The sequence below is a fragment of the Drosophila gunungcola genome, chromosome 3R (genome assembly GCF_025200985.1).
Source record: "Drosophila gunungcola strain Sukarami chromosome 3R, Dgunungcola_SK_2, whole genome shotgun sequence".
Classification (NCBI taxonomy): domain Eukaryota; kingdom Metazoa; phylum Arthropoda; class Insecta; order Diptera; family Drosophilidae; genus Drosophila; species Drosophila gunungcola.
Genome location: NC_069139.1, coordinates 24,663,900 through 24,871,164, shown reverse-complemented (window position 1 = coordinate 24,871,164; position 207,265 = coordinate 24,663,900). Strand labels below are relative to the sequence as shown.

General features: G+C 40.5%; 21 protein-coding genes across 28 annotated transcripts; 11 read left to right on the top strand and 10 right to left on the bottom strand.

The window, feature by feature from the left end:
- Positions 1-1,053: 1,053 nt before the first annotated feature.
- On the bottom strand, positions 1,054-10,019 carry LOC128261761 (ubiquitin-conjugating enzyme E2-17 kDa). The gene is made up of 6 exons (XM_052995615.1): positions 9,836-10,019; positions 9,207-9,770; positions 6,296-6,359; positions 3,163-3,194; positions 1,995-2,178; positions 1,054-1,933 (listed from the first exon to the last, which is right to left on the bottom strand). Exons 2-6 carry the CDS (start codon positions 9,228-9,230, stop codon positions 1,794-1,796), a joined length of 444 nt encoding a protein of 147 aa, XP_052851575.1. The 5' UTR covers positions 9,231-9,770; positions 9,836-10,019; the 3' UTR covers positions 1,054-1,793.
- Positions 10,020-10,228: 209 nt separating this feature from the next.
- On the top strand, positions 10,229-65,459 carry LOC128261708 (serine-rich adhesin for platelets). Of its 4 annotated transcripts, XM_052995532.1 has the most exons (7): positions 18,323-18,466; positions 19,021-19,088; positions 56,972-57,552; positions 58,219-58,492; positions 58,615-59,102; positions 59,166-60,897; positions 64,136-65,459. In XM_052995532.1, exons 2-7 carry the CDS (start codon positions 19,086-19,088, stop codon positions 64,643-64,645), a joined length of 3,588 nt encoding a protein of 1,195 aa, XP_052851492.1. In that variant the 5' UTR covers positions 18,323-18,466; positions 19,021-19,085; the 3' UTR covers positions 64,646-65,459. The 4 variants fall into 4 exon arrangements, with proteins under 4 accessions (XP_052851481.1, XP_052851472.1, XP_052851502.1 ...); XM_052995521.1 differs by lacking the exons at positions 18,323-18,466; positions 19,021-19,088 and adding an exon at positions 10,229-11,127 and having other exon boundaries at positions 58,222-58,492; XM_052995512.1 differs by lacking the exons at positions 18,323-18,466; positions 19,021-19,088 and adding an exon at positions 10,229-11,127.
- Positions 14,819-16,131, bottom strand: LOC128261751 (regucalcin). The gene is made up of 3 exons (XM_052995603.1): positions 16,036-16,131; positions 15,127-15,845; positions 14,819-15,068 (listed from the first exon to the last, which is right to left on the bottom strand). The coding sequence occupies exons 2-3, from the start codon at positions 15,843-15,845 to the stop codon at positions 14,876-14,878; spliced, it is 912 nt and encodes a 303-aa protein (XP_052851563.1). The 5' UTR covers positions 16,036-16,131; the 3' UTR covers positions 14,819-14,875.
- Positions 65,460-65,884: 425 nt separating the features above from the next.
- Positions 65,885-69,110, top strand: LOC128261720 (organic cation transporter protein). The gene is made up of 4 exons (XM_052995552.1): positions 65,885-66,471; positions 67,034-67,292; positions 67,351-67,771; positions 68,254-69,110. The coding sequence occupies exons 1-4, from the start codon at positions 66,139-66,141 to the stop codon at positions 68,921-68,923; spliced, it is 1,683 nt and encodes a 560-aa protein (XP_052851512.1). The 5' UTR covers positions 65,885-66,138; the 3' UTR covers positions 68,924-69,110.
- Positions 69,111-69,237: 127 nt separating this feature from the next.
- LOC128261738 (solute carrier family 22 member 13) lies at positions 69,238-73,701 on the top strand. Its single transcript, XM_052995576.1, has 4 exons — positions 69,238-69,997; positions 70,063-70,321; positions 70,385-70,808; positions 72,585-73,701. Exons 1-4 carry the CDS (start codon positions 69,659-69,661, stop codon positions 73,222-73,224), a joined length of 1,662 nt encoding a protein of 553 aa, XP_052851536.1. The 5' UTR covers positions 69,238-69,658; the 3' UTR covers positions 73,225-73,701.
- Positions 73,702-74,334: 633 nt separating this feature from the next.
- Positions 74,335-78,008, top strand: LOC128261731 (solute carrier family 22 member 6). The gene is made up of 5 exons (XM_052995564.1): positions 74,335-74,810; positions 74,870-75,128; positions 75,629-76,043; positions 76,565-77,071; positions 77,713-78,008. The coding sequence occupies exons 1-5, from the start codon at positions 74,481-74,483 to the stop codon at positions 77,882-77,884; spliced, it is 1,683 nt and encodes a 560-aa protein (XP_052851524.1). The 5' UTR covers positions 74,335-74,480; the 3' UTR covers positions 77,885-78,008.
- Positions 78,009-80,422: 2,414 nt separating this feature from the next.
- Positions 80,423-159,363, bottom strand: LOC128261697 (uncharacterized). The gene is given in 16 exon segments (XM_052995502.1): positions 80,423-81,236; positions 81,294-81,305; positions 81,308-81,501; positions 81,563-81,837; positions 82,389-82,643; positions 82,708-82,902; positions 82,971-83,155; positions 89,470-96,540; positions 100,261-100,384; positions 100,453-100,685; positions 102,559-102,697; positions 103,307-105,360; positions 105,759-105,886; positions 108,816-109,142; positions 140,134-140,894; positions 159,136-159,363. Coding segments are annotated over 15 exon segments (11,865 nt in total). The 5' UTR covers positions 140,655-140,894; positions 159,136-159,363; the 3' UTR covers positions 80,423-81,084.
- On the top strand, positions 124,191-125,913 carry LOC128261743 (uncharacterized). Its single transcript, XM_052995589.1, has 2 exons — positions 124,191-124,296; positions 124,380-125,913. Exon 2 carries the CDS (start codon positions 124,417-124,419, stop codon positions 125,878-125,880), a length of 1,464 nt encoding a protein of 487 aa, XP_052851549.1. The 5' UTR covers positions 124,191-124,296; positions 124,380-124,416; the 3' UTR covers positions 125,881-125,913.
- Positions 159,364-164,661: 5,298 nt separating the features above from the next.
- On the top strand, positions 164,662-168,135 carry LOC128259695 (glycosaminoglycan xylosylkinase homolog). 3 transcript variants are annotated; one of them, XM_052992244.1, is made up of 6 exons: positions 164,662-164,997; positions 165,058-165,494; positions 165,573-166,173; positions 166,470-167,047; positions 167,118-167,318; positions 167,378-168,135. In XM_052992244.1, exons 3-6 carry the CDS (start codon positions 165,895-165,897, stop codon positions 167,583-167,585), a joined length of 1,266 nt encoding a protein of 421 aa, XP_052848204.1. In that variant the 5' UTR covers positions 164,662-164,997; positions 165,058-165,494; positions 165,573-165,894; the 3' UTR covers positions 167,586-168,135. The 3 variants fall into 3 exon arrangements, with proteins under 3 accessions (XP_052848204.1, XP_052848212.1, XP_052848195.1); XM_052992252.1 differs by having other exon boundaries at positions 165,354-166,173; XM_052992235.1 differs by having other exon boundaries at positions 165,058-166,173.
- On the bottom strand, positions 168,130-171,836 carry LOC128259685 (exosome component 10). Its single transcript, XM_052992223.1, has 5 exons — positions 171,477-171,836; positions 171,232-171,413; positions 169,644-171,048; positions 168,439-169,383; positions 168,130-168,328 (listed from the first exon to the last, which is right to left on the bottom strand). The coding sequence occupies exons 1-5, from the start codon at positions 171,579-171,581 to the stop codon at positions 168,248-168,250; spliced, it is 2,718 nt and encodes a 905-aa protein (XP_052848183.1). The 5' UTR covers positions 171,582-171,836; the 3' UTR covers positions 168,130-168,247.
- A 373-nt stretch (positions 171,837-172,209) lies between these two features.
- Positions 172,210-174,888, top strand: LOC128266746 (GPALPP motifs-containing protein 1). The gene is made up of 3 exons (XM_053003474.1): positions 172,210-172,310; positions 173,684-174,562; positions 174,621-174,888. The coding sequence occupies exons 2-3, from the start codon at positions 173,687-173,689 to the stop codon at positions 174,783-174,785; spliced, it is 1,041 nt and encodes a 346-aa protein (XP_052859434.1). The 5' UTR covers positions 172,210-172,310; positions 173,684-173,686; the 3' UTR covers positions 174,786-174,888.
- On the top strand, positions 172,253-173,609 carry LOC128266756 (phosphatidate cytidylyltransferase, mitochondrial). Its single transcript, XM_053003483.1, is given in 2 exon segments — positions 172,253-173,168; positions 173,170-173,609. Coding segments are annotated over 2 exon segments (1,029 nt in total). The 5' UTR covers positions 172,253-172,361; the 3' UTR covers positions 173,392-173,609.
- Positions 174,889-174,964: 76 nt separating the features above from the next.
- Positions 174,965-175,987, bottom strand: LOC128266758 (cyclin-C). The gene is made up of 2 exons (XM_053003486.1): positions 175,378-175,987; positions 174,965-175,318 (listed from the first exon to the last, which is right to left on the bottom strand). Exons 1-2 carry the CDS (start codon positions 175,963-175,965, stop codon positions 175,103-175,105), a joined length of 804 nt encoding a protein of 267 aa, XP_052859446.1. The 5' UTR covers positions 175,966-175,987; the 3' UTR covers positions 174,965-175,102.
- Positions 175,988-176,197: 210 nt separating this feature from the next.
- On the top strand, positions 176,198-178,508 carry LOC128266730 (mitochondrial-processing peptidase subunit beta). Its single transcript, XM_053003451.1, has 6 exons — positions 176,198-176,339; positions 176,611-176,817; positions 176,876-177,204; positions 177,271-177,641; positions 177,701-177,792; positions 178,065-178,508. Exons 1-6 carry the CDS (start codon positions 176,271-176,273, stop codon positions 178,407-178,409), a joined length of 1,413 nt encoding a protein of 470 aa, XP_052859411.1. The 5' UTR covers positions 176,198-176,270; the 3' UTR covers positions 178,410-178,508.
- LOC128266738 (2-(3-amino-3-carboxypropyl)histidine synthase subunit 2) lies at positions 178,501-180,062 on the bottom strand. The gene is made up of 2 exons (XM_053003463.1): positions 179,825-180,062; positions 178,501-179,770 (listed from the first exon to the last, which is right to left on the bottom strand). Exons 1-2 carry the CDS (start codon positions 179,984-179,986, stop codon positions 178,523-178,525), a joined length of 1,410 nt encoding a protein of 469 aa, XP_052859423.1. The 5' UTR covers positions 179,987-180,062; the 3' UTR covers positions 178,501-178,522.
- A 948-nt stretch (positions 180,063-181,010) lies between these two features.
- LOC128255620 (uncharacterized) lies at positions 181,011-181,868 on the top strand. Its single transcript, XM_052985351.1, has 2 exons — positions 181,011-181,267; positions 181,330-181,868. Exons 1-2 carry the CDS (start codon positions 181,030-181,032, stop codon positions 181,866-181,868), a joined length of 777 nt encoding a protein of 258 aa, XP_052841311.1. The 5' UTR covers positions 181,011-181,029.
- LOC128255404 (nuclear pore complex protein Nup93-1) lies at positions 181,011-184,553 on the bottom strand. 2 transcript variants are annotated; one of them, XM_052985118.1, is made up of 5 exons: positions 184,325-184,553; positions 184,076-184,256; positions 182,635-184,016; positions 181,889-182,571; positions 181,011-181,155 (listed from the first exon to the last, which is right to left on the bottom strand). In XM_052985118.1, the coding sequence occupies exons 1-4, from the start codon at positions 184,483-184,485 to the stop codon at positions 181,905-181,907; spliced, it is 2,391 nt and encodes a 796-aa protein (XP_052841078.1). In that variant the 5' UTR covers positions 184,486-184,553; the 3' UTR covers positions 181,011-181,155; positions 181,889-181,904. The 2 variants fall into 2 exon arrangements, with proteins under 2 accessions (XP_052841078.1, XP_052840994.1); XM_052985034.1 differs by lacking the exon at positions 181,011-181,155 and having other exon boundaries at positions 181,877-182,571.
- A 477-nt stretch (positions 184,554-185,030) lies between these two features.
- LOC128255545 (RRP15-like protein) lies at positions 185,031-185,979 on the top strand. The gene has a single exon (XM_052985239.1). The coding sequence runs from the start codon at positions 185,105-185,107 to the stop codon at positions 185,939-185,941; it is 837 nt and encodes a 278-aa protein (XP_052841199.1). The 5' UTR covers positions 185,031-185,104; the 3' UTR covers positions 185,942-185,979.
- Positions 185,980-185,997: 18 nt separating this feature from the next.
- On the bottom strand, positions 185,998-186,721 carry LOC128255902 (V-type proton ATPase 21 kDa proteolipid subunit c''). The gene has a single exon (XM_052985815.1). The coding sequence runs from the start codon at positions 186,622-186,624 to the stop codon at positions 185,998-186,000; it is 627 nt and encodes a 208-aa protein (XP_052841775.1). The 5' UTR covers positions 186,625-186,721.
- A 266-nt stretch (positions 186,722-186,987) lies between these two features.
- LOC128255720 (40S ribosomal protein S5b) lies at positions 186,988-188,594 on the bottom strand. The gene is made up of 2 exons (XM_052985462.1): positions 187,982-188,594; positions 186,988-187,253 (listed from the first exon to the last, which is right to left on the bottom strand). Exons 1-2 carry the CDS (start codon positions 188,510-188,512, stop codon positions 187,086-187,088), a joined length of 699 nt encoding a protein of 232 aa, XP_052841422.1. The 5' UTR covers positions 188,513-188,594; the 3' UTR covers positions 186,988-187,085.
- Positions 188,595-189,434: 840 nt separating this feature from the next.
- LOC128255797 (V-type proton ATPase 21 kDa proteolipid subunit c'') lies at positions 189,435-191,506 on the bottom strand. 2 transcript variants are annotated; one of them, XM_052985671.1, is made up of 3 exons: positions 191,358-191,506; positions 190,615-191,298; positions 189,435-190,006 (listed from the first exon to the last, which is right to left on the bottom strand). In XM_052985671.1, exon 2 carries the CDS (start codon positions 191,277-191,279, stop codon positions 190,641-190,643), a length of 639 nt encoding a protein of 212 aa, XP_052841631.1. In that variant the 5' UTR covers positions 191,280-191,298; positions 191,358-191,506; the 3' UTR covers positions 189,435-190,006; positions 190,615-190,640. The 2 variants fall into 2 exon arrangements, with proteins under 2 accessions (XP_052841631.1, XP_052841546.1); XM_052985586.1 differs by having other exon boundaries at positions 190,619-191,298.
- Positions 191,507-207,265: the final 15,759 nt, after the last annotated feature.

Genomic DNA, 207,265 nt, shown 5'->3' with positions numbered 1-207,265 from the left:
GCTCTTCAAAGAGGTATCATAAATTTGAGATGAAAGTTGAACTGATAAAAATTTTTAAGAGCCGCAGAATATTGTTCTGAATAAATATTTTATTTAATAAGATATTTTATAAGATATTGCGCAAATTTTTATAAAGAGAATTCTTTTGCAATGTTTTTACCTCTCCACCATTCTCTTTTACTTGCCTACGCTCACTGAATATTTGTATTTCTTCCATGGTCTTTGTAAATAATTTATAAATTTTACTTAACCTTCAGCTCTTATAGCAAATGCCCTTCGCATTGACCGAGTTTAGAAATTTGCTTGCCTTTAGCATCATTAAACCCTCTCAACCCCACAAAACCATTAAAAAATTTAATTATTGACCTAAGAAAGCTATCACTTGGCATTGTCGTGGCCATAAGATAGCTGTGTTCACAACAAAAGCTGTTAGCGACTCATTTCAAAGTCCACACGATGCGATGCTGTCCAATTAAAAAGTTGTTGCACAGTAAGAATATAAATCTAAATTAGCCTTACTGGCAGATGGCCTAACAAAAATTAACAACCAACCCATATATTTACGGCGAGTAATTAATCAAAATATCTGCTGATTTTGTAGTGTTAATACCATTTGTGAGCTTTAAAAACAAATTTAACATATACTTTCTAAACAATGAACAGCAGCAGGATCTATTTAGTAGTTCAATAATATTTGCACTTTTAAACTTAACATTAATAATTTACATAAAGTGAGTCAAACCAACTCGAAAAAACGAAAGATTTCATAAGCCTTTACCCAATTAAAAAAATAAATATTAAGACAGCAATTACTTAAAAAAATGTAAAGTTATAACTTTAAAAAATGTTTTTAATTACCAAAACTAATTTGGGCAACAGAATAAAAATATAAAACCGTATATTTGTTAAACCGCATTCATTACAAACATATTGTGTGAAAGAGGGCGAATGTGGCGAAATGCCCTACGTTTCTCAACTTAGCGCTTGGATGACAAATTGAATTTTTGCAATTTTTATTTTTCCGGTTCTTTAAATATAATATAATAATAATAATAATTTTTCCAGCTGATTTTTATTTGTAGTTTTGTTTTCTTTGTATTTAAACTTATTATGTTGATGCTGTTGTTGGTAGCTGTCTAGCTTTTAATGTTTAATGCTTACATAATTTTTCAGTAATTATTATTAAATTATTTCCGTTTATGCTGTTCTGTTTCTGTTCGGTCAAAACACACTTATTCCCAGTCCGCCACCAATCTGCCAGTTGTTTTTCCATCTCCTTCTGCTCCGGTTGATGTTGTAGCTGCTGCTGCTGCAAGGCCTTCGGTCCGCTGGCGGTCGCCGCTGCTGTTGGTACCGCTGCCAATGATGCTGTTTCTAATGCTAGTGCCGCTGCGGAGACAGTAGCAGCGGCAGCGGCTGCGAAGGTGATGGGGGCAGCTGCTGTTCTTGTTGCTGCTGTCGTTTCTGATGTTGAAGTTGCTGCGGCTGCAGTTGCAGTGGCGATTGTTGGTGTTGTGGTTGTTGCTGCTGTGGCCGCAGTTCCTGCTGATATTGTGGTTATTGTTGTGGTCAACCGCACGGCGGCCATTGCCATTAACAATGCCGCGGCTGCAGCTCCTCTTCATCTGATTCTGACTATTGTAAACTGTTGATGTTATCTTTGTTGCTGTTGCTGTTGCTTTTACTGTTGTTGTTGCTTCTGCTCTTGCATTTGCATTTGCATCTGCTTTTACTGCTGCTGTTGTTGATGTTGAATTTGCTGATTCTGTTGGACTGCTGCAATCTGGAACGCATCACATAGCATACTTTCTAGTCCACTCTCGTGCCAGCTCATTGTATTTTTCCCGATCGGTTTTATATATTCTGGCAATCTCTGGAACAAGCGGATCGTCTGGATTGGGATCACAGAGTAGAGAGCAAATTGATAATAAGACTGCAAGGAAAAAAGAGAATATTAGTTTATTTGGAATTTTCAAAGTTTTAGTTGCACTCACCTTTTGAAATAGTTAATGCTGGCGACCACTGAGATCTTAATATATCGAGACAAATCGATCCATTGCTGTTGATGTTTGGATGGTATATGCGCGTTGTAAAAGCCACTTTAGGTGGTTTAAAGGGATAGTCTGTTGGAAAATGTATAGTTAAGAAGAATACACCTCCTTGATAAGGGCTGTCCGGCTGTAAGAAAATAAAATTAATGTCGATTAGTAAAATCAGACAAGTATCTGAACCAATTTATCTGACGTTGGCTTTCTCGTTGATTTCAGTATGGATTGGGTTCAGTTGAAAAATATAGTGGTTAATAAAATCAATAGCAAATGTACAACATATATCTTCTTTATATATTCTTGGAGCTAGGCTTCCGATCCGGCCGGATTCTACCTATATAAATACCTAAATAAATATATAAATACCATATAAAGAAATTTTAACCATATAGCTTTAAAACTAAGACAATAGATTACGTATAAAAGGGCGGACTGAAGGACAAGAATCTTTACAATTTATAGTATCGGGGAAACTTCTATAATAATAACACCCTCTGCAAATTCATTTATAAAACAAACCACCTGATGTGTCAGATTTAAGCACCACTCAAATACAAGTATAATTTACTATTAGTATTAATAATCTTTAATTGTACATCGCATCAGAAAGCAAAATGAATATTTATTATACATGGAAATTGAATATTGTGTAAACAAAAGTCAATTATGTATATATTTTATAGAATTATATTTCAATAAATATTTTCAAATTAGCTGTAAGTGCTTATCAATTCATACTGTTATTTATAGTTCACCGTGCTTATCGGTTGTCCTAGCTCATTTACACGCTTAAAAAGTACACGAATAATTATAGTATTACTTTGCTATTACATTCTCCTGTAATTATTATATTTCTGTTTTCTCGTCTTATTAGTAAGCTAAAAGTAGAAAATTTGCACACTTTTTCTCAGTTTGCTGTTCCTCTACTTTTAGCTTACCACAAAGTTGAAAAAACGGATGATATTCAAATTACAGCCTTAATAACCCGATATATAAACGTTGAAGACCAATCCTTACTGAACTGCAAATAAATCAACAGAAATTAGTTTGGACCCAAAATTAAGATCAAAATATAGCTTTTGATCGCATCCATTTGATCTTATGTTCCTCTTACCGGGCCCATTATTGTAGCTTGCCAGTGAAATACTGTAAGAAAAAAGAAAAGATACATTAATCAAACATTTATAAGAACGCATGTAAGATAATGAGATAGAACCCTAGAGAGCAAACAAGAAATGTAACTGCAGTAAAACGTTTTTTGTTTGCTTTGATTTGCATTAAGCCCTATATCTGCCCTGAAGCTGAGTGATTGTTTATACAGTTATCGCATTATGTATATTTACAATTGGTAATGGGTTGCTAGAAATCGTTAAATACACCCTTAAATTGAAACTTATTTGGTTAGTCTGGTTCTACTAGGCCAAGCCCTACTGTATATGCATGCAATGCAACAAACTCACTCGTATTTAAGTAAATGCACCACTCTCTCAGTACCGCCCACCACCCCACTCACTTCCTTTCTCATGGCCACGCTCTTTGGCGATTCCTCCACAAAAGAACAAACACAAACAATGCCAGCCAAAGAGCCTTGGCACCGACAATTGGCAGCGACGTCAGCAGCAGTAAAGCACCAAACACCGCTCTCCCTTGAAACAAAAAACAAAAACGCTTTTATGGAGACTTTCTACGAACAGATACCCTGTAATCTCTGCGTCATTCATTCAATATAATTTGTTCACGTTAATAAATAAATAGAACAAAACCTGTTCCCCTCAGTATAAAATTTCGTTAGTATAGACTAAACATATTTTAAATATAGTCTAAATGTAAGTTTTTAAAAGGGACCCTATTTTTCATATATATTTTTACGAGTACGATATACCCTTGAAGCCTATTAACATAGCATATGAAAATACCCTTGTACTCTGCAAGCAAACGGCATTAAAAGAGAGCGCACGGAACGTGTGGCAGTTGGCTCACAACCATGGCCAAAACAGAGCCACTAGCAAAATACCGTCAATGTCATCCCAGGGAGCTAAGCGATTACGATTGGGGAAACCCTCTTTGTTGCCTGAGAACTGGCAACTGGAAAGTGAGGCCCTCGGTAACCAGCTGCTGCCTTGACCATAATTACACGAAATGTTCATTTGTCCATTTGCTTTTGGAGTTCGAGTGCGGGGAATGCGTCGGCATTGTATTTGCCTTAGCTCAGACGAAAGTAATCCCGTAGCTGCAGCCATGGTTATGCCACTTAAACAATAATCAATATATTCTGGTCATTGCTGAGCAATAAAAGCCCAGAGGAGAGCCAGCGAGCAGAGATAGATAAATAGAAACAAAAAAAAAAACTAATATTCAATTATATAATATTCAATTCTATAGTAAGTCATTTATATATTTTATTGTTTATCATTGTCTTGTTGGTGACTTTACTATTTGGAATTTTAAACTATGATAACTTAGTCGATTTATGTAAGCCAAAACTTTTCTTACATCTGTAATCTGTTTACTCGTGTTGTATTAAGACCCAGTTTTTTAAATTGTACCTAATTAAACAACAGCTACCTCGCACTCCATTACCAACGACCTAATCGGTTGCATAACTATGTTTAAGCCCTCCAATGTGTCATAGCTCAGAAACATTCAATCAATTTTCATTTTAAGTGCATGATTAAATCATAAGGTTTCTTTTGGCGTACTTCGATTTCAATGGATTAATTGAACTCACACAAATGGTAACCCAACCCCACACTGAGCGAAAACTACTGGGAAGTTGTCATTGCACATTTCCCACCCAAACACCACAAAAATCCAAGCTAGGCCCCGCCCTTTACTGCAATTCGTTCCTTTTTCTTTAGTCGTTCGGAACTTTTGGGCAAGGGTTTGAAAATTGCCGAATGATAATGCAGGCAAAATGATAACAACTTCGGAAAAAAGTCAAATGAATTAGTTTATCGATGTACACGTACTTTTCCATACATACAACTTTTAATATAGACTATTAAATACTGATAATAGAAATCGAGTGAAATCGCTTGGTTGCCCGCAATTATCAACAAACGATGACAATTAGCATTATTGCTACTTTATGATGAACTTGAATGAGTTCCACTTCCTGGCAAGTAGAGAAAACAGGGAAACGCAACACAAAGCGAAAGGCTATGTTTATAATACTAACAAAAGGCAAATATACGTATTTCAAATTATTAAAATTTCTTTTTATTTACAAGAGCATGGAAGCTTTTTCTTTAGAATTCAATCGTTTTTCGTAAAGACTTCTATTACCCTGTAATTTGCTGACTTCTTTTTTCTATAATTTCACTTTAAGCAAAAAAAATGACAGCTTTTTTGGCCTTGCTATACATAAACCTTCGGCAAGGCGATGTAATTGAACGATTTCACTTTTAAGTGACGTCATTGGAGAGTGACCCCCATATGGCTGGAACCTCTTCTTCTTTGGTGACTCTTCAGTAACGATTGTCTGTGCTCAGTACCGCTTTACGTGCTGTAACGTAACTGAATCCGATCCAAAACCAGTGTGAATTTGTTGACTAATTGCATGTCGGCGTATTAAGTTTTTAAATTGAGTTCAAGACAGTGAAAAAAGAATAAGCTCCGAAACCAGAACCAAGTCATGGCGATCAGCTGTTTGAAGGCCGTCGCTATCACTGAATTCAATGATCGCTGAATCCAAACTCGGTGTAAAAGAAACCCAAATTAGCATGGGCCAAACAAATTGTATACGCTTTATTCCAAGACACATTTAAGTCTTTGACGTGGTGATTGTCAATCGGTCGCAAGCCCTTCTCTGTCTTTTTTTGACAACATTTTTGCTTACCTATGTTATAATTTTTTATCTTTAAAAAAAGAAACTTTAAACCAAAAAAAAATTATAATTTGTGCTTTACATTCAATAATATATCCAGAAATACATTATTTCCGATTATTCCCATCACAGCCAGAGACATTTTTAAGGCACATATGTTTTTTTTTTTTAACTCATAATATACAGAAATGCCAGAAGTATCGTTTATCTCACTTCTATATGTTCTTTAATTGTATGTATGTTTATTTTATATACCCTTTTGTTGACTCAGATTTGGCAACTCAAAAATGTTTCCCATATTTATTTCTTTCTCAGCTCCCACAGTATGTGGTGAAATCAAAACTTTGCTCATAGCTCCATAACATAATAGGATGACTCACGGCAAAACTTTGAGATGGTGAATAGCATTAACAATACTTACGATCATCTCCAACTGGACCGGCTGAACATTGTGCAGGTGGATCTCTGCCCAGATCTTGCAGTTCCTAAAAATCAAAATAAATGTTCGTATATTAGTAATTGTTTTATGATATATGCTTTTATATACTGCTTAAGAACATTTTAGAGAATTTCCGAAACGATCATTTGTGATTTCAACATTTATAGATTTCAACATTTTACAAAGAAAAAACACTTATTTGTATGTTTGTCGAAAATAGATGTAAAAAATGCTTATCTAAACTCTATTGCGTGATTGCAAGAACCCCCTAAAGAACTTTTCGAATGAAATATAGTCAAAATGTGCATTTCATGGCTATCTGCTTATGTTTTCCGGTTGTCGGTTCTTTTGTTTTGGTCTATAGTACATGCATATCTCTATATTTTTCTGAGGGTGTGTGTTAGTATGTGTGTTTAGCATGCAAATGAGGTAAGTTTTAGATGCAGAATTTAAAAACAGAAATATAGGGATACAAAGTAAATATTTTTATGCGAGAGTTTGAGGAAGAGAAGTGAAAAATCAAGTTCGTTGGCCCGGACCACAAATAACGCTGTCTCTGTCTGCCCCACCCCCTCCCACTCGCTCCATCCCTGTTGCACTCGCACACACGCACGCACACAGCTGGCTCCCCCTTCACCATCTTTTTACCGCTTCTTCAGTTATCACAGCTGCCCCACACACACACTCACTGGCAAAAAAGGGGAGAGAGAATGAGGTGTAAGGTAAACCGGCAAAAAAAAAATATATATATATAAAAAGAATAATGAAGATGAGCTGCGAAAGAAGAGCGCGGCTCAGGGGTGAAGTCAAAAAGGAAAAGACGAAACGGAGAAAGAGTGAGAATCTAGAGAACGGCACCCCAAAATTTGAGTGGGGCACAACAAAAATAGCCGTCGCGAAAAGAAAAACGCCGTGCTTATTCGCACCATCTCTCTCACACATTCCGAGAATTGTACCTGTTGAGCAAAAATAAATTACAAAAATTGTAACATTTCCTTTTTTCTGTAGGAGTAAGAGTACCTATGACTCATAAAAGACAAGACAAATAAAAAAATAAATAAAACCCAACAAACACACATGCACACGTAAAGAAATTTATACGTTGATGACCAAATTAAAGCTTAACGTACCATTTGTTTCAGATATATGTAGGTGTTAAAACGAAATTTTAAACCATACATTTTTATATTAACATATAAAGATTAAATAATAAGTTTACAAAATAAAATTTGTCATAAAATAGCATTGCTCACATCTCAAAATAATAAAAAATTTTGTTTGGAACTTTCTATTTTATTAAATTTTTTTCTAGATGCCTCTTTTCAGTGTATGTTTCAAGAGAGATCGATCTGTGTTTAAGCCGAGTGTTCTCTTTCGCTCTTTAGCTCTTTTTTGGCAAACGAGGCCAACTAAATAAACCTTGAAGAATTTATAACAAAAGGAGGGGGCGTGCTTTATTTGTTAAGTTGTTACTAAAAAATATACTTTTATTTCCTGTTTGCCATTTCGTTTTCATTAGGGAAGGATATTTAATGGAAAATACTAAGAAAATCGTGGAAAACTGAATGGTCGTGACGCCAACGCCGGCAGCGCGACGTCGAGACTGTCAGCAGACCTTCACATACACACACTTTACGTTATTCTCACGCTCACACACGCATAGAAAATGTACAAATTCCGCATTCACCGCTCATTTCGTATGTAAATTAGGCTTAATTATAATTTATAACTAATTATTTGGGGGCCCCCTTTTGGCTGTCGAGTGTTTTGCAACACTAAACACCACACGCATACACTTGCGCTCTCTTTGGCTCTGCCCCATTGCTAGAGCAAGACAGGGAAAGGCCTCAGCTGTCGCTGCCAAAGGGAAGGTGCCTAGGCCAGAGCGAGACGGCTTGCAATGGCGAGCGAAGTGATGGCGAGACTTTGTATTCGACTGTGTGTTGGTGGGGGTATGACTATGATAACCGGCTGAAAACGAAAAAAAAAAATCCCAATTTGCCAAGTAAATTTTCAACAAATCCAAGTTATTACTAATGTTTTTCAAGATGTATAAAGAGTTTTACAAAACAGGGAGTGCTTTAAACCCATGTACATGTTGTTTTCCGATAAAATTGGGGGTAAAAAAGTTTTACTGGACAAGGACAAACGACGCGCAGGCACTTTAAAAATAATTATCGAAACACGCACACCTAGGCGCCACTACCTATATACATATATATACACTTAGGGGCAACACTATTTCTGAATTATCAGCGCAAAAAGTAGGGTTAGGTTAATTTTATACGCTTCTTGCTTTCGCTGTTTTATTTTTTGCTGGATCTTTCTGCGGTGCTGGCAGTGTGTGCGTGCGTGTGAGGGTAATAGTGTGTGAGTGCCGTGTACAGCGTGTATTGGGTAACAGCGCCCGTAGAGCTGCAAGAACTCCGCCGTATAGTTGCAATAAAGTAAATGCATCCAGGTGCCCGGCACACACACACACAGGCACACAAACAATGCACATTTGCATTGCACTTTCACGCACGCATCTCGCACAAACTCTCGCACAAGTAACGGAAACGATGACTGCACCACACGTTGCCTTGCCCACCACACGCACACATCCTCAGCCCTTTTTCACCACCCTAAAATTTCTAATCTCCTTCTTATTAGAAACATTAATTAAGGTAACGCCATCTATTTGTACCCTTGCTTTAAGCACGCTTTTTCCGTTTCGCTTTGCTTGTTCTTCTACTTTTCGTCGTGTACCTACGTTTCACATTTCTTGCATAAAATTTTTTCTCCCGAAGAAATTTATGTCTGCTCACACTTTTCTCTACTTTGAATTCGGCTTAGGCCAAAATTATATATTTTTTTAAACCGTTTCGTAGAGATTTTCAATTTTTTCACATACCTTATTGATTCTTTTTAACGCCATTTTCTGATTGAAATTTGATTTGGGTTGTGTGTGTGTGTGTTTGGTTGGATGGTGGTTTGCTGGTGTTGGTGTCTCGCGTATTTCTTTTGTTCTTCGCACAGAATTGGGGTTTTCAAATATCTACTGCTGCTTGCTTAGAATTCAACAAAAACGAAACACAAAAGCTGCGTTGCGCCTTAAGAACTTTAATGCTTAAATATGGCTCTCTCGGTATTGTGTGTCCCTTGTCTCGAAATAAAGCAGCACCAGCGCACTGCGAGTATAAACGGCGACCCGACGAAGACTACGGCGATGATTATTTTTTCCCAATCAATGCGGGGCCTTTCGGGCGCGTGTGTAAGCGAGACGACCGTACGAAAGCTGACCGCAGCGAATGACTGTCCCGTTGGCAAAGAGTACGTGCAAGAGAGATGGGTAGTGTGCAAAAGTGGTGGCGGTGTTGCAAAACGGCAGTCCAAAGAGCAGTCCAGCTAGAGGAGCACCAGCGTTGCATATACATCCGTTTCATGCGGTGTGGCCAGATCTATTAGGTGGCAACGCCTTGGTGGGGGGAAATCAATTTATTGGTAAACGATAAAAACTAAAATATTCTAATTTCAACTCACTTTAATTGGCTTTGGTTCGATGGATATCTTACCGACAGCAAGGAGGTATCTTGTCTTTTTGCCCAAGTCTGGTGCGTCCGCACAAAACGGTGCAATTTGTTTGTTTGGTTGTTAGCGCACAACTTAACGTTTTGATGGCTGCCGGATTGTTTTTACGGAACAATTTTTATCTGTTGATGATCCGGAGAGTGTGAAATATCACCGACTAGCTACTATGTTGCATAATTGTCAGATCGTTATTTTCAAACTCAAATGTACCTTGTCTGCTGATCTGGCAAGGCTGATGGACGGCTGAGTTATTAGAACTACCTTCTTTTCGCTGGCAACGCTGTGTGCTATCGATATATCGCTGTCCCTTATGGTATTTTTCGGTATTTTAGCTTGGCCTTGCAGGCTACGGTCACACTACCACTGTCTGCAAAACATTTTAAACAAAAAGTGCTTGTTAACTAAGTAATTTTCTTAATATTAGTGACTATTTGGAATTGCTTTTGGCTGACTTAGGGTTGTGCAAGTGTGTTCTTTGGGTTGTTTGCTTCTTTAGTATATTTCTGTGGCCCTTGACTTGCTTGTCTGTCGCCATCTCGCTCCCACCCTCGCAATCGGCTTCGTGCGTTTTTTTGTGCATTTTTACACAAAACTCACACAGTTGTGTGGCTAAGAATTTACACAGTTTTTTGCAAAGAAACCCAAAATAAACGCGATAATGTGCAAGTGCTACTAATTTGTTGGCAAGCGGTATTCTCTTATCATTTCATCAACCCATATAAAATGGAGGAGGATAATGTTAAGGCTCTAAAAAACAACAACAACAACAATAAAGGACGCCAGCAGCTGCAGGGGCACGCCCACAGCACCGCCCCCGCCTTCGTCGATATATTTATATTCGATTTATAGTAGTAATTGTAGTAGTCATGCCAACAACAAAAACAACAACAACTTGCAGCGAAGAAGAAGAAACGGCCATAATACGAGAAAATTGCGATACGCCAATGGCGACCCCAACAAAAACAATAACAACAACAATAACATCAACATCAAATGCAGCAGCCACAACAAAAACAACAATAACGCACAGAGAAGAAGAAGCAGTGGCAGCTAGCAAAACAAAAACAACAATATTAGCCGCTGCAACTGGATGCCACAAGCCGTTATTCTTCAGCCGCCGATTCCAGGATAAACGGAACTTTAGCTCTTTGCCCCTTTTCGTTTACGCGACCTCGCCTTCGACACACGCCCACTCGGCGGACGGGGTGGGCGTGGCCAAAGGGGCAGCCGCATTCAGTCAAAAGGTGAGTAGAGGAGGGTTTAGCCTTTAGTTATACGATTTCGTCTTAATTTGTTACATATGTACATCTAAAAGTGTAAGAAATAGTCATATTCCAAGTTCAATAACAATAACTTAAAATACTTTTAATTATCATAGTGTGGATCAATTATTTCTATAAAAGGTTTTGGTCAACATTGGACTTAGAAAGCTATAAGATTTTATGTTTGTTCCAATTATCAGATATATTTTGTAGAGTCGGGTTTTCTGGTCAAAATTATTATACCACCTACAAGTTTTATCTATATTACCTTCTCCTCTTTGTATCTCTTTTTTTATCGAGCAAATCGCACCCGCTCTTTCCGTTCTGAACTTGCGTAATGGATCACTTCCGCTGCACTTGCGGTTGAGTCGTGCCATATCTGAATTTATAATTCTCGCCCAATGCATATTTAAACAGTAAACACTGGGCTAGGGGAACCACCATTTCTGCGTTAACCTAATATAATAAGATTCACCGTTTTTTCGAAAACGAATTGAATTTTAAAGATTAAAAATATTTTTAACTTGCCATAAATAAGAAAAAACGGAAACAACTTGGAAAAAAATTTGTAATGCTAAAAAAAATCTGCGCAGAAGATTTTCTTTTAGCTAAGAGTTAACAGATACAAATTGGTTTAAAGAATCTTACTTAATCTTAATTTTGTCATTTGTAACCTATTACTACTGTATTTAATTTTTAAAGTTCTGCTTGGCTACCGCCTTTATCGCATCCTGCCTCTTTGTTCCCCTCGGAAATTGGTGCATGCAGAATCTAATCTCCATTAAAAACGCGTTGTTAATGTTAATCAAAAGCCACTTTTATAAAATGTTTACTCTGCGTTTTTTTGGGCTGTTTCTGTATTTATATCAGTATTTTTTTCGAGTTTCTGCAGTGCGGTGATCGCTCAAACGTGTCAGACATTAATGAGCCAACCGCCAAAGCCGAGCGTAACTGTGCTTTGTCTCATTTTCGTTGGCAAGAGGGGGCGGGTTGGGCGGTATGGGCAGGTGGTTACAGGTGCAGCCATTGACTGGCGAAGCGCTCTCCTTTTGTTGTTATCTCTTTCTGCCCCATACTTCTCTCTCTGTCGCGCACTGCAACGCTTCACTTGTGCCTGTGGTTGTTATTTTTGTTGCAGTTCAGTGAGTTGCTACTTGTGCGCCGCTGCTCATAAGCTTCATTAACGGACGGCAAAGGAGACAACAAAAGCCAGCAAAGCTTCCGAAAAATGTTTGCCACAATTTTTCTCCTCGCCTCGGGTTTTACCGAAGCTATTCAAATTTGTACTGCCTGAAAAACTCGGTAGATACCTCCGGATACATCCTGTTTTGTTTACTTCCGTACTATAAAAAAAAAAATATAATTAAATAATTTCTATATTTTTCTGGCCTAACTTTTTATATGTTTTTCTATTGTCAAGTATTGTATGTCAGGTACACCAAGTCAAAAAGCTATAGCATGAACAATAATAGTAAAAAATTACTACAAATATTTTTAATTTTAGTCACATGGTCGATAGATAAAATGACAAGTCCATAAAAACTGTTCACATCATTTAATTACCATATAGTTGTAATATCTTGTAAACCTTTTTTTAATACCTACATACCTCTTTTATTATTAAATTAAATGGAAAATCAATCTGCATTTTACATTTTTTCTTTACAAATTTCTCATGCTTTCTTTAAAAAAATTGACGATCAGATCGTTTGACACTTTCTACTGGTTTATGGCGCTTTCTAGCGTGGGTTTTCCGAAAAATGTCCAGTGGGTGTGGCACTATCGTAGGTGACATGCCCAATTCGAAATGATAGGAATGTTCGTGGGAGATATTTTTAAATTACAGTGGATCGTGCTACTTTTAATAGCTTGTTCTAATTTGAATTTTAAAATTTAACAAAAAAAATTAGTTTTTGAGGAACCCTTTAAGTAATATTTAAAATATTTGTGTGACTGGATCAAAATAAATTACAATTTGTACAATATTTTTGCCGCATATTTCAATAATTAATATTGGGTTTATTCAAGGTGCCCAAAACCTGTAAATAACTATTTAAATAGCCATTTGTTTTTCAGACACACTGTGACCACTGTCGGTCATGAACTGGAAGTTTTCAGCCTCTGTTGTTATAATACAATTACGCTGCATTGCTGTTAGATCAGCCCCTTTTTTGCGCCCTCCTTGTCGGGTATTGTTTACATTTTCAAATTTAAATCAATTTTGTTTCTGATTGCGGTTTAAGTGGCAGGCTCCAGTCCCCAGTTTTCAGTTTTCAGCCCCATCTCTTCTTTTCTTTATGTTTATTGCTGCCATATGTGCTCGGTATCTGGATCTGTATCAGTCTGTGTGGCATTCTCGTGTTGTCAAACAATGCGCATATGGATACTGTATCTGTATCTGGATAAATGTATCTTTTATTACCCATATATTGTAAGACAGTTGTTTTGGGTGCAGCGCAAACAATTGTCGAAACGATCCTTCATCTCCCCTCGCCCTCTATGCCCATTTCGCTAGAAATATATTTTTGATTGGACTTGCCCCTGGAGACCCTCTCGAATCCCAGATTACATTTCACTTACAATCAATATTGTGCCCTTCTTCAATTGCCTCACATATTTTATTTATTAACGGGAACAACGTATTTGAAGCGATTGATTGGCGTTTATTGAAAATGCATTGATTTGGCATGGCATTTGCTGATTTTATTGACATATTATTCATATAAGTATAGTTTCCATTTAAAAACCATCAGAATGAATAATTACGGGTAATTTGGCTATCTAAAAAATGCAAAGAACGATAAGATAAAACAATACAAATATTAGCTTGAAAAAATGATTTCCCTCGCCGGTTAAAATACTTTTTATGACAAATGGTTTTTATTCATTATTACGGCTTATACTAGGATTTTAAACGAAAATCAGTTGTTATTTAAAATGCAAACGTTTTTAGAAATTATAGAATGAAATTTGCCGTGACTTGCAGATTATTCGTGATAAGATTAGGCCTCTAAAATCTTCCATAGAACAGTAAACATCCAACAAATACAAGTTGTGAAGTACGAGCCCTCTAAACTAATTCACGCCTGTATGTCTTGGTATATGTTATGCTAGTTAAGTAGTAATACGTCAGTATAGGGTACTTCAGTAGATGCCAATAACAAAACCACCACAACTCCTATTTAATCGGAACCGTTTGCCCTACAAAAAAAAAGACCAAGGGCGTTTGCTATATATCAATTTCACAATAAACCATTCATTTTGTGAAGTGGTTCTCACTATCTCGCTTGGATCCGGAGGATTGTTTCACATCCCCCAAGGGCAAATAAAAAATTTATTGGTTTTATGAATATATTGCTATTTATTTTTCTGTCATTCCAAAATCATTTAAGACACTGCGTTATATTTCTCTATATATTTAATTAAAAACTAAATTTTGTCTATATTTTGTAGAATTGTTGATTAATTTTTACCCAAAAATCATCGTGGCTTCAAGTGATAAATTTTTTTTAGTGCAGAATTTTTCAGGTTGGAAACTTTAAATTGCCTGATACTTTTTATTTAATTTGAAAAGGAAAGCGGCGCTTAAGAGAACCCAATAAAACTTTTTTGCACATGTTTAGAAATTAATAATTTACCCAAAAAAAAAACAAAATTGTTATCACTTTACAACTACACTATTAGGGCTCATTTATTTAAACTACAATACCTTTTACAAGTAGTCTGTAATTTAGATCTTCAAGTTGACGCCGGGGTAACCTTTGGCATTGAGCCCAGTGACCTGGTAGGTGGTTCCAGCTGGTTTTGGCTGGTCGAACTTGTTGGCGGTCGTCACATACAGAATATCCAAGTTGGGACCTCCAAAGGCCACCGAGGTGATTTGAGTGGTGGGAATTTTGATCTCCAATAGGATTTTGCCAGTGCTGCATTACAAAATAGTTTATTAAATGTTCAGTTTTGAATAAGAGACTCTAAACCCACCTTGGATTAACCTTGAAGACGGTGCCTCCGTTAAAGGTTGCCACGTAGATATTTCCCTCTGTATCCACGGTCATGCCATCGGGGAACAATGGACCCTCGGGACGGATTTTTCGCAGATCGAAGATGACCTTTGGATTGCTAATGTCTCCGGTAGTTTGATTGTAGTCATAGGCCAGCACCTCGTGGTTGTTTGTGTCGATGAAGTAGAACTTCTTGGCCTTGACATCCCAGGCCAGGCCATTGGAGATGCCCACCTTCTCCCTTACGACCTTTGGCTGACCGCCGGCCTGCCAGCAATAAAGTTCACCCTTCCATTGGGTGAAGATGTCGCCTTTGTCGGCCATGGTGCCGCCGTAAAAACGTCCATTCGGGTCGGTTTTGGCATCATTAATTCGGTTGTCCTCGTGATCCGGCTGGACCTCGAATAGGGTGCGCACCACCTTGGCCACCGCCGAGACTCCGTCCCATTGGACGATGACTGTGCGCCGGGTGCAACCCACAGCAAACTCCTGCGGCCTGTTCTCAATCGGCAGGATAAAGGAGGCAAAGACCTCGCCTTCGATTTTCGCCTTGTACACCTTGTTCTGCTTAAAATCGAAGCGATTAATGCCGGCTGATTCGAGGTCCACGTAGTACAGACTCTGGCGGTCCACATCCCAGTGGGGTCCCTCGCCCAGAGCGGCATAAGAATCGGGAAGAGCTTCAACCTTGTGTGACATCTAAAATTAAAAATATATTTACTGTTTTTAATTTTCTATTGTCTTGTTCATTTACAAAAGCTGATAATTACAAAAACTTTGTTCGAAACGGGTTATATTGTAATTAAGTTTCTATACACAGTTTATAATAGACAAAAATCGCTTATGAATTTAAATGGACATCAATGTGACACTCTCTCTTTTTTCTTACCTTTGAGATTAATTGTTTATTGAGTGCTGGAATACTGTTCAGTCAGCTAACATTAGCAAACTGAATTGAGTCGGGTTAGTTGAAATGCTTTTATAGGGCCTCTCACACATATACATGGAAAATTGATAAGCAATAAGTTAGCTTGCTATACAATACAACTGTTATCAACTTATGGCATCACACACAAAAACACGGGCTAAATTAATTATTGAGGCAAAAGCCTTAATCTATGATTGTGCAAATTTTCAGCCACACTCAAATTAACTAGAGTTAATAAAGTTTATTTGAGATGAATACTGTATATATTATATATATATATATATATATATATTTTATATTTTTGTTAACAAAAATCAATTCCATCTTCTTATTTGGTCTAAGCTTGGCTGTTTAGTTTTCACTGTGATTAATTTTATATTTCCAAGTTGTCTTATCGTTTTCAAAAATTTTTTGCATGGGAAACTATCCCAGCGCGATCTCTTCACACATATTATAGGCCTCATGAATTTATAAAACTTACTATGCATATCTTTTATTACTGTTCATAAAAACATGTATGTGTGGAAAATATAATTAAGGATTGTTTTGCTTTATGTTTTGATTTGGTAGCCATGGCAAGGCACTTAAAAAGAGTATGGAAATGAAAGGCCGTAAAACCAGAGGCTTACCAGAACGATTTGTCTTATCAATTTCCATAAATAACCAACTCAAACTCAAGTTTTTTTTCTTTTGAGAGTACGAGCGAGTCATTGATTAAACCTTTTGCGGTGGTACCATGGCAACTTGGTGTTTGTGTGTTGTGCCCTTCAAGTGTCCCACTCGCCGCCAATGGAGTGGAGTGTCTTCTACGTTCTCTGTAGTTTGATACTATATTAGTTGGCGACCGTTTTTCTGTCTTGACTCCTTGGCGAGCAATTAAGCAGCCAGAGGGAAACCGGGAGGTAAAGATAGATAAGAAAGGCCGTCCACTTCGACAGTGGGTCACTCGAGCGTTGTCTCCCCGCTTTGGTCTTTTACTGTACATGTCCAAGGCGGTTTTTCCTCTCCTTCATATGGCTCTGCAACATCAACACCAATGGCAACAACCATAATAAAAACTAATGAGTTGCTCGGTTGGAATACCCGGTGGTCGTAGTTACTGGGAGTATACCGCATTCGAGCATAGATATGTAACAGAATCTAAGATTTTAAAATAAAAGCTTCGCACAAGTATATCTCAATCTTAAAAACTAAAATAAACAAAAATAAAGAAATTATAATACTTATAATTAATGCAGTGCTATATAATTTTTCAGTATTTGATCTTGAAAACAAAAATGCTCTTTAAAACTGGGGGAAGGAGAAAGCTACTCAAAACTTATCATTTTTAAAAACTCCAAAATAAGGCATTCATTCATTAAACAATTTGTTGTGAAACCTAAATCAAAGAAAATAAAATAAATTTCATAGTACCGGGTAATATATAGTCGCTGTAATCAATATCCGTTCTTACATGTTGTTGCTGACCGACTGATGTTGCTGCTGTCTGCTATGTGTCTTTGGCCCAGTGCATTACCCTTTGCCACACTTTACACGCTTGCATTCTTTTGATTTCTTTATTTCTTTTGTGCTCCTCGTGGATTTCTGTCTTAATTATCTGTAATTGATTACATCTAAGCGGGCGCCCTAAGTGGCGGTTGTTTACCTAGAAGTTAAACGCACCGAACAAACAGAGTGCGTAAACAAATAAAAACAAGCGTGTGTCTAAAAGAAAAATAACTATTGCGATGATAGGATCCTCAAAAATAAAAAGCCGAAGATGATGCAGCAGATGCAGGCTGTGCATTGATACACGAAAATGCTCTTAAGAGCTCGAACGCACTCTGTTTCCCTGAGTTTTGCTCACTCTCCATTTCTGGCTGCTCTTTATTCAGCTGACTGAATACAAATTATTACTCAAAATTTTAATTAACAGGAAAAGGTATTGTTTTTTAAAAAAAATAGTTTACGAAAGTCTTTTAATTTAACTAAAATATAGTGGAAGTTTATATGTTTTTGAAAATTTGTAAACAAAACATTACTGGAAACCAAACTAACACCAAGTTTCTTTTGCGTTTTTCACTCAGCGCTCACATGACTCATGGCAATAAAGCGCTAGCAGCTGCCAGGGCTAGCAGTTAGCCGCTAGTGAGTTTCACTCGATTCTCGCTCTTGCTCAGCCGTTCTCTCCACCTTATTTTCTCTCTCTGTAAATATATCTTATTCAGCAAAACTCAGCAGCTGTTTGACTCTCGCTCTGGCTGTATTTTCATTTAGTTGTCAAACAATTGCAGAGCCGCGTACAACGCGATAACGCTTTGTTGGATTATTTTTTTCGTATCTAGTACTGAAGTTGTATCAACTGCGAGATACACGCATAGTCTTTTGCCTAGCACACGTGTTTTAATATTTTGTAAGCAAATATATACACAACTAAAGCGAGTGTTCAAGGGCCCCAAACAAAGAACAGATTCTGCGTCATCTGATCTCGGGAAGCTGAATCACTTCACAACCTTTATTCTCAACGCGAGTGTCGGTGAATTGTATCTGTGTGCTGCGAAGATGCGCTTCGATCGCGTTCTACATATTTGATGCCGAATAACTTAAATCGCTCACACACAAAACAAAAAAAAAATCTGAGATCGGATCTGTTTTTGCATACTTAATAAATCAATAAAAATATCAAGTTTTTATGCCAGGTATTACGAAACCCCGGCACTAAAAGTGAAATTTTAAACGCAACCACCCGAAAGTAGCTCCCCCATAGCAAAATCGAAAAATATTTATCTCCGTGTGTTGGCAAAAAAAAAAAGAAAAGAAAAGAAAAGTGACTTGTGACCATATCAGAGAAATCAAATGATTTCACAGTCGAAATATCAGTAAATTAAACCTAAATAAACCCACTTAGACGGCGCAGCGCTTTCATTTGGATTAATCAATTTTCATTTTCGGACAACCAACCAACAGGCATGCGTGTACAGCGTTTCCCTCATTCTACCGAGACCCGTTTTAAATGAGATTTAACTAGATAAATGGTGCGTATCTTCAAGCCTATCCAGTTTGTATAAACCAAATACGCTTTAATAAATAGAATTCCTTAAACACCAGTTTTCTCAAATTCCTAGCGGAAGTCGAAATCACTTTAAATCCGATTTTATAACCGATCATTACTATGATACGATAAGAGCTTAAGTTTGGCGCAATTTCTAAAAGGCTTTTTTTTTCAAAATGTGTTGTAAATTTAAGAGAACAATAAATGTGTTTTTTGTTTTTGACTTATCGTTTTTCATAATTATTGAAAAAACGTATAGTAAATATGTATATAAAATGCCATAGAAATATTAGAAAGGGTAAACAATCAATATGAAATATTGTGAGTATCGTTTACGGAAAATCGCTTGTTTTTCCTTTGATAATAATATTAATTTATGAATAACACATTTAGCTCATTCAGTCTGACTATATCATAGTATGACTAAGCAATTATTTCCTTTTGGCTGCAATCGATTATAGCAAATAATAGTTGCTGTGAAGGTTTATATTCTAGGTTCATCCACCTCTGATACGCCCGCATTCTGGTAATAACCTTGCCCAACAAGAATAATTTACTATCCCATACTACCCCATTTTTTTGCACTGCACTGTTTTTACCCATCTCATTTTAATCCACCCCATTTGTAACCTTCTGCGTTTACTTAGCTAATTACACAGACAAGCTACGAAATGACCAATACAGCGATTCTGCCTCTCTTTCGCTCCTCACTATATTTATCTTGTTAATTAAGAAGATAGCTAACTACTGGTTAATTTTTAATTGTTACGAGACGGTAATTCGTATGCAAGCCAACTGCTGGGACTTTGTTTAGAGATCTTAAGAGGTTGTTATTATTTTTTTTTCCAGAGTTCTACTCGACTCACTTGTGTCATTCATTTCGGATTGATTATGCACGGTCTTGACTCGGTTGAAAGCACACCCCTCTGGTAGTCACATACATATTATTCAACTACAGGCATTTCCATGCGGGTTTTTTGGTTTAACTTCCCCCGTTAAGTCAGTTTGCTATATAGCAATTACAATTGTATTCCACTCGCTTCATATCTGTGAAACTTGTATGGGTACTTTGTGGGTGTGTGTTTGTGTTTCTGCCTTCTTTGTTTGACTTTTGCACTGCTCTGTTGGAATTTTTAATTGTTTTGGCTGCGTTTTGTTCGCTCTTTTATATTATTGTTTGATTCAGCGTTTTTCCCCCTAATTGTTTGTTCGGTGAAATTTGTCGCCAAAGCTTTGTCCATTTAAATTTTCCAGCTAAATTAAAAAACAAAAATACTGAACATAGCTAATTAAGTTCTCAACCCAATTGGTTGCCTTTCTTTTTCCTCCTTAATTTTTAGTTTTTACTTTTGTTTTCTTTTCATAGCTAATTGCTTTATCTGGAAATAAAAAACAGAGCAGAAATAAAATAGAGAGCAAAACTAATTGAAAACGTTTTCTTATTGCGAAAGGTTTTTTGGAGAAACGGTTGGAGGAATACAGTGGAGATTTGTTAACATACTCGATTGTAAACTAAAATTAAATTGTAATTTATAATTTGAAAGCCTTATGATTTTTTAAACTGAATTACTTGTATTTAAAACTGAGCTTGAAGTCTCTTCATTTTATGTATTTTGATTAATGCATTGAGAAATCATTTTAACAACTATAGTCCGCTTCTTGCAGTTTTTCACGTTCTTTAAAAGGCAGTCCTTGATTTTAACTTCTCATGACTGTTTAGATTGTTCTTCCTGTTTTTCCTCTGCTTCCGGATTAGCTTGTCTTTCTTTTATCAACTGTAAGCATTTTTTCTTAGGACAATCATTCCTGGGCAGACCCGTTTGCTCCACATAGCAATGGTTTTGGTGGGTGCCGTGAGAGATGCGGACCAGCCGCATACATGCAAGCATGAGCTCCAGAAGGACCTCAGGACAATTGGATGATGGTCCAATGGTGCATATAATGCCGCTGAGAGGCAACCTCAGAGCGGATGCCTGGAACTGCAGCCGAGATTGGCGGTCCAGTTGGGAAGCGAAGGTCCCGCAGTCCAGCCGGAACTTCGGCGGTTCCTAGCGGAGGTTAGTTTGACCAGTGATTGATTAAAGAAATCAATTTCGAATTACCACCTTCTTTTTACCATCGCCGGCATAACAGCGGAGTCTTAGGATCGAAAGGAAACTAGGGCATGCCGACACCACGCTGAGGGTCGCCCTCCGGCAAAGGTTCCCGGCGTAAGACAGAGTTTTGAACAATTTTAAGGATTAAAAATAAAATATTGAAAACTGTATCTGTCAAGTCCTAACAGTGTAGACCAAAAGAGAGAAATCAGCATTATTTCAAGTTTGAACAAATTTAAAAAAAAAGTTTATAGTTCCAGCATACACCTAACACACCTTATTTTTTCATTTGCAATACGCCTTATCACAACATCCGGAACCAATAAAAATTTCATATACATATATACCTAGTTGTGTGTTGCGTTGTGCCTAGTACTCATATCAGTCTCTTTTCACAACGAATTTTCCATTCTGTTTTGACAGTGGCTCAGTAGTCTGATTCATTCATTTGCGCAATTTGTCCAACTCATCGCAGTTATTGTTTGGTTTGCTTAGAACGCAATAATAGCTGTTTGAATAATAGAGTGCAGTAAAGACATAGTAGGCAAGTTTCAACCTTGAGGTCCTGAAAAAGTTAAATAAAAAGCCCGTTATTTGCACTTTGTTCGGTTGTTTACCGTCCGAGTCGTAGTCTTTGTATTCCTGACTTGTGATATTTCGCACATTCAACAATTCACATACATAAGTTCGCCCCCCCCTCCCCTTACCGACGTGTCTGGGAAATGGCACAGTGCCGATAATATATGCTTATATATACTTCAATTTATTTTTTGATTTATTTGCAAATTAAGTCGTATAATAATATTATAATAACTCGCTTGCAATTGTCATGAGATTTTTCGTAAAAAATAAATGTATTCGACTGCTGCGTACCGATTTATGATGTTTGTCTTAACTTTTCTGTTTAATGTGTTTATTTTTTGGATATTTAAATATTCATGTATATGTATATTTTTGTTCAACTATTTGTATTTTAATTAAGTGGAAAGTATTGTTGAAAAACGTTCAATCAATAAAAGTTTTTATCTAAATCCTTTGCCTTACAATCCTTTTCATTTTGTTGTATTTTTGTTGAAGAATTATTTGTCATACAAATAATTTATACACTGATTTGTTGAATAATGGATGTGTACTTTATAGTTTAACTTTTGGTTGATTGTTCATTTTCAGTTTTCATTTTCGGCTTGCTTTTGTGCTCGTGTGTTTTTTGTCATTGCCTTGCCATTGTTCGCTTGACTTTTCTCACTCTCGTGCCCTGTTCTACTTTCTATGGCGCTGAACCGATCCATGGGTGGATTGAAAAGTTTCACGGATATCGCTCGGGCACACGTAGACGCCGGGAGTCGGACTGTATAAATCATCATAATTTCGTAACAATTGAATTTAGAGCGTAATTGCCATAAATAAGACGAAATTGCAATGACTGAGAAAAAATAATAATCAAGAGTCGGCTCGAGTGGATTGGAGTAGAGTAGAGTGGAATGGAGCCAAACTAAATGGAGTCGAGGTGCAGAGCACGAGCCACTGGCCCGATGGGAGCATTGAGCCAAGTCGGGGCATAAATTGCGCTAATAAAGCGCACAATTAAAGTCTCCATCGCCTGCGTTCCGGCGCTGTCGTTGAGCAAATTGGCAACACTTTCCAATCGAAACGAGTTGCAGATTCGCTGGAACCAAACTTCTTTTTGCCGCTCTGATGCTGATTTGGCAATTTTCAAAAATAAAACACAAAACGAATTTGGGTTAGATGAGCGATTTACCCAGAAAGCTGTATCTCATCGGTGCAGCGAATTTTTGTCAAATATGTTTGCCCGGTTGCTTGCAGCGAGGAATGCGGAAATATTGTTTCTTTTATTTTATTTTCTTCTCTGTTCAGCTGCTTTTGCCTATCTCTGTTTACGTGCACTTTCCGCGGCTTTTCCTCCCGCTTTACGCCGCATCTGCATCTGTTTGTTTTGAGATATTTTTGCGCTGCCGTTTTAATTTTTTTTCTTCTTCCCCTTTATTTTCAACAAGCTGATGATGATTTCGTGTTATAGAGTATGTATGTGGTGTTGCCATGTGGTGGCCAGGCAGATGCATTTTCCACACATTTTCTTTCGTGCATGACATTAAAGTTTTAAATTTAACAACCAGCCAAATGCCGGTCTGTTCGTTCTTCGTTTTGTAGATAGTTCCCTCGCTTTGTTTTTACTCTTTGCCGATTTGACGACACTTAACTCTTGCAAGCACTTGTGAACTTTGCAAAGTGCGTCAAAAGTCGCGCCCCACTTTCCAAACTCTTAAGTTTAAAAGTCAATATGTTATTTTGCTTGCAAATAATTCATTGAATAAAGTTTCAAATTCTGGTTAATCGATAGCAAAATCAATAAAACTTTTTGATATTTATAAGTTAAAACGAATTTGTGCGATTTGGTATATTAAAATTTATATTTCAAAAAATTTTAAAATACGTACATATATTTAAATTACAAACTTGTTATATCATAATTTGATTGATGGTTTTTATAGATCTACATATTTAATTTATTTTTATAATTAAGTATTTTCGGATTAATAACTACATTATTTTAGGATTTTGACAGTTTTAAATTAACGACTCGATTTCACCAAAGCAACGTAAATTAAAATAAAGCTCCCTTGTCAACAGACATTGCGCATACGCCGCATTGCACAGCAGAGCAAGACGAACTGCATTTTATTTGGCGCTTGCTCGCAGAGCTTTCGTGCCCAGTGAATGGCAGTCGCTGTCTGAATTCTCAATCCCGTTTCGTTTATTTTGGGAACTCTTTTCTTCAGACAAGCAATCGTGCAAATGTCAAAAGTGTGACAAACATTTTGTGGAAATTCGGTTCATTATTCGACCAAAGTGACCCCGTTCGGAAAACTGATTACAGCGATGATTACCAACCCCAGACAGTCTGCCCTCAGCACGCTTCTAATTTCTAAGAGCCGGGCTTTCTTGAAGCTTGGACTTGCCAGTGTCTTCATCTCCGTTGCCGGCCGGGCACGATTTACTGCCACATTTAGATTTAAACTTGAAAATTTGTTGCTGCAACTGGCATTGCTATTTTACCATTTTTACCAGCACGTTCTACAAGTTTTTGCGGCTACCTGCCGCGCTACGTGGGAAGTTGGAATGGGAATAAAAATGGTTTGCTGCAAATGTTTGGCCAAACTGGACGCATTGTTTGGCCGTCATCGCTATTGGCCAAAAGGAAACGTTTTCCTTGGCTGCCTTGAAGCGCAACCAAGTTGTTGACTCGACGGCCGGGTTTGTTGACTTGTCTCTCGATTTATCTGCGTGTTAATTTGTGCAATTAACATGGTAAATTAAGGAAGCACCAATTCGCCGTAGATATTTTCAACATAAATACACACCTAAGGCTGCTCGGGTTGCTTGTTAACCTGCCAACTACAACATGATCAACATCTCATTGTCTGCTTTTTTCTCCTTTTCTGTGTTTTTGGTTAACTCTTTGCGTTAAAGCAAGCCAAACAGTTAACGTTAAAAATGTGGTCTAAAACTGAGGGAATAAGGAAATATAAGTAAATGTTTTTGACAATTAAAAAATTAATTTGTTTTCAATTAATCCCTAAAAAGGAAATCAATTAATCATTCGTTTTGATGTGGCAAAAACCTGAAATTATGTTATTAATTAAAAATAACCAAGTTTGTTTGGATTCAGTAGGAGATTTATAAAGTATATTGTTGTAGGAAGTGACTTGACTGATTATAACGACTAATCTTAATGTTTTAAAATATAAGGATTTAATTAGGTATACATTTTTGCTTACATATTTTATGTTGCGCCGCTTTGGAATAAACTACTATAAAATTCATTTTAATATTTATCGATTTAATATGGCAGAAACTACCTCATAAAAATTCGATTAGTCACTTATGTTGTACACATACATAAATACCAAATAGTATCATTGGTAGTTGGCTTTCCTCTTGCATTGCCGACTTCCACACAAGTTTTTAATGCTTTTTAAACAGAGTATAAAAAGCACCTTGCGCCCAGTTAGTCATTCGGCACACACAAACTTGTATATATAAATATAGCCACAAGCCCCGATATGGCCGGTATACAGTTAACCAATTGTTAACCCAAATGTGCTGCCAACTGATACGAAAAGAGAAGGGGCGCGGCACGAGCCGAGGGGATCCATCGAGGTGCGCCTGCGCACAGTACATTGCCAACTGATTTGCTGCGCATTGATTGAAGGGTAAATTACACCTTGCCACATGCGATTCAATGCGATTCGATGCGAATCAAACCGATGACGGACACATGAACGGCAGACTAAGCTTACTTGTCCAGGCCTTTGTAAATGCTTTTTTTCGGTACATAGAGATAAAATAACCTATCACTTAATTTTGGGAAAATGAAACGAATTAAGGATTAACGGACTGAAATTTCGCAAGCGCTAAGAGTTAGTTAATTGTGAAAATATCAATTGGATATTTTTTATAATTTCTTATTTATTTATAGCACAATTTGACAATTTTTAGTTATGAAAACGCCTAAAATATAAAGTCGTTTACAAAGTTTTTAAAAATATTACAAGCAATGTGTTTTATTGTTTAATAAAAACAAAAGCCAGCGTTGTCTTTTTCTTAATTTAGCTTGGGATTATTTTAATACTTAATTAAAATGAAAGCTATTTTTTTCTCGGTGTAGTCGCTTTCCTCTTTACTTGGCAAATATGTATCCAAAAGATACTGTTAGCTACTGCCGCTACGGCTACCGGGCGACTGTTATTTGTATTTGTAGAATTTTGTGTGCAAATACAAATTTTTCGCTCGCAACTATTTGTAAATTGCGTCACCTTCGCCGAAACTTGGTTTTTGGTTATGGTTCGCTAGTGTGTCCATGTTTGGATGTTTAGAGCGCCCTCTCTATTTCTCCGACTATCCGACAATCGGTGGACGTATCTGTGTATCTCAGGGTGCGAGTATCTGTGTCAATCGCTTACACTTGTGTCTGTGCTGCGGCCATAACTGCATACATATTTAATAGCATTTCAATGTTGTTTCAATCCAAGTGCGCTGTCACGTAATTAAAGTCACATAAACATTTGAATAGGTTTGCTTGAATGGTTTTACTTTTGAATATTTTGATTTTTTTTTGGCACATTTTTGAACATACGCGTAGGTATTTCGGCTAGACTGAAATAGATACTGTCAGCCACTAAAATAGAGCGTCATATAGAGTTTTCTGCGTCACTGCTATGAATATGAAATTGTCATTGGTTCCGTGTCAATTGGTATGAATAATTGTATGCGATTATTTATTACTTTAATCAAATTGGGTTAGTTGAGTAGCCAGTAAAAACGTTCTTACAATAAAGCTAATAAGATTTAACCTTAACGAGATTGTGACCTTATGACCTAATTAATATTGCAAAATATCAAATTTTTTTAAGTAAATCTTGTAAATAAACATTTTCAATTAGGCCCCACCCAGTAAACGTAAAAACCCTTTCTCTGCCATTAGATAGCATAGCGTTTGAAAATATTCCTTATTTTATTATTCGTTTTGGTTTAATTAACTTAAAAGTGACTTGCAATGTCTATTCGATTGTCGTTAAAAAAGAAAACACTTTTATTACTCTTTTTTTAATGACTGGCCAGTGGCAGAATTTCCCTTTTCATTAATAATACCTCACCGCCGTTTTGTGGCGTGTTGCCAGCGGGGTCTTTTGGGCCAATGCCACCGAATGGCAAAAAGTTTATGACACTGAGACCTGGGTATATCTCATCATCAGACATAAGCCAACGCAAATTGACAGCCGTTACGGATATGATGATGACCTTATTTCCAGGGCAAAAACAATTCTTAATTAAGTCTGACTTTTTTGGTTCTGATAGTTAGCAAAACTTCATTTTCGCTCCTCACTGATTGAGAATGATGTGTTTTTAATAATACCGTTTTTTTTTACATATTTAAGGAGCTGCTACTTTTCATAGCAAACGATTTTTTACTGCCGGCCAATTTTGGCTTGTGATTTTGTAGTTTTAAATAATTGTCGCAATCAAATGTAATTACAAATGCATTGAAGTTGTCCGTTTGTGTTTTCTTTTTGCATGGCAATTACAAAATAAGACAAAAAGCAAAAGCAAGCCAAGCGCTCAATAATTGTTGCAGCTTGCAACAGGCAGCAGCAGCAGCAACACTAGCAACAACTGCCGACTGTTGTCGATGCGGTAACATGGCTCAATTTTGGCTGCTGAACATTATTATTATTTCGCATTTGCGAACAATATTCGCTTATTGTTCGAAAAGATCGGCCGACACAACAACAACTGCATTGTGGCAGCAGCAGCAACAACAACACCAATAGCAATAGCAACAGCGGCGGAAAGTAACAATTGATCATATTTTGGTCAGACAACAGAAATGGAAAAAAAGTTGATATACGATTACTAAAAATCTTCAAAAGTCCAATACTCTTACTAAGAATCTATTTTTTTTTAATCTTACTAAATAAATTATAAAGATTTCCATTGTTAATCATTAATTTAAATTTTATAAAAGCTGTAATCTGTTTCAAAACATCAACGTCTTGATTATTAATTTAGTTCTGCGTGTTTTAATATATGTGTATGTTGAAGCTAAAAAATAAAAAATTTTATTGAAAAAAAAAATAATTGAAAATATAATAAGTATCATTTGGTATTAAGGACAAGCATTGCATTGTTTTGTGATTTTGAACAACAATTTTAGAAAAATACAAGTTTAAAGGCTTTACATTGCCTAATGATCAATTTAATATAAACAGATATTGAATAACTTAACAAAATTTAATTTGACATAACCAAATGCAAGTTCAAAGGTTTTCAAATTGCTTTTAAATTGCCCAATGTATGATCTTCGCGATGGCTGCGAACAACCTTTTTGGAAAGGGCATGACAAACAGACAAGCAAAGAAAAAACAAAACAAAAAGAGACACCGAAAATAAGGCAGTTGGGCCGGCAATCGGGCCAAGATGCATCTCGGCTAACTGTAATGTCGTCAGCGATCTTGGCTTGACGACGCCATTATGAAATTGCACTGGTACGGGTACCAGCCGCCATTCAACAGATCCGAGGTTTGTTTTCTTTGTCGGACACTTTTCACCTGCTCTCCCACTCTGTCTATTGTGTGCCAGGCCATGCAAATAATGCCCCAGCCACCACCGCACGCCCCAAAAAAACAAAAAAATAGAAACAAACGCGACTCCGCCATCCGCTGATGGTTGCGCCTGTCCGCGAGGCAATCGTCGTCCAGCTGGTGCCACCAGTGTTGAGTGTTTGCACTTTCGGGTAGCTCACTGAGTCAGTCAGTCACTCAGGTTGGGAGCACTGTGAAAAAAAAGAAGAAACATTAAATTCTTTACAACTAATATCTGACATATTGTATTTTCCTAAACATTTAAACAAATTAAATTACATCAAATAGTGACACATGACATTGAGTGACATTATCACAAAGTTCTGTAATTTCCAAACTTGTCCTTATTATTCTTAACAATACTATGTGATAAGTATTGTATAGAATATAAAACTCTTACCAGTTATTAGTTTATGTAAATTATTTAAATAACTAGATTATAAATGGACAATTTTCTCTCTGTGCAGGCTGGCAATCGCAGGGCCCGTCTCTTAAATTGGTAACCATTAACCATCGAGCATTCTCTGGGGCTTTTCAATTTCATTTGCGCAATTATTGTGAAATTAAGATGTTTGCTCAGACAACGTTCGCTTCTCCTGCTGCTGCTATGTTGCAGACACATTGGTAACTTTCTACAGGTAGATTCATTAGATTTTAGCCATCTCATGTGAACTATTCCCCAAGATAAGATATGCGAGTGAGCTAATTATGTCTCGGAAATTGTTCAGACCCAACTGACACACAAAAAAAAAGGCAGAGACTTAGAGCCAGAGAAAAATGTGTAACATATAGCAAAAACAGCATCTGTAGATCTCAAAGAACAAAACTTTCACCCGAAAAAATTGGATACAACTACAACAATGACAGCGAGCAACGGGCCAGCTGCTGCAACAGTTTTATGGCTTAAAATTCACACTCTTAATTGCCAACCAAGTGTGTATCTCTTAGATACTCAAGCGCAACGCAACTCTACGCATGTGTGACCGACCGACCATCAAGAATGATTGTAATTATAAGACTGGCCCAGAGCAGAACAATGAAAGAGAAAATTGATAGTTAATGCAACTGCAATTGGAGCTGTGCAGGTTAATTGAGCGCATTAAGCGGTTCAAACCCGAGATTTCTCCAGACTTTTCTTTGGTTGGGGGCCCAACCTTTAGGTACATACTGTAGATCCGGCTTCTTTGCTATACCTTAATTAAATGTTATTTTATTAGTATTAAATATACAGGTATTAAAATTAAAGAAAGTGTAGCATTGAAATCACTAAAATAATATTAACATATACCCTTGAGCATTCAAACATATTACAACAGACCGTATACCATTACGATTTTTGTTTATTTCTCTTGAAGAAAAATAAAAAAAAAAAACGCGAATCATGAACCATCGGATAATATGATGGCACCAATTGGTACAATACGATGTTTTTTTTTTTTGTGGTTTAAGTTGCCGCAACACCCGTAAGTGCCGTGGAGTTATTTGGCCGCCCTCGCGAACGATACGATGTTTTTATTTAATTTATTATTATTTTAATCGCTGGCTTACTATTCAGTGTTTTCAAATTCAAGATTAATGCACTTAATGCAAAAGGCAATATTTATACATCCGCGTTATTCGATACAGCTTTCGTGGGCTTTTGAGAATCGGCTCAATCCAGACGGAATAACAACGAAATCATTGTAGGCAATAATAGTATTTATTAATATTGTTCCAGATTGGAAGTGCGTACGTGAGCTTGTTTCGAGTTTCGCGGTCGGTGGCATTTGTGTATTTGTGATAATTCGCAATTGGAGCTGCAACGAACACACACCCACTTGCGGTTGTCATCTCCACACACACAGATACTCACTCGAACCCGCAGATAATTTTCCAGGTCTTACGCTTAAGTAGGAAAAGCGTTCGTGAGTGTAAATTGTGTTAAGTTCTTTTTGGCTTTCTCGCCGCGCCGGCTTTCTATTTTTCCCGATGCCGTTGCTGCCACAGCGGCAACGTATCTCTTGTTGCGGCTGCTGCCTCAGTTCTGACTAATGACAACCGTTTGTGGGAGTAGGAAGTACCTCCCTCGCCTCTGCATCTTTGTTTTAGCATTTTAGTGTTTTTCTTTTTCGGCGGCAGGTTTTCTCTTTGCGAGATTCTGGAACTTCATAGTTGGTTCTTCCCGAGGTCTTTAAAATTACTTACTAATGATAATTAGAGGCATTATTTTCCCATTATTCTCCGGAAAGTTGTTTCCCGTAAGCAGCGTTTCTGTTGGTTTTTATTGCAATTAAAGCGTCGTTTAACTGGGCGTGGGAGCTGCCGATCCAAAAAAGATTTGGCCCCCGCCCATCCGCCCCACCCAAGTCAAGTGGTAATATAGACATGACACTTGATAAATGATTAGGATTTTTTAATTAAAACCGCAAAAATTAACTAATGGTTTTGCATTGTTTTCGATTTTTATTTTTTTTTTGCTCTCTTTGAATTGCTTTCTTTTTTCAATTAAAAATAGTGGTCATGCACATTTTATAAATGAGTTTCGGTTCAACGGAGCTTTTGATTATGCAAAAAAAAAAAAAAAAACTGCAATAGCCACATATATGTGAGCTCCACTTATTGGCTAAGATTAACATTGGATGCTGTTTGCGCTTTGTTTGCCAACAGATTCAGACTGGGATTCAGCAACATCATCATCTTCATCATCATCGGGTCTTCAGTTGCCGCTTCTTCAGCTTTTCAGCTGTTTTGTGCCTTGAGCTTCCGACTTTCTCCAAACACATACCGCCGCACGAATATATGTATATTGTATGTTTGCTTGTATACACACTTGGTTAGTTTGGCGTTATAACAAATCCAGAGTGTGTGCTCAGTTGCTCTGCCTGGCCAGCTGCCTAATGATCCGTCTATGTTATAACTTATATGCAAACCGGCTGCTAAATTGAATTGTGCACGGACTTTGGAGAGTATTCCCCTCAAAAGATCTCCATCTCCCCTGGCCTTTTGCCAAAAATATGTTTTGTTTTCCACAGCATTTGATGTTGATATATCTGCCGCCAACTTTTGGTAACAATTTGGCATTATAAATTTCTGGATATTACGACATTTTTCTGTTTTAGGGCAGGGAAAACAATACGTCTTAAATGTATCTATCGTTTTTCTATAGGGGTTCATAAATATATTAGTTTTTAATTAATGGTGTTTTATAATTATAATTATTAAAATAGCTTATACAAACTGATTGGATATTTACTCAAATTTTGATTTTAAAGTTTTTTGTTCCATCACGATTAATATGAAAGTTATTTATAGAAGCATATCAAAGAGAAACAAAACCATTATTTATCTTGGATTAACAGTAAAGCACATAAACAGCCATTAAAAAAACCAAAAACCAAAACAAATTATTATTCCGAAAAAATTTTATCATAAATATAATTCTTTTTCTTCAATCAACTGTTTACCTAACCATATTTGTTTTCTTTATTTTTTTTTGCAGGTGAGTTCACAATGCAACGTGTATTAATAACAATGTTCTGTTTTGTGTTATACTGCTCAGAATAGAATGCCTTGTGTCACAGTGGTAAGAAAGATCATTTAGAACCTCAATTTTTGTACTTCCCTACCTAAATCAGAAATAGAAACTTCGCTTTGTCGGTAATTAAAAATCAAAACTTGTTTTCAGGAAAACTTGTTTTATTACTCACTACTTTAGTAGATCAATGATAAGCTCAGCTAATCAAAATTGTGCAGATTTGCTAGCACTTGATAGAAACGAAATTGGATGTATATGAAAAGCAATAAAAACTACGTGATTTTACTTTCAACTTTATATATTGAGATTACGAAAACAAGGGGATTTAGTTTGTAGAAAAGAGATTCAAAAACAAAGACTAACAATCAAAACAACTATTAATGCAGGTATGTTTAATTTTTTAATGCGTCGCGATTCCGCAGGTTATTATACCCTTTTGAGGGCCAGGGTATTCAGAAGACTTACACATTTTATTGGGCAACCAAGCGGGGCCTGACCAAGGAGCTTGGCTGTCGTTTTATGTTTCATGCGAATCGCAGAAATGAACAAAAATGTATATGTGCAATTATAATAAATTATTTTCGCGTGGATTAACGAGTTAATGACGGTCGCTCCGGTGGAAGCCGAAAAGAGCGCGTGTTTTTAATTGTTAAATTGCTGGCAAGAAAACAAGGCAGCGCCAGACAACTGAGCTTCAGTCAAACCACATTTACGTGGATGTTTGCCAAATTTGTGTCATGCCCCAAATAGGATAAATCCGCAAAAATAATTCCGGCTGCTGGCCAAATGGCACTTCCCCACGAAACGGAAACGGATGAAACTGTATTTTTTCAAAAATTGATCAAATAAATGCTGCACACGACGACGAGGCTGATGATAGCGATGCTTGATGCCTGATGTTTGGCCAGGAAATCCAAGCAGAAACATGGCCAACGCTTGTCTATGGCTATATTTAGCCAGCCAGCCAGCCAAGTTATTGGCAAAGTCTGCCGTTTTGGGGAAAAGCCGATGTAAACAAGTCCGCTGCTGTTGCAACGACCTAAATTTACCGTAAAATTCATGAGAAAAAAGATACCTCCTTCAAGTTGGTCGATTCGTACAGCTGTGGTCAGATAACTTAAGAAGTCGTATTAAAAAAGAATTTTATTCTATTAACAAAGAAGTATTTAAATTTGAAATGTTTTTTTTTTATATATTATTTTTTCTTACTAATCAATGAATGTCTAGTAAACTTAGTCTTAAAAAAGGAGTACTTTGCGGATTTTTCTGAAACATTTCCTTTTAAATTATGTATTTTGTTAATTTTCACTATTTAAAACTTGAGTTTAAGGCGCTTAAGTCACTTTAATCTAATCCCAAACAAAATTCAATTTTTTTATACAGCAACGGACAAATTTTTATTAGCCAACATTTTTATAATGTTTTCAATAAAAGTTGTTATCAGGCTTAAATAATAAAAAATTTTTTTATGTAAATGAAAAGTAAAAATCCCGTTCTCATGGTTATTTTTCTGGCCGCACCTGTATGTTTCAGAGCTGAGGAAGGCAGCGGGTGCAGATTCTCTATGTCTCAGGTGTCTTGCGATGGCCAGCTGTCGCAGCATTGCAACAAGTTGCCAGCGAAGTTGTTGCCGTCGCCAAGGTCATCGTCGTTAAATATGGCCAGCATCCTCTGCTGCTGTTGTTTTTTAAGGTTTTTTTTTTATTATTGTGTATGCCTTTTTTTTGGAAGCTCTTTGGCTTGGCCATTTTTACCAGTTTGATTAGTTTTTTGCAGTCACTTGTCTGTGCTCGCTGACTACTTGGGCTTCTACTCACAACATCTTCTTGTCCGCTTCTCAGATTCTTCGATGTTCTTGTGCTCGTATTTCAATTTCGGCCTTTTTTGTACACTTTTTTTCTGTATTTTGTCTGCAGTTTTTGTTTTTGGTGTTTTACTTTGCTCATATGGCGCCGCTTTAGGTGTCCCCTTTGCATGGGAGCTCAGTTAAAGCGGAAAATTTATGACCTCCACAAAGAAAGCTTCCACGTACTATACAATTTCATTATGAATTATGCACAGCCATGACCTTTTCGATAAGGCAACGACCTTTCAGCGTTAACTATATATTAATTAAGAGAGAAGTTTGTTCAATGTTCTGATCAGACATCTAAGCATACATGGTTGCATAAATACAATAAATACTAAGACAACTTGTTACAACTTGTTGCACCAACGATCAAATGTAAATATATATCTTACTTAATTGACAAATCAAGTATATAAATATAAGGCATTCCCTTAGCTCCGAGCATTTAAGAACATTAAAAAAGTATCTTTAACAATAAAAACCTCCTTGAATATTCCTTAGTGCCTAGCACACTTTTGCCTGAGTCATCAAAGGCAAAGCTAAAAGTCAGGGACATGTGAAATTCAGAATAGAAAACTTGGAACACTTACAGGAAAACCGCAGACCCCAAATGCCAAACCCCTAACTGGCCCATCGGAAAACATTGCTGAGCAGATAGAGGCAGCGCCCAGCTATTAACGGGCCCAACAAGTCCGACATGCACACCCCAAATACCCAGTGAACCGCAAATGTGTCGCTGCTCTTGCCGCCGCTGTCAGCGCGTCGTATACTTGATGTGTATTTCCAGTTATTGGCGGCCGCATTTATCGATCGGCATGGATATTAGTCGACGTCCTCATTTAAAGCTAACCACTGAATCGCCGTCTCTGTCTCTAATAGCCTTTCGAATTGTATTTTTTTTTCTTTTTTTCGCCAAGTTTCTGCTCTCCTCAACGTCAGTTAAATAGCAAAACCGAGTCTAGGAGGCTGGACAGCATGCAAACAAGTCTTTTATGGCGCTTTTCCAGTGACAGTGCATCACATGGCCATGTTTGGGGCTATCTGTTAACTGTTTTTGTAAGCCAACTTAGTTGTTTGTTTTGTTTTTTATCAATGAGGCAAAAAAAAACTGGTTACCGCAAAGTATCATGCACTCAACTAATTAGTAGCTTGAATTTGTTTTTTCTGTTTTGAAAATGTTTAGTTTGCCAAAAATTTTGAACTAATGTGAGGATGCACTTTTCTCAACTGGATACATTTTTTTGCCTATTGTGACAAAACTCCATAAATTAACAAATGGTTTTGTCTTGGCCAACAAAGTCGTGACCAAGAATATTAAGTTCTTCTTTATCTTCATTTTTTTTTGGTTGGCTGAGTGTTTCTTTTTTGCTTAAATCTGCAAGTTAAATGCGATGCTAAAAAGGTGAGCATTAATTTTGTAGTTTTTCTGAAATTGTTTACTGCTTCGTACTTTAAATGTTGGCTTCTAGCCAAGTACTTAATTTTTGGAAGTTTTTTGGTAGGGGGTTACAGATGGAACATTCGTAATAAGTGGAAAAGTGTATAGAAACTAAGTTTCTATTTAAAGCGATTTTTTTTTATCAATTGATTTATTGCTAAAGATAATCTGTTATACTTTGCCCTTTTGATAGGCTGATACTAACTAATCATTTACCTCGTATCTATTTAATTTGATGCCAGCTACATCAAGTGAACCCATCTAATTGAATTGTTAAACCAAAGCCTTTGCTCGCCATCGGTAGCCTTAATGTTTTATTTTGTTTCCTCGAAATTATTTGCCGTCATCAGCAGATCTGAGTGAGCTCGTAAAGCCGCGGCTCGCTGTTCGCTGTTCAATTGCGGCGATTAAAGTCGCGTTCGTTCGGCCACGGCCATGCAAATGCCAGAGCGCCTCTCTAATAGGCTTGGGCATACTTGGATTTGGGTTCGGAATTGGGCTTGGTCGGCGACGGCATCATCCACTAAAACTGAAACTAGCAAGGCCTTCGGCTGACGTTCTCCAGCTATTACATAATATTACATTAAACGAATGTGCTTGTGTTACATAAAAGCTAATGAAAATGCTGGAAACTCCAACGCTGTTGCTGCCTCATTAGCCATGCTTATGAACACAATCGCCAGCTAACTTAGCTCGAATAGCCCGAATAAGTGCAATTCATGCGGCAAGTGCGTGGCTCGAGTGCACCTGAAAGGCATTTCGTCGGCGTCCTCTGTCTTCAGACCTCAGTCCTCGGAGATTGCAGATGAGGTGGCCAAATGGCCAAGCGTCTAATTATGCTCACCCTTGAGCGCTGTAGTCATTCGCCTGGCGGCCAGTAAACAAAATAAAAAATCAATTTTAAAGCGCCGTCTAGGAACTCCCAAAAGCACAGTGGCACAACGACTCAAAAATTCAATTATTGGCCAATAAAATCCAAAACTGAAAATGGCAATTGGTTAAAAATAAGACAACATAAATATGCATAGTCTTTTGTAGGTGCTTGCCATATAAAAAGAGTAATGGCATTAGATAACTGAAGAAGAAGAATTTGTACAATTTTAACAATGATCATATAACACCATACTTTGGCTTCGGATTACCCTTTCAAATACTTTCAAATAATGTTTGCAGAGTGCTACCATAAAACGGTTACTTAAGTTCCTGAAATTTACTGCATATTGAGTAACAGTGTGCCGTCTCTTTAATTAGTGAACGTAACTTGTATTCTCGGTTAAAAATCTTTACCATGACTTTCTAAACGCAAATTCTTGGGCCAGTTATTCTTGGTTCGGCTAAGCGGTGTGTGATTTATGGCTACCATGGCTGCTTAGATGCTCGTACACTTTTCAAATTAGCAGCTAGAATAATTGCCCCAGCGATCTTGGCTTATGACTTAGCCATAAAAGCAAAGACAACTCAAATATGCTTCCACGAAAAATACTTAAAAAGAAGCGCAACCAGTTTTTGGCCAAATAAAACAAGATAAAGCTACACAAAAGCCAGGGAAGATTTTCAATCGGCTGACTGTGGTGTTGTGTTGCTCTTAAATTGGCTTAATTTCCGTGCCAAAAACAAAAGGCGGAATCGATCAATGGAAAAGCAAAAGAAACTGGAAATGAGTTCCCCCCTATTTACGAATTGGCCATGCTTTCAATGCCAAAAAGGGTCGCAGTGGGAGCTCCAACGACTTAATGAACCTAACACTGGCCCCCCAAACTCCTCTATTTAACAAAGCAATTTAATAGAGCCATGAACCTTGAGCCAAGTACATAGAAAAGCAAAAACATAAACATAGTTTTGTTGTTTGTCTTGCTATAGTCGCTGTTATTATTTTCGGGTCTGCTCTGAAAACAAATTTACCCAGCCAGACCCAAAAACAACTGACAACTGTCAAGAGACTTGTGCGGGGGCAGTGTCAGACGAATAGACAATAGCCAAAAGAGTGTCAAGTTTAAATATTTTTATATGAGTGCCAAAAAGTGTCGCAGTTTTTCTCACTCTTTGTGTTTTTGAGGACAATTGGCTTCGTCTACTTGGCTCTGGAGTTTTGTTACACGGCTAAGCCGGTAAGTCGTATTGATTGAGCCAGACTGAGCTAAAATAGTGCTGACCATTATAGCCATCTTATAGCCAAAATGTTTTCTTGCTATCAGGAGCTAACAATTAACCGTGTGCTTTATATAATTTATAACAGCTATAGATAAGTGGTCTATATATAAAGGCTGATTCACAAGTGTTAAGGTAGATTATTTGTTATCGATTGATAGATATCAGGGAAAATACATTTATTTATGAGATGGAATTTAGGAGCTTAAGTGCTGCGCTAAAAAATAGCAAGCAATTAAGTTATTAGTAAAATTAAGATATATATATATATATATATATATATTTGATATAAACTAAATACATTATCTCTCGATGGATACAGCGAAAAGTATACTTAGCCTTTTTTATGACTCTGCCTGTTGACAGTCTGGTAAAATATTCGCCAATGAAAATGGACACAGACATTGAGCCGGCAGAAATCTAGTTTGCTGTTGGCCGGGTTTTCGTGTGGGTTTGCATCGAACGATATGCAAAATGTGGGGCCGTAACTCATCCAGCTATTTGGATTTGACTCTGACCGAATGCAAACAACAAAGTGCAGTCAGCAGACAAAACCCCTGGGGGCATGTCAAGCCAATTAGAGGTGCTGGAAATGAGCAGTGAGGGCGCACAAAAGCGCACGCGCCCTAAATTGGTTACGGTTTGGGCCCCAAAACTTTTCCATGTGCCCGGCGTCCTTCAGCGAAATCCCTAAGTCCACACCTCCTCCTTAGGGCAATTATAACTTTTGCTTTGGGGAGGCGCCAGAAAAATAGATTTCTCGTTTTGTGTACTACTCTGCTGCTGCTGCGCCATTTGTACAATTGCCATGGCGATGCAATTTAAGTTTTAATGCGCTTGCCCCGCTGCGATTGTATCTGCCAGATACTACTTATAGCGGGGAACAATGCCGACTTTCGCGCTCTAAGTGCTGTGCAATTTCAGTTTCAATTTTACCAATTTTACCATGACCTTTTTTTCTGGTCTGGCCAATTGTGTTTGGGTGCCAGGTATTGGCGCATAAACGCCGTCCCATTAGCCAAGAGAAAAGCAAATAGAAATTGGTGCTAAATTATGCCGGAACTAAGCCGGGCCATATAAGCCCAAGCCGGCTCGAACATTGATTTCCTTGGTCATGCGAGCTGGCTTTTACCTCTTCGATTTCGGTGTTCGATTTTCGATACTTGCGTCAGCAGTCGATTGTGTAACAAAGATCAAAGTTAATACGAACTTATTTGTTTTGCGTTTGTACGGCTGTATATTTTTCGGTGGTTTCAGATCTTCAATCTTCAAGCGAAAATCAGAGGCAAGGTGAACGCACAAAATATCGAGAGGTTTTTGATCTGAGTGGTCATTTACCCATTCGAAACACGTGGTTGATTTCGAGGGGAAACTAAGATGTGTGCAATTATGATCTAATAATTAATTTGCAGAGGGAAGTACTTTCTCGTAATCGTATGAAAAGAATGATTAATGCTTTAAAAATATATAATAAATTGAAAAACTCACAGTCAAAATTCTTAAATAATAGTTATTACCCACATTAAATGGAAATAACTTAAACGAAAGCTAAATACATATGGTAGTGCCTCTGTTAACAGTGTATAATTTAGATTTACCTCGTGCAGTAAAATGCATTTGTCGAACACTGAAATTAGTCGGAAATTTGTAAGACATCTTGCAGAGTGCTCGTAGACAAACATTCCCATCCGTCGGATCCCCCATTATCCTTTCCTTTCGCGGCTGTCGGAGAGCTTTCCGCACTTTCATTCACTCAAAAAAGAGATAAAAAGGAGGATGGTAATTAAAACATAAATCCCCTTCCGACCGTCACAATAATGTCAGCATTGTGGCTGCTTACCCCTTTTTGGATAGGCTTATCTCCGGTCGCAGATCCGTCTGACAATCTGAAAGTCTGCTAATGAAAATATTAAATTTAATGAAATGAATATTTCTGCCTTGTGGCTTTGGTCTTGGCTGGCACGTGAAATCTCTATAGAGCCAAAAGAAATGCCAGCGAAAGTGTTGGCTGTTAATTTTTCCACAACGCATTTGGCCGACTCCTCGACTGACTGGCCAACTGGCCACGGCGTCAATCAAACGTTGTCGCAGCTGTCTGCGAATAGCGAGTTCATATTCATTCACTCAGTCAATCGCTCACTCGCTCGCTCACTCAGCGGTGTACTTTCGAAAGCAATTTAGTATTTGTTAATGAAACTTAAATAATGCTCCAAATAAGCAAATGGCAATCAAAAGTCATTATGTGCATATAAAGAGTGCTCTTAACAACCGTCTCTCCACCGTCTGCATGCTGCACTTTCAGCTTCTTTTGATTGCGCATAGTCAGTTACTTTATAATATATTATATTTACGACTTTACCCAAGAAATATTAAAATATACAAACTAAAACTACACAAAAAAAAAACTATAAAAAATAGTCGTTGATCTTTCGTCAAATAATTAATATTTTAATAATATATATGGATAATATTTTAATCTCGTTTAATAATTAATATTTTAGATCTTGGAAAGAGTTTTAATTAAAAAACTATTTTATTTTTTATTTTATCTTGAATAGCTTAAGTTTTTTTTTTCGTACTGATTTCATAGAACCGAACTTAGACAATCTTTATTTTCCGCCATTATAAAACTTGTTTGCTTGATTTCTAAGCCTAAAATAGGCATAAATTGTGTATTTTTGAGAGTTATTTAGTTAAATGGTGATAAAATGCATTCTTTTCTGTGTACAGATTTTTTGTTATATGGCCATAAAATGGCTTCGGGCAGCAGCAAAAATTGTACTGGCGCCCTTCGCTGGAGGTTGCTCTGCCCGGCCAACTGACAGCTCTCTTTGGAGCAGTTGGCGGCGGTTGTTGTTCATTCGCCCGTTTATAATGTAACCGCAACTCATTTTTTCCCCGTCAGCCATATAATTTTTTTGTTCCTTTATGCCCGTTGGTATAGCATTACCTTTGATACACTATAGTTAAAAAGGCGTTGTGTCCGTGATTATCATACAGCACTTCATTTAAATAAGAATTCGGATAAATTTGAAAGACAAACACCATTAAAGTGGGTGTAAGCAGGTAAACAGAAAACCTTGGGTTGGTTACTAAAATAAAATAGATTGTATTTATTAGGAAATTTATGTTTTATTTTGCTTATGTAAACTAAATGTATTTTCAGAGTTTTAAATTATGAATTATATGTTGAAAAGTCCTTAAAAATAAAGAAACATTAAAATGCAACATTAATGAGAGTGGGAACATGTGTCTTATAAATTATGTTTTGTATACAACAAATAATTTAAATTACTAATTCTTAAAATGCATCGTTAATGAGTGTGGGAAATGTATGTCTTTAATTACCAATTTCGGGTGAAAGAAAAAAAACTAAAAAGGATTGTAATTATGTTTCTTATGACGGTTTAGATTTAACAACTTAAAAAGGAAACTTGTAAAAGTACCAGGTGTTTTGACCACCATCGCCTTCGGCCCGTCTATTAACTTTGGTGGCCATCCTGCCATCTGAAGGCTTCAGGCTCTTCCCGTTTCCCGGGCTATGCGACACGTTGCCCATTCCGAGGAAAGTGTTGTGGTCAAAACTAAAACTAACGCAGCAGAGCTCGCCCTTTAGGAAAAAAGCTGGGGGGAAAACAGCATAAATAAATGCAGAGAATTACAATTCGAATGCATTGTCTTTTGTGCGGCTATGACCAGAGTGCAATTGCCGGCCCTTCCGTTAAAAGCAACTTTCATGGTGGCTGGCGGGCATAACCAAAACCGAAACCAAAGCCAAAATCGTTCGATGCCGCACCGATAATAAATTTCCCTCATTGTTACCTGGCCACTGTGGTGGTGGTGTTGCTGTTGTTGTTAGTATTATTATTATTGTTGCCTTCATGCACACAACATCATCATAATAAATTTCGCCTGATGTACGACGGCTGTTGTACTTTAATAAGCAAAGTGCTTGGGCTGGCCGCTTGGCTGGTTAGCTTAGCCATCCACTTGCCACTTCTGCCACTGGCCACCAGCCACCGTTTGACCACTTGGCCATGCAACCTGCAACCTGCGACGTGCAACGTGCAACCTGCAACACGAAGTTTGTTGAACCTCAATCAGCAAGGCACTGCAGGGTTCGTAAATAATTTAAATAGCTTGGAGTGTTACTTATTGGTTATTTAAACAGATGCGGCTTAACTAATAGGATTTTAATACTTTAATAAACATTTTACTCATCTATTAATACATAGGTAGCAAAACGCTTGAGATCATTTGTTTTTTGTTTATTAACCTAATGCCTTTTTATTGTTTTTATTACTTTATTATTATTTTATTTTTTTTTTACTAGAATGTCCGTATGGTTACATTAAATTATACTGGCTAACAAAAAACGTTGTTTATTGGTTTTTTTAAGGACTTTCCCGTAAAACCTATCAGCAAAATATTAATAAGCGCTAATGAGTATATATTTTAAATCCTTACAATAGGGTATACTCTTGTAATCGTTAGGTCACTTGCGAAATTAAATTCGATTTCTTACTTCACTTTCTTCGCATTAAAGGAAGCGCTATTAGTCTAACCGCAGCTGTTTTTAACTATATTTTAACTAAAATTTATTAATGTAATGCGTCCCTGTTGCATTAATGTGTTTGTGGCTTTCGTTGGTTAATTTGCATGCGTCAACGCTGCCACATCAGACTTGGCCGCTGACTAAGCGCCGCACATTTCCGCCTTCGTATTAACCGGCTAAGATACGTGGTTGTCACTTGCACGTCGGCCATATCATTAATTAAATGGCTATATATATTCCCATATATATATCTGTGTGTGTGCGCCCCGAAAGGTGTTAATTATCAAAGCTGTTGCATGGCTAATAACTGGGCTATACCCACAGACCAAGAGTAGTTGGAATAGACAATGGCCCAAGAGAAATCTTCACTTTTTGGCAATGTGTGGGCCATAACCGTAATGGCATCTCATTAGCATTGCATTAACGAGACAATCATAATTTTTAATGATGGAAAACGTGCCAACTTTGGGTCACATTTTTGTTCACCACAAAAAAATTGGAATCATAAAGTATATTAATAAAAAAAAGAGAATAAGATTGCGTGCGGGCACTTTCTCGTTGACAGATCGTAAATGTGATTTAAAAGAACCGTTGGTTATGTTTTTTGTACGAGTATTTCCGAAATTCCCCTTCGTGTTTTTTTTTTATCACCAGAGTTTTCACTTTCCTCGGGCAAAAGTTCACTGCTCTTTTATGTTGCTTATTAGCCCCTCACATTTCTTTTCCATTTTTTATAATTTTTAGTTTATTATTTTGGTTTGTTTTTCTTTTTTTTTTTACTGCGTTTGGCATGCAAATTGCCAAGACTACACAATAACCAGGCTGCAACTGCACCGCAAAATTGTTGAAATATTTTCACTTGGTGATGTTGTTTTTCAGCAGCTCACTCGAAATAATAACTTTATTTCTCATGCCCTTGCCAGTTTGCGGGTGTTATTACATTTGCTGCATTTAAAGGGAGATTCATCAGTAACAACTGGAGTAAAAAGTGTAAACCATATACACAATGTATATTGCACATGTGCAACGTTAAGCAAAGTTAATGTCGTTGAATAAATAAACCACAATAAGCTTTGAGGTTTATAATGGCCTTCAAAATGTACACTATCCTATCAGTATATTTAATAATATTACTGTAAATATATTGTTACTAGTTTTGTGCCTCTAGCTCTTTATAAAATCAAGCGATTTTTCGTTTAATCAGTCTAGAAAGAGTGATACCACTTCGAATTTTTTTTCCTTGCTGAAGATGGCTTTCATTTTTTGCCGTTTTCCTTTGCCAACTGCCGCTTCGTGCTACTTTGCAGCTGTTTATTATGCCAGGCAGGCTTTTGTTGTTGTTGCTGCTGCTGCTTGTGCTTCTGTGCATTGTTGCTCATACGCCCTGTTACCGCTGCTGCTGATTTGCACTCATTTCATTTCAATGCACTTCCCATGAAGGCGAAACGCAACAGCAACTGCAACTGCTGCACAAAGAGCAATTGCAGCAGCAACAACGAGTAGCAACATTAAGAGACGTGTTTAGAATCAGGTCTATAAATAATCAGGGAGGGAAGCATCATAAATAGCATTGAATCGATGCTAGGAAATGTCAGAGCCCAAGCTAATCAACGTCCAGGCATCGCGTTCGCACTCACATTTGCAGGTAATCATTATTAATAGACGGGCAATTACAACACCCGGCTATAGATGCTCCCAAGGCTACTATCGATAAAGCTGAAGACAACAAACAAATGGCAACAATGGAAGCCTGTACACAGAAAACAAATCAGTGATTTGTATCTTTTTATCGTTTTATTTTTATACTTTTTAATGGTATTAATTTAAGTAATTTTTTATAACCAATACATTTATTAAATTTTTGTATAAGTTTATTGTGTATATAATTAGAAACAAAAGAAACTTTAGATTCCAATTTTTGAAACTATACACAATGTACAAAAATCTAGTTAAAACGATATCAAAATTAGTTTCTGTGTACAAACCAGATTGCATGACTGGTTAGTCAAACAAGCTAAAGGAGCCAAACAACAAACAGTGACTACAAAAGCTTATAAAATAAAATAAGCGACTACTGTAATAAATAAATGCGGCAGCTCCAAAGTCGCCAGCTCAATTAATTCGCTCGCCAGTTGTGTTGTTTTGCATGGCAGAAATTAATGTTGAAATTAGACAGAAAAATATTTGCCACTGCAAATCACGACTTCGGGTATATCATGCAAACGAACTGTGCTAAAACAAATTGCAAAAAATGCATTTTAAATTGAATATCCACTCGAGATTTATACGTACTACAAGTCACTATCCATACACAAAAACATAAAGTTGTATAAGTGCAAAAGACTTCACTTGAGTGAGCACTGAAGCGGCATGTTAAAAGGTCATTGTCTGCCAATCGAACAGCAGCAGCAACCGCAAAAGCTGAGCGCAATATCTGATTATTAAACACAATCGAAGCTGAGCAGCCAAAAAAAAAAAAAAAATACAACAATGGAAAAACAGACCTGGCCAACAGCTGGGCGGACTTTTGTGGCTTTTAACTTTGAATAAAAATGATAATTAATTTTTTGAGCTTATGCTTTTTGCTTGGCCAAGTATTTTTGGAAAGGTTCTATGGATTCGGACTTCCCTGAAAAGCTGCTGCCTCATGGACAGCCTTCAGTTTTAATTCGTTTTAGATGCTGGCAAGATTTAAAAGCTGGTAATTATGAAAAGTACAGCTGTCGTTGGTCGGGTCTCAGCCTTAACTGCATTTAGTCACAGTTTAGTCAGCGGCAGCGAAGGCGATGGCAGATTTATGTCTCATTCGCGGTTTCAGTCGCTGCAAGGCCTTGGGAAATCTCTCGCCAAACAATGGCACATTAAAGATCCAACTGAAAAAAAACAACTAAAAACTGAAAAAACGAGGCGTTGCCGGTAAATTCCTAAAAGCGGTTTATAACAGTTGCCTGCTCTGCTCAGAGTCAAGTTAAGTTGGTTCAAGCTACGTTAGTCTTATCAGCGACCCATCCTCTGTGGCATTTCTTTCTCTTTCTATTTGTGTAATGCCATTTTCTCTTTGCTTCGAGCTTCATTAGCACATCGGAATTTCACTTTCACACATTTCAGCCGCATTGACGAGATTGATTTTTCAGTATTACGGGGAATTCCTCTTTTACAAAAGCTCTGTAAAGCTATTTTTTGATTTCGTTATTAAATTTGTATACAATTTTAGAATTCAACAAAACGGCGCTATCATTTTCTTATGTGATTATCAGGAACTTGAAACTTTTTTGCACCTTTTGAAAACCAACTGAACTACAACTTTAGATTGAAGAATAGTCAATTTGTTTTAATTGCATATAGCCATTTTATAAGCTTAAGCCTTCTTTCGTCAGCCAATCTCTGAAATTCAACTACAAACTAATTTGCATGCCAAAAAGAATTTTCACTTTCACGCCTGTCACGTCTGTTGATGAATGAAAACTTGAATCGAATTTTAAAACTGATTCGATATTAAACCTACAGGCAGCTATAATCGTAGCCATTAATTTGGTTTTAAACTACTCAATTTGTTTGGTTTTTTGGCATATTTTTTCGTTTTGTGCTTAGCTTTGCAAATACAACTATCCTTGGGGCTTACTCTGCCATTGACGTCAAAATTGTTTGGTCGATACGAGGAGTGTACGGAAAATCATTCCTCGCTTGACTTTGAGTGACATTTTCCGTTGTGCGAAAAGTGAAAAGTTGTTATTAATATTTGCACGATGAAAACTCTGTTCAAAGTGTCGGTTGCATTTGGCCGGTTGATAGTTGACGGCTACACCTGCTGCCTGGATAAAAAATAAACCGAAATGGCTATAAATATAAACAATTATTTTTTGTTTGACCAATTTTATGCAAATTATCTGTGCTTGTTAGTGCTTTTTGTTTTGTGTGCTTTTTTTTATAATTTGTTTTGTTTTACCTTCACATTTGTGTAGACGTTTTTCTTGTTACTATAATTAATTAGTTATATTTTTTCAACTATAATTAACCATGATTTGATTGCCGGAAGCCGTTAGCAGGTGTCCGAGGCAAAGGTTTGTGCAATTTATATCTAATGGTCGAATGACGCTTTATAATGAAAAGTCGTACGACTTTTCCCATAATTAAATTAAACTGTTTGCCATTAATAATTGTCAGAGGAGAAGACAGCACACACTCGTAGCTTCCTCGGCCCATATATGTCGGACCAAATGTCAGAGCCATAAATTGATCACAAACATAATAATCCATGTGACAATCGGGCCTGTAGAAAAATTAACCATCAGGCCATTTATGAAACACAAAATGCCAAAGAAGCCGTATACGATTCAATTGAATTCGCATTGAATGCGAAGTGAATTGGGTCTATATACAAACGAGGCTACTGCCAAATGTGGACGGAACTACCCTAGACATAAACACACAAGTACACACAGTCCCCGTCAATCCCACAAAATTATGTAAATTTGTTAAAAAAAAAAAACAAAAAAAAAAATAGCAGAAAAACTACGTGAAATACGAGGCGAAGCCGATCAAAGCGGCAAATTGAAAATCCCCAGACAGTTAAATTGATTTTTCAATATACATAAATATTTAGTTTCGTCTGGCTTTTGGCCACTTGTCATTTTGCCCATATTTGGCAACTGGCGCGATGCTGTTTCACTTTGTATCTCGAATTTGTTGTACTCAAGGCGACTAAACATTTGCCGTAATCAAATAACTGCCTTAATAAATTTGCTTAATTTCGCTTTAAGTGCCAGCGATTTGCACTCAAGTCCTGTCTAAAAATAAATCATCTACGTGGGCCTCACCTGTCGCGTGTTTTCTGTCATTTTGGAGGCGTCCACTTTGGGTTGTCTATATATGTGGGCTGTTCGGTCGGATATAATAGATGTGGTCACCGCTGTAAAGAGTAGGACCTAAGATGTATTTAGGAAGTGGTCCTATGATATCAAAAATTTTACTTTGATATTTATGTCATTAAAATTAAAGTCATTAAATCCGTATTTTGTAAGGAATGAACTCGCATGAACTCGGCCAAAAAGACTTCTCAGTTTGTTTAACCCGAAAACCACCTTCATTATCCACTTTAAGTAATGACTACATTTGTCTAAAGAAGTTTATTTAGAAAATTATTGCGAGGAATAATGGTGTTTGTGAAATTTGGGTTGCATGTTTAAAAATCTATTTATCTATTTTATTCTACCGCCTGTTGAATTACATAACAACTACATCTATTGGCTATTAGGTCATCAACCCAATTGGAGTCAAGCGGTGTTGCCTGATCTAACGTCTTCGTCTGGGGAAACACTTTATATTTTTTTACGGTCAGCTGTCTAATGATCTCAACAGATAGCTCAATAATTTTTTACAGTGACAGACTCAAAGCTGGCATTTAGACTTGGCCATAAAGCCCACTCAATATCGACAATCTTTGGCGACGTCTCACGCATCTTTCCGTGCCAATTGCCAATGGTTCAAATGGCTGTTGGCAACACCAACTCTGGCATTTTTTTCCCCTTTTTTCGGCTCTGGTAGGCAAATCCAGTTAAGAGCCGTAAAACCATTTTGATTATTTTCACATTGGCGGCGCTGATTTTTACTGTTGCCTGGCTTTCCTGGTCAAAACACTCTGGACAATACAATGGCGGACAATGAAAAAATCAGTTTTAATGGCTGGAGACCATAAAAGCGTCATGGCTCATAATTCATTTGGGGGCAAACTTTGTATTTCGGTTGTGGATCCATCCGTGGTTGCGCTATCTCCTACCGGCTTGTCACTCTCTCCTACTTCCCCTTTCTCTGTGTGTATCTCCAGGGGTCCCGACCATGCCATTTCACACTATCGCCGGTTTATCGGCAATTTGATTTGGCTCACTCGCCAGCCGTCAATCGGCCCTGTCTCGTAATTGTCATGGTTTCGAGCTGAGAAGTGCCAAATCCAACTGGCAGTCTCCCCCTTTTGCGTCATACAATTCGCTGCAGTTCATCCTACACAGAAAATGTTTTTATTAGTCTTATATGATTTATTTTAGAAGAATCCCAAAATGTTATAAAAACTCTTTATTGAATAATAATCAGTTGAAAAAAAGATTAAATCATTGTTGGAAGTGCGTTTTTGGTTCTAATATATTATATTATCTTTTTAAGTGATTTCTCAAATATTTGAATTAAAATTTTCGTATTTTATACTATTTCTTAATATTAGAAAACAGAAAAAAAAATTTGTAAATACACTTAAACGCTTTAAAATCAATGCTCTGTTGTATGTTTTCTTTACTTTTTCTCACTTTTCTTTTCTCTCACTATTTTCATGGCCCCATGGCTAAATCGTAAAATTTTCTAAGCTCATTATTTGCTCATATTTTTACTATTGGCCGGCAGGGCTTTGTTGCAGCTGTAGAAAAAAGTAAAAAAAAATGTTTGACGCTATTTCTGTTGCTCTCTGATGACAAAGTGAAAGTTTTTTTTTGTCTTTCTGCCGGCAAAACGTAACAACTAAACAAAGCTGCGGGCCATATAGCTATAACCATATATATAGTTTAAGTTTATATACACCTAGGTTTGCCAGATTTTTGAGTGCTTGTTGTGGCTGCGCTTGTTTTTGGGATGTCAAAGATCACGAGCCCCGGGAAAAAGAAGACACACACTCTGGGCTCCCTCACGCCATGTCTCTGTGTCTCTGGGTCTTTGTTGACAGCTCTTTTCTGCGGTTACGTACGAGTGTGCGATAAAAATTTGTCACATCTTGTTAGTTGGAGTAGTGTAGCTTTATTACTAGCTTTTCACACTCTTGAAATGGTCAGCGCATGTTGCCTTGCATCGCCCAAGGGAATGAAATTTGGCCAGGTGTGGAAAAGTTTGTTCGAGCTTAGAGAAAAATAGTTGATCCTGATAAAAAAAAAACTAAAGAAAAGCTTTCCTTTTTACAAAACTAACTTTTTTCTTTAAAAGAACCAGTTTATGATTTCTTATTAAATTGTTTATATAAATAATAAAAAGTTTAAAAATAAAAAATATATTTATTTTTTTTTAGAACTGTAATATTTTTCTATTTATATTCTATTCATATTCTTATATTCTCTATATTCTTCCAATAAAGCACCACTCTTTTTAATACGCTCAAGCAAAGGGTATTCTCTTAAAATGTTAGTATAGATTATTATGGCTCAAAGGTTCTCACATTGCAATAACCCAAGGAAAATTGTGAAACTAAATTTTTGATGAAATCGTTTACCCTTTAAGTAATGTTACCCACTAAGTTATTTTAATGTTTTTAATACACATTGAATGAAAGGAAAATGCTAAACCTTTAGCTGTTTTTCTCCCCACTTTCATTTCGCATTCATTTAACAGTCGGACCTTGTTTGGGATCTGTGTCACGTTGCGTATGAGTAATCATTCGGCAAAATCTTATCAAATGACAGGCAGTGAAATGCAAACAATTATCAAACGGGCCAAGTCAAATGGAAAACATTTAGGCAGGCAAGCTTTTGGTTATCAGCCAACAACTCCCGATAAGCCATATACAAAGCCAAAAGGCAATTCAGCAATGCGCTTTTAAATTGCGTTGCCATTTTTGGTCTATCGATAGCTATCGACTAAACGTATTTTGCATATATTTATAAAGAGTGGCACACAGGTGGGCGCAGCTCCTAAGAAAAAATAAAATAAAATACAAATCAAAAAGCTGGTTCGGCGAGGTGCTGACAAACTGCACATAATAAATATAGTATGTACATACTTCGTATAGAAAATAAATCAGTGCTCCGAAAGTGAAACGTTTACCGGATGTTGGAAGATTGACAAAATGGAACGCGAAACTATCGATTGCTGGGGTGGCTGACTCTCTGTCCCCCGATTTCTGCACCCTCCGCTATATACACTATATATATCCCAGTGTCTCTGGTTGGATGCATTGACAGATTGCCGTGTGTAATCGCACAATCGTGCAGTCATTGGCACATTAAAAGCAAAAACTCGGGGCTACGGGGGAAACCGTCTATTTCTGATGTTGCCTTTTGTAAAAGTGCATTGAACAGCGAAATTAATGCAAGTCAAGTAATGCGGAAAAGGGCGTGCCGTTTCGGTTATTTTGGACGTACGGTTTATAGAATAAACTAACAACAAAAAATCGATACACAAACAAGTGGCTAGAATTGACATCGAAGACGAAGCCCGAAGCCGTCTGGCAATAAACAAAGAAAGCAAACTGAAAATCGTGCAAATTGTGTACAAATTGCCCAACTTCCGGCGGTCAACGCCAGTTATCGCGTGACCAGCCAGGGGATCAGATTCCAGACCCAGCTCCCCAAATTATATGGCCATGCTAATGAACAGAATCGGCGGACAAAAGTGTGAAAATTGTGTGAAAGCTTCGGAATTGCATGGGGGCAGGCAAACAATGGCATATTGACAAAACCGAAAAGCGAAATGCAACAACTATTGTTTGCCGGAAAATCGATTAGAAATCGCTGGCAAATGACAGCTGAAGAGGTGTGCCCGTTGGCTTAAACCCGACACTGGATGTGGCAGCGTCAGATGGCCAGCAACAGATACTCTTACTGCACTGTTTAGTTTGTAATACAACGTTTGGCGGCATTGAGCTCCCCAGGAGTCACCCAAGGATAAACCATCCCTCATTGACAGGCGCCCGCGGGAGCAGCAGTTTATGAGCGTTTATCGCCACCATCGTGATCATCATCATCGTCATTATCATTGGCGGTCAGACCAATCCAACAGTCAGGCGAAAGTTTAGTCCCAAAATGCTCAGTTAATGGATGAGAGCTTGTGCCAAAGGTGCAATTAAAATTTAAAGTAGTTAATTAATTTAATGCAAAGTGCCGTCTAACGGTAGGTTTCGGTCTACAGAGCACAAGCGGCGCCAATCAACTAGCAAAAAACGCGGCACAGTGGGGCATTTACCTCACTTTTCTTATATTAAATTAAAGACAATCTATTAGATTTAACTAACAAATTCAATAGGTACTTAATAAAGTGTAATAATTGTATAAGCGAGTAGCCAAGTAAACACTCGGGATTCATTCAAACGTTAGCTTTCGAAAAGAAATATGTAAAGCTTTCTCAGGGAACGTCTTGGCTTGTAACGCAATATCTTATTTAATTAGAATAGATAATTCAAGAAACAGATACTGCACATTTATTTCCTATCATAATAACTTACACTTTTCTTGTTGTTTAATTAAACTCGAATTATTACTGGCAGAGTTATGTGCAACATTTTATTAGCCTGTTCCACGGTAGTCTGCTGATAGTGGTCTTTTGATGTGTTAACCAAGTTTTTATTAAGTTTGGCCAGTTTTACTTTGCGTCTGGTGCATATTTTATGTGTTTAATTAATTTTTTTTCTTACTTTTTTTTTCCGTAATTGCATAATATCTGCAAAGTTAGCTTGCTGACTGGACATTATTAATAGTTATGTCTTTCGGTCGTTTTTCTGGGGTATCCAATAACTGAACAGTAGACACTGGGCGGTTTTTAAAATTTGAGCAACTTTTGTAAGAGTAAGGAAATTGAAACTATAAATCTTGCCTCTTTACATTAAGTTCAGTAAAGAATTTAGGAATATGTTGCACTTAATTTTTGTTTTTAATTGTACTAAGCTAGGATTAAATTTCAAAAAAACTATTTTAAAAAGGTACCTTTCCTTATTATTTCAACCTTCCACTCAAAGCTTTTTATCCACAACAAACTTAGAGGCTTAAAAGTATTTTTACAAATTTACTTTAACTAAAAGAAGGAAAATCAACAAATAATGAGACCATTACTAAAAAATGGCCGAGACAACCGGGGTAAAATGGAAAACAAGGTAAACATAAAGGCACCACAAAAGTAAAAAAAAAAACAAAGCCAAACACGTGAAGAGGAAATTTGACAGGCGACGATTTACATTGCAACAGATGTTGTAAATGTGGCAGTTACTGTTGTTGCAACTCCTTTACAAAATCGAGTGTAGTTTTTGGCAGCTTTTGTGAAGCCCCCTAACAACAGCCAAAAAATGGTTAATTTAATTACAACACTTGCGTTCCGTTGACTGCTGCGACGATTACCAAAGCCGCCAAGCAACGAACACATTAGACAATTATTTCCATTGCCACATATGGAGGGAAAAGTGTTGCAAACACAGACTCCGACAATTTGCTGTTTTGTTATAAAAATTAAAAAAAAAAAAATTACGTACACCCAAAAACATTAAAAGGCAAACTAATGACGGCTAATGGGAAATGGCCTATGGTGGCGGTGGGTTTTATTATTTTTATATTTTGGCGTGGCGCGGCAGATGCTTAGATATCAGACAAGCCAACTGCAATTGTCTTTTAATTTTTAACCAACCGGCTGTCATAGCTGCAAAACGCCGAATGCCGAACGCTGAATGCTGAAAGCTGAACGCACAATGCCCCAAGACCCCGGAGACCCTGTTGTATACAATAGTTCCAAGTTGCGTCAGAGGCTGGCGGCCAAACCCAGACGCCAACATGTAACTGCATTTAAATTGAATAGGAATTGGAATTGAAAATATAAATTGGCGTAGTCAATGTGTGCCGGGCGATGACTGTTAAAAACGCCATAAGTCATGTTCGGGGAGTGGGTCGGATAATTAATAAGCGCTCCCAATCCGTAATAAACCGTCGAGTCCCGCCAGTTTTGCCTCGCCAAGCACGGCTTTACATGCATAAATATATCAGCTCTACGAGTCGGGTACATCCCCATAAGTGCACACATATTCAGACTATTCAACTATTCGACTGTTATGCAAACCGCAGTACTAATTGTAATGAAGGGGCGGGGCAGATAAGGTTGCACTTCAAAAATAGCTGCTGTTGCATGGCAAACTTCAATTAAAACGATCGAACCAACAACCAAAGAAATATCAATTTATTCGGGCAAAATCAATCTAATGCCGAAAATAACAAACAACGTGTGCAAGTAAAGCTTTATGTACCCGGCACAAACATTTTTATAAATTCATGGTTTATATTCGATTTAAATTAACAGCCCCAAAAAGAAAATATTTTTCTGCATAAAATGATGTTTGTTTTTGCCAGCAAAATTTATATGATACCCAGACCAAAAAGCGTTCATAAAAAACAAGCTTTGATTTTTATTGGCATTTTGGTTTGGACGTTTCTTTGGCTGGCATAGATCAAATTTACGATCGTTCGTTTATTGGCGAATTTTTGACTTAGTAATCGGATTAGGGCAAACTTCAAACACACTTTTTATGTGCCATTTTAAAATATTATGAGATACTTTGATTTATGTTCTTTTTGACCGGGTAACCTATGAGCTTAAACGATTTTAAACTAATAACTATGCAAGCTTTAAACTTACAATAAATGTATTCAAATGAATATATAAATTACAGTGAAAATGCATATTAGTGAAGAGCTGTTACGCGTTCGCAACAAAAATAGAAAAGTATGTGTAGGGTAGGAAATGATTGTGCAAAGAATGGTGGAAAAATCGATCAAACAACAAGAAAATAAAGAAAATAATAGAAACAAAAGCGAAAACAACGATTACTTACAGTTGAATTCGCAGAACAAAAATCTTACGCATTTGTCATTGTTTGCCTGATTAATTTCTGCCTTAAATCAAACAATGACTTTTCATAAATAGCAAACGTTCTCTGATTTATGGAACAGTTGCAACCTGAATTTATGGCAAATTTGCCTGATAATTTTATTGGTGTCTGGCACTCTGAGGAACTGCCAACTGCTTCCATCCCACCGCCGTGTGGTAGGAACATCTCCTGCTGTTTGGTGTTAGGCTAGGAGCTGTGTTGGCTGTTTCTAATCACTCGACAAGCCCCAAAACCCTGCTGGCTAGTGTTGCGACTCGTGTGAGTCGACTCAAGTGGTGGGCAGCCTAATTGAGCGGCTCTGTCGCCCAGGCCAAGTGCGTTTTTCCGTCTGTCATGGCGCACAACGATGCCGATGATGATCAACCCAATTGCCATGGCGAGTAATAAAACTTGAGGAATCAGCAATGCGTGGCAGATGTGCGGAGATGGTAGTTTTCGCCCACGACGACAATCCCAGTGATGATGATGTGGAGTTGATTGGGACGATGGTAGACAGTGGTCGGATTTGCCAAAAGTTTTTACTAAAAATGGAAATCGTTTGTACAAATCTAAACCACATTAAATTTATCTAATTTATGATAATGTATGGTTAATTTTTTGGATACATCGTTCTTTAACGTTATACAATTTCTACTGGCAACACGAATCCATTTTAAATATGTTGCACATTTAATTGTTATTTCAAGTTAATTACATTCAATTTTTTAAAATTTTTTTTATTTGTATTGTGCTTAAAAATCTTGTTCCACTGTTTCCCGCCTTTTGCAAAGCAAACCGTATCAACCACTAGGCGCAGCTTGAGAAGATACAACTTCAAAACAGTGACGGACGCCTCGTTCGAGTGACAAGGAAGCACTTGTGTCTATAGTCTATAGATGCTGAAAGCGAGTGAATTGTGATTTGCATATGTGTCTCCGAAAACCAGTGTATATGGCGTATAGGAAACTTTGTCGGGCCATTTTCCAGGCCGTGGGCCAAAAGGCCAGATCCACGAGTTAATTGAGCAATGAAACTCAGAAATCATAAAGCCAATCGCAATGCTCGAACGGATGACAGTTCCCCGACATTGAGCTAAGTTTTTCTCCATTTTTTTTGTTGTCTTTGAGTGACAGTCAGTTGACGTTTGAATTGTTCGGTTTCAATTTCGTGGTTGACAATGGATTTTGCTATATAATTACACGATCTTCAATGTGACTTCTCCACCACTTCCCATGCTTTGATGTTCGCCACGCTCCACCGGCAAGTCGGCCAAAATGAGAAAATCCCAAATGAAAAAGACACAAATAAAAATGGGAGAAAAAGTGCAGTGCGCTTATGCAAGCCATGAAATTATGAACTGTGCTTCCTGGGCCCCTCTCAGTTAATTAGCTATTAAATAATGGAATGGCCCAGCCATGTCATGTGAATGTGGGACAATTTTCATGCTTCATTTGCAATGATTTTGCCATTAGTCAGTCTGACCAACATTTGCGACCGAGTAGTGCCGACAAAACTCCATCAGTAGTCTGCATGCAATCAGGAGAGTTATTTTTTTTTTCATTGCTCACCTCTTTTACTTTTTCTTGCCGGCCGAGAACAACAGAAAACAGACAACCCAGTTGCCTGGTTTTGGCCCCTCTATTGCCACATATATGCATGGCACTCGCCGTCGTCGTTTGTTTGATCAATAGCCATAGCCAAAGCCGGCCGACAAAACGGCTACGGCTCCCAGGCAAATTTATGTTTATTGCATGTGAAAGTATTTTGCCAATCAATTGAGTTGCCGCCGCTCGAGAAACATTCTCGTCCAGTGAAAGCTTTCTTTCCACCCGGTTGACAAACAAATATCTCAACAATAGTGCACTGAAGAAAATAGTGCAATACTGGAATTTGAAGGGTGTTTAGTCCATAAATATTTTGTTTTTTTAAATGGTCATATATACATTATAAATTTTATTCTTCGCAGGTTTAATAATATTATTACTATTAAGTTCTAAAATGCAAAATATACAAAAAATGATATTTTTTTTATGGATTACAGTTTTTTTTATTTTATTTTGTTATAGTTAAGAAAATATCCTCAGTGGGGACAATCTCTAACTTTTGAACAAACTTTCAAAATATGATGAGTTTTTATAAACAATATTTTATAAATATGTTGCTGTTGACTTTCAGCTCAAAATTCAAAAGGTTATAACACATCAGCGATATTTTCTCTGCAGTTCCCGTTTCTTTTCCAGAGCAGATGCTGAAAAAGAGGAAAATATAAACAAATAGACAAAACAAAAAGAAAAACTACTTTTACTGGCCGGCCATCTGCGGCCTGTTCTAGTTCGCAGTCGGTCGGTTCAGTCCGTTGACTAGGCTTGCGTTGAATAGTCATGGCCTGGGCCAAACACACAGCATGATTGTCACAAATTGCTGCTTCGATTGGTGTTGCAGCTACAAATGTTGCTCGTTGGTGGTTGCATGTTGCTGGCGTGCATGCTGTGGCTGCATTAAGCCGCACTTTTGCTACAGTTTTCTCCACGGGTCGCGGCCAGCAGGCGATCGCTCTCCCGAGCTCTGCAATTCATCAATCATAATTTGTATGTCATTCACTAATCGTTCGCACTGCTCCCGAACTCCTTGGCCAGCGATTGCCCCACCATGATGATCAATTCAATTTACTTAAAGTAACGCAATGTGGTGTTTTCTTTCGAGTAATTATCAGTCCCACTGCTAGGTGCTTGCGTAAAGCCCCTTGATAATGATTTGTGGCGATGTAAACTGATCTTGGGCTTGGGCTTGGGCTTTGACCGAAAGTGCAGCCCATCGCACTTGACCATCGAAAACCGAACAAAAATGATTCATGGGATTTTCTCGACTTGTGCGTGATCACAAAGTATTGGTAAAGTGAAAAGACATTTGTTGGGGGAAAAAAAATTAAATGTTTGGAAACGTTTTATGTTAATTAATCGGTCATAGATGGAATACGCTCGCAAATACATTATTTTCATAACAAAAAAAAAAGTATTTATTAATCGTTAAATTCGAACCTAATAATTTATTGGCCACAAATTGGTTGGGAAATTTGAACTAACAAACGGAGGTCACGAAAGATGGCTGGTTAACCATGAAGGTTCGTTAATGGGAAAACTCAATTTACATTTGTTGTATGTTTTCATGACTACAAATAGTCTTTGGTTGGAGAGTTGACAAATAAAACAACAAAATTAATTAAATATTACAACCTGTTCGTTAGTTGATGTTTAAGCTATTGAAGAGATACTTTCTGCAATTGTTTTTGTAAATAAAAGTTTATTATTTTGTATCATAATTGTTAAATAAGTTAATGTTTACTTAGTATGTTTATTGACATTTCGCAGTATGTATCTTAATATAGTTTTCTTTGGGAATTGCCAAGAATAGCTGTGTGAAAAGAGAAAAACCAATTCTACCGTTAAGAAATACATTTTCAAAAAGCCCCCAGCTGAATTTAAAATAAATAATTACCCTTTTATATTTTCCTTGTAGAATGAAGGCTTCGAACTTCCCGCAACGCATGGCATCAGCAAAACGGACGGAAGCTGCATCAGCCACCACAGTCAGAGCAACGGGAACGGAATCGGAATCGGCATCAACGGAAGCGGAAGCGGAAACATCGTCCACCATCTCGGTGGAGCCTTGCGCACCACTGACCTGGCCAGCGGGGCCATGGAGTGCCTGCCGATGAGCAGCGCCGCCCACCACCCACATCTTATGGCGGGTGCGACGGCGGTCGGCGCCGTTGCCGCCTCGCCCACGGCCACAGTGGTGGTGGGGGCCACGTACCCGCACCACCTGCACCACATGCACCATCACCTGAGCCACCACACGCCGTACAGCAATAGCTACGGGAGCCATCACATCCACAGCGAGCAGACTAAGTCGCTGCAGGAGCTGCAGCACGAGGTTGGTGCCCTGCTCGAATTCCGGGACCTGGTCATCGAAACATTTCCCGACCTCAAGCACAAGATGGCCTCCATGTCCGCGACGCCGTCGACGCCCACGTCATCGGTGGGAGCCATCGGTGGCAGTCACTCGGTGGGTGGTGGCAGTTCCTCATTAGCCACCAGGTGAGTTTGGGTTGAAGGAAACTTACTATTTTTCGAAAATTGAGAAAGGCAATGCCAATTTTAAAAGCAATTACAAATGTACTAATTTTTTTAAAACGGAAAAGGCTTGGTTACTCAGACTATCTGTTGAATAATTGATGTGTTTTTTTTGCTTCAATTACGTAAAAGTGTTTACAAAATTTAGATTTTAGTTCACACATATAGATAGTTCACACTTAGATAGTGATCATTTTGTTAAACCTTTAAGTTATTAAGTAACTACATAAATAAAAACAAAATGTTTGAAGAGGCTTTTAGTTTATCTTAAAAATTTTGTTATTTTTTATTCTACGAAACCTTGTTTTTAGCATTATATTGTAATTTATTATAATTCAGCTATTAGTTCACACATATAACTCAGTTAAATAATGAGCATTTTATCGTTTATCATTTTGATCATTTTTATTTAGTTTATTTCATATCGCAACCTTAGTTATTTAATAACAAAAGAAAGAAAATATAAAGTTTCTAAAGGATTGATCGTTTTTATTCTACCAAACATTGTTCTGGACTGCAAAAAAAAATTCTGGGACACCAAAGAGATTTAGTGAAATACTATTACATAGGTGACCCTCTTTTTAGGATTTCAGTATCGATATTAACCCAAGATCTTCCTTATTTTTCCAGCAGACGTGAGTGGGAGCCGGGCATACGCATGAAGCGCAAACTGTCGCACAAGGAACCGTCCACGTCGTCAGCGTCGGCAGCTGCTCCATCCTCCGGAGCGGAGGCGTCGTCCTCGTCGCTGACGCGCAGCCGCAGCAACTCGCACAGCGGCAAGAAAGAGCCAAAGAGCGGAGAGAACAACAACGGCAGCGTTGTGCAAGACTCCGGCTTCTCAACGGAGACCAGTTCCTCCAAGGAGGGCCACAGTGCCTCCTCCACCAACGGTGCTATGACGGTGAGTGAAATGCCCCAATGATGCTTACAAAAGCGCCTCTCTAAACTGCTAATAACAGATTAATTATTAATCCCTCATCAATTAAATAAAATCGATATTAATGTATTGTCTTTCGCAAACAGGTGGCCATAGCAGCGAATCGCCTGAGCTGCGCGGAATCGGACGATGAGCTGCTCAACCTGCTGGACGTCATCCACCGCAAGTCCAATCGCTTACGCGAGGAGGTGGAGCAGTTGCAGAGCTACGAGCGCCAGCAGGGGGATGGCCAGAAGACATGCGGCGAGGGGAAGGGGGCCAGCAAGGACGGAATGACACCGCAGCAGTTCCGGGAGCAGGTGGAGCGACTGAATCGGGAGGACATCAAGCAGCTGCGCAAGGAGCGCGATCGTCTGCTCGACAAGCTGGCCGAAATGGAGGCGGAGACGCTGACGGGGCGCATAAAGGCGGCCAAGATGAGCGACCAGGTGGAGGAGCTGGTGGGCGTGAAAAAGGATCTCGAGGAGCAGCTGAAACTGGCCATGGCTCAGAAGCTGGAGCTGAGCTCGCGGGTGCAGCAGTTGCAACAGCAACAACAGCAGCAGCAGCAGCAGCAAAGCAAGAGCTCTTCCAGGTGAGGCACTGAATATACTACATTTCTTATACGCATTTCATTTAACGTATTTTTCTATTCCAGCGCCAGCCAGTCGGATTACTCCAGTCAACGCAACTTTTTATCCTCAGCCACCACGGTGCTCTCCAATGGCAGTCGCCCCAACAGCAACATCATCATTAGCAACAACAACACATTCCAGCCGGTCGTCCTTGATCAGCCAGCGCAGGAAGCATTCCATCAAAGCTCAGGCAGTGATATACTATTGAGGAAACAAGCACAGCAGCAATCCCTGGGCCGCCTTGATGGCATTGTGAGCACGCCCGGAACGCGCAACTCCAAGTGCCGCCTGGCCGACTCCAAGCGGTTCGCGGCCATTCTCCTAGAGACAAATGTGCTGGAGTTGCAGCGCCACCTGCTTACCCTCACCGTGCAGAACCAGGTGCTGGCCCAGAAGCTGGACTCGTCCAGCAAGTCTAAGACGCTGCTGGCCAAGCGGCTGGACAAGAGCAGCGAGGAGTTCGAGCACCTGCGCTACCAGCTGGAGGAGAAGAGCATCGAGCTGGAGGGCACCAAGGCGCAATTGCGGCTGGTGGAGTCCCGCCTCCAGGCGAACAACAGCTCCACCAACTCGTATCTGCTTTCGTCGCAGCACGACTACGAGACCAATCGCTCCTCGGCCTCTACCACCCTGATGCTGAGTCGTCGTGGGGTGTCCGACTCCGTGGACTCCGCCTCGACGGCCATGCCCGCCCCGCCCGTCACGCAGATCAGCACGCCCAGCATGAAGGCCATGGTGCCGCTGGCCATGGACGAGCTGCAGCAGCACAGCAGCAGCACGGAGTCGGCGCACGAGCAAGAGCACGACAATCTGAACCAGAACCAGAACCAGGCGATGCCCAGGACGCCCAACAGCACCGTCTCGCCGCTGAGCAAGACGATGATCAATGCCAGTCCGTGTCCGGTGGGCAGCAGCACGCCCAGCAACATAGCCGCCCGTGTGATGAGCATCAGTGTGGGCGGCGTCAGTCCGTTCGAGGGCATGACGCCTCCGGCGCGGCAGAACGCGTTCCGAAAGTTTGGCAGTGCCAGCAAGCCCAGCAAGATTCCGCTGCCGGGCAGCAAGGCGGCGGCCTACTTTTCGGGCAAACCGCCGACGGGCAGACCTTCGACGGCGGGACGTTCCCCGCCATCGGCGCACAACTCGAGCAGCACCTCGTACGGCAGTAAGTCCTCTCTGAGCAGGAGTACTGGCAATCTGCAGAGCTTGCGGAGAGCGGACACGTCCGCCTCAAACCATTCGCTGAGCACGAACACGAGCCGCAGCTCGACCTCGTCTTCGATACCGCTGGCCACCACACCGTACTCATCCGGCTCGACTGGCAACCGCAGCCAGCCGACAGCCGCAACGACTCCGTCCCCGCGAGTGCTCCAGAACTCGCCGCTGCCCAAGCTGAAGCGGGATACGATCAGCTCGAGGGTGCGTCACCTGGACTCGCTGTCACGTGCCCAGCATTCGCCGGAGGGTGTGAAGGGCGTATCCAGCGCCACCTCCATTGCCGCCCAGCTGAGCTCGACGCTGCGCAAGGATCTCCAGCTGAGCGGCAACGGCACGGGGGCGACCTATCACCAGCACCACCAGAACCACCACCGGCGCAGTGGTCACTCGCCGGCGTCCAACTCGTCCGGCAGCGGAGTGTCCAGGCGGTACAGTAGTGCCTCGACAGGGGGCTCCGGTGGACGGGCCATTGGCCGGGATCTGGGTGAGACCACCACGCCCACATCCAGCTTTGGCGGCGACAGTGATAGTGGCAAGGTACGCACTCTCAAATCAACATTATTGGGTTGGTTCAAGTGAATTATTATAATACTACTGATAATACCGATACATACATTTATATATATGAATATCTACTGATTACCGTTTAATATGCCTTCGATAACGTTTACGAAACAACAAAGAACCACAAGAATCATCATCTTCGCTACAGTTAATGAAAACAAATCAAAACGAATCAAATCAAGAACAGAATTCAGCAGCATACGAATCCAATATTAACTGTCTACGTTAATATACATAATTATGTGCATAGATATTTATTTAAACATACAATTAACCCACGGCATATATACACTACATACATATAAACTACAGTTACATGCATATATCCACAAAAAAAAAAAAATTAAAATCGATCATGTAAGCGTCTCGTGCCTAAGCAAGGAAATTTGTTCTCTGCCCTCGTTGTTTGTCCACCATTTTGTCATAATTGCAAAAATTTTCAATAGAAGTAGAGAATTTGTCAATGATTGTCGCCAAACGGGAAATAGGTAATTCAAACACGTTTGTTTCTCCAACGGAAACGGACAATTCAACAACAGTTGATTTCTTGTAGTACATTTATTCAACAATTGCGTTATCAAAGTTCTTTAAAGAATGGAATATATTTTGGGAATATCGATTTCGTTTCTAAATTCATTCATATTTCGTTGTAACTTTTATTTTGTTTTTGTTTTTCAATAAAATTTCAAGCCACTCCTTGCCATAGCAACGTCAAATTTAACAAATATGAGTTTTCTCCAACTTGAAAGAATATCAAGCTTTTGACAAACGATTTATTCAGTCCAAGAATGGTCAACACATCTCAACAGTACGTTTAATATTCCACAGCCTAGAATTCAGTTTCAAGACCCTACAGCTTTTGCTTGGCGTTTGGGTCGTTGACTTGACACTTGGCTAGTGAAAGGTGCCTCCTATCAAGCTCTCACTGCCTATCGATGCCTTAGGTGCTCAGTAGCCGGCTTTAATTAATCAGCAATTTCACATGCAACAGCACCAAAACACAACGGCGGCAGCAACAACAACAACAACAACTGCAATGTTTCCCTATATATAGTTATGTATATAAAAAGTAAAACAAAAGTCAAATGCATGTACAATATCATTTCATTTACTCATACATTATGCAAATCACGAGTATTGTGGCTCAGTACATTTGCCGCAAACAAGCATGCCTCGTTGTTGGATCAGCCAGTTTCTCATAGTGTTCGAAAGCGAGCTTAAGCATAATTATTAGTTTTGCGTATGTAAACATTATTATTATTATTGCTTTCTTTGTAATTATTATAAGCTATACTTAAACTACTTACTGGGCTTAATTTAATGTCTAATTTATTGATTTGTGTATGGAGCAGATGGGCTTATACCAACCTATGCGTATACGCTATTACTAAAAAATATAAAATCGATTAGAGAATACGAGAGAAGTTTTGATTTATTTGTTAAACTTATGAAGGGAGAATTAAATTTCGAACATTGCTGAATAGAAAGACTTGCCCCAATTAGAGTTAAACGCTTGCCAGTAAACGTATCACTATAAAAACCTGCAAGGAATGGCTAATGGATTATATTTTTAGAAGAGTCCTTTAAATCATCTCGTGATCGATAGCTCATCTGAGGGTCCAACTAACCAAACACTCACCTCCATCCACATTTACACCAGGAGAATACACCATCAACAGCATTAAGAGCTTTATTTTGGCTTTGTTTGTGCATTACAGACCACCCAAATAAAAATTCCAATTAGATGATCACACTTGAAATAATTTGTATCTAATGCTGTAATTTCTTTTTTACTTTTACTTTTTCTTTCTGCGCCTTTCTACCCTGTTTGTATGTCTACTCCAAAAACAAAACAAAAATTTATACTGTCTGTTGTTGTCAAAACTCACATATATACTCGTATTTTGTATATCCGAAAAAAACTGACCGTACCAAAAATATCCCCGCCATAAACGTATAAATATATATGTAAATAAATATATATAACGAACCATTTAACCAACCAACAACAAAATCAACCAACCCAAATCCCAAAAACCAACAACAGCCCAAAATGTAACTAAAACTATTGTGAAAACAGAAACAAGCCACTCTCCTAACAAACGCCAGGTTACACAGAGAAAATAATCACCGGAGTTGGTATGGATAGCAGAAGTTACCTATGTATGTGGAACTAAGGTGGTGTACTGATTGACTGAATGATTGACGTGTCGGTGGAGAATACACAAAAACTTCGACTGCATGAAAAAAAAAAAACAAAAAAAAAGAAAATAATAAAAAAAAGAAAAAAATTATCAAAAACCGAAATGCTAACCAAATAAATAGTGCGATTGGAGTTTTTGGTATCGGACAGCCACAGATAATATAGCGATGGCCAAACGAAAAGGAGCAGCGCCCTCGCCCACTTCATCCTCCTCAGCTAAGATCAGCTCAGCTCAGATCAGCTCAGCCCCAAAATCAGCTCAGATCTCAATCTCGAGCCCTCTATTGTACCTATATCGTTTGTCTGTTTTGTTTTTGGCCAACATTAACAAAGAAGCAAAGACAATGAAGTAGACACTTTGCCGCCATTCGTTATACGCGTAAGTCTCTTTTGTTGTATCTCATCTAGTAGGTTAAGCTCTACCATTTCTCCAATCCAATCCAATCCAAATCCCCACACCGCCAACCCCACAGCTTTCTTTTGCTTACCCCACACTGAGTTACACGAGCATTGGTTATTATTTCAAAGTAGTTCGTGGTTGATTTAGCCCACCAATACTATCTAGACTACCTAGACCCTCACCCTTTCTACAATAGCAAATGGGCAGTGCACACCAAACAAAAAAAATACACAAATTTACGATTGAACATTTAAAAATGCCAAATAAGGTAAACGAAATGAGTGACTTACACACTGTACATATTGGTTGATTGATTGATCGCTCTGTACTAACCACCAATTTAATATATTGTGCCTGAGGTTGAGGGTTCTAACCGCTGTCCAAGAGAACAATTCTCCCGCTACATGCTAACCCTGATACTTTTTTGTGTTATCCTAACGATCTTATAACCAAATTTTTTGTTTATGTGCCTAATCAGCCGTCTAAACCCCTATCTTTTTTCTACTTTCGTTCTAATTCTCATTGCTTGATTGCACATTCAACCAAAGATCTGATATTCTATTCTAATTTTCTTGGCTCTCCCCAAATTTCCCGAAAACGATGCTTAGAATTTGGCCAACCCCGTTGAAAAGCCAAATTTCCGTCTCAATAACCACAATTGGCAACTATGGCAAACGAGGGTTCAAGTGGACCACTATCTGCCCCATGAGCTGCACGATGTGTCCGAGGAGACGGCCTACGATTCGTATTACACCGAGTACACAACGCCGGATTCCATGGACTGTGGCAGTGCCAATCTGCTGGTCACCTTCGACTACGGCTACAGTGACTCCATCGAGGCCCGAGCTGATCCTGCTGGCCAGGATGATGGACGGAGCGGAGGCGCTGATCCCGAGTACGGCGATGGGTGTGCGGATGCCGAGGGAGCCATTTGGTTTGGCACTCCGCCCAAGGAGAAGAAGGAGGCCAAACTTTTTGAGGTGCATCATGTGCAGCACAAGCTGCTGGATGTCAGTCTGCAGTCCTTGATTTCTTACGACGTTGATGATTTCGAGGAGGAGCTATCGGACCCAGGGCCAGATGAAGAGATCTTCTATGACAGCATTGAGTGTGTTTGAGGTGGCAGGTGTTTAACTTTCAATTATCATATCTAAACTAGTCGTTGTTTTCAAACCCCCCACATTCACGCCTTGTTTGTAATTATCGAAGGAAAAAGGAGGGATATGTGTATGGTAGCTGTAGTATAGTGTTATGTGAAGTATGTAAGGTTGATTTAAACGTTTTCGGCTTAACTATTCAAGGGCCCTGCAATGAACGATTGTAAATGAAATGAATTGTGACTGAATTGGATTGATCGTAATGTTTGTTTTCCCCCTGTTAACCATTCAGGGCTTTAGTCTATACGCATGATGGTTTCTTCGACTATTTATTAGTAGCATACCATTAGTATGCCTTACCCACTACTTTGTATGTATTATTTAGAGTGTATCGAGTTGAATGTGTGCATCTTTGTAAGAGTCTTAAGTTAGTTAATCTGCACCATTGCCTATTTACTCAAAACTTAAATTAATTTACTCGTACTAAGACGGCTAAGTAGTTTAGTTGTTAATCAAATTTAGTTAACACATTGCATCTAATGTATGTATGTACAGTTTGATATACTACCTAATTATGTATGTATTCTATTTAAGTCAGAAGCAAATGTAATAGGGTCTATCTATCATGTTATAACGAAACTGCGTTTACTACATTTATAAATCCAACAGACATAGAAGTGAGGGAAACCAACAATTATGATTCATATTAAAGCTAATAAATAATATATTCAAAACTCAGCAAATGTAGACATGTATCCATTTAAACAGCAAATGTAATTGATAAACACATATAAATGAAAAAAAAATCTAAAATAAAAGCAATAAAAAATACGTACTTATAAAGCGTTTTTGATTATATGTTTTGAATGTTTGGGTAAGTTTTTAATGCCTTATATCTTAAATAAATTTAATTAGTCCTTGGGTTTTTAAGACCTCCTAAAATGTATTATGCCAATAAACACATTCTGGTAAAAATCTAAAATAAGATAGACATTTTCTTTATAATCTTTTTTATCAATCAATCAAAGTTAACGCACGGCTGGTTTTAAATGGACGCCAAGTGGCAGAAATTGAAGTTAATTGAAATTCAAATTTTGTAAATGAAGTGCAAATTTTCAAAACGCTTTCCTCTCTCGAACGTGTTCAAGTAGCATTTTTCAAATGCCACATAATTGAATAAGAGCGTGAAAGAGTCGCGGCAGGGCAGGGTCTCTCTTGTAGAGCTTCCCAGCGGAACACTCGGTACTCGAGACTGGGTCTCAGACCTAACCAGTTGGCTATGTGCGCTCCGTGCCAGCAGAACATATGCGGAACGGGTTTCGGCTGCGTTCAATAAACTCAGACCCCCGAAAAGCATTCGGTTCGGGATAATAAACCGATTTTTGAGAACCAGCTGGTGACTAGCCGACTCTCGGACCCCCTCCCCATAAATGCCAGAGCCCACAGATATGAGCCTATCACAACCCTGCGAACGCCGGTAAAGTTGGGGGCCGCCTAAATCAGCTATCAACAACATGGATTTCGAGGAGATTCTGGCCAAGTGCGGCCACAGCAGTCGTTATCAGTTTCTGCTGCTGGCGTTGTATGGCTACCTCATGGTCGTCGTATCAATGCACTACTTCTCGCAGAACGTCATCAGTTTTGTGCCCGATCACTGGTGCTATCACGAGCAGCTGGAGAATCGGAGCTTCGCCGAGATCGAGGCGATTTATTCGCGATTCGAGATGCCCTCGTGCACGCGGCTGGATAAGATCGATGAGGATGGGCTGAATCACACGTTGAGCACAGAGCGCTGCAATCGGTGGTTCTACAAGTATGACTTTGGATACAAAAGTATGAATACGGAGGTGAGTTCACTTAGTTTTTAGTTCGGCACAAGTAATATTTTCAATTAAAAATTCCCTTGCGAATAATTAGTCCACACTTTAATATTTAATATATAGTTGGGACCACTTTTAAAACAGTTTATAGTTATTTTGTATGGACCTTAAAATATTAACGGGTTAGAAATCTTTTTAATGGGTCATGAAGTCGTTTGGGTGTAAGTATTAGCTTAAGGTAAAGTTATACAACTAGAAGACTTCATGTATTTTAACTACATGCTGAAGCTTAACGTTTTCGTAGTTAATTAGTAAAGCACTCTTTCCTGTAAAATAATGTAGTCTATTAGGGGGTGACACAGAAGTGTCTTCGATGGGAATGTACTTATGAAGACTAATTTCACCAGAATTTCAAACAAACAAGTTTTTTTGTCATCCCCAATCGAATTTTAAAATTTAAGATTAAAAAATTTTGTTGTAAAAAACGATTAAATCCCGGAAAATTTAACAATTATTTTGTAAGAGGGAATATCCGTAAATATTTTTTTAAATCAAAATTGGCAGTGAATTTCCTTAAATACACTTTCAGCTGAACTGGGTCTGCGATGAGGCCTACAAGGCACGTGTGGGCCAATCGCTTTTCTTTGTGGGTTCGGTATGCGGAACTCTAGTCTTTGGCCTGCTGGGAGATCGGATAGGACGTATTAAGGCCTTGATTTTGGCCAACTGGTGTGGCTTCCTGGGCGATTTCTCGACCATATTTGCCAGCAGTCTGGTTTCATTTTCAGTTAGTCGTTTTATATCTGGATTAGCGGCCGATGCCAATTCTTATCTCATGTATATACTGAGTAAGTACTGACTAAGATTGGTTTTCAATTTACTAATTTATTTGTTTCTATTGGGCAGTTCTCGAATATGTATCGCCTTCGTTGAGAAATGTGGGTCTCAATACGGTTTTGGGCAGCTTTTACTGTCTTGGCCTGATCGGAGCCTCGTGGTTGGCCGTTTGGGTTGGCCACTGGCGCATTTTCCTGGCCTGCTCCTCGGTTCCTCTACTGCTGGTTACTCTGTTCTACTTCCTCGTTCAGGAGAGCGCCCAGTGGCTGGTCACTCGCAACGATATTGATGGAGCCATCAGGCGTCTGCAGCGCGTTGCCAAGATCAATCGTCGCCATGTGGCCGACGATGATTTCAGGACTTTTCGGAGCTACTGTGAGCAGCACTACCGCAAGGAGGCCAAAGAGGCGGAGAAATGTGAGGTGAAGCTTCTGGACATGCTGAAAACGCCGCGCATGCGCAGGACGGCATTCAAACTGCTGCTCATTTTGTAAGTACTTAAACTGGCTTTAGTCTTTTAATAGAGAAAAAGTTTGCATAATTAGGATAGAATATCGTAGATACACGTTTGTTTATTCGGTAATCAATAGAACTGCTGGCAGAGTTTTCGAAAATGAAATAAATTGTTTTATTTAAAATTATTTGCATTAATTTATTTAGATTTTTCATAAATAAAAATAAGTAAAAATAAGTAATATTAAAACTTTTTGCTTTTAATTTTATGGAATATTTGACATGACTGGTATTTTGTAATACTAGAACCAACCATTTTTAGTGACCTTATACTGATACAAATAATTTAATTATTTTTGGCTTTCAAATACAAATTTCTAATTCAACCTTTATTTAAAATAATTATTTTTCTAATCCAAGATTTTATTTTTTAGTTTCAAAACATCATCATAGATTGTGAATTTTATTGACAAAACATAATTGTTTAGAATAATAATTTCATATGTATTTCTCCCGCAGTATTATTATCACACCGTGCTACAACACGATCGCTCGGAACGTGGAAGGCCTGGGCATATCGCCCTTCATCATGTTCTCGCTGAACGCCTTGACCCTGCCCCCCTCGGGATACCTGCAGGGCCTCCTCCAAGATCGAATCGGGCGCAAGGCCACCGCTGTCAGTTGGATGGCCATCACGGGATTGTTTGCCGCTGCTGCTGGACTGGTGATATCGCAGGGAAGCAATCGGAACGTGCTGCTACTGGTGGGTCTGACTTTGGCAGCCAGATTTGGGGTTTCCATCGCCGACGGAGCCAGTTCGCAGTTCTCCACGGAGCTAATACCGACAAGCGTGCGTGGCAGGGGCGTGGCCGTGGTGCATGTGGCCGGATTTGCCGCCTCCTTCCTCTCACCCTACATCCTGCACCTGGGCACGTACTTCAAGCCAGCCCCCTCGATTATTCTGGGGCTTCTTTTCCTATCTGGAGCTTACGTGTGCCTGCTACTGCCAGAAACTCGCAATAGGAAACTACCCATGTCCCTGGCCGAAGGAGAGGAGTTCGGCCGAGGGGAGGGCATATTTGATTTCATTACCAATATGAGAAAGGGAGACAGATCGGAAGTCGAAGTCGAGATGAGTACCAAGGCTTTGGAAGAGGACACACTGATGACTAAAGTTGTTCAGCCATAGGAAAGCCCTGGTTTGGGCTATCATCATGTTGTAATTCATTGCACTAGCCACAAATTGTATTCTATTTATATTTTGGTATCTTAAATTATATTGCCTGACAACAAGATTTTATTTATGTTAATAATTTACTTTAATTAATTCGACTTTTAATACAATAGATACCAGATAAAGGAAAGAATTGCCATCCCAAAATCATATAATAAGTATGTAGTATTTGAATAAATTTCTCACAATTTGTATTTATTTTAGCATAAACAAAATAGTCACACCACCTTATGCGATGACTGTCAAGTCTTTAGCATCAACGAAACTGTCTGTATAAATAAGCAGTAACATAGTCGTATATTTTGAATAGTAGATTGGCGATTACAGCGATGATATGGGCACAACAAAGCCGCTTATCAACCATAATAATTAAATTAGAACGTTAAAGTTATGATTGAATCGGGCATTTCGTTGAGCCAGCTGAGGCGGGTTATTATCAGCTGCGGAGAGGCGCAAGAGTAGTCCCAACTATTCAACTCCAATATCAGTTTACCGCAGCCGCTTTCACAATCCGCTCTTAACTATTCGACGACGGTGTGGCGGTGACGATGGCGATGGAGATGGCGATGGCAGAGCGGACCGATTGCCGGAGCGGACTGGCACTGGCACTGGTAGTATGTGCGTGGCAGCGGAAGAGAGCGGACCGCCAAACTCGGACATTTTCGGTGCCGTAGAAGTGCATCCCCGGACATGGCCATGGACTTTGAGGAGATACTGGGCAAGTGCGGCGACTGCCATCGCTACCAGTACATGCTGTTGGCTCTCTACGGACTGCTCATGTTCATCGTTTCCCGCCAGTACTTCGCCCAGAGCGTCATCAGCTTTGTGCCCGATCACTGGTGCTATCACGACCAGCTGGAGAATCGAAGCTATGCCGAAATCACTGCAATTTATGCCCCGTTCAAAAGACCTTCGTGCACGCGACTGGAATCAATCAACGCCGATGGGAGCAACGCCACTGCCAGCGACCAGCCCTGCAATCGCTGGATCTACAACGACGATCATGGATTTAGGAGCATGAACGCCGATGTGAGTCCCTGGTTGGGCGCCACTTAAGAGCATCAGTTATTAAAGAGCATTTTCTTTCCTCGCAGCTGAACTGGGTGTGCGATGAGGCGTACAAGGCGCGAGTGGGTCAGTCCCTGTTCTTTGTGGGCTCCATGTGTGGCACTCTGCTCTTCGGATTGCTTGGCGACAGAATAGGACGCATCAGAGCCATGGTTTTGGCCAACTGGTGCGGCTTCCTGGGCGACGCGGCCACCATCTTCGCCCAGAGCCTAGTGACTTTCTCGGCCAGCCGGTTCGTATCTGGCCTGGCTGCTGAGGCCAACGCCTACCTCATGTACATTCTGGGTTTGTTATCATTTTATGGCTCTGGCACTTATCTAGTCATAACTTTCTTAACTTCTACAACAGTGCTGGAGTACGTCTCGCCAACGATGCGAAGTGTGGGCCTGAACCTCACCATGTCCGTCTTCTATTGTCTGGGCATGATAAGTGCGTCCTGGCAGGCCGTTTGGTTGGGCGGCTGGCGCCCCTTTATGGCCTGGTCCGCCCTGCCCCAACTACTAGTGACGGGGTTCTATTTCCTTGTGCAGGAGAGCGCCCAGTGGCTGGTCACGCGGCACGATATCGATGGCGCAGAGTTGAGGCTGCGACGCGTGGCAAGGTTCAACCGGCGGGAGGTCAGCGAGGCGGACTTCGAGCTGTTCCGCCAGCACTGCAAGTCCAAGGAGTCGGAGGCCAGCAGCCAGGTCTCCATGCAGAGGCAGTCTCGTCTCATCGACGCCACCAAGTTCCCGCGGCTGCGCCTCAGACTGATCTACGTGCTGGTTGTCTTGTAAGTAAAGCAACAAAAATGTAATTGTAGTATTCTGGTATCATATGATTTACATTTTTTAAATATTAGTTAACTAGAAATACTACAAAAATTATCGAATTACTAGGGCTTAAAAATTTCTCTATTTTGAAATTATTTTCGTATTTTAGTGGTCATTTTTTGCTGAGGGTATTATAACTTCAGTAGTTTCTGACCCTATTGATCGGCATCATTAGAGAGTCGATCCGTCCGTCCATCCGTCTTAGTTTAAAGTTGTCTTTTTATTGCAGGTAGTATATAAGTTAAAACGAGCCGGACTGGACGACTATGTCATATAGCTCCGATTTAAGCAATACCTTCGCTGTTTTTAAAAACCCTTTTAGAGGGTATTATAATTTCAGTCAGAAGTTTGCAACGCAGTGAAGGAGACATCTCCGATCCTATAAAGTATATATTCTTGATCAGCATCCCTAGGCGAGTCGATCTAGCCATGTCCGTCTGTCCGTCTGTCCGTCCGTCTGTCCGTCTGTCCGTCCGTTTCTACGCAACTAGTACCTCAGTTTTAAAGCTTTCTGCATGAAACTTTCCCAAAAGTATTGTACTCCTATTGCAGGTAGTATATATATCGGAACGGACGACTATAGCATATAGCTCCCATAGGAACAATCGGAAAAATAAATGATAAAAAATTATAACTTTGCTTTTTTTCAATTTTATTTTAAGTTTTTCGACATTTATTTTATTTCCGAATCACGGTTTAAATTTCATCAAAATCCAACGACTATAGCATATAGCTCCCATGGGAACAATTGAAAAAATACAGGAAACAAATTTTAACTTTTCTGTTATTTAAAATTTTTTTTAGTTCTTCGACATATAGTAATGGTTAAATATTTCAGAAATATGGTTTAATTTTCATAAAAATTGCACGACTATATCATATAGCTCCCATGAAAACAATAAAAATATTAAACATTTTTTTTTAATTTAATTTTTTTACTTTGAAATTTTTTTTAGAATTTTTTTTTGATTAATTAATAATTTGACAGTTCAAAATTACGCTTTTAGTTTTATTAAAATCGGAAAAGTCAATCATAATAATAATGTTTTTAAGAATATGTTATTTTTGCAATAGCTGCAAGGGTATATGAACTTCGGCTGGCCGAAGTTTGCTTCCTTTCTTGTTAAATTATTTTTATAGATATTTCAGAATTTTAATATATCTGAGCTTCACTGCATTATAGGCAAAAAACTCAATAGAACATTTAAAAATTGCAGTAGCTGCAAGGGTATATAAACTTTGGTTTGCCGAAGATTGCTTCTTTTCTTGTTACGTTTCACGATAAACAATGTCTATTGATAACAAGTTTAAAAAAATAACAACGTTAAATCGAAATCTCTTTCATGTGCAAAACAAAATTTATCCAAATTTGAGCAACATTATTTTATCGAAAATATAATTCGTAATCATAGTTTCTAACTATTTTGTGAACATTTAAAACATACTCAAAGAATAACTATTTAATTGGAGTTTTTTTTAAATCAAATTATACAATTTTTTACGGCCTCTATTTTAAATTTTAAATTTTTTAACGCTTTCGGAATTTCTGAAAATTGGGCTTGCAATAATTTACATAAGAACTTAACTCCTCTTGAGGATCAATGTCGTGGTATACCTCATAGAGTTTGTCGTTTCATCTCTATTAATGTGCTTCCTTGTTAAATTAATAAATTCATTTAATTAAATTAGTTTAGTAATTTAACATGGCTGTAACTTATTAATCACCTTCCTTGCAGTTCGATAACGGTGCTCTGCTATAACACGATGTCCCGTAACGTGGAAGGCCTGAGCATATCGCCGTTCGTCATGTTCACCCTTTTTGCCCTCACCCTGCCACCTTCGGGCATTTTCCAGACCCAAGTCCAGAAGAACTTGGGTCGTAAGTTTACCTCGGTGGTCAGTATGTCAGCGACGGGCGCGATGACCGCGGCCACTGGCATTTTGCTGACCCTTTGGACGCAGCCTAGTGCCATGGTGATGGTGTGCCTGCTGCTGGTGTCCCGATTTGGGATCTCCGTGATCACCGGGTCCACGATGCAAATATCGGCCGAACTGATTCCCACCTGCGTGCGATCCAGTGGTCTTGCCGTGATCCACGTCACGGGTGCAGCCTTCTCCTTCCTGTCGCCCTTCATCCTGCACCTGGACACCTATTTCCGGGCAGCGTCCTCGATCATCCTCTGCCTGCTGCTCCTTCTGAGCGCCTGGATTTGTCTGCTCCTCCCAGAGACGCGAAATAAGAAGCTGCCTATGAGCCTGGCGGAGGGCGATGAGTTCGGCAAGGACGAGCGGATGTTTGACTTCCTGAGGAGATCCCAAAAGGAAGATCAACATGATCTCAGCGCTGGCACTAACGAGAAACTTATGGCGGAATAAAAATACTTACCATGTACGTGCTAAGATTGGACTTAATTAGAACTGTAACGACCTATCGTATTTCAGAAAACTGCATTTAATTACATTTGCTGAAATTGATTTTGAGCAAAAAGGTGACATAAAAAAATGTTGTGTTGAATTTATTCTGGTTAAAATTGTTTTGTTATGCACTATATCTTTTACGCAAGTTTTTATAATTTTTATACATTAATAATTAGTATAAGCAATTCATGGTTAAAAATATAATATTTATAAGGGCTTAACGAAATCCAATAAACAGCCAGGAACATATATATTTAGAGGGTTCAACGATTCTAGACAAACAAGACTTTTGTAACTACATTATGAGCTACAAGATAAAAAATAAGCTGACAATACGAATGGCAATAAAGACTGTGGTAATTACGGATATTGTATTGTTCTTTCGACAAGAAATGATTTTGGCATCATTTAATAACTTTTTGTCGTGTTCATGGTCTCTTATGTTATTTATTTTTAAATAACGTTATTTTTTGTGACCATTTTTAAAATGTAACCTAATAAAAACAATATAAATACCTAATCGTAAAATATTCTCGGCAATTTTATGATTACAAGCTGTGCGTTGAAAAATGAAGGCAGAAAAAATAAATTTATAATGTAGTACTATTTTTAGTTGATCTTTAAATATTCCTACCGAACTTTCTGTTCAACAAAGATATCATGGAAAGAAAACTTATAGGAAACTTTTTTCCCCATGTAAACACATTCTAGGCGAGAGTATTAGAATGCTCATGCTGGCGAATCTAGGCTGTCATACTTGCTTTTATCTAAGCGCTCTCTTGACCTTATATATATATATATTACACTTGGGGAGGGGCGACACTTTGATGTTTTGGCTTTATTAAGAGTCCATTCAACTGCATTGTTGTACTGTGCTCTGCGTTTGATTCACATTTCAGAGGTCACGCCGAATGTTTATCTATGGCGGAGGCGGAGAAGGAGAAGACTTTCCTTCTCGTGAGACGCCGGCGTTTGTTTAGATTGGAGTGAATGAGTGAATTCACTTAAGCAATAAAGCGTCCGCGTTTGAGAGACCCGCCATATAGGCGATAAGACGCCCCCCAAAACAATCTTATCGGATACGGACGGAGACTCAACGTGCGAATCCGGCGGCCACCATGCACTCTTTTGCCTCGCCTCGGCTCGGCTCGGTTCAGATCGGATCGTTTGGTTTTGGTTTAGTCTAAATAGAATCTCAGCGAGAGCACGTCACCATGGATTTCGACCAGATCTTGGAGAAGTGCGGCAGTGCGGGTCGCTATCAGTACCTGATGATTCTGCTGCTCGGCTACATAGCCTTCACGACCACCGTCCACTATTACTCGCAAAACATAATTGGGTTTGTGCCCCAGCACTGGTGCTATCATGAGGCTCTGGCAAACCGTAGTTTCGAGGAGATTGCCGCCGTGTACGCCCCGTTTGGCAAGGAGGCCTCCTGCACCCGACTGGACAAGATCGAGGGTGACCGTTTGACGGTGAGCAATGAGACCTGCCAGCGCTGGATATACAACTATGACTTTGGCTTCAAGAGCATGAACGCGGAGGTGAGACTATGACGGTATAAGGAGCGTTCCATCTCAAAGTATCCCCTCTCATTGAGCAGCTTAACTGGGTGTGCGATGATGCCTACAAGGCGCGAATCGGACAATCCCTGTTTTTCCTCGGCTCCCTGGTGGGAACCTTCACCTTCGGCATGCTGGGCGACAAGGTCGGCAGGGTAAGGGCCGTCATCCTGGCCAATCAGTGCGGATTCGTTGGCGACTTCCTCACCACCTACGCCGCCAACTTGGTGCAGTTCGCTATTTTTCGGTGCATTTCTGGTCTCGCTGCCACGGCAAATTATTATCTGATGTTTATTCTGGGTAAGCATGGCGATATCTCGAGAATGAGAGTATATTTAGGAAAAGCTTTTGCATACATACAGCTCAGAGCCAACAACAGTGTCTACTCCTAATAACTTCCATGAATTCTCATGCTAGGCATCAGTTTAGGTCTGCCAGATGGCATTAGCCTACTGTCTAAGTATCTCCTTTAATTGTTAGAGTATATCAGGCATTGAACTCTTAAATTAATTTAACGTCTGAGTAAGCCCAAGTAATGCCCATCTTTTGGTCTATATGAACACTAGATTTCAGCGTTTAAACAGCCACAAAAGTTTTATTTTCATATTATAACGACACTGCTTGCGGAGACCATATTAATGCGAACGTGCTTCTTTTGGTAATTTTGAGATCACGTATAAAATAAAATATTTAAATTTTTTTAAATATATTGCCATAAAGTAAACATAATTTGTAATAACTAAATTACATTTTCTAGCAACAAGAAATAAACATTAGGTTATTATAATTGAATTTTGCAGTTCTGGAATACTTGGCGCCCAAACTGAGGAACATGGCCATAAGTGGAACTCTTGGAATATGCTTTTGCCTGGGTGCTTTGGTGGCCCCCTGGCTTTCTGTGCTGGCCGGGAACTGGAGGATCTACCTGACCTGTTCGGCGCTGCTCCAACTGGTCGTGGCTCTATTTTATTTTGTGGTGCAGGAGAGCGCCCAATGGCTGATCACTAGGACCAATGTGGAGGGGGCCATTGCCAGGCTGAAGCACATCGCCCATTTTAATGGAAAGGAAGTGAAGGCTGCCGACTTCGAGGCCTTCCGAAGGAACTGCATTGTTAAAAGGAAGATGTCAAATCAACCAGAGCAAACTGCTGGCATTTTCGATCTTATGAAGACTCCAAATCTACGCAAGATATCGTTGCTGGTGGTGATTACATTGTGAGTATTGCAGGAAAGCATATTAAGATTTCAGTTGAAATTTTTTCTATAAATCTCTGTGATCCTAAATATAGGAAAAAACAAGTAAATAATTTGGTTTTATGCTAAAATCAAATATTATTTTATTTCTATTTTAACAAACGATTTAGACAAAGTGTTTCAAAACTGTTTGAATTTATTATATAAATTTTCATTTAAAAAAACAAAGGAATTGTAAGGTTTTATGTTAAATTTAATTTTTATAAATAAAATAATAGCAGGAGCTCGTTGTATTTTTTGTTGAAAGTTTTTTAAATTTGCTAATGAAAATATTTAATAATCATCGATAAAAATAATACTAAATATAAGCAAATATATACTTAACATTTGCAAAAAATGTTACATTTTTATTAATTAAAATGTTATATGGTTAATTTATATATAATAAAATCTAAAATTTCACAGTAATTGAGAAAAATACTTCAAGCTGTGCTTATTATCTTTGTACCACAAAATTAATTTCCCTCTTTTCTAATTTTAAGCATGCTGACTTCGCTGAGTTTCAACACGATTTCTCGAAATGTGGAGGGCTTGGGTCTGTCACCCTTTGTGGTCTTCTCGCTGTTTGCAGTGGTTGTCCCTCCATCCGGATTCATCCAGGGCCTCCTGCAAAGCAAAGTGGGTCGCAAGACCACTGCCTTTTTGGCCATGCTCTGCACCGGACTGCTGTCCTGCGCCCTGGGAGTGGCCCTCTCCATGGATGGGGCCCAGGGCAACGTGACCCTGCTGCTGGCCTTCGCCCTGCCCATGCGGTTGGGCATCTCCATGTGCTACACGGTCACCTCGCAGTTCGCCTCTGAGCTGCTGCCCACCTGTGTGCGCTCGCGGGGAATCGCTGCAGTGCATCTGGCCGCTGCGGGAGCCTCTTTTGTGTCGCCCTACCTCATTCACCTGGGCACAATGCTGCCGGCCGCTCCGTCTCTCATCCTGGCCCTGCTCCTCTTGTCTGCGGCCGTTTGCACGCTCATGCTGCCGGAAACGAATAACAGGTGAGTCTCAAAGGGAATTAAAAGAAGGGCAAAATGTCACTCCAATCTTTGGGGGTTAAGTTTGAGTTTTATTTTCGGATGCCTCATAAGACAGAAGATAGCTTTTGGTTAATTGAAAATGTTTGTATACTCTTGGTGAGGGTATTGTTGATCAGCAATACCAGTCGAGCCGATCTAGCCATGTCCGTCCATCCGTTTCTACGCAAACTAGTACCTCAGTATCTTGTCAATCTATCTAAATGAAACTTTCCCAATTGCAGGGAATATACAAGCATGTACTATATCATATAGCAGCCAAAGGAATAATCAAAATAGTAAATCAAAAATGTTAATGCTCCGTTGTCATTAAATATATACGAATAAACAACAAAATGGAATTGTACATTTTTCAAAATTTGGTTCATATTATATGTTTAACAAATTAGCTGTCATTGGAAAGATTAAAAATGAATAGGAAAATAATAAATAATACAATACAATTTTCTTGTTTTTCAACATAAACACAAATAGCCTAGGACATAGAAAAATAATTGAAAAATTAACATAAGATAATTGATTTTAAATATAAGCATACATATTATTATATTTTTATTTTACATTCTTGTTTGTAAATTATACATATACTTTTTCGTCATTCACAGGCAACTGCCCATCACTTTGGCCGATGGCGAGGCCTTTGGCAAGGGTGAGCCCATGCTGTCATTCGATTGTTGGCAACGGAACGATGACGATGTGTCCAAGCAACCGGCCGAGGAACTTAAGCTGAACCAACTCAATGGGCAAACACAAGTCGAAACGGAAGCGGAAGTGTAGCGAGAATCCCAATCAAAGTATTTCCCCACAGACTGTTGTACCAAAACCCCCATGGGTTTTAGAAAAATAGGTGAACACGGTAGTTGCGAATAGTGTCAATAGATGTGAAGTTTGCTTTATTTTATTGATTCACTGCTGTTCACAATTTATAACACAATTTTAACTTAGCAACTTGTATTGAGCCAATTTATTGAGTTCATCAGCTTTTTTGGAATCGTGTGTGTCGGTATTGTTGCCTTTGTATTAAGTACTTACTTGTAAGTAAAAGGGTCATAAGTATCTTGTATCTTGTAAATGGTTATGTAAACTCTTGTAATTATGTAACGCTTAAATGCCATAAACATAACGGCTACAACTTGATCGTTTCATCCTGCCCCCAATTGCCATAGAAAGTCTTACAAATTCTAGCGTACAATTAATCGGAATCTCAACAGGGATTTCCGCAAAGGTCCGTTCTCTTAGATATAAATGTAAAGTCTGGCGCAGACATGGCGATAAGTGCTTTAGGGGCCCTGTTGCTGGTTGCTAGATTGTACAACTTGAAACTAGAAAGACACCCAACCAAGCCAATCAGGTATTTAGGCTTTACACAGAGTTTCCCTTCAACTATTTATGCTTAGTTATGGTAAGCATAATAGTTGAATGTAAAATGATACCAAAGGGATCAAAAGATTGTTCTCAGGGCAGTACGGGGCAATACAATCAGTGTCACCTGTGAATCAACTTAGTTTAATGCTCGTAGGAAGGCAACCGCAGCGTTTTAAAGATCATCATCTATTACTATGTATATTTGTGTATCTTATGTGTGTATTCGCTAAAAAGTTTTCTACATTAACGCAACATGTGTATTTTTTTGGGGAGGGGGCTTGCCCGATCAAACATATTCTTCTTGGGGCTTATATTCAATAACTTTTCACTTCGTTTTTCTATGAGCAATTCCGGCGAATGCTAACAAATACAATGGGTACATAAATATTTCTGATATCAGTATCTGTAACTATAATCTGTGTATTTGCCTGGCATTCAAGCGGACACGTCGAAAACGTCAAAAACGTTCTATAGAAATTTCCTACCAGTAGTGGATCCCGATCTCTGCGAACTGGGCCTAATAACAAATATTCTTCTCGAAACTCTTAAGACTACGGAATGCTTGTAAAGGTGTTATTAGTAATGTATCTCAGTAGATGTATATGTATAAAGTAGGTAGGTGAGAAGTCTGCATCGCATCCATAAACATGCATAATCAACACTAGTTCACAATAGTTCAGTTGAATCCGAAATGCACGTACACAGTAAAATGGTAAAAATATCTCTCATATCATAGTTCTCTCGCGACCTGAGACTGAGTACGGAGGGTACTCGAGTATCCTATATTCGACTATATAGCACCATCTCAGTGAGTAAGTGGATAAGTAAAGACCGGGTGGCAGTTGTTAAAACACAACCGCCACTCCTCCCGCGATCCTAAGGTAAGTGATATATTGGATTTAGGTGGTAAGTACATAGTAAGTAGTAGAAAAATATACATGTAGTAAACATTGAAACTTTGGAGACTTTAGAGGGAATAAACTATGGCTACAGGAGTGTGTATATATGTATGTATATAAGGTGTGGGTGTGATTGGGCTCCCAACAAAATGTATGGCTAGATTAGGGAGCCAACCAACAGCAAACGCTTCAACCTTAGATTATGAACTATATGTGGGTAGATTTAGTATCTGTGTTTGTGTGTGTGTGTGTGTTGTGGTTTCCTACTTGCGCTTTCTATGCTACTAAATACCAATTATTTTTGCAATATTTGCTGCTTATTGTTTGACATTTATCATATGCTGATTTAGAGAAAGTATTCTATGTCTCATCCAACTCCAGCCATGTTCTCACATTGATTTCCATAGCTTCAATATCAACATCGTAATCAACTTCGTTCGTGGCGAGCCGTTCTAGCAAAGTGTGTAAATTTATGTTCTTCAACATGATCATCACCAAATTTTAGGCGTGTGCATATTTGTGTGTTTCGAAAACATCGAGTATAAAAGACAAGCGGTATTTAGGCAACGAGTGATTCAGCAATTTTCTTTTATAAAAAACATCTTCTATAAATTTGTTGTCAAGTATCATTCAACTTTAAACATTACTTTGTATTATCGGTATTATATTTACGAACATGGTAAATATCCACTTACACCAAAAGCATTCATAAGACTCGTTTTTGTATTCTTAAAAGTGATTTCTCTGAAACAATTCATCTTATAGAGCTGCCCTACGACCTAAAGGGTAATAATACGTATGCCTATATAAAGAGCACAATTATCTAGGTTTGAAGGGGGTGACATCTTTGGCTGCTATGGGAATTGATTGATTCATTGATTGCTGTGGTGGGTTCCTACCTTCTCAGGTAGTTGGTGGCATGAAGCTTAGCTGGATTTGCACAATGTTAGCGATATGTATGAAGTCAGGATAGATATATGATTGCATACGGATTAGCATGCAGTTAGCTTAATGTCTAAGAAACGAAAGAAGGGAAAATAAACCAAAAATGTTGAATTTACAAAAATGTTATTTGTATTTCTCGGATATTATGGATAGTTATACAAAGAAAGCTTATGCCTCGATTTAACTAGGTTTTAACCGTACATTTAGTTGTAGTTTTATCGTAGTTTAGCGCATATAGTATGCCAATTGCGAATGCCTCTCAGGGGGAAGAGAGGGGGAAAATACACACACATACAGACTTTCTTAATATCTAGGCAGCCCGACCTTGGGGCTTCATCGTTTTGCTTTACAGTTTTAGTTTTTCTGTTTATCTGCATCGAATAGCTGAGAATTGCGCTTACAATTAGTGCCATAAAGTTGATAAGGTTTTTGCTTAGTTTGTCATGTTTGTCTTGATTACTTTGCTTTTTGTTTTGTCTTTGTGTATCTGCGATTCTGGCAGCGTCATCGCCATTTACCGACGTATTCGAGTATTCATAAGTCATCATTCCACACGCTTAACACTAACTTGTGAATGTTACAATCGTTTTGCTTTCTTATACCGCTAGTAATGCTTCTCAGAGTCGTAGTGATCGTTAATTGATAATTATCGCATAATTAATACAATACAATACAATACAATGCAGTGTGCCGTCTTGGGCAATTCAAACTGCGAGTTTGGGGTTTGTCCTGGCTCTAAACAATAAGTTACTAATCTTCAAGATGGGCCTATGGCAAGTTGGCTCGAACGCCATCCAAAGTGGAGCGCAGCACCAAGCTGCCCTCCACCCAGAAGTTGGGCCGATCCAGCATGTTCTGCCACAGGGATAGCTCCTTTCCAGTGGCATCCATCCACTCCACTTGGCGGCCATAGCTGCGACCTGTTAAACAAAGGGGTTTAATGGGATTTCAGATGGGCTTTGATGATCCAAACTAACCTGTGCCCAATGAAACCGAACGCCGCCAACAAACTCATTGCTGGCCAGGCGATCGTGATCCCACACGGTTAGCTCCAAGGCGCGTTCAGACAATTCCTCCAGGGAGACATCCTCGTACACGAAGGTATAGTTCCAGCTGGGATGCAAAGTGCGCTTCACCACCGGCGTCTTTTGCTTGGAGCTCCGCGTGCGATCAGGCAATAGATAACTGTGAACAAAAGCAACACAGTTAGTTAAATTGGTTTAACGTAATTTATTTGACAACCCACCTCTTGCAGAAGGCATCGCATGTGCCGTTGGCCTTGATGGGACTCAGGTGCTTGGCCTCCTTGACCAGCACATGCAGCTGGCCTCCCTTCGAAGTCTTATCCGATTTGGAGGCCACCGACTTGATGCTGCCTCCGAACTTTCGCAGGTTGGAGGAGCTGCCCGTTAGCGAGGAGCCACGCGAGAAGAACGACGACTTGATGCTCTCCGGTGGAATGTACTTTAGGCCCACGACAATGTCGCCCCTGTACGTGGCCACTTCGTCGAAAGGTTCGCTCTGTAAAAATTTTGAAAAATTGAGTTAAATTTGGGTTTTTTTTTATAAATTTAATATACTTATTTATTTATTTGGTAAACAATGATAAGCTTACATAAGCCTAAAATTAGCTTACATTTTGGACAGTTCGAGGTTATTTAATATTTTAACTGGAAGAATGCTAATCAGTATTTCGAATGATAAAATTATTTTTTTTACTCAGAAAATCTATACTTGTAAATTATTTATTTCTAAATTTAAAACAATCAAATTTTGCTTTATACAAAAGATAGTCTAATGCTTCCACTAACATTGAAAACGCTATTATTAAAGACTTAACTGGCAAAAAGTGTTTGGGAGCTCTCATACTTGTATTAACATGTTGTATTTGTAAAAGTTTTTGATATTAAAATTCTTGCCTGATTATTGTATAACAAAATTCAGTAATTAAATTTGAAATGTTGACCAACACTTTTACTGGAAAACTTTTGCAGTGAAGTATAATAAAAAAATTACTTTTACCTACCACATTTATTTTTAAATGCTTTGTGGAAATGGGGTTTAAAACTTACGCGCTCTTGGAGGAGGTACCACTGCGACTGGGGATTGTCGAAGAGGCGGCCCTGCAAATTGACACTGACTTCGCCCAGGAAGTCGTTCCGCCCAAACATGTCCGAGTGCCAGACCGTGAGCCACAGAGTGCGCGACTCCAGACTGGAAATGGGCGTGTGGAAGCGCATCGTCTCATCGAAGATGGGATTCAGAGTGTGCTTCTTGACTTTGGTTTTGCGCTTGCCGGCCTTGGACTTGTCGGGCAGTAGATATACCTAGTCAACATAAGAATCTATGATTAGTATATATAGTAAGGAAATAAAAGGTGATGGAACCCACCTTGACATAGGGATCACTGCGGTTGCGCTTGGCATCAACGGCAGCCAAGTCCTTGCAGCGCACCACGTGGATTTCCAGGGCGCTCAGCTTGTAGTTGTACTGCATGGCGAACTCCACCTGACCTTTGACCACCACGGTGCCATAGCGACCTTCACCGGCTCCCGAGTAAACGCTGGCCATGGACTCCGAACGCACCTATCAAAGGGTGATTACACATTGTAATTAATTAGATTCTGCTGGCCTGATCGGTGGGTTTCACTTACCCCCAGCGAGCTGAGACTGCTGCGGTTCTGGTGCATGGCCACCAGCCGATCGATGTCCTCATCCGACTGGGTGGGCCACGTTTCGCTGGAGGCACGCGACTGAATGGGACTGCCGGTGCCATCTGCCTGCCGCTGTCCAATCACCGGCGATCGAGTCAGCTCCTCGGCGGCCACTTTGGCCTCCTCTGCAAAGAGAAAAGCCATCAATTAGCACTCGAGTTTTCCACAATTAAGGCTAATGGTCTATGTGAGCCGATGATAAACGATCCCATAACGATCGATGGAAACTCTTGCGTGGTGTTTTTAGCTAATAGACAGCGTTGATAATAATAGTTTTCAAAGCCCCCCCTCGCACTTTTCTTCAGTCTTTTATTTCATATGTATTTCATATTAACCCGATTTAAAATAAAAATGTGCTGGACAACTATTCTGGGTTAAGATTGGAGTGTTATGGGTAAAAGAATTTACATATCTTTTTGTATTTAGCTCACTTTGAACATTAAAGTTATTAATGGGCATATATGAATTTATAAATAAAATAAAATAAAATATAATAAATTTAAAAAAAATAGATCGTGGGAGAACCAGCAGACTACTATAAATAGACACTTTTAGAAAATGAACACATATAAAGTTTTTTCTGGTGAAAAATGAGACAAGATCTGTGGAGGAGAGCAGCTTGGGGCATCGGTGCAAGGAGCATGCAGTTGGCTGTGGCAGCCGCCTACCTTGCACCGCTACCCGTTCCTGCTCCGGATGATCCTCCGGCTCAGATTGCGCCTCCTGCTCCTCGCTCTCCACGAAAGTCACGTGCAGGGGGGTGCGACGGTGGAGGATCAACGATGCCCTGCCCCCAGGAGCAGCCACGGCAGGCAGATCCTCCTCGAGCGTCTCCAGAAACCTGTCCGAGTTGGACCTCAAACTGTCGTCCCAGGTCCACGCCCGTCGTTTAGCTACAGATGGCGAACGCAGTTGCGGAGGAGGCTGCTGCAGTGGCTCCTGGGGAACGGAATCGGGATTCGGAGTCTCTTCGACTATTTTCTCACTTTGGGCGTTGGCCGCCGCCTCGCGTTGCTTCATCTCAATCACATAGGATGCCACCTTGGCATCGATATCGTCATCCTCCTCCTCGGAATCGTAGTCGTATCCAGTTTTTCTTTTGCTGCAACAGTAGCAGAAGAATGGACTTTTCCTTGGCTTTCCGCCCGAACTGCTCCAGTAGTCCTGATAGTTCCTTTGGCGGCGCCTTTTTTTCCACCAGCATTGGCTAAAAAGACGACGCCACTTGGACTTGCGTTTGAGTTTCCGGCATCCATCCTCAGATCTCTTTTTCCTCATGCGATTTAGCGCTGCATACTGGATCTTGCCAGCTGAACTGGTGGGGAGTGAGGAGCCAGCCGGCTGGGCCCTCACTCTGCCATAGTTGTGCACTCGAGCCAGCGGAGCAGGTGCAGCCGAAGCTGGCTGGGATTGCTTGGCGGAGCTGGTCGCAAACACATTGTAGTTGGCGGCTTCTTTCGGCGCCGAGTTTGCCGTTCGCCGCGGGCCAATTAAACGAGTCACTTGCTTCATTTTCTCGATTTCTCATTTCACAATTGCGCGTTTTGGTGGCAAGATTAATTGGTGACCGCTTTTTTTGGTGTCATCCGCAGCCGACTGCAAATGTTTTATATCACTTTTGGCGCTGCCGTTTCGCCAACCAGTTGACAGTTGTCATCTGATGAGTTTCTCAACTGCCTACACCGCGCAACTCTTTGTTTCAATTAGAAAGGTTTGAGCTTTGGGTTTTTATAGCCAAATTAAATTGGTCTCAATCGTAAATATATGTGTATGTCTATTGCAATAAAACTATTACGTTGAGTAACTTTTAAATACGTTGATTCAAGGTCTGCTTGGTTTAAATTTAAGCCAATGATTGTTAATTTTGCGCCTCTTTATTAGAAGTGTAATCAATTTTTTGATTTAGGATATACTTCATTGAAATCACAGACAAATTTTATAGAATTTTTTCTCTTTTTCATTTTCTATAATTCAATTTAAAGCACATTGTTCTGTTAATTTAAATGAAAAGGGTTGAACTTGAGTTCCAGCCGATAAAATAACTTCCACTTGTTATCAATCAGATAAGGCTGATAATAGTTTGTTTTTATGTAGGTATAGCTTTTTATAGCGTTTTTCTAGATAACGTTGAAAAATGCATCAAGTGATAAAATCGATAGAGTACAAACTAATGGAACGTTTTTTGAGTTAAGAAAAAACCCATAAAAATTCAATCAAGGTAGATACAAAGTGTTATTTGCTTTATTGGTTCTGGTATTTCACCAAGCCGATAAAAAAGCTTCCACTTATTATCTCCTAGATATATCACAACAGATATGGTAGATAGTGAATTATTTTTGAGCAATTTGCCATAGATTGCTGGCCCTTTGATAAGATGCCTGGCGACACGCAATCTTTGGTCGTTCGGACACGTAATTGGCACTGTGGCACTTGATCGCCGCTTAAGAGCCCCTAATCTTAGATAGCCAGCACCTGAGCCATAAAAGCATTTGCATGACCCACCGCCAGCAGTCAATTAATTAAGTCGAAATGTATGGCGGCCCTGAACTTGCCACAACCTTCGGTTGGTGACCAAAGCGAAGGTGTGAAATCGAAGGGGAGCAGCAGACAATTGAGGCAGTAAGCCAATAAAAGTGGGTCAGATTACACCCAGAGCGTTTAGAATGGCCTAGCGATCCGTTCGCTTTGCAGTTAAACAGAAAATATCCATTAAAACGGATTTAAGGACCGTCATAATGTCTGCACCGGGTGCTGGAAATTTGAATTTCTTTTATGCAGTCACGAATTGTTGACAAATATCTCCGACCCGTCAATGTTTTCATTTCGTTTTCGCTTTTTATGGCACTTCTATAATTTCCGCTATGCTAGCACAGCGCTCAGTAAACGTGAGCGAGAAGGCCAAACCCCAAGAAGCACCGATGGAAAAAGCAGCTAATACCAAAAACCCAAAGCGAAAACCCGGCGAACTAGAAGTCAAAGTGAGCGAAAGACTTCACTTTCACTAACAGCGATCGGTTCGCTGGAGTTAAGATCGGAATTTGCGGCGCCTTATAGAGCACATCGTTGCGGCGGAGCTCCAGTACCGTTGGGCGATTCAAAGCAACTGATCCCGGGTGCGAAGTCAGTGCCAGAACCCCAAGAACAGAACATGGTCAGGGCGAGCGCAAATCTAAGTTTTATTCAATTATTCAAATATTGAATTGTGGGGTCGCTCGGAGGGCGCCTAGCCAATGAAAACGCAATTAACAAGAGCCAGTGGCAAACAAAAGCCGCAAGAGGGTTGATCTTGGGTTGATCAATAAAGAATTATTATTATTATAGTACATATGTGTGATAGAAAGGTTATTTGTAACAATAATTAAAAAAAAATATATGAAAATTTCACCCAAAATAGTTAAGCTTTTGTGCCAAGAGTTACAGAATTTATCTCGCGATTATGCTATTTTTTTAAAGTAAATTCTTGAAAATAATACAAAAATAAGTACCTAAGAAATGTTAAGATAAATGCAAATCTTCACCTACGCAAGCCAAGGATAGTCTCACATTATTTTACCTAGGTAATATATCAATAAATTGTACCAAGGTACAAGTATATAGGTACACACCAACACAGGGTATAAGGACCCATATTTTGTGAAAGAAATAATTTTATAATAATTCTTTAAAAAATATTACTTTAAGAAAAACCATATATTTTAAATAAATATTTTGTACTACTAAATGATATGATAATTTTCCCTAATATGACCAAATCTCTTAACCCAAGAATGACAGATCTCTCCTCGCCAACCCATCGAGATTTGCAGTAAGGCAGTGAAAAATAAAGACACATTCCGTCTCGCATTTCTGGGTATACTGTCTCGGCTGTGGGGCAAAAAGGTTAATTTAATTATTGGGCCAAACTGAAGAGAGATCGGTGGACAACGGGTGTCGCTTACAGGGTGATCTTCCGCTGGCAGTTCCATGCCATCCCCATTCACATTCAATATTTCCGCCATGCGGCTGCGATAATTGCAAGTCGGTTCGATTTGCATAATTGTGGAAATCGTTTCACTGCAATATTATTGCATGCTTGGGCCCCCGCTGGCGGCAGTGTTTTGTTTTGGTGCGAAACACTTAAACGGCTGCCGGATGGGCACGGACATCGTGGCGGAGTGGAAAATGGACGTGGACACGGAGCACGGACCACGGACCACTTCCGCACTCCGGCGGTGCAGCGATGCACGAAACTAGATGTGGAAAGCCCACATTTAATTCCCCAGCGAGCCTCTTCTGGCGGCGATGTCACCTCCTCGTGGCTCAAAAACATTAATTGTCGAAAGCAAAATGAATAATTGAAATAATACAGGAAACGAGCCAGCAATGCTCTTTATCAACGTCAAGAGCTTAAATACGGAACGGGTGTACAGAAGTTCAATACTGACAAAGCGTTTGGTGGCTCCGGGTTAAAGGGGCACCTATTTAATTGTGTTTTGGCCAAGACAAACGAGTTGGTTGAACTGGAAATAGAAGCTGTGTAAACACAACTGTTTTTAGAGATGGCAACGTGAAAAAGTTGAATGATAACCTTGTTGCTCCATTACCTAAATTTAATTCTATGCATCAGCATTGAAAGTTTCTGAAATTTAATAAATATTTTTGCATGTTCAATCTGGAGCCTATAAACGCTTAGTAGTCTTTCAGCGGGTTAATGTGGCGGAACGCTAACTGAATTATCAAAAGAAAATATAAAAGGCATTTCACCGAAATGAGTTTCCATACGATTTCTCTTTTAATGATTAATAGCTTTCCTCGATGGAAAAAATTCATGATTACGATATAATTTTAATTTGAATTATATCAAACTGTAACAGATTTTACCCCATTTTAATTGTTTTCAGGCAATGCATGTTTTTTAATGATATCTAATTCTAACTTTCCTAAAGTATTTTTTTAATATTTTATTTAAGTTTCCCCATTTTTTGTGGAACTTTGTTCTAAGCACTTTAAGGTGTGTCTCCCATTTTGAATGTACTAATCCACTACAGCTTACTCAAAGCAAACATCATCCCCCATCTCTAGGTGACACTGCAGAGTTCAAAGCCCGCCTGCACCCAGGTTTTTGAGTTTCGAGTTGGGGATCCATTGACCAAGTGGTATATAATTGTTGGCCACAAAAGCGAAAACAGCTTTTCGGCCAAATAGTAAATAGAGAACAGCCGCCCCCGCCAAGCGGAACAAAGCCCCATCCACGTTGTACTCCACATCCACACATTCAAGACCACATACATCTACACTGACTACGCAACTGTGCGAAAATCGCTTTAGACGCTAACTGGAACTGGAAACCGAGCCGCAGTTGGCTCTGAGTGGAGCGCTTAATATGGATACAGTTAATTGACCTTGATTGAGTTTATTTCGGGTAAAGCAGTTGTCTGCGGAACCAAATGTCTCCATTCGCGGCAGTGTGAGTGTGGATCTATGAGTTGGCTTCCCGGGTTAACCCACATCAACATCATCATTATGGAAGGTTTGTGGGTGGAGAAGGAGGCGCAACATTCCCGGGATTCCTCAGCCCCCAGCCTAATCAGCATAAAATGGTCCAGGGTGCGGCTGCCTTCTAAGTTTGATGACTGGCTTTTTAGGGTTTTATAAATAGATGTATGCTTTTGTCAAAATTTCAGAACTTACTATTCATGGTCCTTCATATAATCTTGTTTTATTTTTTAGTTCAAAAGTAAATTTGTCTTTAATTATATTTTTCAATTATTGATTTGACTATTATAATTCAAATTAGTACAACCAAAAAAGAAACTGAAAGTTTAGTTTTAATAAGTGTGCCATAAAAATAATCTACAGAGAGGATTAAACTATGAGTATTATTTCAATACTAAATAATATAACCCCTATACTTTTTAGTTGCATTTATATACCGAATAGTCTAAAACTTTAGTCTAAGGCCTTTTTTAAACCACATAAGTTTCATTTTGATAATTTAGTAGTATTAATTTTATACTCATCTTACTGATAAATAATTCATGCCCAATAGTTTAAAATTCATGTAACAATAGTTTAGTTTCTATGACAAGTTTTCTTGGGTGTATGTTTACTTTGCATTATTAACCAGTTACTGACATTTATTTTCTAAGTTTTTTTCCAGTGCAAGGCACCGCCTTAGGTCACCTGCCTCCCAGTCGTCTAAGGATCAGATTCCCCCAGGACTCCTTTGACGGCAAATGCTGAACTCCTGCCACTTGGTGTGAGGAATTTTTCATTAGGAAGGAAGCAATTTCATGGCCCGTTATTTGAGCCCGCCGGCTGACGCTTGTGCGTGTCCGCCCAGGAACGCATCACCCCACCTGGATCCACCCCAATCCAATCCCCTGATTTGGGAGTGGCCATCACCAACCCCGAAAGTATGGCTATGCATAAGGTAAAAATTAGACGTGGAGCAACTCACCCGCTGACATGTTGAGACGTTTGCGCGCATCGCGTTTGGAGTAGAGGAACTGGAAGCCCGCGCCTAGTTTTTTGCCACTGGAAGCAGTTCCGCCCCCTCCGCCTCCTCCTCCACCACTGACAGCTGCCGCTCGAGCGGCCAATCCTGGCGAGCGGTACCTCGCACTCTTGGCACTGCCAGTGGCGGAAACGGTGGACGAGTTGGAGGGCGTGTGGTTGAGGGCGCTCTGCGATTTGGTCTTGGGCGTGCTGGTGATGGGTACGCCACCCGCCGCTCCGCCGGTGGGCAGCCGGGGCAGGGAGTTCGTGCTGGCCACCACCTGGCCGCAGTTGAGACTGCGTGGAAGTGTGGATCTGGCGCCGCCGAACTGATTCGAGGCTGCCTCATCGCTGGAGTCCGTTTCGTAGATGGCATCCGGCACACTGGAACGCCGCACATCCTTGGTGGAGTCGCCGCCAAGCGAAGATCCGGCGGATGAGAGCCACGGCTTTGCGGGGGAGGACTCCAGCTGGTGGTGGTGGGCATCGCCGCCGCCAATGCTGCCGCAGGAGCGCACCCGATCCAGCTGCTCGCGGCTCAGGCTCTGCTGGTGCTGGCTGAAGAGAAGGTCGCCTGCCGATCGGCGCTTTGCCACGGCCAAAGCGGACGCAGACGACGAGTTATCCCTGTCCAGTTGGCTCAGCTGGCTGAGCCTCGTTCTGCTGTCGCCATTAGCCAGTAATGCCGACTCAAAACTGCCGCGCCACGAGAAGCGCTCGTAGTCGCTGGCCACGCCGCACTCCTCGCCGGCGTTGTCCGCGTGTCCGGGTGCACCGGATCCGGATCCGGCCCCGACTCCAGATCCCCCAGCTCCCACTGGTCCTCCCGGATGATGGACAGTGGCCTGGTGGTGCAGGTGGAGGTGGGAGTGCGGCGCGATGCCGTCCAGCAGGAGATCATGGGATCTGCTGCGCAGCTTCAGCTGCTTGATGGGCATGGCCCGCAGCTGCTCCTCCACCTCATCCTCTTCGTCCTCCGTCGTGGTGGCCGAGATCTTGGCCTGCAGTCGGCGGTGGTGGCGCTGGTTCTGCGGCGACGGAGTCGGTGTCTCGTTGCCACTGCTCACCTCGTGCATCAGGGCCACCAGCCGGGTGCCAATATGCTGCATCACCTTTGCGAACAGTTGTGGGGATCTCTCGGTGTTCGCCTGCTGCTCCGCCTCCTCAACCTCCTGGGCAGGCTCCACCTTGGGCTCCCCGCCCGCCGCCACCTTGCTGAAGGAGGCCACCAGCTTCTGGTAGACCAATGCCTCCATGGGCACACTTTGACTCTCGTCCAGCAGTCCGCCGTCGCCGCGATCGCCCTCCTCGTCGATCTCGAACTTGTTGATTATCTGCTGGCAGCTGGCCGAGATCTGGGCCTTCAGCTGGCCCTTCCGCTCGCCGCCCTCGAGGTCCGAGCTGGTGTAGTCCGAGGAGTCGTACGAGTCGGACCACGTGTCCTCGCTGCTCAGGTACTCCACAATCTCGCGCACTTGCTCGTCGTTGATGCCCGGCACGGTTTTCATCAGTCGTGTCAGCTCGTTCTCAAAGTAAGCCAACTGGGCTGGCCGGGATTTGGCCAGTCTTCCAGGCTGGGAATTGCCCTGATTCTGATTCTGGTTCTGGTTCTGGCTCTGATTGGGCGTGGTGGGCTTGCTGCTCTGCTGGGCATTGGCCGTGGCCACAATCAGCGTCTTGAAGAACTGCCTCATCTTGCTCATCATCAGGTTGGTCTCCTCGTCGGAGCTCCAGTTGTTGAAGCTGTCCTTGCGCACCAGATTGGGCAGGGTGAGATTCCTGAGTTGGCCAGTGGTCATTGGAGCAGCTGCGGCCGCTGCTGAAGTGCTGGGCTGATCCATCTTGGCCAGACTGATCTGGCTGTGGGACAGCGGCTCACGATCCTCGCTGATCTGCTCCAGGGCGGGAGTGGGGCTCTTGGGCGGTTCACAGTCCGGCGCCGCTTTCAGCAGATCGTCGTTGCTGCCCACGAAGCCACTGTCGCGGCTGTGGTGGTGCTGCTGCTGCTGCTTCTTGGCCTGCGACTGCAGCTGCACCTGGCCACTGGCGCCGGGCGTGGGTGTGCGGCACTCGGAGGGCTCCAGCTCCAGGTGCAGTTTCTTCTCGTCGAGGGAGTCGTGGCGCTTGCGCAGCTGCTTCTTGCGCTTGATGGTGTCCGAGGAGGAGCCATCGGAGGCGCCGGCATTGGCCAGGTGCAACACCGTGTCGTCACAGCCCGCCTCCGACTCCGAGGTGTCCTCCACTGTGGCCGCCGATGCCGATGCTGTCACTGTGGCATCCAGCGTGTCCGCTTCGGGCAGCAGCAGGTTGTCCAGCGAGGAGTTGTGGCTGCGGGGCGTGCCTCTGGCCCGCACCAGTCGCTTCCTCCGCTGGCTGGGACTGGGATGCCCCTCGCTGTCGCTGCCCACACTGCCGCCACTCTCGTCGCTCTCCGCCTGCTTTTCCGCCCCACTGAAGCCCATGAAGCCGGATAGGAAGTACTTCTCCAGGCGCGAGGAGGCCAGATCGGAGGCGCCGCCGCCACTTTCTAGTAGCTGATCCTCGTGAGGCAGCGAGTCCAGGCTCTCGGAGCACTCCGAGCTCACCTCGGAGGCGGTGTCGTCGCCGCGCGTGTCGATGGAACTCATCACCCGGCCGTCGCCCAGGCCGAAGAAGAAGTACTTCTCCAGCTCGGAGGCACTCAGCCGATGGTGGTGCTGCAAGGTGCGCTGGCGCCGCCGCTCGGCCAGGTCCTCGTCCTCCAGCTCGCCATCCTCGTTGTCCGCCCGCATGGAGGCCACCTCGCTCTCCTCGCAGCTCTCCTCCACGATGGTGTGCAGGGTGAAGTCGATGGCCGACCTGTTGTAGCCCCTCAGCTCCTCCTCTCTGTCCAGGTAGCCATGTCGTCGGCTGCCATCACCCTCGCCCTCCGCGTCCTCGGAGTCCGTGGCCGTGGGCGTCGTGGTGGCCTGGCTCAGCTCCTCCTCGTCGTCGTCATCCTCCTCGCCCCGTTGGCTCAGCTCCTCCACCCAGGAGTCGTCGTCCGCCAGGCCGTCCTCCACACTGGGTTCCGGCCCTCCGGCGGGCGGCGGTTCGTTCAGCGAGTCCACACTGTACGATTCGCGATCGCTGCTCACGAGTTCCGCTGGCTCCATGGCGCGTAATGAGTCACCCGCAAAGTTCTGGCCGAAAGTGTTGCTGCTGGACGGGCTTTTGTTGCTGCCGTGTATGTTGCTGTTGCTGCTGTTGCTGTTGCTACTGTTGTTGGCCATTTCGTAATCACCAGCTGCTGCACTTTCATTGTCTTTGGTGATCATGACCAAACTGCGATACTTGGCTGAAAGTGAATTTTTGGGCGAAGCCAGCTCGCTGGGCATTGTTGCAGATGTGTCAGGTGTTGCTGATGCTGCTGCTGTGGCTGCTGCTGCTGCACTTGGAGCACTTTTCTGATGGCTACCGAATATTTTGTCGTAGTCACACTCTGCGTTTTCACCACTCACATTGGAATTCACACTCACTACGTCACTGCCGCTATTTCTCGTCTTTTGTGCTGCGAAAGCGTCATTATTATTATGGCCAAGTTCGATGTTGTTGTTGTTGTTGCTGTGTTCGTTATTGCTATTATCGTTGTTGCTGTCGTTGCCGCTGAAGAGCGCGGAGCGTGGGGCGACCGCAACGTTTAACATTTCATTTTCGACTGGCGACTCCGCCGACTCCGACTTCGTTTCGAAGCGATATTGCTGCTGTTGCTGTTGTTGCTGCTCGTGAGCGTGATTGAGAGCGACAGGTAGACAAGTGCTCTCTTCTACCTGCTCAGGTGCCAAGAAACTCGTCGTCGTCGCCGAGAGTGAATCCAGCGAGTAGTCGCTGTTTGTTTCGTTTATTTTGCATGCTTGGCTGCATGTGCCGACCCTCTGGATTTGCTCAGCTGTTCGCCCATCCACCAGTTTACAATCGCTGTGGCTGTGGCTGTGTTTCTGACTCTGGCTATTGCTGTTTGCCTTTACCTGGTGCTGTTGTTGTTGTGGCCGCTTTACCTGCGTGCAGGTGGGGTGGTCATTAGCAGTTGCACTTTTCCAAGAAGGGCTGCACTCGTCGGGCTTCCCCGCAACCGGACTTTGGGTGGCAGCCACATCAGTGCCCAGTGACGATGCCACGGACAGCTGCAGATCCTCATTGATTTCGGCCACTCCCTGGCGCAGGCGTTGCAGTTTCAGCTCTAGCTGGGAATTCTGCTTATGCAGCCCCAGCAGCCGGTTGACATCGTTGGAGATGCTGTGCAGCTCCTCGCAGGCGGCCAGGGCATCGCTGCGGCGCTCTGATTGCTCCCCCTCCACATCCCCATCCACATCCCCCTCGGTGTCTGGCAGCGATCGCATGTGGTGCAGCACCACGCCGGCGGCGGCGTCGTCTGTCTGCCCGCCCACCACCACAATGCAGTTGGCCAGCTCATCGCTTGAGTTGGCAACACGGCGTTCACTTTCATCATCGTCACTCGATTGGCAATCACGTGCAGCCGGCGCCGCCTCCTCCGCCGTCTGGGGCTCCTCCTCTTCAAGGGGTTTCACATAGTTGAGTACTATGCCACAGTCCGTGCGCTCTGTGTCCGTGTCATTGTCGGAGGAGTCTTCTAGATTGGCCTCGGAGGAGGACAGTGAGTCCCCCTCGGTGGAGGAACTGCGACGCACTCGCACTCCCGGCTGGCGGTTCACTATGAACACCTTGTTGAATCGCCTTCTCTTGGGCCTGCGATCGCGCACGGTGCCAGTGTCATCGGAGTCACAGGACTCCGAGCTGGAACTGGAGTTCGAGCTGGAACTGGAGCTGGAATCGCTGGTGGTGCTGTGGTGGCGATGCTCCTGCTCCTGCTGCTCCGGTGCTGGCAGCTCCTCCTCCTGCTGCTGCTGCTCCTCCATCATGCCTGCCACATTGTAGCTTCTCTGCGTGGTCTTGCGCGGTTTCTTTTTCAACTCCTGATCCTCCTGGCTGCTATTGCTGCTGGCCTCATCTGGACTGCTGGCCGCAAAGCTCTCGCTCAGCAAATGGGCCGATGCCGATCCCGATGCCGATGCCTCATCGGACATCTTGATGTTCTGTATAAGTCGATTGGAGGACAAATTCTTGGCAATCTCCGCTGTCGCCCGCTGATCTATGTGCTCTGAGTACTGGGCTCTGGGTTTGGGACTGGGAATGGGCATGGTACTGGCACTTTTAGCCACATTTCCAACAGCATTTTCGACTGCAAGTCCGCCGAAACGAGTTATTACCGCAGGAGCCGCAGCTCTAGTTGCTGTTTGTGTTTGTGTTGCTGCTGCCGCTGCTGCTGCTGCTGGTACTTGATTTTTATGTATATTCGTTTCGTCTGCTGCTTCCACTTCTTCGTGGCTGTTGTTACTGGCCAGGTAGGTTTGTGTTGTTGCCGCTGGCTGGGTTTCGCATAGATTTCGGCTCTGGTATTTGCTGGCCACTCTCTGAGCGGTTCCCTTTGTGAATGTCGCTGGTGTTGCTGTTGATATTGCTGCTGCCGCTGTGCTCTTATCTACACTGGCAACATGTGCCTGAACGGCGGGCACTGGCAATGTGCCGGTTTTATCATAAACATTACACAATCTACCCGTTGTGGGCGTTGCGTTGTTGCTGTTGCTGTTGCTATTGCTATTGCTGCTGCTGCTGCTCTTAGTGTTGCTGTCGTCGCTCTCGCTGTTGCTGTTGTTGCTGCTGCGACGCGCGTTGCTCGTTTCTTGTTGCTCACCCGTCGGCGAACGCGACGCTACTAAACTTGTTGGCTTTGGCTTTGGCTTGAAAGCATTGTTGGCCATTTGTTGATATTGCTGCTGTTGCTGTTGTTGCTGTTTGTATTGCTGCTGCAGCGAGTTGGCAGCTCGCAATGGACTGGCCAGTGTTTCCAGACTACGTCCCGCCGTCCCATAGCCAGAGGTACTAGACGACGAGGAGGAGGATATGGTGGAGCAGAGGGACTGCGTCATCAGGGATCCCAGCGAGGCGCTCAGCTCCGGAGCCGAGGACTTGAAACCCCCCAGCCCCAATCCGCGCAAGCGTTGCGGCACGGGCGGCGGAGTGGTGGGCAGTTGCTGGCAGCTTTTGCTGGTCACCGGCGGCGTTGCGTCGAACATGTTGCTGCTGGCCGCAGCAAATTGCTGCGAGTAGGCTGCAACTATGGCGGCAAACTGCTGCTGGTGGCCAGCCGCCTTCCAAAGTTGCTGCAGGCTGGCGGCCAGCTGCTCGTCCTGCTCCAGCAGAGTATTGCCGCTGACTTCGGGCCAGTTGGGATAGGCGGCCATGGGCACGGGAATGGGCACGGGCACTGGAATGGGCACGTACTGTGGCTGCTGCTGCTGCGGCTGCTGGCTGGGATTGCAGTTGCATCGGTTGTGGCTCTGGCTGTGATGGTGATGGTTCTTCAAGAACCGGGTCTTAATCCTGGTCTTCATGCTGAGTGGATGCGGGGGTGGTGGCACGGGCGGGGGTGTCTGATCGGAGCTTGTCTGCGAACTGCTCTCGGTGTTCAGGACGAACTCCTCGTCGGTTCCCGTGTCACTCTCCCTGATCCTGGGGCAATAGCTACTCCTCGGCTGCTGGGGGCGTCTCTGCACCAGGGGGGAGTCACTGTCGCTGGACTGCCGCCTCACACGCGGCGGTGGAGTGGGCGTGGCCCGGGCCGTAGTGTACGCAATCATTGTAGTGGTGGTAGTCGTGGTGGTGGAGATCATGGAGGGCTCAAAGTAATCCCAATCGCAGTCCTCCACATTGCTCACAATGCTGTGGCAGTGATGGGTGGAGCAGGATGAGTCCGTGTCATCCCCCTCCTCTTCCTCTTCCTCCTCCTCCTCACCTTGACAGGACGAAGATGAATCCGAGTTGAGGAAGACGAGCTTGAACTCGTCGGCTTCAACGCTGTACTGCGACTGCTGCTGCTGGCGTCCGTGCTGCGTGGAACACCTGAAGTCTAGCTCCGATGACGACGACGTTTCCATGGTATCACCCACTCCTCCTCCGACGATATCACCGGAAACGACGGACAGCTGCTGCGAGCCTGCGGAGTAGCGGGGGTGTCATTTTGGGCACACACAAGTTCGGAGACAACCACTTTGACGTTGACCAACACCACGAAGAGGTACGAATACGCAAATACTGGTTATAAGCACCACACAACCACACACTCAGGTGAAATACTGGTTAGCCGGAGGGTGAGTTTTTCCACACCAAGTTAGAGGTTACAGATGTGTTAAGCACTAGTGCGGGTGGTTGTTTTACAAAAACTTACGGCTAGCATGGGTTAAGCTTGTATGGTTACACCGAAATACCACAGATATTAATAGATACTAAAGGTTACGAACACAAAGGCAGCCTGTTCAGCGGAGTGTTAGTCATTTTATCAACCCCAATTCGCAGATTGTTATCTAGGCAGTGAATTTGTATCTGAGTGCGGTTGCTGCCACACACCTTATTGAAATACTATAGTTGCAAATCGAATTTGATTGCGCTTCTATAATCAAGTCATTAAATATACCAGTACTCAAGTGGAAATATTCCCCATAGACCGAAACAAAAGTCGCCCATCTTGTTATGACAAATATTTTTTATAGTTTAAAAAAATAATCTTAGTAGAAACGTATAAGTCCAAATATTTTGTATTCAATTTAAACATTTTCCCTTTGATTTTCGCACATTGCGGTGTTTAGTTATTTTAAATATGATATTAATACAAAATTGTTTTATTTTTCAATTGAATCTTTTCGGATTTGTTTTAAATATATAAAAATTTAATTTAAATTAATTTAACTCCAACAAAATGCATTTAAATCAAGTCGGAACTAATTGAAATCTAATATTTTTCACATTAATTAAGAAATTTAATATTAAATCATGTAATTTAATTTGCATTGTATTTAATATTATGATTTCATATTTAATTTTATATTTAATAAACATTTCGAAGCTTAATAGTCAGATTATTACTTTATTTATTATTTTACTGTTCCATTTTTTTATCAGTGTAGGTTTTCACTTGAACTCCAATTGTAAAATGTAGGTGTAAACAACATTTATTGTTTGTAAATTTCTCATTTACACTAAATAACAAAATCAAAACAGTTAAATAAGCCGAGCGACAGCAGCCCCATCAAATAAACTGATTTGTTTCCAAGTAAAAAATCTAATAAATATTTTAAGTAGGACAAGTACGTGCTTTCAGGTCGCAATTGAGTTCACAACCTTAAATTAACCAAGCCCATAAGAAAGGGAATGTTTTTATTTATCTCATTTTTTTCTTTACCATCCTGACCAAAATTGAATATTCCAAAACTCATTTCCCTTGCCGTTCAAGCACTCATCTTGTCCGGAAGCAGTTCAAAGACTCTTGATTGATTATGATTGCCAAGCTTTTCTTGCCAAGACAAGGACTAGCAAAAATTTGCCGAAAAGCTTTTAAAGTTGCCAACATCGCTATGTCCTTATCGACCCCTCCCCCTCCCTTTCGCTTGGATGGGTGCACAAACAAAATGTGCAACAGCCGGCAGTCGGCGGATGCACGTAGCGTCAAACCCTGGTAGCCACAAAGTAAACATTTGAACAGCGCTCTCCCTGCACCATGTACACTTCCTTCCTATCACTTATTTTGCACTTGGAAAATTTCAGAACAAAATAAAGGCCAATTTGATCCATTAATAATTGGTTGCACTGTGTTCCAAAATTGTGACCTTTATTTTTGTTACATTAATGCTTTTACTTTTTAATAGATTTCGGTGCGCACATTTCGTAACTGGCCACAAAAATGTTTTATCACATTAGCGTTTTGAGAAAATTAAATACCCTTAAACTAAATAACGATTTTAATCAACTTGACCATGTGTAACTGGTTAATTTTTTTATATTTCTTTCCCAACAGTTTATTATTGAGTTTGTTAAAAATTAAACATGTACACAATATTAAAACAAATTTAATATTAAAGCATTTAAAATATTTTAATCAGGAGATACTTAAATTAATAGTTAACTTAGCCATCAAACGAGCAGTGAAAGCCTATATTTAATGACAGTCTTTTTATACGATGTTAACAGTTACATATTTATTTTGTTATGAAAGGTATAAGTGTTGAGGTTCCTTCCCGAAGAACATTTTTCTTTATTCGAGCTCGCCACATTCAAAACATTAAATCACATTTTCTGTGTACTCGAAAACCGTTCCCTAGAAGCCAACTGCGAACACTTTTAGGCATTCACAGAGCCAGAGCAGAACCCACATCGGAGCACAAAAGGTGCACGAGACAAGATTAACGCTACAGTTTTGACAGTCCCGCCTTTCCGCTTTGCGGGCCCACCCGGTTTGGTTTGTCCGTGGGCATTAGCAGCAATGGAATCCTGCGAGGCGAAGGCCTCCTCCGCATCTCAAATCCCCACATAGACACACGCTGCGTTGATGGTCACAAAACCAGACTCCCACAAATCGCCAAATTGAAACATAACAAAAGGCGTCCATGTCCCTCTGCCTCTCTGTTCTCGTGAAAATCCTCTGAAAACTCTTCACGCGGGCTCGGCGAAGTGCGTGTGTATGTGGGTGGCGAAATCGATTTATGAGTTGCCAAAAAATTATCCCGCCAGCCCACGGCACCGTTTTTTTATATTTTTTTTTTCGGTTTCGGTCCCGTGGCCCAAAATCTTTTGAACCGCGCCAACTTTGCTCTTAAATTTGGTTTGTCCGTTGTTTGTGGTCATGTCGTCAATAGCTTCGGGGGAAATTTAATTCAAATAGAGAAAGAAAACTCTGTTGCGAGCAAGGCGAAAATTGATGACATACTTTTAGAAGCTGTCGAAAGAAGTGAGCGGGAAAAATGTGTTGCATTCTTTTGGGATCGGCATTTAAAAGCCAATGACCAAGGAATGCGGAAAATTTTATTGACCCCTTAAGAATAACGTTCTAGAAGCTTTCCTAAGAAATTTCAAGTATAAGATTTCATAAAAAGAATCTACATATGTGATAAAAGTTTTAATTGTAGACGAAGTTAGGCATTTTTAATGTGAAAAATGGTTTGTTTTTAAAATCTTGTTTCCCGAAAAATGTACTTTTGAAATAACGTTGTGATTATAGTAGTAAAACTGAATGATCCCCCCATCTTATTTAAATTTGATATACTTTTCAAAGCCAAAATAAGTTTGACAAAAGTTGAAAGACGCATTTTACAAGTTTATTATTTCCTATCGTAGTGCAAGACATCTCTTGGGCAAACAGGCGGGCTTTGACAATGACGGCCAATCCAGGTAGCTTCCACCTTCACTCCCTCAAGGAGCTTAATTAATTGAGCGAAATTAGATGGAGGGCGAAGCCCTTCACAAAGAGTTTGTTAGTCACCCAGGCCACCATCTACACCCACCATCAGCATCAAAAGCAGAATCAGGACAGGCATTAGCATTACCATCACCAAGTTAATTACGCTCCCAAACATACACTTAGCTACACGGATACAACTACATGGTGCACACTGAGATTAAGTCTTGGAACTGAATTCGAGAATTAATTGTTGGGGTTTTGCTTAAAGTTAGACTTTGAGAATGCATATTTTAGTACCTTAAACTGCATATTTTTAAGGACGGTAAATTGAAATTGGTTTCATTTACATCCTTAATGGTTTTTATCTAGAAAATTATTTACTACTGAAACTTATTACCAAACCTCTTGTTAAATTTACATTTAATTTTATTCTTGCTCAAGATTTTTCTCTCAGTGTGTTTTATGGGGACAGCTATTAGCACTAACCTTCTTCGGCTGCTTTCTCCTTTTCCTTGCGACGCTGCAGCACGACCTTCTTGAAGACGACCGCCGCGGCCTCCACTGCATTTTGCAGCTCCTGCTCGCCCAAAGTGCTGGTGTGTGTGGCTTCCTGGGGAACAGAAGAGTTTTTCCACCACTTAAGCCTACTTCTCTCCGGGCCTACGATGCTCTACTCACCGCCGCGCTGTTTGCGTCGTCGCCTTCCTTGGTGGCCGAGGACTCGAGGGACTTGCCGTTGACCGGCTGCTCCGCTCCAGACCCCTGGCCCGATTCCCCTGGGGGATGGTCCTCCTGGCTGGCTGATGCTACTGAGGCGACAGGAATTTCTGTTTTTTTCAGGCGCATGGCTAAATCAGAGTTTCTATGCATAAGCTGTTGATGGAAGGAGTAAATGTGCTGGGGCGTGCTACCTGTGGGGGCGGTTAACGGGAAGGGGTGCAAAGCGTTCATCAATCGGGTGCCGGAACAAGCGCAGCTACTCAAGGTTCTGCCAGGGACCGCAAGAATTAATTAATTAACTTTAAATACATAGTTATTTATGCACAGGCACAAACTACTTTGGGCAGCTGGGATTGCAAATGGGGTTTTCAAATTGGTCTTCTAATCACTATTTAATGTTGAATGGAATAAATTTTTGTGGAAAATAAATGACTTAAATGATTTAGTTAAATGTCACAGAGGAGAGAGATCTTTATAATCACTATTTGATCATTATATGGATTTCTTTTTTGGGTTTTATTAACTATCTATTGGCTTATTAAACTTTGCGAAAAATAAATCTTTTTTATATTGTCAATCATAATAAATCTAGTTTATATAAAACAAGAAAGGAAGCAAACTTCGGCAAGCCGAAGTTTATATACCCTTGCAGCTATTGCAAGAATTAAATATTTTTGAAAACATTAAAATTATGATTTACTTGCGTATATGTCTAAAAACATTGAAGCAATGATGATCTGCAGCTCATTATTAGGTAGTTATTTTATAGAATTTTATTATTTCTATTGGAGCTATAAGATATAGACGTCCTATTTTGATGAAATTTTAACCGTAATTCTGAAATATTTATCCATTACTATATGTCGAAGAACTTATAGAAAAATTTAAAAACACCAAAGTTATAATTTTTTTTATTTACTTTTATGATTGTTCCTATGGGAGCTATATGCTATAGTCGTCCGATTTTGATGAAATTTAAACCATAATTCTGAAATATTTATCCATTACTATACCTCGAAGTACTAAAAAAAAAAATTAAAAAACAGAAAAGCTATAATTTTTTTTCATTTATTTTTATGATTGTTCCTATGGGAGCTATATGCTATAGTCGTCCGATTTTGATGAAATTTAAATCGTAATTCTGAAATATTTAAACATTACTATGTCTCGAAGAACTAAAAAAAAATTAAAAAACAGAAAAGTTATAATTTTTTTTCATTTATTTTTCCGATTGTTCCTATGGGAGCTATATGCTATAGTCATCCGATTTTGATAAAATTTCAATCATAATTCTGAAATATTAAACCATTACTAAATGTCGAAGAACTAAAAAAAAAATTAAAAAACAGCAAAGTTATAATTTTTTTCATTTATTTTTCCGATTGTTCCTATGGGAGCTATATCGCTCTATATCGCTCCGACTTATATACTACCTGCAATAGAAAGACAACTTTTGGGAAAGTTTCATGCAGATAGCTTAAAAACTGAGAGACTAGTTTGCATATAAACGGACGGACAGACGGACAGACGGACGGACAGACGGACATGGCTAGATCGACTCTACTAGTGATGCTGATCAAGAATATATATACTTTATAGGGTCGGAAACGTCTCCTTCACTGCGTTGCAAACTTCTGACTGAAATTATAATACCCTCTGCAAGGGTATAAATATAATAATCGTAAATAACTAAAACATCAAAAATTAAGAAACCTAACTATATTTTCTTTAATTTATATTATATTTTGGGTATATAAAAGCAGGGGTAAATTTTGAATAGTTTGTATTTGCTAGCAATACGTGTGCTTTTATACTTTCTACATAAAATATTTGTTAAGCTAACTACGTCATTTGGTATATATGTATTATATTAAGTTTTTTAGTATATAATAAAAATGTTTGTTTGATGCAAAGATTGAGTATGATATGAAGCAAATCTGGTGAAGATAAATGATAAGTGCTTTAGAAAAACTAGTAATAATTGCGGTCCCTGGGTTCTACGGATGCGTGGGCGCAGAATGCAACCATAGCTACTATCAAAACTAAAAGCTCCTCGGGACTTACCCTCCTCGGCATCGCCAATTCCCGTGCGGCTGTTTCGGCGTCTTGCCTGCGGAATTTTGGAATTGCCTCGTGTTTTGTCCAGGATGTCGGCTAAAGGTCGCGGACTGGGTATCTTCGAGACCTCCGTTTTCTTGGTAGGCTGTAAAAAATATGATATATATTTTATTGACCATTTAGAAAAAGAAAATAATCCATAACAACATTGTACTCGTTACTCGTAGAGTAAAACGATTTATTATATTCCTTGAATAGTATGTAACAGGTAGAAGAAGCGTTTCCTATGAAGTATGTATATACCTGATCCGGATCAAGAGCCGAGTCGATACAGCCATGTCCGTCTGTGTGTCCGTCCTTAAGAACTTTGAAATCTCGGAGACTATAAATGCTAGAGATTTTGGTTAAAACATGCAGGTTCTTCTTTTGCCTACGCATTGCATTTTATTTCAAAATTAGGCCACGCCCACTGTAAAGCCCACAAATCGCGAAAGTCTGTCATGTCATTCTGAGACTCTACCATGTCTACCATAGATAGTTATTATTTGGTCAATAACCATCGACTCATACAAAAATTTCCAAATCGAACTATAATTTAAAAAGTTATTAGAGTTGTGGATAGATGGCGCCACATAAAACCTTGTTATTTTCAGCATATATATACCGAAATTGTCTTGCTTTGTAATGTGTATTTAATAGTCGGGGCACCTTACATTGTTATATCTAGTTTTTTTGCGATTTAAGATCAACCCACCTGCGTGTCTTTTTCGGGGTGCGAAAATGATCGTCGTGTGACCGGCTTGGGTGTGGTCTTGGCTCCCGAATCCTCTGAAACGGAGCGCATCTGCTCTGGCTTCCTTCTCTCGGCGGCATTTCCCTCTGAGCCACCTCCCCCACTGGAGACACCTTCACTGCCGGAGCCCTTGCCACCACTCGCATCCGAGACCTGTGACAGTTGGGCCAGTTCCTCCTGCTGCATCTGCAGTTCCCTGGACTGCCGCCGCCTCAGGCGGTTGTGCATCAGAGGCGTTCGGGGCAGAGCGGCTCCGCCATAGAAGCCCTGAGGGGTGCCCATGTCGGGATAGTAGCCGGGCACATTTCCCGATCCTCCACCTACGCCCAGACCCACGCCGGCGCCACCACCATATCCGGAATCGGCCAGGACGTTCTCGGCACTGTAGATCGGTCGCTGGGAGGAGTTCTGGTAGCTACCATCGTCCGACCCATTGTTGTAGATAATGCGCGGCTCACTGCTGAATCCTGCGTTGTAGTTCCGCTCGTATTGCACCTCGTCGGACTCCAGGAAACTGGTGGCACTGTCTCCAAAATAGTCCACGTACTCCGGACGATTGTCCAGCTCCTCGGTGACATCGGGAAACTGGTGGAACTGCTGCTTGGCCTCCCCGAAAGTCCTCTCCTCCTTCAGGCAATCCTGTCGCACCAGACGACTGGGCGATCGACCGCCAGTCCGCTGTACGGCCGTGGGAATCTCCGGCAGCAGTCGCCTGTTCTCCGGATGCCCCTTGGTGTTCGAGTACTCCTCGTTGCTGTGGCTGCGTACCTTGATCATCTTGGCATGGGGATCGCGCGAGTGATGGATATTCACGCTCTGGCTACTGGAGTACTGCTCACCGCCACCGCCGGCCGTTGTGCTGGCCACACTGCCGCCACTGCCCAGGTCAGTGCCTCCCACCGCGGGCACATGCGGCTGGGAGAGGAACTGCCTCGGATTCGGGACACTGGGGAAGAGGAAGTTCTGCTTGGCCCTCGGCGAAATGGGCATGAATTTGGCAGGCGGCGTTGCGTGCACCGTCAGGGTGTTTCCGCTGCTAAAAGCCTCCGGATTTGGCAGCGTTTGCTGCCGCATAAACTCCGGAGATCGTCGGAACTGCGGCGACGTCTGTCGCTTTGGCGGCGATGTGGGCAGCAGCTTGACATGCTGCTCCGGATTCGGCAGCGTGGCCTGCCGCGTCATTCTCGGCTTGGGCATGGGCCCCACATCCTGCTCATCGCTGGCCATGCTGGAGGCCTGCGACTCGTAGTTCACTGGTGGCGGGGCCACCGTCGAGGGAGGTGCTCCCGTGCTGGGCAACAGCTTGGTGCGATGGTAGTTGCTGGGTGGCTCCGGGAACGAGGTCTGCCGCATGAAGGGCGGATAGCGCTGCTGCTCCCCCGGCGATCTTTCCGGGGAGCGACTGTACAGGCGGTTCGGGGAGGTGGACATGTATATGGCCGGAGTGGGTTGGGCGGGCAGCGTGGATTGGCGCCGCACCTGCAGCCGGTGATGGGTGGGCGTGACCTCTACCTGGGGTTGCTGCTGTTGCTGCTGCTGCTGCTGTGCGTAGTTGTCGCAGTCACCCACTGTCACACCCACACTGATACCCATTCCCGGCATGGTGTTCATGTGGATGACGTCGTCGCTGTTGTAGGCGCTCGGATAGAGCGGACTCTTTTGCAGCTGATGCGGCGATGTGGGCGCCGTTAGGTTCACCGAGTTGTAGTTGGCCAGATTGCCACCGCTTCCGCTGAGAGTGGGGTCGTTGGTGAGGCTGGTCGGAAGCGTCGACTGGCGCAGGACCCGTCGACCCAGCTGCCACTTGCTGCTGGTGGTGGGCGTGGCCGTGCCACTGGCGTACCCTATGCCGTGCGTGGGCCGTGGCTGCGGGGGCAGGTGGTGCTGCTGGTGGTGCTGGTGCAGGGTGGGGTAACTGCCCGCCGACTGGGCCTCAATCAGGTGCTGCTGCTGCGGATAAAGGTTGTCCGCCACCGGCTGCTGCGAGTTTGGGTTATTCGGATCGTCCTCGGGATCTGTGGGGAAAAGTTACGATTAATTCCGAACGTATAAATAGTTCTATACAGGATTTACGATATACCACAATGTACACTCAGAAAACAAAATTCCTGGATTTTAGGAAAAATTGCCTTAATTTAAATTTGAGCCACAAAATTTAGGAAAACGTGATTTAAAACGACATTAATGGCATTTTTGAAACCCTACAAAACAGAGATAATAACTTTATTTTTTAAATTTACTTTTACTTTAAAAAAAAATATATATTTTTGATGTGCCAATGAAAAGACATGTTTTACTCGGCATATATCCTGTTTGATGTCTAACTACCACTACTGATTATTAGGCTGGCCAACATTGCGCCTTAATGGAAAGTAAGTCAAAGTCCCTTGCATTTCTTGCAAGTAATACTCACTTGATATGGTCCAAGAACGTCGGATGCTCTTCCTCAACACATCGCTGGTGGTCAGATGGTCGACGGCACTGCACGAGCCCAGGGCGTAGGCGTCCTTCAGCCACTCGCCGCTGGCCGATTGTATCTCCCTGCAAGAGCAACAACATTGCCACTTTAGAAACCAGAAAACTTCGCCAAACATTTCCCCAACGAAAGTTAGAGACGTCAAACAAGCAACAAGCGCGAGTAAATCGACTCAACGAATTCAACGTCTGTCCGTGCTAGCGACAATTGGCAGACTGGCTGGCTGACTTATTTAAAATACACTGAATGCCGGATTGTCTGTGGCTCAGCAGCAACATGAAACACCAACACACTGAGGCCTCGAGCCAAGGTGTGAGCCATCGGAAGAGTTGAAGCCGGCACACTGCCTTGGGTTCGCATAAATATACTTTTCGGGAAAACTTTGAAAACACAAAAAACCGCAACGGAAAAGTTTGGGGCTCAGACACGAAAGAAATAATTACATATTTAATGAATAAGTCAAACTTCAACCGGAAGTTAGTCCTGTTTATCTTTCTGGCCAATGCTAGCTTTAATGCCATATTTGTCTTTTTTTATAAAGTAAAAAGTTACCCGAAAAAAATTGTAAAAACATGTTTACTAGCAGCTTAAGCTTTCTTGTTTAATTCCAATTTATTTTATTAAAACAATAAAAACATATTTACACACTATTTAGCTCTTAGCTTGTTTTCTTTACTAAAAAATATGTGGGACTAAGTAAATTGTGAAAACATAATTATTTTGCCTTTAAAACATTGTTGCATTCTATTATTCCAGGGAATTATTTTTGCAACAAATGTGAATTAATATTAAAACTTATAAAATTCGCTTGAAATTCCTTATAGGAAATTGCAATTTTGTTAATTCATCCATTAGATTAAAAAGTCCCTTGAAATTTTGTATATATTATTTTTATGAGTAAATCTTGTAATGCTTTTTCACAATAACCAATTTCAATTATTTTTTATTTGAAAAGCAATTTGTTAATAAAAAGGGGACTTAATTATTAACGCATATATATATATATATTTATATTTGTAATTAGGAATGTGCCCATGCATTTGGTAAAATAAGAATTCAATGTCTGACCAAAAATTTATATTTCTTTGGGCAGACAGTGTGCGATTTCAGTCTGACTTGGGGGCGCAGTCAGTCAAGCAATTGAATAAATTCCAGCTGAGAGGCAGACGCAAATGCAGACGCCTTCCACGGAGTGATCGGGTGCCAGGAGGGGCTGGGCCCGCCGAAATCGTCATCGCTGTCATAATTATCCGGCAGCTGCAGCAGACGCGGCCAAATTTGGTGTGCGTCATGCGTGTTGACAGGCGTGAAATCGCAGGCACCTGTAGGCGGCGACCTGCTGGATTCTTGGCCCGGGGAATCTACATTTACCACACGACGCAAGTATCTTATTTGCCCTGCAGCTGCCATCGAGTTGGCCAAGATTTAATTACACAAATGTCTGAGTTTGGCCTTGTGAACTCAATACAGGCATTTCTCGGCTGGGGAGCTGAGCTGAGTTTTTTGGGGCACCGGCTCGCCCATTAACACTGAACCTTTCGAGTGTGGGTCGCCAGTCTCATCAGAGGCAATTGTGTTGTGTTGCTAAATGTTGGCACAAATCGAGCTGATGCTGTGGCAACACAGGGCGTATGTGCAATGTGCGGGGCGGCCAATGTTTGTGCTGGCAAAATGGCTACAGAACACATAGTGCAGCTCATTAAACGGCCCGAACACTTGTTGACAGTTTGCCGTTGGTTGAATGAGCACGTTTGGGCGTCATCTCGGTCTGACATTTTGCCATCCTTTGAGTTGCCTTATTGCGAAGCTATTTAATTCACCACTCAATCCCTTTTTGGGCACAAAAGTTGTGCTTGATTACAAAATCAGTTTCGCAGCTCTAAAAAAAAAGTGTAAGAGAGCAGGGATATCATCAAAGGTACGACACACATGCAAATAGAATTTTAAACAAACTTGCTGTTTACATAGCACGAGTGTGAGTTTAAGCCGCTTTGCATCCCAAAAGGGTAATCAGAAAGTGCAGAGCAAACACAACTAGTCGAAAACAAACCGTTTCCAACATTCAAAACTGCAAGTGCAACCGAAAAATGAACCAAAAATCTGCCGCTTCAGTGTCACCTGATGCCCACGGGCTGTGATGGGTTAAAATGAAAAATAAACAAAAGAACCGCTTCTATCAACTTTCAATGCGCATAAGCCCCTGCATGAAATTAATTTGGGCACATTCAAGCTAGAGATATTTTTCTCTGTCCGCATGCAATTCCATACTTTGATCCAAAGTTCCATCTGCACCACCAGGCTTTGGGTGACAATTTTGACGACACAGAGCAACCAAAAGGGCATGCGAAATTAGATTGCAACGTTGAAAATTGCAGCGTATGCACTACAAAGTCTAACTCTGAAAAAGAAATGGAAAAGCAATTGTGAGCGCACGACATCGGCGCTAGGGTTATACGATGGTAAGCTGGAGCTGAAAATACCCCACGCTACGGCTTTCCTAAGAACTGATTAAAAAAGGAATTTTAAAAAATTTAACCTTTTTACTGACCTTAAGAACGACTATAAATTTTTAATGATTAAATCGAATATTTGGTGGTAAACATCATTTTGTTGTCTTCTTTTGGGCTCAAGTACTGTGAAACTTGATGAAGTATCAATATGGAATAATTAAACAGTGGAATTCCCAATGATTATTTAAATTTAATTTAGTTTGGGTCATTTTAGTATGCCTCCGTTTTGTGGTGTTCTTTAAATTGTATGTCGTAATGGGTGGTTTTACAGACCCTCAAGATACCTTTTACAGGGTATTCCAACACCACAAGGACACAAAGTATTGTTTTGTTGTTTGGCTGAGTTTTCGTGTACGTGAGTTGGATGGTTCGGTTACGTTCAGAGAGTTTGGCAAGTTTTTAGTTGACAATGAAAGTTAGACAGTCATATAGATATAGGGAAAAAGACAGACAGAGACTGAGGGAGAAACTGAGAGACACTTACATTTGCTTGTGGCACACCACGCACACCCAGTCCGTGGTGCGCGATGTGAATTCGCGACAGGCTTTGCACACGCGCAATTTGCAGACACGACAGGGGGCGCCGCGATTGGTGATGCGACCCAATTCGGTGGTGCAACGGGCGCAGTGGCGACTCTGGTCGCTCGTGTGTGCGTTGTGGTTGTTGTGTTGTTCGAGCTGTTGTTGTTGTTGATTGGGCTGCATGGTTGTCTCGTGTTGTTGTTGTTGTGTGGCATCGAATGGCTGCACTCCACCAACGGCCTTAGTCGCACCCTTGCGCCTCAAAGCATACAATTCGGCGCGCAAAAGCCTGTTGTTGTTAAATTTCGGTTGGAGATGTTGTTGATAAAGTTGGAGTCAAAGTGTTGTTGAAAATGTTGTTGTTGTAATGTTCAAAGATGTGGTTACAGTTGCAGTTTTTGTGGTGGGTTTTTGCGTGATCGTTTGTAGTTGTTGAAATTAGTGCGGGTTTGTTGGTGAAATTTATTTGAGATTTTTGTTGTGGAAAATGTATATTGGTGTTGTGGAACTCATTGCAGGGGTATGGGTTTTTGTTGGGTGTACAGTTTTGGCGTGTTTATTGTGATTGTTGTCATTGTTGAAGTTGTTGTTTAAGTTACAAAAGTTGTATTGGTTTTTGGTGTGGGTCGGTTTGGGGGGATTTTGTTTTGATTTCGGTATCGATTTGGTAACATAATTACGTGAGAGACGCATAGACATTTCAGTTAGATTGTTGGTCAAGAAACGAAAACACGTTAAAAAGTTAACATGACATTTTGCGACAGTTAGACAGAAAGAGAGCGAGGGAGAAAGAGAGACAGAGAAAGCGGCAAGCGTGTGTGTTGAATATTCGGGTGTGAGTGTGTGTGAGTGCATGATGTATGTGTAATTGAATGGAAAGAGACAAAGAATAAAAAGAACACACAAAAAGTTGTCATTAGTTGATTTAGTAGCAATTTAATCGATTTTCGAATTGAATTTTGGTTAATTAAGGTTAGTTTGATTGGACAAGGTAACATTTTTCACGTGCGAAACACATTTGTAAGTGAATTAAAGTGATAAGCCATGAGACAGTAAATCAATTTAATTTGTTGCAACAGGATGTGCACGATATTTAAGCTTTATGTAAATTAAAAATATGAATGCAGATAACTTGTTTGACTTATGGAGTTTGAGTATTCCTTGGCGTGGGGAATAAGCGTTCAAAGCGGCTAAATATATGTAAGCTATATGTAGATTGGTAATTATTTTCTTCTTATAATTTGCAAACCCAGTTCAAACTCATACCATAAAATCCCAGAAAACGAATTAGTGAAGTTTAACAAGAGCTCCAACGGAATTAACTCCCACTGACTCTAATTTGATTAATTTCGAACATTACAATGTTGCGTAATTAAATGTCCCTTCCTTGGAACTTAAATTATGCAAATGACCACATGTAGGTGAAATTTGGCTATTCAATTAAATCGGCAATCAACCGTACGTCAAAGCCCGGTTGGCAAATTAAGTTTGAGATCTTTTCATGTCCATACACACGGGATTTTCGGGCATTTCGGGGTATTTGATATCCCTGCTGGTTCTTCTTGAGCCGGTTGCTTAAAATTAACGTGCAGTTGGCAGGCGAGAGCTATAAAACATGGCCGAGAGTTGCTGACACATAAAACAAACACAACACATGGGTGCGTACAGATACGTTCAAGGGAATATCAATAAAACATTTCAATTTTCTAATAAAACCCTTACATCACAAACTGAATTGGAAAGACGAAAAATCATTCAAAGTACTTCATAAAAATGGCAAAAAATTTTCCATTTTTTTTATTACTTTTGCAAATATATAATTTCTATGTAATGGTTATATGAAAGAAACAATTTGAACTAGCACATAAACAGAACTTATGAAATATTTTAGCCATCAACAATTTCAGCTTTATTATCTTGGCCCCAATTGTAGGAAAGTGTGGTGATGTGATGTGTCGGTAAAGGAGTCACGCAGAGCACATAAAAATCCAAACAGGACTTTGGTTCCTGGGTAAATTATGTTGCCAGCAGCACCGGGAACAGCAGTTTTTAATTATAATTTTATCTGCAGCCGAGCATCGGAATTGAAGTGCGTGAAAGCTTTACTAGCGGCACAATGTTAGCAAACGACAAACGTCAGCCACAAAACCTAGTCAAGCGGCCATCAAAATATACATTTAGGGAGCGGAAACGAAACCAAAAACCGAGGCCAAGCCAAAACTGTTGCATACCCTCAGGAACACAAACACAACCAAGGCAGCACTAGAATAGTGAACTAACCACGGACCGCAACCCCGCAGCCAGGGACATGTTTTATTGGCTTGGTTAACGCATAAACTTAACTCCCATCGCCGAACAGCAAGGCACGATGTTTTTTGGCCTCACATCTCTCTCCAGCACACTGGAAAAAAACCTTTGCCCATATATCTCAATCGTAAGTTTCGGGGAAATTCCAACAAATATATGTTGAAACTTTAGTAAAATAAAATGAATATACATTTATTATGAAATCTCTTATTCTTGGGAAGTACAAATATTTTATTTACTCAAGTCAATTTTGCAATATTAGAAAGCACTAAGGCTGAACAAAATGGCTTTTAAAACAGCTTTAATAGGAATAATTTATTATTTTGGTAGAATTTAAAAATAAGTCGAAATAAATTGTTGCAATAAGCAATATGGCAATTTCAGCAGAAGAAGCATCATAAACATGTCGTCCTAAGCAGTATTTAGTTCCAAGAAAAAATATTAAAGCCTCTCAAAAGATTTCGGTAGAAATGTATTTATTAGAAATGTAAGATTATCTTTTAATTAAATGCAAAGGTTTTATTGTCGATACTAATTTAACTGAAATTGTTAATCAATTTGCTCTTGACTTTTGACGTATCACTTTGATATTTTCTATTGCCAAACAAAAAGTCCGGCTTTTGGGGAAACACGGCAGTTTTCCCTGTATCTCAGGGTACTTTTAGTCACCATGTTGTATTTTTCTCACTTTTTCGATTTGAGAAAATTTACGAAAAGAGAAAACGGAAAACTCAGGATTTTTAATATCTATTCTGCATTTTGAATTTCGAATGATACTGACAATATTTTTCTGTGTAGCCTTGCTCGAATTTAATGTGCCATCTGTTGGCATGTCAGGATCGCATATACATTGGGTTAACGCTGTGGCAGTGAGGCGATATGTGTTCGCTGTCGCATGTTCAAGTGCCCAAGTGCTCGTGTAGTAATAGTTGTAGCTACACGACCAGTACGGCTGCGTTATGAATTAATAATCATAATAAGCCATTAGGGCAGGAGCCATAGCCAGAGTCACAGCAGGAGCAGCGGCAGCGGCAGTGGGCTGCCAAAAAGTGCTAACTCTAATGGCCATAAATTCACAGTGACCATGAAAGCGGTGCAAAGACCTGGATAAGCCGACAGCCTGTGTTGGGTGGCGGAACAGTTTTTGGTTAGAATATGATTAAAAACCCTAACATGGCCTAAACAAATAGCGTTAAGCATGTTTCCGAATGTCCCGGCCCCCGATGCGAATCCAATTCTCCGCTCTGTGGGCTTATGCAAATAAGCAACTAATTAAACTGATGTAAATCAGCTGCGTCCTTCGTCCTGGATGTGGGTGGTGTCCTGGATTCGGCCTGTTGGGCGTCTGACCGTTACGGTCAGATCGAACACCTGCTCCGCCGGCAAAAACACCGCAGAGCGATGGCTTATTAGATATCAAAGGAGGGATAACATTTTCAGAGTCCTACCTTTGCGCTTTGATGTTGCCATCGGGCAGCAGACAACTGGCAAATAATTCGCTTCTTTCAGGGCTAAAGCTAATGCAATTGGTCTGGGATTTGGTCTGACTTCAAATACCAAGGATTTTATTTGGCAAATTAAGAGCCAATTTGCATCAAAAAACGTCGAAAGTCTATGCGTTTAGGAGTTGGATCAAAGGGTTTGTTTTATTATTTAGATTATTAAGCAGTGCTTATTAATCTGTTTTTGATCTTATTCGGTTGACCAAACTATTTAAGGTCTGTTCCAAGAAATTTCAAATATATAGCTAGCAAATTTTCAAGAATTTATAACCAGTTTTTGGTTAGTTAGTGCTGACATTTTAATTGCTCTTAGTATGCAGTATACATTTCATAAATTTAAAGTGGCCAGCCATTTCTAAGTTTCGCAGCCGTAGAGAAATTACTCCCTACTTTAACGTCACTTTGGCTTCTCCCTCTAGACTTATCCACTGAAATATGCCATAATTCAAACCATTCCCGACCACAGACAACGCGACCGGTCGTCGGCACCACCGGCTTGTCCATTAGATTTACGATTTTAATGACGCCCTGTGCAGGCGCTGATGTGCCAGAGAATGCGAATATAAATAATTACCAGGCTAAATATGATTTGTCGGGGCTTCTGGAGTGGAGTGGATGCTGTTTGCTGGATGCTGGGGCAAGGACAATGGCCAGTAGCTAGGGCGATGGCCAGATTGCCGTGGGTCTCGCGTTTCCGTTTCAAATTAAAACTTTTTGACAGCGTTGCGGGGCAAAAAAAAAAAAAAATGAACCAAACTTGAGAATGAGTCAACAGCCGGGGGCGTGGCTGTTAAATGTATCGCAGGTGCTTTAAATTTAAGCAGATTCGACCGGTCGAGCACCGGAAATGGCTCGCAATTCGCCATTTGAGCACCTTTTAATTATGCAGTGCACGACAAAATGGCGTCACTCGAGAGGTCTGGGAGGTCTGTGTGGACGTAAGTGCTTGAAAATGTTATTAGTTTTAATTAATTTCAAATGTGTGGGCTAAAACGCGGTAGCAGGCCGGAACACGCAACCAGCGAAAAAAGAACAAACCTTCGTGTTTTATCACAGGCAACGTTTTGCACTTATGCAGTTTGTAAATTATCCTCTTTGTCGGTTGACTTTTTGTTCTTGACTTAAACAACAACGAAACACATGAGCCGCGATCGTGGCCAAATCAAATTAAATGCGAATTTTGTTGAATTTAAAGCACTCGTCGCACACGTGTCGTTTGCTTAATGGGCCAGGACCATAAACCTAAATAAACGTGGCTGCCGCTTGCCTTTTTTCCACACATGTACAAGTATGTGCTCAATTTTTCCAAGAGTTCTTGTGCGGAGGGTAAGGCATCGGATACATACACTTTATTAAATGGTTGGTAGCACCGAAAGGTGTCGAAGGTTTTTTCCAATATATGGTAAGTTTATTGTTTTGTTAACTTTTAAAAGTTTTGCATGTATTTTTTTACTTTTCTCAAATTTTAAGGTTAGTTGATTTGAGTTAAGATGATCAAAATGTTATTTACTTTGTTGGATATTTAATCTCTTTAAACTAAGTATTTTTAAGGAAAATAAAATACGGCGTTAATTAAAATATCTTATATATGAGCTTACCCACATGAAACAAAAGATGAAAGCTTACTCTAATGCCTACATACATAAATCTTTTAAGACATAGTAGTAGAAACGGACGGACGGACAGAAGGGCGGAGAGATCCTAGAGATGCTTATCTAGAATATACTTTATAGGGTCGGGAATGTTTCCTTCAGTGCGTTGCAAACTTCTGACTGAAATTATGATACAAGTGTATAAAAATACAAACTTTTAAACAGGAAACTCAAATAGAGTAAATCCTGTTAAAAAGGGAAAAATTTACAGAGTATTCTGGTTTTGGTTGGCCCACAGCAGCATCCCCTTTCGGGTTGTTAAACTTCGATTTGACACTGATAACCGGGCAAGGGACAGACAAGGGTTTCTTCGGCCCTCAGCTGGGCCCCAGCATTTGCATAATTACAAATCGGGGAGTTAAAGATCCAGAGGAAAGGGATGGGTTGTCACAGCAGCCGAGAACGATGACACCGTCGCAGAGAACAGAAAATGAGGCATATGCGTACTTAATTTCTGTGTTGGCAATGTCTCGAAATTAATAGTTGGTCCCCCCAGCGCCTGGACTTACATTAGCTTATGGATGAATGATGGCTACCAGGACTACAGGCCACAGGCAAGGCATCCTGACAACCCTTGTACTCTCAATTAAGCTAATAAGAAACTAATCATAGTTTCGAAGTGTGAATTGCTGATAAACTTATCTATGAATATATTAAGTGGGCAAATTTGATAACCATTTAGTTTAATAAACTTATATAAACTGTACACGGATAAATGCACCGTCTTTAGTGGCCGTTCATAACAACTTATGTTTTTTGCTGTGTAGCTAAGAGACTGACTTTACACGGGCGTATGCGCAATATTCATGAGCTGCATTACGCATACGCCAGGTGTGCAGCGAGTGCCAATCCCAGATAATGTTAATGTCAACATGCATAATGAAGTCGGTGCAGGACTCGCAATACCTGACAATTTCTGCATAATTCAGTAAATAAAGCGCTTAAAGACCGATGTCAAGGGAACAACGAGACATGGATGCCCCATAAATTTTGTGCCATAACATATTTTGATTGCCCCCCATTTCGCACGCCATTCCTGCCACAAAAAGACAATAAAACCGCGAGCTCCAAGATAAAACCAAGCCATGTGCCGCAAAAAATAGCTCAGGGCCAAACAGACGATACACAAATAGACCGCGGAGATGAAAGAGCTGGCTTCAGATTCTGCTTTCCTGCCCGCTGGGCTGCGAGGTTGTCCCATTTGTCACATCTCTGACAGTTTCCAAAAGCGTTGGCCAAGTGGTGAACTAGAAAAGTGTGTCACTGTTTTTTCCGAAAGTAAACCTGCACGATTTATGGCCGAATTATCGCCCGAAAATCCACTTTCGTAATGCCACTGAAATTGCCAAACATTTATTACTTAATAAACGCAGCCAGAACAGCTAGTAGTCTGCGAATGGGCAAATGAAATTGAAAAAGCCGCAGACGGAAGAATGAAAACTTTTGCGTTAAGGGCTTAGGAGGGGCTTTCGCCCCAAAAATGATGTTCGAGTTTTTTTCGCAGCAGTTAGCTTTCGTTGTTGCCTCTTTTTACAGCTCTTAACTGAGCCATTCGTGCGTTAAATTATAGCCAAAAGACTTTTGGGGCCTTTGGACCGACCGTCGTCAGCTGCCTGTTGCTGCTCTCTGTGCTTTCCGAGATTTCCTCCAGTGCCAAATCAAACAAATCGCCAATTTGTACTTTCATTTACTTTCCTGCGCGCTCAACGATGAACAGCGAAAACAAAACACAAAACAAGAGTTGGGGTAGGAGAGTCATAGCAATGGCGCACCGGAAATCGCATGGCTGCCATTTTAAGCACCGGCTAAATAACAGTTAATCGACGCATCGCCTGTCAGCGTTGTCATCGTCGCCATGATTGCTGCCTTTGTTGCCCTCTGTTTGCTGTTATTCTTGGTCTTCACTCACTGTTGACCATTGTCTGCTATTCCGTTTTGGCCTGTTTGCCCGACTATTTGTTTATTTTCTTTGGCTTTCCAGCAAGCGCGCCCTTTTCGCGAAAAAAAGGGTGAAAAAAATGTTTTTTAATTGGCGATTGGGGTGCCTAATTGGCCGGACCATCGCCATTGTCCTCAATGGCCGGTCCAAGCGCATAATTTAGCTTTAAATTATGATTAAATAGTCCCTAGACGGCACTGCATCGATAAACTGAAAAATTGGTTGGGGAAAATGAAAGCTTTAAAGGAAAAAGAGTTACTTTGAAATATATGGAAGCGCTTACGAGTCGTTATTTTTTTTGGAGTGGTCCCAAAACTCGTTTCTTTTTTTCAAAATACCATTTATAAATTGAACCTAATTTATTATCGTTTGTTATTTTTTGTTTAAAATAGTTTCTATTCTCATATTTATAATAGAATATAAGCAACAAGGCATACCATTTTCCAAAATGTATATAATTCTTTTAAATTCCTTTAAACGTTTAAAAACATTTTTGTATTATAGTTTAGAGGTAGTTTAAATGAGGGTCTATCGCCTTGAAAATCTGATATCTTAGGTATCTCAATCAAAGGTGACCTATTTCCACTTTGTAACTGATATTTCAACAATTTGTTGTCGCACAATTTCACTGTCCATTGTCGGCGCTCATTATCCTAATGAAATGTAGCCATCAATCATGGAACCTAGGACAGGATAGAAAATGTACCCGAAAAGCGTAATACCCCATATGTGACTAGCATGGAGAATTTACTACCAATCTAATGAAACACGATTTCTGTTTCTTTTCAATAAGCAATCAAGTGAGCCACACATGGCCGAATTGCGCGATGAAGATTATATATATATGCGTGAGTCTATTGGCGTTATTCTCTCCAGAAACTCCGAAAATATTCCTATATAAAAAATGCCATGCATGTCGCATGTCCTGAATGCCGGATAATGTTCTATGACAGCCGCGTGTTCAACGAATTTCAATATTTTCATTTATGACCTCCGCCTCTGTTGCTCGGGGTGTTGAGTTTTTCTTTATGTTGGCCTTTATTTGGCGCATGTGCGAAAACAACAACATAGAAAAGCTGGAAAAATGAAAGCCTGCATTGTTGGACATATTTCGTGATTAATATTTGATAAGTCCCACATGTAAACTAAACAAAATCAATATCAGGTAACTGACTCAGTGACCGGTAAGGGGGAGAAATGGGACAATATTCAGCTTTATAGCATGGGGGCAAACATTGAAACGGAGCTGGACTTCGGTCAGCTTGGGCGAACGGGAAATACTTCACTCAACCCACTCGATGTGTTAATATTCAAATCGGAACCACTGAAAGGATGTCGAGAATTTCGAATTCATAGATATGGCAGTCACGTAACTTGACTCAAGTTTCGAGTTTGTTTCCAAGAATTCGACTTATTGACAGACGCGCCGAAAGTTATGAAAACATTAAAGGAACGCCCCAAATTGCTTTTGCTGGTTGGGGATTTTGTTTTCAGGCAAAAAAGGTTTTCAGCTTCGACCAAAATTATAGTACAACGTAAAAGGGAAAAAGATATACGAAATACGAAAACGAAACAAAATTGCTAAACACTTAGTCAAATGAAGCTGCGACTGCGACCCGGTCGCATTTTCCGGACGAAAGCTTCGCAAAATTTGCTTCTTCTCGTATAAAATTATAAATTTATGGCTGGCGTCTGCACAAAAATAAATATAAATAAAATGAGTAACGAGGCTGGGCACGGCAGGGTAATAAAATGCCCGAACTGGCCAGCTGGAAACGGTTGACTAACTGCCGGGCAGAGGAGAAAAGAAATAAAATGCCCGTAAAAAGCCGCCAAAATAGTTGACTTTACACTCACTGCTTTTCATCTAAAGGCGTGCTTAAAGTGCTTTTCGCTTTGAATTCGAGTTTAAGCTTCGTGGAAAAAAGCTTGGCATTGTACCAGTATATTATTTTAAGATGTGTTATTGTCATTTTTGTAGCTCTTAATAAATTGTATATATAATATAATTGTCCATTTTTCCACTTTCATATGCACTTACATTTCATAAACATTTTTTTTTTCTGTTTTTTCAATTAGCATTAATTTACAAACCATATTAAAACAAACAATTATATAATTTCAAATATAATTATAATATTTACCCACTAATCTTACAGCTTAAATAATACTTTTTATAAGAAAACCTTTTCACTGTGTCATCCGGTCAATCAAAATAAATCCACACATTTGAGCAGTAAGTGCGAATTAACCCTCTCAAGTTGTCTATCTTTCGCAATATCAGTCCGCGTGACCTTTGCAGCCCGGATAGCCCCACACCCATTTAGTGTTCCCATTGGAACCCACTGCAGACGGAGTCAACGGCTAACCGTAAATAAAGTCGACTCAAGAGCTACGTGCCGCCGACGACAAATTGTACGTGCGTAAATTGGCTGCCTGCCAAAAAGGTTGTTGACTTATGGCCAAAAGCCCGCTCGCCGGCTCACCAATTTGGCCAGCCAAGTGCCGTTGGCTGGCGTTACTTGACGTCTTCCGTTTTGGCCAACACTTCACCTTCGTCTGCCACTCCAACACCCCTCCTCTGGACCATTTCCTCCCAACGAGCGTGACAATGTTCAATTCATAGCCGGCCATTCAGAATTTTAAGTAATTGAAGGCAACGTACACGCTAACTAGCCAACAATTCCGCTTAATTATGTAATGTCCAGACGATTTATGACCCAGTCTCGCAAGGCACGAGGGAAAATGGATTTGCATTTTCACGCTTTTCATCAAATTAGTTGGCCAGAAATTCAGGCCAAAAGTTTGACAGTCAAAAGTAACTTGACAGTTGAATTTTGAGAGGGATGTTAAAATAAGAAAAGTTTTTGAAAACATAATCTACAGGGTTAGCAATAATGAAACTTATTGTATTTTAAATAAAAGTTATTTATCAGAATTTGCTAAAAACTAATTCTATAATTTGGAATTCACACATTTTTTACAAACAAAAATTTACAAATTTAACTTAAGTTTTTCAAGCATTACTACGTAATTAAGTTAATCACATCATCTAGCTGAAAAGTGCTTTTGTACTTTCAGAATAAAGTGCACACTTCGGAATTTATTTGTTTTGCCCTAAAAATACAAACGAAAGCACACTCATAAATTTCAATTTGTGTTGTTAGTTCAAACCAAGTACCAGACCTTTTGCACGTTTTATTTATAATCTTGGCCAAACTCTAAATCTGGCAAACTCCGCCGGTGACTCAGCGCTTTGGCTTGGGTGGGCACACTGCCCGATTTTTATTTATGTATATACTGGTACATATATCGCTCGAGTAGTTGGCTGTTAATTCCGCACATGCGGCACACAAGCCGCATTTTTACTTTTGGCTTATGTCTCCACTTTGGCTGGCTATAAAATTTATGACAACCAACTTAATTCAATTTCAGCCATGTGTCAATCAACAGCTGCATTTAAGTGGAAAGTTATGTGCAGCCAATCGATCCACGGACAGGCTGTTCCATTTTATTTTGACATATTTGTTCTGCCATAAAACATTATTTATATGTTTCGTTAACAACACCTTTGTATAAATGCCGCTTGCAGTTGAAATAAATGTTTAATTTTTAATTAGTAAATTAGAATTATTGACACAAATGAATTTTACTTTTTTATAAGCAGGGCGTTGCTATCTTTTTGAGAACTTCTTTGAATTGAACCTTTCATTTTTTCCAAGGCATTTATTGGTGCGGCAAGTTTATATGCCAGTTGTCCATTGTCAATCGGCATTTAATTAAAAGCGGTGTCAATCTGCAGTCGAGCAGTGAATTATATGCCCCTTGTCAGCCATAATTGAGCTCGGCGCTGCACCTGTTGAGGCCAATTTCCAATCTAGCAACAGTTTGGCCAACTGCCAGCAAAACCCGTCGAAAGCAACCTGACCTGCATGTGTCAAAGGATCTTCAGAATGCCGGAGCATGTGATTCCGTCGCTCCGATGGCAAAGGCCACTCGGTGCAACAGGCAAATCATGTTTCCATGCCCCATGTGGCTCGAGGAACGTGCTCGGGTTCGTGAGCTCGGACAAGTGAATGCTGGGCATTAAAAATTGATTGTGATGGAAATGACAAACGCCACATTCAGACCCCCACATCTTCGTGGAGAAATAAATGTATATATATTCTGTCTCATGGAATTTAATCTAATTCCAGAGAGTTGAGTGCAATAATGTTGTTAATTTAAAGATATTTTAATAGATCAGTTTGTAGATCAAGAATTAAAAGTGTATCAGTTATATAATTGGGATAATCTTAACAGTATTTCTTATATTCCAAACCAAGTTTGGGTAAACTATTTTTTCTTTGTGCACACGAATCCACAGCCCACACACGCCACCACAAATGAAAGTGTATCAATTTTATTTGCCATTCGGTAATGCCAAAATGTGGCTGTTGGGCTCGATGAAGCGACAGCAACATAACTCGGAGCAACAAAGAAAGCGAGCGATTTGGCAAAATCCACAAGGAAACAAATACCCTGACATTGCCCCCGTCAATTTGCATTTTGCGGGGAGTTTTCTCCCCGTTGTGTGGATGACGAATGTGCGTGCGATTGGCATCGCATTTGCTGTTTCCATTGCCATTACCCATACGCAGTGTGGTCCCCGAAAAACAAGGGGAGCGTGATGGCGGCAGGGCGGACCGGTAATTGGAAAATCATCCATTACAACCGGCTAATGGAAACTCGGTGAAATTGTCGCTAAATTCGATTAAGTGTGTAAGCATCGAGACTTTGATATCAATGAAATGCTGCCACCCATCCGCCAGCCCAACTCCTCTGGCCCCAAAATCCACATGTTTGGATCACTGTTTTGGGTTTGACTGATTGCCTCGTTTGGCCTTTTTGCGCCCCACTCTGGTTTATGGCCACCGTCACAGTCAGTCCACGCATAATTATGTAACTCAATTTGGTTGTGGGCCGGGTGAAAGGCCATTATTTATAAACACAATTTAATTAAAATTCATTGTGTGACTTGAACCAGAAACGGGCACAGAAGTATAACGTTAGCATTCAAGCCACCCAACGAAAGTGATTATTTCTGATTTAAAGGAAGCATAGATTTTCCGATTAAGGAGGTTTCTAGTAAATAAGTGCTTTGCTATTCTTCTTAAGTACAAAATTTTACCATTTATTCTACGAACACTTAGTGACTTTTTTAATTTTCTAAATAAGACTTTCTAGCAATGCAATTTTTTATAAAAAGGAAAAGGTAATTCCCTAGCAGGATTTATTAAATTTTTTGAGTTACAGTTTGGTGCTTCCTTTTAATTAAAATACACAAGAATGAAATAAGAAACTTATATTTTTACTTTTTAAAAATTACCAATCGATCCTTTTGTCGAATTATAAGCTGTACAACTTTTTCTTACATTTTCCATTTCAATAAAGTACAAAATCATTCTCCGGTTGTTTCTCTTATTTTCCAACCAGTAAAACAGACATTCAAATAAGCTTCACTTTCGGTATCAAAAAATCCTTTGCCTACAAAACCCCTTTGTAAAATGTCATTATGTTAACCCTGAATGGCAAATTGATATTTTCATTTTCAATAAGATATTAACCCGACCTCAGGTCATGTCCCCCAAGTGAACCGTCAGTTTGTTTGTGTGGAAATTATATGAAAATTGCACTTGAAACTTTGTCTTAAGCTGGCTGCCACTTGCAGTTGAAAGTTTTTCCATATTGCTGCCGCCCTGAGCCTTTTATTTTCCCAGTCACTGGCAGCATTTCTGAATTTATTGATTGCCCCGTCTAAAGTTACGGTGAAGTTTCAATTTGAAATGGAATCAAAGTCAAAGTATATAAATAAAATAAAATCAACTGCACAAGGCCCTCTTTCAAGTGACTTGGTCTAAGGGGTCAGTGGAATACGAATATATATGTGGTGCCTGGCGATTCAAGCGCTTTTCTATTGTGTGCATTCCTCACTTGTCAGAAATTCCGGGTCAACAAATAGGGAAAAGCTTGCTTTTGCTTGAAAAGAGTTCCTCGAACTTGTAAATATCAAAGGAGGGCCAAGATATATAGTTTTAAATTCTAAGTAAAAATTACTTTACGGAAGTGCAATGCATTTAGAAATGCGTGCTTAACAACGGTACCATTGTGGCATTACACTCAAATATGTTTTTTAAATTGTTGCCAATTCAGAAATTTGATTTAAAATCAATAAATGAGTAGCAACCAGTTCCCGCATGAGGTGTTTATAGCATTTGCATTTCAGAAATTTAATACTTTAAAGATTAAATATCATAGAAAAGCCACATTAAAGTTCGTTGAACCAAACGAGGCGAGTTTCTCCCCAAAGTTGGCTTGATTAATTGACGATGACCCAGCCAAAGGCTGAGCTTCCGTGCGAGTGGCAGATATACTTATTAAACCAATTAAGGTAAGCACAATGCTTTCTACTGTCCGGCCAGTCCACTATTTCTGCTGTCTCATAGGGACGGACCACCACTTTCCATCATCCATTCAACATAGAGTGCAATAATGATTATCATGTAATGCCAGACGCGTTCGATTCGAATAACAAACAAACAAACAAAAACTCAACAGCAGCTGCAGTGGTTAAAGAAAAACCGAATGCAACATTAGCCACAGCAACAAATTAACATTTTTCAAAACTTTAAAGCCCGACATGCGTTGACACTTTTGGGAAAATTGCGTACAATTTCAAATGCAGGCACAAAACTTTACGCGTAATTACGACTAATGGGTAAAAAAGGAGAAAAATAAATGGCAAATGGACGGGGGACTGAAAATAAAACAAACCGCTGGCAAATCGTATTCGCTGCGCCGTTGACAGTTGTAAAATGGAAAGGTTATCCGGACTCTGGCCGGCAAAAAGCAGGAACAGCAACAAATGCGTGGAGGAAAGTGCCTTCGGAAGCTGCAGCTGCTACTGGAGCTACTCATCATCATCCTCCTCCTCCGCCACCAACTCCTCTAAAAAGCTTCTGTCGTGGACAGTGACTGATGGTCTGGGAGCTCCGCTGTTTCTGCCTTCGATGATTACGATGACGATGATGAAGACGGCGATGACAGGGCAGCATTTAGCCAGCGCTCAGCAGTTAGATAACTATATATAAATTATAGAAGCCAGACGATAAAGATGGTCGACAGATCGGTCTAGAACTTTTTCCTCAGCACTCAGAGAAAGATATTTCAATTTTTCTTAAATTTTGTTCAGCTTTATATCATAATTGGATTTTTTCAGGGTTCGTAAAAACCACTCATTTTTAATAAATCTCAGTACTGCTTGTTTATTCCTCATAATTTTCAGTATTTACTTCTTTTGAGGGATTATTTGGTAGAGAAAAAGTAAATTCATTTGGTCATTGATAGCTAGCCAATTACACCAATCTCATTTCCCCACTAACCGTTTTAAATGCATGCAAAATATGGCTTTTATTGAAATTCAATCGATTAGCCGGTATGGGGCTTGAAATACAAATTCGTATGCAAATGTACAGGAACTTACAACCAATAGTTCCTCGCAAGGGGAATGCACTTGAGAGCTACTTTGACGCACATGCCCCATTAAGCCCCCGTAGAGCATGTGGCTCCCAATGCGGCGTTGCAGAGAGATCTCATGGCCTCATGACCCAAAGCCACTCAAATATGCTAATCCAGTGGAAGTCCACAAAATCTCCTACGGCCCACATTTGAGTGCATGTTTCCAAGCTTCAGTAAAAGTAGTTGCATAAAGCTACAATGCCTTCCGAGAATCGAGGGAAGAAAGTAATTACGAATAGCTGCAACACAGGTTTTAAGTTCCAGGGAAATCGATAAAATCGAGTATGAACTTTTTGCAATCATGGACCAATTGAACTAAATTGTTTTTAAATCTTTTTTTGATTTAATGTAACCACCTTTAAATACTTAAATTAGACATGCTGTCTTACAGACCTATTTATCCTTACGAAAACTGTCGTTAAAATAAAAACTGTCAATTTTCTCGTGAACTTTGAATCGGCTTAGTTGGTGAGCACGTTTCTTTAGGTTAGTAACACACAACAAGACTTCAAGTACAGATAACACGAATAAAATCAACTAAGAAACTTCGAATATTTTGTTCTCTGCAGATTTTTTTTGTGAGTAGTAAACTTGCCCTGAATCGCGATGCATGCTCACCACTCGGAGAAGGAGCGCGTTGTCTACGGCGTGTGGGACAATCCGGGTGTCTCGATCTTTGCCACCGCGGCCCAGGAGCCCGTTCCCAACATGCTTTCCCACCTTAAGCCCCTGCCCAAAGGCGACGACTGTGACCTGGACAAGGATGCCTGCCGCCTGATGTCGCAGTCCTCGGTGGCGGAGAACTCGCTGTTCCGGCTGGTCAAGTTCCAGGTGGAGGAAGTGGCCGCCGAGCGCAACAACAATAAGCATCCTCGCCAGAGTCAGGAACGAACCGATAGCGACATTACCCTCGGACTGGCGAGCGAACTGGCCCGCCAGCAGGTAGAGGCCAGCAGATGCCTTCAACTGCACCGCAATGTGCCCAGTTTGAGGGATCTCGAGATGGAGGTGGCCCGGGCTCACACCGCCCTGTCGGTGAAGACCAAAATCATGACCAATGTCAAGCAAACGCTGGAGGATCGGCAGCGGGAACGGGTCGAGGCTCTGGCGCAGCAGCGTGCTGTCGAACAGGAGCAGCTGGAGGAGAAGAGGAGAAGGGTGCAGAAGGCGGCTGCCTTTCGCCGGGACCTAATGACCCAGATCTCAGAGGCACGGACCCAGCGCCTGAAGAATCAGCAGCAGGCCATCGAGGCGGGGCGCCTGGAGCTGCGCGAATGCAGGACCAAGATTGAGCAGGATAACCTCAAGGAGGCAATCAACAAGAGGGAGCAGCGCAAGGTGCTCCTCGAGTCCCTGGACCAATCGGCAGCCATGCTGAGGCAGACTCGCGAGGCCTACTCCCAGGCCCAGAGGAATAAGCCCGAAAGAGGAATCCTAGACGCCCTGGGACCCGTAACGGCGGCCTATGTGTCCAAAACGAGGAAGCGACACCTGGCCGCAATCGAGGCGAGGGACATAAACGCCGCTCGACTGGGCTTCCAGCTCAGCCAGATCAGGCACGATCTGGAGTCCCGCGACCAGCTGATCACCAATCTTCTGATCCGCGAATTCAAGGCCAAGGAGAACGCCATGGTTCTGGAGCAGGCCAGGACCAAAATGGCCAGGAAGGTTGAGATCCGCGAACAGCTGCTAAGCCAGCGCGAGGAGCAGAAGTTCTTCCGGGACAAGGCCGTGCAGGATGCCCTCTTCAAGCCGAAGGATCCCATGTGCTTCGGGGAGCGACAGTACCGAATGCAGGTGGCCCAGCGTGAGAACACCCGGAATCTGGACGTTCAGTGCTACAAGGACATGGCCGATATGGTAGTGGAGGGCAAGCGGCGCAGGATTGCCGCCGCACAGGAAGTGCGCGACATCGTCCAGGCGGTGGACGATGTACAGACTCGCCAGGACGAGTTCGTGGCCTCGGAGCGGATGAAGCTGCTCTCCAAGCAGCCGGCCGAAGTCCTCTCCGCACTCAAGAAATCCATCCTCACCGAGGAGGAGATCAAGACCTTTAATCTAAAGAAGTGATCAGTTTACCAAATACAAATTCCTTTACATTGGTCAGCTCATTGGACTTTTAATACTTGTAAGAACTGTTTTACATTTCTTGAACCCAGAATTTTTTAAAAATATCAAAAGTCATCTTCGTTAATCAGCTTTTGGGTTAAGATTTTGTGGTAAAAGGATGAAAATATGTTAAGCTAAATCGGAGTAGTACCCAGACTGTTCTTAAAATCTTCGAAAATGTAAGCTCGAGAAATGCATTATTTTCTCTACTGTATTATAAATAGACCACAAGTGGAGCAGCAACAACCCACTGGGCAGGATGTGCTTTGTTAAAGCCTTTAGCTGCTGCTCTTAAATGGACTTTTCCATGGGCTTTGCTCGCATGGTAAATGAAATTCACTTTCTTACCCATTCTTAAGCCAGGCTTTTGCAACAGGTCAGGTTTCGTACCCGAACAACCGGTCTGCCGACATTGCAGCTGGAAATTTGCTTACAATAACACGGTTCGAACGAACCCAGATGGAGCGTAAGTGCACTTGGGCGCGGGGCACAGACGCATGCGGGACTTTTACTTTCAATTCATGGATTCATTAGCCGACTACCGTGGGCTGGCTTAAATTTCATAGTGGCAGCCAAAGAAGGCCCAAGAATGCTGCCAAAGTCACTTTTTTGCCAACTATTCCAGTATATGCTCTCGACGAAACTGCTGAAACTTTCTCTGAAAATACTTTTTGGCACAAAGATACAACTTCAAAATGCACAGAACAAAATCTTGTGAATTTTTAAAGGCAGTGGAATTGCTTAACTACAATTTTATAGTATTATCTTTCACGAATTTTTATATTTTTGGGTATTCACCTCTATTAGAACAATTTGAAACCAAACTTTTACTGTTGTCGGTAAAAATATGCTGCTAACTTTATTAATTTTTTCTATTAAATTAGACAGCTTTACATTTTTTAAAAATATATTTCTGAGTGTGTGGATTTGCAGAAGCAACCCGCACAGCCACAACTCAGTTTCTGTTTCAAGTTAAGGCTGCCAATGGTGTGAGGTTGTTTTGTCTTTTCGACTGTGGTCATAGGAGGTTGCTTGGCAAACTTTTTATGCCAAAAACTTTTTTGGGGCCAGGTCTTCAACTTGGCCAAGATGTGAAGTTGTGTGCCCCAGCATGTCTGCACCTTTTCCACCTGGAAGAGCGTTACTGACTCTAGTAAGAGTCGTCGTGTGGCTGCAAATGTGTTTGCATTGCAATGAAATTGTAAACGATATCTGCAAAAGTTGAGTAATTGAGCTGATTCTGCTTCGTTGGTCACTCGAACCGAAGAACCTTTTCTCCACTGGATTCGTGCCACAACAATCATTGGGGACCCAGTTTCAAGTCAACACGAAAAGAAAGGCTCATTGAGAAAAAATATTTAAGTACTGGTTATCATATATCCCAATATAATTTTTCCGAATCTATCAGTTCACTACATAAAATCAATGAACAACATTTTATTGTTCTGTTGTTAATATAAACGAACTAGTAATAAATTTTATAATAATTTTTATGATTTTTTTCTCTCTGCAGAGACAGAGAGCTCGTCGTAGACACAAAAAAGGGAACAATGAAAGACAGGCTCAGAGACATTGAATGCGAGCCCGAGAACAAAGCCATAAATGGCCCGAGAAGTGGGTTGTTGTCAGCTGTTTGCTTGCCATGCTGGGAATGGAAAATGGAAATGCTCAGGAAAATGAAGGAAATGCAGCGTCGTTAACATGGCTCGTAGGTTGGCTGGCGGCGGGTGGGAATCGGGCAGGTTGGCATACAGTACGCATATGCTTGACACGGAAAATGCAGTGGCATGGCATACCAAAGCCCCGCCGAAAGACAAACGGAGGAAATAGATGCTCATAAAAATTACTTCGGTGGCTTTCAAATGCCATCAGCAAAGCCAATCCATAAGCGGAGGCCCACGCTAAATGCAGCCCACAGAAATCCGTTGAAGTAGCTGGTAGCTCGAGATTATCATGTGGGCGGCGAGTGAAAATTGCGTGCAATTATCCGAAGGTGATATCAGCATTGGCTGCCGCTTATATTTATATAATATACACTACCTTATAGCCCTTGGGCTGCGATTTGTTTGTGTGCTTTTCCTCGCTTTTAACGTTGCGGGTTGAACTGGTTTCGAACCAATCGACTGCTATAAACAAACAATTATTTTTAATGCAAAGCCAGCGAATGCGACCGCCGCAGACTCTGCCCATGGAATGTCACCATAAACAATAATAAGATAAATACAATTATTTTAATGCAGCCGACACCCTGATAATATTACCTTAAAGTAAAATTAAGAGGCTTAATAAAAGTAAATAAAATAACACCTCAAATGTACCGCAGTTTAAACTCACTTAATGGTTATTAAATAAAATTAAATGAAATTCTACCACTTTTTACTTTGAAATTCAAGCTAATTACTTACTACACGAGTATACTCACTTCAATTAAAAACTTACGAAACGAAAATTACCATAAAAAACTTAGTTTAAAACGATTATCTTCTATAATATTTATAAAGAAATTTTAGTTCGTAGGGTTTTTAATTGAAAAAAACTACTGCCCCTGTTGATATACAAACTAAATATATACATTTAAAAGAGTTATTACGAGTTTTACGTTTTTTTAACTATCAATTTCAGTGTAAGTTTCCCTTGTAATTTTATTAACTCTGAACTTTTACCTATAAATATTTAATGTATACGCTGGCCGACCAAATCAATAATTAAATGGTTAAGTGCAGCTCAAGCTTATTCATCTGTAGCTAGCTGCTCCCAGCCAGATACACTCACGTACACCAGATAGAGACAATTCAATTTTAGCCAGCTTATGGCTATTGTTATGGCCATTATATCTAACTTACATTTTAAGCGTTGACCGTTGGCGTTGGCGAAACAAAACGAAATATAAATCGCTCCACACTTGGCTTGACTTGAGCTGGCATTCAATAAGAATTTCAATCGCCTCGGCGACACATTGCAGCCACTTCAAGGCAGCTGATGCCACGAAAAATATATATTGAGAGAAACGCCAGCAACCACAATAATGATTGTAAGAGCAAATGCGAGAAACAATAACAACTCAAACTCTGGTCCACATTGGAGCTACTGCCCCAAAAACTGTTACGATTTTTGCGATCTAAACAAAAACAAGGACGAGAAATGTCGGCTGAGGCTGGACAATTCCTTTAACACATTTTATTAACTGAACTGAATTTAACGATTATGATTCACTGGTTTCAAAGTTCATTGGAAGTCCCAAACTTTTCAATTGCATTTCCGTTGACCGCCTTCTGAATCATCGATGTGGGCTTACTTTAAGATAGAAACGGGTACAACAGTAAAAACAAATTTTCGTTGCGTATTCAAGAAATATTTTTTTTCTTCAAAAATTGAAAATTGTTAAATTTCTGCTATATGTATTACGTTTTAAAGACCTATAATATTACATTTTCAAGCAGTTGTCTTTCTTACTTAACGTCTTAAATATAAAGCTGCGATTTAACAAAATATTTGTTACTTAAACAATGCCGAAACTACTTGTCTAAGTAGATAGATGTATTATTTAAGTTACTCTCATTTTTTGCAAGTCATCTTAACTGATATTGTTTTACCCACAGGTGTATACAAACGTATCTATGGTTGTTTAAATCAGCCCCATTCTGTCGCTTGTTTACAGATTTTTCCGTCACATTCACAAAAATGTTTCACATCCATTTTGGCCATTGAATTTGTCAGGCACAAAACACGCGAAAACAAAATAAAGTAGCCGGCAACCATTGTCAGACTTGTTTTGGCCAGATTTTTGTTTTGGCTTTTGTTTTTTCAGTTTTATTTTCAACTGTCGGTCGGCTCAATTGCGCTGCCTAATGTGATTTGACCAATTTGGGTTCTGTGACCAAAGGCAGAGCGTTAATTTGCCTATAATTATTCTGGCATGTCTACCAGATAATTGCACTATCGGATCTGACGGATTATAATGAATGAATCGTGGCTAATTTCGATTTAAAACTAAAGAATTGAATGTATGTAGCTACTCAAGGGCACTATATGTGGGATAAGCCTTTCACCCAGTTTTACACCCTTACTTTCATCATTTTATCATGTGAACCATCACCATCTAAGTTTACTTTTGATGACACTCGTTAAAACACAGTTAAACCGATTTGCATTTGGCTTGATTACAGTTTTCGCGACCAGTTTATTCTGATGTGGGTTTATCACTGAACAGAGATCTAAGTGGCCAAAAGCTCAACCCAAACCCAAGCCCAAGCCCAGAAATGTCTCACATAAAGCTATTTTTCTCTGTTGTGGCAGCTGTTTTCGTTTCGATAAAAATGCAAATACAACTGAGCGAAAAGAAAGAAAAATATCATTATTAAACTCAATAACTGTCACCGTTTTTGCATAAATTAAATAAGTTTGTGCGGCAGGGAAATACTCAACACAATTTCTGAAAGATATTTCATGTTTGCAGCGGAAATAGAAAAAGTCCGACAAGCAAACAAGATGGAAAATTCAGGAAGCTGACGAAATGATAATGATAAATGTTCGGAGCCGACGAAAGGAGGCGTACCCTGGAATGAATATTTATGAATGATTAATGAGGGGAAAGGCGTGTCCCGGAGGTGGCCGAAAGTCAGAGTTGAAAGAAAATCTCCAATTACCTAGTGCAACTGGCAGAGTTCACGGCTCCAGCCCTGGTCAATGCACCCCAACTTATCTCTATCTCGAAAACTGTGGAGAACCTAAACCCCAATCCGTCGGCATACTCATGACATAATGCCCAAATATTTGGATCTTGGGCATATAAATAAGTTCAGCAAGTGTGCTTTATTTTTACGGCACATCTGATAAGCGCTCGCAACTTAGCTCATTCCAACCTTATCGCCGCCGACGAAGACAAAAGCGAACGTACGTTAAACGTCTTTCCGAAACTAGCATATGCTATATAAAAAAGCCATTACCGTTTCAGAAAAATCAGTGTCAAGTCGAAAGTCAAGAATTTTTAAACACTTTTTATGGCCATGCAGCCAAGTGCTAATTAAACTCATCTTGCTGCTGACAGACATTGAGATACGAGGTACATCTCATTTTGAGAGAGAAACTTTTCCACACAGGTGACACAAGCTCTTGTTAAACGTGTCTGCTGGAAACTGTCAACAAATGTGATTTGAGTGTGGGAGGAATACCTAATTCAACTACATATATTCAAGATTAAGTGTCACAGCTTTTTAAAGAGTCTTTATTTGTATTACTAAGTGGCTGAAATGGTTCAAAACACCTTTTTGTTGCGTTCCACATTATTTATGTAAATGAATTTCGTAGACAATTAATAAAATTATAGTATAAATCTGTTTATCTTTTTCTCAGCTTATCTACTTCGACACGATTTTATAAGAGTTTAACACACCTTGCTCACTCCTACGAAAAACTTTGTGTATTATACAGATAATTTTTAATATTTAAAGCCCTATCTTGAATATGCTTACCTTGAAGATGGTGTATTTGCCTTAATGAAAAAGTATTTAATGTGATTTCTGGAACACCTTTTTTGTATTTTATTATAGAACAATAATTACACAGAGTGGTAATTATTAAGCGATTGATAAACACAACTCAAATATTAATTTTAGATATATCCCTTTATATCATTTAGATGTATATATTTTTGAACTTTTTATAATAACTCTAGTCTCAAATATTTTTGAAAAATTTATTTGATGAAGAGGTTATAATAAATTTTGATAACAATACATTTATTTAAAGACTATATAGGAATTATATGTATGAAAAATGAATCTAAAATCAGATTTCAAATGTGAATTATACCTGTCTTTTGTCTTATTTTCAAAGGGAGTGGTGTAGTCTCTTTTTCAATTCATTGACAACATTGATGACTATTGTTCAAAAACGCCCACAAACTTCTTCACATCTAAAAGATAGCTTGATTATTCCAGCATAAACATGTACCATTTATCTTCTTAATATTTTAAATAGGTTATTCTATGAAATTGAAGGTCATGGCTATTTATCTTTGTTATAAATAAATAAAAATGATTAATTTTTTTTAATTTTTTTAAGCCATTCTTATCCTACCCTTGTTTATATTAGAAAGACAAATGTTGAAAGCCTGGGGAACAGAGCTCAAAGTGAACCTGATTTATACTTCCTTTTAGTGTGAACTTTTCATTGACAACATTGACGACTATTGTTCGAGAACGCCCTCAAATCTCTTTGCACCTACAAGATACACAGCTGTATCTAACAGATACCTGTGCTATTTGTCATTGTTGCTGCGGCAAATTAGTCATGCCCAGCCCGATTTGCCAACGAATGTTGTTGCCCCTCAAACTCGTAATTCCCTCATCACCATGGTCGCGTTGCGAATCGAGTTCCAGTTCCAAATGTATCTGTCTTGAACTTGGTAATGGCCGGGAATCTTCGGCGATGTCACGGCGGCAATGCAAACATCAAAAACCCCGAGACGTGCATAAGAATTAAGCTGAGCTTGCAGCAAGGAAAGGTAAACAAGACGCGGGCTGGTTGTGAAAAATAAAAACAACTGCAGAGAGGCTTGTGAGTCGACCGAAAGTATCTGAGCGATACAAGTTCTCCGGGCGGAGTGGGTGAATGTGCATCCACACACGCGTGAGCTGTGTGTATAAAATGTGCCCCTCGAGAGACACAGATACAGAAACAGGGGAAAAAAAAGGAGGCAGTATATTTTACCTTTGCGGTGACGTTGCTTCTTTGTTCTTTGACTCCGCGGCTAATTAAATTTAAAAACCGTTAAAATAATCAGAGCCCGGCTGCGGATTCCTCCTGTGCAAGATTCTTCTTTAAATTGCGGAGAAGCAATTACAGTCTCTTGTATAACCAAAGAAAGAGCGAATGCCCATGCTAACATGAGCAGAAAAAATATATATATTGATAGGAAAGTCCAAACAAAAAGTAACTGCGATAATAACTTAAAATCCAGATCTTTGTAATCAAATCGGTGACCACAATGGTTCAATTTTTTTGTAACGAATTATTTAAAAAAAATTAAAATTTTTTTGAAACCTCTTATATGTCCTAAAGATAAACTTTACCTTGGTAAATTCCTTTTAAAGCTTGAAAACCCTTTGACAAAAATTTAACAATCCTAAATCTAGAATTTTGTTTCAAAATCTATATTTTTATTGATCTCAACTTTCTTTAAGCAAGAATAGCTTTTTTCTTATTAACCTATTCTTTACCTTACTGGTTGCGGGATACTTTGGTATCTAGTGCCTGTCCGCTTGTCGTTCGTAGAAATTGCTTGTGCAAACTTTGGCAATCCGCCAAATTCTGCGTTGTTTGGCAAAGAAATTATCCAATTCGTTTTCGGAGTTCGCTGGGTTCGTTGCTTTCGTTGCTGCTACTTTGCATACACCGTCGTTCGATGGCGACTTCAGGCGCTGCGTGCGGTATCCGTCAGATTCGTTTCGTATTGGTGTGTATAATTCTGATATCGGATCGAATAAAAGACACTGAGGCACAGGTAGAAATACACAATATCTTAAACCGGCAATCTCATCGCACTCACAGATACATCGGTATCTTACACGCACACAGTCGCCGGAGAGGTGTTTCTGTTACTGCCAGCGGAACGAGACGTTCGCTCGGATCGAGACGCGTTCGTTGACTGAAGTCGGTTTGCTAAGTCGCCGATCGGCGGGATTCCAGATTGAAGCGCGGCCCGCGGTTGAAAGCAACAGGTTGAAAGCGGCTCTCTTTTTGAGATACCCAGACACCGAGATACTCTGTTGCTCAGATACTCAGATACTCGGCGACTCAGATACTCGGTCGCTACCTGAGGCGCCCTTCTCGCATTATCATTAGGCTGAATGCTCGGCGGCGACGTCGCCCGCTATCAGTTTAATTACGTATGAGAAAGCCACTTGGAAAAGCGCATTGTTCTCGTTCTCACTCTTCTTTGATTTTTGGGCCCGGTTCGCGTGAACTGCGAATTTTTTCACAAACTGTATGCATTTAGGTGCATATTTATACACTGCCTGTCGGCAATTTGATCCCATCGAGGGTACATGCGCTAAAATATTCATATGGGAAAGTGATTTATGCGTGTGTGGGAAGAATGAATTCCATATTTTTTTCAATTTATCATTGTTAATGATATTTCAAAATGAGAAGAGGAGATGCAAATCGGTAATAAATAAAAATATATTGAGATAAAATAATTTGTTAGTTAAATTAATTTAGGGTTTCTAGCGCTTTTAACCATTTACTTATATTCCTTATTAAAGAAAATAACTGAATTTTAAAGATATAATTGTCTAAGCTTAACCAGATTATTCCACCTATTGTTTAATTGTTATGCCAGGCTACTATTTTTAGTCCGCATATTCTTGCAATAAATTTAAGAAAATAAAATGGCTCAAAATAACAATGTCTTTTTGTTCATAGCTTTGTTATTGTGCAACACATTCCAGGCGACTCAAAGGCAAATCCATTTAAAATGTCTTGTTTGTGTGCATAACTGAGTGTATCGTATTAAAACATTTAAATATCCTGATAAAACTGACCATGATAGCAAAACTATTTGTACTCCGTTTGTTATTATATTAAATTACTCTAAGGAAAATTATCACAAACAGGGCATATCAGGGTATATTTATCAAGTACCATTAAGCCATCACAAATTAAAAACCGATTGCGATAAATAAACTTTTCTAAAAAATGAGTGCTAAAATATTGATAAAGTTTTTATTTAAATCAATCGTATAGCAAATTTAGCCTTGTTAGTTTCGGCTAAAAGTTCTGTTTGTGTATATTCATCCGCAGAGTGTCCAATATCCGCCAGCGTACGAGCAGATTTCCCTTATTTTTCGCCCAGGAACGTGTGAATTCGTGCAGAAAACATTCTCACATGCCCCCGAGTGCAGTGGAATTTGGAGTGCAGTTACAACAATGGGGAGTAATAGTTGACATGCGGCACTGACAAATATCATAATTGTTGAATACAATTTAAAAGCGTATTTAATTATTGCTGGCCATGCGGTTGGGCGCTTTGGGAATATTTACTGGCCCGCAGCTATTGTTTTATTTTTGTTAAAATTCCGAGGCAAAACACCTGGCATGTGAGGCGTTAATTACATGTTGGAATGCCGCGGGACCGTCGCTCTAATTTACATGTAAATTGCAGATGCTGCAGGACACGGGTATCCAATGAAGTGAAATCCAAGACGGAGCCCCAGAATAAAGCGGCATTTGAGGTCATCAAGGTCGGCCGCGAGACCCGGTGTCACCTAATAAGCCCACCTCAGACGATCAGTGGGCGTTAAGCGGCCAATTAAGTCGACTGATGACAAAGCCAGCATAAAGCCCAGGTGTAATAAAAGTGTAAAGCCATGGAAACTGAGGGCTTTCACAGGCTCTTAAGGCTGAGTGGGAAAAAAGTTTTCAGTTCATTTTTGATGGCCATCACCGGGAAGTGGAAGTGGATAGCTCCCAGCAGATGAACAGCGATTCGCTTGCGTAGCCTAGCAGCGAAATTATAATTAAAAGTAATCAACGACATTATCAAGCAAATGCTAAGGCCAGAACACAGAGCACAAAGCCAAGGCTAAACAAAGTCGAATGGCAAAAATCCAGAAATGATGAGGCGCAACAAGTCAAAGTAGTTTGGCCCACGGCCTCGAGACCTTGAATTTCTAAACATAGAAAAAAACACAGAGACTTTTTTCTCTTTCTCATTTATATTAGCACTTAAAATTACAATATAATATCTAGGGTATATATGACATGAGTAACCCTCGTCACGAAAACCACTCAAATTCCATACCCTTTTATTCCATAAAGGATTATTTTCAATGTTTCAATGCATACACCTCAAAACTTTTTACGGTGCACACAGAGGAGAAGTCATGTACTTTTATTACGAATAAAAGTTAAATGCATAATTTTATGCTCACTTGCTTTCTTTGTGATTGGCTTAATGAGTGTTATTAAAAGAATCTAAGCAAAGTATCAGGATTACTTTTAGCAAAGCGCAGGTGACATTCTATAGTTAGTTGAAATTCTGGTTCATATATTTAAACACATTTTTATAATAATTATAATTAAGAAGAAACCCGTATGTTGAATTTTATAACTATTATTTACGCACAAAAAATTCAATTGTAAAGAAATATATCTAAGTTACTATTTATAAATAATTATTAAAAGCTATAGATATTGTTTAGCATATAACATTGAAACCAATTATATAAATTATTTATAAATGTACAAGTTTTTCTTAGTGGATTTCCTGCTGGATATTAAGGGCGTCTAATGCGGCAAACATTTGTTGGCAAAACATTTAATTAAGTTCTCTGTGCCGGCGAATGATGAACGAGCGCTCCATTAGATTTAATTTACTCCACAAGTATTACCAACATTATCAGTGTTATTAGCTAGATGAATGTGTATTTCCCGACCCCTCATCCTGCCGCCCCATGCCTTCGTGTCGGTATGTGCGCCTGTATTTTTTCTGTGTGCAACTGTGTTTGTTAGCGGAAATGAAGTAAATATGTTGCTGCCGCCAAGTCGAGTACAATGGCTGAGCACAATATCTAAAATGCACAACAAATTTAAATTTAAAAGGAAATCCCGAGTCGGACCATTTTTAAAAGCTATTGTTGTTTATCTCTTGATTTCCCAAACAAAATGGTATAAAAGAAAGTTAAGTTAAAGGGGTAAAGAACCAATTAAAAAATTACTTTACTTTAAAAATGGCTTTGTTTTTAAATATATAGTATACCCTATTGTAATTAAGTGCAACTGTAAAAAAAAGGAAGATTTATTACACTTTTTAGCTTGCCATAAACTAAGAATCAAAACAAATCCTTAAGTTTCCTACTATATAAAAATATATCAGAATAGATTTAAAAGTTATTTTAAAAGTTAAAGTTTAAGTTAATTAAAAACTGAAAATAAAGACAAGTCCTTTGAAGGGCCGAAAACGTATCCTCTGTACAGAGCTCATTATGCCCTTAACTGCACTCGCAGGTTGCCAAGGATTTCTTGGGACTATTGCAGAAGCGAAAAGGAAATAAAATTGTCTAAGTCGAAGAAGTTGAGAAGGCTAGATGGACGGTTTGGGAGCAGGATATCAGCCCTATTACAGCACACGTTGATTTCCAGGTTTACTACTCAGAAGCCAAACGATTCCTGTGGTTGATTGCTCTGTGGTCGCAGGCACTTTGCCTAATGGTGCATCTCAGCACCCTTTCAGGATTATTATCTTAATCAAGTAGCAGCAGCAAATTAAATGCAAATTATGGGTACTAACTCGAATAGGGCTTCAAGATTTGTGTGGTGAAGGGAATAAGTTTAACATGAATTTAAGACTTACGATATTACCATGAAGAATGAAGGGAAAACTTATAAAAAATTATTCAAAACATTCTATCCATTAATATCGTGTGTTTTTCGAGGCTTTAGTGAAAGCTTACTGCTCGAAAAAGTTTTTTATAATGCAGCGATAAATGATTATAAAAGTAGCATAACATTTTTGCATAATTTCAAGAGCAGAACCCTTTATTCATGGAACCTTACATTTCTATAGATTTTTGTATAATTATTAGGAATGGGTCCTTTTACCCATGGCCTTTTACATTTCCATAGAAAGCTAGTCTCAGTTGACTTAATGGCAATGCTTTCATCAATTGTTGGCACAGCTGGATCGATGTCCACCCACGGGTAAAACTGTAGAGGGAGGACATCGCAGGACCTGCCACATGTGACCCACTGGTCGACAGGACCTTCCTTTCGCCAGTTGCCAATCTCCAATGGCGCTTTTCAATTTAGCCATTTCCGCCCCAACGGTGGCCGACATGATTAAGCAATCAGAGGCGACTGAAAGGCGCAACACCCGCCAAATAAGCCAAGTCAACGGAAGGCATCGAAAAGGGGGAACCAACTTTGTTGCCGGCAGAAGGGATTTATGTGTTTAGATTACTTGAGCCGGCAAGGCCATTAGGATGGTTGTATGTTTATATGTTAGCCGCAAAAAACCGTCATTAAAGTGTCCTAAGCTAGGAAATAGGAACAAGTACTCATATAGGATATAAGTCGTCAAAGCACGCCCAGTCATTAATGGCCCTCATAAATGTTTAGTGCCTTTGCTGTGATTGCGTTGCGTAATACATCATAAAATTAATTAATTATGCACCAGCAAATGTTGTATCCCAGTTCATTGTTTTGAGCAATCTATTTTTTTTTTTGCAAGTTACTCTTAAACTGTTAATATATGGTTTTTTAAATAAATCAACATCTATGAAATATCTCATGCATCTTAAAATTCATTTACATTTTTAGCAATGAAAACTAAATGGTCTTTTTGAAATGGGCAATATCAATGCTTTAAGCCTTAAAATGTAGTCATGGAGAACCGAAGGCACTGTATCGATTCGTAGGCCTTAAAAATAATTGTCTAAAAGCGAAAACGTGTACGAGTACTGTCAACGATTGTCGCACAAGAGAAAAAGAGGACAATAAAATTGCTTTCCATTTTGTGGCAGCGCCGGCGTGACAATGAAAGCACTTTCAAGTTATTTGAATGCCAATGCAGCATAAAACTCGGATCCGTCCACCTTGCCCCACCTGTTCTATGGCCCCTCGACTAACGACGCATTAAAAGCGGGTGAAACGGCCCTGGAACTAGAACAACAAACAGGGTCACGAAAAACACTCGCTCGAGCGAATGCCCGAAGAAATTGAAATGCAGAGGGGGAGTTCAACTGAATGGAGAAGTTCTTTCCTCGCCAAAAGGGATGCTCCCTCCACAATTTGATTTTAGCTTTGTATTCGGTTTAAAGCTGCTAGGGACAGATACAATACGATGATGAAATTGGAATTTTTGGTAATTCCTGTTTAAAAAAGACTTTTAAAGACATTTTTGCTAAAATTTAATATAACTTGCAAATAAATGTTAAAACTATATTTTTATGTAATAGCACTCTGATTTCCAAATTAAAAATTAATTCAAAATATTCGTAAAACTTAATTAAAAAATAGCAATATTATTGCACACTATTTACAGATGTGCATTAAATGAACAGTGCGTTAAAAATAGCGAATGGCAGGCTTTCTAAATCTATTTTTCCTGTAAGTTCGTGTAACAAAAAGACGCCTTTCCCCAAAATTGGGAACAATTTTTTAGAACACCCGGCTGGCAATGGCAAAATTGGAGGGACTAACAGACTGGATGGCTGGCTGAACGCCAATGGCAGACGCGCGTGATTTGTCGCCCGAGTGCCTCTAGGTAAGCCGTGGCATTCCGTACGTGTACGGGTAGAGTAGGGTATATCCCAATCCAGTTCACAGACCATAGTCCGGAGCCGTGCCACCGCAAAATGTCGAGCCATAAATTGCGGTCTCCAAATGTGCGATACGTGCGTTTCCTGAGGGGGAAAGCCACTCGGCAATGCCATTGTTTTTTCAGTCAATAAAAAGCTTGTTCCAAGTGCATTAGCATCTGCAATTCGGGTGGCAAAAGCAAGTGCATTCTCTGCCAAAAAACTTCTGTCTTCTGGCACATTTAATTAAGAAAGCAAGAGAATGTCGGAGAAAAGGTTAAGAAGAACGAAATACCTGACTTAGTTAGTTGCAAAAGTGCTGTGAAACAGCTCGGCACTGGGACGAGTTTCGATTTAACTTACCAAATTAAGAGAAAGGAGAAACAAAAACAGATAGAAGAGTCCTCCGGAAGGGGAAAATGCTGACTGAGCAAAAAATAAGCTACTCAGTGAAAACAGTTTACATACATTTTGGGGTACATTATAGGTCACATTGTCACAAAACTATTCGAACACCTGACTACGATAATAAAAGACTCTTGGCTTATATACGACAACATTGTGTTGAATGAAGTGTGTGCATTTTGCCACACAAAAATTTTAACTTTAAGAAAATAAATACTCTAAACCTAATGACCAAAAATGTTCTCAAACTTTTTTTAAAATCTTTCATAAAACTACGTTTTTATTGAATGTCATTTTGTATAAACAGAATATAATTTTTGAAATTAAAAGTCCATTTATAATTTGAGAATTGAGAATTACACATAGTCTAAGTTGATAACTATTATATATCAAAACATGATGTTTTAAGTTTCTTAGTGAAAACCTGCCTTCCATCGCATAATCCACCACCCGAAAGACTCTTTCACTGAGTTAAAATACGTTATAAATAAAGTAAGCCACGACTTACATCATTCTGGTGGCATCCCTCTGCCGCACCGACTCGTCCCGATTGAGCACCTCGATGATCATTTTGCGCTCGTTTTCAGACAGATTTTCCAGGACCTGCGATGTGGCCACGGCCAGTTCGGGACCCAGTGCATCGATGGTGTCCACTGGGATTCGCTCCACACTCGACTCGCAACTGCTGCCCATGGTGGATCCGTGGAGACTGTACTGGGCCATGCCAATGCCTCCGCCCATGCCCATGCCCATGCCACCGACCACGCCCATTCCCATGCCCAGGCTCATCCCTCCGCCCATGCCGCCTCCGACCACGCCCATTCCCAGGCCAGATGCTCCAGATCCTGTGGCTGTAGTGGTCGGCACTGTGGCGTTGCTGCTACCGTACTGCAACATGCTGTTGCTGTTGGGCTCTCCGGCGGCAACTACTGCTGCTGCTGCCGCTGCTGCTGCTGCTGCCGCCCTGTGCTTATTGTTGGCGGTGTGGGTGGGCGTGGCGGGGAGGCGGGCGCTGCGTCCACTTGACATGCTACACCGATTTCCAAAAGGGACACTGCAATTCCAGTTTTGGTTTGTATCCTACTGATGCGGGCGTATGCAAATTGAGGGAAGTGGCCGCAGAGAGCAGAACTCGAGTGTCCGTAGCTGGCTTTTTAATTCCGCACTTTATTGCTGCCCCTCGGCGCTGCTTGCCCTAAAATTTGATTTTAATTTTGTGCTGCTTTGCAGTTGAAATGCGCATCATCCTGCCGTTTGGCCAATCGATACCTGCAAAATAATAAAAATGTTTATCTGTAAGTATGCCGCTAGTAAATATTCATGCAAATTGAAATTCTATCCTTTAACGGCGTGCATAAATTGCGCACAACTCGCAGTAGTGCTAACTGGAATCTTAGCCCATGGCTATTACTTATTTCTCCGTGCTCTTTAAACTGCCAATTAAAAATCTCAAAATCACTGCAATAGCAAAGCCGCAATCGATACTCTCAATTCATTGCATATTTCAGGGGTTTGTATATTGTAGTTTATTTATTTTGGTTAACGGATTTTGTTTAAAATTGTTTAAATAAATATTAAAATTTTTTAAAAATATAGCTAAGTGCTAAATGTGTGAAATTGTAGGGACCCACAAATAAATTAAATTTAACTAGTTCTGTTTTTTTTTCGAGCAACATAAAATAATAAATCGAAGCTTATATCAATTTTTTAGCGTTTCAATTTTGTCACACCATAATGCCAAATCGGTTTCAATCAGTTCCTGTCCAGGATCACGAACCATCCTTGCTGACCCAGTTTTTCAGCCTTACCGTGCTGCATAAGCCATAAATACACGACATGATTAATTGAATATTGAACACATCGGTATGTCACACACACACTCATACACCGAGAGGAAAACGCCCCCCTTTAAGCCATACAAATGTCGGCACGCTCGATTCGCTACATACACATATGTGGATTGCGGTGGCAACAAACGCAGAAATATACGCTCCGCACTTAGTTTAGATTTTAGATATAAGTGAATCTTGGGTGCAGGGGTAAACGTGTATGTACACACGAATTGTGTTTGATAAGGTGGCAATGTTTGTGTTACCATTAAATTGGAATTACTTTAGTAAACAGTTCGCCAACAACTTGTACGAGAATCCATTAAGGCGAAGGCTTCAATAAACTAAAGCCCCTAGCAAACTCAATTGCAAAGCCGACATAATGAGAAATCGTTTGAGACCATAACTGGTTAATGAACGTGTCAATAAATCAATTAAACTCTTACGAACGGAAAGTAATAATGGGTTAAACAAAGCTCAAATAATACATTTTAATTCATTATTTTTAGTTAGTCTGCTCTCTTTACATTGCGTTGGAAGTTAAAGTTGGAAGATGTAGAAAGGAAGGGATTTCTGGACCAGGATCTCGCAAAATCCATAAGAGTGACTCAATCAATTCTTTCCGAGCGATTAAAAGCAGCAGAATTGTCACAAAAGGAGATTGTCACATGTGTACTTAACGTATGTACCAAAAGAGGCTGAAAAATGATGTCGGAAATGTTGCTTCAGCAACGTTTGCATTAGGTTACTAGTGATGAAACATGGATTTATTACGATAACTTGAAGCGTGCGAAATCATATGTATGGCCCGAATATTCAGGATTTAATAGGATCGCAAGGGTGTAATATGTTATGAGCTGTTGAAATCGGATGACGACCACAGGGGACATTTACCGACTACAATTGATCCGTTTAAGGAAAGCGATCGTCAAAAAATTTACAGAACCTGAGAGTCCATAATTTTCATTTATAACAATGCCCGGTCTCATATCGCAAAACCGGCAAGCCGAAGTTTATATACCCGTGCAGCTATTGCAAAAATTAAACATTTAAATTTTGAATTATTGAGTAAAAACCATTGATGCCATAATGATTTTCACTTCAATTATTCGATATTTCCTATGGCAGCTTTATGATGTCGTTATCCGTAATTATTAAACCATTTCTATGTCCAAAAGAATTACAAAGAATGTGGAATATGAGAGGTTGCAATTTTGTCTAGATCAATGTGTGGAATGTGCCTCTTCTCAATACTATTAATTAAGATCGATTCAGTTGTCAAAATAAAGACTAAATTTTTGCAGAAAATCATGAAATTAATCGATAGTTTTAACATTCATAGTGAACATAATAATAGGACAAAAAACTTGTATATCAATGGAAAACAATTTTTAATTAATTTGCTGAAAGGACATTTTTTTGTAGAACTTTGTCTATGATAACTAATTGTATAAAAATATACAGTTTCATTGGGGCAGCCGTTAAAAACATGTTTTGTAAAAATTCTTAACTTTTTTTGTGCATAACGAAGCAACAGCCTTTTTAACCACCACTTTATGGCTCGAAAAAAGCATTCAATTATGTTCTTTTTTCCAACATTCTCTTCCTTATTGCTTTGAAAACAACAGAATTTCATTACGGACCAATAAATTAACTTCATCATAAATTATGTGGCCTGTTTGCCTGTGGCGATTGCAGTGATGGGAATTTTTTGCCACTGTACTTGTCTTCATTATTTTAAAACCTTTTAAGCCTAAGCAAAATCTGTTATTTTATATATAATTTCTGAATATATATATTTATTTTGTCGTTTGTTAAATTATGAAATGACTTCTTACTTCATCCCTTTTTCGTACCTATTTATTTTAAAATGTTGTTATTTTTCTTTGGGTTAATTTTAATTTATTTGTATTGGTTTTCTGGGGACACCGAGTAAATCCTGAACATATTTTAAATTGCTTCTATCTAATTAAAAAAGAGCAACTTTTCCCATCAGTAATTTTTGGATGTTTGTCGTTGGCAGAGCCACCTGTTACTGACTTTTATGTGGGTATAGTTGAGTGGGTTTCGTGGTGGTGTTTAAACAATAGGTCCAGTCCTTCGTGTTTAATTTAATTTCTGTGAATAGTTCGGTCCGTGTGTTTGTTTGTGTGGGAATGTGAGCAACAGTAACAGTCAAAAGGAATTTAAATGACAATGACTGTTTTACTGTGGCGGCACAGAAAAAGACAAAGACGACGGTTGATTGGAAAGAGGCTGAAGAGGCTGGCATGCAAAGTCCAACAGTTTTATCGACTTCTCATGAGTGCCACACAATCGAACACACACTCGCAAGACGCCTTCCGGCGTTGCTGACAAAAGCGCTCGTTTCAGCAAAAAGAGGTGCAAATGGGAAAAAGACGGAAAATTGAAAATGTCATAAAGTTACGCCAGGGATAAGGCAAACACAGAAAAAAATTACTCTGCAAAATATTTGCATTTAAATCCCGAAACAAGATTTTTGTATTGAATTCACTTCTTACTTAGTATACAATACATTACATATAAATAATATACTTTACCAGGATACATTTTCTTAGAAGAACTTTGTTAAAATTTATTCGAAAAATTTTAGAGTAAGAAAAATTAAAAATAAGAATACTAATCGCTATAATTATTTTGTTTCATTTCGCACTGTGCATGCGTGTATCCGCGAACTCGCTAACCGGCTGACTGACAGGCAGACACAGAGGGCTGAAGACATGCGATATCTATGGCAGCAGAGCATCAATTGCGCTCCACTGGCGCTGCCTGGAAGATGAGAATCCTCCGCAGCCCGCCCTCCAATATCCTGCGTCCCCGTGATGGATGCATCGCATGTGCAAAACTGACGCCCGACTGCGTGCGGTGAAAATGTAATTAAGCATTTGACGCTGCCACCTGGCTCATCGCCTTGGATTCCGGTCTCACAGCATAGAGAGATTGAATAAAAAGTTCACTGGAGGCCCCCTTTTCTAATAGTATTTTAAAAATATGTAGCTAACAACAGTATCCATTTAATTTGAATTGTATTGTTACGCTTTTAAGCAATTGAGATTTAGCAGAATTAGACATTGTTTCATGATTACACCTATGGCAAAAGTACTATAATAAATAAATGTTCTTTTCTAAATAATCAGATCGTAAAGACTACAAAAGATATCTTTTAAAAATTTAATTTTTTTTCCTATGAACAGAATATTTTTTTATGCTTGGTATTCTTATATTGACCGCAATTGTATATTATTTTTACCATAAGGCACGTTGTCTTATTGAAAATATTAGAGACGTAATGGAAAGAAAAAGAGATGCACCTACGTGCAGGCTGGCGTCGTCTTGTATGGCTCTTTTTAATTTACACTTGCTGAATTTTTAATGATGCATGTGCCGACGTTGTGTATACGTAATGTGCCAAGGACCTGGAAACGTATTATCCTCCACAACACACCGAACGCACACTGACTCACATACTCCAGCAAAGGGATGAGAATAAATGTTCCTCTTGTGAGCCTGGTCCAAATACCAAATACCCAATGCGTTGGGATGCCAGGCAACGACTAGTGGCTATTTTTAGAAGGGCAAATCCGTTGAGACCGACAGACAAAGGAGAGAGCTTCCGGAATAGGCAGCTCGATCCTGGTAATTGAATTTGACCTGGCACAACGACAATCAATATTGAGACAAGGATGCCACAGGAAGGCAAATAGATGAGAGATTAAAATGCCCATTGCAAATTGCACATACGTCACGTTGGCCGAGCACAAAACATTCGAATCGCAAGGCAGTGTTAGGGCATGCATGCGCAAAATAGGACAGAACAAAAAAACCGACACACAGTATCAGCATTTCAATATTTCACTGTCACTATCAAACATCTCTTTGGGATTGTCAGAATCTGTACAAACAGAAGATTTTCCAGGGTCAAAGTCATCTTCCGGAAAGCTGAAGCCAAGAAAAGGGAAGCCAGTATATGTCGAAGGATACTAGACTGGCTGTCACATCAAAAGATAAATATGCAACAGTCTGCCAAAGCGATGGGCAAACAATGAATTCAGATTCTAGGACTTGGGGAAGCTGGCATCACTTTAAGAACTTTGACTTTCAGTTACAGCGAAAGTGGGACAACGGAAAATTGAATAAAACGAATTAAAAACTCTCTTTAAACTATGGTTATTTATTGCAAAACAATAAGTATGTACATATATTTTAAAATAATTGATTGTTGATATTATATACAAATATATAAATTATTACCATAGCATAGAAATATTCCACAACAATAAAATTATTTTAAAATTTGAAAAGTTTGTTTTTTTTTTTAAAGTAAAAAAACATATATTAATAATAAAATTAGTAGTTTTTGTGACTTTTTTCCGACACTTTTTTGGCAATACTTGCAGCCACAACCATTTCACAGGACTCACTAAGTGGCTCATTGGCCCGGTCGACACACGGATCTAGCACACACAGCGCAATCAATGTCAAAGTGTCGCTTAAGCGAATACACAAAAAGTTCATGGAATAAAGATAGATATGAGCTGCCGGGAACGAGTGAGTAGTAAACCTGTGAGTGTGCTTATTTCCGTTGCGCTTGTCTATGTCCCTTTCCCCATGCCCCAATAACGCCTTAAGCCCCGCTCGGTGGGGGTATATATTACTATAAAATAAGCGTTGGGCATGACTACAAGGAGGTGGGAAAGTCTTGGGGGAAAGTCTTGTTACACGCCCGGTACGTATGTATGAACATTAGGCGTCTAACTTCCTGGTGTCAAGTGCTTGTCGACAAGGTTGTCTCTCTGCTTCACAATATTGACTACTTGGAGACCAAAGGAAACTGACAAACGGGGTTGCCGGAGGGATACGCCAACCCAACTGTGTGACAAGTGAGAAGTCATTTGTTTTTCGACACAGAGTTCAAGCCCAAGGATTATAACTAACAGTTAAGCTTCTTATGTATGCAAATCTGCGGTCAAATAATACTACCAGACAAAACAAGATTTACTTAAGTTTTCATGTAAAAAATGACTTAACATTACTTTTTAATGCCTTAACTGAAAATAGTGTTAAAATCTAAAAGTTGTTGAGATGTTAAAGAGAAACCTTCTTTCTTTCTACTCTGATAAACATAAAACAATTTCAAGTCGATTTTAAATTGAAAACATTGCTTGTCCAGTCTTTTAATAGCTGACCAACTCAATCTAGCCATCATCCCAAAGGCCTGAACCTTTTGATTAGGGAAAATCGCCTATAAATTATTCCCTTGCTAAATACTCAATAATTTACTTTCGTCGGATAACTTTTTGGGACTTCCAAGTTCAGACTTGTTTCAAATTTAGACCATCGATTTTGTGTCAATGAACCGTAGAGCCAGTTGCCTAATTCTAAACCAATACGTATGATGAAACTGTTTGAGGAATAGGATCCGTAGATTGCGTGACTGGGCATGCACCATTCCCATGACTCAGATACGCTGATTAATAATTTAAGCACATAAGTAAGGTCTAAGCAGGACCCAAAACCATATCCGAGGAAATCCACAGCGACAACAAATCGAAGGCAATTCACATTCGAATTACGGACATAAATATTTAAAAAGTGGAACTGGTTCCGGCTACATTTAGATTTGAGCTGCGGTTCGACTTGAATCAATGTTAGCAAACTTTGAAAAACAAATACATATAAAATATTACAAATATTGTTGAATTTTTCATGAATTTGGCATCTAAAATAATAATTCAAAACTTTATTAAAATGCCAAATAACAAACGAGAACGAAAGCTTACTTAGAGTCCTAAGCTATATGGAACCATTAAATAAAAATTATTTCACACCCGTCCGATCGGCAAGTGTACACAACAAGTGTATACAACAAGTGTACACAACAACACAAAAAAAAAACGTCAGAGTTTAAAATTTTACCTGGTTGTTCCTATGGTAGCTTGAGTATATAGTCGTCCGAACTTGCTGACTCATAAAAAAAATACGACGGACTGACTTTATAGGGTCGAAGTGCTTCACTGATTTACAAACTTTTGACCAATTTGGCATGCTGATCAAGAACTTATGCACTTTATTCACTGCTTTACAAAGTTCTGACCAACTTTATAATACCCTCTGCAAGGGTATAAAATCATTTTTTATGTTGACTGCCAAGATTAAAGTCTCCCGCTCAGCAAGTGTGAAAACTTTCATCCACAAAGGCTGGCCCAAACCACTTAGTATATATGAAATTCATCAAGAGTAAGGAGAAAAAATCCATATAAACAAAGCCCGGAACAGACGACTGCACACGGTCAGATGGATGCGCTGAACGACGAGAAGGAGAGCTCCCCTAAGGCCCCTTGCCATTTATTATTGGGTGTGTGTGGGCAATAGTGTGGCACTGTATTTGTGCAGCGGTTTTTGTGGCACACGAGTCGCATGATTTATTTAAAATAAAAAGGACAGATTCAACACAGCTGAAAGTGAAACAGCAAAAAAAAATGTAGGTCAAAATGCGTACAAATGAGTAGATGCGCTGGAAAAACGAGCAGTTTGAGGGGTTAAAGCAAAAGGACGCAAAGAGTTAAGCTACTGACAATTTCTCTTATTGTTTTAAAGGAAACAATAAGTTCAGAGGTCAAATTCTGCTGTGAATGAAGGGAATACTTCGAAGTAATTAATAAAACCAATCTACTTATGTAAAAGGAAATAATATTTATCTCATCTAATTAAAGAACAAACTTTAAAATTAAATAATTACTGTAAGTCCATAGGCAATAAATGTATATTGTTATTTTACTTCACCATAACATCAAATAAATAATGTAAATTTGGAGCTATTATACTGGCAACAGAATTAAAAGATACATTAAAATTGTAATTACAAATTAATTTTGCGAACAAATAACATTGTATGTTTGACGTAAACGCGCTTTAAAAGGACTCCATTTAAATTAAAGTCCTTTGAAAAACTAAGCCATAAAATTATATGTTGGCAACAATGGAAAAGGGCTTTAGAACGAATGTCATTTTCCGGGAAATGTTTATGCATTAGGTTGCCAGAAAAGGCAACCACCCAACCAGTTAATGGTCCAGCCAACAACAGAAGCCTGGACCGCCAGACAGGCTGCATCTCCTGCTCCGTTCCGCAGGACATGTGCTGGCCAATCGATGAAAACATAACCAAATCGCATTAATTACGCTCCAACAATTGTTGCGCCACAAAGCTTAAACGGCGATTAAGGGCAACTCGTTCGAAGAACGGTCGGCTGGCAGGACGATTTTTCAGGGGGTTTTTGGCCCCCGAAGAGGGGCTAGCTGTTGCTGGCCCTGGTCGAGATTCACTCTCAGCCACCGTCTATGCCGATTTGTTTATCCCCATTTGTTTGCTGGTGTGCCTCTGCTGGCGCTTAAACAATTTCCGGCATTGAAACCATTTGTTGCTACATGCAGCGTTTAATTAAATGACGAGCCGTCTTTGTGTGTGCTTTTGTACGTTTGTGTTCGCTCTAGCTTCCTATCGAAGGATCTACATAGACCACACAAGTGCACTAAGAAAATCAGGACTCTTATAAAATTATTAATATTTTCATTCAACCAACTCCACATTGTTAGAAAAATGTTTAGTTTTTCTAAAAAGTTATAAGCCTCTGTGTACCAAAACAAAATCTATCAAAAGAATTTAAGCTATCAGAGTCCCTTGACAATGTGTTTGCTTACGTAACTTTAAAAGAATTTAATACCATTTTATAAAAACATGTAATCTTAATCTTAAACAATTTAAGCAACATTTTAAGGGTTAATCATTTTGAAGGCTAGCAACGTATCACAAGTGAAAGTAATCGAACCAGTGAATTTCAAACTAATTCTAAATGACGAAACGCAATTAATAAAGTTCTTTCACTGCACGACTTCGAAGAGAACAGCAACTTGGACTGTAATAGCCATTGATTTGTGTCTATATTTGCTCATTTCAGCTGCCGACCATTCCACATTAGCATAATTATGATGGTACGGGAGGAAGGTCTTCGTCTTCACCAGCAACAAAGAAAATTACGTGTCCGTGCTGTTTATTGGAGCGAGTGGTTAAGCGTGGAAGCAGCGACCACCAGATTTGTGCTATAATTTGTATTAAATTAAATGGGGTCGCTGTTATGCAAAATGTACCGTCTCATCGGTTGGCCAGGCTCCCTATGCTCCAGGTCAGTGGCTGTCTACTACACTTTGATAAATAATTAGCAGTCTTATTGCGGTTGCTGAAGCTTTAGGTCAGCACACATATAGAAATTCAGTGGGAAAATAGAAATGAAGACGTATTCAAAATTGTGTACAAAGACTATGGACATATTTGCAAATTTTGAGGGCCAGTAAATTATTAAATTGCCAATGATTTATACAATTTGTAGTCCAAAATGCAGGTTGAATAAAAAGAAAATAAAAAATAGTAGTTAGTCCTTCACACAAACTTGAATTACTAACTCTTACTCTTACGCAATCATTTTTTTTAAGAAAATATGATATATCGAAAAAAACAAGGCTTGATTTTGATTTTGATAATAAAATTTCGAAGTAGCTGTTAGGATTAGATTAGATTACTCTAGACCACAAATTTGTTTCTGTGGACCGACATCGTAGCGAGTCATTAACGTGTGCAAATATTTGTATATGCAGGGATGTGTGGGAGTGTTTCACTCGGATGGCATTGGTGTGAAACTGCCGAAGCGTGGCCAGCTGCCATTTTTGGGCACAGTTCGCCAGAAGGTCAAAGGCAACTGCCTGCTCAGCACTCCTGCCGTTATGATTCGCCTCCTTATGACTAGAAGATGAATGTGTAGTATGCGCTCCCAAAATTAAATTGAAGAAGCCGCAAATGCACACGTCTTCAACTTTCTTGAGTTTCACCAGGCCGAAACGATGACAGATGGCACGAGGTGAGTTATGTTTAGTTTGGGATCTCGGCAAAGTGCTCAATGTTATTTCTAATGAGGTTTGCATTAAATATAGGTATTATAACAATAGCCACTGTTAACAAAACCGCATGGTGGTAAGTATATGTGCTGTTGTATTTCCTGACACAAAGAAAAACAAAAAAAAATCTTGTACTTCAGATTCACTAAAAAGAATAGGGGCATAACTTAAAAAAACAAATGTTTGCCACTTACTATTTTCTTATTTATTTTACTGTTTATAAAACCCTTAGTAATAACCGACATTTATATGCAATTTTCCACACCAATATCTACGAATTCATATGGATAGGATTTTCTTCCCATACTTCCAACACATCAATCATTTAGTCCGATTTATCACCCCGAAACGCTTAAAGTTTTAATAACCGGAATTACTAAAGGCAGCTGAACATACCATGTCCTGTCTGGTGTAGAGACATCCCCCCCTAGTCTTATTAGCGAGCACTCCTGGCATTTTGTCCTCTCGACTGCATCAAATTTTTCCCAGGCAGCAATATTAGATGCTATCCACAGTTTAATGTGTATTTGGATACTCCATGTAAAGTTTTATACCCACCAACATTGTCATTACCAAAAGGTCCTGCCGCGATACATTGAGTTCTTTTCTTCCTTTTTTGTAGCTTTCCCTGTTGCTTGCGGCCCGAAAAGTTTTTTGTAAAATTTCAATTTTAGTCTGTCGGTGTGCCAGCACCCCTCGCCCTGCAAACTCATAAATCAAAATGTCGGCGCAAACAAAATCCCTAAAAAATCCGGTTTAAATCCGCCCAAAACGTCAGATTGTCAGTCAGCCAGTGAGTGGCCAGCATATGCGCTGGCTATAGTATATCCATCAGCCCACAATCAATTAAATTCGCAGAGTCCCAAAGCATTACCCAGCAACTAGTTGCATGCCAGGATATTCAAGCGATTTAGCAAGCATAAAAGGACCCCTGAAAGCCGACCACAAAGTGCATGCAAACCCTTTTAAAAGTATTCCACAGAAAAGTAGAAGCTCAGTGACAGTGTGGGGTAAAAATTCGTTGACTTGTTGGCTGGCAAAACAAATATGCACACAATTTAGAAGATTACTTGGGGATACGGGAGGCATCAATCTTTGAATGTCACTGTGCACAAAGAGGGGACAGTAACGATGGAATATATATCCCCCCTCACTCAAAAGCCTTCAATTTGGGAAGGATATTTGCCGAAGTAGAGTGAAACTTAGTCGTCATAAATCCATGTCAGCTTAAAAAATACACACGCCAACCGTCGACAGCTCTTTAAAAAGTCGTTTAGCCAGCAAATAAATTTTCCAAACTGCAAATTTGATGAATGTTGGCGGTTAAACGGAGAAAACAAAGCAAGGAAACTCGTAAAAAACAAAAATCGGGGACCCACAAAAAATTTGGAGGAAAAAGAAAATAAATTCATAATGCAAATGATAAAATAATTAAATTCGGCAGCATTCACTCGATAACTAACTTTATCAATTTTGCAAAAGATCGTTATTTTATTGGATTTATTAAATGAAAATTCGTTCTAAAGAAATTAAAGTAATGACAAGCACCGTAAAATTGTACGTATCAAATTGGTTCACATTGTTCCAATGCATTGATCATTGCAATGAACAAATAAGTTCCGTCGTTTCGGGAATTTGTTACATTTGATTTTTATATGAGCCCTGCATATTTTATTATTTGGTGATATTAAATACTAATTAGCAGTCTAGCACGAAAAGACCATTCGATGGAAAAATGGCAACCATCATGACGGCCGTTTGTGGGGGGAATAAATTTATTTGTACCGTACTAACATAATCACATTTGCGGAACCGAAAAGCTTCGCAGTTATCCCGGCAGGAGGACCTCGTCCAATTGGGACTGGCAGGGAGTCTCAGACTAAGACTGGCTTTGTCATCTGCCCATCACTAGTGTGTGGGCCTGGTGCAATAAAAATGGAAATTCATTTTGCTGCCTTCGCAGAATGCTCACTTGAGTGGCGAGAAGCCACCAGCCGCTAATGATTAAATCGATATCTATATCTGGGTCTGTTCATCTGGGCCGACGCACAGCTGTCAGATCCTATGGGCCCGTCATCCTTAAGGAACCCAGATGCGTTTCCGATTGACTGGGGCTCCTCACTTTTCTTGCAGTGCAATATTACGGTCATATATTGAAAGACCGAACAGCATCCGATTTTGTCAGACTAAACCACTCCTAATTAATTAGCTGGACTTTTTAGAACAAATTCTTTAGAAACGATTTAAGTAATTACAAAATAGCAAGATTTTATTCAACAATATGAATACCAACAAATTATTCGTTGATAATACGTTAAAACTTTTAAACTGCAATTTAAAAAAATTATAATTCTATTACAAAACTATAACTGTTACAATATGGTATGATGAAAAGTCACAGAATAGGTTGATTTCAACTTCAACTACCAAATACCACCGAAATATGTATGCATACGATAGAAAAATGTTAAAATGTAAAATGAAAAAATGGTTTAAATTTTAATGCAACCCACAAAATGTTTAACACAACCCATTTTGAATTCCGAAATGTGAAAAATGTCACGTCAAGCCGAGCGACATTGTGACAATTTGATTATTTAACGTCAAAGCGAGCACAAATTTTTCTTTTATGCATATTATATTACGCAAACAAGGCCAAAGAGAACAGCAGCCACAACAAACAGAAACAAACAAACAAACAGTGACTTGGCTGGCTTTAAAAAATTGTTTGCTTTGTGGACAGAATCTTGATGGAAGCGTCGTTACAATTGCATGCCAGGCATCATCTCTCCACGCGGCGTATGCGCAATTTTTTGCCTGCTTAATGCATGGAGTAGTCTAGCTAAATCTGCCTGGCATAAATTTAAATACAGTGGAGGGCGCTCCTTTGATTTCGGGGGCTTCCTCTTAGGTTTTCGTACATACATATGCATATTGAAACGCCGGAAATTAAAAATACAAACATTGAATTTAATAAATGAATTTCGGGTGTAGTACTTGTACAAAAATGTATTATCGTTTTAAATCCAAGTATATATGCTAAAGTAAGAGTTTCAAAATAACAGCAAGCCAAAGCTTTCACTTTAATCTAATTTAATGTTCCTTTTATTTACACCCCAGAACACCCAGACATAAACTCATGCGGTGGTCTATTTTAAAACTTTAAGTTTTACTCTGGCATGGCCGTAAAAGTTTCGCCTTTGAAGCTTATACTGCACGTGTGATTAACACTAAAACAGATTTGCAAATGAGAAATATTATTTCAGTTTATAGTTGACTATCAAATGGTTCGCCAGCGTCTGTGAACTTATTGCCCTCCTGACTAGCGAAGTTCTTTACGGAGGGAATGCGGTTTGGTCTTGGCATCCATGGCTTCGTTTTGAGCAAAATCAGGAGCGTAGCATAAAGCAGCCGCAGCCAGTTGCTGTGCCAGGTGGGAATTAATAAAACGGAGCTCCTCCGCCATGAAATGTGTATTCTGTTTCGCTGTTGGGAATGCGGCGGAGCCGGAGAAATTCGCCCATTTTGTTTGTCTAGTGTGACTTCATTTGAGTCTCTGTGCTACAGTAATTAGGGCTTAATTAATGTGAAAATCGATTGTGCTGCAAATGAAGTATGCTCCACATACTTTTGGGAAAATGTTGGGCTCGGCCCAGGCTGTTTTGCATGGGCGTGTCGGGGCAAGCAGATTAATAATTAGTAAGTGCAAATTGTAATTAAAATAAATCAGCCATTAACGCACAAATGCCAACAAAGGCAGGCCGATCTCTTCAGTTTTGAAAGCACACTCTGTGTAGCTTTGTGCCTGGAAACGTCTGTCTGCCAATGATACTAGATAATTCCATTTCCAATTTTCAATTAGACTCATTGCAATTGAAATAATAACTTATGTAAAACACATGTTTGGTCTTTGTTATAATACAAATGAGCTCAATTATATTTTTCTGGCTTAAATCAAGTTTGTTGTATTACTAACACTTAATTAAAACTAAGAAAAATACAAAATAAAAAAAAATGACATTTTAAGAGAAGATTTTAAAATATTTTCTATTTTTATTGTTAAAACAAACTGATTAGAACTATTTGAAGCTCAAAACATATCAGGCACATTACCTTCATTTTATGCATTTAAAATCAATCAATACAAAATTAAAAATATTATTTTCAAAATGAATCAATTTACATAAAATTATTTCCTGAACTAAAAAACCTTATTTTCGTTAATTTAGCTAACATAGATATATAAAATGATAAACTTCTGTATAAGAAGATGCCAAAACTGCATGTTTACGGCAATGACATATTATAATCACATAATTCAACAAATTATAACTTTGTATAAAAAATTAAAACAATCACTTAATTAAAGGTGAGTACAAAAATGAAACTCTTTGCACCTGTAACATACATCGAACAAGAAAAGAAACAAACTTCGGCAAGCCGATGTTTATATACCCGTGCAGCTATTGCAAAAATTAAATATTCTTGAGAACATTAAAATTATCATTTACTTGAGTATATGTTTAAAAGCATTAAAGATATGATGATTTGCAGCTTTATTTTTCAATAGTTCCTATGGCAGCTATATGATATCGTTTTTCAATTTTAATAAAATTAAAAGCGTAATTTACAAAATAGAAAAGTTACATAAACAAAAATTTCTTTTTTATATTTTTATTGTTTCCATGGGAGCTATATGATATAGTCGTCCGATTATTCTGAAATATTTAATCATTACTATATCTCGAAGAACTAAATAAAAAAATTTAAAACAGCAAAGTTATAATTTTTGTTATTTTTTTTTTCGGTTGTTCCTATAGAAGCTATATGATATAGTCTTCCGATTTTGATGAAATTTAAACCTTAATTCTGAAATATTTTATTTTTTTATTTATTTTGAAGAATTAAAAAAAAAATTAAAGACAGCAAAGTTATAATATTTTTTTATTTATTTATCCGATTGTTCCTATGGGAGCTATATGCTATAGTCGTCCGGTCCGCCCCGTTCCGACTTAAGTACTACCTGCAATAGAAAGACAACTTTTGGGAAAGTTTCATGCAGATAGCTTTAAAACTGAACTAGTTTGCGTAGAACCGGACGGACAGACGGACAGACGGGCGGACAGACGGGCGGACAGACGGACATGGCTAGATCGACTCTCCTAGTGATGCTGATTAAGAATATATATACTTTATAGGGTCGGAGATGTCTCCTTCACTGCGTTGCAATTATCTGCCTAAAATTATAGTACCCACTGCAAGGGTATAAAAATCACCATACAAATTCAAAGCTATTCTTAGGTAAATTGTAATTATTTAATAACTGGTACATCGACAAAGGAATCTCAAAAAGCATTAGACCAAAGTGCCCAGCTTGGGACAATGAAGAAATCAAATCTACTGAATAATTTAGGGAACACACGACGACCCAACGGACCAGATGGAAATATTTATTTCAAAGGTTTCCAACATTGGGTAATAAAAGCTGCCTCAACAGCTGATGACTTTCCCAAGTCACAAAAATTTCAACAAATCTTGCAGTGATTTCCAACTACAAGGTTAACACTTTTTCCCTGGTCACAATTTTTTGGGTTGAACAAAAAAAATGTTCTTATTCAACTTTGGTAAACTTAAGCCGAGATATTAAGTGTCTTTTTAGATGTAATTTAAAAGGAAAGTTTTAAGGCCAACTTTAAAATTAAAACTTTTTATTTAGAATAGTGAATAAAATGTTAAGTCCAACTTCTTAGAGTCCGAAAAGAAAACAATTTACTGCACTTCCTGTAAGTAAATAATGCAAATATCTGTAAGGCAAAGTAATACAAATAAAACAACACAATGCGAACCATTTTCCGCAAGACTGATTCGGTGAAAAAATAACAAGGGGCAGACAGCATCTGAAACTCATCAGGGGATTTTAATCAGAACAGGCAAACACACAGCAAAAATATATAAATAGTTACACAGCAAAAAACATTTTCATATTTCAACATACACTTTTCTTTTTAAGATTAAACTTTTTACTGCATGAGCCTAATTTTATATTCTGATAAACTTTAAGCATCCGAATATGGTTGATATATTCTGACATTATAATAAACTGACTCATTCTGACACGTTCACATTTAAAAAAGCAGTTATTTCATTCATAAAGGAAAATTATCATGATTGTGCAAAAAATATTTATTAAAAAAATGTGATAGAAATCATAGAACATGGTAAAATTTATGAGTTTATGAATGTGTCAGTTAAAAAAAGATCCATCATTTAAAAATCCTTTATTTGCATTTAAAAGCAATTTTTTTTGGTATATTGCTTGTGTGAAAAGGATCCCAACGTAGCATAAATGCAAATGGCAGGGACAAAAGGCAAGGAATGATTATGATTATGGTCGTAAATTCGTATTCTCTGAGCCACATGAATATTAAGTGCGTGAAGGCAACAAACTTTTCCAATGAAATGTGCAGACAATTAAAACTTTTCACTTGCCTCCTACAGGGTCGCCTGGTCGATGGTGTTTTTCTTTTGGCCCGAAACTAAAGCGCTAATTGTTTCCTAAGTGATGCCGAACAACGGAATTAACATATCAGCCGTGCGTGCGTATTAAGAGGCTAGGGGAAACGAAAAGGTGCAGGAGGTCCTTTTTTGGCGAATTGAAATGCCGGCGCGTCCACAAAACCGAACGAAGCGAATTTCGAGTGCCGAGCCCTGTGAGCAAACCGGGCGAACCGAGCACGGCAAAGGACATCTGCGTTGTGAGCGGACGGCCACGGCCAGGACTGCCAGGACCGCCAGGAATGCCAGCCTCGCACAACTCGGCCACTCGGCTCAACTTCGGCTAACACACACTGGGACACGCCGAGTGCGTGCTTGTCTTTGTGCGCCGCAACTGTTGCTCTTTTTTCAAGTTTATTGGCTCACAAGTGTCAAGGGAAGTACGTATTAATGGCAACGTGTTGCAAGAAGCAGCAGCAGCAACAGCTAGAGAAAAGCGTAGTAGATTTCGCATTCGAAAAAGTAGTAGCCAAAGCGCTAATAAGGCAGTGGATTAAAGTCACGACAGAACTAAGTAAAATTTCGTTCAAAACTATTGTTTGTGCCTTATCACAAGTTGAAAAAAACAAATTTCCATTAAGTTAAAATGTATAAATAGAAATCATAACCCATATGCTGTTCATTTATATTCTTCACTTGAACATTTTAAATCGTTAAAAAAAAAAAATAACTCCCCAAATATTCATGAGAGCATGCCACCGGAAGTAAAAATTAATTTAATGAGTGAGTCTTCTATTTCAACGAAGAAAAAATTGACTGTCATCATCATAAGAATTTAAATTATGATTAAAGCCCCCATTACCTTTATAATCCTCCCAGGTATTCCATTAAATATTCCAATTTGGGCTCTGCATTGCGCACCCCATTGAATTGTAAATCGATACGCTTCAACCATTACTTCTAATACAATGTTTAGCGGGGTGCAATTACTTGTAAAATGACATGACATAACGACCAACAAGTCTGGCAACACCGCAGGTCCACGAATATGCCACATAGGAGTTATCCTTGCAAAACGGGAGACCAAGGACCTCGATCGCACACTGCCAAACACACGGAAAAAAACCCGCACGTGTTGGCGGCCACGACTGCGGCTTTTCGTTCAAATACAGCTGTCTGCTGTCTGCTGTCTGTTGACCCACTGTGATTGGCCCTATGGAGAGCAGGGGGTGGTGGCAGATGGCCTAGGGGTGGCTGTGGGTTGTAGTCGGTGGATGGAGCCGCGGGTGGCTCGTAAAATGCGAACAGATGAATTAAAGTAGCTCTCGGCCATGGGCCACAGATAGGTGCAGATGGTTTTCGCAAAAGCCATGCAAATGTATGGAAAACACGTAGAAAAATTACTCTAAATAAAAATAGTTTAAGTGTAAAATGTTAAAGTTGAATATAAAAATAATGTATAAATCAACAAAACAGTCAATGTCTAAATGTGTTTAACTAAAATATATTTTAATTATATTGTTAATTGTTATTAGAAAAATATTCCCTTTCGTAATGGCTTAGTTTTATTATTAAAGAAATAATATTTAAAAATTTCCGTTTATCTCAAAAATAATGTCGTTAACAATTTCTTAAATGAATATTCAACGTGTAAGGGCTTGTATTTTTTTAAAATTAAAGTAAGATGTTTTTATGTTGGTATTTAGACTCCCCGCCAATTTCTCAGTGTCCGAATGCCTGACCACCCCCCATTTGGAAGCTGGCAAAAAACGTAGCATATTCCCGGGGGCACGGTGTTTGCTCGAGTTAACGTCTGTGTGTGCTTATTTTTGCGGGTTCTTCGGTATGTGGTTTTCAACGCGCTTTGCAACTCAATAAGTTGTAATTTTCTTGGTGTTTTATGCGCCAGGACAGCGACAAAAACAGAGCACCATCGAATGGCAGCGAGTACGCGCGAATGCGCATCGGAAATTGAAGATGAAAGGCAAGCAGATAGCAGACACAAAACACTAAACATTGAACACCTTAAAGGATGCACTCGACCCCCTTCGAACCCTTCGATTGCTGATGGCTCGTTAGCCCGGAAAATCGAAAAATTGTGCAAGCCACCAATAATTGAAACGCGATCTAGAGTGGATGCCAATCAAAAACTCCTGACTTGCAAACCGCCCAGACAATTAGTCAACTTTATATGCCCTATACGAGTCACGGTGACATACCAGTAAACAGCTTTAATGGCGGCCATAAAAAATGCATTGACAGCTCGGCGAAATCTCGTTTATTTGCATTCCGAGACACTTGTAACGACCGCACGTGGATGGCCAAAAAACACTACCAACAAGCAGCTACCAACTAACACACGACGGCCATAAACAAAACGGTTGAGTCACATAAAAAAACGCTCAAGCCGAAAACGAGAAAAATCGCGCTCCAGACGCGTTGTGAACGCGCCAACAACAATCCAGGCACTGAAAGCGACCCGCAGCAACAGCTCCACGGGCACCAAAAGCACCAGAAGGTCCTGGGCTGTCCAAAACGCGCTCACACACACTCACCCAGCGTCAGGGCTGCTCAGCACGCCTACACTGAGATGAATGCTCTACAAATATTAAAAATGTATAGGTTCCTACATGAGCTTAAATTTTTTTTTACAAGTTTCTTAAATATTTTATATTGTTGGTTTTTTTAAAAGGGAAAACATACTCTATGTGAGGAGTATTTGAAAAATAAATAGGCAAGACCCTTGTATCGTTTAAAATTTTTAATAAACCGCAGCCAAAAAAATAAGCATATAATAATATTATTCTATATTTTTGTTAAAAAATTTTAATTGGAAACTTTCTTGATAAATTTAATGCAATTTTAAATGTTAATGTATTACATTTAATCACTTAAAACAAATATGTCAAAAATTGCATTATAGGTCATAATTCATTCTTGTTCTTTTCTTTTTTTAAACACATTTTTAAATTATTTATTTAAACATTTTTAATAAAAAAAATACAACTGCATTCGACATCTTATAGTTTAGTTAGGTATTAAAGGTATTGAAATAAGAACTTTAAGACTAATAAAATTACAAATTCGACAAGTTGGACAGGGTCATTAATGCGTAAGCTTCCAATTTGTTAAATTATGACTCTAGGATTCTGTAGTAGTATGATATTAAAAACATAAAATTAATATTTTGCATGCCTTTATGGTATATAAGCTATACGCAGGATTTTGAAACTTTATATAGAGATCTGCAAGTGAAATCTAGTAGTACTTTTTCTCCGTGTACTCTCTGCTTCATTGACTCAAATTCCACAGCAACAACAGCTTTCAGGTGAAGTCCCCACAGTAGCAACGGCAGCAACAACTACATTGTCCGGGGACCGCAAAGGGCGAGAGAGGAACCTAAACTGTTGCTCCGCCGAGAAGGAGAGAGCCCCCAGGAGAGTCGGAGAGAGAGCGAGCGTCGTTCAGGAGTCCGAGAAGAAAGTTTCAGTGTTGCCGTGCAGCACACGTTCACCCACTCTCTCTCGCAAAACTGTTGCTCCTCAGCTTTACGCACAAAGCTTTCGTGGCATAGTTTTTCGGGCTGAAAGGAGCGCGGAGCTTTTACGGGTGCGTTTGTTTATATTTTCCTCCTGACAGAGCATGTGTTTTGGCTCACACACATTACCCACACAAACACACTAACACCAAACCCAACACTCTGACACATTAAATTCTCCGTGTGGCGGCACTTGAAGCCGAGTTGTTTTCCTTTTTTACTTTATTTCTCTTATTTTTTGTTTGGCCGTCTGAAAAATGACGTTGCTTGACCTCAGTGCCGTCTATTTACGGCTCTATGTATAGGTGTGTGGCTGTGTGTGCCAGTGTGTGTGCGAGTGTCTTTTGTTATTCTTGGCCACAACGAATGAGTTAATTTCACGTTGGGCCCCCAAATTGCTGCCCATTTTTCATGTCCCTTTGTTGCACCAGCGAGAAGCGGAAAAAAGGCATCAAAAAATATGTTGGACATTTTGTCTCTAACTGGTCTGTACAACCTAAAAAATTTGTCTCGAGAAATCTCCACAAATTTGCTTTGACACAAAATCAAATATGTAATAATTTTTCTCTTTAAAAGCAATTAAATACCAACCAAAGATATGTGTTAAAAAATTCGTTTAGGAAAATTATTTGGTTTTACCTACGTTCGGTAAAAGTGATTTAATTAATAACTTCGCATTTTTTTTCAGTTCTATCCTGTAAGATAGAATAAAAAGATAAGATAATAAAAAGCATATCGATTTTTGAATTTTTATTTAATTTAGCAAGAAAACTGCAATAAATTTTGTACCCTTTAAGAACTTAATTAAAGCTGCCTTTTACGTATTTTTCTTAAGTATTACTGCATCTAAAGATTTTAAGCCCGCCAAAAAATAATTGCTTTTGTTTGCTTATTTCGCGCTACCCATAATTCATAGGCCGACTCATTAGGCATTTTCTTAAGTCCCAGTTTGCATATTTTTGGCAGCCAAACCAAAACAAACAAACTCACCAAAAAAAAAACCGAATGAATAAGAAAAGGAATCAAAACAAGGGAAGACAACAAAAAACAATTAATAAGATGCTTCCCCTTTGTATTGTGAAAAAAATTCAATTAAATTTGTAGCAAACAAAATAAATTGAAGAGAGAGGCAAATTTATAACGCGACTGGCAAACAAATGCTGAAATTTAAATGTTGCCGTCGGGAGGTTGGTAGACATTTTGTCACCGTCCTGGAATTATTCCCTCCCCCCTTTCAAAGCGCGGGTAAATGCCAAACAAATTAAATTGTAATTAATCATTAGGTCGAACCTCTCTCTCTCTTTTCGCCCAGGACGTGCTGAGCGACCTATGACAACGTTCCACAGCAGTAAAATGTGTGCCAATTAATTACAAAACGCATGAGAGGCCAGATAAGAGCGGCAGCCATTAAGGAAAACGCCATCCAGAGACGACAAACAAAAACAGGGCACAAAAACAGGAATTGGGACACATGGGCAATTAGCGCGCGGCATGTAACTTTTCCATCTGTGCTGGTGTAGGAATTAATTGATTTTTTTACAGCCTCTTATTTGCCTTTGGTTAAAAAAGGTAAGTGTTAATGGCAATAAAAATTAAAATTATGTTTGCGCAGATTTTGTGTTATATTAACGACCGCCAATGATAATTAAAGGGATGAGCACTTGCCGAGATTTAAGGTTTTATTTAATGTTTTAAATGGTAGAATACGCAACGTTGCGTATGCGTAATTTTATAATTAACCTTAACTAAAATAGCCAATGCAAGTTGTTGGTTGATTTATAAAAAATGTATTTTATTTAAAAGCCAATAAGAAGAAAATAATTACTTAATAAAAAAATATTTATAAACTTATTCGGAAGTAAAAAAATCGTTTAAATATATTGTATTAAGTACAAAGACTTTGTTTCCACGCACTAAATGGAATGAAATACAGAATTTCTGGGCTTTAATTGTGGACTATATTGTCGTAGACATATCCCAAAAAGGCTTCTCGTAGAATTAACAACATTTACGACCAAATTAATTTCGGATTCCTCTTTCTGGAATCGAAATCGATTTCTTCGTATTAGCCGTCTGCTTTGGGCATTTGTGACTTCTGTGTAATTGTCATTGGTCGTTAGCGACATCTGACCCAATTACTAAATACTGTACTTCCTTTGGCTTTTCTCAATTTGCATCCAAATTGAATTGTTTAGTTTTGTTTATTTGCCGGGTCCTAATTGGGTTAGTTGGCGGTGTATGAAAGTCTTTCCTAATTGATATTAATGGTAATATTATCATACGTATTGTCTGTAAGATTACACACTATGTCTCGATTTTTACTAAATTTTATTAGTTATGTCATAAAAAAATTTAAAAAAGTTAAATTATATTAAATTTAATTTAATTTATACCATTAAACCACACATTTTTTTAACCCGAAACAGAAATATTTTATCAAAGATAATCTTTTTTTAGACTCCAGCGCTAAATTGCTTTCACGTTTGCATTTCGCCCCTCAGCATGTTCCTTTATGATTAACTTGGCCAACACGAACGATACTAACAAATTGGCTTACTTCAATATGTGTTATGCACCCCACATGAAACAGCAAACAAACAAAAAAAAACGGAAAAACCCACAAAACAATGAAAACGAAGTAAGCAGCACATTTTCTGGCACTTGCGTACTGACTATGTACAGTTCAAATAATTTCAAGTCAATATAAAACATAAATTACAGTTTTTATTTGTTTTGTTTTTAAACATTTAAATAATTTTTTTTTTTTAACGCTTTTTATATTACCATATAACAGGTTATTTTAAGTTTTAATCCGATTTTTGATCATTTGCATATAGCCAATATATTAAACTTTTTTATATATTTGTTACATGTTTTTTTAATATTTGCTTAATTTATTTCTGTTAGTGCATGTAGCTGTGGGTTAAATTCAACTTTAATTGTAATTCGTCGACACTGTGGGTGTTACTTTCTGGCCGCCAACTAACTTTGAATTTCCCAGGCCTACAACAAAAGTGGCGGATGCTGTCGGCATTTGAATTTTCGGGGGCGGGTAAAAGAGGGTGTTTTGGGGTAAAAAAAAAGGGGGAAGTGGCAAGAGAGTTGGGGGGTAACACATTTGTGCGTTTTCCTTTCACTTACTCGATTTTCGTGCTTTTCATCCTTTATTGTTGTTTGCTCGAGTGCCGTTATCATTTGTTGGTTTATTTTGCGCCATATGTGGCCAGGGATACCGCTCCTCAACATTCTCCTTTTCCTGCTTTTACTCCATTGTATCCCCTTTCCTTCTTTCTCTCGAATGAAGTGTGGGCGCAGTTTATGCGCTCTGTTCCACTGGGAGCCCCAAGGCAAGGTGAACCCTCCTATCTAACTCCATCAATGGAAAAAATTACTAAGCAAACGCTACGTAACGACACACTTTTGAAAAAAGATTTAACACATAAAGTTAATGGGCTTCCAATTGATTTCTTGTAAATAGAAATATATAAATTACACATTCTTAAGCGCAGTAGGAAGTTCTTAAATTTTACTATCAAACTGTTGTCTCCAAGCATCAGACCGATCGGAGCAAAATTAAAGAAGATACGCATATTTCAAAACTTTAAAACGTTTTAAAGTCGGTGCCTAAATATTAAAACATGAATAGAAAATAATAAAAATGTTTGGGCTGCCGTGCACATTGCGCAAAATGATATTTTTTTGATTAAAATGTGTATTTAAATACAGCGTCTTCAACATTAATATGCTTGTTTTGTTTTATTTTTGTTTCGCAATCGTATTAAATAAGAATTAATATTAGTTAAATTAAAAAAAAAACAGTTCGTGTTTTTCAAAATATATAATTTCTAAATATTTTTAATTTACTATGTGTACAATAATTTTGTTGCAGTGTACACGCATGGACTCATCTGCGCAATTTGCAAGTGTGGGTGTTTTTAAGAACTAAAATGAGTGAGTGGCAGGCTGAACACCTACCGTTAAAAATGATAAAAACGAGGACTCCTGCGAGACATTCTGCCTTGACCTTTAGCTGGCGCTTCGTTTGTTGGCTGATGAACTTTTTTGATTAACTTTGCAAATGGCATTTGAAGGGGTTTCTCCCTGCTTTGAAACGATATTGGGCGGGCACAGCCGGTGCTGCCAGACTGTCAGATACAGCAGTTCAGCCAGGGCTGAAGCACAACTGTTTGCATCAGCTGATTTATGTTTACTTCTTGCTTCACTTTTTGTTTTGATTTTCCTTTATTTTACATCTGCGCCGAAAAAACGCATGTTTTCCCCCCAATTTCATCGGCATAAACAAAAGCTATTTATACACGAATCAGCCAAACAAGCGCCGAACTAAGTGCTTTGTTTTAAACGGCGACCGCAGAAGATTTCCGTTTTTGAATGCGTGTGGTTGGGCCTGTGGATGTTGGCCAAAAACGAGGAGGCGGCCAATTAAAGCAGCAGCAGAAGAGGAAGCACACGATTTATTGGGCCATTGTGGCTGCCAAGAATCCAAGAATCCGAAAGGGGCCACTTCACGCTTGTAAACAAACGGGTAAAACTTAAAGAAATGCATTTGTGCCAGAAACAGGACATTCTGCTTCATCTCTTATAGGTTTTCGATGATATACCGGATCGGATATGGGCATTTATAGCTTGAGCTACCATTAGCCCAAATAAGTTCTGATTATGAAGTTAAAGTTCTAGTCTACATTGTCATCAAGATTAGTTCGTCACATACAAAATAAGACGTACTTCAAGTCAGAACAAAGTTCTTTAAGTCAAATTCCGTCAACTTTCGGTACATATAGTTTATTCACTACCAAACTTCTCAGAACAGGAATCTATCCATCATTAACATTTTAATGAGTACTTAATTGGGTCATATAAATTAAGATTAACTAGTTAAAGTACATTGAGAAGACACACCTAACACCTCGAACCAGAAATTAAATAATCTCTAAAAGACGATGCTATTTGCCAAGAATTCGAGGGTTAATGGGGTCATCGTCTGTAAACAATTAACCGGATCTGATTAACTTGTTGCAGTAGGTAAACAAAATAAGTTAGAACCCGGAACAGGACTACTTTCCTACTGCTGACAATTTAATTAATGTTTACACGGACTAGATGCAAACGAAATTAATTTGCAAAACAATGGACTGATGCAAACAGTTGTTAGCCGATGTCTGCCAAAAAAAAAAATTAAAAGGAAGGGCAACATTAGCAGAAACTACAACAATTGCCAAAGCAGCAGCAACAATTGCAAGAACTATAGCAAATATTGCATGTAAAACAGCAACAATAGCACGATAGTCCGCAACAACAGCAACATGCCACTGCGGCAGCCCGGCCATATCAACATTTCGGCTAGAATTGAGCAATTTGCCAGTGCTGCTGCTGCCGCAGCGTATACGTAGTATTAAAAATAGGCTAACGCCCAGGCTACAGGATGAACAAGCGCAGCGTCATCATCGCGGGAATCGTGGCCAGCCTTCTCGGCCTGGTGCTTGGTGCCAACTTCTACTTCATGTATTATCTGAGCGCCGAGGAGGGACATTTGGCCAGCGTTCGGGCGCTGGAGAACATGATCCGGCATAAGATGAGACACCTGAAGCCCAACTACCTCAATCGCAATCCACGCTTCTTCATGTTCCGCAACAAGCTGCTTAAGAACTACAAGGCGGCGCCCTACGAGAACGCCAGTGTCCTCTGGGACATTGCCAACTGGGTGAGTCAATGGGTTCAGGGGCCAGAAACAGAAACAGAATATCTTATCACTGAGTAACCACTAACGCATGTTGCTTTGCGTTTTATGCAAGTTGCATTATGCAAAAAGCAGAACCAGGAGACCCGCTGCTATAATATTTGATCATCTTTGTTTTTCATCACCAGGTGTCAGATCCAATTAGAACGATACATTTTTATTTAAACATTATTGTTAAAGCCTTTGTCTATTTGCTGTGATCAAAAGCCTTAAACCTGCTTATATATTCCTCAATTTTCTTTTCCTTACCCTCCATTTAGTGGCCGCATGAAAACGAGGTTTATCCATTGTACGACTCATCGATGGGCCAGCTCTTGGAAACAATGCGCCGTGAACCGATCACTAGAGTGAGCAATCTGGGTCGCGGCACCCAGCTGAAGCTGCTGATGAAGCTGTCACAGCAACAAAAGGTGATCTTTAAGCCGCAATGGTACCCGCGTGATGAGGTCATCGAGGGAATGGTGTACAGCGGCAAGGATCGGCACACCGCCGAGGTATATGCCTTCTATCTGGGCGCCGTGCTCGACTTTCGGTGGACGCCCATCGTAGTGGGTCGAGTGGTGAACTTGAAGAAGGAGATCTACGCCAACGGTGACCAGGAACTCCAGCAAACCATAAACATCGAAACGGACGAGGAGGGCAAGGAAACGTACTGCCTGTTCGGAAAGTGTCACTACTGCAACGAGGAGGAGACCGTCTGTGGGGACGAGAAGCACAACATCGAGGGCGTGCTCATCTATATCGTTCCGGGAACGATGGCCAAGCGGCGGTCTCCGTGGCAGCGAACCTACAAGGAAGACAGGCGGGCGCCATGGGAGGACGACATGACCTACTGCAAGTAAGTTGCGATCTACATTCCAAAGATAATACGTTTTTAAGTTGAACGAAAAATAACATTCGTTGTTCAGGGCATTGAAGAACAAAATGGAGACCATTCGTCTGCTGGACCTCATAGATGTGGCCATTTTCGATTATCTCATCCAGAATGGGGATCGCCATCACTATGAGACGCGTGAGGAGCGCGTGGTGCTAATCGATAATGGGAAGGCTTTTGGCAATCCGAACAAGGATCACTTAGATATCCTGGCGCCCCTTTACCAATGCTGCCTGTAAGTCCCTAACCACTTTTAAAATCCTAAATATTAACATATATCATATATACCTTAAGCTTACGAAAGTCCACGTGGGATCGCCTGCAGGTTTTCTCAGGCGGCGTGCTAACGGAAATCGTCGATCGGCTGTCCAAACAGGATGCCCTCTATCCACTTATCACCGATAAACATAAAAAAGGAGTGGAGCGGCGACTTCTGGTGGTCTATGCGGTTGTGGAGCACTGCATGGACATCGAAGGCGATAAAATGTTCAAAACTCTGTAGTTCAAGCTTGAGATTAAGGCTAAAATGGTTGATAATCCTGGATAGAGCTTCCGGAACTCACTTTCCACTTCCTAATTAAGAAGTTAGCTAAAAGTAGCTAGAAACTATTCTTATAATTTTAGTCAATGCTTTCCTTCAACGGCTGTCAATATCCCCTTTGTTACGACAGGAAAAACTTTTCGTAGTTTTTTTAACGTTATTGATTTTAAATAGGCTAACAATTTCCCCATATAACAGCAAAAAGTTAAATAGATAGTTTAAAAAATCCCGATGCCATCCATTTAATAATTTTAGACATTGAAATATGGCACCTTAATGACTCCCATTAGCATGACAAATCCCATGATGTTCTATTTCTATTTTTTCCGTATTTTTCAGCTGAAATATTTATTCCCAAAAATCGTTAGATTTTAAAACCGTACCGTAACATATCCGATAGTATAGTTTTATGCATAGTTACGTTTGTTATTTAATAGGTAATATTTTAGAAAAATTGCAAAATTTTAGTTTTGTAACATATCAGTAAAGTGTATAAACAATCAGAAATAAACACTTGTCTTATTCACTTTTGGTGTTTTTTTTAATAATTTCTATTAAGTCCACATCTTAAATATATATGTCTCAAATATATATATATTTAGGATTATCGTTATTGTTGCAGTTTATTTCTTCCCTTCTTTCCTAACATTACTAAAAGTAAATAGCTTGTTGAACTGCTTGTTGTTGCGGTTGTTGGGACGGCTCTAAAAAAAATATCAGTTTTATGGGTATTATTTATATTATCAGATAATTTAAGAATTAAAAAGTTTATGAGAGTTTCAAAATGGTGAAAATCAATAATAGATAGTCTCACCTTTCCGCGCATTTGATGTTTGATTTCTGTTCCTCGGGCTCTTTGCGCTCCGCCCTTAAATTGCCGGAAGTCCACGTTTTTGTAGTCAAAGTTACCTTCAGCCTTGGGCTTTGGAATCTGCGGAATTTGCTGACTTGAGCTCTGCGGATGATTTCCTCGATTCTTGGCCTTAAAACCCCTCTGAAATTGCTTGTTCTTCTGCTGCCGCTTACTCTGTGCTGGCGAAGGTTTCGTTTGCTCTGCGGACTGCCTTTCTATTGGAACCTCTACGACTTCGTCATCGCTATGATCTGGAACCGGTTGAACTGTTGTCGCGGGTTTCATTTTCACCGTCGGTTCTGGTTCGACTCTAGGTTGTGAATTCTCATCCTTGCGGGGTCTCTTACCGGTAGTTGGCTGATGATCCGTATCCGTTTTGTTGCTAGTTTGGTGCTTGCGTTTCAGGTGTTCCTTTAGAGGGACAGAGTACATGTCATCCACCTCTTGTTTGATGGTATGTGCTTCCAGTTTTATATTTTGCTCTGGAGCTGGTGCTGCCGGACACAAACGCCTCTTGAGCAGCTCACTGCGCTCCCTGGCGATCTGGTCCGCCTTCAGCTGCTCCATCAACGGCAGAATGGCAAGATAGCGTTTATAGGGCAATCGGAGGGTTTGGCTCTCCTTGCGAAGATGGGCCCAGCGCAGCTCCTCTTCTTGAGTTGGCTTGCCAGGCTTGTCGAACAAAGCCATTGCTGGTGCCACGATGGCCAGATCTTCCTTAGGAACATCCTCCTCTCTGGGTAGCTCTAGCTTCCCTGAAGTAGAACTGCGATTTAACAGCGTGGGCAAATCATCGCGGACTTCCTCCTGATGCGAAAAGTCATGCGGACAGTAGAGCTTGCTGCTGAAGTCCTTGGTCGAAGGCGGCAGCGATGCCTGTGTACTACTGCGGGCCTCTAAAATAGGCTAAAATAGAATGTATGGTTAGTAGCTATTAGGTTGGATGGTAATTTATGCTCCCACATTATTTTATAGTAGATAACCTTATGTTTTTATACTTTAATTCGACCTTCTGTGGATAGGAAATGATTATGCCCATGCCTTGAAGTTATTCTATACTTTTCATTTCAACTTTAGTTACAATTAATAAATAATGAAAAAATTTCGGAATAGGCATTGACGTTTAGAGAGTTGCAGGCGCTGCTTGAAAACGCTGGAAAACTCACTTTGACCAGCGGCTGATCGCGCGCCTTGAGGACGATCTGGTGGAGCGTGTGTAGTTGCTGGCGCACCAGTGGCGGGATAGGATTGCAGCAGGCCAGAATGCCCTGCATCTCCCTTGGTAGACTCTCGGCGATTTGGAGCATCATGTGGTTGGGTAGAACGTAGCCATAGCTCTCGTCCTCCGACCGCGCCGTCGCATCGCGCCACTCGAAGATTCCGCGAAGCGCATGCAACTGGCGGTTGTCGAAAGAACGCTTCGTTTTCCGCACCAAATCCATGTGGGATTCCGGTCCAATGTGGGGCTTGCTATACCGCTTCTTGCACACTTCCGTGCTCATTTGATAGACGCTACCCAGCAATCCCGGTTCCGCCTGCTGCTGTAGCAAATCGTTTGTCATCCGTTCGTAAACGTATATCAAAAAGTGGGTATCCTGGCGGGCGTAGTCCACCAATTGCTGAGGTAACGGCCTCATCCGCCAATCGGCCAGTTGCAGGCTCTTGTCCACGTCCAAATCCAGGTAGTGTTTCAGCAGAAAGGCCAATGATAACCTGGCCAAATTTAAAGCCTTGGCTGCCCGATGTGTGTCGAACATGTTGACGATATACAACGATAGGTCCCGCTGCAGCCACTCAATGTCCAAATCGGCGCCGTGCAGGATCTTAAGCTTCTTGGGGTCGGTGAGAACCAGATTCAGTATATGCATGTCATCCCGCAAGGTAAGGGTATCAAAAATATAATCTTTGGAGCGAGTGGACATTTGGACCAGGCAAGTAATGCCCATGAAGGTGCGGTAGGAGTGGTGCTCCACATCGATGGCGATCTGTGGCGCATGCCTTAGTTCCTCCAAGGCCTGTTGCAGCTTCTCAACCGTGTCCACCACCATCAGTTCAGTGTCTGCCATGAGAGCTGGAAGCACTGGCTTCTGCTTTTGCATTTGCTGCGGCGGAGCCTGAAACTTAAGCAGCTCAAACTCGTATGGATGCAGATAGGACTGGACATTGCCTGCATCATCGTATTCGGGCAAAAGGGCCAACGGCTTCAGCGAGTTGGGTTTCTCCTTGAGCCTGGGGACGAACGGACTTTGCGAACTGTTGTCCACAGGCTCCTTAAACTGCGTCTGCGGGCGAACAATGTTTTTGGCTGTGAAGAGACGAGCAGAAACCATGCTGCGTTGCGGCGTTCCTGTCGTCCTGTTCCAGCTGCCCGCTTTTGAAGTTTCCTGAGTTTGTGGAGAAGCAACTGGTGGTTCTGCGTGCGTGGAGTTGCTCATCACGTCCACCTGGGCCTCCAACACCTGTTGGGGATTCCTGCGCAGACCGCTCTTGATGTCCAGGTTGGTGGTAATGCGCTCAAACAGCATGTCATTGCATTCCTGCACCATCTCAAACTGCTCTTCCAGTTGTCGCCTGTTTAAGAGAAAGTTAGAGACAAAATAATATATATTATATCAGCCAGTTACATTTTTTACTTCAGAGCTCATGTGGCTACTAGTGAAAGTATATAAGGCTGTAAATATTTTAACTAATAATGAAAGCCATTTAGGGCAATCACAAAGTATACAAATATATACCATATCTGCAATTCCTTACTTCTTTATGTCGCCCTTGATCTCCTTGGCCTGGAACACATTTCCGATGAGCCCGACCACCCGTTGGGACATTTCGTCCATGACACGTGCGTAGCCCGGGTAACTTAAATAAAGGGAGCGGGCGGTTCCCTGGGGAAAGGCATTGGCGGCCCTAGTGGCGGCCACCACGTTTTTGAAAGCTTGCTGCAAAATTAGCTTCAAATGATTAGTGATAAGACTTAGAGTAAATATAGAAATTCCACCCACGTTTGTGAATGCCCCGATGTCTTTTGAAGCACATTGCTCCTCCGGCTGATCTGCTTGGGCCTGATCCTCCTCGTCCACATGAGCTCTTTTCGGGGGTCGCGGCATGTCTATTTATTTTTTGATTGTTTTGTGTTCTTTCCGTACAATTTATTTTTTCGTTCTATGTAGAAAATGTGCGTGTTTCTCTCCTTCTTTCGAGAATGGAATAACAACAGCTAGAATTTAGAGTTTGACAACACTACCGGCGGCGAAATTTGATCGATATACAGCACTACACGGCGCTGACCGCACGATAAAAAATAACCCAGTCTTTCGTATTTAAAAATTTTAGTCGAATTTGGAATGATGATCTCGTGATGTTTGAATACTGACGGAGCCTACACTGATCATATTCCTATTTAATCCCAATTATTTTATACAATAGTTTTCATATATTAACCATTTTTCCCAGTTTTTCTAATATAATGTTATAATGTAGTCAATCATTTTTAAATTTGTTTGCCAAAACAAATATTTAGCTATTACTAGCCCTTTTATCGCTAAGCTACAAGTAGCCATTTTTTGGCTTTTAACACTTTTTAACACTAACACTGTGAAAGGGAGCCAAATTTAAAACGACATATTAAGTGTTGTTTTATTATTATACTTTTTTATTTCAAACAAAACTTTATTTTTTTCGCCCAACAATTTAAAAAAAAGGCCAACCAACTATTTTATGAATTGACCGCCAGCTGATTTTCAGTGTGCACACACCTAAGTCCACCGGCAAAATGCAGCTAGCAGAAAGAAGAAGCAGAAACTTCACAAGAAGAAACGGAGTTACGAGCTAAAGAAGTAATTATTAAGCCTAAGTTAAGTCTTTTGAGATACAAACCCCTTCCCAAGATGCTGGATCTGTACAGGCGCACGGTGGCGCGATTTCCTCTGGGCAGCGTCAGCTACATGTTCGCTTATGGATCCGGGGTGAAACAACAGGAAGGCTATGAAAAACTGGGCAATGGAAATGAGTACCGTCCGGCGCCGGGAAGCGTTGTAGATCTGGTTTTCTGCGTCCGGGATGCTCAGGGATTTCACGCGGAGAACCTGCATCGTCATCCAGGACATTATTCTGCTCTGGGACGCCTAGGACCGCGCTTCGTAGCCAACTACCAGGAGCGTTTGGGTGCCGGCGTCTATTGCAACACCTTGGTTCCACTGGCAGATGTGGGTCTCACTATAAAGTACGGCGTGGTGTCGCAGGAACAGCTGCTGGAGGATCTACTAGACTGGCGGCATCTATATCTGGCTGGGAGGCTCCATAAACCCGTGACGGATCTGGTGAATCCCTCAGATAATCCTCGTCTAAAGGCTGCACTGGACAAGAATCTTTTGTCTGCTCTGCAAGTAGCTCTGCTACTGTTACCGGAAAAGTTCACCGCCTACGGACTGTTTCACACCATCGCTGGGCTGAGTTACAAAGGGGATTTCCGCATGATCTTCGGGGAAAACAAGCAGAAGGTGCATAACATCGTTAACCCGCAAGTCAAAGACTTCTTTGCACTGTACCAACCCTCGTTGGGGAAACTCTCCAAGTATGTGGCTGTCAATATGAATGGCCAGGAGCCAGGAAGCCGGAAGCCAACCATACTATTCGAGCAGGATAAATCCTCGACAGCCAGCGCTCAGCACTTACGAAAGTTACCCGGGGAGCTGAAAAAAACGCTTGCAGCGGAATGCCGCCTGTCGCGGTGACTACGCCGAGGTGGTGGATCACCTCTCCGTAGCCTCTCAGCTTCCGGAGGTGGTGCAGGCATCCGTCAACGACATCGTTTGGCGCAGCAGTGTCACTCAATCGATCAAAAACATAGCCAGTGCGGGCGTTCTCAAGTCCCTGGTCTACAGTTACCGCAAGGCTCAGAAAACATTCGCTGTTTAGGTTTCTTCCTGGCTGCCAATTTACCCATCATACCGCATTTTGTTATATCATTTTAAGCTTTAAAGTTGTTAACTGCAATATATGTATAGCCCAAGCCAAAGAACTGAGTTTTTTTGGGGCTCTCAGAGACAAACTAGGCCAAACAATGAGTGATTTAAATTGGCTTGGGCATAGTTGGAGGCGACATTCTATATTTCAAGGTTGTGTTTGATGGGAACGTCGAAAAGATCCGAGTCGAAGAAAATGGTTATAAATCATGTGTAATTCCTTTTTTATTTATTTTCTTTTAAAGATTATGTCCAGCGACGACAGCAGTAGTGACAATAGCTCCTCCAGCGACGAAAGGCACCGGAAACGAAAGCACAAGAAGCACAGCAAGGATATGGACAAATCCAAAAAGAAGAAGTCCAAGAAACACAAGAAGGAGAAGCGTCGCCACAAGGAGAAAAAGCGCAGCAGGAATGAGGAGGAGCAGCCAGTGTCGTATACGAAACCGCCTGCTTTGGTGAATGTAACAGCACCTGAAAGGGCTCCAAATAACGAAGATGCGTTCGGCCCTGCCCTGCCACCGCATTTGAGGAAACTTAGTCAAGCGGAAGAGCAACTGGAACCACAGCCACAGGCCATGATAGGACCCATCCTGCCAAAAAATTTGGCCCCGGAAAAGAATCCAATTGCTGATGGTGAAGCTGATGATGATGATGATGATCTAGCTGGCACCTTTGGCCCGCTCCCAAATGCAAGCCAAGTGGCACTGGAGGAACGAGCGTTGGCCCTCAAACTGGCTGCTCTGGAGGGAGGACTATTGGGTACATCAACAGACCAGGAGGTCCGCGAAGAGTGGATGCTTGAGCTGCCGGATGTGGGATTAAAAAGCGGTCTTGCTGCCCTGAGCAATATGAAGCGCACTTTTCATCAGGGGAAAGAGCGACCCGACTTCAGCGATCGATCCTCCTGGACGAAAACTCCGCAGAGTGAAGCTGCTGCTGCTGCATCGGGTCCAAAGTCGCTCAGCTCCAAAGAACTAGAGCAGATAGCCCAGGTTAAGTTCGAACAGCAGCGTGATGACGAACAGGAGAGCATGGCCAAAAAGCACAAAAAGAAGCACAAGCGTGAGGAGTCCCTTGTCGAGTTGCATCAGAAAAAACTAAGAAAGGAACAAAGGGAAAAGGTGAGCATTAAAATAATACCATAAACCATAATATTGTTAAAAAATGTTTAAATCTAAGGAAAAGGAACTGGCTGCCTCTGGCTCGAAGCCAGAACGAAGACCCTTTAGCAGGGATGTGGACTTAAAACTCAACAAAATCGACAAGAACCAAACCAAGCAGATTGTGGACAAAGCGAAGATACTGAACACCAAGTTCTCCAGAGGTCAGGCCAAGTATCTGTAAAGCCTCATTCTAATTTTAGTGTATGAGAGATATAAAAGATTTTAATTTAAAAATGTAGTATAGAAAGAGCAGTTAAAGATTTTTAACAAACACAAGTAAAGCATAGACCTTTTCAGCAAATTGAATCATTACTTAATCGGCGAAAATAAAGAACTAAAATATAAACAAACAATAAAATCAGAATATACTTAAAAAACAAAATATATTTCTAGCGATTTAGTGGATTTGTCAAACCACCTTTTAATCGGCATAAATAATTAAAATACATACACTTAAGTGGGGCATTTAATCTAATAGTACAAAAATATGAGGTGTTTTCAGCGCTGTGGAGGTGGTTTTGGCTTGGGGATCTTGGACAGCAGCATCTGTATCTCGTCCTTCTCCTTCCAGTCCTTCCACAACTCGTACAGATTGACAATGGCGCGCACGATCTCCTGGACCTTATCCAGATCCACATTCAGCTCAGCGAACCACTGTTTCGTGGCGTCCTTTTGCAGAATAACGCAGGCGATCTGCAGGCATGCAATGGCGATCTAAAAACAAGGACCTTGTGAGATGGGAAGATGCTAGATATCTGGTCATGACCACGCACCTGATAGGGAGGGTACAACAGGCAGACATCGGTGCGCAGGGAATCGTTGACAATGCGCCAGCTCAGGGTGAGCAACTGGTCCTCCTGGCCCATGTCCTGGACCAATTGCAGGAGCGGTCTGTACGGCTGATAGACGATCAAGCAACAATCCAGGTTCTCCAGCAGGTAAAACTCGCACTCCAGAATGTGGTTCGTGCGGTAGGGAAACTCCTGGGCATACGCATAGCTGAACTTGGTCTTGATAGCCGACTGGCAGATCGAAATCAGCCTGGAATTCGATATGACCCCAAACTCCTCCACTTTGGAGGCCAGCAGGATGCAGGTGGGCGCCAGCAGCAGGGGATCGATGTTTTTCAGAGAGTTCCTCGCGTAGAATCGCTTAAAGTACACCGTGGCAGTTGCAATGACTTGTTGCCTAAGTTTTAGCTGTTCGCCCAGCACCTGGATCACGTTGGCAAAGAATATAAACACCTTTTGGTATTCATCCTCGTTTAGAGCCAACAAATCGTGCTGACGCTCCCGCAGCAGATCCTGTTTGTCCAGAATCCACTGCTGCGAGTGCGAGCTCTGCCAAAAGTTGCCCGCCATTTTGTAAGGAGTAGGCCAAGCTACAAACGCCGGCCAAAAATTTTGCGTTAGCTATCCAAATTAAATGTTTATATCGTTAGAAAGCCGCTCCAAACTGATTCTTAAAAAAAATTGTTGCCTTTAAAAACAGTGTGTGCACACCCTCGGTTTTTTTCACCAACAGCTAACAGCTGTTTTGCCGCAGCCAACTTAGCGTAGTGCAGGTGCATCTGTGTGTGTGTGTGAATTTTTCATCAGCGCCGCGGAAAGACGAAAAGTCTTTATAATATTTTAGTTAATAGGCTATTGAACGATTTAACTAAACGATGGCGTTGCGAGTTCTTGGCGTGACGCAGAATATGCGCACCTTCATGCGGGGCGTTGACATGATCAAGGTAAGTCCAGGCAACCAATATAATGATTACGCTCCCCAGGATTTAAATTACGTAATTGTAAACTATTGTGTTTCTGAATGTGTTATTGGCTAACATTTGTACTTATAGGCCCAAATAAACTCATTTTATAAAGAGGCTTATAAGCCACCAAGTTATTTTGCAGAAAAGCAAAAAATTTTGTTTAGAAAACCCCTTGCAAACACTTTGAGGTTATGTACATGTTTTACTTAACTTTTAGCCTAAAGTTTGCCCCATTTTCCTGATCTTACAGCGCTACAAGTCGGCGGCTACCCTGCAGAAGACCCTGCTGAACATCCCCGCCACCCAGGTGACCAAGTTGGACAATGGTCTCCGCGTGGCCAGCGAGGATTCCGGCGCCTCCACCGCCACCGTGGGCCTTTGGATCGATGCGGGATCGCGTTCCGAGAACGAGAAGAACAACGGAGTGGCCCACTTCCTGGAGCACATGGCCTTCAAGGTGGGATCACCAGCCTTCCCCTCAAAAACCTTATAATCCCTTTTTCATCCTCTTTTAGGGCACTGCCAAACGCTCCCAGACCGACCTGGAACTGGAGGTGGAGAACTTGGGCGCCCACTTGAATGCCTACACCTCTCGGGAGCAGACCGTCTTCTACGCCAAGTGCTTGTCCAAGGATGTGCCCAAGGCCGTCGAAATCCTAGCCGACATCATCCAGAACTCCAAGCTGGGCGAGTCCGAGATTGCTCGCGAGCGTTCTGTGATTCTGCGCGAGATGCAGGAAGTGGAGAGCAACCTGCAGGAGGTGGTCTTTGACCATCTGCATGCCACCGCCTACCAGGGCACTCCCTTGGGCCAGACCATCTTGGGACCCACCAAGAACATTCAGTGCGTATTTCAACCAACCATTTTAAACAATCATCCTCAACCTATTAAAATTCTATGTTTCTTTAGGTCCATTGGCAAATCCGACCTGACCAACTATATTCAGACCCACTACAAGGCTTCGCGCATCGTTCTGGCCGCCGCCGGCGGTGTCAAGCACGATGATCTGGTCAAGCTGGCCAGCGGTAGCTTGGGTGGCCTCGAGGCCAGCGTGCTGCCACCGGATGTGACTCCCTGCCGCTTCACCGGCTCCGAAGTTCGCGTGCGCGACGACTCCCTGCCCCTGGCCCACGTGGCCATCGCCGTCGAGGGATGCGGCTGGACCGACCAGGACAACATCCCCCTGATGGTGGCCAACACCCTGGTGGGTGCTTGGGATCGTTCCCAGGGCGGTGGCGCCAACAACGCCTCCAACCTGGCCCGTGCCAGCGCTGAGGACAGTGAGTAAATCTGAGAGACCATGGGGATATGAAAATGAATGGCTCTTTTTCCCCTGCAGATCTATGCCACAGCTTCCAGTCGTTCAACACCTGCTACAAGGACACCGGTCTCTGGGGCATTTACTTCGTATGCGATCCTCTGCAGTGTGAGGTGAGTATTGAATTTTAGAGACAAAAAAGTTGTTACATCCTGTCAGTTGCAATAGCAACTATGCTTTGGATTAATTTGCAAACATATTGAAAATTGATTTATTCGTAATATAGTTTGAAATGAGTTTTTAATTAGCTAACAAACGGTACAAAACCATGAAATATTTAAGCTACTATGGCAAATCTTGATGACGGATTGTTTCTAATGTTTAATTCAGTAATTAAATTATATTTTATATCGAATCTGGCTAACCTTCTTGCTAACCCCTGCAGGATATGCTGTTCAACGTGCAGACCGAGTGGATGCGTCTGTGCACGATGGTCACCGAGGCCGAGGTTGAGCGCGCCAAGAACCTGCTGAAGACCAACATGCTGCTGCAGCTGGACGGCACCACACCCATCTGCGAGGACATTGGCCGCCAGATCCTGTGCTACAACCGTCGCATCCCACTGCACGAACTGGAGCAGCGCATCGATGCCGTGAGCGTTGGCAACGTGCGCGACGTGGCCATGAAGTACATCTACGACCGGTGCCCGGCCGTCGCTGCCGTGGGTCCCGTTGAGAACCTGCCCGACTACAACAGAATCCGCTCCTCCATGTACTGGCTGAGGGTCTAAGAAGTTCCACCCCCACTATTGTTGGACATTGTAGTTTAATTCAAAAGAAAATTTCGCCCGCAGAGGATCAGTAAACCGATAATACCAAAAGTTAAATAAGTTGTTCTGGCCCTTTATTGATGTGTGTAGTTAATGGGAATGCCGCTTAGACCCTGTTTCAGCTGTGCGGGCTCCGTCTGGCCCAGGGCAGGGTCCAGTCCCTGCCAGGTGCGGTCTTCGAAGGAGAGTCCTGTGTCGGTGGTCATTAGGGACATTTTCGCTTGTGTGGCCAGGGCCAGGGAAGCGGGGTCTCCTGCCGTTTCCAGGGAATCGTTAGCCACTCCCCTCAGCCTTCCGCTGACCAAGCTGACGTCGTGCTCTGGTATAGCTGCCTCATCAAAGGGCAGGAAGCTGCGCCCTTCCGGCAGAAGTTGCTTGAAGTCCGTGACATAGACTTCGGGATATCTCATGTGCCAGGCGGGATTCAAGGCCATCTCTGCCTCGAAGACGGAAACAATGGGCTTGTAGTACTCCTTGGAGTCGTACATATTGTTGAAGGGGCAACCGATCAGGACAAAGCAATCTATCTCCAGGAAGTTGGCCAGCTTGGCGGGATTGATCCTGCCCACGGAAATCAGCTGCGTCTTAATGCCCCTGCCCTTGGCCATGGTTTGAAGGCGGGCCACCACATCTAGGTATCCCTCAGCCGAAAGAGTGGCCACTATCAGGCCTAGGGTTTGTGCATCTTTGCATTTTTCGATATGGAAATAGCGGCGCCGGATGAACTGAGCCGTGAGGGGATTTTTGGAGCTGAGACTGGCAGCGGCACCATCGTAGATGTGCCATTGGACAGCGGCCGAAGCGGTCAGGGAAAGGTTGGCGAATCGCTGGTTATCGGCGCCGACGAAAATGCAAATCCGCTCGAGGCTGGAATTCCCCTTGGAGGCCGTTGAATCACCCTCAATGGGAGGAAACAGCTCTAGGATGAGATCCTTGGGCTGCAGGGCCGCAACTAACTGCGTCTGCAGCTGTTCACTGTAGAGATGTTGGTAGCCAATGTCCAGGTAAATGCACACCTGCCGGTCTGTGCACTCCCCACGCAGACTTTGCAGTTTGCTGAGGAGGAGATCAACATCTAGCAGCAACTCTGGATAAAGGTACAGTACAGGCAAGCGGGTGGCTCTGCTGCGGCAGGCATTACCGAAGTGAATTACACTGTCGGCATCCACATGGGCAGCGGCAATCTCGTCCACGCAGCAGCTTCCGTAGGTGGTGTCCGCCAGGATGAAGACCTTCACATCCTCCGGCGCGAGTAGCTCCCTGAGGCCCACGCTAATGGCATTGCTGTGGGGCAGATAGTCATCCGGGAATTGCAGGCAAACCTGAGGAGGAAGAGTCCTTAGGGGGAAGTCCCAAAGTAGAGCAAATATACAGACCCTTTTGTAACCATTTTGGCGAACCCAATCGCCACTCGTTCTCCGGTGGTTTTCGTTCCAAATCTGTGCGAGGGTCACCGGCTGCTCCGTCTCCGTCTGTCGTTCCAGGGCGGCCGTGTCCGAGCTGGAGAAAGCCGATGCAGATGTTTCGGATGAGCTCATTTCCAGGCGATTTCTGACAATGAATTCTTTGTCTGGTTTACAAAATGCAATTAAATAAACAATGTTAAGATAGCGGCAATTAATGAGCTTAGCGTCGATCCAGAAACGTGGAATGTGAAACACTGAGTTTTAAATGATCACTCGGCCAGAATTATTTTATTTTTGTGTATATTAATACAGATAAATATTGATAAAAACTGTAATTGTTATTAATAAACTATCCTTCAAGCTTAACAAATTTTGATTTTCCTTTTCCATTAAAAAAAAAGCAAATAAAAAAATCTGAATTTCGACGCTCCAAATCGAACGCCCCAGCAGTGTTAAAATTATATGTTTTACTGATCATGTAAAAAAATCTTACAGATCAGACGACTATATCATATAGCAAACATAGAAACGGTAAGGTAAAATTTGACAAAATTGGTTGTTTTTGAAGAAACATACGTGTATCTCGTTTTATTTTTGCCTAAAATGATGGTTTTTACCATTTCGGGCCCCTTACATTACTGCAAGGGTATTTAAACTTCAGCTTGCCGAAGTTACCATCTTTTCTCGGGTTTTTATAAATATGTATGCTTTTATATGCTTTGCCATTTTATAGCTAAAGTAAGTAATTTGATCAAAATCGATCATTTTTATCAACAGTTTTTTGTTTTAATTTATTTACTTTATAATTCAAGCAAACATGGTCCTGGCCTACCTAAAATAAACTTGATGAATGACAATATGTTCTGGGGAACGTGCCCAGTGTGACCATAGTTAACAGTGTGACCATATTAAAGGGTTTGCTTGTCTAAACATTTTCTGTTGAGCGACAACTAATTTTTAAAAATTTAAACTGAGATAGTTGAAAATGCATATACGTTTAGTTTAACTTATTTCTTGTGTTTTAACTTTTGGTTGTCTTACTTCCCTTCCTCTTCCTGCTCATATGATCAGTCTGCTCTTGACCCAAATCTACGTTTTGTTACGCCTACCAACACTTGTTGCTTTCTCCATTTCACCTACCATCATTTCACCCAAAAAGGGCACTGCCGAAAAAAATGAAAAACCGAAATCTCCGCTGCATCGTGACCAACTGCCATGAGAGTGGCCAGCAGGATAGTAGCTCCATGTTCAAGTTTCCCATAAATCCGGTTATTAGGCTGAAGTGGATGGAGAACATTGGTCTATTTAAAGACATTAATTTGTACAACAGTCGGGTATGTAGGCGTCATTTTGAGACGCATTGTTTTGGCAAGGCCAAAGTGTTTTCATGGGCCCTTCCTACGCTCTTTTTGGGTAAGTGAATTATAGAAATATCATTAAGTAGCTATTGAAACCATTATCCCCACCCTTTGCAGGTGAAAAAGAGGTACCGCACCAGAGCAGCAAACCAAGAAAGAAAGCCTTTGCCCGCAAATGTAGCGTCAAAAACTGCCTCTCACAATCTCCGCCAGAAAGATTGCACTTCTTTCCCACGGAGCCCGAGCTGCGAAAGGAGTGGATGGACATCTGTCGGCTTAAAGTGGACAACAAGTGGCTTTTCATCTGCGGCCGGCACTTCCGCCGCAGTTTTTTACCCAATAGCAAGGGAAACCTCAAAAGGGACGCAATTCCAGAACTACATTTGGGATTAGATGGTGAAGATCCCCTGGGAAAGGGTCTCAAGTGTGAGCAATTGCGTTCTAAGCGAAGGAAATTGTGTTCTAAGAACGATGATTCTGGCATCGACGAGGAGAACTCGAAGGAGAGTGGATTACTTGATTCCTGTTTAAACTGCCTTAATCTTAAACAGCAGTTGGCAGCTGCTCTCCAGCGAATTCAGCAGCTTGAGGAAAGGCCACAGGCTACATCAGACAGCGACGAGGAGGAAGAGTACATTTTCATGCTAATGAAGTAGATATCAACTTCTCTTCATACCTAAAGGACTTTTATTTTAGTGCATCACCAGTTCCAGTTGAATCAGCCGCCTGTTGGTGTCGTTGGGCAGGCGGTATGGCATTGTGGCGGCCATGTTGGAGAGGGCTTTGGCTCGCTGCCGGAGCTGCTGCAGCTCGCTCTGGTCCATCGAGCTCCCCACACCCGTTTTCAGCTGCTTATACTGCCGCTGGGCAATGTCCATGGCGGCCACAATAACGTCGGGCAGCACCTTGATCACCTCCCCGCTGAGTCGCTTTACATTGGCCAGACACACATCCACATCGTTAGTCGTGTTGGGCATCAATTGGGTCCGCCGAAGCACCTCCAGTGCACCACTCAGATGGCCTTCATGATAGAAGTTAAAGAAGATAAGCAGGTCCTGCAGCAACACAAAACTGCCCTTCATTTTGGGCTCCAACTCGATGTTGTCGCTGGCCAGTAGTTGAGAGAACCTCTGGGCCTCCTGGCCGAGGCGCTCCCTTAACGATCCACCAAGCGCAGGCAGATGCACCACCTGGGCCAGCAGAATGCAGATGTGCTTCAGGGCAAGGTTATATTTGCCGGCCATTTCGTAAAGTCGCGCTGAGATCTCAAAGTTGCCGAGAGAGGCCAGCTCGTCGGCCACCAGAGCGGCCATGGTGCGTGTGTCAAACTCAGGGCAGTCGAATTGACAGAACAAGCCACTGGAAGTGCAAGAGACTTAGACTTAAGACTGATTCAAATGAAAATAAAGCTTAGCTCTTTACCTGTTAACCTCATCTTGGTCACTCGCCTGCCGCTGGCCGAATATTAGATCAAATATGGTCGTATCAAAGACTCCACTGTCCACCACCACATCGCACACGCATGACATGAACATGTTCCTGCCCTTGGGATCTTTTAGGCAGCGCAGAGTATAGTAGTAATGCAAGGCCTCCGAGGTGTCCGTGCGCTCGAACCTCTGCACATACTGCCGGATAAGGCGCGTTAGGTTGAGGCGTCGCAGTGGCTGCGGATCCTTAATGTCAATCGATAGCAGAGGCTGGGACACACTGCGCGCACCGCCCAGAAGACCCAGTTCGTGCAGTGCTATGGCCATGTGCACGGCATGGACGCGGGTGTCGTCCCGGCGGGCCAGGAACTCGATGGCTGCCTCAAACTGTCCAGTGAGAGCCAGTGTCTCGAAGTAGAGATGCGGCTGCTGGCCGGCACTGAAGTATTTCTCGCCATACTTCTCCAGAATCAGCGATTGCAACTTTCCATAGTTGGCAGCGTCGCCGGGCTGCAGCATAGCCAGCCGAATCCACAGAAAGTCGTCAATGGACTTGGCCACCTCTCCATGAACTTCATTGGCATCGCAGCCCAGGAGGATGCAGTAGACGGCCTTCTTGTAGGCATCCGTGGAGTTGCGTATCTTGTTGGCATACTGCAGCTTAAGCTGGTTCTCGATCCGGGAATTTATCTCGCCGGAGATTCGATCAGCCACCAGCTGGGCGAACTCCTCATGGCTACTGCCTGCTTCGCGCAGGAACTCCACCGCCGTTTCGGCCGATCCGCAGCGCAATCCGTAGTAAACCAGCGGCCACAACGGCCTTTCGCCCACTGTGTCCACCAGTCCGATGGTCTGCTGGGCACTAAACCGGTGGCTCACGTAGGCCAGGACCAATTGATAGCTATTGCTGGCATAGGATCCACCCACCTGGGAGCACATGAACACCCGGTAGCGTCGCTCCAGGTACGATTTGGCGTGGTTAACAAAATCTGGCCGCTGCTGCCGGCTCTTGATGGGATCGCAGTGCAGAGGCTCGCTTATTTGGGTGACGCAGGCCAGCAGTGTCCACATGTCCATCAGCCGAGAGTCACCGAAGCTCTGGGACAGCTGGGCAAACTTCTGTACGAGATTGGGTCGGTTGCTGCCCTTCAGCAGCAGTTCGTTGTAGTGCCGCAGTTCCTGGGCATAGACCAGTTCCAGGGGATCAAGGCAGGACCGCGGCTGGCAGTGCGGATTTAAGATGGTGGGTTCAGGCAGCCGCTGCAGGTCGATGAAATTCTGAGATGGCGCTATCAGTGCGTCCAGTAGACGCGTCTTCTCCTCGTTCCAGGCACTGTTCATGCTGGCCCACTTCTGTTTGCTCACAGAGTCGTTGATCTGGGGATGCAGGGAGATGTAAGCTATCGCTGACCTCGGTCTTCCAGTTGCTAACTCACATTTTTGTTGGTGTCCTCGATCACCGAGAGGATGGCGTTCTCGCGCTCGTTCTTCAGAAAGGTGCGCACATCCGTGTCCGCCTTTACGTCCAGTGGCTCGAAGGTTTTTCGGGCACTCAGCGCCTCCAGTTTCTGGTTCAGTTTGGGCAGGTCCACGCCCTTGGATCCCAGCAGTATATGCCTGGGGAAGATGATATACCATAATCTCTCGCTTAAATTTAGTTAGTTAGTTAGGACTCGTTTACTCACGCTTGGATCTCTTTGCCGCCGGTTTGGGTGACGCGGGAATGGAGCTCTGTGGTAGCTTGCAGGACCTGCTGAAGCGTCCGCTCCACGGCGGGCAGCTCGCACTCCGCTTTGGCCTCCTTGGTCAGATTCTGGGCTCGCTGCAGCAGAGCGTTCAGGTCCATTTTTACAAATAAATAAATAATAATTTTTACACAAAAAACTTCCACCGCACATATAGTGTGGCCAGATATTCGCGCCACAACAAAGAAAAGATGGCACTATCGGTGTTGTGACTATCGAACTTTGTGGAGGTACAGTGCTCTCTCTGAACAAAGATTTTGTTTGCATTCAAACTTAACAAATATATATAAAAATAAAGCATTAAAAAGCTTAATATATATGTATTTTAGGCCTTGCATTCAAAAAGGTTTGCTTCTGCTAGAAATCTAATACATATCTAATATATTCCAATTCATTTTGTATATTGTACTAATTTGGGTGAGACTTGTAATTTGGTTTTCTTTTAAGGTTTTTAAGTCCTTGATAATCTATATATCAACAATTTAACATGTCCCTATAAATAATAGGTACATTTTGTAAAGTTTTTGTAGAGCATTAATGGCTTTGGTTAAAAAAATGTTTATTGCACAACATATGTTGGCTATTTACAAATCTTAAGTCACTATATTTTTGTTATCGATAGTTCCACAGGTTGAACCATCTGAACTTCACTTTCCCATCACTAAAAACGTGCGCGATTTGTTTTCTTTATAATTGGATCCACTTGTTTGCTCGCATAGAATGGCTCTTTTAACAGAGAAGCGTCCGAAAAAAAAGTCTGCTCCGGCAGCCGACAGTTCCCCGGAAGAATTAGACCCCGAGGGCAGTCAGAATTCCGGCAGCGGCAGCGAGGCGGAGGGCAACGCCGGCTGGGCGGATTCCATCCTGAAGGTGCTGAAGACCACCAAGCCGGAGACCCAAAACAAAACAGTGCTAGCTCGTGCCAAAAGCAGTCAGGCTGCAGTGCGGTTCCAGAAAAGCGCGGCCGCGAAGAAGCCGGGGTTCGACTTTGAAATCGAGAAAACAGAGGTTAAGGAGGAGGACGATGACGACGAGGATGAGAAGCCAGAGGCCTCAGCGTTGGATGCCACTCTGACCAAACAGCAGCGCAAGAACGTGCCCCTCCAGCTGCGGGTCAAGCCCAGTTTCCGAGACTTGGAACGCGAGCGAACGCTTCGCAAAGTGGCCACCCGCGGCGTGGTGCAGTTCTTCAACGCCGTGCGCATCCAGCAGAAGGACCTGCAGCAGCAGCTGGAAGATGCGGGTCCGCTGGACAGCCGGCAGGATGCAGTGCTCAACAATATCAACAAGCGCAAGTTCTTAGATGTTCTGATGAGCGGCAAGCGGGCCAAGTCTACAGCCATTGACAATGCCGTAAAGAAAGAGGAGCAAGAAACTGATGAGGACGACGACGAGGATGAGGGTTCCACTGGCAAAAAGAAGTCAGAGTGGAATGTGCTGCGCGAGGACTTCATGACCAACAAGAAAATCAAGCACTGGGACGAGGAGAGCGACGACGACGAGAAAGGCAACAACGATGCTGCAGATGACAGTGACGATGACGATGAGGAGGATTAGCTTTAGTTACCGAATAAATGTTAGCTTTTCAATTTTAAGATCTTTATTGTAATGGGTTAGTTAATCATCTCTGCCTTTGAGGTCATGTAGATGGCCACGATCAGGCCAAACAGACCGATGGCCGAGCCGAAGATCTCCACGATGAGGATCTTCACAAAGAGCGCCGAGTTGGCCGCATCCGCCAGGGCAGCGCCGGAACCCACAACGCCCACGGCCACGCCGCAGGTCACGTTCACCAGTCCCGCGCAGAGACCTGCGCCGAAGACAGCAAATCCGGTGAACATATTGGTCGCTATCACCATCCTGTCGGTGATGAGTCGCACGCTGCTGAACTGCTGCACACAGCCGGAGAGCAGGATGGCTGTGATCAGGCCGTAGATGGCCACCGCCTCGCAGAAAATGACTGAGATCAGGTTCTTGGTCTTGATGCGGGGCGATCGTACTCCACCGCCCGCCACGCTGCAGCCAATCATGTAAATCCCGATGGCAGCGCCCAAAACAGACAGGGCGCAGGCGAGAAATATTCCCAGGCCCGACCACAGAAAGGGATTCGAGGTGTACAGGAACCAGCCGAGGCCCATCCGCTCACCCATTCCGGTCATCACGTTGGCCAGGACTATGCCAATCACTCCCAAAGTGGCGCCACCAGCCACGAGCAGCACGAAAAAGACTCCGAAATTCATCACTTCAACTCGCTTTTTGAAAAAAAAAATCTTTTGCGAAAGCAACTTATTTTTCTTGTTGATTCAGTTAGTCAAAAACTATTTGATAGCTTGATAAAAAATTCAAAATCAATCACTTGGAGAACTACAATTTTCAGATCAATTATTGTTATTGCAACTTGAGTGTCTTGAGTCTTTAAAGGCTTTGGCAATCCCAAATCATAATAAATTGGATTTAGAAACCATAAAAAGTGATAATATTTGGACAAAATCATCTTTCTAAATTCGTATACATAGGAATTTTAAAGTTATAACTTCCAAAATAGGCATTGAAAACTCCGATTTCTAAGGCACTTTATCCCTTCAGATTAAATAAAATCAAGCTTTTGAAAATACATCGCTGTATTTAGTTAGATGAAATGATTACATAAGAACTTATGTATGTGTGCATCAATTCGTGAAAGTAAAGAAACAATCGCAGTTTAACGATTTGACTTGGCCACGCGCTCCAGTTCGTCCTTCTTCTTGATGGCATACGAATTGGAAGATCCCTTGGCAGCGTTTATAAGCTCATCGGCCAGGCACTCGGCTACTGTTTTGATATTACGGAAAGCCGCTTCACGTGCTCCAGTGCAAATTAGCCAAATTGCCTGTAAATAGAGATTATCATATATTTTCAATTGAATATCTTTCGTTTTGGAGTAGTTGCCTTACTTAACAATGTATCTTAAACAGTTAGGGTAAAAAATAAACGTTATTAAAGAAATGTGAAATGGTAACATTCATTATTATTAATGTGCTAGTAAAAAGATTTGTGAAAATGAGGTGCTAATCAAAAAACATATTTTGGTGACAGATTTTGAGAAGATTAATACATTATATCGATTTAAAATTGGTAAAACTTTGGTTTTAGGATGTTATTAACTAGTTGATTACATTTTGTTGATTCAAATTCAAGTATAACATTTTTTAAATGTATTAGTATAAGTCAAAAGAAAACAATAATCTATTTTTCAGTTACCGAAATTACTAATTACCAAAAGCTTTTCAAATTAATTATGATTAGCTTTGGTTTAGTTTAAACAAAATTAAGATTTTAGGGTTTGATAATGAAAATTACATTTGTTAACAATTTTTTATAAACAAATAACATTTAAAAATTGTAGGGCATTCGTTTTTCGGTGTTAATAACATATACAATCTATGTATTTATATAAATCTTTGTAGTTTCACGAGGAACAATCAAAAGTTGTATGCTGGGGATGTCCCCACAAACTCTATAGTATTGTCATAGACTTAAAAAAAAATTTTTTTGGCTCCGATTTGTCAATTAGTTTTAAGTAAGTAGTTTTAGTGTAGGTAAACAATATATATTCACCTGATTAACGCGTCTCAAGGGCGACACATCGACGGCCTGACGACGCACGGTGCCGGCGCGTCCGATGCGCGTGGAGTCCTCCCGCGGACCAGAGTTGACGATGGCGTTGACCGTGACCTGGAGCGGGTTCTCCGAGGTCAGCAGGTGGATAATCTCGAAGGCGTGCTTGACGATGCGGCAGGCGAGGAGCTTCTTGCCGTTGCTGCGGCCCTTCATCATCAGACCACTGGTGAGGCGCTCCACAATGGGGCACTGGGCCTTGCGGAACCGCTTGGCCGCGTAGCGTCCTGCCGAGTGCGGCAGGTAGCGGGCGAACTTCTCCTTGACGGCGATGTAGTCCTGCAGCGAGATGTCGCTGATCGAGATGTCGTCGCAGGCCCAGCGGCCAAAGAGCTTGATTTCCGGCCACTCGGTGGCCTGCTGGGCGGGCATTGTGGTCGCGCCCTCTTCCTCCCAGACCTCCTCGTCCTGGGGCTGCGGCGGCAGTTGACCCGCCTCCTGGTTGTTGGACTCCACCACCTCTTCAGACATTTTGGACCACTAAAATCAAGCTGGAACTCAGAAAAACGTGCGACTTGAGAAGCGTTTCTCGCCAAAAGAAAGAGGATGCGAAAGAAAATGGAGAACGTCACTTTGAAAATGGCCGCCAAATGCAGCTCTGTGGCGCGGGGCTGCCAACTTCTTCGCTTTTTTCGGGCGGGAGTTCAAATTAAAAGCTTGCTATTACTATTTATTTCAATGTATATTATTATTTTTGAAGCCTAATCACTTTTAGCCTCGAAACCACAGAGTTTGTGTCGGTTACAGACTAATATATTTTATTTATTTATTTGTTTACGTCCCCCTTTTATTTATTTTATAAAATGTTTTGAATATTTTTTTATGAAGCTTTAAAACTATTAAAGTTACACTTGCTTTCCGAAAGACAAGGCGATCGCGAATGAAACTTTGTGCGAAATTTGAAGTGATTTAAGCCAAGTCATCATATTTATGTAATTATATGTGAGTATGTATGACCGATTGAATAAACACATGCAGCAGTAGCCTATGTTTCATTAAATGCTGACACAACACAAAATCACCAGTATATGGTTTTCTCACCATGAATGTTTACATGCTTATGTATTTATCCGGGTGGTTATGTCACAACTGCGGCTGAAGCTGAGTTTTTCGTTGAATCGGACTAATAAAATCCAAATATTGTTTTTGTATCTTCTGAGAAATTGTATAAAATCAAAACATCCTTGGGTGCGATAACTGCGAAAGGCATAACAATATGAACGTTTTAAATATGTGCTCAGAGTGGGCATTTCACTCACTCATATAATCTTGATAAAACACATACATAGATGATATATGTATATAATATATATACGTTTGATGTATGTAATTTACTCAACCATTTAGCGCGTGCTTCTGATAAGCCATCGTCGTAGTTATTCTCTCACACTGATTGATAAACAATACGTATATTTTTTATTATTTGTTTTAATATGGAATACTTTCTATAATAATAATAATGCATCTTTCTACAACTTCTGCCTTGAACAGTAGCCTGAAATATACAAGGTTTTCGTTTTGTGGTAGTTAATATAATACATTCTCAATTAGCCGTTGAAGAGCCAGGGCATAAACAAACATAACAAACTACTTAAAATCATAAACGGACACACACACACGTTGTCTTTCGTTCGGCAAAATAATTATATAAACAAATCGCCGTCGTTTTCACACCGAGCACACTTCACAACCGATTGAGTGATGCTGGTGACTGCAAAGTGGGCGAGGCGTGAAAACCAACTGCTAACTTAACCAACTATCAACTTAATAAGTAACTAAAGTCCCAGTTTAAAGCGTTTCGGCTGATCGGATTTCGGTTTATGGGTAGTCTCCTGCAAACTGTAACTGCATGTAACGAGTTGTAATTTCCAAAAAATATGCAAACACTGTTGTTATGCGTGCTTGATTCGGGATGGGGAATGCCTTGATGACTGATGTTCTTCGTAATGATTGGGATGGCGAAGGCTGCGGGAGAAGAGAGAGAATTAAATAGGTGATTCAAATAAAGCTGAGGTCAAAACCATAGCTCTTAAGACTGGACTCATAAGTAGAGTAGATTTGGCAACCCCTACACATGTAAATAATTGCTGTCTTAATCCAATCAAAACTAACTAGCAGCATGACTTCAATTAAGAATTTGTATTTTATTTTCCTAATGCTTTACTTTTTTATAAAAATCATTTATAAACACTATTCCAATTAGAAATTAACATTATGAACACACATTCATTTTGATGGCAATTGTCTCTTAATCACTATTTTGTTAAGAACTTAATACTTATACAGTCTAACATTGCTTTGTTTTGTACTGATTTTTCCAAAAACTATCTATAATGGGTAAGTTAAGCTGGAATTTTTTCTAAAACGTGTAACTCACTTCTGTTTTATAAAGCTGTAACGAACTAAGCTTAGCCATAATTGATTTTCCATAAATCAAAAACGAAAATGCAAAGCAAATAACTAAGTCTTGAAATGCAACCTAAATATGATAAAAAAAAAAATAATGTGTGCCAGTGGAATTCCTCGACCGAGCTATTATCTTGACCTTCGCTGTTAGGCGATGATTCACGCACTTACACTGGATGGATGGCGAATGCGCCTATTCCTTGTCGCCCATCTTGGACTTGGAGGTCATGTAGATGCCCACGATGAGGCCAAACAGACCGATGGCCGAGCCGAAGATCTCCACAATGAGGATCTTCACGAACAGAGCGGCGTTGGCTGCGTCCGCAAGGGCGGCTCCCGATCCCACGATGCCCACAGCGATGCCGCAGAAGAGGTTGACCAGGCCGACGGCCAGGCCGGCGCCGAAGATGAGGTAGCCGGAGAACCAGTTGGTGTTCTGGATGGCCGGCTGCGACAGGGCCGTCTCCATCGAGAACTGCTCCAGCTGGCCGGACAGCACGATGGCGGTGATCAGGCCGTAGATGGCTACCGCCTCGCAGAAGATGACCGAGATCAGATTCTTGGTCTTGATGCGGGGCGCCTTCACGCCTCCGCCCACGATGCTGGTGCCCGTAGTGTGGATGCCAAGGGCGGCGCCCACCACGGACAGCGAGACGGACAGGCCGATGCCAAGGCAGGACCACATGTACGGGTTCGAGGAGGCCAGGAACCAGCCCACGCTCACCCGCTCGCCCTTGCCCGTCATCACGAAGTACAGGATCAGGATGGTGGCCACGGCGAGGAAGAGATACAGGAACGTTTGGGTCACCACGGTGCGTATTTGGGCCGCCATCTTGCTATTTCTTCACTTTCTGCGAATCGAGGGAGTGTTAGCACGTCCGGATTTCCAACTTTTCCAGCTGACACTCACCGAATTGCAGGCGTAATTGTATTTTCTGTCGCCAGGTGACTGCTCCGTGCGAAAAAAGAATCCACAATCACATGACGTACATTTTCTCTATCATATGCTATCGAATAATCACGCCATTCGATAAGTGCGATAACACAACAGTGCGCAGTGATGCCCAGCTGGCTATTTTGTAGATAAATCGTAAAATAAATTTAAAAATAGCTATGACGTTGATTAGTTATTAGTTATATTATTAATAACTTATTATTAATATTTTTAATTAACGAAGTTAATGGTGTTGGTTTTCTTTTTGAGAACTTATTGGTACCGTTCGAAATAACGTACACTTCAAATATATTTTCTTGCTTAAGGAGGTGTTGACAATTTCAAAATAAATTAAAATTCGCCTAGATACAGGCCGGTGGAATGGAGTCTTCAAAAAAAAGGTGCGTCCTGGTTGACATGATTTCAACCCTTGTAGAGATCTGAAACAAAAAAATCAAACAAATTCCTCATTAATGAAAATGTTGCTTTCGGCTTGACCACTTAAAAAAAAAACAAGAAATAACGCTATAGTTGAGTTCCACGACTGTTAGATAACAGTGGGTGGTGCTCAAAAGTTTAAAGAGAAGGCGCTCAAACGAGAATCAGAACTACTGGGTACCAAGACACGAACCACAATCGAAATTCCATCCATGACATTAACCCAATGAAATAAATATAATTTTCGACTTTTTTAATTTATTGAGTATGTGCCAACATGCACTTAATTTTATTAAAACGGTCAATTTTTATACCCTTGCCGTGTTTCCACGGGGTCGCACCGGCCACGCCTGCGAGTCAGGGAGTCATGGATTTAAAAGCCGAGACACCTTTCCTAGAAGAGGACTTAAAGCAAAGATGGGCACCAATAACTTTTTGACTCTATCGGGATAATATCAATCAATAATATGTGTATTTAGGCTTCGATACATTTTTAAATGTTGGCGGCTAAGTTACTCTAAAAAAATTAAATTATAATAATACAAATCTTATTAAGCTTTTGCGTTCTTTAGAACTAATTTAAATCAACTTTTTAAAAATTTATTTTATTGAAACCATTCAAAAACTATCTTTTACTTTCTGCATCAAAGATTTTTTAAGTTTTCTAAAGAGCCAATATCTTTAAAATGTACATAACAATGAAAAGTTGATTACTTTGTTATAGACTCGTCAAATGCCATATCATTTATATATTTTTATTGACAGTGGACACTTAAAGTGGCTGTCTTTCTTTAAATGCAATTTTCTTGTTTTTTACTTGGCTGGAAGAGATTTATCCTCTTTTAGTAGTGAATATTTGGGACTGAGATAAGAAATATTTTTATTTGCGCTCATTAAATTGTCCCATATAAAGGGCATATCTCTTGTTTGTTTTCATTTGCTTTTGTTTTTTGTATGCATATCAGCAGTCGGAGGCCTTTTTGCAGTTCAGTGGCCACTGCTCGAGAAATTGGGCCTACGCGTGGAAAAATGTCCTGCCGGCAGCGACTTTTCCGGCTCATTGAATTGGTCGGGGGAGCTCGAGCCAGGTCAAGATTTCGCTCTGGATGGGAGCACGTTTAACAGCAACCACGTGACGGGAGTGTAATCTAAAGCCACATCATCATTAAATATTTACACTACATTATAATTCCTGTTCTTTTGCTGCGCGGCGCGTGTCACATACAAGTTTGCACTGCACAAAAAAACTTGTTACTGTCAATATTTGGGGATTATAAATTCCTTAGAAATTTTCCTAATCGCTCTTTAAATTGTATTTGTTGTATTTTAGATACAACACTTTACAGTTTGTTGGTCCCTAAGAGCAACAGACATTTTCAATTTTTCCGACGGTACTTAATAGTAAGACTCTTATAACTGAAAATAGGGCATAGAAAAACAAATTTTTTGTAATTATTATGCTTTGGCATTTATTTTTTTCAAGTGTAAATCAAGTCAGATAAAAAGAGCGACCAGAGGGCTTGAGAAACAAATGGCTTACAAGAAACGAAAGAAGAAAGAGTCGGTGCAGGCGACACAACCGCAACATTCAATTAAACGTAATGTGTTGTTTGTTGTCCCTTGGAGGACACGTTGGGCTGATCCACCTTCGGTCCCCACCCCTTTTTCAGCGCCCCTCAATCCCTCCGCCCATGATAATAAATGTAAACTTTTCACTTGAAAAATTCACGACATGCATAAAGAACAAATAAAATGAGATGTCTACGGATAAGGCAGAATTACTATGGGTCTGGGTCAAGTCAAATATCACAAGAGAAATCCATTAACCTCCGTCTTTCTTCTCCTTGAGTAACTTTTGCGAGCGGCTTATCTTTAGCTTTTTATTTTTAGCGAAGTAGAAGAGAAGTGGGGAATATTAAGTCGACCCCAATTAGAAGTGTTGCGTATTTCGCCTGATTAAATTGAACTGGGCTTTGTGATCGTTTTGTTCTGAGCATCTTGTAGTATGACGTGTGTAACTCGTGACTTTAGTTTATTTTTTTTGGTTATGTTAAAACAGTTAATTTCTATAAATAAAATACCAAAATCTGATGGATAATGATTAGATCCATTAGAAGGTTTCCAAGTTTAAGGCCTCTCTGCCTGCAAGAAGGCAACACTTTTGTGTCGCTTGACTGCTGAAAAACACTACAATAAAGCATATGCATAGGCACACCTTTTGTTCACCTGCCACCACTTGGCAACAACAACAACAACTGCAGAATGAATTGTGGCAACAGAGTTAAGTTTTCTATAGACCGGAAGTTGGCCGGGCATATAAAAGGCCTTCCGCTGCTTTCCGGTGAAATGTTGCATTTCAAGCATGCCCCAGACATGAGCACCCAACAATATGCAAACCAGCAACCTCAACAGTCATGCATCCAATGTTGCAGAAGCGTCTGAAGTAGCCCCGGGCACAATGAACTTCAAAAGAGTGCTGAATTCCGACAGCCGGACTGAGACTTCTGGAAGGCTAATTCTGAGAGTCATTCAGGAAAATATCTAGTCACGAAAGAGACTTAGAAATAGCTGTGCATTGGGTAGTCAAAAACTTTTTATACTATTTATTCTTGATCAGCTTCACCATGAGAGTCGATATAGCCATGTCCGTCTGTCCGACATTTTCTACGAAAACTAGTGTCTTAGTTTTAAAGCTATCTGCATAAAACTTTCCCCAAAGTTGTCTTCCTATTGTGGGTAGTATATAAGTCAAAACGAGCAGGATGAGACGACTATAGCATATAGCTCCCATAGAAACAATCGCACGAAAAATAATTAAAAAGTTATAAAATTGCTGTTTTTAATTTTTCTTTAAAATTTTTCGATATTTAGAAATGATTAAATGTTTCAGGATTACGGTTTAAATTTCATTAAAATCGGACAACTATATCATATAGCTCCCATAAGAACAATCGGAATATTAAAAACAAAAAGATAAATGTAACTCTATAATTTTTAAATTATTTTAAAAATTTTAGTAATAATTTGATAGCTCAGATTTGCGCTCTTTATTTTATTCAAATCGGAAAACGATAATATATAGCTGCCATAGAAACGATCTAATAATTGAGCTGAAATGTTTAATTATTTTCAAACATATACGCATATAAATAGAAAATTTAATGTTTTCAAGAATATTTAATTTTTGGAATAGCTGCAAGGCTTACCGAAGTTTGCTTGATTTCTTGTTTGTCTTGATTTACAAAATTTGTTTTAAATTTTCCAAACTCCATTTTAACTGGTTATCCTAAAACAGACGAAATAATCGTTAAGTGAGAACAAAAAACCACACATTAAAAATTAAACACATAAATTAACATTTATGCAAACTTATCTTTTTTGTGTGTGAATAAAACTTAGATCGTTTTAATTTTTTTTAATGACTTATGCTATTTTTATTTGTGAAATATGGTATACATATTTTCAACATTTTCTATATTAAAAATAGTTATCCGTTTATTGTGTGTACTTTTTGCATATTGAAACATACCTAATTTTAATTATCGTATTTAACGCTGCTGTAGCTTGTTCAACTTTAATATAGATTTAAAAAATGTAATCTTAAAATTGAGAGTTAGAAACAGAGCTCCCCAAAACTCACCATTTTACTTGCTATCAGAAAAAGATCAGTTACCTTAGGACCCTATTAAAAATGGAATCGACAGACAAAGTGTCTTGCTCAGAGACTGAGCATTTCGGTTTGATCTGTTTGGGAGCCTGTTTTCCTGGGACACTTCTTTGCATATCGAAACAAACCTAATTTTATTTATAGTATTTAACGCCGTTTTAGCTTGTTTAGCTTGTTTTTATAGATTTTAAAAATGTAATCTTAAAATTGAGAGTTATAAATAATTTCTCAATGTTTTTTGTTGTACTTCCCAACTGCAATTTTTCAGTTTTCTGCCAGTAGGCTAATATTAAGCTTGTCCAGTGTAAAGAACTTGCTTGAGAGTCCGGCACAAAAGGCTGTTCAGAATTGATTTTCTTGTTAAGACATTTGGGCCGATTTGGTAAGCGTTGGTCAAAGTTCAAAGGGAGAACTAAAGCCAGTTGGTGCAGGTGAAAAGTTGGTGGAGAGGTGGTGAGGTGCACAAATCCGGCAACAGATCAAATGGTCATCTTGGAGCTTCAGTCCCTAGCGTTTGATAAAGCGGTTCCATCTGAGGTTAAGTAAGCCTCCTTCTCCTCTGTTCACTCTAATCTTATTTATTTGTTTGGTTATCCCGGAAAGCTGAAGCCAAGCGAAATCTCCTTTACCCATTCTTGATTTTTATTTTTGTTTCGGCTGGTCTTTAACTGCTTGTATGAACAAATTCCATTGCTTTTATTTTTACTCGTCCTAAGTGGCCGTCTGACTTTAATTTAATGTACTGTATTGTAATGTTATATCCGTAACTTATGCAAATGAAATGGCAATTCAATGAATTTTAACAGGCCGATTGATTTTTTGCGCTCCCTTTTATTTACTTTTTTTTTTGCTGTTTTTACACGTGGCAAGTGCGGTGAGCTAATGAAATGCAGTTCATTGTATATATCAAGTTACGGGCACTTATCGACGGACAGGATGAAAGAACACTTCATAAAATGTTTCAAACATATGGTGAAAATTGTATTTACTTTTTCTTTTACATATTTTTATGGTAATTGTACATACAATACAATCAATAACTATAATGATAGGTATATCTGCTTAGTTCTTTAATTTGTAAAGGTATTTTTAATTTTTAATTTTTAAATATGACCATTCGTTCGAACAAAACTCAATTATATTTATATAATTAAAGAAATTTAAAAATATGTGTGCTAAACTTTTAATTAATCTTAATTAATGCAAAAAGTAAAACAAATTTAAATTTTTTTGAGAAAATATCCTCGTAGTTTAAATTACCTCATGGCCTATCAGGAAGTCCGTATATTTTAGGTCTCCAACAAAACTGGCAATTTGCAATAAAACACTGTCAGAAATATTATATATATTTTTGTGCTCCCATTTGCGCTTTGCTCTTCATTTATTTCATTAACTACTAAGGAGATGAATTAAGGGGACAGGGGTTTTTCCTCAGTTCAGTTAACTCCACTCGCACTGCTAAACAAAACCCCGCTACAGGCACTTGGCCAAAAGTGACAAATTGTTTCAATTCAACAAAAGGCAAAGGAGGCACAACAGCGAAATGAGTAAGATGGCAAAAGCACAAAAAAACAATAAAGCCTGCACAATAATGGCCTAGACCAGAGATAAGGGGTGAAGAGAGGAGGAGTTTGAATGGAACTGAGCTTTATAACCCTTTTCTAGCCTGGTCCCTCGCAGTTTGTACACCGAACAAAAATTATGGCATATTTAAAACCGTCTACGGATATTTGAAATGGTAAAATAATATATTTAACGAATTTTTAGATAAACTCCCCATTATCTGTAGGTTTTATGTCAGTACTGTATTTTTAAGTAATTTGTTATTGTAATTATATTACTCAAAATAAGAACTAATTAGTATATCATAATCTTGGTGAAATTAATAAAACCAGTAAAAATCCGAATATTGGGTTCATTTTCGATTCGCAGTGCAGCGCATTCTTGTAGTATCCTTTTATGTTGTTTTGCGTTCGTTGTGTTCTTTGTGTCATTAGCCGCCGTGTCCGTGTCCCTGTCCGAGTCCTTTTATCTGTTGTACATGACATTTTGGCCTTTCTCATAAGTCCAGGACAGGCGAGCATAAAACCGGACAAAAGGTAGCGCCCTCACAAGAATGATGACGGCAATTTGCGGCTGATTCTAGCTGCTAAGCCTTTCCACTACTTTTCATTTCACTCTTCACTAGCATGTACAATTATCTTAATTTATCCAAAAACAGGAACAGAAATTCTGCCGAATTTTTTTCCGATTACAAATTGCAATTCTCGTCGTCATTTGGTAATGCAGTTTTGGACACGCTCCGTTTTCTATCCCAGGACTGCACAGTTGTTCTGAGCTTATGAAAAGTTAGGAAAAGGCAAATAAATGAACAATAAAGTCATAAAAGAATAAAGGTATTTATTATTAATCAAAAAGATTTATACTGATCTATTGGAACATATGGTCAACGTGAACATAATAAATAAATAAATTTGTTGCACTTACTGCACTGTGCCTACAACTGCTGCAAACACTTAGAAGATTCAAACTGGCATGTCCGTATGCAAATTTCAAGCGAGTGATAAAATTGACTCCTGCTCTGGAATGGAAATGCAGTTTGGCAAAGCAAATATTTCAGCGTAAGTAAACTACATTAGCAACAGGAGCGCACATACAGGGGCTGAGAGGGGACTTTGGAAAAGGGGGTTGGCCCTATAAAGAGTGGCAGTATGAGGATGAGCTAGTTGGCCCTTGGTATATTCAGTCAGGTTCAGTTCAGCTTCATCCTTGGATCCCAGCGCGGCCCTCGTCCTACTCCCACCTCAATTCCCCAGCAATAGCCATACGCCCCGTGAGCCGGTGCTCCGCTTCTGTATTTGTATCTGTGCGGTTGACAGCTCTGTAGCATTCGCTTCACTTACCTTCGAGAGGAAGAGGGCTAGCCAAAAATATAAAATGGTTTTGCCAGAGGGCCAAGTTGAAAATTATAGAAAAGTTAATCTGGTGTTTGTGCATACGCGATGCATTTTCTAAATGTGACAGTAAGTGAACGAAGGCAATCAAACATTGGAGGTTTTGCGAAACCAAATGAAGTTATTAAAGGGTTTAATAATTTGTATGGTTTCAAATTCACACTTTAAAAAGTTAGTTTTGGTATTTTTTGTCTTAGCTTGACAAGCCAAGAAGGTAAAACTACTTTTAAAAACTTCTGTGATGGATCAATATCAATCAAAGCTAAAATAATTGTCAAACTTTTCACGGATCCCTCAACCCAATAATCAGAGACTTTGCTTTGCCCTTTCTCCATTAGTCAAACATTTGTCTAAAATGTGGATTTATAAGTTAAATATTGGCACAAGCTAGCAAGCAAGCAAGCCAGCAAGCCAGGTCCCGAGTAAGTGAGACAGATTGCCAACGAAATATACACTCAAGAGCGGTGACAAAACAAATGCGATTAAAACTTTAGCCGAAGGCAAACAAACAAAAGTTTTAAAGACTTCTGGGACCACACCAAAGCAGCCAGTCAGAGCAACAAATTAATGAAATAGTTTTGATGACTTTTCGCCCCCCGGCCCCGCATTATCTCGAATTTCCCCATATCCTCCCCTCATGTGCAATGAGCGCAGCTCTGTGGGCAATTAATCGAAAGTGTTTGCTGCATAAATCAAGGCGACTTATCCATGCCGCCGAAAGTATGCAAAGTTATTTGCCAGCAGGGAATGCCGGCATGCACCGTAAGTTATGCAAACTATGCCAGAAGGAGCATTTCCTCCTTACCTCCGAGTGTGTGTGTGTGTGTGTGTGTGTGTGTATGTGTGCATGTGTTGGTCGTGGGGGAATCTACATCTTATCGCAGTGTATGTTCGTTTGGGTAATCAAGCAGCAAGTAGGTCAGCGGCAATCAAAGCCAGGGATCCCACGGAATGGAAATCAAATTGTATTGTGGCAGTGTCTGCGATTCGGTTTGGCTGGTGCTACAAGAAAGAATTCCAGACTTCCAAGCCACTGAATAGTATGTATTTTATGCATCGCGATGCATCGGCTAGGGGATGGGTGAGATTAAAAAACACGTTCAATAAGTACCTGAAATCATAATGTAGGCAAGAAACATCTACAAATTGAAAATGTTATTTGCATTTATTAAAAGCTTACAATTTTTTAAATTATTAGCATAGACTTTTAAAAATGTCAAATTTCTATTTATAGGATTCTGTGGTTACTTAGTAAATTTGACTTTGGAGATATATTAAGCACAGCTTATTTAGAAGAATTGTTCTTTAAGGTGAAAAAGTTATTTTTAAAATTGTAGGCGTACTAAAATCTACGTCTCTAAAAATTTAAAATGTGCTTTGCATTTCTTAGTAACTTAAAAATCATTAAAACTAGCATTGACTTCTACAACAAATTTCAAATTTCCATACTTGGGTCTCTATGGTTTCTAAGTAAATTTTAACCATAACTTAGTTTTATTATTTTGGGATGTTTTAAGCACAGTTTGCTTAGATGAACCATCCTCTAAGGGGATGAAGTTCTTACTGAAATTTAAGCATTCCAAGTGGATCGTCAATTTGCTTGTCTCATTTTACTAACCCGTTTCCCTTTCCTTCCCCAAATTGAATGTCTATTTTCCAGAAAATTGCCTCCGTCCCGAAGAATGTAACACTAAGTTTAAGCCTAATAACATTTGCTTTTTATAGCAGAGCCCTTGCCGTAACACCCCCTAATGCCAATTCAATTTGACTTTTCCTAATTACTATAAAATATCGCGGATATTTAGCATTAATGAGGCCAGTGCGATGGGAGACGAAACCAATTCCCGGTTCTCCTTCCTCGGAAACAAGTTCAAGTACAAGTTTTAATTGAAATTTAAGCACTTAATTTACCTAAAAGTAAGCTAAGGAAAACGTGGGGAGAAGTCATTGAATCGGTTGGTTTTTGGAAGGCGGGGCGACACAATTTAGGGGTTATAAATAGGTTACTGCTGAGGTGGTGACCCCAAAAGTGATGTCATGCAATAATTTACACCGGTCATTTCTCTCCCTTCCTTTATTTATGTCCCGCAGATGTCACTTTTTCAGATGTTCCTTTTGTTACTCTTGGGCATCGAAAATTAAAAGGAGAAGGGATGGAGACAGTGTTGCCAAAAAGGTCTCAATTTTTTTAATTATTATTATGTTTACTTGCCATTAATTCACTAAAATCAGAAAATGGCGAACAACTACACAACTCTTTTTAGTTTGGATATTGAAAGTTTTGGCGAAGTAGACGAAAATGTTTCAGAAACCTTGCAGTCAGGTAAGAAAACTTCTTTATAATGTTCAAATAAATATTTATTTGACAAAATAAATAAACTAGATAAGAAACTGAACCTAATTATAAATAAGCTCGATCGCAACACTGCGGAAATGACTGCTTTTCGTTCCGAAATTTCACCAATAAAGGCCAAAATTAGTGGAGAGATCAGACTTAATAAATTATTTTATTTGCATACAAAGTGGTGCGCACTTTTTAATTATAATAAGTTATAGTTAGTTATTATTTTTCTGGCTTATATTCGGCACCACTGATGGGATTTCTGGGCGTGTTCCCTTTGAAATGATAGCCTTGAGTGAAATATGGCGCAAGTTCATAAGGAGCCGACATCAAAATGATGAGATGCCTCCGAGCTGGGCGGCGGTGACAACATTGTCGACGTCTATTGCAATCAAGAATTTATGCTTTCAACGCGCAGTTTGTCTTCACGAAGGAAGGTTGTCCTTTCCCCTTGAGACTCCCAGCTATCCGGGTCTTGAGCTCTCCGGTTCCGGCTGAAAAGGGAATGGGATTTCGGCTTTTGAATGCCTTTAGTTCGCGTTGGCTCGCTTGCTTGGTTAAACGCAATTTAGCTGCATTGCTCAAATTTCCGCTCCGCTATCGCGTTACCTGCTTCCCCATCTTACCCTCATGCTGGCTTTTAGCCTTCCTTATTACATCTATCTTTTTCCCAGTATGTATTCGAATATCTTGCCGTGACTTGAAAGCCAAGATGTGCAAGAACTTAGCCATAATACTTGAGTTGGGTCGGCTGAAATGCGTAGGTCAGGTTATGAACTGTTTACTTTATTATGGCCAATTTGGATCTCGGCTCATAAATCGCATTGACATGTGTGGGAGTAATAAAAGTAGCTTTTTAACCACAAACAAATTTCATTAAAATAGGGATTCTGCATACAGAAGCAAACAATTTCAACGTAATAAAAAGTATATGAAGATTTACATTTAAGATAAATCAGTTATAACGGTGTACAAGAGTATTCTTCAAGATATTTTGAATACTAAAGGGTATTTTTCTTTTTTTCTATTGCATACTAATAGACACTTTTAAAAGTAATTTTATGATGATTTGGTAGAAAAAAACTTGGGAGTACCAACAAAATGAATTGAAACTATTTTTGGCCATTTTTTTTTACTTTTCAAGAAAGCGATTTAGACAATTCATTAGCTTGCTTAACGTTTCCGGGGAAACCAATTAGTAGTTACCTCGGCCAGCTAAGACCCATATTAGACCATAAACTCTCGCCTAAAGCCTCGAGGTGGGCAGGAGATTATGCAGCATGTTCGGGAGAAAAGTGGACACCATTTGACTGACATCCCGGACATATTTATGGTAGGGAGTCTGGCACAAAAGGGCGGTCTGGACGGCCTGCCATGTCAGGTGCACTGACTGGAGGAAGGTGAGCCCTCTTGGGCCAAGACGGCTACACCTTTGCTGAGAACTCCGGACTGCGTGGGCTGTCTGACGATAAGAGGCACTTGTCTTGTCTGCAATGGATTATTCGGCATTTTTCACGTGTGCCTGTCCTGCGGCTAACGCTCAACACATCCCGAGCACTACACGTGGCAAAAATTAATTTTCGCCCTTTTATCTCTCACCCATGGCTTGAATGAACTGTTTTCAGTATATTTTTGGGGACTCCAACCAGTTGTGTGGTAAGGGAACGTTTTGAGCCGGCGATAGTCATGTCAGCTACCTATAAATAACGCCAGCCTGACATCAAATAATCATGGCGGTGTCGGCTCTGACAACATTTTGGAACGGCGCGCCCATGTCTTCTGTAAATTATGGCCATACTGGGTCAAATATGCGTGAATTATAGTAAGAAGCTTACTCAGGTCGTAACCTTTAAAACAATTTTGGTGGTGGAATGCGTCTTAACCAAATTAATGCTTAGGTGGCAATGGGTCACTTGTCACTAGTGCCAATTCCTCAACTTTCTACTAAATATTGGTATTTTTCCATTTAAAAGTGTCTCCCTTGATCCTTTGCCCAGGAACTTTCCCCACAGGAACTTTCTGCTTGGATTCTTTTGTTTGTGTTTGGGCTAACCGTAAAACCAAAAAGAATTTTGCGATTTCCATGCACGTTTTGCATAGCAAAAGACGGAGCGAAAAACAACAAAACCCAAAATGGGAAAATTCTGGGGGGAAACGAGGAAAACGAGTGGCAGCGAAGGCAGCTCAAAATAAAACATCAATTTTTATGCGACAATTTATTGCGTTTCCTCCGCCTTTTACTTTGCCTTTGGCTTTCGGCGAGTGGCGAGCGTGTTGGGCACGTGTTCTTTATATTTTGGGCATACCTTTGGGCGTCTGATTACATAACAGAAAATGTCAATGTTTGTCAGCCGGCAGCTATTAGATTAGACAAGGTGGTTACTCGGAACCCCAAGCCTGGATCCTAGAACCATACTTTGTTTCGGTTTTAGCATCTCTCCCTCGCTTCTTAGTTTTCATGCACAGAGAGATCAAGTTTTCTACTTTATGCTTTTTTCCAAGATTTAAACTTGTTTTAAAACTAAACAATTTTTAAAATTTTAACTGTGTAGTGCCTTAAAAATATTATTTTATTTGTATTTATGGGAAGGTGCCTAACAAATCTTTTTTCCATATTTACTGATAGGTTTTTCAATCTCCAAAACAAGCTAAAGCAGATTTAAAAAAATCAATAATTTTTTCTCACTGTTATTGTGGGGAATTGGTAGATGGAAGATGGTAGATGGCAGCTTAGATGTTGCCCGTGTTGACTGTGTGCGAATTGTCTGCTAATCTTTACAAATTTGAGGTGCGCATTTGTTTACGAGCTTGCAATGGCAGCGTTGGAGCCATGACTTCTGGCTAAGCTTAGGCTTTTCTGGTGGCCAGAGAAGTACTGAACCCAGAGAACAACTGTTTCAGAAGTGCGGCAAATAAATAAAACATCCGCCCCGTAATCTGCGGAGATTTTAAGTACAAGAATTTGAACTATGGGGTGAAAATTTGAAAAATAAAAGACTAGCAGTTTTTTGTAAACTGAACTTGCATTATGATAAACTTATTTTATGGTTTTTAAAAGATTTAAAGACGGATGCATAGCTGTTGGATTTGCTAAACAATTTAATTTCTAATTGACAAATTCTTATAAATAATAAATCAGCATTTTAACATTTCCTTGCATTAAGAGTCTATTAATATTGCTCGACTAGTAATATGGGGATAATTTATTTGTATCTCGTTGAAATAAAAGTATCTCAGTCGAAAGACTTTTGAGAAATAGCAAGATATTAGAAACTATAAGCATATATTATATATTTAATAAATCTTTTACAAACGGATGGCAGATTCTAATTCAAGGTGATTTCAATCACTGTTTACCCTTTTTTATTGGCTGGTTTTAATCTAAGTCTGTTGTTCAATCAGTGAAATCTAATTTCAGCCTTTAAAACACAAGCCTCCGTTTAACTGAATATGCTCGTTCAACCGTGCTTTCAGCCCCATTTGCAATGCATCGCTATCGTTTTCAGGCAATCCGTGACGCAATCCGACAATCATTCAGGCCGACAATCGGCTTCCAAGCAGTTAGCACTCGACCGTATTAGCAGCCACCCATGGCCGCCCTTTAGTGCCATTTCCAATAGACAACAAAGCCCGTGGCAAAAGCTAAATGACCGAACCAGACGCGTCTCAGCAATCAGCCAGAGATCGGTTTTGGACCCATGAGATATGAAATTAATTTGGCCATCAACACACCACAAGTTGCAGTCAGGCCTAAAATTTAATAACGAATTTAATTACGATTTCTAGTCGTTGGTGAGAAGCAGCGACTGCACAGGAAAAATAAATTTATGATTAACGATAATATTTGAGCAGGAATTATTATAAAAACTGTATTTTCCCTTTAGATAAATAGTGGTCAGTTTATTTAAAATCAATTACCTTAAAACTAATAAAAAAGATAGCAGCTTTAATATAGTTTATTCTACACTTATTCAAAGGAAAGTGGAATTTTATATTAATGTATAAAGTTGAGCCATTATTAAAAGTGTAAATTATTCAATTTGTTATCTTTGCTCATAGTATACAATATACATTCCTTCCTTTTTCAACATTTTATGGCTGATTAAACCTTTTGAAATATTCTGCACTCGTTCTTTAACGCAAAATTCCGCAATCGCACGCAAAAGTGGAAATGCCAGGGATTCACTTCACCTCTTCCTTTTGTGCATTATTAATTTTCCTTGATGACCAAATTTTTGTGGGTGAGCGAGGGTATAAAAAATAACGATTGCCACTTCCTGGCCAGTATGGGAGTGAAAATTCCAGGCTGCAGGCGTCGATAAATTAAGCTTTATGCGTGGCTAATAGAAAAAAGGCGGCCACCTGAGTACGGCCCACATATGCAAATTGTTGTGGCACTCGCATACACACTTGCATCCAGGAACACATAAATTTCATGCTTAAGCAACAAAGGGAAAATGGCAGAAAAAGTTTCATAAAAATGTGTAAAAAAATAAACTATTTTTCCAACGATTTGCATTGCATGAAAAGAACGCATAAAATGGAGCTAGGAGAATGGTTGGCGGGCAAGGGGTTATATGGATATTCAAATATAAATGGAGGAATGCAAGGAGGCGAATGCCGGCTGCGTCTGTGTGCGACTTTTTAGCATAAACTTGAAGATCCCGGCGACGACAGGGCGTATGCGTAATGCAAGTGGCATAAAGGTAGCCCATATCCTTGTAACCAAGGGCACTTTCCGCCCTGCCATTCAACCAGTCAACCTTTTGCCTTTATGAGGTGAGCCGTAAAATATGAAACGCTTTTTAGCAGATGCTTTCAAAAGCGCAATGGGTAATAATTGAACATTTGATTAAGAGTGAAGTTTATACGGAAAAATTTGCTTTTAGTTAAAGCTTTGTGATATTGAATAATATTGAAAGTTTTAACAAATATATAATATATAGGTTTTTTAATAAAGGTAAAAATAAATATTTGTATACAGAAGCAATTTTGATACCAGATGCAACTCATTCAATCATTTTATTCCATAATTGTACATCTTCATTTCATCAGACAGAAACGTCGACCAACTTTAAAGAATTTTTTTCTTTTAAGATAAACTTTTTAAGTTGCAATTTTGCCTAGTACGGATCCAATTAAACTTTGAGAAGGCACACTTTAAGGCACATTGCCAACTGAATTTAAAACTTTCCATCATCACATAGTTTTCTCTGCAATGGTGTAAGTGTTTTTAACATGTTTTGTACACTTTAATACCACGCCTAACAAAGCTGATAGCTGGGCAGAAAAATACTTAACCGTTCACTTAGATTTCACTTCAATAACAAATAATTGCTGTTTCGGCTATTCTCTATCAAACTTCTCAACTCAAGTGTTATTGATTTTGTATATAATATAGTGTGTGAGCATTTTATGGTATTGACGTTTTTTAGGAACTTCCTTTCAAATTTTAATTGAGACCTACTTTAAGACAATTAAGTTGGAGTAAAATTCTCTTGGGAATTAAATCAAAAATGATTCAAGTGAGGATTACACTCTGCATGTGCAAATGAAAAGCCGTGCACTTATATCAAGCATGACCTGATCAAAATAATAGAAAGGTTCTTTAAAAATTTCAGCATTCTGTATTTATAACATTTAAATTGTAATTTTCGGAATTATTATTTGTATTTAAATAGATAGATAGAAAACGGCTTGACCATACTTTTGGCCAGCTTTTGGTAGTGTCGGAGTTGCTATGCAGCTTGCTTTGTCATGTGTCAAATTGCATCAGCCCGCCGGGTGGAATTTCCTGTCAGCTGCTGCGAGGTGGCACATCAATCAGGCTGCAACAGCTCAAACTGGACTCAAGGAGCCGAAGGAACAGCTGCTGCCATTGTCTATTTGCCGGGTTGCATTTTTCAGCAAACTTAATTAATTCTCGGGCTCAAGTCGGGATTCATAATAACAGCAGTAATAATAATGGGTCATGGTGAGACAGCAGAGCAGCAGTGCCAGTGGCTCATTGAATTGGCAGAGCCATAAATTGCATCGACCGTTTGATTTATGACCAACAACAGCCTTGTGCAAGACATCCACGGCCACGGATTCGTTGGCCACGGTCTCCTCCTAATTTGGCACTTAAATGCATCGACGTGCGTGGGCCGCCGACTCAAGGCCTGACTTATGACCAACTTTTCCCCTATCCCTTTTCCCTTGGGTCTTCCCGATTTTGCCCGCTTTTCCAACTGCTGGGTAGGCATATGCACACGTCCTATCTGGCGATTCATATCACGCGCCGCAAAATGGCGTTACGTGTTTGCCGCCTCCGATACTCCGGTGCTCCGGAGTCCACTTTCTCATCACCATTTTCAACTCCCGTGCGAATTAAGTGGATCAGTGATGGCAGGCATCTACCAGAAAAACACCCTAGAAAAATAGTTTATAGTTAAGGTTAACATACAATTTTTAATATAATGTATGATTGTTTCTTCTAGTAAAT

What these genes read in the sequence shown, in the direction of transcription:
- LOC128261761 (XM_052995615.1), bottom strand. Translation starts at nt 9,230, where the DNA reads ATGGCGTTAAAAAGAATCAATAAG. An exon ending in AAGCTACAATAATGGGCCCG is followed by an intron (nt 2,179 to 3,162) that starts GTAAGAGGAACA and finishes ATTTTCTTACAG; the next exon opens with CCGGACAGCCCTTATCAAGG. An exon ending in AGCATTAACTATTTCAAAAG is followed by an intron (nt 1,934 to 1,994) that starts GTGAGTGCAACT and finishes TTTTCCTTGCAG; the next exon opens with TCTTATTATCAATTTGCTCT.
- LOC128261708 (XM_052995512.1), top strand. Translation starts at nt 10,750, where the DNA reads ATGCCAACAACAAAAACAACAACAACTTGCAGCGAAGAAGAAGAAACG. An exon ending in CCACCAACGGTGCTATGACG is followed by an intron (nt 58,493 to 58,614) that starts GTGAGTGAAATG and finishes TTTCGCAAACAG; the next exon opens with GTGGCCATAGCAGCGAATCG. An exon ending in CAAAGCAAGAGCTCTTCCAG is followed by an intron (nt 59,103 to 59,165) that starts GTGAGGCACTGA and finishes TTTCTATTCCAG; the next exon opens with CGCCAGCCAGTCGGATTACT.
- LOC128261751 (XM_052995603.1), bottom strand. Translation starts at nt 15,845, where the DNA reads ATGTCACACAAGGTTGAAGCTCTTCCCGATTCTTATGCCGCTCTGGGC. An exon ending in GTCTTCAAGGTTAATCCAAG is followed by an intron (nt 15,069 to 15,126) that starts GTGGGTTTAGAG and finishes TTTGTAATGCAG; the next exon opens with CACTGGCAAAATCCTATTGG.
- LOC128261720 (XM_052995552.1), top strand. Translation starts at nt 66,139, where the DNA reads ATGGATTTCGAGGAGATTCTGGCCAAGTGCGGCCACAGCAGTCGTTAT. An exon ending in ACAAAAGTATGAATACGGAG is followed by an intron (nt 66,472 to 67,033) that starts GTGAGTTCACTT and finishes ATACACTTTCAG; the next exon opens with CTGAACTGGGTCTGCGATGA. An exon ending in TTCAAACTGCTGCTCATTTT is followed by an intron (nt 67,772 to 68,253) that starts GTAAGTACTTAA and finishes TTTCTCCCGCAG; the next exon opens with TATTATTATCACACCGTGCT.
- LOC128261738 (XM_052995576.1), top strand. Translation starts at nt 69,659, where the DNA reads ATGGCCATGGACTTTGAGGAGATACTGGGCAAGTGCGGCGACTGCCAT. An exon ending in CTACCTCATGTACATTCTGG is followed by an intron (nt 70,322 to 70,384) that starts GTTTGTTATCAT and finishes CTTCTACAACAG; the next exon opens with TGCTGGAGTACGTCTCGCCA. An exon ending in ATCTACGTGCTGGTTGTCTT is followed by an intron (nt 70,809 to 72,584) that starts GTAAGTAAAGCA and finishes CCTTCCTTGCAG; the next exon opens with TTCGATAACGGTGCTCTGCT.
- LOC128261731 (XM_052995564.1), top strand. Translation starts at nt 74,481, where the DNA reads ATGGATTTCGACCAGATCTTGGAGAAGTGCGGCAGTGCGGGTCGCTAT. An exon ending in TTATCTGATGTTTATTCTGG is followed by an intron (nt 75,129 to 75,628) that starts GTAAGCATGGCG and finishes TGAATTTTGCAG; the next exon opens with TTCTGGAATACTTGGCGCCC. An exon ending in CTGCCGGAAACGAATAACAG is followed by an intron (nt 77,072 to 77,712) that starts GTGAGTCTCAAA and finishes CGTCATTCACAG; the next exon opens with GCAACTGCCCATCACTTTGG.
- LOC128261743 (XM_052995589.1), top strand. Translation starts at nt 124,417, where the DNA reads ATGCATGCTCACCACTCGGAGAAGGAGCGCGTTGTCTACGGCGTGTGG.
- LOC128259695 (XM_052992252.1), top strand. Translation starts at nt 165,895, where the DNA reads ATGAACAAGCGCAGCGTCATCATCGCGGGAATCGTGGCCAGCCTTCTC. An exon ending in GACGACATGACCTACTGCAA is followed by an intron (nt 167,048 to 167,117) that starts GTAAGTTGCGAT and finishes TTCGTTGTTCAG; the next exon opens with GGCATTGAAGAACAAAATGG. An exon ending in CCCCTTTACCAATGCTGCCT is followed by an intron (nt 167,319 to 167,377) that starts GTAAGTCCCTAA and finishes ATATACCTTAAG; the next exon opens with CTTACGAAAGTCCACGTGGG.
- LOC128259685 (XM_052992223.1), bottom strand. Translation starts at nt 171,581, where the DNA reads ATGCCGCGACCCCCGAAAAGAGCTCATGTGGACGAGGAGGATCAGGCC. An exon ending in GCGATCAGCCGCTGGTCAAA is followed by an intron (nt 169,384 to 169,643) that starts GTGAGTTTTCCA and finishes ATTCTATTTTAG; the next exon opens with CCTATTTTAGAGGCCCGCAG. An exon ending in AACATCAAATGCGCGGAAAG is followed by an intron (nt 168,329 to 168,438) that starts GTGAGACTATCT and finishes TATTTTTTTTAG; the next exon opens with AGCCGTCCCAACAACCGCAA.
- LOC128266746 (XM_053003474.1), top strand. Translation starts at nt 173,687, where the DNA reads ATGTCCAGCGACGACAGCAGTAGTGACAATAGCTCCTCCAGCGACGAA. An exon ending in GAAAGGAACAAAGGGAAAAG is followed by an intron (nt 174,563 to 174,620) that starts GTGAGCATTAAA and finishes TTTAAATCTAAG; the next exon opens with GAAAAGGAACTGGCTGCCTC.
- LOC128266758 (XM_053003486.1), bottom strand. Translation starts at nt 175,965, where the DNA reads ATGGCGGGCAACTTTTGGCAGAGCTCGCACTCGCAGCAGTGGATTCTG. An exon ending in TGTTGTACCCTCCCTATCAG is followed by an intron (nt 175,319 to 175,377) that starts GTGCGTGGTCAT and finishes CCTTGTTTTTAG; the next exon opens with ATCGCCATTGCATGCCTGCA.
- LOC128266730 (XM_053003451.1), top strand. Translation starts at nt 176,271, where the DNA reads ATGGCGTTGCGAGTTCTTGGCGTGACGCAGAATATGCGCACCTTCATG. An exon ending in TGGAGCACATGGCCTTCAAG is followed by an intron (nt 176,818 to 176,875) that starts GTGGGATCACCA and finishes ATCCTCTTTTAG; the next exon opens with GGCACTGCCAAACGCTCCCA. An exon ending in GCGATCCTCTGCAGTGTGAG is followed by an intron (nt 177,793 to 178,064) that starts GTGAGTATTGAA and finishes TAACCCCTGCAG; the next exon opens with GATATGCTGTTCAACGTGCA.
- LOC128266738 (XM_053003463.1), bottom strand. Translation starts at nt 179,986, where the DNA reads ATGAGCTCATCCGAAACATCTGCATCGGCTTTCTCCAGCTCGGACACG. An exon ending in GCCAAAATGGTTACAAAAGG is followed by an intron (nt 179,771 to 179,824) that starts GTCTGTATATTT and finishes CTTCCTCCTCAG; the next exon opens with GTTTGCCTGCAATTCCCGGA.
- LOC128255620 (XM_052985351.1), top strand. Translation starts at nt 181,030, where the DNA reads ATGAAAAACCGAAATCTCCGCTGCATCGTGACCAACTGCCATGAGAGT. An exon ending in CCTTCCTACGCTCTTTTTGG is followed by an intron (nt 181,268 to 181,329) that starts GTAAGTGAATTA and finishes CACCCTTTGCAG; the next exon opens with GTGAAAAAGAGGTACCGCAC.
- LOC128255404 (XM_052985118.1), bottom strand. Translation starts at nt 184,485, where the DNA reads ATGGACCTGAACGCTCTGCTGCAGCGAGCCCAGAATCTGACCAAGGAG. An exon ending in GGCGGCAAAGAGATCCAAGC is followed by an intron (nt 184,257 to 184,324) that starts GTGAGTAAACGA and finishes CATCTTCCCCAG; the next exon opens with GCATATACTGCTGGGATCCA. An exon ending in TCGAGGACACCAACAAAAAT is followed by an intron (nt 184,017 to 184,075) that starts GTGAGTTAGCAA and finishes CTGCATCCCCAG; the next exon opens with ATCAACGACTCTGTGAGCAA.
- LOC128255545 (XM_052985239.1), top strand. Translation starts at nt 185,105, where the DNA reads ATGGCTCTTTTAACAGAGAAGCGTCCGAAAAAAAAGTCTGCTCCGGCA.
- LOC128255902 (XM_052985815.1), bottom strand. Translation starts at nt 186,624, where the DNA reads ATGAATTTCGGAGTCTTTTTCGTGCTGCTCGTGGCTGGTGGCGCCACT.
- LOC128255720 (XM_052985462.1), bottom strand. Translation starts at nt 188,512, where the DNA reads ATGTCTGAAGAGGTGGTGGAGTCCAACAACCAGGAGGCGGGTCAACTG. An exon ending in CCTTGAGACGCGTTAATCAG is followed by an intron (nt 187,254 to 187,981) that starts GTGAATATATAT and finishes CTCTATTTACAG; the next exon opens with GCAATTTGGCTAATTTGCAC.
- LOC128255797 (XM_052985671.1), bottom strand. Translation starts at nt 191,279, where the DNA reads ATGGCGGCCCAAATACGCACCGTGGTGACCCAAACGTTCCTGTATCTC.